This window comes from Cygnus olor, chromosome 1, assembly GCF_009769625.2.
Source record: "Cygnus olor isolate bCygOlo1 chromosome 1, bCygOlo1.pri.v2, whole genome shotgun sequence".
Classification (NCBI taxonomy): Eukaryota; Metazoa; Chordata; class Aves; order Anseriformes; family Anatidae; genus Cygnus; species Cygnus olor.
This window is the reverse complement of record NC_049169.1, coordinates 188,726,773-188,937,817: the sequence shown is the minus strand read 5'-3', so window position 1 is coordinate 188,937,817 and position 211,045 is coordinate 188,726,773. Positions and strand designations below refer to the sequence as shown.

Sequence of the window (211,045 nt, the reverse complement as noted above, 5' to 3'; positions counted from 1 at the left end):
GAGAACCAGAACCATCTTCTCATTAAGAATGATTGCACCTTTATAGGAATATTCAATTTAAATATTCTTCTAACTTAATTTATAGGGTAGGACCTTAAACTGGGGACACGTCCTTTAATATTTTCCTTCTGCCTTCCAAAACATTCCACAAGTACTGGAAACGTTATTTATGGTGCCTTCACCAGCAGTCTACAGAGAAGTGTTTGCTCACCCACCAGTAAAATCCCCCTTCATCTGCTGCTGGTAGTTTGTGCTAAAGGAAGTTGAAAAGTTGAAAATGCATCAAACATTGGCTACTTCTGAGCTATGTAAACATTTGCTGCCTTAGTCAAAGGACTCTAGAGGAGAGCAAAAGGAAGAAGTGCTCTGTGGGATGCTGTTAGGATTTGATGCACCCCATAGAGAAGTCTGACGGTCTTTGTCCCCGGACAGAAACCTCCATTCCCAGTTGTTTAAGGAGGTATTTGGTCCCCATATATGTCCTCCTCATCACACGATGACAATATCATCATCATCATCGTTATCATCATCTATATATAGGTATGTATATATAGGATCTTTGGTCTTACCTCATTCACTTTGTTCTTGCAATGATCTTAGACATCTTTCATCTGAGTATACAAGCTTCCTGTAAAGGAATGCAAGCTCCAAACCTGTGCCTTGAGGACAAGCACTTGCTTGGTCACTAAATTCTCAAAGGTCAGTGATTTAATTTTGAGAGCTGTTCAATAATTAAAACAGAAGGCTAAACTGGAATCTTTTTATTTATTCCAATAGCAAGCTGGAGTGCTCTGTACTTTGGGTTTTACCACTGTTATGTGAAATAAAATTGTTAAAATGAATTAATAAAGCTTTGATTTACCTGTTCCATTACACAGATACATTATACAGTTAGCTTGGTTGGTTTTTAAGATGGAAGGCAGGTCTAATGCCATTATTGTGCTGAAAAAAATGTATAAAGTTAGTTTCTGTATCAAGCAATTTGTAATGGAAGTAGGGACAAAAAGAGTATAGAAATTAAAACATAACAATACTGTGAACATGGCATTACAAATATTAGGTGATTATGGAAAAGAAGTAACAAGATTGAGTCGAAGTAAATAAAATGAATGACAAAGAACTTCTTCATGTGTAATTAGCAAGTGCTCCATCTAGCTGCTCAAGCATCTGTCAAAGTTATTGTTCCCCTAAATTTATTCTTGGCAACTAAATCTGAAGAAGCTATAACTTGATGCTTCACCGCATCTTCCTGAAACTGCTGCTCTCTAAGCACTAGAAGAGGCAAAGCAACGGAGAGTATCGTCAGCCCCATAAATGCTGATTGGGAACAGTGAAGGTTAAAAACCGATAGTAAAAGGAGTTAACGTGTTATCATAAGTGGCCTTGAGTCATCCTGGTTGCTGCAAGTGATTGAGAACCCTAAGTTTTCTCTGAAGGGGCTTCCCACACTGCAAAGAGATGGCACGCATGGTCTGTGTATCAAGTAACATTTTTAGTAGCATAAAAAACATTGGAACAACTGAGCAGTGAGTAGTGTTCACTAAGGTCTTCACCACCACCCTGTGGTAATAAAAAATATTGCAAAAGAAAAAGAAAGGACAACGTGCAGCAATTAGCTGCTCTCCCTCAATGAACCTCTGTAGCCCAATTAGCAGCACTACTGTGCTAATGAGAAGAAATGAGAGCCATGACAAAAAATCCTTTTCTTCTTACCCATTAGACAAGCAGCATTAGTCCAGTGTGATGCTTTTTTCTTTCTTTTCTTCTGTAGGATTTTTTTTTTTCTGTTGTAGGAATAGCCTCAAGACAAATACTACCATCAGTCATTTTCTATTTTCTTGTCTCGTCACAGAAAAATGCCTTGGAAATAATTACACAGAAGCAAAAGGTCATCATTTGCTCTTAAATAATGTTGCATCCAAACGGCAGGAATAGTGGCATTTCAGTTTAGTTTGATAGCTGTGCTAATTACCTTTGTTAGGAGCTGAACATGGCAGTGATGACCATGAGATAAGTGGTTATTGAGTGAAGCTGTATCCAACCGTATTAGCAGAGCATCTTTTAGATATTTCTTCACTTCTTCGTGAGCAGGTGTCTCCAAAGTCTGGGGTATGCTCATAGGTTCAGGCCAATGCTAACTGTTCCTAGCTAATTTGCCTACTGAAAGTTTACCTTAGTGCACATATTGGGCCTTCTGCCTTATTTGCTGTGTCCCAGAAACAAAGAGGAATTAGCAGTGTCCCTGGTTCTGTCAGCAAAGTCCCTCAGGAGCACCTGGAGCTCTTCCTTCCTCCTGAAGCAGTTTTGCCTTTCCAAAAATCACTAGGAGAAATAGTCGACAAATCCCACATCCTCCTGGGCTTCTCTTCTGAGTGAAACTCAGCCCTTGAAAGGCAGTGGTGCCCCTTTTCTCTCCCCTCTGAACGCTGCTGTCATCAGACTCCCGCGGTGCCGACACGTTTCAACCCCTGCTTGTCTATGGAGCAGTCTGTTGGCCTAAATCAATACCCAAAATATTAAAATGGCTCAGGTAAAACATTGCCCAGACCTCCCATAGGAAGATGCACAACTGAACTGTAAGGTGTGACACAGGCACACGGGGAGGTGCGATGGGCGTGGGTCACTTGTGTGGTGCTGCCCACCCTAAGTGGCAGCAGACGTTATCTGGGGATGCCACATGGAGTCTATAGAGAGGTGTGTGTAAATACATATGATACAATGAACATACATTTCTTTATTTAAAAGTAGAGCCTAAATATTTAATAGCAGAAGTATGTGAGTTTCCAACCCTATGTACTCACCTGGATGAAGAAAAGTCAGTCCTGGCTGCAGTGAACTAAACCTAACACAGATATAAGTTTAAAAAACACAAAACCAGAACAAAACCCTACCCAGTTGTGCTTGCAGTTTGTACAGTTTGGACGCTTTCTCACAATTACACGTTCTCCAGCTAGTTAGGAGAGAATCACCGAGTTTTGAAAAAGGTTCAGAAACACACTAAATACTCGTGCACTTTCCTTACAGACTACGTGATGTGCAGTTTTCCATGGATGACTTTTTCATTGCTATTTTGATACTGTAATGCAGAAAGGCCTGAATCCTCATCTTTGTCAGTAAGCACAGATCATGTAGCACCCTTTAGGAAAAATAATTACAAAAAAAAAAAAAATAGAAAAAAAGATAAGCAGTGCTGTCTGTATGTGAACTAAAAGCTCCACCTTATAGATCAGCTCTTGAAGAACTTCACTACCTACAGAGCCGGGCCTGAATGTCAGAACTTGAAATAAAATGTACAAATGAGGTCACCGAGGCCAGATGAATGGTTTAATTCGGAAGGGACCTCTGGGGGTCACCTGGTCCAACCGATAGGCTCAAGGAAGCCTCCTGGCCATGACATTGTACTCCAGTGTTTGCTCAAGGTGTATTTTTCAGACATCCAACCTCACCAAGTGGTCATTGTGCCTTTCGCTCTGATATCTGAGCACTCAACACAAAACCTGTGCAGCAATGGCATTTGGAGGCCCGGGAAAACTCCCAGCTGTGAGGTGAAGCAAGAAACAGAGATAAAAGCATGGACATTGACAGGAGGGAGAATCAGTCAGCAAGCCCAAGTCCAACTATTCTGCCAGCATTTGAGCTCACAAAAACATTTTTCGTGAAAAGATTTCAGCAAAATAGGTTATTTTGTTGAAGCTACTGTGTCTCAGTGAAACATAAATGTTTAACACAGCCTTGAGCAGGAAGGACTTTTCTCCACCAGCCAGAGCAGCGAGCTGAACCTCCAACTTTTACTTCCAAGGGGTACCGTAGAAGAGGACTGCTAGGACAAGGTAAAGCACAATGAGAATAGCTGCATGTTGCTAGGACAGTAACAAGGATGGGTTTTGTCTAAATATTAAAGAGTTCAACCCTGGAATGGGGTTCAGTAGTTTGCTAAATTGGATTTGTGCTGGGAAGTACTGTAGCTGTTACTGGGAAATCAACAGAAGATGGTGTAACTTCTTTTTCTTTTTACAATAATAAAATAAAGATGATAGTTGAGGCATGTTTGCCTCACAGAAGAGACTTTGTAGACCAAAAAAAAAATCCAACACTTTTAAAACTGTACAATAAAGTTTTATAAGACACAGCTGAGGAACTTCAGCTGTACATTATTTAATTAAAACATGTACAATAAGAGAAAAATAATGGGAATGTAAGTTTGTACTTATTTCCAGAAAATAGATTCATTTGACAATGTTCCAAGAGTAAATAAATCTTGTAATGCAATTACTTCAGAACAAATACACATCAAGTTACTGCAGTCCTATACATAGTGTTTCAGCCGTCAACAGCCAATTCATCTGCTCTGTAGCCAGGACACTTGATTTACAACGTGTAACAGCACACAGATGGTAAGATGCACAAAGCAATGGATGTAAGATAAAACGTTACAAAACACTTGTCAAAATAAAATACATATGCAAGTCATCCCTAGTATTTACAACCAATCGTTTTAAATTAGAGATCATTCAGAAAGCATCTCCTACAAACAAATGCCACATATAGAAAAAAAAAGCAGAAAGGCAGTCAAAGAAAGATACTGTGTTAGTTATGGCTAAAGACCTTTGGCTCCAAAACTCTGCTATAATTATTTTCAAAAGACAACTAAAATGTGGAACATTTGAGTAGTCTGTCTTTGAACTCCTTTATTACACTGACCACTAAAACTCAACATGAAATTTAGCATGGCAAGAGCCACTTGTAAAACAATCTTATTATTTTATACATCAAATGCTCTGAGTTAGATGCAATTATGGTTTGGCATTCTCCTAACTCAGTGGGAACACATTTGAGGACAATTATATTTTACTGCATCTCATGCAAAAAGTCTGAGGTTTTCTGCTCAGCAGGCCATCAGGAAGGCTCTGGCTGTGCTTTAGCTAAACGAGGCACAAATATGCTTAGTAGTTGCCCTAGAATATTTTACAGCAACTTAAAGCATGCAAAAGTGAGAGGAAAAGACACCTTTTGAAAAGTTTTGTCATCAGGAAGATCAGGACTGTCAGGTTCTGCTCAAGGGAAGAGGTGCTAGAATACAAACTTTAAAATTTTATTTGCAACCCTTTTCCCCAGAGACTCTGAAGTCAGGCCGACCCCCAAGTAAATATTTGCCTTAATTGTTGGATAATTTGTCTGTTTTCCTTTAATTATAACTTGATTAAAAGATTATGGTGTAGTCTAAATTTGACTATTCTTATCATAACTTTATCAGTCTTGCTGCATAGCCAGCACATTCCTTGACCAATAGACATATAGCCCAATAAAATGCATACTGTGTTGGCATCCTCGATCTGTCGAAGACCAGATTGCAAAGAAAGACACAGAGAATATTACAAAACAACCACATCTGTATGTAGGGCACTATATATAAAACTGTCCTGAGTAATCTGCAACATGAAACATTTGCTTTTTCTCTCTCTGAAATTAAGTTCTCTTTGAGAAAAAAAACTGCTGCATCCAAAACCAAAGGCAAACATTTCTGTTCATTTTTAGGGCTAAGGCACCAGCACTACATGGGAAGCGCCTTTATGGGCACTGACATGTCAGAAGATACATCTTAAAATCTTTTTTTCAAAGACAAATATGTAAGTATGTGTGGATCTCATAACGTCTTCAGGTCAAGCTGGGCAAGCTTCTGGGTGTGCACTGCAATCCAACTTTTTTAAAAATCTAAAAAAAATCTTTCAAAATGGGATTATGAAAAAAAAAAAGGAAGTCTCCACTTCCATGGTACGTGCACCACTTTGGTTTGCAGGCCTGAATATGGCAAGTACCCAGAAAAATGGGTATATAAGAAACACAAAAGGGTTGCTCATTTAAGTGGAAGAGCATGGATCCACGCCTGCATTTGGAAGTCTGTTTCTTCTGTTTAAATTGAGTATTCAGAATTTGCTTTTTAAAAAAAAAGTCTGAAAGGAGATGGCTTGTTTTAAACATGAAAAGGAAAACAGAACCCAGACAGCTCTTTTTCACTAACTTTCCTGTGCAGTTTCTTTAAGCTGAGTCATTGAAAATGTCAGTGCATATTTCCAGTTTTTAGCTGTTTCAGGTCATCTTCCATTGCTATGGAAAAGCGCAAGCAACGAAGTTCACTACGCAGTGAACGATTTGGCTGAGCATCACCAGACTTTGCATTATTGCTGAGCTATATACACAAGGCATTTGAAATGTACAGTTGTCAAAGATGTCATTCAAAATCAAAACTACAAACCTGGGCTTTGCAGAAGTTGCCACAAAGTTATCAAATCACAAGATCATCAGACTAGTGGGCTTCACAACACTGACGATAAATAAAAATAAAGAGGTAACAATAGTAGCAGGAACAAATACATGTTTAAAATAAGGCTTTTTTTTACATTGTTTTTAAGATGCCTGGCCTCTAGCCCATTGTTTGTTCTTCATATATTACAGATTCATGACAAAGCTGATTGTGTCCCTTGTCAAGAGAATACTCTTGGATCTATCCTTATCATCTAATAATGCCCCTAATCAGCAGCATAGGATATCTGAAAGACATTCATAACAAATCAGTTCTGAAACATATGGAGTTTTTCTTTCCTTCCATATTACCAGCAGTCTTGTCATCCTTAGTGAGTTATCAAGCAGAAATGATCAGTGCTGAAAATATCAAGATCCTGTTTTCTTCTTGGTGGCATTTCAAAAGTTAGTCTACCAAATCAACTTCATGTCATGGGCCAATTATTTCGATGTAGATCAGCAGACGCTGACCAGAGCTGACCTTGCTCAAGTCAGGTCCTTCCCCTTCCAACACAGACTGATGATTCTGACACAAAAATCCATCTCAGGTCCACACAGTTTTTTGTCCCTCCCAGTAAGAACTTCTCTCTTAGTGAAGAAATAATTGGTCACAACCCACTGTTGATTGCCCGTGTAGAAGAGTCATGGATCCAGACTGCTTCAAGAACTTAATGGAGATATTTACATTACCATTCATCCATTTTCTAAGTGAAGCTATATGAATAAAGAGTACAAAGCGTGAAAACTATGCAACACAGACAGCAGTCAGCGGTCAGATCATACTGTCTCAACTCCGACTTTGTACATTCACATTATCTCCAATACAAAAAAAATAAACAAAAAATACTTTTTTTCACAGAGAAATAAGCATATTGGAAATATAAAGAAGCGTCTCCCAGTCTAAGAGGTGAGCAAAGAGGGATATAAAAGCTCTATACTGAAGAGCATACATGCAAGCAGTACATTGCTCTGACTGAAAGAAATCAGAGATGCCCTTGGCTCCTCTTGTTTCCACTTGTATGCAAGAAACGCACACATCGTTGTAGTCCCTTTTGCACTCTGTCCATGTTTCTACATGACAGAATAAAATTTCCCCGTTCCAATCTGGAATATGATAAGGCCTTGCGGGACGTTCTCCTGCCATTTGGCAATTTAATAGAAAAAGACAGGAAGGGTTAGGGTGCACCAAATTCTGCATCAGTGTGTTAATCATATGGGATCTGTCCACTCGATTTTAATGAGTGGCCCCTGCCCAGTTCTCCAAAAGGAGAAAACTCTCCCAAGATTCCTTGCTGACATACCCTTAAAGAAAAACTCCTCCCTATCCTAAATTTGGCCATCAGTATAAGATTAAGAAAAACGAAATGTTACAATGACCTGCATGATTCCATCATTATTTCAGCCTAACTAAGAAACAGATCCAATACTGCTGCTTCAGAGTAACAGCAAGTTGTCTTTGTCAGAAGGGGAACCACTCTTCATCAGCAATGCTGACACTTGGCAACATTTACTTCAGAGCAGCGCTGAGGATCTTCATTCTTCTAGACAAAGGTGGTACTTCTGGCTCAAGGGAGCCTAAGGTTTTTCCTCCAAAACTGGAGATTCACTGAGCTCAAATAAGCTTATCTGTGTCTCCAAGGTCCTTCCTTGGAATAAGTCCCCCTGTGCTAGTGTCCTTCCCAGGCCCTGCCCTCTCACTTTTTGAATGGGGTGAGTTTGTTGAAGGTGTTCCAGAAGAGGGACGGCTTCCGCTTGGGTTCTGCCAGGGCAAAGACCTGCTGCTGTGGGATGCTGGTAGGCACGGTGATGTGGCGCTGATGGATGGGATGCAAGCTTTGGTGTGGAGGAGGCATAGGACACCCGTTATAGCTTACACCTGCAACAGGAAAGATTTAAGGAAGCGTATGAGACAGCTAGCACAGTGACCAATATGGGGGGAAATTCAGCATGGCAGCATGGAACAAAGCCAACAGTCAGTAAAGCCAGAATAAATTTTGCCATGATATTAGATAAAAGCGCTACTAGATGTTACCTTTTCTGCCATTACACTTTTTAATTGCTGCATTGATTTGTCTTAGGAAGAAAATAATACCAGTACAAATAACATTACAGAATTACCAAAAAATAGGCAGCAGTTTCACAAAGCCTGACAACATTGCTTGCAAGGGTAAATTTTGATATTTCAAAGGAGAAACATTTTTTAAAGTACATACTCTTACTGTAATCAGTTCTAGAATAAGACTGGGTAAAATACTACTACCAATGAAAATGCATTTCTTCAATTTGGAAAATATTTCTCCAGGCTAAGGTTCTTAGACTTTGACCTTGGATATTCTGAACAGAATCTACTGATCACAATTTTTAGCCACTCCCCTGATAATCCAGACAGGTTTTTACAGATATGCTGTGATTGCAAAAGAGAAAATGCTTTAATAGCATTAATCCCAGGGAGTAGGGACAAATTAAGTCCTATACTCCTAAATCCTGACTTGGTCTGTTCCCACTTGTTCTATTTATTCTCTCACCACCCTAGACGTTACCCAAATTTGACTTAAAGATGGAAAGACAAAATCACATGTTTTCTGAGAGAGAAAACAACTAAGAAAGGTTTCCAGAAAAACAAGTTTCTAGTCCATCACTGTGCACTTTTATCAAATTAGCAAGAAAGAATGAGAAGCCATTTTGAGTGTGATATGCACTCAGCAACATGCAGCTAGCAGAAAGTACATGAGAGCGTTTGAAACAGAAAGCACGGTATTACTAACGAAGAACAAGCTGTCTGAGTAAAAGCAAAGGAAGGAAACAGTAACCCTCATTTTGAATTTAATCTCTGCGAGCACTTTCTTACAGGCTTAAACATAACACTTGCTGTACCTATTGTGTTTCTTCTCCAGCAAAGAGATAATACTGACTTGCTGTCTGAAGGAGACTGGGAAGCTCATTTCGTAGACAGTTTACAAAGGTATTTGAAATTGAAATATGGGCTAATGTAAATAATTTGAACACCATGTAAACCCAAGACAAAATTTTAAAAGATTCAGAAACTCAACCATTGCACTTTTCCCCAATACTAAACACGCTGGAATAAAATAGGAGTGTGAAGCTGTTCTTACATGCTCACCTTTCATTTTTCCATGCCTTGACTTACGGGCATTCTGCATGGCTTGTTTCTTCTGGTTTTCTGAGATTTCCATTCCTATAGCAAAGAGTAAATTAGGGCAACGGTGTAAAAATATTTTAATCTAATGTTTGATTACATTAAATCAAAACTAATAGGTAAACTATTTTAACCATTTTTTAGTAATTCTAAGTAAATCTTAACAGTAATATACCCAAAGTTTTTAGACTTATGTTTTCCCTCACCATGTAAATTTAAACAGTTTTTCATTGGGATAACAATAAAAACATTAATTTGCCAGTAGATAACTGGGAAAAGCTTGCTTTACAATTCCATAAATGGCAGTCACTAAGTGCACAAAAAATTCTTTCTACAGATAGCTCTAGATAACTACAGAAGGGAAAAAAAAAAGTAAATCAGCATTTCTGAAAGCTACAGGCCACCCAGCAGTAGATCGCAAGTAGCAGTAGATCTAAATAGTAGCAGTAGATCTAAATACAGATTCTGTTTCTTTTTTCAGGCAATCTGAGCTAACTTGGGGTAACAAACTGAAGTCACTGGTACTGCAGTAGCACAAAATTGGTCCAAGTAAACCCCTAATATCTTCATGTTTGAAATACTCAGTCTTATGGCAAACTTTGTATTGTTCTGTAAGGGGACGCTACCTACTTTCCTTCCACCTTCTCATTGCTTCAACCTCTGTGTTTAATGTATTTATTTGCTCATCCACATGGAATAAATGATTTGATTTTAAAAGCTGGAAAAGCTTTCTGTGCACTGAACAAACTCCACGATATTATCTCACATCAGTCTTCATAAACTCTGTACTTTTGTCTGGCATAAAGCAGACATTGTTGTAACTACTTTGCACAATCCTTGAGTGAACAAGATACCAGGTGGACATTATCTTATTTACGGCGTGCCCCGTGTATGCCAAGGAACTGCTGTTAGCAGCACAGACATGGCAGAAGGCTGCGGAGGGCAGCATTCCCTCAACCCAGAGGACTCAGCATCACATCCTCTGCCAGACACCAAAGCAGGCTGTGATGTGGTCGTGGCTGCCATCGTACTGGGGCTGGATCCCACACTCTGGTTTCTCAAGTACTTGTTTGCATACTTGCATGACTTATATGATGCTATAGTGTGTGGCCAACCCTATGCTATATGCTACCACGTGACAAGTACGACTGATCCGTGCTGAGTACAGAGAAGCCAGACATCTGCTAGGAAAGGTAGCCAAGTGTCTGGTGTCATCTGGAGCCCATGCACAGGCACTCTACTTTCCTCTCCCTGTGTACAAGACATTGGTGATATATGGATCTGTTTTGTTAGCACAAGCAGACAACAGGGTGCACGTGCTCTCACTCATTTCACTCACATGCACACAAAGAGCACAAAAACTGCAACTCAAAAGCAGAATAAAGCAGATGATTTGGTTCTATTTTGCACTTGCCTGCCTATCTCTCTACTTTTAAAATTCCCTTTGCTTTTTCAACATGTATTTATGAAGAAGTTACTACAAATCACAGAATCACAGAATGGTTTGGGTTGGAAGGGACCTTAAAGATCACCCAGTTCCAACCGCCTGCCATGGGCAGGGACACCTCCCACCAGACCAGGTTGCCCAAAGCCCCATCCAGCCTGGCCTTGAACACCTCCAGGGATGGGGCATCCACAGCTTCTCTGGGCAGCCTGTGCCAGGGCCTCGCCACCCTCTAAGTAAAGAATTTCCTCCTTATATCTAACCTAAATCAGCCTATTAACTTAAAATACAACAGCATTTAGCCATAATTTTGGGGTAGCAGAAGTTTCTTTTATTTTATTCTGCAATTATTTCCTTTATAGAAACAAGGAAATGGACAAAAGAAATGAAAGCAGTTTCATCAGCATAGATCAGACCACTGTCGTAGGGTTACTATTAGTGGTTTGGAGAAGGATTTTCTGGCTGTGGCCTTTTCTTCACATGTATTCATAAAAGCTAAGAAAATCTAGATATGGTTTGGGAGACAATGACCTGACCAAAGTGTTTTTGAAAATAGAAGTAAAATGCCATTTGAAGAGTATGTATTTGTTCTCAGAGTGGTTAGATTAGAGGCTTTATGCGAACTCCAGCAAGATAGCTTACAAAATCAACAGGATAAATTTAAACCTGAGGTTGAGAATACTGGAGCTTTTCCACTGGTTTTGGCTAAAGGAAATGTTCAATTATGCCAAAAAGACGAAATTATGGAAAACAAGCAGTCTTCTGGGCAGTAGAGAATACGTCCAAGCTACTGCAACTCACAAGACCGGATGGACATTGGCTATTACAACTCAGCTATTTTTCCTCTAGTTCAAGACACCCATGCCAAAACTGGTACTACTAAATCTGAATAATGAGTATAATTTGAAAAGCAAGTTTCCAGCAAGATGGATGTTACACGGGCAGAAAAGACTGCACATGCATGTGTCTTCACCATATTGCAGTCAGTGCCTTAAGAACAGAAGCACTGGGGACCCTCCCTTGCAATCTTTGCTCTCAGCACCATGGAGATTTGTGGCCTTGCCCTAAATAAGGGCTAGTGCTGTTATGACAAATCTCATCCTTATCACTGCCACCACTGGTGAATGGCTGTCCCTTTTGAGTGTCGTATCTTGATTCTCACTAGTTCCCCAGTAGAATCTCATGAGTTCCCAGTAGAATAATGACATTTATGATAACAGCTGCTACACCTGTGCAGTTTCCCCATGCTTGGGGTTTTCTGGAAGCGCGGCCTTCCAGGAACAGAATGGTAACACCCCACTGCTGCACAAGACAGACCTGCTGCTGCCACCAGCAAGGGCTGGAGTGAACCATAGAAGCATCCCAACACAGAGCATTTGGCCTCATCAACATACTTGCCCAGTGCTCCATAAAAAACACTGCAGGAAGAGGTGTAGATAAAGATCTGAAGAGCTCAGGAGCATCCTTCAGAAGGAATGGGAATGAAAAATGCTTACATTTTATCTTCTTTTGCTCAGCCCTCTTCACAAAAGGGCAAGAGCTGTGATTTATTCAATGCTGACTGATCACATTGTATGCTGGAGCTGAGGTTTTTAATAACTTTATTAAAAGAGGGGTTATTTGGACATCATCTCTGTGTTACTCCAGTACCTTCAAATCACCTTCTCCCTTTTCCAATACCCACATTATTCTAAAGTTCCATTTAGGTGAACTGATAAAGGCAGCCAACACCCTCCCCCAGGAGCACAAGATGCGTGAATAAGCTCTACACAGAGCAACTCATGAAAGCCATCTGCGTTGTGCGCAACAGGACCATAATATAATGATACAGGGCCTGGAGCATCTTCCCTATGAGGAAAGGCTGAGAGACCTGGGTCTGTTCAGCCTGGAGAAGAGAAGACTGAGAGGGGATCTTATCAATGTTTACAAATACCTGAAGTGTGAGAGACAGTGGGATTTGGCCAACCTCTTTTCAGTGGTTTGTGGGGACAGGACAAGGGGGCAACGGCCACAAAACGGATCACAGGAAGTTCCGCACCAACATGAGAAAGAACTTCTTCACGGTGAGGGTGACGGGGCACTGGAACAGGCTGCCCAGGGAGGTTGTGGAGTCTCCTTCTCTGGAGATATTCAAGGCCCGTCTGGACGCCTACCTGGGCAACCTGCTCTAGGGAACCTGCTTTGGCAGGGGGGTTGGACCCGATGATCTCTTGAGGTCCCTTCCAACCCCTACAATCTGTGATTCTGTGCTGATGTCACACCCTGATGTTCAGCACAAGAGAAGTTTGTTTTAAGAAGTTTGGGGAAAGTTAGCTGTGCTGCTTCATTACTTACTCTGGAGTCAAGGTGATTGGGATTAACTGCAGCAGTTGGTGCAATGGGAAAGAATTAAAATTGGTTTTAGAATATGAATTGGCAAACTTGAAAATGTTTTCTTTAGCTTATAGATGGACCATCTACAATATATTTGGAGGAGATCTTATTTTTGTCATTGTTACAACAGTATGAAACAGGAGAAATCCTCTAAGATTAAAGGGTTTATGTTTGCAACCTAAGGTTTATTCCTGTCTTCCTATTCTTGTGACCAGATGTTTTGAGTGAAATTGGAATATGAGATTTAGCATCTTGTTTAAATTTTAAGAGTTTCTAAGTTGTACCATCCACTTCAGTGCACTTCCAACTCTAATCTGCCATCCACAGCCTGAAGAACGTTTCTTATGAATTATGCCACTCTCTTCCGCACAAAGGTAATGTCGTAAAAAGGAGAAGTACAAATCTACAACTACTGCTGCTTGGCTTTATAATACAGTGTCCTTTAAGAACAGATATTTGGGGCCAATAACTCATACATAGCTGCTGGGATTTTGGATGGATTTTTATTAGTGATAGGTCTTTGTGAACTGCCTGTTGTCATATCCTATATATCATTGTTGTTGTGCCAGGGGAGGTTTAGGTTGGATATTAGGAAGAACTTCTTTACTGAAAGGGTTGTTAGACATTGGAATGGGCTGCCCAGGGAAGTGGTTGAGTCGCTATCCCTGGAGGTCTTAAGAGACGTTTAGATGTTGAGCTCAGTGATATGGTTTAGTGGAGAACTTGTTAGTGTTAGGTCAGAGGTTGGACTCGGTGATTTTGGAGGTCTCTTCCAACCGAGACGATTCTGTGATTGTACTCCACCATGCCCTAGAATGACATAGGTTACACTGTAACTTAGATACCCTTGTTAGCTGCTCTGAACCTTTGGCCCACAATGACAGGACAAACACACCTGAACAGGCTTCGTTTACACAGCTAAAAGCCATGTCAGGTAAGAAAAAGGCAACAGTCCCAGAAGGCAGAGTGCACATCTGCACAAAGCATAAAAAGAAGTGGAAAAACAACAACATTCCCTTTTTGTTATTACCACCTTTTAGGGAGGAAATTCCTGTACTCACCCATTTCCTTATCTTCTTGAACTCTTCTCCTTTCACTTCCGCATGCCTCCATCCATCTCTTCTTATCCTCTTGCTTTTTTGCACAGAACAAATGAATCTCTTCTGTTGCTCTGTTTATTATCTTAAAGGCATTCTTGACATTAATGTTAAAGTCTTTGTCTCTGCCATCTTCAGTGTCTACAAGTTCCATCTCATCCATGTCAATACGATCCTTATAATACAAGATGTCCCTCCTCAATAGGTCCTTCTTACAGAACACAAGTTGATGGTCAAAAAGGAAGAAAGTCCTCTGCTGGCTTTTGCCTTGCTTTGATATTTTGGTCAGTTCTCCTGAGTGGATGAGTTCCGAGCTTCTGGCTAACACATCTGGGCCCTAGGAAGATATATTACACATGCAGTAAGTAAATAATATTTCAAGATCTTACTATGTGCCTAACCAGTCCCATTTTACTAATCAAGTCTTAAATGTATTCCATTTTCTTATACTTTTATTATTAGATTTGAAAACGCTACAGAATGTAAATAATCTTATACAGGCAAACTCAATGAACGTGATTCTGCTCTGCTTTATTTCTGCATAAATCTGGAGGACACTTACTAAAGTCAGTAAAGAGGGTTCAGGTTCTGATAAAACTACCAAAAATCCAAGTAAGATTCTACAGCACCAGCATTTAAAAACAAACAAACAAACAAAAAAAAACATTGGTGGAGTCACCATCCCTGAGGGTGTTCAAGGAAAGGTTGGACGTGGTGCTTGGGGACACGGTTTAGTGGGTGACATTGGTGGTAGGGGAATGGTTGGACCGGGTGATCTTGGAGGGCTTTTCCAACCCTTACAATTATATGATTCCTACATTCCAGTATCATCTCAAAGATGTGTTCACGTACAATGAGCTGCTCTTCCTGAGTCAAACAAGGTAATCAGTAACACAATCACTGCAAATGAAGCGACAGGACTTTTACCTGAGCAGTGACCAGTTGAAAAGTAGACACTATAAACTACCTTCTACGCAGAAAGATATATCCTGTGGAGGAGATGAAGTACTGTACACAGCACCTTTGACAAGGAAAGGGTCAGGCACTTACCTCCCAGTCTACTATAGACACTTGCCAACGCGCTATCTTGTCTATGCTTTCCAGTCTTCGTTTTCGCTCATTGATCAGGCATGCTACGTTCTTCATAGCCTCATATGCAGCTTTTATGTCGTTATAATCACTGTGAAATGTAGACATGTTTCAAAGATCACTTACGCAATAGGAATGATGCAATCAGAAGCTGTGACATGGTGCTATTGGCCTGCATTACCCATTTATCACTCAGAGTACTTAAATAATAGACAGCTGATTCTCAGCTATCTTCAAGCTCACACAGTAGTCTGTACAATTCAGTGTACTGATGTATTTTGTGCAGGAGCAAATTACTAAACTTGTAAGGAGGAGTAGATTAGTGAATAGAAATGCTGTCTCTACTGAAAACAATGGTAACACTCCCATTCACCTCAGTGATTCACACATTTCACCAAAGTAATTTGTTTTTAAGCAAAATCTGATTGGGATTTTATTGTGAAGGACACCCCTTCAATCATGTTTAACAACTATATTTTCTCCTTCTCATTTCCAAAGGTTGTGTCAACAAATAGGAACAGAGAACTTATGCAGCCAGAAAAGATACCAACAGCAACCTTGAACAGGGTAAGGCACCCAAGAACATGAGCACCAAAGAGAAGAATTAAAGGAGACAATGCTGTTAAAGCAGACCAATTTCATGGAACAAGTGTGAAAGAGTCAAGGCTGTCACCTTCCCCTGCCTGCTCCAGGTGGAATGCAAGTCTCCTGTCCTTCCTCCACTGCCCTGCTTCCCTCCTTCTTTCCCTGAGCTCCTCACTTGCTTTCAGCTGTACCCAGCCAGTGGGCAGGTTCTGGTTCCCCTTTGTATAGCATCTCTCCCTCCTTCACCTTCCTCAAATGGAGTCTCTGAGAAGAGGGAAGGAAAGACTTTTTTCTTGCCTTATGAGTCCCAGCTGTCTTCCCTCCTTTATCACAATGACCCTTGCAGAAAAGGGAGCCAGAGGTAGAAAACAGTATGAGCCAGAAATAAACCCTGCAAGGGGGTCAGCCTCACTGTCCTCTTTATCTGCTTCTGTCCTGGTTCCTATTTTCATCTGCCGCCGCTGATGGATGCACTTCCCCTCTACATCTGCACATTGCTCTCCTCTCTCTGTTTATAGCTCTGGAAACCCTTTTCTGCCACGCTGTATATAAAAAGTGAGATTAACAATAACAGGATCCGTCTCATGTCAGGGAGATGTCCCACGGGGTGACCGCATGATAGCCACACTGCTACTCTTATCTCAGTTCCTCCTTTGTGGGTGTGTACGCTAGTCCTCACTCGTTGCATAAACCGTGGCCTTCACAGAAGGCTGTGCACATCTTCAGTCGTGCTACAAACACAAAATAAAAAGCTCCGAAAGAATAAGCTGACTGGAGCTGTGCCAAGGCTCTGCTCGAGCACAGGCGAGCATCTCTGGACACCGGCAGCACGGCCGTGTTTGCAGGCACCTCTGCCTGCTGGGTCACGGGTCAGGAGAGCGGCCACTGTGGGTGGCAAGAAGGTGGCAAGAGCTGTCTGGCACTCCACCTACAGATTTAGTCACTCACGGAATAAGCTGTTGGAAATTAGCAGCAGGGAAACTGATACCTGTTTCAATTGTCATTGCACGGCTTTCCACGGGGCTGGAGAAATGAACCCCTGAACGTCAAAAGTCCACATCCCTACAGTCCCTAGCAAAAATCCCATTGTTTCCAAGGGGAATTTTCTCAAGGTTAAAGAATTGCAGACTTTGGCCCACAAAGCATTGCCTCAGGCTGTGCCTGGACTTTGAGCACAGGGGTCACAGTGGAACATTTTTCTTGCAGTTGTACCAGGTAAAAAGGCAGACGTTTAAAGATAAAATCTTAATTTAGTCAAAGAGTTAATCAGCCATGGGATATACTAGGAAGGCTAATTACCTGCAACATCAGTTCTTACTTATCCCAGCAGAAAATCTATTGTCTGGGCCTTTTTTGCAAACAAGTGTTTTGGAGGAACCTAAATAAATTGCCCCTTCTAGTATGCAAGCTTCCTAGCAGACACCAAACGAAAAAAGTATTTCTTGTGGGTTCAAAATAGAACTGGTCACTTGGATTTCAGTTCAGGTTTGTATGTTTCTGCGTTCTTCGTACATAGTCAATCCCGGCTGGTTTAATAATTTACATTTTTAATGTAAAATTACAAATTTTAAAAAAATCACAAATTAATTAATTAATAATTGATAATTTAGCTACAATTTACAATTGCAGGTAGTAGAAAACCATTAATTTCTTAAATTAACAAAAAATGCCAAGAAAAAAAAAAAATCAAATTCTGAGTTGCAGATGTTACAGTTACAATGTGCCCTGCACCCACTTTGAGTAATACTTTTGGTTTTCTGGTCTATGGTAACACAACATGTTTAACACCTGACGACATCATATACGTTCTTAACTGTTAACTGTCTAACAAGTTATTATATGTGTCATTTTAATGGAAGAATTATTTAATTAATGGATAATTTCTATTTACTGAGGAGCTATTCTTTCACACTACATTTTCTGTCCTGTAAAGGTCTCCATCCAGATTTATATTTTTCTCTGATTTTCATTATTTGCATTACTACAGTGAATGGTAAAGACCCAGCTTGGGAAGAGAGGTAAAAGGGAACGCTATGCTTGGGTCTAGTGAAAAGTTCAGTTTTGAGAGACTGGGATCTTTACAATGAGATGAAAAAACAACTGAACAGTAGTTCTAGCACATATTCAGAAAACCCAGTGAAGTAGCTCAGATAGGAAGAAGTTTACAAAGAGTGTAGATGACAAGGATCCTCACAGCAAATTTTTAGGGAACTGGTATGGAAATACTGATCCCCAAGTATTCTGTATTTATTTTGGGACAAGAAGTATTTGTCTTAAAGTTACCGGGAGATTTGGTGGAGTATACCCTACCTTTAGCAGAGTTTTTCATCAGAAGATGCAACAAATGCACAGCAACAAATGCTGTGCAACAATGATGCAACAAATGCAAAAATACCTTGGAAATCCCTGAATAACAATGTTTTGCTAACACTTTCTTATAAAATTTTGTTAACAGTATTTGCTGTTTCCTTTGATTAATCGTTCTCTCTTAGCTTTTTCACTCTTGGTTCTCCCTGTGCTCTCAAAGTTTGTAACTACACTTTTTACTGGGTTCAAGAAACATTTTTTTCCATAACACCTTTCCTCTGCAGTGTTTATTACTAATAAATTTCAAAAAACATTACTTTCAAATTTGCTCAGATTGTGTTTTTGTTCTAAGGCCCCCTTTGCCTTTTCATGTGTCCACAACATTTATGCAGCTTCTCCCTTTCTTCTGTGGACTTCCTTCTTTTCTTTGACACACTGGCCTTTTTTCACTGTGATTTACAAATCCCTCCCTCCATCCTGTTTCAGCACCTTCCTCCTTTCCTTTTCCCTCTTTCACTTATTCCTCATTCTATCTTACATACTGACAGTCCCCTGTGCTACGTTTCAGATACTGTTTTCGTTAACAGTATGTTATGGTTCCAAGATGCCATCAGGAGCTCCCACCTATAGGAGTCACTGTGAGTTTTGTTCCTGATCTCAGGACTTGGTGTTGGGCTACCCAGAAGGATTCAGTAATTACACGTTATTACTGATTTAAGATTTGTCTTTTTAATTTTCTCACCTGTGCTCCTGAGTGGTATATTTGAGCAATTCTGCAAGCTGCAGAGGGTATTTGCAGATTTTCTGAACAGGCGTGAGAAGAAAACCATCAATGGCAATGTCAATCATCTGCTGGAGCAAACGACAGGCCTCAAAGAAGTGACGGTATTTGCCCTGTTTCATTAGCTTGGAAAGTTCAATGCAGGCACTGGGATGATTGTTACAATATTCTGAATAAATAGCAAAGCCTTCTTGCTACAGACAAAAAAAAAAGAAAAAAGTCAAAGCTTTAACTAAAGTATTTCACTATAAAGAAGGAAGCGTATTTTTTAATATAATAATATACCTATTATAGCTAATTATACTAACGAATCCATTTCTTACATGGTTTCCAAACTCGGTAACAACCAGCTTTAAAACTATACTGAAATCTAATTTGTAACTGTCAAAACTATGTACCTTCTTTGTATGAACAGAGACAGAGGCCTCCATTCAGTCAGAATAATCAAGCCCAGTACTTCAAGAAATACTTTTATTTGGGAAATCTTGGAAATTAGGAGGCTTTGACAGCTATAGGCTTAGCTGGTATTTATCATGAATTAAGACTTTTTCACCACCACCTTCTATCCAGATTTTCTTTAGGAAGTTGTTGCATGCCTGACTAAGCAATCTGAGATTGTTGTAGATATTCCAAATCATCTGTGATCACTACGGTTTTGAAAAAGAAACCTAAAGTTGTGTACAATGATACATACTTGCTAAAGATAAGGAGAAATCTGAAATATTTAAATAATTCTTTAACTTAATTGTAAATAGTTTACATTCTAAAATGTTGCCTATACTTAGATTAGTATTTGATAGGCACTTGTCAACCCTCCTAACACCCTAACAGCATTTTCTTATCATGTTTTATTTGTTTCATAACTAAAATCAACTTCTGCAACATACATGTTGAAGAAAGCATGATCCTATCTCACTCAGATGAGGTTCCTCTTTGTTGTACTGTTTCTCAAGATCCTTCAGAAACTTTCTTTGGAATTTGTAAATATCCTCAATATTTCCAAAAATGGTGCTTAACTGGGCTGTGGTGAACATTCCTGTATGTTTGCGACACTGCCGAATATAACCCTAGAAATGAAACAAAACAAAAAAAAAACCTTTTTAGTTTGAAGATACAAAAACAGATTCTACCCTGTAGCATCCCACTGAACTGGCAAATCCTGTGATCTGCAAGCACAAGTGGTTTCCCAGACATGCACAAATGACTGGGCAAGTAATTTCAGATTTATGCCCAAATTGATTCTTCCAATCCAACTTCTGTCTCACAGTACGGTGAATGCATTAGGGAACCAGATACATACACCACGGATAAAGCTCACTTGTGCCTTCTTGTTATGACTGCCAGTGAAACTGGACAAAAAAAGCCTGGTGTAAGGCCCCATGCATCTACTCCTTCAGCTGCCATGCTTTTCCGTAGTAATTCCCCTGTGCCGTAACAGTCCTTCTCTAGAAGAACAAATCCTGAAGCAATTAATATACAAACAATTTCTAAAAGGGCTAAAGTACAGGTTACTTAACCAGCAGCTAGGCAGGACTCAGTATAAGCCATAGAAGCACAATTAAGAACACATTATAATACTGCCAGAGTGCTACTGTTTGTTAAAATCCAGATAGTACTGGTAAGGAGGTAATAGTACCAGCAAGACTCAAGTGAAAATACGATCCCTTTTCCCCTTTTTTTTCGTTACTTGCAAGAACATCACATGGGTCCAGTTCCTTTGTATCCAGTGTAAGTAGATACATAACCAAGTCCTTCATTTTGAAAATGCCCTCGAAGCAAATTCTATTCTGCTTTCAGTAACCAATATCAGATCCTATCAGCATCCACATAGTGAGGATGAAAAGATGAGGTCAGGGGCCTCTTACAGGCTCCAACGCTCAGCAGCTGCCACCACGCACAGACGGGAAGTCCTCAGGTACCTGCTCCACACAGCTGAGTGGGGAGAGGAGGATGCAGAGCAGCAGCTGATATTGAGGAGCATCAGCTGTGCTCAGACTCCCCTATCAGTTACAGTGCCTGGGTGCAGATGTGTCCAAAGGTAAGTGGTATGACAGGGGTTATGTGCCAGGCTCCTCCATTCAGCCGCTTCCAGGTTTCTCCCAAATCACTCTGGGAGCAGACAGCTGTAAAAAGCCTGCAACTGCTCCAGTGAGGTTTGCCAGGAAGCATCCCTGAGCACTGCTGGCACTGTTACAAGCCTTCTTGTCTCCTGCACAGCCATCTGCTCTGAGCACAGTTCAGTGGTTACACTGCATGCCAGCCACCACCATTAGGAGGACAACTCCAGCAAGAAACAGGAGCCTCTGTGCAGCTCTTTAATGCGGATGGTAGACACTTCTTGAACACTACTGGTTTTTCTGGGTATCTACCAGCTTTGTGATTCTGACTGCACCAGCCCTAGTGATTCATTCCAGTGCAGGGCTGGCACATTTGCATTATTATCTGCAGTAGCTTTTCTGGCTCAGTCCCAGTCCTACCTGAATGTATTTTCAGCTTGTGTCCTGCTTGTACCACCCTACAAATTCACTCAGAGGAAAGCAAACCACCTCTACGCCACATGCTGAGCGTGCACCACCGTTTCTCTACTTGGAAAATGTGTTTGCTGTTCTGTACTAAACTGAACTGAAGAGGCATGTCTTTAAAAAAAAAAAAGAGTTATAGAAGATATGTATTAGAGAGATTTAATCATTAATAGCAGTCTAAAAATTAATAGGTCAGTAAAATATGAAAGCGGTGTCCCAGAACTCAGCTAACCATAGCAGCAATGCAGCTGTGTGTACAAATTCCTCCCTCATCTTCTAGGCACCCGGTCAAACTTGATAGTGTATGTAAATAGTGAATCCAAATGACATAACTTACATTTAATAATTTAAAAAAAAAATGGCCTGCCAGTTAGCAACAATTTTTTGTCTTTTTGTCTTCCCGTTTATCTTTCTATAAACTGCATTAAAAAGGCCTGATCCACAAAGACGAAGGAAGAAAGGGAGAAAAGGAAAAAGAAAGAAAATAGAAAAAGAAAACAGAAAAAGAAACACAACACTGTTGTCATGTCTACTTTGCTGTCCATGAAAGAATCTAATGAGTGGCGGACTAAAGGATGAGAACATGACAAATACAGAGGGAGAACCAGTAAACCAAGTATAGGAAGAATATTTTGATAGGTTGCTTAGCACCCGTTCAGATGGTAACCACAAGTACACGTCAAATACAGGTCAAATGCATCACAGTCCACATCAGAAAAGGCAAACATCGGTGAAAAGTATTAAGAAGCTTCTTCTTGACTGAGTGTGGTCTTCCAAGAAAGCTTGAATAAAAAGAAGGAAAAAACACTGTGTTCTTGCTATTTCACAGTTCAAACAAGCAAATTAGTTCTAGAACACCTTGAAAGACTTCATAGCTCCTAAGCATCAACAAAAGTCTCTTCGCTGGAGAAAACAAAAAAAAATCTTGCCCTGCAAACTTTCTCTTTGCATGCTACTTTCATAAAGCTTAGTCTCTGAACTGTAGCAGATTTTATTAGTTACTGCAAGTTTTCTATCTAAACCAAGTGATAAAATGTTTCAAATAAACTAGACTTCCTCTCACTTATTTTTATGGAAATAGCAGTTAGACAAGTGAACTATTTTTTCCATGTCAAAAATGGAATGTTTTTTTTTTTAAAAAAGGAAGTGGTGCCTTGTGGCGGTCTGTGGAGAGGAAAACCTTATGAGGGCACGACAAGGCTCTGACTGGCAGCCTCAGAAGTGCAACTGGGAATATTATGACCTGAGAAAATACTCCAGTTTTCAACTTAGATGGGATGTTTTGTTCACACTAGGTCAGCAGAATGCCTTCAGGTTAAAGCATGTACCTCACAGATGTCCTTGAGATGCTTGATATAGACTCGTTCTGTGTTCATAATTTCCTGTATAACGTTGGTTCTCATCTGATCCTTGTTTTCAGCTATTTTCTGACGATGTTTGCTGATATCTGCATCTTGTTCTTCATCCTGGATACTACTACAATTTTCTGGCAGTTCTTCCTGATTAACTCGCAGCTGCAGCCAGAACAAACAAAGCAAACTAGAGTAAAACAGCCAACTTCTACAAAGCATGACAAGACTGTTACAAACTTCTTACAATTAAGAGAGGACATGTGACACAAATGTTCCCATTCCTGCCTTACAAGGAGGGGGGTTCTGCAACAGGATTTATCTCATTATACTCATTGGGTATTCAAATAAAGTGCTGAGATTTGTCTAGTTGGCTAAATAAATGGCTTTCTACTCCCATCATCTGAGAGATAATGTTGTGCTGCCTGTGTATTTTACATATTTATTTCTCTCCCTTACTAACAGTTCATGTATTATTTTGGCCAACTCAGCTTATAAGCAAAAATTTCTAAAGTAGACAATTCATTCAGATACTTCTAAATAGTTTCCCTCTGCCCCAGCTCCCTGTGTGTACAATGTGGATAACAGCACCTCCTTTGCCCACTTTTGTCTGATTGCCCATTTTGGTTGAAGAACTAGGAATAGTAAAAGCAGGAACCACATCTTGCACTTTGTGTAGTACTTAATATGTTGTAGCCCAAGTTTCCTTACGGGCTCTCAAAAAGTAAAATAAATTGTGAAATATATTTCAATGTTATGTTTTGTCCGACTAAGGAGTTCAGACTCCTACAGAATTATGTGGTAATAATTTTTGCCTATTTCATCAAGAAATCCCTGCAGTAACAGAAGACAGCAGCATACAGCATAGCTTTGCCCTGCCCCTCATACAAACTGCTGTGTCCTCTCTGAATACACTGATTGCTTCTGGCTGAGCTTCCTGCTGCCCTCATTTCTACTTGTGAAACTCCTTTGGTTACAAATGGGACACACAAAAGAAGAAGTGAGAATAAAAGGTGTCAGGAGCTAGTGGTGTGATTTTCTACTGCTTTATAACTTGTGAAGTCATTAGGAGTTACACCACTGATGTGCAGATGCAAAGATGCTGATGATCGGGCCCTTCATTTAGATTTAATGCCATGGTCATTGCTGCGTTCTGTTCTAATACAAGGAACTTTGCCTGACAATGGTGTAAAAACAACAGAGTTACTCACCCTGACAAAGCTAGCTGGAAACCAGGCTTCCTTGTCCTCAATTCTTCCCCACCACCAGTCTTTGTTGGAAGCTTCTAGGACTCTAATGACATCTCCAGCTTTGAAACCCAGCTCTTGATCATCCATAGTCACATGGTCCCAGAGAGCTTCTGCATGGACAATGCTGCCATCGCTTATCAGCTGAGATGGGAAGAGAAAGAGGATGTGAAGGACAAAGGACAAACACTGAACTATTTATAAATTCCTAAAAAGACCAAAATATCTCACTAGAGTGCCCAAGATTAATCCTTTTACAAGATGAAATTAAAACTTCTGGATCTTCAGAAACCCATGCATACATTTATTAGAGTAAGAATGATTAGAGTCCTACTCCAGAGCAGTTATATAGCTAACGAGTTAGGCTCCCAGTGAAGTGGTAGTCACCATGCTCTTCCCTTGGCATCTGCTCTTGGACTCTGTCAGAGGCAGGATGCCACTGCTGCTGGATACTTCATCATGATGGCTGCAGTCATTACACTTTTTATTAATAAGAAGCCTCAGGCCTGTGGAAAACATGCACTCCATCACAATAACAATGCAAAGATTCCCCACAGCAGATTGCAGCCCAGGATGTTACCTCATTAATGGCTAGCTGTTCCCCTCCAGGCTGTAGGTACCTCGGCGTGGCTTGGCAGAGTTCCTCGTAACTGTAATCTTCCTCGCTGCCATTGTCATCCACCAACGCTGAGGATTCAGTCCCACCATCTGCAGCAGCTAAAACAAAGGTGGAACAGCTGTTTGTGCAATCATTTTTATACAGGCGCCTATTCCAAAAACAAAACAATGTGAGAGGAATTGCTTAGGAGTTGCCTTTGTTGTTACAAATATAACAATAACAATGAAAGTGTAGGGTTCTCAGGAAAGCCACTTTTCTCTCATGAAATCCTTTTTACTCTTCTTTGTAATTTTCTCATTTAGCATGTGATGAAACAGAAATATTCTCTTTTGTGTGTGTTAAAAATAGAACTACAAACTTTTTTTTTTAAATGCAGAGGAAATGTAAAACAATCTGAACCAGAAGAGAGGTGTTGGTGCAGTTCCCCACAGCACAGACGTGAGAGCTCTTGTGGGCTACCTGCAGCCAGAGGGGGCCACTGCCAGCCCCCAGCTCTGTCACATCCCTCTGCACATTTCCACTGGGACACAGTGGGATCATAAGGGGTGGGCACCCCACGCCTTTAGAGAAGCACAGGTCAGAGCTACAATGAGCTTCATCGTGTCTATACAGCTGCATAAGCCATCGAATATCATCGAATGAGAAGGACTGATGTGGGGAGCAGTAATACCAACTGACTCAGGTCCATACACCCAGTACTAGACCCTTTTATACTAGGCTTGCCTTTGAAAGCCAGCTGTAACATCCAAACCAGATCTGGGGAGGAGCTAGTAACCACGAGGTGTTCATGGCCCGGTGCTTGAGTGCACCCTCTGGTCCACCTCAGTTTATCCCTAAAGGTCTATTCCTAAAGCTGGCCCAAGCCACAAGTAAACATTGTCTGAAGATCGCACAGCGCTCAAAAATTCCAATCAAAAATAATATTCAGAATGTGCTGCTATTGCTGAACTCCCTTTTCAATGGTTGTGGCGTCCCAGATAAGCTCCCATGCGGGCCGTGGACCAGCCAGCACAGCATCCTCCTCCCTTCCAAGGGGAAGGGATCTTTCAGCTGAATTCTTGAACCTGCTGCTTCCACCCCCTTGCGAGCGAAGCAGCAGCCCCCTGCCTCTCTGCCCTGCTCCGTGCCCACAACTCCAGGCTCCAGAAGCATGAGCATGGTGGGGAGATGGCTTTGCTGTGCCCCATGCCGTGCCACGAGCAGGCACGCTGCAGCCTGTCAGTTATTTGCTTTACGGGCAGAACCACTTCCACCCCCTGCCTTGTATGTGCTTGCACCATTGCTAGCATCTCTGGTCATCCCAATAATGATTTGCGGAAGAGATCAAAACTGACAGCTGCACAAATTAACTAAAAAGATTTTTGTTTTCTTTAAAAGTGCAAAATATGCCATAATCTTGATGTAACACAATGCGGCTATTCTACTGCTCCATTCTACCCCCCAGCATTTTACATAGGCACTCACGTTACTGGCATAATAACCTAACCCGTGAGGGTGCTGAATCCCTAATTAAAAAAAAATAAATGAAAAACTTTTCCCCTAAAGACTCATAAATCTGAGCACTGATAAACTTCTCAAATACATCCCGTAAAACTTCCTGCCACTGCTTTATTAAAAAATCTGCAAATAAATAATTCATAAAATCGATTTTTCGCTTATAAATCAACAACAAAAAAATCATCCCAGTGATTCTTTATACATCATTCCTGCACCATCAGTGCTGCCTGCTGGTTCGTTCCAGTAACGAAGGCACATCAAAACATCCTAATTCGTTTAGCTCCAGATGAAAAACGAGTGCAGTTTCGGGACCGATGGCTGCTCGTTATTCCTCACCGAGCCCACACGCCTGCATTGTCTGTGTAGTCACGCTCGAGCGAAAAGCAGCCCCTTGCGCTCTGTGTCTGTTCTTCTGCCGGCGAGCGGCGGGACTGGGTCGCTCTGACGGGATGCAAAAACTCACTAAACTTAAAGGGACGATGTGGGACCGACCGTGGTCCCCTGTCACAGGACCACCGCCGCCAAGCCTCCCTCCATCGCAGCAGACCCCCTCAACCCACAAAGCGAAGCGTTCCCAACGCTTCATACTCACACGTACCCATCTGTAGGCTCTCCAGGCTCCAAAACCTCGCCATCCCACCGCGGGCTACCATGCTGCCGCCGCCCGGGGCCTGGCCCTTGGGGCCTGGCAGGGAGGGGTCGTGCCTTTCCCCCACAGCCACCTCACCTCACCCCGCTGCCCGCTGGAGGCCGGGCACGGAGGGTCCGGGGGGAGCCGGGGGGCGACACGGACGGGCTGGGGCTGTGGGGCTGCCGGAGGCTGCCGGGTGCTGGTGGGGAGGGAGGGCCGGGAAGGCGGCGGGAGGCGGCTCCCCTGCCGTGCCGGGGAGGGCCTTGGGTTGTCGGCAGAGAAGGGCGAGCTCGGTGCCGGGTGTAGCCGCCACCGCTCAACGGGAACGGCCGGAGGCACGCGGGGTGTTCCTGGCGTTGCAGCAGCAAGTATCAGCCCATCTCTGTCACGTTATGCCAGCTAAAAGTCCAGCAGAGAGCAACAAAGGAGGTTTTTTTTGTTCGTTCTTTGCGTGGCTGTTAAAACTTCTGCCGTGCTGCTAAATGCTGTGTCATTATGTAGGGCACGGGCAGCAGAAATGCCAAGGCTGCGGCAGAGTGCCCCACGGGAGAAAGGGGGGAGGGGGATGGAGGCATTTTCTCACCCAAACCGCAAGCAGGGAGTGGAAACAGGGTGCCCAAGCAGCGGGGCTTCAGTACCCCAGCTCCTTTGCTTGCCCCAGCTGGGCATTTACCCCCCCCAACCTCCATGCTGCTTCGCCCCCATGTGTGGGTGAGCAGATGTGGGAGCTCCACAGCCCCCGCTGCACCCCATGCTCATAGGGTTTCCATGCTGCACGCATGTCACAGCCCTCCAGTGACGAGCTGGGAAGCTCCACCACCTTCACGAATCATCCTCCACCTGCACGCCATGTCATCGCTCGGCTCAGCCCGTGCTTTCGCTGGGGCCTGCCTCCTCCAGCAGGACGCTGGCCAAGCCATTTTCACACACAGACATCTCTCAACACCCACCGACAACCACGTGGCTTCCCACCAGCCTCGGAAGGAGGCTGAAAGGCCAAGCATCACACTGCAATGTTAATGCCATCTTCTCACAAAAATCCAGACTATGCTGCCCTTGACGGGACCAGGAGGAATTCCTTTCTGAACTGCCCAACTTCCCTATTATTTCTTGCTGCAGGGAGACTTGGTGGATCGCACAGTAAAAATAAGGTACTACGTATTACAAAATGCTTACTCACATACCCACGCATTCTTCTCAGAATCAGTAAAACACAACTGAACAAACAGGAACCAGCTAAAGAAACACTTGTGTATGTCACTGTGAATTGTCGACAACCCTGGGACCTGCAAGTGAAGGCTTCGCGCTTCTCAGCAGCCAGAACTCAAGCCCTCAGCCATGTCAAAACCCTACTTGCAGGGGAAAACACGGCTGAACCGCCATGGGAAAACCAGATCGAAACCCACACCACTCTTCGAGAAGAGACATTAAAAATGATCTCTGAAAACCAGTCTTGTGGCTTGACTCTCGCAAACTGGAACAGAACGGGTGCGTTTGCCCGATGACTCACAAAGCGCGACCGTGGGCTGCTGCCAGGCGGGGAGAGCTGTTCTCCCTCCTCTGCACGCTCACAGCTAGCAATTGTGTGGCCCTAAACGGAGCTGCGAAAGTGCTCGTTTGGGGTGAGCTGGTGGAGGGTTCATTTCCTCGCCCCATCAGCCAGGGACAGGCAGCGCGGGCTGTCCTTGGCAGTGGCAGCCCAGCTACCGTGCCCAAATGCACGCTGAGCAGGCTTCCCCAACACTGAAAAGACTGCAGAGAGCACACACTAAAATACCAACAGCTAATTCACCACCTTGTGAAAATCTGGTTGTAGATACCCCTCTGGTGACTGATCCCAGCTCAGTGGTTTGAGAGCAAGCATGGGAAGTTGAAACACTGCTTTTTGTTTGCCTTAAACAATCTGAGCAGACTGCAGGAAGTACAGAATGTGTAATAAATCCTAACATCACTCTGAACATGTAATAAGCCCTACTTTATTCTTTCCTCAATATTCCGATGAGGCTTTACGTAAGAAAATGCCATGCCCCCACCCCAGGGCAGACCAAAGGTCCCTCCAACCCTCTGCTCTCCCTCTGATAGCGGCCAGCAGCAGATGCCCAGGGAAGAACATAAAACCAGACGAGGCATGTAATGGGGTTTTTCTGATGTACTTTCCTACAGCCCAGCTATCTGCAGATCAGAGGCAGATTTCTCCTGGGGCAGAAGTGGTATCTTGGTGTTTAATGAGCCAATTTTTTCAAATCACTTTCTGAATTTCTGCAAGCTTTTGGGATCTGAGATATCATGTGTAGCAATTAGTTCCGTAGTTTAATTTTACAGAATATGAAAACCATCTTTTGTTTTGAACTTACTATCTGGCAATTTCATTAAGTTCTTACATTACTGGAAACAATAACAATTATCTGTTCATTTTTCCTATGCCAATCAGTGTATAGACATTTTTTCCCCCATTGTTCTTTTTTCCAAGCTGAAGAGCCCAAGCCTAGTTAATCATTCTTCACACAGAGACACTGAATAGATTTTCTTATCCTCTTTGCCTTTCTCTGTGTCGTCCCTTGTAAGAAATGCCTTATGAGGTGGAAAGGAACGGGTAGATGGCCCCCCACACACCACACCAACGGCACAATCAGGCTTTCTGTTTTGTTCTCTGTTCCCTTCCTACAAACTCCTGCCCTTCTATTTACTGTTTTGACGGTTACTATGCGCTGAAATGACATTTTAGTTATCTATTGCAATTGCAAGAGCTTCTCCTGAAAGGCACCTAGTTCAAAGTCCACTCTTCGGTAAGCACGCCAGGCTTGTTTTCCTCCATGTGCGCTACCTCACCTTTATGAGCACCGAATGTCACCTGCCACCAGTGAAAAGCGCTGTGCCTTCCTAGTGTGAAATCCTTCTGCAACTGTTCAAGCAGCTTATGTTTTCACTGCTGTGAATAATTCAGCCCACAAGCAAAAACTGTAATTTCATTCTGCACCTCCCTCCCTTCCCACGTTATCTGTGAAGACACTGAACAGCGGAACACCAGCACAGTCCCTCACATCTTCACTCGTGGCCTCTCCCCTTACGACAACGAACCACTTTCCTCTCCTCTTAGTGCTTCATCACTTGGATCCTCCCACGTGGGACAATTTTCGCTCTCATCCCAGGCCTCTAGTAAGAGACCATGCCAAAGGCCTTTGGAAGGCCCAACTAAACTATACCCACCGAGTCTCCCAGTCATACCCTCACTGATTTTTTCAGAAAACCTAATCAATCCACAGGGCACAACTTCCTTCTACATAATGCACATTGACTCTTCTTCATCCTAAGGGTCTACCACTGTTGTCGTCACTCTCTGTTATATTACCTAGGTACTAATTACATTATTTTTATATTTTATGTACTATTATGCCAGGCTCACTGGTTTACTGCTCTCTGGCTTCCTCCTGGTACCTCTTTACAAGCAGTTCTCCCATCACCGCCTTCCCCCTGTCTTGTATTGAGGCAATTTTAAGCAATGAATCCCATGCTGGAGACAGTAGCTCTGCAATGTTATTCCTAAATCCGTGAGGAGTTCTGGTTCTGGCAATTTGTTACTATTCATTTAGTTACTCTAAAACTTTTACTGACATTTCAGGACAGACCACTATCTAATTTGAGCTCAGGTTTTATTTCACAGTCACTGGCAAGGCCTACAAGCTGCCTGGCAGTCTGCTGAGTTCTCACATTTTTGAAAATGGACTTCATTTTTATATCTTTAGCAAACTGTTTCTATTTTCATGTACTTTTACATCAAAATCACTAGTTTATTTTTTCTGAAATTTTTTTTTTGAAGGATGCCTGTTTTTTCTTCTCGTTGTTTCTTTTGCCTTGTGTTTAATGACAGAACCCTTTTCTGGTATTTCCAAATTCTGTTTCAACAAGTGGCATGAATTTGCTCCAAGCATCTAATATGCAGTCCTTGAACACTCTCCATGCTGCCTGCAAGCACTCAACACTTTTGTCTACTCCTTTAAATTCCTTTGTTACACGAGTGACTTCTCATTTTTAATTCCTTTCCTTCTTTTAAATTAAAACACATACTGTACTGGATTTTTTTACTCTCACTCCCGCAAGGATATTGGTTCAGAGTGCATTATGGATTCAGAGGGCAAAATTCTGTAACTGTCTAAATTTGGTCAACTGACTGCACCCCAAATTCTCTGTGTCCTCCAATCAAGGTCAACAAGCTCAGCTGTAGAAGCATCCCACCCTTGCAGAGTAGCTCTTGTGTGCTCCTGCACACATACCTGAGGAATGATTCAAGAATTGTTTCCCTTCCTATAGGTTTGCTGGTTAGCTGCACCAAGAAATTATTTATGGTACACCTAAAAATGTAGTTCTGCACCCCATTATAATGCTTAACGCAAACAGCAATGATTTAAGTCTCCTGTTATGACTGTGTTTGCTGCCCTTGACACTTCTCAGATTTCATTAGTTTGTCACATTTATTATCATCATTAGTGTGATCTCAGGTGGTTCATAATTTAATCCCGTTACTATTCTTTTTAGTATTTAGGCATGGCATTCCAGACCACGGATCCTGTGCCACTTGCTGATACAGTCAATTTGTTAGCTTTTCTTTAATATATTCGAAAAACTCTTTCACTGGCACAACGTTTTCTGTTATTCCTATAAAGCTTGCACAATGGTAATATGCTCCACTGGTTATCCTCCTCCAACCATGTTTACAATATGCCTATTATGCCATGTAGCTCCTTTAAAATATGTGTATTTCTCTATCTCACTCTTTAAACTTCCACTACAACTGGCAGAGTTTCCACTTTTTCTAAGTCATTTTTAAACACTTGTCCAAGAGCTCCTGATTATTTTGTACAGTTTTGCCAGCTTCTGCCCCATTCTTTGCTGGAGGAAGAAGTGATCATTGACATTACCTGTAAGGATGCGTTGATCCATACTGTGTATTACTTCACCTTGCCAGCTTTCCCCTAATTCTTTGTTTAGAAACTACTCTATAATCTTGTGATTTGCATGTCAGCAGCCTGCTTTTGTTTTGGCTTACAAAACAAAGGATCTTTTCATTTCAAATGTTCCTCGGTTCATAAATAATCTAAATCTCCCTCTTTTTTATACCATTTTCTGCGTGAAGGTGCCTGAAGGTACAAAGGCCTCTCTGACACCAAGCATGGGATTGGCAACATTTTGGACAACTTTACCATTGGGCTCCTGGTCTTCTAGCTCCTAACCGACAGCTTCAGTTCTGCCTCTAGTGCGTGCCTCCTGTCCTGCTCACAGAGACCAGCTCCCCTCCATAGTCCGGAGGACTGCCCAGATGCACCAACTCCTCCCAGCAGATTGCTGGGTCCTGTTTGCATCACCAGGCTCAGGTATCTATGCAACTAATGATTCCATCACCCACCAACATAGGTTTTATCTTTTGGAGTCAGTTGACTCCCATCCCTGAAAGGATCAGAGCCATCACCCTCCACTCCAGAGGCTTTTCTGTCCTCAGCCTAGCCTGTAGGAATGGATTGTGTGATGCCCCTTGAACTCCTGTCAATGAGCCTTTCTGCCCCCCCTGAGCTTTTCAGACACCTTGGCTGCAGAATACAGCAACTGGCCTCCAGCTGCCACTGAAAAAAGGAATAGATCTCTCATAGGTCCTCTGCCACATCTGTCAGCCCTATGCAGATATTCGGGTATCCCACACAGTACTGTACAACTGGGGTAGGAAACTTAATCAAGCCCTAGACCACCACTGCTTGTGATGGCAGTTTGACAGTGCAACTCTTATGTAGGTACCCACATTTAGACTAAATTTAGGTGACTTAAACTTGAGCTGAATCCCACCCCTCCTACTTGGAGCTGAGGCTATCTAAAGAAGTTCACCAATGAATTTAGCCAAATTCAAGCCCCACACCACAGTATGTGAAAAAGACATAGTTTTAAAGATACTTATAAAAACTTCCTCTATTGTGATAAACTGGTAACCTCTTTAATATAATTTAAACTTGTAACCTGTAAGCACAAGACGAGCATTATGAGTCTCAAGGCAAGTTTCCCTTAGGTGCTCTCTAGTTTTGTCTCCTACAGTATGATGATTTACTGTCTTGTAACAGCTGCTTTCTAAAAATGTATATCTCCAATTCTACCTCCCATTGTTATAAAAGTAGCCATACAATATATTAGGCTTTAGCAAGTCACTAAAGTAAGATACCACTGTTTTTCAAGGCTTGGGTTTAGAATTCCTGCCTATAATAAAGGGCTTTTGTGTTATCAAATTTCACTGTATATGAGCAAACAAAAAACTCTCACATGTTCAAAGACAAGGAAATGCCTTGTGAATTTAAGAGAAAAAGGAAAGAGATCAGAATGTGTGACACTGGTCACTTTATTATTTTCTACTACAGCTACTTAAAAGATCTCTGCAACTGCCCTTAAACTGTGAAGCCCATGATATTCCCCACTTGCCTTCAGGGCTTTGATTTAAAAAGCTTTTCCTGTTCAATGTCTATGTTTATTGTAACAAGTCATGAAAGTCACATCTAGCATAATCAGTACTGATTTAGATTTATTGTCTTGAAAAGTGGCAGAAATCTTGCTTTGTGCATTTGTCATCATGATGCTTATATTGAGGAGACCAGTTATTCCAAAGCTACATATCTGGAAATATACTACTCTCAGGCACGTTGTCTAGGTTAACTAAGTAATATAATTTCACGTGATTTCCATATACAAAATGGACAGGATAACTAAAATTAAAAATATATATAATTCCTACTCTGTGATACTTAAATAATCTCTTTTTTCTGAACAAGGTCATGGCAAACCTGGTAATCTGTGGGTAGTCTTTCTCAAATCATGGGTAGAGACACCATGTGGTCATCTCAGCAAGGGTTGCAGAATTAGATGCAATTCACCTCTACGTCTAATGTAGATCATTAATTATACTGAGGTACCTACAGCAAGGACATGCTCCAGACATGAATTTTAAAGTAGTTCCCGATATTTTCCTACAATATAAATTAAAAGGAAAACACTGATATTGCATATATAATGTATCTCATTGCCATAGGTAGAAATTATGAACTCTTTTTCTTGGAAAGCATGTTCCCAAAAAAACTGCCCAATATTCATGCTCTATTTTGGGCTGGAAAATGCAGTTTCAAAATGTTCTTATATAAATTAATTTGTAGTTGACAGACTTTTTGAGCAGAATTTTGATATTATTAGACTAAAACTTAGAACCATCTAAGCCAAGTACTAGTAAATATACGTATGATTTTAATACGGAAACATTGAAAATGCTATTAGTTAGGTTCCCTGCTTCAGTCATAGCAAGTCCTCATCCAGACATCTTTACTGATTCTATGCACAGGGAGGCAGAATGAAGGCTCCCAGCAACGCTTTTTTCACTATTATCAGTGAAGGATCTAAAGTGAACGTTTTGCCATTTCTGACGCTCATCAAGGAAGCACGAGTAACTGTTCAGATTATGCTCACAGTGAAAGAACACAAATTGCACTAACCCAGGCTCTTCTCATATCACCTGCCAAAAAATGTTCCACTAATACTAGATATGACTTTATATTAACTCCAGACAGCATTGCATGCTAACAGCAAACAATTACAGAAAAAACACACAGGACATATCAGAGGCTGATAAAGAGTACTGCTCTTTAAGCAATCTTTTGCTTAACTTTGCCTAAAAAGGCAATCTTTTCCAAGAATCTGTTAAACCACAGATCTGTTAAAATCTGTTAAATCTGTTAAATCACAACACTGTAATGTACCAGAAACCTGTCTGGGCTACATTTACCCAGAGTGAGCAACTGCAGCTGCACACACTTCTCTGAACCAAGTTGTTGAATTATTTAAGGCTTTTCTACCTAGGAAGTTAAGCCAAATGCATGACAACAAAAAATGTAAAATACATGTGGTGTGTCTATGAACACAAGCACATTACACCTTATTTCCTTCATGTTCCATTTTTACCTGTAGGCAAGTATGTGAACACTGAGAATGGAAAATACAGGAGCACAAGCAGTATAGTAAACTACAACAATGTCACACAGCAGGTGTGAAAAACAAGTTTCACATGAGCACAGCAGGATACGCTACTGAAGAGAAAGATAAAGAACTGAGCAACTTAACCATGTACTACTTTGCCAAAGAGTTTGTGTGCACCTTTTCCTAGTCCACAGTGATCTATTTGCTGACCAAGCTGGGATAGGAAGCCGAGACCCAGGGAGTTAAAAGGACTTGCACATCTTACCATTAGATGTTCTCATCTGCCGCCGTCGCCCAACACGGTCCAGGCCGATGGGGGTGCTCTGTGAGAAGGTGAGTGGGCGGAACCTGGCAGAGACGGCTTTGTAGGGGGGCACCTGGTGTGCAGGAACCGGCGGCCGTGTGGCAGGCTGCAGGGAAATAGAGAAAATCAGGTCTCAGTAAGCAACCTACCCCGCCAGCCCAGCTTGGGTGCAAAGAAGAGTCCCTTCAGGTAGTTCAGCTAGTTAAAGGAGCAGTGAACACTCCTACTTCAAGCACCTGATGTTGCTTAAACTCTACATCATGTACCCACCATCATCACGGTAAATATTTTATAATGTTACAGCTCTTTGTTAAATTAAAAACTCTAACACCTTCTCTTACAATCAGGCATGCACTATAATTTTCATCTTGTAATACTCCATCCCTAAACGCTCAGGGATCTAACTGATTTCGGGCTGACATTGTAAACACCCATCTGAATAGTGGAAGAATGACCAACAATTAATTCTACAGCTGGAAGTTGTGTTCATTTCCTGGGATGCTTTCTTTTTTCAAATAAATGTATTGGTTCCAAGTGAAATAAACTTCTTTTACAAGACCAAAATAATTGTCTAAATGATCCCCTGCTCTGAAGATCCCAGGAGTCACATAAAAAAGAGGTAATACTTTGTTTACTTGTAACTTTATGTAGAAGACATTTTCTTTTGTCAAATCATTCATTTGCTTAATTATGATTAGAGAATGTACCTATTTGCAAATTGAGTCTAATTTTGTCATCTCTGAACAACTCCACACTGAACAGCAAAACCTCATCATACAAACTTCAGAGAAACACGTCTTTAATCTTCCCTTATCTTTCAGTGATTACTGTTCATAGGCCCTTTTATCGAGTAAGCTGAAACATCAAGGCTTTTTTTATGACCTGTTGACACTCTGTTAGGAAATCAATGATTTAGTATTGTTTGAAAACTGCTTCTCACACCTAAGCTGTCAGATGAAAACAAAACACAACAAAGAAGGAATTAACATTATGCTTCTAAAATATTCCCTTGGGTATTCAAAGCTGCTAAGAATAAAAATCAGCAAGGTGAAGATCGGTCCTTGAAAATCCCACATAAAATACTTCTTTCTACACACGTATTCCTGGTTCATTATTCCTGTTTTTGCAATTCAGCTACAAATTTACTAAAGACTGCCAAAAACCCCAACATTCATTCATCTCAGTACTCTAGCAATATCTCAGGATCCTATCACTAAGTAACAACAAATATTAAGTCTGATATATTGCATCAAATAGCTAATAGAAGTAATGCTAATCACTGTAGACAAGTAATTGGCCAATTAAACAATAAAGCTATTTAATTCTGGGCAATTAATATTTTCTTGGAAGGCTTTAATCCAGACTCCTTCCTTCCCCAGTGCTGTTACTCAGTGGTAGGCCTGGGAAGGCCATCATTTGGCTTGAAAATGTGTCCCTCTTGGGAATGCTCCATAGCTTTGGTCTTGACCACAGCAATCTCTTCTTTTGTTGCTTTATTAACTTGAGAACTACCTTAGGAAGCAGTCCTACAGCACTTCCAGAAGGTGGAGGACACCTTACCAGCACAAAAACCTTTGAGCCTGAAGCCCTGTAACCTCCTACAGGACAGGGCCATCACTACCAACAGAACAGTAAGTTCCTCTACACATTGTACCACTTCAAGACTACCTCCATGAAAAAAAAGGAGCTATTTTTATCTTTCGGAAGTTTTATATTTCTCTTACCTAAGCCAACAGAGCAGGCAAGTAAGCATACGAGTACTGGTCAAGTGCTAGCTGAACCACTGACTATTTTCCTTGGGGCTTCCTACATTCCAGAAGGTCAATTTAGTAGTACACAAGCAGGCATATTTTCACATCGCCAGTTTTCTTAGCTCTTTATTTCATTAATTTCTTAATTTATTACCAATTTTCTTAAGCGACTTCCTCATTACTTTTAAGTACCCTGGATATGTCAATACCAACATTTTGAACACCACAGCTAATGCCACATGTTTTGAACAGGCCTGTTTTTGGACATCATGAAATTACTTACAATTATTATGTTATTATCATATTGTTTGTAGTCCTCTGTTCCTCAGGCCCTACACCCTGCAAGGTGACTAAATACACAGATGTATGACACACAGGTGAGCTCTTATAAACCAATACGAGAAGTAACAACTGTTCCAAGAAAGAAACCAGGGTAATTTACAATACAAAAAAGATTATCCCAAAGTCAGTATCAGGTTTATTCCATGCTGTTTTGCTTTTTAACAACAAGACAAAGTAATTAGTGACAAGGAAAGCAGAATTGTAAGTATATGAAGTCAGCTTGACAAAAGGGAAGGAAGAAAAGGAAGCATCCATTCTATTTTCTAGGTTGAAGACAGAGACAAGGAAGTGAAAGGGTCTTTTGCAGTCTGCAGAGAGCACATCTCTTATCTTACTTGTGTCAGCAGACCTTCGATTTCTTCTGCTGGACCGCTTCCATAGAAATTGACCCCACCTATTACAGAGATGGGTCTTCTTTTTCGCCCTCTGTTGTAGCCTACTGTATTGCTTTGGATCGCAGACCCAACAGAAGCCAGTCGTGGCTGATTTTCTCCATCTGTGCAGTCTGTCTTCTGTGACTCCACAGCAACTGCATCTTCAGGTATAGAGATACTTCTGATTGACATTTGGCCATAGTCTGAGAGAGGTCTGGGCCGAGACCTTTTTCCAGAGCTCCATCTCCTGGGTGTGACCTTCTGTGTGTCTGTCTTTTCTTCATCCTGGGATGAGGACTTCTTCCAGTGGTCATCAGAAACAACCTTTTTAAATGTGAACAAGTCAAATAAGCCACAGAATTTTCTCATACTTAATCATTTGTGAGTTTTTCATACGGCAGATCAATTTAACATTGCTAAAGAGAAAGCGTTAACACAAATATAATAAATACAACTGACAATTCAGGAAGATGGTAACTTTACAAAGGAAATACATCATATGCTGTTTGTGCTAAGTAAGGTTAACACTACATCATCAGCACCTCTTAGGCAAATAGCATCACTAATACCATTAATATCTCACCTATGACTTCTGCAATAGGATGAGGACATATCATAAACATTGCATTCACTAAATCAGGTCTGGCACTCAGTTCTTCATGCACACAAGTAATATGACACATATAACTTCTGTAAAAAAAAATTCAGCCCAGGCATATTCCTCTGCTTTACCTCTACCCAGTGATGAAAATAAGCAGTGAGGCTCAGTTGGATGGTTTCCTGATGCCAGGTAACTGTAAGCTGATACCATGACAGGCAGTCGTGCTCCCTCCTCCCACCCACTCACACACCCTCACTTGTGTCAGATCTAGGGACTGCATAGCCCGGTGTGAGTCGGTTGAGCGAGCTGATTCATTTTGGAAGGGAGAAATTAATTTTCTCCCTGATCAGGAAGGTTATAGTCACACACAACAGAACCAGTGATACGACACTGTAACACAAATATGGGGGAAATTAATCTTTTCAGAGAGGAAGCTTGGAAAACAAACATGTCATTTGCATTTAGCAGCAAATTTGGCCCTATAGGCTAATGCCTATAGCTATCACAATTGTACTACTACTGCAAATTTGGAAATAAAACAGCCACAACTGAAATACTTATCCAAGGCAACATTTTGAAGGATTTCAGCATAGTTGGAGTAAAAATGCTGCAAGCTTCTCTAGCAAAACCCCCACAGTTTTTAAGAAGAAATATTGCACATAAAAATTTAAATTCACTTCTCCCTCAAATTTCCAAATTCTCAGTGTTTCCTTGGCTTTTCCTGGCTTCTTTACATGGAGTGTTTCTGGGCTGGGTTTGCACAACTGCCTGACTGGAGTCCTAACTCCAACTCACTGCTGGGCAAGTAAACCCTCCTGTAATTTCTCCTATGAATTACAAACTAATTCTGACTTTTTGTAAAAAAAATCAGCCTACTTCTTTATCAAGACATTTTTAGACTGCCCAAGTGCACTTATGACAATGTTCAAAGCTAATAAACATTCCAAAAGGAGAGGCTACATTTTGATTACCTCTGGCTACAGTTTGTTCCTCTGTTTTAGACCAGATGAAGGCATTTCAGGTGCTGCATTGTCAAAGCAGCCATTAGCCCAGAATCAGCCTTTTACAATGAAGCCTGTATACGATGTCTCATCCTCTGTCACCTTCTGCTCCACATACCATTTTCAGCCATGCCTGTACAACTCCAGTTAGCCTGATACACCTGACAGTGGGCAGATTTTGTTTTTTATTTGTAAAACAGATTAAGAGAAATTTCACTCTATGAAACCACTTTAACTAGCAGGCAGAGTTAATAAATAGTCAGCATTTTAACATGATTACTGCAATGGAGGTATGAAAAATGATCCAGGTCCTTTGTTCTACGTTAAGTTCCTCTACTTACAACATGAAATTTCCTCTGAATAGAGCACTTGCACCGATTTGAACTCTGTGGTGCCACACCTGCCACTCAAGAAAGCTTCAGCTTCTCTGCAGGTTTTGGCTCGTGCCTAGTTTCAGGAGCTGAAGCGATTCAGCGGGAGCGAGCACCTGGCTGGCACAGCGACACAGCTCCCTTCAGCACAGCGGGTGAAGCTGGCTCTCAAACGCAGCCCCTCGAGGTCAGAGCAGCAAAAGCACAGGTTAAGCAAGGTTCGTTCTTACCTCTGAATCAGACACGGGTAAAGGGTCTCCACACACACAGTGACTGAGAATGGAGCTCACTAGTGTCATTTTCTGTTTCTGTTTTTCAAAGTCCTGTCCGTAAGAGCCACAAGCGCGAACAAACTCCCTGCGTAACCAGTCAGGCAAAGTTCATCCTATGATCCTGTACTTTTAGACTGATGGAAGGATACGTCACATGTCATCTCCTAATCTGCTTTTTACACCCTTATCTTGAGCAATAACATTTGCAAAGAGAGGACTGTTCTCCTTCTGTAGCACTCCACCTACAGTAGCCTATCCAAATGACAGTGAGATTTGTCTCTGTTGTGCAATAAACAATCCTGAAGGACACGTATTTTTAGGCTTAGACCCCTAACTGCACTGAAGAATACTAATAAAACAGAAAACATAATCCTCCCCTAGCAAAAAAATCAGAGGAAACGAGACTGATAACCTCACATTGCTCTAAGTGACCTAATCAAGCAAGAGGGACCTGATCAAGAGACGCTGACTACCAGTAATAAAATACCCTGTGTGTAACTCATAGGCGCCTGTACTTAGTCACTGAAGCAAGTTCCACCTGTCACCGGCTTTATACTGATGTACCTCAAGTGACCTTCTCTTGATTTATCAAGAGAAATCGGGTTTATGTTTTACAATCTACAGACATGGGTATAGATAAGCATGGCACTTGATGCAGGACAAAAATCAAAATGTCATGCACTGACTCCAGAATTGTAAGTGCTGGTCAAAAATTTCAACCAATTTCAAGACTCCCAAGAGGTAAAGGTTTAACTAAAGATGAGCCCACACTCATCTTTAATGAGCTACATCTAGCTACAGCACAGGATTACCAATGTGAGCAATCAAGATCATTCATCTTGTCTTTTAGGCTGCATCCTCATTCACATGAGACTGCAAACACAAACAGATCTACATATTTATACCAATGCAGATGAATAAATTTCACCCAGACACCCAAACATCTACAACAGTATTAGTTAAATTGCTGTATTTCAACCTTTTTTCTTTTTCCTGAGTCATGCAAGTATGACACAGGACCTACAGGGCCATCCTGAAGCATTTGACAGCTACTTTTAGGTACCAAGGTTCAGCTCCAGGTGCCAGTTCTGGGTTGCTGTGCTCCCCAGCTCCCTTACAGCACCCCCCCAGGATGCCATCCCAGTGGTTGCAATGGCAGCTTCCCAGGCACCTGCACCATGGGGCCTGAGCCCAGCTGGGCTGAACCTCTCCTTTTCCTCTCCCAGACTGATTTTCCAGTCCAGGTATAGCAGCTTCAAGGGCTCGGTTCTGCTGCTGCTCACCTCGATCTGGCATCGGTACAACTCTGCTGCATTCAGGGGAGCACTGCTGCTGTTGGCATTCCTTGTTACTCATTAATACCAATGTAAGCAAGATCAGCATCAGGTGGTCAGGCACTAAAATCTTAACTTAGCCTTGGTAGCCAGATGACAGCCAGGTTTTGCAATTATTACTTGGTGTGTATTTTATAAATTTGGCACCAAAAACTACCTCCAGAGGGAGTGTTGCTCAAGGAGAGGATAGCGTTCCATATCAGAACAAGATGTGATCTATACAGTACTGACAGTGATGCTTATGTGTATGCAACTTATATGGATGCAACTTATATCACTGTAATGGCAAAAATTTGCCAGTACCTGAAATTGCATGTAGGGACTTTGACTGGCACAATTATATCAATCATGAGTAACGTCCCATACCCGACAGACACACCCGACTGCAGAAAAAGCCCAAACTATAAAACCGACCCAACACGCGCCTGCTGCTGGTACACTTGTTGCACTGGCAACAGACAAACAATCCCATGTGAGCTTTTGATGATGTAGTTATGCCAATAAACTCCCCAACGAGAATAAAATCCCAGCTCTGTAAATACGTTGGTGCCTGGGTAACACAATGGAGACTCCTTGCCCACCCAGCTGCATTCCTACCATTACATAGTTGGATTTTTTATTTGTATTTTTATGTCCTACCAACACGATTAACTCTTCCTAACTTACACATACAGAAAAGTATAAGGGGACACTTAAATCTCTAGAAATTTGTTTCTCATCTGTCTTTTCCCCCTCAATTCCCGTTTCCTTCTGCCTTTTCTTCTTCCTTAGCTCCGAAAGAAGTTGCATTGCTTCTTGTTCTGGTATCTCTTTATTTTCCCACATAGGTACTCTATTTTTGAGCTGCCTGGCTGAAGTGCAGCCTCCCTAACTCCAGCAGCCCTTTTCTAGTCCAGAGAACAGACCAGATCAAATTCTAGTAATGTCTGAGAAGTTTCAGCACACTTCATCACTCTGTATTTTTCAGGAAACACTTGTGATGGATAATCAGTCCTGTTCTTCTGTAAATGGCAAGGCTTAAAAACAGGTACTGGAGTATTTATAGGGAAAAAATCACAGATGTGCTATTTCGTGTAGATATCTCTGTGTTTTGATCACAACTACATGCTTCCATGTGCATTTGGGAGTCCATATATAAAATGTATAAACTTATACTAACAATGACAGCTATATGCCAGTATTATAATCAGTGACTATTAAAGAGCTGGTATTTCTGTGTAACGCAGGAACTGCCACTGTATAACACAGGAACTGCCAAATGTTCATAACTCAGCAGAGTTATATTAGAACAGATTTTTCAGTTCATATAGGCTAGCAAAAATGTAAAGGACCAAGTGCTCATGACCTAGTGGTCATAAATAATTTTATCACCTTCACTTAACTGAGTAAAAGTCCAGGCAGAGTGTCTCCACCCAGGTACATGATAAAAGGTAACCTTTGCACTTTTCTTGTTGCTAAATAGCAGCTGGAGAACACTAGTTGAAGTTCATTTATCATCACTACTGAGGTTAAAAGGTTGTTTTATGCTTCATGGACATGATCAATATGGGCTCTGAAGTGGGGCTCTCGAGTCCTTCTACCTCTAGGCAGGTGTTAAAGGAACAAAGTCCCTCCCGCTGTACGTGTAGAGCAGGTTTGAGACCACCTGATGGAATTGAACCAGTACAAGTCTGTGGGGCCTGATGCCGTGCATCCCAGGGTCCTGAGGGAACTGGTTGATGGAGTTGCCAAGCCTCTCTCCATCACAGTTGAAAAGCCCTGGCAGTCAGGTGAAGTACTTGGTGACTGGAAAAAGGGAAACATCACTCCCAGTTTTAAAAAGGGTAGAAAGGAGGGCCCGGGGAACTACAGACAGGTGAGCCTCACCTCTGTGCCTCAAAAGGTCATGGAACAGATCCTCCTGGAAGCAATGCCAAGGCACAAGCAGGACAAGGAGGTGATCCGAGACAGCCAGCATGGCTTCACCAAGGGCAAATCGTGCCTTACCAACCTGGTGGCCTTCTACGTTGGAGTGACTGCATCAGTTGACAAAGGAAGACTGACCGATGTCATCTACCTGGACTTCTATAAGGCCTTTGACACAGTCCCACATGACATCCTGGTCTCCAGATTGCAGAGAGAGAGACTTGATGGGTGGACCTTCCAGTGGATAAGAAATTGGCTGGATGGCCACAACCAGAGAGTTGTGGTCAATGGCTCTATGTCCAGGTGGAGGCTAGAGACAAGCAGTGTCCCTCAGGGGTCTGTCTTGGGACCAGTGCTATTTAATATCTTTATTGACAACATAGACAGTGGGATCGAGTGCACCCTCAGGGAGTTTGCAGATGACACCAAGCTGAGTGGTGTGGCTGATACACCAGAAGGAAGGGATGCCATCCAGAGGGACCTGGACAGGCTGGAGAAGTAGGCCCACGTGAACCTAATGAGGTTCAGCAAGTCCAAGTGCAAGGTGCTGCACCTGGGTCAGGGCAATCCCAGCCATGAGCACAGACTGGGAGAAGAACTCACTGAGAGCAGCCCTGCAGAGAAGGACTTGGGGGATCTGGTGGATGAAAAGCTCGACATGAGCCAGCAGCGTGTGCCTGCAGCCCAGAAGGCCAACTGCGTCCTGGGCTGCACCAACAGAGGGGTGGGCAGCAGGTGGAGGGAGGGGATTGTGCCCCTCTGCTCTGCCCTCGTGAGGCCCCACCTGGAGTACTGTGTCCAGGGCTGGGGCCCCCAGCACAGGAAGGATGTGGGGCTGTTAGAGCAGGTCCAGAGGAGGGCCATGAAAATGATCAGAGGGCTGGAGCACCTCTCCTACGGGGACAGGCTGAGAGAGCTAGGGATGTTCAGCCTGGAGAAGAGAAGGCTCCAGGGAAATCTCATTGCAGCCTTTCAGTACTTAAAGGGAGCTTATAAAAAAGATGGAGGCAACATTTTTTGCTTTATGGGCAGATAGTGATAGGACAAGGGGGTATGGTTTTAAACTAAAAGAGGGGAGATTTAGATGTTAGTAGGAAATTCTTCTCTCAGAAGGTGGTGAGGCCCTGGCACAGGCTGCCCAGAGAAGCTGTGGCTGCCCCATCCCTGGAGGTGTTCAAGGCCAGGCTGGATGGGGCTTTGGGCAACCTGGTCTGGTGGGAGGTGTCCCTGCCCATGGCAGGGGGTTGGAATGAGGTGATCTTTAAGGTCCTTTCCAACCCAAACCATTCTGTGATCTATGCAGATAAGCCATATAGAGACAACCCCAAACAAAACTTGGCCATATATTTCTACAGCATTCTTAATGCTGGTTTACTTCATTTAACCTGAGCCTTGAAAGCATGCTTATCATAATCAAAAAGCCTAATGCTTTCCCTGTGAGCAATGTGCTTTACAAAGATTAGTGAGTTCACCTTCGTAACATTCACATTTCACAGATAAGGCGCAGACACAAAGCACTTCAGCAATTCAAATCACACAGGAAGCACACAGCTGAGCTGGAAATGACCAGAGGATCTCATGACTGTTCTTCGGCCTGAAGGATTTCCTTCGTCCTCTCCTCTGTCATTTTACTCATTTCCAAAACCAAATGTAGCTGGCAGATTTCTGACTGGCAGAGGGCAGTTCGCAGAGACGTGCATTTGCTTTGCAGAATAATCTCATCAGACATATAAAATGCAAGGGTGCTAAAAACAGAAAACAGCTTTCCGGTGTCTTGATCTGTGGGGATGATGCTCTAGCGGTATTTCACCTTTACTTCAGTATCTTAAATTAAAAGCAAGCATGTAGCATATAGTAAAGTAGCATTGGTATCTATTGAGTCTTTTCAGAGGATGTATAGGCATTAACAGCCCCTAAATAATCCCTATGTAATTTCTAAATCAAGACTCGGGACACCCCAGAGCATGTAGGAGGACTGACAATACTCATTTTCCTCTGATTTGGTAAAACAAACAACTTTTTCCAGGCTGCCTGTTGTCTCTGTAACATCCGCTGGCGAACCTCAAAAGCCAGCTGATTTGAAAGTTGAGCTTTCTGCAAACAAAGCGGAACATAAAAAGCTGTCGGCCTTGTACCCGTCTCTCCAGGAGGAGGTCCCCTGGCTCCCCTTCTCCCCACCCTTCCCGGGCAAAGCCCCATTGTCCTTGTCCCAGCCCAAGCCCAAGCCGCCGGCAGGTCCCAGGAGCGGACCCAGCCTGCAGCCTGCAGCGGGTGGAGCTGCCTTGGGCGACTCTCCGTCTGCAAACGATTACTTGCTCAAGCATAGCACGAGGGCGAGGCCGCTGCGGTTGAGCTGGGGCTCGAAGGAGCCGAGCCTGCTGTGCTCCACCTCGGCCCCCTGCAGGGGGGGTTCAGCTACACCCCCAGCAGCCCCCGGATGCCAGCAAGGGGAAGCGCAGGTGGCTCGGAGGAAACCCCGTGGCTGCCTTCCTTTAGTTTGGGCATCACAGCCTCATGGCATCACAGGATGGCTGAGGTTGGAAGGAATCCCTGGAGGCCCCTGGTGCCACCCCTGCCCAAGCAGGGACACCCAGAGCAGGCTGCCCAGGACCACGTCCAGGCAGCTTTTGGAGATCCCCAAGGAGGAGACCCCACAGCCTCTCTGGGCAGCCTGTGCCAGGGCTCCGTCACCCGCCCAGCACAGAAGTGCTGCCTGGTGCTCAGAGGGAGCCTCCTGGAGCGGGGACGGATGTGCAGCACCGACAGGTCAGCACCCTGCTCTGTGCACACACCAAGTTACATGGCCCAGGGTGCCACTCCACGGCCAGGGGTATAATCTCTCCTGACCAGGGTGAGCCACCTGGCTGTGCCTAACCTGACCCAGAACTCCGATTCCTGTCGCCACTGCCTTTTTCTCCCTCTGCCTACCAACAGGCACAGTGACAAATGACTGCGGGCTGCACTGAATGGCAGACAGCTTTGCTGCAGCACGTTGGAAGAGCTGCTGCTGTGACAGGAAGGAGGGCGTCCTTTGAGGGCTCCGTGCTCTATCATTTCAGCGATCAGCTCTGCAGTTTGGGTTTGTAGCAAGGCACGGTGGTTTCTGCTTTAGCTCTGCACAAGTGCTCTTGGAAGTCATCCTCTGAGCAACGTGCAGAGGTATCCTGTCCTGTTTGGGGCAGCTCAGAGAGTTCAGAGCAAATCCAGCATCACTTGGTCCCATTGAAATCTGCAGATGAGATGCTGCTGAGCACCTCTGACGGTGCTCTGCTGCTGTCCCCTGGCCACAGTGCCACCAGCAGTGACACCGGAGTGCTGGGACCTGCTGGGAGCAGTAAGCCCAGTTTACGTTCCCACCCTTACTTACTTAATCCTTCCCAGTTTAGCAGATTTTCAGTTACACAGATTAAGCTGATTAAGCCACATTCCAAATCGCATGTGGATGACCTGGAGATGAATAAATCCAATGCCAACAGCTCAGGGAGCTGGGAGCAGCTGACCCAGCCCTGCGGTGCTGGGCACTTGCAATTCGTAGTAGTTCTTCCAGGAGTTTTACCCCCAAATTAAGCCGTGTGTGCTCAATATTCAGAGCCCAGAGACCCGTAAGGAAAAGATGAGAGCAGCAGCTCCAGCCTTGCTGTGTGCTACTGCAGGTCAGCACTGCCAGGTGCCCCTGCACAGGGCTGAGCTCTGGGGATCGCACGGCGTGGATGAGGCAGGACCTCCGACTGCTGCATGGCACAGACGTAAATGAGTCAACAGATCGATCCTAGAGCATTTAAAGCACAATCTGCAAATAAACTGGGACTCAGCGCTCAGTACAGAATTACCTCTTCGCTATAACCTATAATAATCTTCACTATAATCACTTAGAGGCATGCAGATAACGTGTGTATTTAAGTAATAAAAGGTCTCGTGTAACATGAAGCCAGATGCCAGCAAGGCACCTTACACAGCAGGTGCTCAAAGAGCTTGGGAAACACTAGGTGACATCAAATAATTCCTTGTTGGTTTTTTTTTTTGTCCCAAACTGTGTTGTTTATGCAGCCTTAGTGGCTGCCATGTGCCAGTCCAAAGCAAAGGCTTTAAGGTTTTGCTATTTACAGTGACATGGGGATCTTCTTCAGGAAAGTAAAGTCCAAATGTGAAATGGTACTTAATGCAGGGTAGTTTCTGCATTTGGGCATGCACGGAGATGGACCAAGTTCCACAGACTTCATTTGCAGACTGCAATTGTCTGGACAAGTGGGTAAGGGAATAAAATAGCTTTGCTTCCAGCTACTGCAGTCAGTCCTTAGAGGAGAACATGTTTGAGCCTGGCTCTTTAGTACCTTGCAAGCTTTGTAGTGAAATATGTCTCCGAGCTAAAGAGATTTTAGTGGCTATGCTGGAATACATACTGGCTTTTACATGAAATTCACATGAAAAAGATGCACGAAACGTGGAGAGTATGTAGATTTGTCCGTCAAAACAGTGTACTTAAGGTTCAGACAAAGTCTTTAAAGTTTTGGATTTGCATTGCTCAGCATTACTTCTCAAAGTGTTGCTGAGAACAAATCAAGCACTAAAGTGTCACAGAAACAATTCTCTGGGTGGGTACAGTTCTATAATGCGGGGATGTAAGGTTAAATTAAAAAATGAATTGTAGTCAAAAGTTCAAACCCCAGTGACCTCACTGTGTGAGTATGTGGCATTCACTGAAGAGCCTGCAGGCTGAATAAATTCCAATTAAAAAATACCTGGCGTCTTTGGTACCGAGCTACCTCCATGCATGCTAGCAAGGAGGAGAAAAAGCGCACTGACACCCTCCAAAGAAATGGCAGGGAAAAACCACACCACTCTCCCTGTTTTGTACTCATGCTGAGTGCCACAGCTGTAGGGTTGTGTATGGGATGAGAAGCAGGTCTGGAGAGAAGAGAGGGCAGTGCTTACACCCTTTGCACACTAAGACTGAGGTAACCCCTGTCCTGCACAGCTCCTGCTTCCAATCTGTAGCTACCACCTCCAAAAATGTAGCTGTAGAACAGAGGTTTGGGTGCAGCTGCACCATTCGGGTGGACACGGCTGTTTTGCCATGCAGCAACACACAGACCACTCCACGCAGTGCCTGTGACAGAGGGAGGGGGTTTGGTCCCCTCACCACTGCCGTGGTGAGCACAGGATCTGTCCCCAGCCATCACTGTCATCTCCATCATCTCCTGAAGGGCTCCATCCTACAGCAGATGTGCATCCCATACACAAATGCAAAGCTGCTCCCAGAGCACGCAGCGTATTTTAGACAACTGAAACACGCCCACAAATAACCTAAAATATAAGATAAAGTTTAAATTGCAGGCTAGATAATAACAGAATGTGGTGTTAAAACTAAAACTGCAGTAACTTTTATCCACCCAAAGCACACATTCATTTTAAAACTTCTGAAAGGCAGCACTGGTTTGTGGGGAACCAGGGGGAGGGACGAGCTGAATTTCTTTTGTGTCATGAGCCCAGATCACCACTAGATGGTAGATGAGGAGCACTGATTTTCCTTCCCGTTTCGTTCCTGAGAAACACTGCTGACACATAAACCACCAGGGCTTCTCACCTCTTTGGCAGTGAAAGCATCTCCTTGCCTACACCCTTATGGGAGAGCTTTGAAAGACGGGTGGGTGGCTGTGGCAACCCTGGGACTCTGCGGTGGAGAATGATCCCAGAGCCCCAATGTTTGTAGGTACTGGGCTAATTTTCCAACCTTACCATAGCTGCGGACAATAAACAAACTTGCTCTTCTCCAGTAGAATGGCAACGCTGATGAGAATGGGAATAACTATCATCTCCAGTCGGTTTGTAAAAACCACGCCAGGCTTTTAAAGTTATATGGCTTCACAGACATTATAAGACTACCAAGCCTGAGAGGCTGTAGTGTGTACAACTGCAACAGTTACCTTTGTTTCTCTCAGACCTAAGGCATACCACACGTTCATGCAAACTGAGGTAGCTTAAAAGGTTAATTCTGTAACTGGTTTTCATGCAGACCCAGAGGGATCCTTGCCCTGATGCATATTTCCCAACGAAAGGCAAACCTCTGTGAGCTGCCTCACCCCAGGCAGCCCAAAGCCATGCTGCTGCCCATGGCAGGGGCTGAGCTGAGCCATTTCCAGGATGTGTGTGACTGCCCTTCACCAACACTGCCAAACCACTGCCACTGCTCCAGTGGCAGTGCTCACACTGCCCCTCCTCCACGGGGCTTCAGGTTTACTACTGCATTTATCTCAGGGGTGCAGCGGCGCAGCTGCCCTTCTGCTGGGGGTAGGTACAATGACACGCTGGTGGCTTCCCCAAGACTTCAGCAGCAACACGCTCTGCTGTCCGAAATCTGCGGGCGAATATCCAAGTAGCTTGCACTCGGCATGGCCACCAATGCACAGTGACAACATCAGCAAGAAACGAATGTTTAAACCCCTGCACTGCACCTTTCACAACATACCTCTCTACAAATATCACCCCGTTCTGCAAGGCTTCCATGGGAAAAGCCTTTAACACTGAATCAACGCTGCTTCCAAGTGCACTGACTCCTTGGAGACCTTTTGGCTGGGAAGAAATACAGCCAGACCCTGCTCAGGCTAGTAAAATCTGACAAGCCCACATGACAAGCTGGTATAACTGCAGGGTGTAATAAACTGCCCTTGAAAAAACACACATGAACAGCTTGGCTGCCAAAACTTTCTTCGATACTAATGTACAAAGGAAAAATAATTTGACGTTAGCTTCCAAAGAGAATACATTAAAGGAAATAATTACTGTCAGCATATTTTAGCAATAACAAGCTGCAATAGTCATTAGCATTCAGGTTATTTTGCATTGTTCGTGTTGTTTTGCATTAATAAAGACAAAAACCTGATGGGTAAATATATAACTTCGAAACGATTTTGCTTTCTTTCTTACCTCTTCCTTTTTTTCTTCTGCACCAGGGGCTAAATTGAGGCTCAGCTGAGAGTGGCTGCTTATGCCACTGTCCTCGTTTCCATCATCGTAGTACACGGTTTGCACGGCGTCCTGGAAGCAGACAGGATTCCTGCCCAGCTTCAGCCCGGCAACCTCGCCCCTCTCCTCGCTTTCCATTGAGCTCAGCGACAGCGTGCTGTGATGGTCTGGGCACTGGAAATCCATATTGCACTTGACCTTCTCCACACTGGGGCTCTGAGGTTTTGGAGCAGTTGGCCTGACAGGAACGTGAGGATTTTCAGCTTCCCATGTAAACTGCTGGGCAGCTTTCGGTTCATCCGAGTCCGTATCAAACACTTCATTGGGAAACGGCCCGATGTCACTCAGAGTCGGCGACAAGCTATCAGATTCTGGGAAACCTGAAGATGTCCTGAGGTTTTTGTCTTCAGCACCAGCTACATTCATTTCAGCCTCTTTATCCTGAGCAGCTGCGGGGCTCTTCAGGCAAGGTGTTCCTGGTGAGGAAGAGTCTGGACTAGATATCGAGGAGGTGCATCTCTTTCTGTCATGATCAGTGCTACTGGAAACCCTGCGGGAGTAGTCATCGTGCAGTCTGCTGTTCGACCTCGTTCTCTGGGACTGCTCGCTGGGAGAAGGAGCTGTGCTTTTAGAGCCATCCTTCTTCCACGCGACATCTGCAACGTTGCTGACAAGCTTCAAAACTCGGTCAAAATCCTTTGCCCTGATGGGGCTCTTCCACCGCTTGGATCTCCTCTCGGGGTTCCCGCTGGTTTTGTCCGAGTCAGCAGAAGTAGCACTCGCAGTCCTTGCTGTCATTTGTTTTTCATTTGCAGCCTTGAGGTCGGTAAGGTTTGAGGTGGACTTCCGTTTGAACGAGCTTTTCTTCAGAAAGTTTAAATTATCCGAACTTTTGCTTCTTCGATAAACGATCCTGTTATTTTCAGAATCTTTCACTAAAATCTCACAGATCTTTGGCTCCGCGAGGACGGGAGACGTTGGCCTCGTGCCGTTGTGATGGCTCTGGGCTTTCTCTGCGTCCAGCAAGTTTATGCGGCCGGCACCGTAAGCCCGCCTGATGCTGCGTGAGCGGTGAGTGTTCCTCAGGAAAGACTCATCGCTCTCCTCCGCATCAGAGCAGTCAGAAGCCAAACCATCAACCGTGCTCTGCAAATCCTGTAAAGGTCCCGAATAGGAGTACCTGTTAGTCTGAACTCTCACCACTGCCCCATTTGAAATGTTCTTGCCTACACTGTTCTCGTTTAGGATATCTGAGCATTCCCTTGCTTGAATCCCTTGGAGAACGGACGATTTCAGCTTCTTGAAAGACCCCATTTTCCTGATGGAAGACAGAGCATTCCACGTGGAAGAGTTGCCCATCAAAATCAGAGACCGAGGCCTGTCGGAGCTGGAATTCGCCCGTTTCCGAGGGGTGGAGAAAAAGCGCATGATTTTGGAAGGGCTGAGTTTCTCATCTTGTATTTCCTCTTCAAGACCGGTGCCGGTGCTGTACCCCCCATTACGACTGACAGAGGTTGTCAGGTTTGGGGGCTCCTTATTATCCATCACTATACAGGTGACGGTGGTGCCGCCATTCTGAAATGTGGTCATGCCCTCGATGCTGTACGCATGGAGGCAGAGGCTGGGGCAGCTCAAAGCCACGCTGCTGTCTCCAGCAGCCGCCCTCGCTGCCTGTCCTTCATCTGCTGCACCCTGGCTCCTCTTGCTTCCACGTTCGCCGGGTGAGGTGAGCTCCTCAGGCTGCACTGCCTGCACCAAGAAAGCAAAGGCGCCCGTTAGAGAAATCCCTGTACAAAGTCCCCCACAAAAGGAAGTTTGAACCCCATTGTAAGACTTAAAGGCATACATGAGCTCAGGGAGTTCCTCTCAGCTGAACAAAGGTGTGTTACAGCAGCGAGGAGATGTTAATAACTCCCTCAAAGTACAACTGCATTCGTTAGCAATTTAAGTGACCAGAATAATTTCAATATGTGCTTGTTTTCCTAAAGCTTAATAAGCTAGTGAATTCACTATTATTACCACACCCACCTTAAAACACTAAATGCAATCCCCACATACACGAAGAGAGAGAAAACCCCAACAACTGCAATCCAGCCTCCCTCCTCGGTGCTTTATCCTCCGCTTGCTGCCGTGGTGTTCCCTGACCCGATCCATCCTGGTCCCCCCCAGCAGGTAAACCCAAGAGCTGTACCAGGCGCACAACGCTGCTCCCCCTTAGCCAACCACGATCCCCAAGCATGATGAAAACTTGGATTTGGAAGTGACTCCCAGTCCCCCTGCCCTGCCTGAGGGCATCTCCAGGGGGTGCAGCCTGACCTGGGCTCCTGAGGAGCTGCGGGGCGAGCCGTGGAGGTGAAAGCAAGGCTGGGGGGTCGCGGGGGACCCCCACAGCCCCCCAAGGGGTCCTGCCCCGGGGTAAGGGGAGGGAACAGCGCCGGAGGGAGCGCTGCAGCCCCGGCCTCGCCTTTGTCTCCGCCGGCCCCAAGTGGCCGCGGGGGCTCGGAGGGCAGCGAGGAGGAGGAGGAGGCCCCTGGAAACGGGGAGGAGGGCGAGGAGGGGGGGGGCCAGCGGCTGAGCTCCCCCCCCCCGGGTCCCCGCAGCCCATCCCCCTCGCCAAGGCACAGAAAGCGGCGGCTCCGGGCTGCCTGAAAGGCGCCGTGGGGTTTTTGCATCACCATAAGAATAAGGCGAGCGGCCGGGGCAAAGGCGAGGCAAGCCCTGAAAAGAGGCGAGTTTGGGAGGCGGTTGGTCTCTCCAGGCTCGTCCCTCCCGAACAGGACTTCACCAGGAGTTGTTCGGGCCGCTGGGGATAAAGGGATTTCCTCGCGTTGCAGCCCCGCATCTCCCCCATCCCCTCTCCCCAGCCCCTTCATTCAAAGCGGCCCCGCGGGAGCCCGGCGCGGACAAAGGCACCGAGACCTCGGCCGGCCCTCGCCTGCCTGCACCCCTCGGGTGCACGGGGAAAAAAAAATTAAAAATAAAAATAAATAAATCGGAAGAAGCAGAAGACGCCGCTGCTCTCGGCGAAGTTCGCAGGGGAAGCGGCTTTCTGCACCTGAGCAGGCAGAAGGGGGAGGGAAGCGGAGAGGACGGAGTGAAATGAAAGGAGAAGAAATAGGAGTACGAATGAAAGGAGAAAATAATCATAATGAAAGGAGAAAATAATAATAATGAAAGGAGAAAACAATAAGAATGAAAGGAGAAAACAATAAGAATGAAAGGAGAACGAATAATAATAATGGAATGAGAAGGAATAATAATAAAATGAGAGGAAATAATAATAATTAAATGATAGCAATTAAATGATAATAATTACATAATGATAATTAAATGATGTAACAAATAATTAAATAATAATAAATAATTAAGTAATAGCATAAATAATTAAACACTATTTTTTTTTTTTTGAAAAAAAGCTCCCAGCACGCAGCTTTGCACCGACTTCCCCGCTCTGTCGCGGGGAAGGAGGGTGAAGGGGTGGGAAGGGGGGGGCACACTCCCGGTCCGAGCTCGGTTCCCTTACCTGGGGGGACCCGGGGACCCCCGGTGCCGCCGCCCGTCCCCGCCGCCTCCCGCATCGCTATGGCAGCGGCCGCCGCGGCGGGGCGGGGAGCGGCGCTCCCGGGCAGCGCCGGCCGGGGGCGGCGGCGGCGGCGGCATGGCGGGGCGGGGAGGGGCGGCCCCGGCGGCCCCCCCCGCCGGCCCCGAGAGGGGGCTGGCTTCGAGGTCCCAGCCGTGGGAGGGCCCCGGCAGCGACCCCGGGGTGCAAGGGCCCGCCTCCCGTCGGTAGCGCGTGGAAAATGTGTTTGGTGTATGAAGCTTAGAGATACAGACGCTGGGGAAAAGGGCTTGGCAGCCTGCGAGCTGTCTTAGATAGCTGCGCTTGGTGCCCAGGCTCTTTCTGTCCCAGACACGGACAATTTTGCCTGCCACTGGCCCCCAAACGTAACAGCAAGATCCCTTAATGCACGGTGAGCAGTGCCCATATGCTACACAAAGAAATTGTGAGACTGTCTTACAGCCCCGTGTCACAACTAACAAAGACACATAACGACTGGTACCCCTTGCTCCAACAGTTTAATGTCTAAGAATATTCCTGCATGTGGGCTGGACTTGTAGATACAACTAAAGCACTTTTAATACAACTCAGTTAAGAGGCACAATGACAACGGGGCGGGACAGACACCCTGAAGAAGTCACGAAGGCCTTCAGCCCTCTGCCTGTCCTCCGAGCCTGGTGTGCTGTGACTCCGCACGCTGTAATTACCTCGCCGGAGCACGGCATAGCCAGCCTCTGAAAGGCAAGAGGTAGTTAGTGGATGAGGCAAACAAATGGGCTTAAGGGATGTAGGTCAAATGAGGTAGCAAATAACTCTGGCATTGACCACAGGATTCTCGGGAAGCCAGCAGCACCAGGCACGGCCTGCCACCCACCCAGGCCTGGCTGGGCTCAGCTTCATGGTAGGCCTCTGGAAGAAGCATGATTTCAAGAATGACTCAAACGAGTGGGTGAAGTGGTAGCTTTATAGTGCTGGACGTGGACAAATGGAGATGAAGAGTGGAAGCACTGATAGGGATAACCTGGGGAAGTTCTCAAGTCAGTGTGAGCAAGAAGTATCTGTCTCAGATCTTGGGATAAGGAAGTGAAGGGGCTGAAATGGCCAAGGGACAATGGGGTTGTCTATGAGATGTTACCTGTAAAAGTGCTTCCAACAATATGGCAAACTTGTCCCACAGCTTCCCTAGTATCTCTAGGGGGTTGTGCTGATCCCTTAAAAAACACCTAGCAGAGCTACTCAAACTTAATTTTCAATGAATTTGTGTACCTATGTTCCTGTACCATCCTTTTGAATATCCTTTTCAATCCACAAGTCTCCTCAAAGAAGGGAACCAGTTCCTCCTGTGCCTTCCACCCACCAGCTGGACAAAAAAACAAAGCAGAAAAAAACATGAGGTGGTGCAGAATCAAGGCACTACTTTGGGTCTGTCCTTTATCCAGCCAACAGTGTTAAAGCTGGAGAAACTCTGTTGACTTTGAGATCTGAATATTTGTCGTAAATATACCTGAAATTCACCAGATGGTTAAAAACTGCTTAAGGACATAGAAATGACAGGAGAAGCTATTGAGAGACTAAGAACTTGCTCACAAGAACTTAATTGCTTTACAAAACCAAGATAAAAAACTCACTTTGGGTAACTAGGTAAAATACAATTGTATGTTGCATTCCCTGAATGTCACTACATTAATGAAGGGAATACATAGAAAAATGCAATTATAGGAATAAGAGTCTTCAGTCAGTTAATCTTTTGTCAAGTTACAAAAATTAAATATTGTAGTTGTCATCTTCTGAGACCTTTTTGTAATAGATGTTTTACTGGTAGCATGCTCAAACCCACTTCTCACTGTTGCAGCATCATTGAGTCACAGTCTGTCCTTCCGTATGTATGCAGTGTGAAGCACACTAAAGGAGTGTGCTGTGTCTGAGAACAGGATTAACTTCCTGTACTGCAGATAAATAATTACCCAAATCTTTTCTTAATCTGAATTATTATTTTTTAAAGTCTGGGAGCTACAACTGTATTTAGTATTCTAGTGCAGTCACAACAAGGTTTAGTGAAGTTATGCAAAACAAAGTTTATCAACAGGACTGCCACAAGAAAGAAGGCAGATCACTCATCTGACTATAAACTAGAACACTTCTCTGTATCTTACAATATTCAAAGAAAAGCAAGATAAAATGTTTCATCAAAGTTACAAAACAAAAATTCATTAAATTAGTTCTGGTCTTCTACAATCCTAAAGGTTTTTCTACAATCCTGAAAAAAAAAAAAAAAAAAAAAAAAAAAATGTCCTCCAAATTTCTGATGGAAAAAAGGTGCTTTTGAAGTGAAATTTCCAGCTTTTTCCCTTCTTGAGAAGATTAATATTATTTGCCTCTAAGAATGTTTGAAAAGATGTAAATAAGAACAAATGCATAGCATTTTACAGTTTCCTCTGAAAAACTGAGCTATAAACCCTGCTATTTTTAGGCTAATCATTTGACTCCAGATGAGTATCAAAGGATGGAGCTGACTGAGAAGTTGACCATGTACAGTAATTTCTGAAGAGAAGAACTCCAAGAGAAAAAAAATCTGGGTTGGTGTATGCATGAGATTTTTAATAATGACTTGACAATGGCCATCACACTTATTGCAACAAAAATGAAATGCTTGTTTTAGAAGCTCAAAGTCTGTAATCGGAAAGAGGTTTACTGTGCATGTGACTAGGAATGAGAAGGATTATTCTAAGTGTAATACAGGTGGGAAAGGATTACAAAAAATGTGACATGGGAGAAAAAATATTCATCATATTTAATGATAAAGAAACACCCCACCAAAAAAAAAACTTTTAATAGGTTATTGATACCTCTGGCTTTCTCAGAATAGCAATGGATACATTTGTGTAGTAAGAAAATCATTCACTTAAGTCCAAAAAGTCTAAATGAGAATGATTCTCTCTGCTTAGTTTATAAGTTCTCCTTTTCACTCCCACAATTCTATTATTCCTTTTCTGGTTCATTTGTAAGTACTTTCTAAAATATGATTTTAAAATAGTCATTTAAAAAAAAAAAAAAAAAAGTACTCTTAAAAAAATAATGAAAAAGAACCAAAATGAATAGTTTCAGGAAAACAAAATAAAAACATTTGTCATACTTCAACAGCTATTGGGCAAGATTGGCAAAGGAAGTGACACTCTTAAGACATCCCCTAAATTAATGAGTGACTGAATTTAATTATTAAGATGAAGAATTCCTGAAACAAGAAATCTCTTTGCTTTCAATGACAGGGTCTTTCCCAGGCTGAAGTATTTAGCTAATACTGCAGTTTTGCAATTTGCACCTTCCTTTTACATCCCAGGCAAGGACTCCTCTTCAAGCAATTAACCTCCATGGAATGTCTATACATTGATAGGTCCCACAGGGGGAATTAAACTGAGTCATATATCTGTTGAAGTTAAAGTCAACTCCCCCACGGACTTCAATGGGAGCAGGATCAAGATCTCAACTTGTACAGTCTGAAAATGAGAGAAGAATAGTATGCTTGCATAAGCAGGCTCAAACTAACTTATTTTTGTCTGACTTATATATAAACTGTATGGGAAATTAATGTAGGATTTTTCCATTTGTGTATATCTGTCACCAAATCAGTAATAATAAATCGAAAGGGATTTTCCAAATTCAAGAGCTCTGTCATCCTGGCACTGAAAAATTCCATTCCAGAAAATGAATCATGTTGCTGCGGAAAACACTCAAAGGACAGCTTGGGTTCAACTGATGGATTAACTTCTTAATTTGCCCAATGAAAGTCATCATTGCCAGCGTGTAGGAAGCTGGGACACCACTTTCGAAAGGCTGGTTCCTGTTGCATTTACTCTTCTGTTTGACCTTAACTCGCAGCCAGTTCAATACAAATAAAGGCAATTACTGAGCAAAGCAGAAGTTTAGTGCAGCTTGGTCTAAATCACAACGCACAACAAACCATGCTTTTTCCTCTCATCATTCACAGTCTTCTTTTAAATGTGCTTTTCCGAGGTCATTTCACTGAGCTTGCTCAGCTCTATTAAACACAGAGATGCAATTTAGGGAGAGCACAATAGCCCAGTGGAATGACGCCACCAAGGAAAAATGACCCTTGTGTACCAGGTTACCATTGTCCCATCTCCCAGTTGCTCTTACTCACCCACCTACACCACTCCAGCTGCAGGCAACTTAATGACGGGCTCAGCCTTTCAGCCTGGCAGAATGCTATTTATAACCCCCCGCAGCCCGGCTCTGATGCTATTCTTTCTTGCCATCCTCAAGAGGCATTATTCAGCCAGCATGACATGAAGAGATGGCTGGTACTACAGAAGAGCAGTTCCCAATGAACAGATCATTGTGTGAGGCATAAAGAAGACTCCCAGTTACCAATTAGGAAGGCCAAATTCCACCTTTATTTGGTGTCATGCAAAGTGTAAGAGATAAGAAGGAAAGTGACCGTGGAGATGGAAAGTAGACGGAAATAGGAAAGAAGAGATTAGTCAAAAACTTTCTTTTTCTCTACACCACATATATTTTTTTTTCTTGAAAAAAGTTCTAGATTTTCTGTTAAGTGGAAGTACATTGAAGTGATAGGGGCTATTTGAGAGGAAAGGGTACAACCCCAGAGAGCTGCAATTGTCCCACGCTGCTGCCATTCACTGTCTCCTCCACCTCTGCTTTTTCTGCCATGCCCTCATACATCAAATCCCTCACTGTCCTGTCTGATGGCCACACAGCCATTCTGTATTTACCTTCCTTGCTTGAAATAATAGTATGTAAAAGTTAAGAGCTCTTTATCAGCCTTTTTCCCCACCCCACCCACATAGTTCCCCTGACATCTGCCATCCCATCCTCTCTACTTAACACTACGGCCTTCCAAAGGATATGGAGGTGCCTTGTTATGCAGCCAGGCCAAAATAAATAAATGGAAGAACACATACAGAAAGGGACCTGAGGAGAGTGGGAACACCACAAGGACGCAGAGTCCGTCAGGCACTGCAAATGTGGAGATGCTTTAAAAGTGAAGCAAGTAGCGCACTTCCTCAGGAACGATGCCAGATCCGGAAAAATTATGCGAAGTTATATAAGATCTTCTGATGCTTATTATAATAAAATAACAGGTTTCAGGAGAATAATTGGCCCAGTGTGATGCAACAGCAATACCCAGCTGCTTACAGGCAATGTTTACCTTCATTACCTCCGTGGTGGCCAGGGCAGAAAGCCCTGAACAATTACAGCTTTTGGTATGTTCCTGAGGTGAGAGCAGAGAGTATCTCACAGGGATTAAGGAAAGGAGAACCAGGTAGCAATCTGGGGGAGTATCGGGGTTTGTTGATCATTGGCGGCTTCTAGGCTGTCTTTACCCATGCTCTTCAAGAACCACTCGTGTTTTGTTTTTTGTTTGTTTGGTTGGTTTGGTTTGTTTTTCTATTAGTATCAATACTTTTCTTTGTTTAGTTTCTTTTTGCAATGACAAACTTGTCTTTGTGACAGTCTGAACTAAAACTAATGTTCATGGGTGCATCTCTGGTGAGATTGAATTACTATCTCCATTATGTTTCTCTTTCTTTTTCAGAAAAAAAAAAAAAAGAAGAGAAAAATCTTCATGCTAACTTTACCTCTACTTTGCCAATAGCCTCTAGATTATTTTTTTTAAATTTACTCGATCAAAAAATCCCGTAGAATAGAAAAGCTATAAAAACTACCAATTTGAGCAAAGTGGATACCAATGAAGTGCTACAGCAGCATCTATGTGATGGGAATATTTCCTATAGTAATGTTAAGGCTTTTTCAGTGAAATGCGTGCTCTGAATTTAACCTGCCTGAGAACTTCAAAGTAATGATAAGCCTTCAGCTAATACCCATCCCTCTATTTCTTACGTGCTGTAGTAACTTACTACTGTCCTCATTGTTAACACTAAAATCAGGAGTATTTAAAAAAAAAAAAAAAAAGAATGATCAAATTTAAGCTGTCTGTTCATTGTGGCAGGGAAAAAAAAAAAGTTACTTAATTTTAAGGATGCAGAAAACACACAGTAATAGAAAACTTTTTTTTGTCCAGACACAGAACCAGGTACATATGAGTTTATAAATTTTTGGCTAGCTTCCTGGTCCTTTTAAACACAGCCAGACATACTAAACTAGATCTTTGATCAGCAGGATTGTCAAGGAAATCTCTTGTTGTGGCCTGGTATTATTTCTAATATTATAATCTGTTTCTGGGCAGCAGTACAAATAATACATATTGACTGTCTCCATGAGTTACTGCAGCTGCACATTTTACTTAGGATGCAAATGGAGGGCATTAGGTAGTGTTGGCACAGATCACTTGTGCTTCTGGAGTTCCTAAAAACCATGTGTGCCTACATTTGTGTTCATTCAAGAAAAAAAAAAAAAACCTAATTATTTCAAAACCGACAAGCTGCAAAGGAAGGAAAATATTCCTTGAGCTTCCATACCTCTGCACAAGGTTTATAAAGATTTTGGTAGAAGAAAAATCTAACTCAGGTAGCTTGAGGTGGAGTTTGTTGTGTATATCCAAGGCACCAAATGGTATAATTGGTAAAATGGGGACTGGAACCAGTGCCACAGGATATCTTTTTGGTCATTGACTCATACACTCCTGTTCCTACAAGTCAAGGTTAAACAACTCGGGCTTTTACCAGCCCTGCAAGTAATGTCCATCACTTGAAGAAATTAAACCCACATCCCAGGCAGGAAAGCTCTCTTTCCAACTGAGGCTGGGGAAGAGGGATTCTGGATTTTGTTTCTCTCTGACCTTGGCAGTCCAGCATACTTTTCTCAGCTTAAGTGCCATATGTGTAAAATAAGTGATGATAGGAGTAGTACCTTATAACCTATGGGCCTGCAAGGACAAATCCATCAATGCTTCTCTGGCATTTTAATGCTTACGGTGATGAGAGCTGTAAAAAGTGTACACACGGAGAAAATAATCCATTATCTACCCGTGCAGAGGACAAACCCTAGCATCCATTTCTTTGAAAGGAGTTCAGACTAAAGTGCCTGTTTTGAGACTCAGTTGCCTATTTTGATGATATCCCATTAATCTTCTAAACTGGAGCCTGCGGGTCAGACCAACAATTTATGTCTTGTAAGGGCACGGGATAGTTCTGAACAGAAAGATTGCACGCGTCCTTGCTACAGAAGTTAATTTACGTCAGTGAGCTGTCCTTGCCTAAACATTGCAAAAGGCAACACGGACACTTTGGGTTCTGTCAGTCACGCTGGCCCTTTTGAAAAGGCCTTGTTAAGGTGCAGGTTAAGAAGCTCTAATAAGAAAAACCTTAGCGGCCATTCCCGCAACACTGTGGGGCACATAATTAAAATGCTAAGCTGGAGGTGGGAGCTACGTTTCCAGCTCGAAACTAGAGGCAATTTGCACCAATTCTGTCCTAGGGCTATCTTTTGCCTAGGAGATGGTGAACACAACCACTACCTGAGTCAGACCTCTCCCCACCTCTCATGTTCCATAGCAAACCTTCTCTTTCTGTGCCAGGAGTGGAATGGCTGCTTTGCTCCCCCCCTGTTATCCCACACCAAGCCAGAGATGCCGTTGCTCCCCATGGACCACCTGCTGCTGTTCGGATCATCGCCTTCAATCCACCTGGGTCTCTGTGGCAAATGTGACGGCTTCAGGCATTCTAAGAGCATGCCACCACCTCCAGGGACGGGGGCATCTCTCCTGTGAGCAGAGGCTGGGAGAGCTGGGGCTGCTCAGCCTGGAGAAGGGGAGGCTCAGGGGGATCTCATCCATGTCCCTAAATCCCTGATGGGAGGCTGCAGAGAGGACGGAGCCAGGCTCTGCTCAGCGGTGCCATGGGCACAGCCGGGCACCCAGGAGGCTCCCTCTGAGCACCAGGCAGCACTTCTGTGCTGGGCGGGTGACGGAGCCCTGGCACAGGCTGCCCAGAGAGGCTGTGGGGTCTCCTCCTTGGGGATCTCCAAAAGCTGCCTGGACGTGGTCCTGGGCAGCTTTCTCTGGGTGTCCCTGCTTGGGCAGGTGTGGCACCAGGGACCTTCAGAGCTCCCTGCCAGCCTCACCCACCCTGTGGCTCTGTGATGAGCCAGCTTGCTGCGCTGCATCAGACCTGATATAGGGCAGGCAGTGGAGCAGAGCATCCAACGGCAGGGAGGAAAGCATAGGCAGCAAGTGGAAGATCCTCCTTTCATAAGCCAGGGGACTCCTGAAACAACTACAGACTCAAAATCTGTCTCAGGAGCTGCCCGGGAGTGCTGTGAATTGGGAAGGACTGGGGAAGGACTGTGGGACATGCCCACAGCCTGACCCTCTGTGTTGTGCTGTGCAGCCATAGGGTGCATGTGTGTGTGTGTGGGGCGGGTGATGTGTGTGGGGAGGGGTCTACAGTGGGTTGGCAACAAAGCACAAAGACATGCAAAGTTATATGGCCACATCCCAAACAGGAAATATTTTAAATGTGTTCTCCAGAAAAGCAGGAAAATACTTTCTCCAGAAAACGATCAATCAATTTTTTCATGAAGAGCTGTTGTCACCTTCAGAGATTAAAATCAGTCATTACAGTAAATAGAGATTTTAATCTGCTTTACATTCAAATACTGGTTCAGTTTCAATTCCCACCTCACCACAAATATAATACAAATATGGTCTTATTGCAGGGATTTTGAGATTACTGCATACCGCAAAAGTAAAGATGCCACCTAACTCTTTTTCTTTACGCAGAAGAAAACTTGGTAGGCCAATCTATGCTTGAATAGCTCTTCAGCCTCACTGATAATTGGATGGGCAACGTGTAGAGGCTAACCTTTAGTATGAAGCTGAAATCAGGTGGTTTAAAACCTGCTCCCACCAGCCTGGGAAGCAGCAGGGAACAGGGCCTTCCTGTGCTGCCCTGGCAGCCAAGCCATACGGAGCATATGTTGAGCTGAGCTGCTGGTGACACCCCCTGTCAGCATCTGGTAATTTTCCTACCACAGGCAAGATTTATATGAAAGCTTTAACTCTGAAAGTCCTGAAGATCCACAGACAAATACATTCCAGAATATTTTTTTTAACCAACGGGTCAGAGGTGCTCCATTTTAACAAGCCAGTTTCAGGTGACTGCAGTACCATCAGCTTTATGCTGTACCAGGCCGAGAGATGTTTCATTTATCAGAAATCCTACTATTTTTCAACTGATAAACTGCTCCCATTCAGTATCCAGATCCACAGATCTTGCTGCCTGAGAAACGTTCAGCTAACTGTCACCGTGTGCCATGCACAATATTCTACATCTCGATTTCCCAACCCTTCAGCAAAAAATGGCATAAAAACATTTTGATCGACTTAGTGTTTCATTGTGCTGAAGTCTAAGGAAAAGGGGACGGGGGGAGTTGAGGCTCTCTGGAGAAAGAAATCCTTCCTAAGCTCTGCAGTAAGAGGTCACAGCTTCTACTAAATCATCCCATGTGCTAATAAAGTATATTTATTCTCTTTTCTTACCAATCTTGCTTCTCCTACTGCTTAGAGGATGAAAGCTACATTACCAGTGGAAACCAATATGTAATTTATAGCCAAATCTCATTTTACTGGAACCTCTAAGCTTTTGAGAGCTTATTATTCCAGATTTAGCCTGGTATTAAATGAGAGTGAAATCCAGGCTTTACAAAAAGCATTAAACTTGCTCACACGTCGTAATGAAAGAGAATTATCATGCAACCCGCCATGGCCTCATTTACCCCAAAACAGGAGTTGTTTTCCCAGGGAGGATATTGAATGCTTGTGACTACTTTCTGCCACAATATTCTTATAGGGGATCATGTGGTGCCTTCAGCCTACGCTGCAAGTCTTGGAAAATACTTCATTGTCATCAACAGTCTACTCTTGGTCACAAACTTCTACCTATTTCCCCATTTTCATTTAATGAGTAAACAACTCTTAACTTCTTAGTATTGCTAGCTTAGCTAATTGTGCTTGAATTTACACAGAAACCTCTCTCGTTTACAAACATCTCCTAAAACCTCAAAAATCTCATTCTCTCTCTCTTTTTTTTTTTTTTTTTGCTTATTCCCCAGAAACACATAGCAGCTGACCTATTGGCCATTACAGCCATTACTCCAAGAAAACAAAACTGGCAGTCAGCAAGTTTTTTCCTTCTGCAGTCCAATTTCATACCTTGACTTCAGTAAAAGTACATCACTGTAGCTGTGATCTTGCAAACATTTCACATGCACGATTCTTTGCTGTGGCATGTTTAAATCATCCCTATCTCATGAGATAATCCACAGATAAGCATGTACACAACTAGAAGGAGTGGGGCCAAAGGCCAATAGTGTGACAGCTTATTTCGAAAAGATAGCTATTAACACAGTTAGATATTTGAATTAAAGATTCCTCCAACAGTCCCTAGATCAGAACTGTTCTTTGTTCTTTGGCCAGCCTCAAGTATAGGTCTCAGGCTCAGGTTGTCTGCAGCTCTGAATTGCCTCTATTTGCAAGTAATTCCAGGACCAAAATCAAAGAACTCCTTGCGTGCTTAGCAATGGCTGGGCTGCTTAGCAGAGAAGGTGGGGGGAGCATTTCTGGAGTAATTTTCCCTGATTGCAGATGGAAATAAACCCCATTATTTAAAGGTATCAGGTCCTGTGTTTTTCCTTGCAAACAACAGAAAATTACGGTTTTCATCTACATATCAAACAGTGATAATAACTTTTTAGAAACATTAATTGCAACACTTTTTCTGTGCCAAATACCTGATTTTACAACACAGACCAATGCCATACTCTTTTCCTAAAGTGAGTTTCAGAGAGAGAGAACAATGATTAATACTATAGTTTGCACGAGCTACACCCCATCTTGATTTCATTAAGATACATTTTCCCAAAACATAAGCAACAGTTTGGCTTAGTACCCTTTTGTAAAGCCTACCTTTCCAAATGCCTGACTGAACTACGCAAAAGCGCTGTAGCCCAACGCAGTCAAGACTGGTGAAAATGCACTGATATGGGGAACAGTCAATGGCTTACGTCTGCGTTTGGGTGGGCATCTGCCAAAAGGGCTTGAAAAAGCAGGGTTAATGCCAGTGAAGCTTCCCCCCGATCTCACCACCAGTGCAATCAACTTGAAGTCACAGCGCACAAAGCTCTCCGTTGTAAGGTATGGAAGTGCAGCAATGCACGGTGCCCGAATAGCACTGATAGGTGAGCTGCACAGATTATTTGCTACTCCAAAAACCACATACATGGTAACAGAGGGGCAAAGCACACTACAGCCAACACACAAAATATTAAATATCAGCATCAGCCTAATGGTTTCACATTTAATTGGAACAACTAATAAAACCACAATTGTAAAAGGTAATTAATTACCACCGTACATACCTAAATGTTTATGTCTTCCAGCAGCCATTAACTATGGGACCTGTTGTTCTGGATAAGATTTAATCTAAATGTTTGAAAATCCATTGCACAGAGTATTGCACGGTAACAGCATGAACCTTGCTCCAGAAAACCTGTTTGTTTTTTTGAAAGAGCCTGCTGTTACCCGGGCTCAGGGCTGGGTGCTGCGCAGTGCTGAGTGCCGTGTGTGCCCCTGAACGCCAGTGGCAGTGCAAGGAGGTCGGCATGGGCCAGAGGCACTCAGCACCTCGCAGGATCGAGTCTTGAGTTAATATATAACAAAGGGCTGCACAGCGGTGTGTGAAATCAGCAAGTTAAACATACACTGAAAATAACTGTAACGACAGGGAAGCGAGCATATTTACATGAGCATTTCATTAAAGTCTGCGTGCTGCATAGTTTCAAATACAGTATTCACATATTTACCGTATGAAAGCCAAAGTTTGGGGAGTGTTCTGGTGAAAGTAAAATTAAGTGGTCAAGGATGCAATATCCTAAAATTGCAACTTCTACTTAACTGTTGTGCAAACTGATTATTATCAGCTGGAGTCTACCTTGTGCAAGTCACATCTGACAGTGTGGACAAAATGAAAGACCAAGAGCAGCACATGCTAAATAATCCTCCACAAAAATTAAAATAACAACAAGCCCCCAGACTTTATTACCTAGCTCTAGTATTTGCAGGTGTCGGCAACAGAACAAAGTGCCAAAATCATACTTGGTCATCTACCGGAACAAATGAAAGAGGCAGAAATCAAAGGTCAAATTACGTCTTTCAGAGCTCCAAAATGCAACAGGAAATAATTCGGTGTGCAGAATCCACTGCAGGTGCAGAGCTGAGTTATTACAGTGGCAAACAATACAGGGAGGAAAACCTGCCAGAAAGATATGACATGTGCTTCTCTGTTTTTGCTTCCTGGTGTCCAGAGGGAGAAACCACTCTGTGCTAGCCACCCACATTTATCTCAAGAGATCTGCCTGGCATCACGTATGAAAATGCAAAATGCCCCTTGCTTTGTACTCTCCAGTCAGTAGGAAATGTACATCTCCCTTCTGTATATGCCTTCCTATACACACAAAGTAATATATAACAGAATATCTGATATGTGATTCAGTCCTCTCTTTTCCTCCCAAGAAGAAACAGCAACTTCCAGCTTCACTGCTGCACTTTTTTTCTGAATTAGAATGGCAGATTGTGAAAAAAACCTGCAATCCTGAATGCAGGAGAACACTAATTCAAAGAGAAATGGATTTCTGTATTACATTTCTTGGAGTTATTCTGTGAATAATCACAAAGAGAATTTTTAATGTCAACATTACATTCATTTCTTAAAAGTAGAAATGCCAACAAATTTACTTAGTAATAGATTTACATATCCCAAGAGCATTTGCAAAATTTAATTAATAATTTATAATGAACTATGAGACTTCATATATGTCTCATGCAATAATTTGAAATTCAGATATTGTTGAACCTCTAATTATTAGGAACATTCATTTTAGCTGAAAGCTCTGTGGGAATTTCAGTACCAAGAAAATCAACTATATGGGAGTATAATGGTAGAACTACAGATCCACTATGTTTGACTTATACTCAAAGCCGTCTGTGAAAGGAAAAAAGCAAACTCTTCATTGCAGCACTCGTCTCATGTAAGGCTGGTCTTTTACCCTTTTAAGTCTTCTAAGCCTGATATAAGGTCCACTGAAGTTAACAGGGCAATTTCCTCTGCTTCTATCAAACTTTAAGTAAAGATTAGAATAAAGACTAAATCCAAATAATTTTTGTAGTCTCAAATCACTCACCAGGGTGCTCATCTATGATGTTGCCATAAAACTGTTGATTTCGGTCATGGCTCTGGTTAGAAGGAAGTGAAGAAAATATCACATCTTGCTTTGTGGTTTGAAATTTTAAGAGAAACTGAAAAGCAGATACTGCTACATGGCACAAATCAACCTCTAGGCAGTTCACAAGTACAAAGAGAAGGCTCAGGATTCAGAATACACAGAAAAAAATAAAAATAAAAATAAAAATAAAAATAAAAATAAAAATAAAAATAAAAATAAAAATAGAAATAATAACAGAGAAACAAATGTGGACAGTGTGTTTTCTTACAGATTCTGGTATTCCTGCACATGAAACACTGCTTATGCTTGGCATGTCAAATGCTGTTACAGAAGGCAGACCAAAGTTTAGAGAACTTTATGACGCTTAAATTTCTGGTGAGACTAGCAGCAAAGTCCGTCCAGTTTTGACAACTCAGTAACTGAAATATCTTCATGAAGTTCCTGGTTAAAGAACAATAGACCATTATGTGTTGCACCGGAACTGTACCTGTAATATCAGGCTCTCAAAGTACCTTACAAATTTGAGTAAGTTAAACCTTACAACTGTATGAAGCCTGTTATGCTTGTTACAACATTTTCTTTTTTTGAAGAGGCTAAAGTCTGCTCTCACAAAATCCAGGGACTTGATGCTGCTGTTTGTCCTGTTCCTTCCTTCCTCTGCTCCCTAACTATTGGTCACCGCTGCCAAAGCTGCTCCCAACCTTCACATCCTCAACCAGATCTTTCTTCTTTGCAAACACAAGCAAGTCCAGCAGAGTGCCTCTCCTCATTGGCTTCTCAGTCACCAGTGTTAGGAAGCTATCCTCAATGTACTCCAGAAACCTCCTGGGTTTCTTGTGCTCTGCTGTGTTGTCCCTCCAGCAGATGTAGGAATGGCTAACACTCTCCATGAGAACCAGGGCTTGAAAATATGAAGCTTCTTTCACTTGTCTGAAGAATGCCTCATCTACGTCTTCTTCCTGACCAGGTGGTCTATAGCAGACACCTACTACAATGTTGTCCATGTTGGTCTATCCATTAATCCTTATCCACAAACTCTCAGCTGGCTCCTCATCTGTCTTGAGGCAGAGCTCCATTCATTCCTGCTGCTCTGTCACACAAAGAGCAGTTCCTCCCAACACTGCCAGCAGGCTCAACCAAATAAAATGTTTAAGAAGGCTTGGACAATGCTAGAAGTAATACATTCATGCTGGTGATCTAACTTGAGGCATGTTAACAAAACAATATGAGGAACTCTTGCTAATGGTTCCTGTGCTCTGTATGTTCTGTGAATAAAACAGTTGGCCTTCGGGGATGTTCATGTACTACTTTCCATTAGCTCTAAATTCAATTGAAAAATACAGAAAAATTGAATAGTAGTTCACTTACTATTAGTTCATGCCAAATCAGGACACAGAAAAACATAGAATCTCATAGAATCACAGAATGGTTTAGGTTTGAAGGGACTTTAAAGACCACACAGTTCCACCCCCCTGCCATGGGCAGGGACACCTCCCACCAGACCAGGTTGCCCAAAGCCCCATCCAGCCTGGCCTTGAACACCTCCAGGGATGGGGCATCCACAGCTTCTCTGGGCAGCCTGTGCCAGGGCCTCACCACCTCAGAGTAAATAATTTCTTCCTAATGTCTAATCTAAATCTCTCCCTCTTTTAGTTTAAAGCCATTATCCCTTGTCCTGTCACTCCACTTTGTCCCTCCCCAGCTTTCCTGTAGGCCCCTTTTTGGTGCTGGAAGGCTACCACTATAAGGTCTCCCCGGAGCCTTCTCTCCTCCAGGCTGAACAACCCCAACTCCCTCAGCCTGTCTCCATAGGAGAGGTGCTCCAGCCCTCTGATCATCCTTGTGGCCCTCCTCTGGACTTGCTCTAACAGGTCCATGCCCTTTTTGTGCTGGGGGCCCCAGAGCTGAACGCAGGGCTCCAGGTGGGGCCTCACAGGGGCAGAGCAGAGGGGGAGAATCCCCTCCCTCGCCCTGCTGGCCTCGCTGCTTTTGGTGCTGCCCAGGGTACAACTGGTTTTCTAGGCTGCAAGCACACATTGCTGGCTGATACTTAGTTTTTCATTCACCAAATTGACAAAGATGAAAGGAGGCATGGCTGCATGTTGCGGTACTAATTACATTAAGGCATCTCAGTCTCGACAACTCCACAGAATACAAAGCAGGCCCTGTAAGAAGGGAAATGCTCCCCCCAGATGTTTAGGTTACCAATTGCAAAGTAATCCAGGCACAGCCCCATTCATAAGACAAATTTATCACCAGGTCATACAAGGCAATTAGGCCTGCACATTGGATGCAGAGGAGATCTGATTAACAACCATCACCTAAAAAGGCGTTTTACGTGATCCAGTTTTATTTTTAACAATATTTTAAAGCCTTTGAGAAGATTAATTCCTCAGCCCGAGAGCTGAGGTAAACTGATGTTACTAATTGAGTCCTCAGCACCAGAATATTCTTTGCAGGGATCTGAAGTGATATTGCTTTGTTATTTCTAGTGTCAGAGCACAAAGGACACCACTGTCCTTTGCCCTGAAGTCTGATTTCTTTGCAACAATATGGAAATGTTCCTGCCATCTTCTTTTTCTCTTTCTTATGCTGTCTTGCAGAAAACATGCAACAGATTACATACATAAATGCAAAACCTGTTTGTCTATATTCTTCAATAGTAAAAGAATAATTCCTTCCTTCCTGTTTTGTAAGGAAGACTATGTAAAACCTTCACCGAGGGCATTCTCTCTTCAGTACTACCAGTTGTGAGCAAGGGAATTTTTATCTTTGAAGTTAGAGTGCAGCTGATAAACTACAAGGTATAAATCTGTTTGAAAAGATACCAGATGAGTTGTCAATAATTAAAATAAAAATAAGGTACACTCAAAATAAACGATGAAAGATCCAGTACAAGATTTTGAGCCAGATTCCAGAAACTCATTCTCAAATGAATGTTGTCAGGTAGGACATGCTGCACTGGATTAGACCAAAATGTCTCCTCACCAGTCATCCTGTCTCCAAGTAGCTTAAGGAGGAACAAGAAACAAGACAAATAGAGAAATATTTTCCCTCTATTTTCCTGTCTCCTGGTAACCTAAAGTTTAGGGTCTTCGTATATCTGAGGCTGCATCCAGAACACACTACTTCCTAAGTCTGTTGGGACAATCTTTTGTAGTTTTCCTTGCTTCCCTTCTATATCCACTAATTCTTCAGCTTCACATCGTCACATTTCACTGATTTCCCATAATTAATTCATACACTGGGTGAAATGCATTCCCTTTTGTTTGATTCTACCCTTCTGCCCTGGTGATGCTGCTCTGGTTTGAAAGCCTAGTCCTGCCCGAGGGAGCCAAGTGCCGGGTGCCTCCAGCCCCACAGACAGCCATGTTGCAAGAGAGGTGTAGTAACAGGAAGGATGGGTTTCCAGGAGAGAATAAGACAGGGGAGAGCATTTGGCAAGAGAACTTGCAGACAGATATGCAAGTTAGGTTTCTGGACTATTGCCCGACCATTTACATGATGGTCACACTTAAGCTTCTTTTTCCATTAAGAGGGGATTCCTGTTTTTTAACACTCTCGACTGTAGTACATAAATCATAAATAAGTAATTAATTCCTTAAAAGTATGCTGTTCTTGATTTTTTTCCCTCTAGGTTGTCTACGTTCTACTCATATTTTAATGCTGCCATCCATGTGTTAAATAATGTACTTAACTCACTCGACTTTTTGCAAACCAGAAAGTCAGAGCCCTGCTGATGAAAGCCATTGGTTCTCCCAAATCCTTCATTCCTCTCCTAGCAGCCAGTGCACCAGGACTCATGTTCCACGTCATGGTCATATTCCACGTCAACGTTTTCTCTTGTGTGTTATGCAAGTGTGTAACAACAAATACAACAGGTCTGTTTTCTTCCTGGATAGCTGAACTGCTCCATCAGAAACGTAAAAATGTTCTAACAACACAGCAACCAACCACCCAGCATGCCAAGGAGCCACGGAGCCCTTGGTTCATTGTTGGGAGGTTACTTTTAATTACAAAGTCCTGATTAACACACTGGAACAAGGCAATAGCTTACTTCAAACAGTTCCAAGTCATTGTACTTAAAAATGCTGACCCTTGTCATAAGCAAGGACAAGCGGCAAAGACAAAAAGAAAACTGCTTCAGCTCAGAGTGAATTTGAAGTCCTATTGCAGGACTTTGCAGAAAGCCAGTAATGTATAAAACTCAATTTTCAAGCATTAATTTTGTGGTGTCATAAATAGCCAAATTGTTCCCATTAGTCATCTCTCTAATGCCCAAATCGATGGCATCACACAGGAACTTAATTTTAAGCAAAGTTTCTGTGCAAGATTTGTCTTTAACATTTTTGCATTGATTTTGTTTTGCTAATTGGAGCATTCTCTCATTTTATTATTATTATTATTTATTCAGTATTATTTATTCAGTATTATTCACGTTTTATTTTGGTTTATTTGATCTGTTAACTGGATGAACGATTTTATTCATATGCTTTGCCTAAAGATAGCATCATCTCCCTCTTAGAAAAAATATTCTGGTTATAGTTCAGTTTCTGCAACAGTATTAATGCAGGGACAGATCCTGACTTCATTTGAACTGTTGGGTTCAGTTCTTCCATATGCAAGTAGAACATGAAATTACCATAATTAAGAGCTAATAGAAAACAGAAGAGAGTAGGGATAAGGAAGTACAATCCTCACCAAAGCAATGCTAAGCATGGTAAAAATGAATCCAGGATCTCTTGTAGAGTGAGAAGTTTCCTTCATTAGAAAGAAGGAAACATCTAACGAAGTATGTGGGTTAAACTCAGCAGCTGCTGCAGCGTATCTCTCCTGCCTCGAGTGGCTATTTGGGTGAGCTGTTAAATGTCTGAACTTTGGACGTTACAACAGACTTTTATTTTCTACTGCCACGCATGTATATAAAGCCTTCTTTATTTTCTCATCACAGGAAACGTAAGAGAGATGAAAGAGAAGAACTTTGGAACATGTGAGCAGTGCAGGAAAGTTTGATCTAGAGCTATAGAATACAAGTAAAATGCAAAATGCTGGAATGATTAATTTATGAAAATATCTACTCCTTAATTTCATCGAGAAAAGAAATTAAGAAAGCTGACCAAGATAAAGAATGAATGAATTACTTATTAAATCTAACACTATTCAGCTGATGCCTAGTAGGCAAATCGAGATCATTTTCAATGAGAGTGCAATGGCCCAGTCCAATGGGATGGTTTGGATGAAGGAAAGAAACAAGGCAGCTGGTTCTTGAACACCAAATTAACTCTTACTTGATGCTACCTGTGCATGCAACAGTGGGAGAGAGGACCTCTGAAAAGCAATGCTAGTTGACAGGAGTGTACAGGGCAAGCCCTGTGTAGAGGCAAAGCAAGACTGCAGTGTGCTTAAAGTGCTCCTGAATTTGTTTAACACAGTGAATCAAATGCAGTATTTTCTGGGAGCATTACACATTTGCATAGCACAAAGGCATATGAAAAAATGTAGAAATGCCAAATATAACTCTCTGTCTATGAAACTATATCACAGTGCCATGACAAAGCAGGTTTGAAAACTTTAAAATACAGCTATACCTTCCAGGAGGCAAAACCTCAGCTATTCTCTGTCATATCACTTGTGATTGTTGGACGGTTTCCATTTTCAGCCTATCCATTTAGCTCTCAACAGTCATGTCCTTTCCCTTTCTCAGATCTCATTGTCTTCTACAACTTTTCATTTATCTTGCCAGACTTGCCCTTCACATACACCACTCTGCTATAAAGTTATCTCTTTCTGCCATCCTCCTAACAGCGCAGAGTGATCTGCACACAAATCAGAACATATGCTGGGTTACGTACAGCAGATCAGTAGAAACACCTGCCATTGCCTTCAAGTGTAAGACCATTAAAGCCAATGACTAATGAAACCAAGCTCTTTGGTAAAGTTATGCCTCCAGTCATGGTCATCCTACTTGGATTCATAATATTCCCATTTTCCTTTCTCATAAAATGTATTCAAAATTTATTCCAATTCACAATCCAAGGCTACTACAGAACCTGTGGTGAGCAATACCGATATGCTGCATTGGTTCAAAAATCAAGCCAAAAATAAAAAAAAAAAAAATCAGCCAAATGAATGAAGATCTTAGACGATGATGAATTTTCAGAAACTTTTTGATGTTTTTCATTAGCAGTACATATAATGATGTTGTTCCCTTCCAGTTTCCCACCAGGGAGACAAAGCAGGCAAAGAGACAGGGGAAGATTAAATGATGTCATATCTCAGACATTTAATTCTTTGTAATGATGTAGGTGTTTTCCTTGTTAATCTGGCACTATGTGCCAGCAGTGTAAGTACATACAGATTGAGGAGACTTTGTTCAACAGACTGGCTGTTGAAATTTGCATTCCTTTACCACTTAGAGCTGGCTTAAAACTGTGTAACTGGTAACTCTTTTTTTTATCACAGTAATGCATATTATTTTCTGTTAACATTGCTTCATGTAGTGATAATTTGGGGAGAAAGAGTAAGCCATGCTATGTGTTGCTGTTGAACCACTATTGTATTTGACTGATATGAATTTGGAGTTCAGTTGTACACGCCATTTTCTTTCCCACAAAGGTAATCCCATTAGTACGAGTGGAACAACTCCTCCAGGACCACATATTTACATGCAGTGTTAATATTTTGAGAACAACAGCAAAACCTAATACTCAAAAGACCAAAAATGCAAAGGAGCATCTCTCCCCCAGAGCACAGTATTAACCAAAATGAGACATTTCATGTGCATTAGCAAGGATGATTAATGAGTGTCTCAAATACAGGCTAATACCGTGTGACTGAAGACAAGAAAACATGATGCTTAATTTAAAAAAGAGGGGGAGGGTTGCCTGGGCAATTAAGTGACTCTTCATTCAGGCTGACTCTGAACTGGGTGGGATTTTATACACAAGTCTGAAAGCAAGCCTGGCTGACAGAAAGCTGGGAAGCTTTGCCCCAGGTGAAGCAGAATTACTTATCATAAAGAAGTAGATGACTGGAAGGAAGTATAAAAAAAGGAAGGTTATGCAACTTTAGGGATAAAACAGGGATCCTGGAGGAGGAAAAAGTGATGTGTTGTGATCCCTTCTCCTTGCCTTGCAGCTGAAGAGCTCAGTTCTCTGCAAGGAGCTGCACACCACAAGTCAGTAGCACAAAACATGCTTACTGTAGAGTAACTTTTTTTAGAAAAAAGCATGATAGAGATGACATATGCTGAAACACAGCCAGCTTACCTTCTTGCCTGCTTCCTTACTCACAATTCCCTCCAGGGGGGAGTTCAGCATCTTTCGCTGATTTGTGCTCTGTGGACTTTTTTCCCAAGGTAACACCTAGCCATTCATCACCACCAGATACCTCTTCCCCAGAGAAAGACTTTTGGTTGTCCTCTGCACTATAGCTTCTCAGCCTGGCGTTTTCATCTGAAGTGAGGTCCCCAAAGCTTACAGATGGTCGATGTGTCTCAGCTGATGGCCCAAAGAATCAATTTTGTCTCTTCTTCCCCAAAGTTAATGGGCAAAGGCTGCAAATACACCCAGAAAGCCAAAAAAGCTTCTGCTGTTCCAGCATGTACCTTGCCCAACACAGGCACTGTTAACACAGAGCTTCACGGTCACACCTCTCCTCACACACATATGGCTTAACATGCAGCAGCTATTAAAACTTTGCCTTGGGGAAATTCATATAAGAAAGGCTTACAACCAATATACCATGGTACACTTCGCATTCTCATTACCTACCTAGTACACCTACCCTGTGTTCATCATTAAAATCATGTGTGTGTGTGTGTGCGTGTGTGCATGTGCACTTGTGTATATATAATTATCCACCAAAGCATTCTTAGGTTATTACAGCGAAGTCCTAACCATCCATGACATGAGCCAGGCTCATTCCCTGACTCCAGACTTGTCTCAGTATTTTGCAATTCAACAATATTCCAGGGGAAAACTGTCTTTCAATTTTCTGCAGGAAAAAAAATCTATATTGTTTTAGTAAGTGGTGTCAGCTACTAAAGCTGTACACAGTGATGAGCCTTTCACCTCAGAAATAAAATATTGATGTCAGCAGATTAGAATTCATGTGGTTTTTCTTTTTGATTCACTTTACTAATTGATCCATTATTCCAGGTATTTTGCTTATATCTAAATCAGAGCAGGACTTTAAATAACATTTTCATGGTTCAGGTTGTACAATATTGGCTGCTGGTTTTATAGGGTGGAGACTTGCACGGTCGTGGCTAAGTTTTGAACATATTGCCTTACAGAACCTGGGTGCTGCCCCAAAAGTGCAAAGCTGACACCAGTTTCCTTGAAGATAGGTTTGCAGCAAAGGGTGCTGAGCCTGCTCCTGTGAAGCTGATTCATTACACAGCTGCCGTTCAAATGCTGCCTGCGTTCCACGGAGCACACAAAGATAGCTGCTGCTGCGCTGTTCTGCCACAGAAGCTCACCCACAGCCGTAAACAGCCTCACTGAATTCCCATCTAGGTGGGAAGCTTGTTAAAAACCTCTGATGAAAAATATCTAGAGCCTTTTCCAAGTTCATCTCACAGACCTCAGCTAGGACACACAGAAGTGCAACAATCTTCTGTGCCACAGCAGACAGGAAAAGCCTTAGGGTGTTTGTCTCCAGGAGACTTCATCTTCCCACAAACTCACTCAGTACTTATGTCTTCGACTGTTATATGTGCTTTGAATAGACTACAGTAACACCATTTCATGAGATATAAAACTTCTGGATCACCTGTCTGATGGTCAGCAATTGCATAATTAGTACTTTCTTCCGAAAATAAAATAAAATAAAATAAATATATATAGAAATTCTGAGATTTCGAAACCTTAATTGAGCAGGGAATCGATAAAAATAATATATCTTCATTTACTTACCATAACAATATAAAAAGACTCACAAAATATAAATATTTCTGAAATGGCCCCTTAAATGTTTCTAATAAGCATAAGCTGTTGCCCTTTATTCCCTTCCCTTTAAGCATTCTGTCTGAAAATATTCATCCAACTCATCAACTTTTTATCCGAATAACAGACTGTTTATCAGAACTGCTTTGTAAACCCTTGGAAGTGAGTTCTGCTTATGTCCTTTTAGGGCTATGGAAATGGAGTATGCAGAGAGAGTGGTATCAAGGACTGTCAAATTATACTGCTCCTTATGTTTGTGTGTTGGAATGTAAAGGGCAGTTATATTTAGATGACAAAAAAATGCACGAGAAACAGGGAATGCTAACAGATACAGTAAATTGTTGATGTTCTTTTCAAACCCTATAGGACAACATGCTAGTATCCTTACGAGAGGAGAAACAAAAATATATAATTAAATGCAAAAGTCTCCGACAAGATTTGTGGCCCCTCTGAGAGCAGATGACTCAATGCTACCAGCAGGAATGATATTGCAAATTGGAAGAATGTCGACAAGTACCAATTAACCACTCACCACTTAGACATGTTTGATTGTTCTTCATTCATTTGAGATTTGCTTCGTGATTGTACTAACCCACTGAAAAGCAAAAGAGTTTGGAAGAGACTTACAAAGGCTACAAGGAAATCCTGGTGCCCATCTCTCCCTGAGCAGCTGGGCATATAACTGAAGAGCTGTGTCTTTAGAAATATGCACGTGCACATCTTGCACAGAGAATATGATGCATTATGGACATGCAGCAAGTCCCAAATTTTAGGGAGGCATAGCCCATCCTACACATGAGACAAAATCCTTGTCTATAGGCAGAATCCTATGACTCCCCTACACCTTCCCAGAATTCCCATACTCCAGTCAGGAAACTAGATAAGAATGTGACAAGTATCCACACCTGTCTGACATCTTTCCAGTTAGGTCTGGGTGCCTCCATCACTGGTCTGGGTTCTCACACCAGTGTCAGGACCGAGAGACTTGTTTGTTACTTGATTCACTTCTGCTTCACCCCAGGTTCACAACCAGTCACGTTCATGTTCAGAGCATGTGGTCTTGTGCAATCACTGTGAATACGTTAGATAGCAACATGGTGTCTCTGATCCCTAAAATAAATAAATAAATAAATAAAAACTAGAGCTGAAAATAACCTTTCTTATGGTGTTTCCAGCCACGTGTGATTAAACACAGACCCAGAGTTTTCATCCATGAATGACATCAATGGCAGTAATTCTTAATCAAGAACTTCATGTGCTTCCTCTGCTTCTAGGCCATGGCAGGGTCCATCTAGTACAAGCAAGGAACAGAAATGCTGCTCTCCAAGCTGAGCAGGGCTGGACCATTCCCTTAGAAAACCACGTGTGTGAGTACAGTGCTGCTGCAAGGAGTCATCTGGGGGCTCACAGACCTCAGGCCTGTGCCACAGCACACAGGCTTCAGGTAGCATCACCCTTTTGACACCCTGCAGGAGGACAAGCAGTTTGCAGCACACCGGTATAAAAGGGCTTTTGGTTCAATCTAGCTCATACAGCGATGCAGCACTCAGTAACCTGTCACTGCAGCACCCCATGGTGACACGGGACACACTTACTAGAGAAGGGAAAGAACATGAGAGGTGAAAGCATGTACCCAAACACTGCCTGGCACTTTCCAGTCCCAAAGGGAATGCAGCAGTGAAGATACTGCATAGCAGTGAGGTTTATTTTGGGAGAATTTAAGACTCATTGGAGGCAGAATCAAAGAATCTGAAAAATCCTGTAGCTCTTATCTGTGAATTGAATTCTTCACCATGAGGGTGGCGAGGCCCTGGCACAGGCTGCCCAGAGAAGCTGTGGATGCCCCATCCCTGGAGGTGTTCAAGGCCAGGCTGGATGGGGCTTTGGGCAACCTGGTTTGGTGGGAGGTGTCCCTGCCCATGGCAGGGGGTTGGAACTGGGTGGTCTTTAAGGTCCATTCCAACCCAAACCTTTCTGTGATTAGCCACAATGAGGCCGAGTGGAAGCCCACTGAAATGAATGGGAATTCAGTGGGCTTGGATGTGAAACTGTATGAGCAAAAGTCTGTGGAACAGACTGAGAGCAGAGCACTCAACGCAGGGAACTTAGCCCGGATCATCGCACTATGAATGTAGTTGTAGTGTCACAACACATTATACAGACATCTTTGCTAGACTGCAGATTTCCACCGAAGGCCCTGACGCTCAACATGACGTGTGTGCTGCACTGTGAGGGGCTGCAGACTCTCACCCTTTGACCCCCTGTAAATCCATTCTCAGGGGGAAATGAAGGTCCCCAGAGTGGTGGCAGAGCAAGGCAGAGGTGAGCATGAACATCCAGCAGGACTTGGGGTAGGAGAGCAGGACTGGACCAGGCTGGGGTAGATGTGAGCGATGGGGAAGGCAAGGCAGTGGGAGGAAAGAGCTGCCATGAGGGCAGAGGGGTGAGCCAGGAAATCCCTTGGGAAGGGATTATGCTGTCCTCTGTGCTACGAAAAACCTGAAGGAAACACACAGATTAAGCAAAGGAGCAAAGAACTACATGGAAAAAAACAGATAGAAAGAAGAAAACTTCACTGGAACAGCAAGTTTTGTACATTATTATTTTTTTTTTGGTGGATAAAGAGAATAAAGCCAACCAAAGCAGCCCCAGACACTTCAACCTCCCTGGGTGAGCCAGCAATTAGCAGCTCACCTGAGTCACTTGGCAGTGCTGCAAATGTTGCATTTCCACACAGATTAACCACACACGAACTATTTCTCCAATGTACAAAACATAAACAAGCTTTCCTTTTGCATAGGTAAGTATTTGCTCCTACCCTTCTGGTTTCCTCTCCTAAAACAAATATTTTTACGTGTGGAAGCACTGACTCAAAGCACGTCTGAGGTCTCCCCTTAATTACTGCATTTCCCAGGACTTCTCCCGCCGTGTCTGGAGCCGGGGTCCCCTGCCACACATTTTCTTCTGCGGAGTCTTTCCATTTTATGACTCTTGGAGCAACTGGTCGTGTTTATTGATCTTTCCACACAGCTGCTCTTTTCCTACAGGAGCCCCAAGCCGGATTTTCTGTGGCCTGATGTGCGAGGCCCCATGTGTCCCTGCAAAGAGCGATGCCAGGAACAGGAGCTGAGGAGGCAGTGGCTTTGTAAGATTGAGAGCTTGTGGGTGTAAATGAAGCAGAAAATGCTACACACTGGCTTCACTTCCACTGCAAAAAAATGTGCTTGTGTAATGGATTCCAAAATCCCGTGGGTAAACTGGTGCCCGAAACCAGAGGGCTGCCCGGGAGAGGGGCTGGGGAGCATCTGCAGGGAGCAGCCTCTGTGCTCAACCCAGGGGCAGCCCCAGCACCCCTGCTTGTGTCCCAGGCAGCACCGACCTCCCCTCGGTGACTGTCACAAGCTCCCAAAACACGTCTGCTTTGGGGACACGCAGCAGCAGTGCCTGGCATGCAGAAGCTGGTGGACGCAGCGGGATGCGAGCAAGGGTTTGTAACTTAGGGACCGAAGGGGGAAAAAAGAGCAGAAAAGGAAACTCATTAGAGAAAACATCCATCTTACCTCTCTGCAGACTTGTCAGAAAGTACAGCAGACTCTTGTACGGACAAACCTTTCCCCCAAAACCAGATGAGGATCCCGGACAGAGCACCCAGCACAGAGGACAGCAGAGATGCTATAGCTTCCCCCGAAGCCCCCCAGCCCCTCTGCACTGCCTGGGGACCTGCAGCCCCCCCAGCCCGGCAGGAGGGACAGCTGGGCGAGTGTCAGCACCGCACGCTCTATAAATCCTCCCGCAGCCTTCTGGAGACTCCCGTCCTCAAGCAAAATACCCAAATCCTGCCAGTTGTTGACATAGAAACCACGCCGAAGTTTTTTGCCCCCCTCAGAAGCCATCTGCATAAAACAGCTCCCGATGAGATTTACCCTGCCTGCAGCATGCTGGTTCATGTGGTTTTATTTGTCTAAGGAAGAAATAAAGAGCGAATGTTTATATACCAGAGACTTCACACCCAGACAGAGGGCTTGTTTCATTGCAGCAGTTAACGTTACCGGCTTTCACAACCCTTTGAAGGAAGTGTATTATTACCCAGAAGAAGGAAAAAATCTATTACTCGGATAAACAGCCCATTTCTAATGCACAAGTGAAATACAAGTTCAGGAACTGGTAAGGAAGTCACATAACGTTTTGGATTTTCCTCTAGTTTATCCCATATATTTATCAGCTTCCTCCAAAGATGCTCAAACCATCTTAAAATTCTCCTATAAAGTTTACAAAACTACAACAGATCCTGGGGGAAATAACAGAAACACATGGAGCCTGTGGAAGACTCAGCATCCTCAGCCCTATGGAGAGAAGCCCTGCGGAGACGAGCCCAATGGAGGCGAGCCCTGTGGAGATGAGCTCTTTAGTCTCCAGCAATGGAGAGGAGAGAAAGAAAAGAGAATTGTGCTGCAGGGATCACGCAGGTTTTAATGCATCCCCTTACACTGCTTTCCCACATAGCTCTTCATGTAGATTTCCAGCCCCTTTGCTGGTGTTTGGGGCTGGGGAGCAGGTTGGCAGCCTACGCGCATCCAGGCTGCCCTGCTGGGCTTTTTTTGGCCCCAGTTGCAAATGAGCGGGGGTGTGGGGAGGTTAAAGTAACACAGGTTGGACCTTGACACCCGGAGCCGAGATGAGCTTTACCTGCGGTGCTTTAACTCAGTGTTGTCTTCTGAGAACTGCCTTACTAGCAGACCTCTTTAAGAGCCTAATTCTGTATTATTTACTAAGGATAACTTGTCTTTGAGCAAGATTAAATCTGTGCTTAAGCTTGGAAACAACAGAGCAGCACACAGAGTAAGAGATCTACCATTCTGGAAGCTATAACTCCTTTTCCTCCAGCCTTGAGCTAGATGAAAACTGACCATAACCTTCCCCCCAAAACCCAAGCGATCTTCATATTCCTCACACCACACAACTCCCCATCCCCCCGAATCTTCATCCACATCTTTTTCCTTGCCACCAGCAGCTGAAGGGTAGCTGAGGATCATCATCAGTCATTTCCTGAGCTGTCACTGCAATGGGCAAATTCTTGGGAAGAGGAGAGAGAAAGAAAAGAGAAGGTGTAAATGTGCACTCCCTTCTTGTGATTTTGGAAGTCTTGTCCCTTTGCAGAGGTTTCATTATACCTTTTAAAGCCTTGATTCTTACAATAAGCATCAGTGTATATTATCTCTCAAACTATCTTCAGCAAATGTTCTGGCCTGGTACCAAATACATGAGTGTTATTTTCAGTGTTATAATTGTCTCAAGAAAACAGCAGGCATTATGAAGAGTATAAAGCTATGGCACAAAAAGAAAAAAAAAAAAAAAAAAAAAAAAAAAAAAGAAAAAAAAAAAAGCTGCAGTGCAAATTACACTTACTAGGTACGGAAAACACTTTCAGGAGCTCTGGTGGGACCAAGGTGATGCACAGGACCTTCAATGCTGGCCAGGTCTTCTCTGGCCTTGCTGCTGGAGCTGTTTGACCCTGCAGCTGTTAGCTGTGGGCTACAGGCAGCGGGATGACCCTTGTCTTTTCCGTGTCCACTGCTGCTGTCTACATTTGCATTGCACCGTGCCTGCGCTGGGGCCACCGAGGCAGCTCTTGCAGCTGATCCACTCAAAAACCAACCCACCAAAGAGCCGTAATTTTCCATTCTACCAGCCCCATGCAGCTGCCCCCGCCATGGTTGTGCAACTGCTGCCTGCAAAGCAGGGGTGTGCAGGCGGGTGGGTGGGCACTGCAGGACAGCAGCCCCCAGCTACAATGGGTTATATCAATATTAAATGTCCTTCTAAGCCTTTCCATCCCTATGCTGCCTTAGAGAAGCGGGATAACACTATTCCCTTATCCTCAGACTGAAATGCTGTTGTGTTACAGCTGTGTAAGTCCCTGAGGAGTAACAGTTAGCTGGACTCAGTCTGTTGCAGGAGGTAACTGAGCACAGTGCTTGTGATCCTCTGCACACGGTGTGTAACACCAGTCTTCACAAACTCAAAAACACAGCCTTGAATAGCATATTACCATCTAGCAAAAACACACAAGCAAACCATTTTTATTTCTGTACTGTGCATACCAAACGAATGCTCTGTCAGCAGTAAGTACTCAAGTCTCTCCGCCTTTGTAAATTGAACCAGTTTTCATGAAATAAACTATTAACTGGGAAAACAAAAACAAAAACATCCTATGAATTATTTTTAGCAGGACTCCAGCAAGACCTTTCCTGGTAACTATACACAATACAGTTTGTACTAAGTCTGCTTAGAATTGTTCTTCAGAATCTGATTTTGACTAGATTGGGATGATACCCTGCTTGGACTGTTTATTCAAATTAAATCATAATTAGACTCTTTTAGCATACATAGATAACTTGGAATAGTAGCAATTAGGCACCATCAGCCCCAGGATTCCATGAGATAACAGAAAAAAGTTGCAAAATCCCATTTACTGGGACTGCCATTGGAGGCAAAGTGCTACCCTTATATCAGAGACCTTGGGGAAGTCCTGCACCCTTTCACAGTGATGTTTTGGGAAGCAAAGGAGTAAATGAACCCAAGCAGTGGGCTGTGGCCTGAGCTGCCTGCACAAAACATTAGCAGCTGTTTAGTGCTGTGTTTGCAAATGCTCTGGTTCCTGTAGAAACACTTAATCCTTCCTGAATCCTGGCTGGCATTTATGGGGAAGTGCAGAGAGTAAAAGACTGCTCCCGATTACCTGTTCCTTATCTCTACAGTCCGTTTTGTGTGACAATGGATTTCCAGCGAGATTTTTAAGGCTTCATTATTCATGCCACGTATGGACACCTATTTACATCGTATGGACACCTATTTACATCGCTATGCGAGGTGACCTGGTCGGTGGGAGGTCGCCCAGTGGGGTAGGGAGTGCAAGTGTAATTTGCTCGCTGTCCTGGCCATAAAAGAGGAAACAAAGCAGAGGCAACAAGGGAAACTAGAGATCCCCTAATGCCAAGTCACGAGCTGTCTATAGGTGCCCTTGAACTGTCCTACAGAGTGCAATATTGAGTTACATCTGGCTGTGGGGTCTCAAATACCATTTCAAGAGTGGTGGAAAGGTGCAGCAGGTTGTCAGAGCACCCCTTTCCCTTTCAGCGCTGACCTGAAAGTGAATTGGGTTTTACTGAGCAATTTCAGTAAGATCCTACTCAGTGCAGGAGGATACAGTCCTGAAGGCTGTCTCTGTAAAAAGCCACAAAATGAAATGCAAAATAAAAACACACAGCAACAGAGAAAATAAGGTTTGTGGCCCGTTCATACAAGAGCTGAAGATAACACTTCTTTCACTTTGAAAGGATAACCTTACACAAACCAGACCAGTGAACCGAGCTCATTTTGTGGCTATTTCACTGTTTCAGGCTGTCCAGACTTTGTACACGTACCCCTGCTCAGCATGGCACTCAGAAAAGTACCCTGCCATCACCTGATTGAACTTTATTGAATCTGGGCCCTAAGTACCACGGTGATGGATATATCAGCTACAGCAAATAGCTATATGAGTCTGAAGAGACAGGCTCTCTGTATTCACCCTGGAACACAAGTGCAACGTCTTTGCTGCCGACAGCTCTTCTGCAGTGAGGCCGTGCCGCACTAATAGCAGCTGCCTCTTCCAATCTCGTCAGGCTGGAGCTGGCGTTGGTCTGATTCCTCCATTAGCTGATTTATCTTAATCATTGAACAGAAAAATCTTCATTTTCTTCCTGTTGGGTTGTTTTCCCTCATTCTAACGCCCTTAACTGCTCACTACCAAGTCAAAGCAAGCATCAGTGCTGCTCCAAGGAAAGTGGCAGGTGAGCAGCCCAGTGGGAAGGGGAGAGGTCTGCATGGCTCTTTTGGGTAGTAGTTTTAAACCAGCTTAAATATAATACCTGGCTGCACCGCTAGAGATGTTGTCCAGGCCACAGGTGAACAGGGTTAAGGGGTTCTTTCTTTACCCCTCCCATACTTCCCTGTAGATTACGGTCTCCTTAGATCTCCCTTCTGGACAGAGGTCTTTGTCACTACACAATGCTGGCTCTGCTGCTCCTCAGACAATGTGATGGAGCAATTCAGCTTGCTCAAAGAAAATGGTTCACTTCTTTCCCGTTTAATTTGCTGGAGCCCATGAGATGAACTGGCTCACACAGGAGCAACAGAGAAGTCATAGCATGCAGCCATGGATCAGGCCCATGCTTGGGTTGGGGACCTTCCTGGTAGGAAAGGGGAAGAGGTGCTCAGGGATCAATAACATCTTAACGCGAGTCAGCTGCAGCCTCTTGTTAACAATAGCCTTCACTACTGTTTCTTAGCTGAGCCTGAGATCTGTCCTGGCACATACTTCCCAAGCCATGGTGAGTATAGATAGTTTGCACAACACTGGAGATGCTTCATCTCCTCTCAAGGAAAAGCTCCTTCTTGACATAGACAGGAACAAATCCCATGAAAGTGTTAGTTTGTTTTAAACTACTGTGCAGTTCCTTTGCCCTTCAGGGCTACGAGAGCTTTGAGCCACTTTGAGTCAATTCAGATAATGCTATGTTTGTACCTGGACAGTCAAAGGAATTTAGTGGGGGAAAAAGATCAGGAAAAAAACAGCAGAAGATTAAATTCTCCCTTTCCATCACCCTCGTGTACTTCCATTTGAATTCTTTCCTTCTGTTTTACCAAGTCATCTTGTGATTCTTTGCAGGTAAGCATACACAGCTCCCACCCGCCCTGGTATGCTGACATCATCTTCCTCCTCCCGGGTGGCCCTCGCCAGATGATGAAATACACCTGAGAGGGGAAGGAAACTCAGGCAGCATCAAATATCAGTCTTGAGTGCCAGCACACCATAGCAGGCTGGTGCAGTCACCCCTGGCTTTCTTTCAGAAACATTTTGGGAATGTCACTTCTTTTTGTCTTATGTTTTGTAGCAAATGCTTGCAGACTGACGTTCTGCCTCCTGCCTTGCTAGCCTTTGCACTGCACAGGCTGCACACAGTGCTTATGGGAGTGACTTTCTAACTTTCCTGTTTACAGGGAGGAATCATCTCTTGGGGTTAGGTAGCTTGCCTTCTAAAAAGGAAAATCCTTTCAAAGGTCTTGAAATACTGGTGCGCAAGGCTCTTGCTCAGCTGGCCCAGCAAGTTGAAAGACCAGTTTGAATTCTGCCATGCCCGACAGTTTTAAATTTCTTCCTCTATCCGTGAATCTTCCCTCTGGAGGAAAAGCAGTCAGAGAGAGGCAGAACTTGCAAAATGGATGCTTTCCTAAGCACGGCCTTCTCATTGCACTGCGTCGTTCAACCCATCACAACCAGAACATCGTTCTTTAAATGTGTGATGCTTCTGCACGTGGTCCGAGCCGTGAGACCAACTCCACCAGCAGCTTCTGGAAAGAATTGTGCATGAATCTGCTGGGCTTGCTTATGCTGGAGAGTCCCCAGACAAGACTAACACTGCAGCTGCTGCTGCTCGGGGATCTGGCTGCCACAGCAAGGAGCAATCTTTCTCCGCTCTCCTCTTTTCTGGTTCCCTTTCTGTCCGCACCCATTTCCAGCTGCACATTCCTCCTTCCCCTAGTCCCCTGTTCTGCAGACTTAATCCTCTGCCATTTCAGTGAGTTGAATTGGCTTACTCTGTAATCAGAGCAGTGCCAGAGCAGGCAACAAGGGGAGCAGCAAGGATAAGTGGGGAAGGACAGTGGGAGGAAGAAAAGGTGAAGAAGTTGGATTTCGCTCTACTAATGCAAAAATGCAACCGAATAGCAGGCCGGGGTGCAGGGCAGGGCACGTAGGGTCTAAGAGCTGCAGGTACAATGAGGGTAGGAAATTGTGATGGGTCTATGCAGAATGCTGTAGCCTGAGAAGCTCCTGGTGAGCAGCTGTTTCCCATCCTGGTTATATAAAGGTTCAGGACAAAATGGGAGCAAGGAGTTGCTCATTGCACATTCTCATGTCGGAGACAGTCTTGGCGTGAACCCATGGGTCCCCAGCACTATGTTGGCATACTGCACTGACTATAAAAGCAACCACAGCAGGAAAGCTTGGTGGGTGGCTGCAGGAAGCACATCTAATTTATCCATTTCAATCCCCGTGAAATTAGCCCTTTCCTCTACATGGCAAGCCTTGCTCTTTGGCAAAGCGCACGGACCAGGCCTGCTGCCAGGCCCCGGGGATGCCCATCAGGATGCTCTGGGCAGCGCCTTTCATAACAAACCCTCCTGCAGCCCAGCGTGAGATGAACATGGAGAGCTCTGCAGAGCCCAGCTGGGTCACACTCTGCAGGGCTTTCCACACCACCTGTCTTGTTTGGGATTTCCCACCAGCTGAACTATCCTATATGGGAGACCTGGTTAGCTCATCTTCTGAGTGGTCCCATCCCAGACCCCAAGCACACCAGCATTGCCCATTTCACATCTGCCACATGGGAGCTGCAACTGAGCCTTTGTGCAGCCAGCTCAAAAAGCCTCATGCTATCAGCGCTGGCATCCTGGCAAGATGACCTCATATTTTCCTGCCCCAAGGCCTTTTGAGCAATATGTATGTAAAAGATGAAGCTGAGCATACTTTTAACTGAATCAGTCCTATAGGTAATCAGGGCCTTATTAGATTTCCAGAAATGCAAGGGGTCTAATAGTTAATTTGTTCTTGGAAGTAGCTTTTTCATTTTATGCTTACCAGTATTTTTCCACGTTGCTCCATGTAACTAAATCAAGTGTTCTGATAACAGTGCTAAGAGCAATGGAAAAGCCAACATATTAAATAAACTTGGCCACTTCTCATATTTTACGTGCCATCTCTTGCTCACAGCCTGTGGGTTTAAATGCTTGGCAGCTGGAGCCAGGGCAGCGAGCGGAGAGCCCTTGGCACTGGAATTCACTCTTCCTTGCTCCAGCTCAGCCTGAGTTTGTCGACCTTTACTCTTATCTGTTCACCAAGGCAGGAAAGCCAGAGCTTTTTGCACAGTTACTTCATACGCTGATCTGCAGGCCAGATGTTTGGAAGCCTATGAGGACCAAGGAAGTGTGGTTTAGAGTACCCTGCAAGGCCTTTGAACCTCAGGGTTGTAGTGAAGCTTTCGAACATCAGCCAAAGAAAGGACCTGAGCCATCCACTCCATCCGTGGCACTGCCATGGCTCCAAGAAGATCAAAAGAGGATCATTATCCATCTGAACATCACTGCTGCCTGTTTTAATTTCGCTGCATGGGTTCTGTTGCATTTTGGTGCCCACTTTTGGCCGTGGCCGGGTGAGGAGCTGCCCTCCCAGGCTGCCCAAAGCATGGCAGCAGCAGCAGCAGGCAACCCAGGGCAGGTGTGGGGAACTCAGGGGCCGTTCGCCAGCACAGAAACCTGCTCTCTCCAACACTGGTGGCAAACTCTGGGGATGCTGTTTACTGCTTTTACCTACACTGACATCCTGCTGAGTGCGCTCAGTAGGTTCAAAGTCAAATTAAATCGGCTGTATTGTTAGAAGCCTGTTACTCCTACATGGAGGTACTTGAATACTTCATTGACGAGTGCTGTGGAAATGTTAGTTTAGGTAAGGTGAAGCAGAACCACTTACAGACCATAAAAGCAAAAGCGCTCATTAGAGGAAATGACCCTGCAAATTACCAAGTGAGGAGAGTGCTGCTGTCCCACCCATTCTCTGGAAACCTGCCGCCCCCTGCTCTGCTGCTTGGTGTCAGCAAAGCCAGGACATCCTCCCACTGTGATCCGTGCTGCCTATCCCAGCAGGGTCTGACCTCCTGCCTCTGCCAGTGGCCGACACCGCCTGCCTCTCTGCTTCACCCTGCTTGCAGAAACCACAGCTCGGGGGCTCAAAGCTCTCTGCGTTTTGCCTGGGTCACCCTCCAAACCACAGGGGCCCCACAGATGTTTTCACCCAAATTTGCTGAGGCCAGTTATGACACCTTGAGTTGGTCACAGCAGGCCACGCATTTAGTTGCTGGTGAGACAAGTGCTGTAGCTGTCAGATTGTAATTGAGCTGGTGCTACAACCAGCAGTCAAATGTCACTTTACACGGGACTTTAGTCTCCTAAAATCATCACGTTCTCCATTTTTACAAGGATTTGTTCATTTCTGAACAAGTTGATCAGCAAACGCCTTTTTTAAAGTCACAGGAAACTACGTAGAAAGTTGTGGTTTTGTAGGGAAGCCTGATGCTGACACAGGGATGACAAGTGTCTTTTTCCTTTTAAACCGCTGAGCCTGTTGCCATTTACTTTGTCTCTCTCTGTTTACCAGGGGGGAGAAGTGACATAGCTCAGGCCCCCCAGAAGCGAGTGTGTTGTGGCCCCAACCACGCGGGGTTTGCTTACGGCAGAGCCTTCCCCAGAGCCTGGTGTTTTGGTGTAAGTAAACAACGAGCACTGCAAGCAGAGGGAAGATGACTCAGGTAAAAGTACACAGAACTGTTATAGAGCAAACATATGTGCTTAGGGCTCCTCTGAGACTTTAAAAAGGCAAATGTAAAAGGTCTAAATTATCACCCTCTGAGACTTTGTAAGTTCCAATTTAAACAGCTAGAATTAAGCTAGCTTATTCATTTTTTAAAAATAGAAATACCCCTGCTTCTTCAAGCTATGCCAAATAGCACCTTTTAAACTAAAAATATGTTACTTTGGACATAAATAGCCTGAATTTCTAGCTGACATTTGCTATTTTCAGAAAATATGACACTCGGTTCTACTTAGAAAAGGAAAGGGGGGGAGGAAATACCCAAACATCTGAGCTGGAACTCGAGGGCTTTTCATGGGTTGAAGAATTTCTGACAATTTCTCTCTTTCAGAGCTGTGCAAAGCATTTCTCAGACACTCACGGAGTGTCAGAGTGAGATCACAGATCTCAGAGTGGTCCATTCTTGAAATGTGCTTCTTCCCCACCTACCCTTATGTACAGGGCAGGGTGCTTGGCCAAAACAGGGACTTGCAGAGACTCCAGGGAAGGTCAGTCATGGAAGGCTCTTTGTGGCCTCTTCCTTCATTATGTGTGCACCCACATAGTCACCTCTAGACAAAACGTATCCTCAGATTCCTCATGAACACCCAACTGAACCAATCTGGAGAGAAAGAAACCAATATGCAACAATGGCTTGCCAGGAATGGAGACATATACCAAAGCTGCCCTCAAACATAGGAAGATACTAACTGTTGAACACAGGTTTCCTTCCCCAAACTCTGGGAAAGGGCCCCTGGACTAATGAGGGCAAGCCCAGGCCAGTGAAAGGAGGATGTTGAACATGTAATGACGATTGTCATGTAATGATGATCCTTCAACATGTAATGACACAGAACCTAAAAATCTACTGAAGACAAAGAAAAGGCAACCAGGTCAATGAGGAAAGTCAGAAGCAGCCCTGAATCTGACGGATATTATGATGGGGAAAAACTGCATGGAGGACCCAGACATGACAGGGACTCCACCACCTGAATCCCAGTTTTCTTTTGCAATCCAGCAAAAACCCCAACCCACGAGGCACTAAACCTCTCCCAGCATAGGGCTACCAGGAGAAACACCACACACAGCTTTGGGTCCATGGTTTCTTCTTTGTGCGATGGTTCTGGAGACAGATTGCTCAAGTGCCTTAGTCATGAGGGGAAACTTGGGCTTCTAGACCTGCATCTAGACTGAGATGTGCTAAAAGACGACAACTGACCCCAAAGAGGTCTTTGAGCTGGAAACCACCCTGGAGTTCAGAATCAAAACCCATAGTCAGAGCCTGTCACCTTTCTGCCTTCTCCAGAGTGTGGATCAAGGCAGAAACTAGTTTTAGCATTAGTAAAATGAGTGTAGACAGTTAATTAGCACTTCATTGGCAATTCCATATTATTTTCTATCCCACAAGACATGAATAGAGCCTAAGTAAAAGTGCTACAATGCAGTATCTTCTCTCTTCATATAGTTATGTTACTTTGTTGGGCAAAATTGTCATGCTTCCAGAAAATGGCAGAGAGATGCAATAAGACAAGAAAGACAGAATAGGCAACTTTGCTGCTGAGGAAGGTACGTGACACTGAGGTCACTGATGTCACATTCACCTGCCAGCCCTGAGGTAACATGTGAAGCTTCCAGAATATCTATGTCTTCCTGACTGGGTCCCTCTCACCAGCTGGCACAGCCAGTACTGCCCCCAAGTGATTACGCACAGTCATGGAAATGCCTCTTTGGCATCACATTTTAAATCCAAACACAGTGTTTGGAATGGAAATGGTGGGTGACAATAGTCCTTTCATCTTCACTTCACAGGGTCTTTTAATCTTCACTAACAAAAAAAACCTCTTGCTTCCCGTTTTGGCATATTCCTGAAAGACTTTATGGAGACAGAAGTCAGAATTAATTAAAATGCTGAGCACAAAGCCAGCACTTCACAAATAATAAGCAACACCAATAAATAATGAATGCATTTAGCACTTGTGCGAAGCGTCTGTCTTACTGTGCCATAGCCAAATTCTCTGTTTATCTTCTCTAGGAAGCAAAGATAACACCCGTGTGGCAGCTCAGGTATACCCTGCTGCCCAGGAGTGGCAGCCAGACTTGGAGAGGCCACCTCAGAGCTCAGTGACACTGGGATGGCATGTTGGTGATCAGTGCCCTGTCACTCTGATGAATGGTTTTGTGCAGTGGGTATCTTTCTGCAGAGTATCCAACAAGATACTTCCATCTTGTCTGCAGAAGTGTCCTCAGTCACTGCCTACCACAGGCCTACATCTTAAGGATGTGACGTTCATCATGTGTCACCTCCTGCAAATGCCCCAAGAAACACATGCAATATCCAGCAGCAATTGGAAAAAGTTAAAAGGAATATCTGAAAGGTATTCCCTTGCCTTTTCCTTCTCCCTGGGGCCAGGCAAAGGTATGAAGAGGGTTGCTGCTCGTAACGCTGGCTTTATTCAGAGAAGTGGCTCAAGCCATCCAGTCCTGTAGCACTGGATTATTTTAATTAACCAGCTCCTTGAGGATTGTTTAAGATTTTACAATCTTATTACACCCACTGATGTAGGAAATCCTGAGGAAAGGGCACAGAGACTCTGTAATAGTCTGTCTGATTCTCAGCCACTGGAGCTGCAAGTTTTGGGGAACTCTTCCCATGTACCAGGCACAGCAAGCTGTGCTCTTGATCCACATGTGAGCTGCGAGCTCCAACTGAGCAGACCAGAGACACCTCAAACCTGCCAGAGCAACCACATGAGGAGGAGCCCTTCCAGTGCCTATGAAGGTAAAAGCCAAGCATCTCCCTCTTCTCAGTAGCCAGGCACCAAAAAGAAACCCACTTGTATTCCTCACATCTACTGTTAGTCATGATACAACATAATATTGACATACAATGTTAATGTACCATGGTTATTCATTGCCCTCTGTAACCACTTGGGCCACTCACTCCATTTGTGAGATATGAAGGTATAGGAGAAAACAGAATAACACCTTCTTCCTCCTCAAAACACGTCGTGTTACGTCCCACATTTCCAGAGAGAAAGTGGCTACAGAGAAACACAACATCAAAGTCCTACAGACAGCCTACAAAGCTAACATCTGGAGAGCTGGCTTTCTCACTCTGAATTGAAGATGACTTAAATGAAGTAATCAATTAAAGATATTTCAGTACAACGTAGTAACACAGCTATTAAATGTAATAAAGATCTTCTTGCCTTTGCTGAGGATGGATGATACTCTAGATGGCTAATTTCAAGCTCAGCGAAGCTCCCTGATTATACACAGGGCAGCACCAGACTTGTGGGCAAGTCATCACAGCCACCTGCAAGATACAGCGTGGAACGAGAACAAACGGTTTTATTCAGACATCTGCAGGTCAGGGAGCTTTTCATCTGGTCCTGATTACAGAGGAACAGATTCCTCACTTGCATGCTTAGCATCAGGTAATCAGCGATAACGAGCACTTTGCAGCCATGTGCACTAGCCCTGCTCAGAACGAGCTGGGAGGGAGAAGAAATGAGCATCCTGCAAACATCTTCCTCTTACGGGCCATGCAGAAACAGCAACAGGGCTAGAAGTTGGTTCAGGAGCTGGTCTGTCCACATGCAGCAGTAGTTCATGAGCAGACAGCTCTGCAGCTCAGGCCTTGTGAGCTGTCTCTGAGGTGGCAGTGTGACATGGGCAACGTAATTATTGTAATTACAAAAGAAAACAAAACGGCATACAAATCTTCCAAAACCTGTATCTTACAGTTGCTCAGACTCACCAGTGTTATTTTTCTTCTTCTCTTCTCATGTGAGTGGAAAAAAAAAATTAAGGACTAAGAGAGCCAGAACACATGAGCGTTATACAAGTCCATGTTAAAGTGAAGGTGGGAGCATATGCAGCTTGCAGAGATTTAACCATGGACCACAGGGCAGGAGGGGCTGTGATGGAGCTACAAATACATGGATGCAGAGGAGTAAGAGACAGGAGACAATTAAGAGAGCCCCACATTTAGCACAACAGGTTCTGCAAATCCTCTAAGGTGGTAGTACCACAGTCAAAGACACAATAGAAAAAATGTGCTGGTAAAATATACCAAGTAAACTGACGAAGAACACACGAAGAGACCAGGACTGCAACTCTGAAAGGTGCAGACATGAGGAGGAACAGGATAATACAGACGTGGAAGGGAAACCTTCCTCCCTCTACACCAATGCAAGTAGCAGATGAAGTCTAGCCATCTGTGAAAACCACAAACCATGGCACAAAAGCGGAGAAGAAAGTGTTAAATGTGCTGCTGTGAGGGTCTCTGATGGGCTGCTGGTTTTGGAGCTGAACTCTGGGCCTTGAGGCCCTGAAGTGAATCTTTAACTTTGAGATTAGCTGACATTTATTGAGTCATCTTGTGGTTATGTAAAGTAGACTTAGAGGCTTACAGTGGACTGTCAAAGGCTTTGAGAAAAAAACATGAAATCTAGCATTGTCAAATCCAGTGTTCTAAAAAGAAACACACACTAAGTGCACATTTGGCCAAAGGAAAAGTTGAATTTGTTCTTTTACGACAACATGTGCGTTCTGTCAGTGTGAATTCTCCAGGCTACCTTTATGCACTTAATATCTTTTCTGAGTCCCTTGGAGACATCCCCTGGGGTTTAGGCAGTGCAGAACAGGCAGCCCAGATCTCTGTCTGGGACTCCAGGCATCTAAGTGATGTGAACCCTATATAATACACAGCTGTGCTAGGTTTACCTGGGGATATTTGAAGAAATCAGAGGGACAAGGAGCTCTAAGGACCCATGATGGTCTCCAGACCCAGGTCTAACTAGTGGCTGAAACAGCCCCATTTCAGCCCTGATGAACCTCAGCTCTCCACCACCTGCAGTGGTTCCTTCCCCCATTAGACCAGTGGCACAGCCCTTTACTCCCCTAATCCCTGTCTGCCAACTACATTTATTCAGGATTGACCTCCAGGTTCTTTACATCTTTAGAGCAGCTTTCTGGCAGCATTGTGAGTCTGACATAGCAGGGGTTAAGTGCTGCCTTGTATTTCAAGTGTTTATTTCACAGGGATTCATTTAAAATACACTGTACTGACTTGCATTTTTAAATTCTCTCTCTGGGTAAGATTTAAATGTTAGTTTGGAAATGGTGTGTACCTTCAGACAGCTCAAAGCAATTGCTATTTTGTCTTGAAGCAAGACATCCTATCACCTTAAGACATGTGTGCACTGAACAAGGAGCCATTTAATGATACCTCAGTACTGGGTGAACTCGATATCCCTGTCTGCAGTCTGCTTAAGTGGAGATACAAAAGATGTAAGAGGAGAAATCCCACACGCTGCCAGCACTACAGCACCTATACGTGGGGAGCTGCACCTAAACCTTAAGAGATGTCTCTCTTCATCCTTTTCACACAGAAGAAAGATTCAAGGCTAGTATCAAAGCACAGTGGAAGGAAAAAAAAGTGATAACAGGTTTCTGATAGAGTCACAGGTGCTGAACAGGAGCATAATGTAGCAGCTGGCAGAGGCAGCCCTGGGAGCAGTCAAGGCAATGGGGAAAAAGAGTGGACCCAGAGCCAAAGATACAACCCCATGACCCAGAACTGTGCAGAAAGAGGGGCCCACGGGGGCACTGGAGCTGGGGCGATGCCCTCCAGCTTCACACCTTGCTGGGAAACTTTGCATTCAAAGTTCAAGGCAGGAGGAACAGCCTACAAAGATCCCCAAACAGAAATCTATGGGAATTCAGGGAACTCTGCACATCTTTCACTGACCAGCTGGACCTTTTATGACTGTCCTCTCTCATCCTGCCATCACAGCCTGCCTCCATGTACAGCTCCTTGAGCTTCCCACTCCTCTGCACTGCCCCCTCTGTGTTATTCCTTCTTTTTTTACTTTTTTCTTGTTTTACTACACGTTTCATCCCCCACTAAATAAGGCAACATGGATGGTTTTTGCTGCAGACTGGTTGTGAGCTCTGCCCTTTGGTACTGCCTCTCTTTCTCATGGAGTGAGATTCGTTTCACGTGTTGGTATCCGAGGCTCTTTGTCGATAGTGAGAAAAAGACATTTCTGGGAGGAAATTCCTTTTTATGAAGTGTAGCAGACATCTCTGTGCCTTTGGCCAGGTGAGTCATATCTTTAATGTCTATTTCCTTCCTAAATCCATAAGGCTGAGCAGGAGCTGTCTGCCATTCTCAATTTGTACAGTGCCTAGCACAACAACAATCCTTCAAGGTTACTGTTTCATCAGTCTCACGATAAACATGATTAATAACATTTCTGCTCAACAGCAGTGAGTAAAACATTAACTAGACCTCTTTTTTTCCCAAACATTTTGCAAACCCTTTAACCAACTGGTTATTACGGTGGTTAGCTACTTTTCTCCCTTCCTGGGCCACTGCAAAGAGATGAAATGATGAAGATTCATGGGGCCACAGAGAGAGAGCAAAAGGAAGGAGTCAGACTATACAGCCCAACAACCCTACTGCTTACAAGCCTCTGCTCCCAGTACTATGAATACATTTTATGCAATGATTCTTCCATGCAAAATGCATAATCTATTCCTGATGCTGAAAAACAAAACAAAACAAAACAAAACACACCGAATTGAGAAGAGTCACAGAGAGTGAGCCAGGCTCCCCGTTGTTTATTCCCTCTTTCTGGTTTTCTGAAGTCTTCAGTCTTTTCTGCACAATGGCTTCAACATTGGGCAGAAGTTGTATGAAGTTCTCTCAAAAGAGAATAATTCCCATTCCCATCTGATCTCAGGCCATGTCCTAGGATGTCGAGCTGTGGGTTTGAATCCCTTTGGGCTGTCCTGGGCCTCCCTTTCTGGATGAGTGCTTCAACCACTGAATTAAGGTTCTTGAGGTTCAAAAAATAAGGTGTTGTTTCTATTTTATGTGGCACAGTTAGGTGGCACTGACTTTAGGGCTTAAGTGTTTTTCTGATCTTGGTACCTAAGTCCTGCCCAAATCTCAGCTGAATGCAGCAGTCAGTTCTTTACATCTTCCAAGCATTGGAACAATAGCAAATTAGGGTAGCATAAACAATAGCATAAAGAGGAAAAGAAATAATATCCTATTTCAACAATCAGGACAAAAACAAGAACAAGAACAAAAACAAAAACAAAGAGAGAGAGGAGAGAGAGTGGGAGAATCAAAGTGATTGCCCAGTGCTGTGCCGTGCCATGAAGATGTAGCCCCCAGTCCCTTCTGGCTTTCAATCTCATGTGTGCTTGTCTGGGGCACACATTTGCTGTCATAATCCATCTGTTCTCTAACAATTTGCGTATGATTATTTCTCATAAGTCACTCAAAAGTTAGCAACCTAAAGGTGAAGTACTTTGTGAGTCCCATAGCCACCCTGTGCCTTTCACGTTCTGCCACAGCTTTTCATGCTAGTGCTCCTAGGAATTGCTGACACTGTGGTGACAACAGAACAACTGTCCCTTCTGCCCTGCTCTGCCCTGACAAGGATTATGTTTAGGTTCAAAGGATGACAAAACTAAAGGAGGAAACACTTTTGTACTAGTACCTGACACAAGAGTACAAGATGGAGATGCGGAGTGACTGACTTAGAAAGTGGGTTAATAGGAAAAGATCTGGGGGTCCTGGTGAAAATGAAGTTGAACATGGAACTAGACGGTATTTAAGGTCCCTTCCAACCCAAACCATTCTATGATTCTATGAAGCAAGTGTGCCCTTGTACAAAGATGAACAACTTCATAGTGGGTTCAATTAGCAAGGCTATAGGCAGCAGGTCTGTAGAAGTGATTATTCCCCTCTATCTGGCACTTAAGAGACCACACCTGGGGTATCAGACCCAGTTCGGGGTTCCCCAGTAGAAGGGAAACATTGACATACTACAGTGAGTCAAGCACAAAGCCACCAAGATGATTGGAGCACATGACATATGATGTAGGACATCCTTTCTTTCTCTTCACTAGGACTTTAAATATCAGCCAGAAGTCTTCATGTCATTTGTATGATATTTACTATAGGATTCTCTTCAGCTGAGATAAGTTTGTTGAACATTGGAGCAGTACATCGAAGTGTTTATAAAATTCTAGGTGGACTAAGTTGATGCTTGTAATAAATTGATGAAGGATGGACAATGCATTCTTATGGCATGCAGCCACAAGAAGTGGATTGATATTCTGTGAATGCTGCATTATTTTTACACTTGCAGGCTGAAGGGCATCAGGTTTGAAGCACATTCATTATTGATTACCAGATTCATGATTCAGTTTTTTAAATTACTTTCATGAATTGGTACAGAATATATGCAACATACTAATAAAATCAGAAGATTCACATACTTGGAAGCAAAATAGATTTTATTTTATTTTATTTTAAAACTGGAATGCAATTAAGAACTAACTTTCATTGTCTTTGTTATGGATACTCACTACTAATTCCATGAAAAAAATTACAGAACCGAATAAACTCCGTATGGAATTTATCACCAATGGATCAGATACAGTTCAGAATAACCTTCTTTTGTGGAAAAACAAAACAAAACAAAACAAAACAAAAAAAAAACCCATCAACCAGAAAGAATGAAAGAAAGAAACTGCTGCCCAAATCCCTCCTGCAAAGTTTTTGTGAAAAGCTATGTAAAAAATGCAATTATGTAGGCACTTTTCTGTCACCATAAAGTTCACTGGAGTCATTTTAGAATATGCATCCTGAATAAAGGTTTCAGACTCCCGGCGCAATCTTACCCAGGCTTCCTATTTCTCTGTGCTCTGTCTATTTGTACGTTTTCCATTAGATCTGTATCAGAATTTTGCTTCAAGAAAGTTCTAAGCAGTATTAAGGTAATTCACATTTTTTTTTTCTTCAAAATAATTTAACAAACTGCCAAAAAAGTGTTCAGAAAGGCTGAAAGGCAAGATTTAATCTTGTTTAAATTATTTTATGCCCAGGGAAATTTCCACTGTTTCTTACCCTCCAAATAATACTCTTTGAATAACTTCTGAGGATTTATTCAAGGCTCTTTAAAGTGGGATCAATCCTGCACAAAAAACTGAACTATAAAAAGTTCTCTCCATCCCCACCCTTCTTTTCAGCTTTGCTAAATGTGCAAGCTCTCCATGTGACAAATTAGTTCAGGAACTAGCAAGGGAACCATTTCAGAGCTTCTTCAAAACTGTCACCATTTGTTCTAAAAATAATGTACTTTCATGTGTCAGAATTGTATTAGCATCCATTCACAGATAAAGGGGTTATGAATGGGCTTAGTAAACACATCAGTGTTACTCCTGTTTTGGTGAGAAGCTGGCCATGGGACAGACAATATTTACTTTATGTGAACTGAGCATACTGGTGTTTTCTGTGCGCAGTACCTCATTGACTAGGCCCAGAACATAAAGGGGTTAATTTTGTAGGGCGCATAATCTGAAGTCATAATGAAGACATTTCAGAGTAAAAAAATGGTTAAGCCTAAATTCACTCAATGTCAGTCAGATATGTAAGACAACTGATAAATGGGGCTATGCTGAAGCTTTGTGTTAAAATACCAAATTTGCAAAATTCTAGTGTGTTTTGGGCTTGCTCTAGTTAGCATTTGGCCACATAACTCAGAGCAGACAGTGCTTTGCCAGTACACGACCAAACTAATTTACAGGGTAAAATGGTTATCACATGCAATTACCCCTTGGAACAAGAATTCCAGCCACAAATTGGAAGATCTAACATCTTTCCATGTAATTAACGACTTATACATATTCTTTCAGTGCAAGCTGTAATTAATATCCCAAATTAAGCAGTGTTTAGATACGTATTACATGCAAGTGAGCTAGCTGATAATCCGATTAGTTAAGCAGTGGTTTTCCTCTGTGGTTTGCAGATCACTGAAGATCAAGGGACTACTTCTAAAGAATTTGGACAGGACAGCTGTGGGAGCATCTCACGTTACACCAACCTGACACAATCCCCAGCAGTCACCAGAACAGCCTGCCCGACTGCCCCACTGCCAGCTCCACTGCCTGCCAGAGGGCACAGGCAGACAAAAAACCAGGAAGCAGCAGGGCAGGTCAGTCCTGCTCACTTTCCCAAATAGAAACCAAATTGTTCCTTTTCCGCTGGGTACATTTTCCAATGGAAACGTGGGCTAGATCCGACTCCGAGAAAACAAGTGGTGCAAGAGAGAAAGAAAAATGGGAGGCTGTTAGGTTGCTTTAAGAAAGTCTGTAGGTACTGAAAATGGGATGTAATTAATGTGAAATTGCACCCATGCTACTCTCAATAGGCAGATATGTTCCCTACGGAAGACTCTGCACTGTCAGTGGAAAACCTTGAGGTTCTGCAAGACAAAAAACATGAAAACATGAGCCTTCTCTTGTCCCAGAAATTTTTGTAGTATGAAAAAAAATAAAAATAAAAAAGGAATATAATTAAGAGAACTAGTATTAGTAATGTAATTTAGCTGGAATAATGTTATTACAGTGCTGAAAAAATGTTATTTATCCCTTTGACTGCCAAAAAAGCCATTAGGTCTCAGCATCTCCCTGGTGGGGTACCTTTATTTCACAAGATCACATGCTCAATTTGCAGCAGCAATGTCCTCCAAAGTAATCTAGTGCTGCAGAAACTGGAAGTCCATCGGGGACTCAGCAGCCTGAAAGAGGGCACATTCTGCCAAGGAAATCTTATCTCAGATCAGTGAACAGCACCGACCATGATGTGTGCACAGCAAGGAAGAGGGGATGATGCCATAGGCCCAAATACAAGCTTCTCACCCTCCATAAAATTTTACGTAAGAGTTCTAAGAGGGTATATAGACCAAAAGGCAAACAAACAGGTTCTAGGACCTTGCAAGGCCTTGTTTGAAGTATTAGAAGTCCCCATCTCGTGGCATGCTGGATACTTAAAATATGAAATCATTATTTCATCATGACATCTCTGAAAGACCACTTACCCTAACACAATGCAAATTGTGAATACTTGAAGTGAGAGTCTGAAAATACACCTGTTTGAGATGCAGGCTTTCATTTCTGTACTATGAAATCTTGGGCACTTGTGCTCATGATAGAGAGATGGGTGGAAATGCTTATCCACCTACATTTTGGGGCACTATAGACACCATTTGGATAGGGTGAAGTTTAGCATTCAATAGTTTATCACTTCCATAAAATTTCAAGCTCTTGGGCCTCCTTCTGTACCCGTAGGAAAAGCACAGTGGTTTGGGTGAAAACTTAAAAAGGTCATTTGCCACAGAAGTGAGCTCCAGGTTAGGATGAGGTCGAGGAGGTTGAGTTGCATCCTGTGTTTTCATATAGAAAAACATGATAAAATGGAGATTGTCATCCTTTGCTTTGATTTCTCCGTTTCATGCTGAATCTGGGTCACTGTAATGCTATAGGAGAGCAATGCTGTGCATAGCTGAATAAGAGACGTGTTTGTGAACAACTTCGCCACAGATTTAAGCACAAGGAGAAAGGAAGGATCAAACATGGGAAAGTCAGGATTACAGTGCAGATGTGCTGGTGAGAAGTCTGTCGGGCCTCTCTTTTCCTCCCACACATGACAAATTCCTCACTTTGTTCTCTGGACACTGAATGACCCCTCAACTTGTTGCTTTTTAACATGTTCTTATTAGGGGTAGTAAGTACTTTTCTCTGAAGTCTAATTTGTACTTATACACTGTGGCAACAAAATATCCCACAGGAGCCCTGGAAGCTCTGGTTCAATGCTGTTAAAAGCACATAGGTCTTAGCTGTCATTCACAGAAAGAATATTTTTCACCATAATTTACTCCAGCTCCCAGGCTGCCTTTCATAGCCATTAGAGCCGCTTACAGACCCTTTCACACAACCAAAGTAATGCAAAAAATCATTTGCATAAATAATTATGAGCTGCTCTATTTCCTCACTGTCTCTCCATCCATTTCCAAATGACACCTCGTGCAAGCTCACTTTCAGGAGAAGACTGGGATATATTCTCATTGAGCATGAGGTGGATGTTATGCTCATGCCACAACAGATCTCCCTCTATAGTGCAGAAGGCAGGTTGTTATGTGATAATCTATTTTCAGGTTAATTTAACTAACGTGACCAACATCACACAGCAGAGAAAATATATACAGGGCACATGAAGGATTTTTCTCTTGGTTTTGATGTACTTGTGTTACCAGTGACCCAGTAGTTGTGATAGTATTTCAGCTACATTTTCCATTTCTTATAACTTGTTATAACAAACATATGCATGCAGCTAGTACTTTGTTGTTCATCCACACCATCTTACTTTTAAAAAAGTTGGACCCTTTAGGTTTGCCATTAGATATCTGAAGAGATAACACATTTCTGAGGAGCAGAGTTGGTGGCCTACCTTGGATTATAGCAGTTTGTTGAAGATATTTTTTTGTAGCCCTTAGAGATTTATTCTGCTCTCCCCCTGTCCCAACTAAAATCTGTAATTCTGAAAAGCACCACTGCAAATCACATAAATATACCGGACGTGCTAGTATATATTGAAAATGTGATGTGACTTAAGTGGGTGGGCCTTTATACTTCTGAAACTGAGATCTTGCTGCTGCTGTTCCTTGAGGCTCACAGAATTAATACAATAAAAATCATTGTTAATACAATAAATTGAATACAATAAATGAAATACAATAAATAAATCATTGCTAATACAATAAAAATCATAGCTGTTCATTGTGAAGTGGCACCTGAAGTATGTTCAGACTGAGTGTTTCTACCTTCCTGTATCCATTAAAAGTCAGTTACTCGTGAAAAGAAAGTTTGCACGCTGAGCACTTATTAAATCCAGTATTTCTGTATTTCTGAAACCTAAGTATAATGTTACCTTGTGCCTATGAATAATCTGCAATCTTTTATAACTGAGGTTGCACCTCTCCTCTCCTTGGAGTCTTCCTTCTCCCTTCTTCTCCCTTTCCCCCTCTGCATGCCAAGCTGAGCTGGTGAGCTCCCTGGTGACATTACGGTGTCATAATGATGTCACCCATCGCCGCCCCTGCTCTCTCACATCCTTGCTGTGACACACCAGGATTTACGATAACTGTGTCTTGACCTACCTCACAAAGTCTGTTGAGACTCCTTTGAATAGCCCATGGCAGCGCTCCTATCATTACATTTCTATGTAGAAGATGACTCATGAGAGCAGGGAAGCCAATATTTAAAACCTGTTGTTGCAGTGAAGCTGGACCTTGACAGCAGTGAAAGTCCTACCCAAAATGGTAGGACAGCTTAATCAGCTGGGTATTCTCTTGGTAGCAAAGGCAAAACACCGCAGTGATGCACAGCTTATGCAACAAGCAGCCCAACATCCCTGTGTCCTCTGCAAAGATCATTTTATAGAGGCTCTGAATCCTTTCTGGGCCAGGAATGTTCAAGGACCACTGTTTCACAAATGCATTTCACAGCAGTGGCAAAAAGTTTGGTACTGAAGCATCATGCTGTTTACTTCCAGAAATCACTCGCTGATCCCTTTTTATCTCATGTATTAGCTCTTCAAAATTTAATTTCCACAAAGAATATAACACATGCCAAATTGGTCTGATCTGGGATTTTTCAGTGGATTCCAGTTTCAGGCTACCCAGATTATCTAACAAACTTTTCTACATTAATCACACAAACAATCCTTCTCGTGGGCAAATCTATCCAGCCCCCATGCACCGGAGCCTGATGATGCCCTGCAGTGAGAAAAGGGCAAGAAAACAGCAGTCAGTAGGGTAGGAGATTACTTTGCTTCTCCAACTCATCACAAAAATAACAGCAGCTATGTTAAGAAATTGTCATAGGGGATCTAGCCATAGAAAATGAAAAAAAAATATATCTGAAAAAACATCAACTACCAAACCAAACCAAACCAATCAAGCACAACAACAACAGCAAAAATCAAACAACGACAGCAAAAACAACCACCAAGCCCAGTAAACACAAGCTTGAAAATAATGGGAAGACAAGCCACTGGTTTTAATAAGGTTTGAATAGCAGGGGGCATGGATAATATACTCATTTCCTGGCTTCTGAGAGCATGTATGTTGCAAATCATAGAACAGTGTATTGTGAATCAGCAAGGCTTGTATGCTTTTGAAATGAAATGTTTAATTTTGGAAATATCTATAGACTCCATAGGTGTTACAAAAAATAGGATGTTTATTATCCTTGATAGCATAACCTTGACTTACTTGCAATCTGTTCAGTAACCTTGTTATACTTTTTGCACAGTCTTTATTAAACGATTGCAAAAAGGTCAAGTCAGTTGCAATGACCTTTAATGACAGTGGCTGCAGAAAGCCTACTTTCTGCATAACTGTGTGCGTACTAGGGGTGTGAATAGTCAGCATGTAAAAGTTTTGGGAGAGACTGGGAGTGAAAAACCTAACTACATCATTTACTAGAAAAAGTTAATGTTTTATACACTGAGATGTGACTGTGGAGGTCAGCAGCTGTCATGGTTTTGGCTGGGATAGAGTTATTTTTCTTCATAGGGGCTTGTATGATGTTGTGTCTTGGATTTTTGATGAAAACAGCGGTGATAACACACCAATGTTTCAGTCGTTGCAGAGCAGTGCTCACACAGAGCCAAGGACTGTTCAGCTCCTGGTGCTGCCCTGCCAGCGAGGTACCTGGGGGTGCACAGGGAGCTGAGAGGGGACACAGCCAGGAGCTGGCCCAGACTGGCCAAAGGGACATCCCATGCCATGTGGCGTCATGCTCAGCAATAACAGCTGGGGTAAAGAAGGTGGAAGGTGGGGATGTTGGGAGTGATGGCGTTTTTCTTCCCAAGGAACCATTACACAGGATGAGCCCTGCTTTCCTGGATGTAGCTGAACACCTGCCTGCCAATGGGAGTAGCAAATGAATTCCTTGGTTTGCTTTGACTGCATGCACAGCTTTAACTTTACCTACTGATGCATCTGTATTTCAACCCAGGAGTTCTCACACTTTTCCCTTTCTGACTTTCTCCCCCATCCTACTGGGGAGAGCCGGTGAGCAGCTGTGTGGTGCTGAGCTGCCTGCCGGATTAAACCACAGCAGCAGCCTACACAAATGTTACCCAGAACCTTAAGCACAGGAAGAGCAATAAAACAACCAGATGTGCTGGAGAGTGCCAGTCTTTTAAAGGGCTGCCCAGAAATGTATCTGTGTGGTGTTCAGATGAACTTCTCCCAAAGTAGCCTGGTTAGCATCATCTGAAGACATACAGGTTCAAATGAAGCATGACCCAAACAGAAATGCACTTCATTTAAATATGAAAAATCAACAATTATTCCCTTCCTTCCAGTGAGTCAGATTGAAAGATTTTCTCTGCTATCCTTGGAAAGGAGCCCGCAAAATTCTCCAAAAAGAATGTTCTTGATAATAATCCATATTTAATGAAACTGCACGGTGGTTATATAACCAATGCTGATTTCAGAAAGAACCTAATTTAGACTTCACAAAGTACATAGTGCTTGTGTTGGAAAGGCTCGAACATGTTTTACTAAGTCTGAACAGATAGTGTTATTGGCAAGAGATAAATGCTTCAAACAATTTGGTGCTAAGATTTCAAGTCTCTGCAGAAAAAAAAGGAAATGTACTGAGAAAAATACCGGGCAAAATTAATCTTGGCTGCAATTTCACTCCTTCTGATAGTGCTGAACAGTGGAATCATTCCATCTTTTAATTACTCAATTCTGTACATTTGTTTCAGACAGTAAGTCAGTTGATTTAGATCAATAGTGGACTCATCTTGTAAAAGGACAAGCCGTACCAGATAAGCCACAAAGATAAGCTTTTTATTGCATGCAACTAATGTTCTGCAGAGGGGGGCTAAATCCTCACCAACCATGGAGAGAGCAGACTAGGACTTTAGAAAGAAGAATACAAGGAAACATCAATATACAATTGCAAATATTTTGTGATACATTGCATAGAAAAATGATTTTTGGTTATAAGTAAGTGCTTCGGAGGCAATGCATGGAGTCTGCTCCCTCATTACATTTTGGAAATGAACTTTGCTTGTTCCAGATGCCTGGCTGGCTGCAGAATTCCTTTTAGAGGCTTGCTGGTCAGATGAATATCTGTGAGAGATCCAGAATTTCTCATTTGTGGAGCTCTCTGTAATTAATGCAAATAAGTGTCACACTGTGTGCAGTCAGATATGTGGCTGGATGAGATGTATCTAGGTCTAGGAAAGACTTTTAACGAACACAGGACCAGTTAATGGGATTGGCCTAACTTTATTTATGCCAGTTAGTAATCTTCCATCTAAAAGTGTTGGTTTTGACTCAAGCACGTAAACCACCCCAGTTTAAACTGCCTTGATTTAGTAGGCCACCTTAAGAGGTGACTATGATATGAAGCTGTGAAATACACATAGGCTGCAAATCTAAATTTGGTCTCCTAACCAAACCAAAAACAACCACATTAGAGAAATTCCAGTATGTGTCCCTCTCACCTGGAAAAAAAAAAAAAAAAAAAAAAAAAATACTTGGCTAAGAATTAGGATGGAGACAACCAAGCAGGGTTTGGCAGGATTTGGACATGTGTGTGGATTTTGGCTGAGTTGAGGAAAATACACAGAAAGCAATCTGTGTACACTCACAATCAAAAGTATGTTGTAATGGCACTGGGGAAGTACAACAGCAGGCAGTGCTGCAGCCTGTTACATGCCAGGCTGCAATGAGATGAGGGCACTCATCTTTTGGCTTTTATGGACACGGAGATTATAAAGATGATGTGCATGCAGTGCAAGTCGCACGACAGCAAATCAAAGCTAAATGGAGCAAGTGTGGTGCTGCAGGCAGGCAGGGAAACATGAGCAGACATGGTGAAGTTTCCTTCCATCAAAGATATGCAGCCACCATCAGTGTCAGCCTGCAATATGGATCTCCTGTTTCTTTGTGGGTTTTGTTCGTTTGTTTGCTTGTTGTGTGTTTTGTTGTTGTTTTTGTTGTTGTCTTTGTTTTTCCAGAAGTTAAGCTCTCACAAAGCTGCATTACACGTGCTTCCTTCCACCATCTCTACCACAGGACAGTCAGAGAGCCCTTGCAGCTGAGCGGCCACCGGCAGTTCTACTAATGTCAATTCAACATACCTGGAGGCTTTGTTAAGGTTCAGAATATCATATTGAAACACAGAATACCAAAAGGGCAAGATAAAAAGCTCAACATTGTTTAGACAGTGAGAAAGACCGAGAAATGATTTGGCCATATTGTGTAGCGATTTTAATGGAAGAAAATGCCAAGAAGCAGTGAAAAATAGAGTAAAAGCAACCTGCTCATCTCCTTAATGCTTAAGGACAAGAACAAACAATTTTGCTCTATGGTATTTGTTCCTGGAATGCCAAGGCACCGTCATCATCTTCTGGAAGCAGGGTCTTGTCTGTGCTGCAAGGCTTTGTGTTATGCTTTCAGGTTTTGTCTGAATACAGACGTTCATATGTAAATATGTGAGTCACTAGCTTGAACAATATCCATATGCTGTCATGATGGTGTTACTTTTCATTTTATTTAATAACAGTATTATTAAATAATTAAAAAAAAAGGTGAAAAATAATTTGATTTTATCAGGAATAAGTAATAAAAGGTAAAATGCTAATTTTAACAAATCTGTTAAACCTGTAAGCATAAGTATCATTTTGTCTAACTATACAAACTTGCCATAATCAAGAGTAAAGCCCCTCTCAAAAATATATTTCAAAACAGCTTCCAGACAGTGCCGGGAAAATCACTGTGCATGTGAACTGCATGAAACGAGGATTTTTGCAGGCTGCTATTGTACTCTTGGGTCACTCATATGTGCTGCTCTATGGGGACAGGAAGACTCTGCACATGTATAATAGGGAAATATTGTTGATTCAGACTAGTGCCTTCTCAGTTACAGAGCAACAAGTTCCTCCAGCGATACACTCGGTTTTTTACTACATTTTTAATGAACAATGACATAATTTGCAATAGTCCTGGGCAGACTTAGGATGACATTTATATTGAATTGGAAAAGACACAAAAAAAAAAGGGCCTCAAAAGAGCTGGAGAGAATGCCTTACAGTAACGGACAGAAAGGAATCAAATGATTCAGTTTATCAGAAAGAAGTAGTTATACAGGAACGAGGGGAGTCTTTAATTTAGCAGCAAAAACATAAGAATCAATGTCTCAAAACTGAGACTAGACAAATGCAGATTTCTAAATTGGGATGTAGGCAAAATCTTATTGTGTAAGGCCAAAAATATGAATCTTCTGCATCCCCTTCAGCATTTGCATATTAAGCTTCCTGCTCAGCCTGGAGGTTTCCCATTTGGCAGTGATCTTTGGCTGCTAGATGCCTAGCAAATGTGAGAGTTAGCTGTGGGTACACAAGCAGCAGGATGAATCTATTGACCTGAAAGGCTGCTGAAAGGGAAGGTCTTAACCACACCTGACGGTCTTTTCCACCCTATCCATTTTTCAGACCTGTCTGTATGAAGTATGAAGTTCAACAAGGCCAAGTGCCGGGTCCTGCACCTGGGGCGCAACAACCCCAAGCAGAGCTACAGGCTGGGAGATGAGTGGTTGGAAAGCTGCCTGGCCGAGAAGGACCTGGGAGTATTGGTTGATAGTCGGCTGAATATGAGCCAGCAGTGTGCTCAGGTGGCCAAGAAGGCCAACAGCATCCTGGCCTGTATAAGAAGCAGTGTGGCCAGCAGGTCTAGGGAAGTGATTGTCCCCCTGTACTCGGCTCTGGTGAGGCCGCACCTCGAGTACTGTGTTCAGTTTTGGGCCCCTCGCTACAGGAAGGACATGGACGTGCTCGAGCGAGTCCAGAGAAGGGCGACCAAGCTGGTGAGGGGTCTGGAGAACAAGTCTTACGAGGAGCGGCTGAGGGAGCTGGGCTTGTTCAGCCTGGAGAAGAGGAGGCTCAGGGGCGACCTTATCGCTCTCTACAGGTACCTTAAAGGAGGCTGTAGTGAGGTGGGGATTGGTCTGTTCTCCCACGTGCCTGGTGACAGGACGAGGGGGAATGGGCGAAAGTTGCGACAGGGGAGTTTTAGGGTTATTAAGCATTGGAACGGGCTGCCCAGGGAGGTGGTGGAGTCACCATCCCTGGAGGTCTTTAAAAGACGTTTAGATGTAGAGCTTAGCGATATGGTTTAGTGGAGTGCTTTGTGTTAGGTCGGAGGTTGGACTCGATGATCTTGAGGTCTCTTCCAACCTAGAAATCTGTGTCTGTGTCTGTGTCTGTGTCTGTCAAACAATCTAATCCATTTATGCAGCTGGAAATTACTCAGGGTGTTTTCATGGATCAGTGGGTTGACCAGTTCACAGGCTGCCCAATGACTCTGGGGTTGGCCGTGAAGTGCATAGTGGGAGCAGGTGATCTTCTGCCTCTCGGTGGTGTTCATCTGTTAGATCAGGTAATCTGCCCCCTGAAACCATGAGTGCTAATTGCATCCCCTGGCCAAGCAGGATTCACATTCACATCTGTATTCTGTGCAAACAAGCCTTATAAACACATGGCTACGGAGGAGGGAGGCAGGAGGATCCTCCTAATGAAGCTTGGCTGCTGTTCCTCAGGAACCATGGGGTCTGGAGGTGAGCAGGCCTGAGAGAGTCTCCTTGTGCAGCCTCAAGGCCTGGGGGGATGCCAGAGGCTTGGGTCCCTCCCTCTGGATAGGTTATGACATACTTTGGACACTGAAGTTATAAAACCGCAAACCACTTTAGGGGTAGGGAAAGGAACCCAAAACCCCTTCCTGAGGTAAGAGCTATAATTACTGGGCTGTCAATTCATGCTCCTTCTTGTTTGCTCTGCTTCTGGCCCCAGGTCTCAGGTGAACACGGAAGCTGCAGTATCAGGATTTCCTATCAGAAAGAAATTTCAGGCCTGTTAAACTAAGGGGCTGCATGCCTCAGCTTAACACTACCAGCAGCGCAGTTGCAGCAACTATAAAGCTGCTTGGACGCATCTAAGCCAGCTTTAGATGTGCTCACGCAGATACTGGTAGCAGCCCTCCTGCCAGTGCAGAGCTCAGGGCAAACTGATTTGTCTTGCTGAGACAAGACACTGCACCCCTCAGACATGCTCCTTGCACACACCATGGATAGTCCTCACATTTCTCCAAGACCCCTCCATGCCAGCCTTATATCTTCCTGCTTAGTCTTTCAGCCCTTCACCTTCATGCTGGGGGCCTAGTGCCCTCAACCTCTCTGTGCCATCCTCCTCCTCCTCCTCGCTGGCGTTTCTGTGTGCTGAGGGTCTCTATGCTTCCTCACATCCTTTTTTCTCTGACATTTGAGGCCTGAGATGTGTGACTTGTTTCTCGGCATGCCAGACTCCCCATTCTTCCTCCTTTTTCCTCATTACAGAATATTTTCTTTCTTTCTTTCTGGGGTAAACATTTTTTTCCAAGTATCAACATCTTAGTCTGTACTGGGAGGATAGACAGGGATACAACGTGCAACAGATGGACTTGTTATCCTAGAAGATGGTGCTTCTTCCTTCTCACATTCCTATACACCCACAAATATGTTGTGACTCTGCTTAAAAAGTGAAGTTCTCCTTCCAGTTTTCAGGGTTCTTCTTTCTAAATTTCTTCAAAACCAACAGCATTCTGCACATTATTGCCTAGCATTTTCCCTCAAACATCGGACTACTCAGACACTGCACGCAAGAGTTACGTGTGTCACAAACAAAAATAAGTAGGTGAAAAATACCACCCCCCAGATCTCTTTAACTTTGCTGTGTGTGTCTGGAGAGTTTCTATCTGCTACACTGAACAGGAAGAGAAGAGGTTTTGCTCATCGGACTGCACCCAGAAAGGGTGTCCAGACGTTGGGAAGAGCCCTGTGGTGCTCACCCCTGCTCTGCTCCAGTGCCATCATGGTAGCAGCCACATCCACAGCCAAGGAGCGACCTGGAATCTATCTTACTTGCTCTATTAGCCTATTCCTTCTCCTGGCACCAGAGATTATTGTCCTGCTTTCCATTGTCACTCCCCCTTTTTGAAACGGAATCTCAAAGGTAGCAATATTTTATATCAAATAGTTTATTTATTTATTTTTACACTGGAATACTTTTTAAAACCAAAGTAGCCTGCCAGAATGCAACACATTGGAGATACACTTTTATTGTGAGGGAAACAAAAACTTGGATCTAAGGATATTGGCAGGAATTATTTAGGCTTACTTTTTATTTTCATTCTTCCCATTTATCTCATACTTCCCTTTAATCTTTTGTTAAATCTGTTAACATGCACCGAAGGCTATTTGTACAGAAGCCTCCTTGAAAATCATGCCTGTCTTGGGGTTTTTACTGGAGGCAATGATAATAAAAACAAGACATGAAAACGCTGAGAGAGAATCTTTTCAAAGTGGGAGGGAGGCATATTTCCTGGGTATTTTCTGAAGTGTTCCAGCATACATGACTATTTATTTCAATGTAAACAAAAAAAAAAGCCAATCTTCCTTGTGAAGAATGCAGAATCATCCTTAATTAATTAAACTCCTACTGTGAGCTCATAAATGTCAGGATGTTGAATTGCTGTATGGTAATGGAGACTGATTGTTGTTATTATTTATTCCAGGGGAGTAAAGTAAGGTTTCTGAAATCTGCAGCAGCAGCAAGTTAAAAACATGGTGGAAAGCAACCATACTCAATAAGAAGCGTGATGTTAGCAGCCACCTTTAAGCACAGTGGATATGATAGGACTGTGTGAGCCCTGCATTCCCAGGGCACACAGCTGTGAAGGTGAAAGGGGGACTCCGCAGAAGCAGAAGGGCTGCAGTCCCTTTCCATACCACAGCCACAGGCTGCCCACAGGAAGATGCGCTGCACAGCAGTTTGGGACATGGGTCAGGACTGCTTCACCCAAAGCCACTGCACTCAGGGAGGAAAAAAAAAAAAAAAAATCTGATCTAGTGGGTGGCATCCCTGCCCAATGTCAGGGGTGTTGGAACTCAATGATCTTTAAGGTCCCTTCCAACCCCTGCCATTCTATGATTCTAAGACAGGATTTTCTCATAACGGTATGTATGAGAGGGAAGGCAGGTATGCAGTACAAACACACATCTCCAAACAAAGCTCTGACCAAGCAATTCCCTGGGAGATGCTGGGTTATCGTAAGATTTAGCCTCAGTGGTCTGCCAGCCCCCAAAAGTCCTCGTGATCCTAAGGAGCTAGAACACAGTATGGAGAAATAATTTCTTTCACCTTTGCAGCCATAGTGAAGACATTTGCAATTTCAGTTGGCACCTCTTTTAGCAGGGAACACTGCTGGAAGCAAGAAACACCTAGTTCCCAGGAAACAAGTAGAAGGAATTTTAACTATTTATCACATATTCCCAGAAAGACAGATCCAGCTGCACATGAGAAGGAGCTAGTATTTGCAGAAGCCCTGGAGGGCTGCATTAGGGCCATCACAACCCCTGTGCCTAGGGAAGTGTGTGTGAAAGCAGCCACTGCCCTTACCCGGCAGACCCATCCCTGGTGGCACATTGCCAACACTGTGGACTCAACACACCTCAGAGAATCGCTGGACTCCAAGGGGTTAGGCTGTGACGGAGATAAGCCAAAGCCCAGACCCTCCTTCCTCCTGTGCAGCCTAACAGCACTTGAATAAAAGAGAGGGAAGTGTCCCTTGTTGAACCAGTGCAGCAAGAGCAGTTCATTGAGCACGACTGCAGTGAGCACACAGGTAGCATCCTCTGGGCATCGGCGTCATGAGGGACTCTGCATCGATGAACAGTGTTTAGAAGGGAATGGCTGCCCTGTTTCCCTTTCCTCCTGCTATAACCCTGGTTCACACAGGCATAACAGGGGCCATCAGCTGTGCTTTTACATTAGCTCATTTGTAAGGTTGGATTCAATTAGCAGGGCTACAAGAGCTCCTGTGAAAATGCCCATATCTACTGCACTTACTAGGGTGAGTCACATGCGATTATTCACTATTTCACTTAATTCAGCGGTCCTGCTCCCAAACAGCTTTTTGGACAGGTTAATTTTACCTAGAGCACTTGACCAGTCCAGGTCACTGTAAGCCCACAAAGACCTCTGCTAGCTCAGTGCATAGACAACCCCAGAGCAAGAACGAGTGGCAGGGGAGGCAGGAAGGGACTGCCTCTTTCACTAGACACTGACAACTTTTGATAGTTCAAAATGCTCTTGGAACAACAGTTCAAGGCCCAGAAGGGTCAACACTGTAAAGAAAACGTATATTAAATCCCTTTGTGCTACTAGAGCTGCATGGCACACAAATGCTAAGCTTCTGAGTACCCCTCCATCCAACACAGCAATACAACTAAAATTCAGCTGACACCAGACCAATCTTTATAATACCATTTCTGGTGTTGATTCTTTACAAAACGTGTTGAGACATTTTATAAATAGAAATGACTGACTCTGTGTAACTTCCAAATAAATTATTGGGGTACTTTTTGGAACACTGCATCATTATAATTGCAAAGCAGAACTGGTAGATAGGCTGCAAAATTCCCACAAAAGCAAAAACAAAATCCCTAAAAATAGAAAAAAGTTACGTAACTGCAAAACTCCTTAAGAAAAAAAAACTTCTAAAAACTAACAGAAAAGTTACATAACTAGAACTTAACTACCTCCTTAGAAATTCACTGTCAATCTAAAAAAGTGAGAACTTAAACAAAGAAGTATATACTTAGAAGTACCATAGGTGATCAATGTCATTTCTCTTTCAAGGGAAGACGATTAAGGCTGCGTGAAGGATGAAGTATGAAAAATGCATTGGAATGTCTGTTAAAAGAGGCTGTCAGAAAACGTGGTGTGTCTTGGATTACATTCACCCAAGGACTGTCAAGGTCAAGAACTTTAATAGCATAAAAGCACCGAGAAAAAAAGGCAAAAGTTCTGAGACTTGAGAGCAAAATACTCCACCAGGGAGGGTATCTACTAGCAACAGGCAGGGCTGAAAAGGTTCAGATGGCCACTCCAAAATACAACTGCAGCTTGATCTCCCAATGTTCTACCGAACTACATTTCAAAACTTCATTTACAATTCTGATGTGTTCCCATTGTTGATTACTGCCCATATATGCAAATTCGAGTAAATTAGGATGATTAAAATGCACCTGATTGAGCCATAGCTCCCTGCTGAATGAAACCTTCATTGCAAAACCAAGTGAAAACCACAGCTAAAAACAGCTCAAATATTATGGCAGTTTTTTGAGTGGAAATGAGATATTTGTGTTTTCTCTCCACTGATGCTATACAATGTGTCAAAAGAAACTCTCATCTGTAGCACAATCATATTCTAGTGCCCCAGCTGGAACTATGAAAAGGTTGCTTATAGGTTCAATAGTAGGTGAGAAAAACATTGTCAACTGCAATACTGAATAGCTTTTCATCCCTGTTTCTAAATGGAAAACAAACCTCTAGTTTTATTGGTACTCAAACCTTCTTTAAAACTAATTTTATTCTATGTGGTTCTCTCCCAGAAATCTTTTCTTTTCTAGCATTTTCAAAATCTTTTTTTTTTCATGGAAACTTATTACAAAACAACACAAGCAAACAAAGAAGATGTTAACTGTGTCTTAAGAATATGACTGAGTTAAATTCCTGGTGAAAGCCACTGTCTCACATTCTTGGAATATTAATTTTGAAGAGGCAAGAACCCAAAATTTGGGGTCTGTTTCCCTTGAGTACACCAACTGTATTTTAATGACCAATATTCTATTCTAGCACTTAATCAAGCTATTATAACAATGCTCAGGACAAGTCAGTCATCTTGGAGACATGTTTTCAGTTATCTACAGAAAGAACAGATACGCGTTCACCTCTTGATCCTGCAGCTATGCTGGTCTTTTTCCATTAAAACTTCCCAGAGCTCCTGCCAAGAGCAATTACACAGTTGAAGGTGAAAAGAGTTTATCCACTTTTACTTGGCCAACAGAAATTTTAGCAACTTCTCACTACACAGCCCTGGAAACAAAACATGGGAGTCTATCCACCTTTTTTTTTACTGCTGTAATACCAGTTTTCCATTATACCCTCTCCAGCGCTAAAAATGGTGAAGAAATCAAGTGGACCATGCAACTCTTTGTGAATTTTCCTCATGAATATTGTGTTTTCTAACCTGCCACTGTGTTTTCTAAATTGTCACTGGATCACTTGTAGCATCTGGGATATTCAAAAAGAAAACAGTCCAAGGAGGACAGAGTAGTAGAAAGAGATTACCAAATTTCAAGTTCCTTCTATGGTCATAGAGGATGTACTTTTTCATCTCTTGAGTCAACACTAAACACATTATTTTGTCTGCTGCATTGCTTAGCATTTCTTTATAATCCAGACACCCCTATAGGAAACTCATGTGTAGATCTTGTCCTACTTTTCCAGCTCATGAAGAATGAAGGTATAATACACTAAAGCCTCCAGCAATTACACAAAAGGTCAAAGATTTCCAGCAAAATCAAAAACATTTAATAGAAAAAGATAAATAAATTCCCTATTTCTGTTTCCTTCCCCCAGAGCACTCACAAAGCAGGAAAAGTCAACCAGAGCATCCAGAAGAAATAGCAGTAGACAAGATGTTAGCAGAGTGAGAAGTTCAGGAGAACTGGAGGGCAGGCAACAAAAGAATTAAAGTATTTCTTCCATTTCAAAGTTTTGGTGTCTGGTATAAACCCTGTCCCAGCCACTCTCAGCAATCTTTAACAGATGTGCTGTGAATTGGTCATTTTTGCACCTCCCATGACTGCTACAGATGTCTAAACTCCAAACAGTTACAATGCAGTAGTGCCTAAGAAGCTACCACTGTTCCCTAGAAAAATTAGAAAACATAATTATCACAGCATCTGAAGCTGCAGACACAAGTCCTCTTCCAAGCTCTGTTGCCCTCCCAGCCCATACTCAGCTGATCTCCGTCTTACTGCTCAAAGTTTCTCTCACACAGAGCTGTTAGCAATATCCTTATGTGATCACTCCCTCACCTGGCTCTATCAGAATGAGCTTGAATTACTTAAACTTTTAATCCAGCTCATTTTATTGGGGGGTGTTTATACAAGCAATAACAAGCAGGTGGAGGTGGAAATCTCCTTAGCCAGTAGAGTTGTTCTAGGAAGAGCACGCAATCTAGAGTGCTAATCTGAAGTAATACTTGTAAATGTTTTTATCTTTAATGGCCACCATTGTCTCTATTGAGTAATCTTTATTATCCTTATCACCACAGCATCTGAGCTCCTCCCAGCTCTTTTCACCCAAAGCCTGGGTAGCCCTTCTTTGCTTTCCTAGCCCGTAAGCAAGCATCCTGCCCTTCCACCATGCCAGCCATTTGTGCTGCTGTGAGCAAGACAGGAGGGCACAGGGTAAATTCCTGTAAATTAAGCAGGATGGGAGTTCCAGGTTGCGTTTGTGTTAGTGAGAGTGTAACAGAAAATGTAGTTGATTCACCTCCTTACAACATCCCTCATCCTTGTTTGCTGACTGACAATGTATCAGCCAGCAACCACTAACAAAGGGCACATCTTGTAATATTGACACTCTTCTCCAAGCTATTCCCTCTCTATCCTCATTTTTTTCAGAGATTCAGTGCATTCAAGTGGGATTTGTAGGAGTCTATTAGCAATTAAGGAAGGAAAAGAAGTGCGTTGATGAGGAATCCAACCCCATCACTTACAATTGTTTCTTCTGAAAGCCTTTGATGCTTCTCAGGCAGAGCTCCCTTTGGGAGTGTGATTACGATCCTTTGATGGACTAAGATCTTGAAACCACATGTTCTGCAAGATAAGTTTCTTCTCATGTTCTGGCATGATTCTGATTTTTTTTTTTTTTCCCAGAGAAAGAGAGTTTTAACCTATGTGCCACCTGTCACCTAGTCTTATGGTTTCAAACATACATAAAATTACCTATAATTTCTTGCAAATGGTGCTTCAGAGTTTTTGGATTCTTTTAACCTCAAATTTCATAATAATCAGATCAGCAAATAATTTTTGGATGAAAACTGGGTGTCATTCAAATCTGGTGATCTGGTATTGTGTTTTCCTGAGGCTAACATTAACATGTTCTGTTCCTGAACATGTTCCTGTCATTTCACTATGTTGTTTTCTGTGCATTATAAAAGCATTTTTGCACTCTGGATTAAATTTAGAAGAAGCTAACACTGTTCTTTAGCATGAAATCTGTTGTTTAGTACTGTCTATACTATAATATGAAGCTTCCATGTATGATGTGTATCAGTAAATTCATGCTTTGTGAACTGTGTATGTGCTAACAGATGAGGTATTAAAGAGCTTGTTTACTGTAAAAAATGGAGTTCTGAGCTTTGAAAGAATATGGAGCTTTTTCACTTCAAGTTTGATTTCCTCTATTGTATTTTATGTGACAATTCCATTAAAAGAATAACAGACAGGGGCTCTACCACCAATGAGTGACGATCAGGAAAGAGAATAAAAGGGGAAAAAAACCCACATATATGAAATATGTCAGTCATGTGAACGACAGTACCGAGAGAGATGCAAATGCTATGCTTTCTGTGGGAAGTACTGCAATCCATGTAAAATAGAACAAAATTAGAGTTAAGACGTCCTTCTTAGCCTGAAATGTTTTATTTCAAATCATTGTTCTTTCTTTATGCTATAACACTACATGGTAAATTACCACCTTTTCCTGTGTATTAACATTTCTCAAAAATCTTCTTGCAAGAATAGTAACCATTTCCCCCTTGTTTTCATTTCCTTCATAGATATTCATGCAGTCCCTTAACTTTTTTGTTAGGATGACTCCTGTTGTTATCAAAAAGGAACAACACTGAGATATGAAGTTTCTCTAGCTCCTTCTTTAAAAATTCCCTGTATCATTTTATCTTACTGTCACCTCTTGGTTTGTATTTTTTCATGCACCACCAGAAATGTACCACACTAAGGCTGACAGACTACTGTCAACATACTGCATTGCAAGCAAGTCTTAACCATTCATCCACATTATCTGATGTTACTTTGAGAAAAGGAATAAATAAAAGAAAATAACAATGAACAGTATTTTTTTTAATTTATAATATCAAATGAGTTCAGTAAAAACTACCTTAGCCCTCAACACTGACTATTCATGGCTTTGGAGAGAAATTCTCTTCAGAGTATCTTCAGAGTATCTTCCTCAGGGAAGTAAGGTGCTATAGCATCATCCCAAAGCCTGTATTGGAATAAAACTTGATTTTGAGACTACTTGGAAACAAATTTAACAGGTATTGCAGACAAGCGTTTTGCAAGCAATAAGCAATTGATGTGCTACAACTATTGAGCCAGGTCATTCACTGCTCTCAAGAATCTAATTTTGAATTTTAACTCAGCAGAGCAATTCTAAGCTCTGCTTCTGCAAGTCTTATTTTTTTTTTACAGGCCTATTTTGCATGTACTTTATGAAAAAATAACTAAACTTAGTGGTACTTTCACAGTATCTGACATGAGTGCCGTATTTTCCAAACTAGTAATGACTTAATGCACTACCAGAAGGTAATTAATAAATCCTGTGACTCTACAAGCGTACCACACACTTCTTCCTGTAATAACAAGCTTTAATTCATTTTTGTATTTATTGAAGAGCATTAATGAATATGACTCTTTACCACATTTCCAGGAAAGGTGGAACAGAACAAGAAAAAGTCCCTTCTCTGTAAATAGACGTCAGTTCATAAATAGTTTCAGCAAAGAGAACAGTTTGTCCATTCTTCTCCTGAGAAGTGGGTCAGAATGGCCACTGCTAACCTAAGCCTTATGGCTCAGCCCAATGTTCTTATGTCACGAAACATATCTGAAAAGTCATTCTGTACTAAGCTGCCTGATTGCCCTTTGTATTTGAGCTGGAAAATCAATGGAGGAAGCCACACAGAGAGAGCTAACTGGGACCTCTGGATCCCCTGAAGCCCATGAGTGGGAAGGGGTGAGGACAAAGAACAGAAGAGCCTCAAGAAGCTCCAGAAAGTTCACAGAAAATAAAGTCATATTTGAAAATCTACCCAAGTAGAGCATCATTTCAGCTACTCAAGATGGGCAGAGCTATGAAAGCTACCATCACAGACATCTGACCTAGTGTGGATGCACATCTTCATGGATCTTGTGTTGTTTGCAGCTTCCCCTTACGGTGGTCCAGAAATCATGCCTATAAAGCTACGTGTGTTCCAGTACAGCAAACAGTGACAGGGTTTGGTCTCTCGCCATGAAGGCAACTGGCCAGTTTTGACCATATGACCATTATGAAGGTTCCCAGAAAGGGCCACATCCGCACTCCTGGGTGCAGAGTGCACGCTGGCTGGTCTGTGTCTGACCTTGCCGGGGAGCATCCTAATACGCTGGCGATAAAGACAGCTGTGACCCTGGGCCTGAGCCCATGACCTCTCCCTGCTTAAAGCTAATACAGACAGAGCCTCTGTGTAAGTTTATTCCGAGGCACAACTTCTGTGTATGCTTTCGTTTGCTTCCCTGGAATTACCCAAGAAAATAAACTCATAGAGAGGCACTAAAGTTTTTAGGATTGGGACCTCTGTGTGGCCCATAAACTGATGGCAACTTATAAACATTTAACTTCCAGTGCCTCACAGTCTATGGAAGACATCATGCACCTTGGTTTTTGTCAGTTCTGTTGCAGCTTGCCTGAGATTTCAAATCTAACTTTTGTTTGTTTTTTGGTTTTGTTGTTTTGCTTTGTGGATTTTATTTTTCCTTTTTTGGCCATTTTAACTTGGGAATGAATTAAAAAGAGGTAGGAGGAGGAAAGAATTTGCTGAAAAAAAAATGTAAATGGAAAAAATCATAAAAAGAAAGGATATCTAAATAGAGATGTAAGAGGAGAGAAAAGCCATCTGGGAGTCTGACTATTCAGTGATTTGAATCCACATTAAATTGTCAGGCAATCAATCACGCTGTATGAAATTCATGAGGCTGGTAATTCCTTTCTATAGAGCCACCCAGCAGCACAAGTCATTAGTACAGTGTCAGTGCACTCCCCAACTACTATCTGATCCATGCCATAGTTTATCTGAAATGTAATATCCAGAGTCCACAAACCCTACAAAAAGTTATTCAACCATTTTTACTTACACATAAACAGGTTAAAGCTGTATTTTCTTGCTATGTTCTGTTTCTACAGCTCTCATAGCCACTTAGTTTGCTGTGAGCATTACTCTAATGCTTGTACTATGGTTGCAGATAGAAATTCCTATCCAGCTTGGCTTAATGGCATTAGTAAACAAACAAACAGAAGGACAGAGGCAGTCCCTGGACCATAAAAAGTTTACAAGCCAAGGAGATGTGCCAGGCAAAGGGCAGGAGAGAGGAAGTACCATGCTCATTAAAAATGAGGAACCAGCAGTAGAGAGCAAGAAGTAACTCCCCTGCCAGTCACAAATAAAATTAAGCCCAGTGCCTAGATCCCACTCTACTGCCTAAAGCAAAAGCTGCTTTGTGCAGCCATGGAATTACTCCAAACAATGATACTGAAATGAATATTACGGACTTGTGCAGAAGGCACATTTCAGACAGTAGCTCATAGCAAACCCCATTCTGAGAAGTATCTTAGTGATATTTCCGAGTAGCAAAAATCATACACATGCAACACAAGTTCTCCACCCGGCTGAGCTGTGGCACGGTAATGTTGGCCACGCAGCACCAGCTGTGCTTCCTGCACCCCACCTTCACTGCCAGCACTGCCGAGCTGCGAGGTCTGCCTGCAAACCAGGATGTGCTCCGTCCTCCTCTGACCCTCCATATACACACAGACCCCAAATCCTCAGCGCTGAAGCACTTGGGAGAGAGACCCAGCCTGGGTGCAGGGGGCAAGCAGGGAGCTGCAGCCGTGCACCTGAGCACAGCAAGTGCTGAGGTCCCAGCACCGGTGTAGCACTCCCTTATGGATCCCAGGTAACATTGGAGGGGAAGGGAGTTGCAGAGCACAAAAAGGAGCGCTGCCAGATGGTTTATGGTACAAACCTCCCCCTTCTTTCATCTCCCAGACCTACAGTGCTGCTGGCAGTGGAGGAAGATCAGGCTGTGGGTGGGAGACTCACCCAGAGGAGGCTGGAGACCACCAGTGCAATGAATTTGTCTTAGAAACAAAGCATAAGAGAAAGATTATCTTCAGAAATCACCAGGCAAATAGATTTTGAATAGAGAAGAAGTAGAATAAATGCACAGACAATTCAGCAAGGGGAAAACATTTGTCAAATCTTTCCTTTTCACTTATTTGTCTGGCTTTGTTCAGTGTAAGCACTCCTGCAAATAGTGCTCACTAATTATCTTTGGTCAGCAAGATCAATCACACAGTCTTTGTCTTTTTGTCAGCATGGCCCTGCAAATTCTCTTAATCCGCAATATCCCTTCAAGAAATCTTCATTTTCTGTTATTAAAGCAAGTCCAATGTCCCTGCACTATACGTTTTAGACTCTGAGGGCTGATGCTTCCTGCCAGAGGCATAATTTCAGTTCAAAATGTGCAGAACTTGTTGTTTCTACATTTCATTTTGCAACAGAAAGAGAAAAGTGTGTGTGCCCTTTTGAAAACTCTCCTCTGAAAAATGCATGTTATGGAGAAAACGAGGTCTCTGCATTAAATTATACTTTCTTGTCCTTTTAAGGTAGAGCTTCATACCAACTAAAGTGAGATATATATATACAGAAGTAATAAAACAGTGCAATATGTATTTGACACTGCTCTCAGGAGTCAGAATAATGGCCCCTTACTAAATTTCAGCTTGGCTAAATTACATTTGGTCCAAATATCTTTCCACAGCTTTGGGTGTGTTTCTCGACTCCCATGACAAACTTATGTGGTGATACTGGATGCTGAGAAATGTTCCACCTTCCCACCTCGACAGGGATGGTTGTGTGGACATGCCTGCACACCCATGTGCAGTGTTATGGCCCGGTTTTATGTATTTTCCAAAAAGGAGACCTATAGCAGCACGTTTTTGCTGTGCTCTGCAGTATCTGTGTGCTGGCCCCAGTGTGCAGGAGCCACCTCTGCTCCCACCTCCTGCTTTCTTCAGGTTGAAGCCTGGAAACCTCTCTGCAACCGTGTCGGCAACAGAGCAGGTGAACAGAGGAAAAAAATAGTTAAGCAGACTTTTCTCCAGAAAAAATGCATATTGCAAAAAGAGATGAAATGTTTGCATTTGTGAAAACTCCCAATGGAAAGATTTAAAATCCTGGAAGAATTCCTGGTGCAGAGCAGCCAGCTGCCTGGCGGCCCCAGCTGGACGAGACACCTCTCGAGGCAGATGCACCAGGCTGCATTTCCTCATGGTTTGTCATCCGAGTAGTGGCGGAGAGTTTTGCGTGCGGGTTAAAATGAGGAGATGAACAGTGGAGTGCCAGTGCTTTTTTTCAACACAGTGTTTGTGTTTCCAGGGAGGTAAACAAGAAATACCCTCTCCAACCCCTCGGCTTGTTGCAACCGGTATGAGTCACGCAGCAAAAGCTTGGGCTAACATGGCACACACACACACATCTCTTCTTGGATTTGAAGAGACCAAAATGTTTACGTTTTGTTTTGTTTTGTTTTGTTCTGTTTTTTTTGTAAATAAATAACATAATCAAGACATAGATAAGTGATTTCTGAAGGAGGCAGGCAGTGTTCCTGAAAGCTTAGTGGTTTAAGTGTGCTTCAGTGATGTTTTTGTTCTAGCCAAATGGTTTATTTATTAAAAGGCACCACAGCTACACTGGTCACTCATTTACCAACGCAACGCACAGACCAGTCTCTTTATTAAGGTGCTCTTCATCCCTTCAGCAGTGCCAGTAAACCCCAGTAGGTTCTTCCTGTCCCTGTTTATAGAAATCATCCCAGACAAGCCTTCACTTTTCATAAGCACTGCCTGGTGGCTCTCTGTGTGACTTGGGTTTTAACCAGCTGCCCCAGCAGGGACTGGCAGGATACAGGATGTCCATTTTGCATGTAGCAGGCTGAATTAATAAAGGGCATGGGTAAGAGTTTTGCAAACCTTAGGCTACTGCAGGACGTTTGGCATTTCAAATGCTCAACTTTCTGACAGCCTCTAAGTCATGCATCGGTGCTGGTTGGGAGACTTCCCTGGGGAGTACCCGTAGCACCTTTCCCTCGTCCTCCTCTCTTCCCTGTGACTCCCTTTGGTCTAGAAGGCTGCCAGGCTGGCTGAGTCTTTGCTAATCCATGGTGGCCTCTCAGGGGACCACGAGACAGAAGCCAGCAGAGTTCTCCTGTGTCCTCTTACCGTCCCTTGTCCCCACCAGCCGCAGCTGTCAGTGTTGAATCGCATTCTACCAGCCCTCAAAGTACTCTGCGTGGCTGATAACTCTGCATCCTGAGGCAGCCCATACTTTTACACATCTGGCCCTAAATTACTTCTACAGAGTCATGCACAAAGGTTGCAACAGGGAAGAGAAATAAATCTTTTTTTTTCCTTCTTTCTTTCTTATTTTTTAATCTCAGAGAGTGCCAGAACCTCTGGGACATCCTTCCTCAGCTAGGACTATGCTTCAGGCTTCAGAGAAAGTCTCTTTTAATAACAAATTTGTTCATGTTTTCACAGCATAGTTAAAACTATCCTGAAGCAGAAGAAAGGACAAACCTCATGAAGAATTTCCTCTTTTGTAGACAATCCATTGGGTTCCTCAGGGATCAAACAGAATTTTCTTTCCAAAAATGGGACACAGAAGCGGAAAGCTGTACCCTGCATCACCTGGCAGGCAGGTACCTGAACCAGACCTCCTTGGATGCTGTGAGCCACAGGACTGGGCCAGCCCAGAGCTCAGTGCACGCTCCAAAACCCACCATGAGCCGCATGGCAGCTTCTTGCTGAGCACTTCGCCGCCACAGCAACCTGAGCAGCAGCAATGAAACTCCCTCTTTTACTCTGGTGTGGGGCCAGGGCCATTTCCACAAGATACAGGCACGATGGTCACTGTGTGTGTATTTAGGGGCTGGCCACATCCTCCTGCTGAAAGTCGGTGGGTGGTATTCACCCCTTCCATGCCCTCTGTGGGGAGCCACCTCAGAGCATGAAGGTTACAGTAACAAGTCATTCCTCTTAAGGTGTAGTGGTCTTCAAAAATTATTTTGGCTTTCTGATTCATCCTTCCCTTGGATGATTCTGACTCAGAGTAGGGGAAGTGTTAAATATATCAGCCAAAATGCATTTCTTTTTCTTGAGGTTAAGATGGAGAGTCCAGTTCCATAAAGACAGACTTAAATTATTTTTTTTTCTTGAACTATTGATAAATGTTCAGAGGAAGGATCTGACTGAATTTCCAGGAAAATGAAGTAATCAGCTTTTCTATATAAATTGAGCTGCTGGCATCATATTGAAGGGGTTTCAGTAATCAAGTAATGGCTTGCAGCTAAATATGACTTGATTAGATAAGTAATCTAGTCCAGATGAGACTGGGAGCCCTCCCACTGTTTTATTCATGCTATCCCCACATGCAGACATCAGGTCACTGATTCTGTATTCTGATGCAAAGTGGCACAACGAAGATGCAGCGCGTAAAAAGTCAGTTGCAGAGGACAGGTGTTAATCCTGGGATTAAACGCTGGTTTTAAGCAATGATTTGAAAGGCACAACATGCATATTGGATACTCCAAATGAATGAATCTCTAGGCACAGAGACGATTTTGCAGAGAAGCAATTCCAGATGGGATCTGACTCACCCTGCTTGGTGCTATGGAAATATGTTTTTGTTTTAGAGATGCAGCACAGCCCAGTTTTTAGGAAATGGTCCAGGGAAGTCACTTTCATGGCTTTACATCAGGACATACCAGGCTGGCCCTGAAGTTAGGTTGGTTTGTATAGGGCCAAAGTCTGCCAGCCCCCTTGCTCACACACCACCCACTGACAGGGAAAGGTACTAATCAGTTTGAGCCAATGTGACAGAATTGCACCCCAAATTAACATCTGATGTGCTAAAATGTTCTACTGTAAACAAAAGTCTTTCAGGGACTCTGGCAACTCTGGCAAAGGCTGAATAGAGGCTACAGAAATACAGAAATACAATAATCAGTGACAGAGAGATGCAGTGTGACATTCCTGAAATGTGATGTTTGAACTTGTGTCCAAAACTTGTACAGCTAGGAGTTCAGGCCTGATTCAAAGGAACAGAACTTTTAAATCACCTTATTTAAGGTTAAGATCCTTTCCTTGCCTCCCACATGATATATTCCTTCATACTATGTGCAAATCCTACCTGGATGGAGAAAATAAAGCCAACGAACCATGAAATCTGGTCAACTTCACAAACATCTTTCCAGTATTATTACTCCTGAACTTTGTGAGACATTATCACAGAGTTGCTGCTTTGGTACTGCAGGTATCTATCTCTGGATCAAGGGACCAAAGACATGCCTCCTGCATCTCTTGTACCAAACACATATCATCAGATTAGAAGTCTCCTTGGAAATCAGACCCTGTGAGCCAAATTCTGTCTTTAGATGCAATGTTACAATCAAAAAACTCATGACAAAACAAAGAGGGAAGACAGTTTTCCAAGCAAGTTTAAAGAGTGTATTATCATAAAATTTAAAATAGCAATTCAGTAATCAACAACTACATCAGGTTCTGCCATTCATTTAAATGAAAGAAGACCTTACCAAGTCTTACTCCTGCTGGTCTAAGTAATAAATAACCAGCTCTCACTGGTTAAAAAAAAAAAAAAAAAAAAAAAAAGAAAGAAAAAAAAGCCTTTTACAGGGGTATGACTTAACAAGAGACCTGAGGATGCTCCAGCCTTCCCAGTGGCACTGCCTGGCACAGCATGTGCACCCGAAGCTACATGCCATACACACCTCGCTGTATAGTTCCCATTCCCCCTTCCCCATGCATTCTCCATATTGAAGCTCCCATGTTTTAAAACTGTGATTTGATGCAGGCTATATAAAAGTAGCTGTACTGGGACAAGAGAAAGGTTTATTTATTTGAATATCTTGTCTCTGGTTGAAAGTGAATGTCTAGTACATAATAGTATGTATAAATATATGAACAAACAAACAAACAGCAAGCATATGGTGGTTTCATCAGAATGTTTTCCAGCCTTCAGGGACACCATGAGCCAGAGGTGGTGTCCTTATATAATTATTTGTTTCACTTCGTCTTTGCAAATAATATCACATGCACCCGATACAGTATACTGCAGTTTGTACATATTTTATTATTCTTAAAACACAAAAATGCCATGTGACATTTTGAAAAGCTTACTCACGTTCCACAGAAAATCCAGATTTTTGATTTTATAAGAAAGCCCTTTTCCTCTTGTCAAGTATGTAGCAAATTTTACATTATTTAAAACAGATTTTCAAGACAAGACAATTTTGGGATTATAAAATATCACAGTTCTGGGCACAATCTGTTTTTCTTTCCTTAGACAAAGAATAATAATTTCTTAGGCATCCAGGAAAATGTTTGGGTTTTAAAGGAATGCCTACAAATATTACAGATATAGCTATGGATTTATTCATAATGGATTGAATAGGCTCTGTGGTAGTCCATTACCCATCATTACAGAACACTTAAAACGAAGAAGCTGTCCAAGATCTTTGAAGTCCTCCAGCAAAAGCACATGAGCACACCAGATGATTACTTACCCGATTATATTACAATGGAGGAGATAGGACACAAGTGATTAGACACCGAAGGGATTTGAGACACAATGCAGTTAACATGTCATTCCAATAAATGTTTGGCTGACTACAATATTTCAAAGCAGAGGACACAGTTTTGTGGATCACGGGCTCTCTTTGATGTCCCACAGCTATTCTCACAGGGCAGCTCAGAAACTGTTCCATTTTAATCCATCCTGATTAATGCCACAAAATGAGTTTTCCTGACACCTGTAATTTTGCTCTGCTGGGCAGTGATTGAAGAGGATGGGCTTTCATCCCAGTGCATCAAATCCTTGGCAGCCTGCTACAACAAAGAGTTAACCATCTTCCCCAGCAAATGAGATGAAACTGTAACTTGTTTTCTTTTAATTAACTCCTCACCAGATTGCTCCAGGTTGTCCTGGCACCCCTCAGCTCCAAGACAATAGCAGCGCTCCCAGCTAGGGTAGGACTTTGGAGCACTCGAGTTTCCTGGGAGTAGCCGCGCTCTGCATGAGCCAGGTCATGCTTTTCTCACGCTGTCTGGGAACACTTTTGGAAAGACTGATTATGGGCACAAGGCAAGTCGAAGGTATCTAAGGCCGTTTAGCCAGACTCAGCATGCTGGTGAGTCAGGATGACCAGCAAAGATAACATATCAGCAGCCCACACCAGCGCCGTTGTTCATAATGAATTCCTTCCTCTGGGTTTACTTTCCGCTGATTACTCTCTAGGTTTTCTTAGTTTGTCATTACTGCCTTAGGGCTTCCAGCTCCCACTTCTGTTTAGTTTTTGTCCCCATGTGAGCTTGGTTGCTCTTTTCCACACAGCCTATTCTTAGACTGTGGAGTGGAGCAAACCACAAAGCTTATGAAGAAGCTTTTAATGCACAGTGTTTCCAGGTTAGTATGAAGAAGATTTGGTTTAATTTTTAGTTAGTTCTATGTGGAGCCAGGAGTGGGACTCGATGATATTTGTGGGTCCCTTCCAGCTTGGGATATTCTATGATTTTGTGACAAATGACCAAGAAGGAATACTGCAGTGATGCCAGGAGGTGGACCCCAAGAGGAGTTTGAGGTCATGACTCCAGCACAGGCTATTCCTGGGTAGGTGCATACACATGGGGACACTGTACACATCCAGAGCCTTCTGTACACATTATAGAGAGGAATTTAATGCAAACAGTGCAAATGCTTCCTGGCAGGGGCAGGCACCAGCCCACATCATTTAAAAATGCAGGAGAGCAGAATGGCTTTCAGGAAGGAAGTGAAGCTACACACTGGATTACAATGTGTGCTCCTACAAAATATACAAAAAGCATGAAAAATGTGTTCATATAGATTTAAACTTAAAGAAGAGCATACAATGAGTAGGTAAAGCATGCCAACATCATGTCTGGTTGGGTCTGCCGTTCAGTGCAGTGAAGGGACTGTGCAGGCAGTCTGTTTGCTTGGGCACTCCCATTCTTTCCTCTGATCCACAAGTGAATAAATCAAGGTTCAGACAACATTTTCCATTAATTTCTAGTGGGGCAAACTTGCCTCTCTATTTCTGAAGTGAGGCTGAAAAAGATGAGAAAAAAAAAAAAAAGTCAAGTCTTCTCAGACACCTAGCTTTACAACAGGAGAGGTAGTCATGCTAGCCAAGGAAATCATTTTAAACTTTAAAGATTTAGACAAGGAAAACATTTTAAAATTTAAAGATTTAAATAAAAGTTATGATGAAAATGACTTTTCAATTGTTTAGCATCTGTGTTTCTTTAATACAGATGGCTTTTATAAAAATATGCCAATTTATCAGGCTGAAATGAGACTTTAATTAGACCATCTAGTTCTCCATTGCCAAATCTTCATTTATAAGATCTCTAATATGCACTGTTACATGGGTTGCTACGTTCAGACTGCAGGATTCAAGAGCTGGAGTCAGTCCAGCACTTTGAAGTCTGATGATCCGAAGGACTAATTTTATTCTGGATTGTTTCTTGCCCTAGCAGAAAAGGCCTTCAGTTTGGGGTAGAGCGCTGAACTATCTACTGCCTTTTAAACTTCCTGCTCAGCAGCTCAGCCAGGGACACCAAATGAAAAGACACTGAGGTAAGAGTGTTTCTGCTGGCAGAGAATCACAGGAAAACTTTAAGCTGGGAGAGATCTATGGGGATCTCTCTTCCAGCTTCCTACTGAAAGGTGAACTAACTCCAGTAGTGAATTGGTTTCCTCAGTGTCTTGTCCAGTCAAACTTTGAAAATTCCAAACTCTCTCTTTTCAACTTATTCCAGTGCTTTAAAGCTCTCATATTGAACACATTCATCTGTACATCTGGGCAAAATTTACCTTGCTACAGCTTTCTGCCATGACCTCTTGTGTTTTCACCGTGTACCTCTAAGAGGAGCCTGGCTTTCTCTTCCCCAGACCTCCTTTCTAGGTAGGGGGAAGCAGCAAATAGAGCCCCTTTACTCTTCTTATCTCCAGGCTAGGCAAACCCATTTTGCTCAGTGGCTCTTTCTGTGCCATGTGCCCCAGCTCCCTGACCATCTCAGTGGCCTTTCTACAGACTCTACCCAGTTCCTTGACATCCCTCTTGTACTGGAGAGCCCAAAACCAGACACCATACTCCATATGTAGCCTCACAAATGCTGAGTAGAGGGGAACGATCACATCCTTCAGTCTAGTGGCCACATTTCTGCTTACAGAGCTTCAGTGTGTGTTCAACCATCATTGCTGGAATGGCCCATGTCTGATTCAGTACTGTAGGGGTCCATTTTCATTTCAATTTTCCAGAAGATTATAGCACCAGCATTACCTGCCTTCCGTCTTCATAGCTGAACTGCTTTTTCTGTGAAAATGAATCACCTGGGAAGACTATCTCAGGTTCCAGAACAGGTGGATAAGCAGTATTACGGAGAATGAAAGTAGAGATGTCTACACCACTAATGGGTACGTCTGCATGCAAATAGTGTCTCTCTGCTGTCATTGTGCGTTTCAGCAATGACCACAATGACAATTATGTCTCACATCACCAGCTTTCCAGTCTCTTCTGGGAGGGAATGCAGGCAAGAGAAGCTTCATCAGTTACCCCTGCAGTGTTCAGGGATTAAACTCTTTCTGATTTTCTGGCACTTTGATCTCTTTGATCCCAAGAGCACTTGTTTGTCTTTCACAATACTATCAGTGTTTTACCATCACACAGCCATGAGAACCATTCTTCTTCATCTTTTCAACTCCAGCTCAAGATCAGCTTCTGAAGATGGAAGGTTATCTTCATCAGAATGAATGACACTCTTCCTTCTTTCTGGTGTTTCTTTATATGGTTCATTGTAAAGCTAGAAGCTATAGAACATTTTTGTTCTCAAAGTATTTAACCATTGCTGAGTATACCAGACCCAAAGGATAACTCCCTGCTGTGCTATGCAGAGCAGAAATTGATAGGTTCCAATAAACATCTTCTACAAGTATAGCATGAAAACAGAGAGAAAACTATAAAATTAATCATCAGACTCTGCAAAGTCCACAAAGAACTTGCTGCAGCTGAAACCTCTGGCCCCAGGGGTTGATACAGACATGTTGTGACCTCCGTTTTATTTTACTGGCAAAATTACTGTTAAGGTATTGAAAAGTACATGAGCTAAAGATTAAAAGGAAATAAATAAAAAATAAAAAAATAAAAAAGCAAGATAAAAACACAGGCAGAGATGTATTTTTTGAATAATAGTTGGTAATTGTTAACAACTCAAGCATTTGAGAGGAAAAATACTGAAGTGAAACAAAACCCTAAGGAAGGAAAGCAGAGCACTGGCAGATGGCAACTCAGCAACATCAAGGACCAGACAATTCCAAGTTGGCCAATTCCACAGGCCAACTTTTCCCCACTTCACTGATGACTGGCTGTCCAATAAGTAATTGCCTGATACTTGTAAGCTGTGTATGTTCTGCTTGCAGAATGTCTTTGTGCACAGTAAAAATACCTGAACAAAACCAATCCCGGTAAGGTGGGGTTGCATGGCCATCTTTAATGGCTTGAGGCTGATATGAAGAAGCTCCAGAAGCAATTCTTCTCATTCACGCACACACAAAAGCAAACAGACAAAAACAAACCCACAAGTGTTTTCTATTTATCTGAACCCTTAGCAAGAAAAGTATGTGCAAGTAATGCCATTGTCCACACGACCTTCTCAGACAATTTTAAGGGATTTATTTCATTTTGTTTAAGGCTTGGTGGGTGTTTGGGAGTTTGGGATTGTTTTTCACTACTTTCTCCCACAGTTCCTCTGTGTGCCTGGAAGACCTCCTTAAATCTGCCAGGTGACCAAGGAAGTATGGTGGATACTGCTAGATACAGACCCATGAGGCTGAACAAGAGCAATACTAACCACAACACAGTAAGGCTATGCTGCAGTCAGAACTGTATGCCTAAGTCAGAGTACCTGCTCTGGTACTTAGGGATGTCCCAGTCCTACAGTTACCACCAGCTCACACTGCTGTGCTAATGCGGCTTTGCTGCCAAGAGTTGAGACAACTTAACTGTGTTTACAGAACAGAGTTCATGGCTAAGCAACCGCAAAATGTTTTCGTAGCTCAATTCTGCATGCAATCTCAAAGATCTTCCTGTTTCTGACCTTTACTTACAGAAACATTATGGCACAGGGAGGCATGACCAAGTAAGCACTTCCTCAGGGAATCTAGTTTTGGTCTAGTTTTGGTGGTGATATGGGTTTCTGTTTCATATATTCTTCACCCTTAGAGAATCTGAAGGGAAGAAGAGGATTTTCATTTAAACGTGTGAATATTAACTAGCAAATTGTCACCTTAGTTCCAGACGACCACTTTTAACAATGAGTTTTAGCATTTTTTATAATGGCTTGATGTGGAATCCATTTTCTTCATTTCCTGCTGCAAAATGTAGCAAATTGCTTAGCTGTTCTGGGGTTCAAGCTCAAAATATGTCTCTTGGTGGAATAGATCTTTACAGTTTTCATATCAGTTTAGCTTTCTAATGTGCTATGGGCAGTCTCTAGATGAAAACTGTGAAAGACGGCATATATTAAAATATCATTGTCACAAGGAAATTCAATGTTTTGAGGAGTGAAACAGGGAATATTTTCAACAGTAGACAACAGTTTTTAGCAAGACATTTAACAAATTCCCTAAAAGAAAGCAGGCATGTAACCTGGCATTTTGCTAGGTCAAAGCTAATAATCCTTACTCTTATTCCAAGTGCTGCAAGTTCATTAACGAGCACAAGTTGCCATTCACTTGATTTTCATGCAGTTCCCTTGTCATATATTTATTTTTCAATCTACAGAGGAACATATTTCTCTCTTCACATATAATTCTCCTGAATGTGCAACAGAAGAAAATCTCCCTGACAAACGCATTAGCCAGCTCGCACTCAGTGCCCCCAGCACAGTACTCACTGTTTTATTAATTCCTGTCATAAGCTGCAGCATTTTCTTGACAGACTGCTACTGTGTCTATTTTCAAAATAAGAAGCAGCTAGAAGAGCGCTCATACATACTGATGTTGAGGCTGCTCCCTGCTAGCAATGTGGAAAGCTCCAGTTTCAGGGCTCTCTGCCTCTAGTGCTTTCTGGTGGGCTTCTGGTGGAGACCAGCTCGTACGGCAGAGCTCATGCTTCATTAAACAGGGAGCCAGGGAGCACGGAATAATAAAGGCTATTCACAACAACATATTAACAGCAAGGCTAAATGAAACACTGTGGAGCTTTTAAATTTCCAAAACAGCAGTGCGTACAGGCCTAAATAAATATCCTTGAAAATAAGTTCTATCAAAAGTATCTTTCCCTTTGCCGACCAAGAAATAAATTTAGAGTATCTGTGTTTCCTTTTCAACAGCTGTTGGCCAAACAAGTGAGTGACACACTGTATGTACAAATCTTCCATCGGGCTGGGGCCAAGCTGGGGTGACTCTCTGCAGTCCCCTTGCAGCCCCAGTCCTAGGCCAGCGGTGCCAGAGGGCAGTATGCCAGTCCTGGTCATGAACAACAGGCCAGTTCCTAACTGTTCCAGTACTGTGCTCCAAGAGATGTCCTTTTCCCTGCTTGATGGCTGCACACACAGACTGAAAATGAGAGGAAAACAAGCAATTCAGTAGAAAGAAGTCATTTGAGGCAGATGAGAAAACAGGCAGTACCCAAAGAGAATCAGCTCTCATCTTTGTTTAACAAGTTAATAAGATCACTAACTCCAAAGGCTGGTGAAGCAGCTGTATGAGAACGAGAAGTTTCAATTCTTCAAGGTTTGAGTAAACAGATTTCTTGCTTTGGCTTCACAATGGTATGAGACCTTTAAGTTTCACTTAGAGATCAGCATTCAAAACAAGCCATAAGCTCAAAATGAACCTCAGCTGGAATCAATGACTTCTTCTGAGCTTCCACAATACATTTGGTATTTCTTAACACATATCCTAATTGAGCAACCTTTCTCTGGAAAAGGGAGAAAAGTCTTCTTCAGTCTTGTTTTCAAGCAGCATTTCAGACCATGTTCTTATTTAATTGTAGCAATAAAAATTTCATTGGAGAATCTTGGTTTTCATTGGAGAATTCAGGCTTTGATTTCTAGTCCTTGTAATCAAACCATAAATGACAAAGGGCAAACAGGATTCTAATGCTAGAGAACTGAGTTTTCAACTACATTATATGAAATGATTTTACACTTACTATTTTAATACCTTCTTCTTTATAGACTGTTTCCCCCTTCAATATATCATGTTTTGTTTCTCAGTCTTTCCAATTCACTCTTTGGATTAATATATTTAGGAGAGGGAAGAGTATGTTACTTCAGCTTTGTGAGAGTTAAATATCAATTGTGTCGAGTGAAATAAAAAATATATTTTGTCTTCTTTAAAAAAAAAAGGATGTTCAGCTGCAGATATTTTGTAAAGGTGCATATCCACTATGACAAAGAGAAACATTTAAAGCAGATATTCATTCATCAAATCAAATAGCCAGCAAAATTCTATACATCTTAGAAATATTTTATTTTTGTGCCCAACTTTGAAATTGCTTACAGCATTCTCATTTCAAGGTTTTATTCAAGACTCATCATCATGCACATCTGGGGTCTTTGGGATTTTTAATCAGTTCCATGTAGACAATCAGTAAAGATGATACATTGAATAAGTCCAGTTTTCACCTTTATCCAGATTCTTAATGTGGTACAGATGCCTTGCCTCAGTATAGCAATTACTTCTGTACTTTAAAAGAGATTCACTTCAAAAACAGAAATATTTTGTCTGAAATGACAGAAATGATCAGAAATGACTTTCATTCTTTCCCTCCATCCAGTGTCAAGTCTCAGTGGGAACAGATGTATCAGTTTGGTAATACCTGAACTTTCACCAAAACCTCTAGCTAGCCTTAAGAGCAGAACTGTAGAGAAAACAAAACAAAACAAAAAATTCATATTTGCACACACTGTAAATCATTCCTCTCTTCTTAACAATATTATTCCCACATTCTCTCAAAGGGCTTACTAGTTACTCATACCATTGTCAGAAACATTATGCGTCTGACTAGAAATAAACATGTTTTTGGAACACAAATCTTATGTAAGAAATTTTGCCCATGCGATTCAAAACTAATTACTAATGTTGACACATTGCTAATCACTTATGGTTAATGCTTTTTTGTTTATCTCATTAAGTTCTACAGGTATGTTATATGTACATATTTGTGAGCATTTTCTGAAATGATCTGTTGCTTCCATTTGCTGTTGGCCATCTAAATGAAATATGATAATTTAACTTTGCAAATTGTGTCAGACTTACCCTAGGTCAGGAAAACTGCCTTAGCTCTGCTCTTAATGGTATCTCTAGTATAACTATTGATTTGCAGTAAATAGTGTGCGTTTCAATTCCAGATCCCAGTAATTTTCAAATGCATGACAATATTGATCCTTCTTGGTGATTGTTTTGCCCATTGCTTTCCACTATAGTTTCTAGTCTTGTCACTGAAGATCACTTTCAGAACTATTTTCCTAATGAGATAAATTCACTAAAGTCTGAGAATGAGAAGACAATTTAAGATAATAGGTTTTCGGGGCAGAAAAGCTTCATTGCAAATGTGAAGACCACTCATTGTAATTTAGGGCTCACTTCAAGGTTTTAGCTCCTCTAAGTCTAAGCTTTTAAATATATTGGTAGAAGAAAGTGGAGATGAGTCTCACTCCTCCACATAAAAAGCCAGAGGAAGGTGCAGTCTGCAGTGACACAGGTGCACAGATAAGAACTAGAAAATGTACTGGCCACTAAAGGGATCTCATTATAGAGCTTCATTTTGATCCTGTGGATTTCTTACAGCTTTAAGCTATATTTTTATGTGATTATTGAACAACAGCAACAACAACAAAAGGATGTCACTTCCCTCCACAACTAGCAAACTCACTACTTTGCTTTGAAGTGACAGTAACAACATGCTAGTTCTCAGAGACTGTTCCGAATCACCTATGTTGTTGTTCACTGCGTTCAGATCTGGGGCCCCCAGCACAAGAAGAACATGGAACTCTTAGAAAGAGTCCAGAGGAGGGTCACAAGGATAATCAAGGGGTTGGAGCAGCTCTCCTGTGAAGACAGGCCGAGGGGCCTTTTCCTGTAGGCCCCCAGTATTTAAAGGGGGCCTACAGGAAAGCTGGGGAGGGACTCTTTGTCAGGGAGTATATTGATAGGACAAGGGGAAAGGTTTTAAACTAAAAAAAGGTAGATTTAGATTAGATATAAGGAAGAAATTCTTAGAGGGTGGTGAGGCCCTGGCACAGGCTGCCCAGAGAAGCTGTGGATGCCCCATCCCTGGAGGTGTTCAAGGCCAGGCTGGATGGGGCTTTGGGCAACCTGGTCTGGTGGGAGGTGTCCCTGCCCATGGCAGGGGGTTGGAACTGGGTGGTCTTTAAGGTCCCTTCCAACCCAAACCATTCTGTGATTCTCTGGTCCATAAGACCCTCCCCAGGGGTGCCTGAGGGGTACTGTGCAGCGGTCTCTCAAAGGCCCAGGCAAGGGATCCAATCTGGTGAGAAAACTCATGTCTGGCCACATGAAGTGAGCAGCTATCTTTTGGCTAGCATCAAAGTGCTCCTTCAACAAGGGAAAATAGGGACAACAGGTCTGAATGGCAGGGTGTACTCTTCCTAGCCCCTGTGAGCAGGGCGCCTGCAATGAAAAGAGCTATTATGGGACACTTTCAAGCCAGCATTTATAATGTAACCCCACTAACTGAGTCATGTCCTCCTTTCAAATACAGAAGAACATTTTAAAAGCAACTTTACCCAAAATGCCAAAAATGCGCAGTCTGTCTACTGCTCTGCATACTGGTTTCTAATGATGCCAGAGGGCACAGACACGTTTCCTAACCACTGAAGCTGGCACAGCTTGTGAGACACTTACACAAAGTACAACTTCTGCACAGAATGTCAGGGTGAAAGGCTGCAGCCCCGTCCAACCACATGCTGTGCTGCAAAAATGCCTTGTCTTTTTCTTTTGCCATATTGAACACTGCTCTAGTATTACTGCTGTGGGGACAGATACAGTACATCTTCACAAGTTTGTCCTACACCTCCTGGGGAAAATTTGGTCAGGCAGGCTGAATGGTTCAACTTAGCAGCACTTTTCTCTAACACCTTGCTTTTTGGTCTGTCATCTCGGCTACTTGGCAGAGGTCTTTAATAATAAGTAACGTCTGTGTCACAGACAGAGACTCTTTGCTACGTCCCAACCGGGGAAGCAGGGTCTGCTTTGTTGGTTTTCATCCAGATGACAGTGGACAAATATCTCTGTCCCTCACTCTCTTCCAAAATCAGACCCAGAAGGAAGCAATGGAGTGCTGGAGGGTAGTATGGTAAGGATGGGGCCTGCTGTATGAATCAGAGTTTGTTGTGTGCACTGCTGGTAACAAACTTCAGTTCCTTTACTGCCTACTAGTAAACCTCTTCCTGTGTAAGGTTTCAGTCTTCACTGATTCTCTTTCATCACCAACAAAAGGCCTCTGATTTCTAGGAAACGCCCCAAACCAGCTTATCTGTGGCCTAGACCATCTAAATAGTACCCCAAATAATTTATAGAACTATTACGCAAAATAGTGATAAAATTGTGAATACTGACAAAAGAAATATTTCTGTTCAGCTGCTAATGTTTCTACTATGCATAACTTGTGTGAAAGCAAAATTTAAGCAACCTGCTAGTGCATAACATTTCTTCCAGCTGCAGGTAACACATGGCTACTGCCAACCCAGACCAGGATTAAGTCTGTCTCCTATAAATGTCTGTTTGTGTGCGGCCATTTCCCAAACATCTCTCAAATTTCCCTCTGCTCACCCATTCACTGTGCTGTCCCAGCCTGTACCCTGTTAGCTTTCTGAAGCTTCACACCATGGTTGGAGGGCTGCTGTGGAAAACTGGCAGAGTTATAGTTGCCAAAGTTGACTGAGGCTTATGGTGGAGATAAGGTGGGTAGTGGCAAAAGACAACCAGAGTTTCTTTGTTTCTGTTATTTTGGGATAAATACGTGTGCCACAATTATGACTTTCCCAAGTGGATTTTACTGCTTGAGTCTTGCATTTTAATGCTTTAATATCTTATTCTTTAGGCAGGCTGAAACTCAGTGATATGCTGATGTTAACAGACATCTTCTAGGCAAGCGATATTAAAACTGATTCGAAGTAGCTAAAAAACTACAGATTCAAACCCATGCAAACACTTCTTCCCTTAAAGTCCAAACCTAGACTACTCCATTCTGCTGTTTCTTCTTTAATAAGCAGAACAATGTTTTCCCTCACTAACAAATGCATCTTTATTGTTAAATTCTTTCAAAATTCTCTGGTTTTTAGACAGTAAAAGCAAAAAAAAAAAAAAAAAAAAAAAAAAAAAAAAAAAAAGTTGAACCCTTTGATCTAGAAACTTTCAAAAGCCTTGTTTATATTTCTATTTTCAATATCATTTTCTTTGGGACTCTATGTTTCAATTTTAAAGAAGCAAAAGCAAATCAAATATAAAACTTACTTAATTTGATGTCATCTGAACTGTTGTTTTGCAAATGAAATGATAGTTTCAAGCAGTGGCAGAAGCACAGTTTCCCCTGAGTTTCAGTTTGGCTAGAGAACCAAAAAGTGAGTTCCTTATAGAGTTCAACCCATAAGGATTTCATTATTCCTGAAGAAAACACAAAACTCTCTAATATATAACACTCCTTTTCCTGAAACAAATTATGAACCATGAATTTAAAATGTGAACTTTAGAATCAGCTATATATGTTAAGAGATTTGTTTTGTCTGGATTTATTTGTTGCTATACTGCAAATAACTCAACTTCTGAACAGATGAGACCTTTCATGAAATAGATGTGAAACTGAAAGCATTATTTTTGAGGAAACATTCCAGTCAATGTGATGCAAAATATTTTATACCAGAAATTGTGTTCCTATAAAAGCCAAGAAACTCGGAATTAAAGATTTCATGATAGCCTGAAATTTATTCCTTATGTGAACATGCATCACAATAAGAGCTTTCATAATGTAATCACAAAACATTAGACAGTGTGACAAATCAATTTGTAAATGATCTAATAGATGAAATTACTTTTTTTTTTTCTAAATGGCATATTTCACATATATATTGAATCCTGCCTGAATTGTACTGAATCAAGTATTAGTGACAGAGAAGGATCTGTAATTGAGAACCCCAAATTCTGAAACTTTAATTTATTAAAAATACTAAGCAGATCTAAGAAGCCCACCAGCTTGCTTCCTACAGAGTCCTAGCCAGTTTTCAGGTGGTCAGAACTTTCTGTTACTTTGTCCTGATTCTCAAACAAGAAAAGCACTTATCGGGAAAGCATCTTCCCACCAAGGGCTGGTGTTTTAGAAGTATATTAAAGTTTTATTTTTCAGCACTTGGCATGGCTACTGGAAACAATAGATTTCCATAATTTTTCCTCACATTTATAATTTATAAACATACTTTTAAAAAAGTATTATTTCCAAAGACTGCAGCTTCATCCCATTCCACAAATAGGCTGATTCTTTTCCAGCAGGATATTTGAACCATACTTTACTGTGGCAAAAACTTTAAGTAGCACCAGTGGAATGGAACCCATACTATTAATGCAAAGAAGATAAATTATGATCTCTGCATTTCATCAACGGAGAGGTTAGCACTGGAAATAATTATCTACAGGAATGTAATAGTTTTGTATTGGGGTGGGTACGACCAAGTGTAGGCTGAGTTAATCATGTTTTATTATGATTTTATTTAATTAGAGGTAGTAAAATTTATGGTACAAAGAGTTTTTATCCTAAAACTGACCGATTATATTCTCAGTATCAAACTAAATTCTTCAACTACAGTTATTAATAAACTAAGTCTAAACAAAGGATCATAACAAACATGATTGTGTGTTTGGGGGCCTAAGTTACAAAGCCCTGTTATGCATGGCAGAACCTGACTAATCAGCTTTGGAGAGTCTAATGAATTCATTTTAAAGTAAATTCCTACGAGGTAGATAGGTGCAAAATATCTTTCTCTTGTAAAAGTACATCAAGAAGCTGCAAACACGATGAAGAAAATGAGGCTGCAGCTGCCAATGTCTGATGAAATTATAAAATCATCACATCCTACTATGTTTAACAGTAAATTTTTAAAATGAAAAACACTCCCTTCCACACTTTAAGATCATATCACTGTCAATTTTTAGGTCTGTACATACACACAAATGCACTCTTCCTCCTCTACCCTGTTGAGGTGACAGGGACTCCAGTACCACCTCCTGTCCAGAGAGAGGACAGAAAGAGAGGACATCTTCTGCTCATCTACCCATCAGATTCCTTCCACCATCTCACAGTCCAGATCTGCTATGAGCTGCCCAGCCTCACATCCTGAATGGACTTCTCCAAAGTAACTTATCATCCTCTACAACCCTTCTTTCCCTCACTTCTGCTGTTTTGCCCCCACTTCTGGCCATCTTCTTCACCAAAAATTTCTCCATTCCAGACTAGCTCCTCATCCTTCTCTCTCCCTTTGAGTACATTCCCACAGCATACCTCCATGCCCTCTGCTTACTTGTCCTTGGTCCAGCCCTCACTCCCCACATCCCTTTCCTCCCCAGTCTCTGTATTCTGTTAACCCTCTCCCCAGGCTTCCTTTTGCCCCAATCACACTCTCCTACATCCGTGCTATGGCTTACTTGTACCTACAGAAATACCTGACCAGTCACTTAAGCATCTAAGCAGGCAGGCAGGCTTGGGTATTTTTAAGAGAAAGGAGACAGTTGCCTCTTACTAGACACATTATTATAATAAGGGCAGCAGAAGCCAGCGTTCACAATCTCCGGAAGTACTCTGATAGTCTGCACAACAGAAAAATTGAGACATTTTAATAGGGGTGCAGAGTGGCCCAGAGCAATGCAAACCTTAAATGCGTGAAAGTGTAAGAAAGTGTGATATATGAGCCCATCTCCATATCAGATTCATGAAATCATCTGCTACCAGATACCAAAGGGCAGAGGAACAGGGGTCCAGTCATCCAGATGCTCCACAGAGTCCAGAGCTCCAGGTTATCAAAATAAATCTCTTTAACTGAGAAAGGATTACACTGACTTGACATGATTCAGTGTTGTTCTTCAGTTATTCTTGCTGGAATGCTGGCATAAAATGGAAGCTTGCCAACATGAAGATGGATGACAGCAGGAGTTATGGTGGGCAGTAGGCCACGTCCAAAGTAGACTCCAACACAGCACAGGAAATTGATTCAGATGATGAGCAAGAAGGCCCAGCAGAAGTTAGGAAACTTTGCACTGGTGCTCTTTCCAAAGCAGGTTCCAAGTTTCACATCTCCATGGAGGCATCTCATGCATTTAACAAGATGCATACATTTTTAACCAGAACATGATCCATGGAAATATTTTGAGAAACAGAAACCTTTGTACTTCTCCATGTTTGGAGACTGGCAAGAGGAGGCCTTTCAAAAAAAAAAAAAAAAAAAAAAAAAAAAAAAAAAAAAAAAGGACAATACTTGTGACCCCACATTTGAAAGTTTCTTTGGAAAATGGTGTGGACAAGAAACTTAGAAAACTGATAACCAGTGTCATCCTTACCAATGAACAGTCCATTGGGTGCTGTTGCTGGAGCTTTCTCCAAGTCATTGTGCAAAACGAGCCACTGAACAACCCACATATATATGTCTTAGATCTACTGCTACTAAAATGACACCCAAGCATCAGCACACAGGAATCAATTAGATCATTACAGGAAGAATTGAAGATGTGAAAGACATAGTAAGATAAAGTTCCCCAAAACAAAAAGATAGTCTCATAAATTCTGCATTTCTAGATAATTTGTGGTCAAGTTGGTTACAAAAATATCTGGCAGATTTCAAGGGCAACTTGGATGTGATGCCATCTCTGTCCCAAGAAACAATGGGCTGTGCTCAGATCAGAGAGGCTTAAGCAAGCCCTTCTTATAAAGGTAAGAAAAACATATTCACAGGAAACAGAATGAGATTACGTTTAGACAGTATTTTTGATACCTCATTCAGTTGAACCTATGAATAAGCATGTAGAGGAAATGGGAAGCAGAAACAGTTGCATGAGGTACTATGAGGACAGGAAGTCTGCTCACAAGGAGCATGTTGCACTGGTTCACCACTGCTGAGCATTAGGGTGAAGGAGCAGATAATGCAGACACTATAGTTCCCAGAGAAGCTGTGGATGCCCCATCCCTGGAGGTGTTCAAGGCCAGGTTGAAAGGGTCTCTGAGCAACCTGGTCTGGTGGGAGGTGTCCCCGTCCATGGCAGGGGGGGTGGAATTAGATGATCTTTTAAGGTCTCTTCCAACCCAAACCATTCTGTGATTCTACGATAATTACAACAGCAAGATTTGAAAAACTCTTTTGGACTCTTCACAGACTGTTAATATTGCCATCTGAAAAATGCACATGGATCCTACTGTCAACATTAGTAGAAGTTTGCATTTTGGCAGTGTAGTCGGAAATTTGGTGCAAAATATAAAGCTTGTGCTACTGTTCTCTTAAGAGATCATATAAAGGCAACAAATATATAAACTATGTAGAGAATTTTTAGGGGCCTTCCACAGAAAATAAGTACTGTCCTTTAATTACAGGGAACAATTTCACAAAGAGAAGTAGAAACGTTCAGTGAATTTGCTGAGAAGCGAAATATTTTCAGAGTGCTTTAAAAGTGCACCAGTACTCCTAAAGCCAATTATGTGGACCCATCACTTCCTACTATCTGCTAAATAAAAGGACCAGAAACAGGCCTACTTCAGAAAGTACCCAAATCTTGACCTTTAGGAACACAAAAACCTCAGGCTGTGGATATGCAGAAATTAGCAGTTAAACTAGGTTACAGCACTAGATTGGCAGAACATTTGTTCCATTGATCCTTGTTCTTGTTCATGGCTTTGTGTTGATTCTTAGGCTGAAGTCTTTTGTTCTGGTAAATAGCTTCAGGAGAAGAGAAGGGATACAACAAAGGCATTTAGCTTTTGAAGGGGCCTTTTCATTAGGTTATTTCTGTAAACAAAGAGAAGACAATGATACTGCTGGTATTCACTGGAATGTGTGCTACTTTCTTCCTTCCGTATTCCTATTGTTTCAATTTCACTTGGCTTTACAAAACGTGGCACCAAGGAGAAAATAAACCTGTGACCAATATAATTTACGTAAAACAGAATTATCCAAACTAATTGGATCCATATTTTTTTTTCTCCCAAAAGGAGCAGGAAAAAAATGGTATCATTGTTCTGATGTTTTTTAATTAGTGTCTGAGAAGTGTAGTGCTGGGAATACGATGCTTCAGAAACGTGTGACTCATCAGCTCTTCTTTGAAAAGCTAAACATGGGAAGAACTTTACGAAGAATTTATTTATATTGTTAATGTCAGAAACAAATATTTCAGAGGTCCTGACAAAAATCCAAGTTTCACATCTAGCACTGCTAACACATAAAGATCTAACAGAGGAAGCAAAGGCAAGAGAAAAACAATGGCACAATGGACATTTTTCCGGATATCCCACAGTACTGGCAGCGAAACCACCACGTTGCATTTGTGTCTTCTGGGGACCTCTAGCGATGCATTTGCTAATTGCAGCATAAGGTTTTGCGAAAGCCCCACTCCCAACAGCCTGACAATTTAGGTTTGCACATATGTTTAGCATTTTGCGTGTAAACAACTGCTTCACCTGAACTAGATTAAGGGCGCTTAGAAACTCAGCGGGAGGGTATTTGATTTGAGAGTTTGATGCAGCCTGGTACAAAGTGAAAGGTCATTCACAACCCCTCCATCTGATGAGTTTTCAACTCCCACACAATGACCAGGGTCAATCTGATCTGTGCATTTGATTTGTGCCCATCCCCGCTCTGACAGTTTAATGGGCTGAGAAAGCACATTTGGATTAATAATCTGTTTTAAAGGGTCATTTTTAACTTGATTTGAAACAGCTATTTTTATAGTGTGAGGGGAGAGAAAGGTTTATCTACTGTGTTTAATTTCAAGTTTCCTCCACAGTTTCTGGCTTTATTCAAAAACAAATACAGAAATGCCAAAACACCTCAAAAATAAAATGTGTGCTTATTTGTAACATTGGAAACAAAATTCCTGCAGAGCATCTGTTCTCAAAAGGCTTCTGCGCTGGTTCCTGAGGGGAAATATTCCACTGAGCTTATGATAAGCCATCAGATCTTACAGTCGTATCCATAACAAAAATTAGATTCCTTTTTTTTTTTCTTTTAGTGTTGCAGGATTCTGCTGTATCTGTGGGCTGCAGCAATTCCCATCCAAAAGCACCCAAACCATTCTCACTACCATGCTGTTTCAATGGTCTAGTTCACAAATACTGAAAAAAAAACCATATCATATAGCCTGGTGTATTAAGGACAGATGAGATCAGAGCTGCCTTACCTATATATGTCAGACTGTATTTCTGTGACAGGAGCTGAGCCATCCCCTGTCTGGTGGGAAGCTCACATGTCACAAGTTCATAAAAGTCCATAGGGACCACTGCAGCTCTCTTGAAACAGACCCTAACTCTTGTTAAAGGAAATCTTTGTTTCAGGAGTTCATAAAACATAACATTAGATTGTTCTAAAGCAAGTGATAATCATTAAGCTCTCAAAGTGCTTTTACAAAGAATATGAGCATATCTGGTGGTAAAATGTCTTCTTACCAGACGTCAGGTAAACTGTCCCTTGCTCTTTGCTAATGTTCTCTACATTTTCCTACACAGTGTGCACTGCACTAAATAGATGCCAGCTAGTTCTAAAACTCATAGAGGAAAAAAAAGTACTGAAGTCTTCCTTATGAAGATAAAACTCTGGTTCTATTAAAGTCATAAGGAGTTGCTACTGATTTTAATAGTTCTAGGGCTCCAATAATCAAATCTGCTAAGTTGATTTTATGTAAGTTCAAAATCTATTTTTCAAGTACTCAAATTAAAAATAAACTGCTGGGAAAGTGTTTTACCATGAGCTCACATACAGAGCTCATGGTAAAACATGGGTATAGAGATTATGAAGAAGCTCAGTAACAGAAAAAATAGATCAAATAACAAAGGGAATTTCCTAAAAACAAAGGCAGTTAGACCACAGGATAGTTTCTTAAAATACATATATATATATATCTTCCTGACACTGAACCCATTTCAAATTACTTTCAGATCAATATCCCACTCCACCAAAAACAAGATCTTTCTGGTCTCTTAACTAAATGAATATGATGGTGGCTTGGATAGAAAGAGTGAAACTTGATGAAGCAGTCTGACTTTCACAAGAGTTCTCTTTGTGATCTAGCTGAGCTCTGCTAACGGGAACACAAGCACCAGCCTTGCGAGCCCTTGAACTTCCAGTCCCAAGTGAAACAAATCTTGATTGCTGGAAACTAAATACATTCAGGTATCAGACAATCAGGCCAGTAGCTTGTTCAGATCAAGTCTCAGTTTAGCTTGGGCAATTTCTTTCCCAGCACATCAAAAAATGTAGAATACATGAGAACGAGTCTTCTAAAGCCTTTTATTGCTAAATCACTTCTGTTGAAACTGAACTGGAATTACTTATTTATAAATCCTTTGGGGCAGAAATTCTTTACATCCATGTAGATAACATCTAACAGAATGTGGCTCCTTTATGAACATATTTTTTTGGATGTGAAACAAATGTAAAACTAACTATTAAAGCAGACCTCTATTCACAGATACGTCAGAAAGCACCCTATGCTGTCAAGGTCAGCATTTTGCACCAAACATTGTATTCCCCTGCTGTTAGTGCTGCTGTGGTTCATCAGAATTCAGTCTGCAGTTCTGAAGCACGAAGGAGGTGTAGAGGTGTATCCATCCTACCTACACGAACGTGCATGTCTAGCCCAATTCAGTGGGTATATTCCATTGTAAAATAACTTTTGCCTTGTTTAAAATGCAAAAAACCTAAAGTTGGAAGTAGGCCGGGTAGGTTCCCATCTGCGTTCTTCTCCCATATTCAGCAGGTAATTGTTGTAAGTTTAAAACACGAAACATGTCCTACCAACAGGGACTCTTTAGGCAGGCAATGGCCCAACCAGAACAGCACAATCCCTACCTGTTTGTGATGTTGCCATTAACACAAGCATCATACACAGGTGTATTTCAGCAAGGGGCAAACCAAGACTTTGATCACTGAAAATGCTCTCGCAGGTTACTGGAGTAACAAGGGCACCAGGGGAAGGTCCAGTAACCTCAAGGGATTGCAGTGACTCAGCCACATTAGTAGCAACAAATATCTTTATGCAGATGGTGCCGTGGTTTTCTACATCCTCTCCTACCGTTACTAGCTCCACAACTTCCTCTTCTTTTAAAGGTCTGAACTCACAGCTTTCTAAATGCTCCATGACACCTAGGGTCAGGAGCACAACTGCTCCAACCAGGGCATGCTATGAAGCTGAAGACCATCCCCTCATCTGGAAGAAAAGAGTGACCAAGGGATAGATTTCTAATCCCTCATGGAGACCTGTGAATAAGCATGCTTAAACCAGCTTCAGTGTAAAAGATTTTAAATTGCGTTGCAGGTACTACTTCACTTAACAGGCTGGATCTGTGCTTTTCTGACCGTACGGTCAGTAAATTAGGGATTGCTACATTCTTAATAGTTTTAAAAGAATATAGCTGCACACTCATTCTAATTCTTTGAACTAGGCATTATGTTGAGGCTTCTGAAAGAAATCTTCCTTTCTGCTTGTCTAGAAGAATACAGCAGCTCCTCTGTTACCTGCCTGCATCCATGCTTTTGTTTAGGAAATAGATCCAGCATGGCTTTATACTGAATTAGATCTAAAAAGAGTGATCAGAAGCCTGGAAAGCTTCTTCCTGGATTCACAGAGCTTTAGATCAGATGCCCCATGACCAGAGCACTGCATCCTTTTACCACATGAGGTATTCAATGCTGTGCCCACCAGAGGCCGTGGAAGTTAATGACTGCTGGAAAGTGTCCTTCCCAGGCTCAGAACCAAACATTCCCTCTGTTTGGCTTTGGCATGTTCAAGGAATTAAAATGATGAAAATTACCTGAGATAGGAATTTTCTTGTACTGGGTTAGATTCATTCTAACCACCAGTCATGGTCACTCAACTTTCCAAAGTCAAAGAACAGTCCAGTAGCTGTAGGAATTTGGATGTGGTAAGCTCAGTACACTTCTTGGAACTGGTGTTTTAATGTGTATTTATCTGTGATCTGAGAAGGGAAAAGCTGACAAGATATTGTGAGAGCTATCAGATAAGTGGGCATCAAACCAATACTGGACATCAGGTAATATTTGGGTAACTTGTTAATTCTTGCTCCAGCTTTGTTTTCTCTCTCTCTCAGTCAAATAAATAAATAAATAAAAAGTACAATACTTTGCAGATGCACCTTGCTAATACAATTATTTGGATAAATATCTATCTTTCTGGTTGAATGAGAAAACTGAGCCACATCTCCAAACTTTTGGAAATCCACATTAATGACAATCATATGTTGAGCAGTATATATCTGATCAACAGACAACTTGAAAACTTTTTTGTGCTTGTAATAACTTTGCGTGTCTTGGTTCTGCACCTGATGAGGAGAGCGTTAGGCCCTGCAATAATTTGTAATTTGCAGTTAACAACATCTGCATCATTTTTAGCTGCAGGAATTTTATTACTTTTTTAATTTTTATTTTTTTAGGATGAGTTTTCATATGTCTGGGTACATTTTAAAGTGAATTTCTTCAGTAATATTTGAAATGACTACTTTCTGTTTACAGCATTAAAATGTACAAGAAAAGAACTACTGGGAAATCCTAATGCAAACATTGGAAAAGGTCAGGCTTTCACAGCAAATTTCCATAATTCATTATAGATTCACTACACACTGATAGTCTGCAGTAAATTGTCCTGCTGAAAAAACTGGAAAGCACAGTGAATGGAACAAATTGAACTGCTTGCAACACAAGGACAGCAATGAGATTGCTAAATGGTACCAAATTAATTCCTCAGAAGAGTTCAGGCTGCAATCTTGGATTCCAGGTTTTCAGCTGAAAGAAGGCAATTACAATTCCCCAAGTGATTCAGGTCATGTTGCTTGAGTTATACATGATGCTTTATGTCTAAATTAAATTTCTTCTAAATTATGGATTCAATAGGTTATGAATGGACCCCCCATTTAAAGCAAGAGTTATCCTGCAATGTATGCAGTGCAACTGAGAGGAGGCAGCAGTGGCAGCTTTCAGAAGCTGCTGAATACTTTTCTGTACCCTGGCTAAAGCCAGGCCTTTGTCCTGTTGCTTTAATGATTTTACTCAGTTTTTTCTTTATTTCAATGTGCTATCAATGATTCTCTCTTGCTGGTGAGCTTTGGGTGTAGAACCGGGCAGAATCTCAAATTCTGGAGATCATTTACTAAACCTACATCTTTTTCAGACTGGCTAAACATCAGCACAAACAAGAACATTAGTCACCCTCATGACTAATGCTCATAAAAAATATTTTTAAGCTCAGAAACACAGCAGCTTGTATAATCCATCAGTTTAGACAACAAGTTATGTAATTACTGGACTAATGAAGTGTGCATTGCTCACAGACAGAAATGTTATTCCCCTCCTGCTTTCTAATCCTGGTATTTGACAGTATCTTGCCTGGAATCTGGGAATGCTTCCCACCTCTTGCATCAAGGTCCATTCTCTGCCTGGGTCCTGGCTGCTTGTTGGGATAAGCCTCAGATGTATACCATCCCCTCTCTAGGCCTTAATCCATCACACTACTTCCACTGGAAAAACACGAGTAGCTGAGGCTAGGTGGGATCCACTGCCCAGTCCAACGTGCCTCCCTGTAGAGATGGCCGAGGGACCAGGACTTCTGGGACAGCTGTAGAGTACACCAGGCCCATGGTTTGGAAACGGTAACAACTCTGTCCAGTAAGAGAGGGCTAAGCACACACACAAGTAACATGGGCCTTCCTCCAGCAGAGACAATATCATTTAGTTCTAACACAGAAACTTGGTCCTTATGGATCTGCCTTAATGAGACCTTTCAGTCATTAAAGTCTGCATTCAGTGGCTGCTTCAGAGACGTTCTGCTGAAAAATGCCGAGAGAAAACTGTGAAGAACATGTTGTCAAAAAATCAGTAGGTATTTCAAGGACCCGGTAACTGAAGGGAATGATGCCTGAGTTTCAGTGTAGTTAACGTTCTCCGTAATTCAGGGACAAACCCAGGTCCAAATTCCTTTGAGGTAATGGGCACTGAACCCACTGAGTGCTTTAGTTTCCTCAAAGTACAGAGATTCATTGAGTTGAGGAGTCATCAGTTAATGGTTACAATAGTGTATAATAACAGTGTGATCCCAGAATAGCTAACCTGAGTTTGTAGAAGGCTGGCAACTCTTGCAAACAGCTGATCCTGTCATTGGTTTCGATCATATTGATATAGATCAAAATGAGAGGTTTTAAAAGTGAAAATAAACAAACAAATAGAAAAAAAAATCACAGCTGGCTTAATGTTGAACCAAAGAAAGTGAAAGAGGGTAGATTTAAATTGGATATAAGGAAGTATTTTTTCATAATAAGGGTGGTGAGGCACAAGAGCAGGCTGCCCAGAGAAGCTGTGGATGCCCCATCCCTGGAGGTGTTCAAGGCCAGGCTGGATGGGGCCTTGGGCAACCTGGTCTGGTGGGAGGTGTCCCTGCCCATGGCAGGGGATTGGAACTGGGTGGGCTTTCAGGTCCATTCCAACCCAAACCATTCTGTGATTCCATGAAAGAATTAAACCTCATTTACTCTTCAGTGAAGGAAGGTCTACAGGTTGCACATAGACAAGTTCATGATCTCCCAGACCACGACTTCAGGGTTCTGTGTTTGCAGGAGATGACAGCACTGTCATCAGGCAAAGGAAGTGGCAGCCACAGTGTTAAGTGCTGATGCCACACCTCTGCTTTGAGAGGGAAGTCGTATTTTGGCACCCAAACAAAAGAGGACATTTTCATAACTGATTATTTTTGTAACTTTTGGTCTATGTAAATCTCCTGGCAATGCATTAGGACCTTAAAGAGGTTTAAATGATGAAAGCCTCTCAGCTTATCTTCAAGCTTACCTGGAGTTACAGTGTTTATCCAGAGCTTGGGTATATTGTTGCCTGAAGGGTAACAAGACAGTCAGAGAACAGATAACAAGAAGTCTGTCAAACTGTATGCTCTATACCCTGGGTTTTCTGCACAGCTCACTGTTTGGTTCAATTTACCTAGTGATTTATAAACTTTAAATGGAAGACTTCAGCTCATTCCGGTCCCGTCTTCCAAATGCTGTATTTTCATTTAGCCAGGCTGTGCTGTGTAATCCAGAGCTTGGGGCAAGGGTACAGCAAGCCAAGCCTGGGGATGGCCAACTGAGAGGGTTTGCTGCAAAAGCTAGGTTTTAGGATGTGGATTTGATCACGTCTAAGTTGGAGACAGCTAAGACTGCCTTGATTGAGGATGCTTAAAAGCACCGAAAGAAGTAAATGGCGTGGTCTTTTCAGAGACTTGCATGCCTATCTGTGACTGCTGGCCCTGATCAGTCAGACCAGTAGGCCCGCTGAAGGCAGCTTTTCTGCTGCCTCCTCTCCGCTCACAGAGGGCCCCAAAGTCAGCAGGAGGGACAAGTTTCCATTTCTGAGTCCAGTTAGTGAGATCTGGGGAACTTCACAAGGTATCTTTTTTTTCCTAACCCTCCAGGATCAGTAACAGCAGGGGAGCTGGTGCAGTCTGACCCGCCATCAGGTGGATTAACTGGCCAGTTTCCTTGTGAAACAGGTGAATGGTGCACTATGGAGTCTCCACAACAGCCAGGAGCCCACCAAGGGAAAGGATTGTTTTTCTCCACTTGTAAATAAAGATTTTTAACTATACTTTTCTGTCTGATTCTCAGGGATTTTTTCTGAAAAGCATGGTTAGCTTCAACGTAGCAGTCAAAGACACTGCTAAACATTCCCTGCTGGTGAGACTGATTGTGCAAAGACTCACTGGGATTTACAAGTCTGATTAGAAGTCACTGGGCTTGTAAGAGACTTTATTAGGATGTACCTCAAGAAATGTTTCTACCACATTTTGTGGCCACATTGCAAGTGATGTAAGTAATGCATTTTCTCGACTGTTCACCCCCAGCACTTGGAGGTCCCTGTTTCTGCTGCAGGGATTGCTCAAATTCTTCTAGAGCTGCATCTAAATTATCATGATTTACTGAATGGTATATTAAGGTAAATAGACACATATTAATGCTCCAGGTTGTAATGTGATTCACAAGAGCTCTTATCAAAAGTAAAAAATGAAACTGTCAGCAGGAAGAGTTCTTTCAATGCTAGTTAATGTGATACATCCTTCGCTTCTGCAAAAAAATGGGCTAACTTCAAAAAAGAGCAGGAGCCTGGATACAGCTTAATGTTAAGGTTGTATAAACATCAAACCAGAGTGCTCATATTGTAGGAGCTCTGGGTCTCACTCATCCCTACACCATCTCTGTCTCATTTTTCTCATGCCTTCTGCCATGTCAGAACTGCAGCAGAAAGCACTTTAGGCCAGGCGCCACATTTTTTTATATTTTGTAAAGCACCTAGGATGCTTTTAGCTGCACTAAGACAATGGGCATTGTACACAGAAGAATGAATGATCACTGCTATAGAAGGAGATTTCTACACACTGCCCTAAGTTTGCAACTGCTCCTCTTACAACAAAAACAGTGGTAAGAGCTTTGGATATTGTTCAGTAAGGCATTAAGTGTCTAAGCGAGTTTTAATACCCCTGTACTACCATGATTACCAAAGCATTAAACATCTGCACTGGAACAAAAACTGAATTTCATAGGCAAAATACATAGCTGTACTATCATTTTTTAATGTATTGTCATCAAAATCAGCATTTCATATAAAGCAACTTTGTCCCTTTTGGTCAGAATCCAAAGTTTCAGTTCCACAAGACTGCTCCTAAACTCCCCGCCACACACACACACCTCTTTATTTTGGTGCTGTGCCATCACCTTTTCCAGTCTCCGTAATGCTTGAATCAACAATTCTTTGTCTTTAATAACAACCTTGCAATTTCTGGGTTTCTAGCCATTCTCTTTAATGGCTATATTCAGTTTTCAGAGGTTTTGTGCTGCCTGTGGAAGGACAGATGCTCCCTGATCTAACATCGAAATATGTAGACAGATTATTCCCAACTGGGCATAAAGCCTGCCAGTCCAATGTTGATCCATTGGTGCTCTTGAAAAGATTTTAACCAGCAGTGAGTGTATGCTAAATCAGAGCTTGGCTTCAGATGGCCATGGCATTTCTGATGAAGCACTAGGATCCCCAAAGGCAGGTGGTTAAGTCCACTTATGTCCAGGCAGTTCCCAGAACGTTTTAATGCTGAAGAACAGTGACCAAAAGCTCCCAGGCAGAACTTTTGCTTGTCCCTGAATCAAATTGATCATCACCTCTGCCAACACTTAGCACAGCTGCAGGAGGCAAGTGTTGTCCCACTGGGAGAACTTCAGCCCCTGCCTATTGACAGGCTGCCAGAATAGCCTGGCATGTTCAATACAACATATATGAACATGATACAATACTGATGTTAATGGGGCTGAAATAACTCACACCAACTATATACCTGCCAAAGGCACAAAGATATTGCTAATAATTGCGAGAAAATAAAATGACTTAAATCCAAAGCAGAATCCTTGCAACTTCAGCTGAAATCCTCAGATACGTGGCATTATCACTGACGGAGGTATAGCTAGTCCCATCAGCATTCTGCCTTGCTTTCCAAGGCAATGGGAAATGACCTGCGAGAACAGCAGCACAATACTGTAACTGACTCCCTTCCTTTCTCTTTTTAAAGCTTTAAATGAGAAAGATGTTCTGGTTCTGAAGTAAGGACTGGAGAACGAATATATTTTTATACCCATAAAAAGCTATTGCCTTGAATTAAATGTCATTTCAAAGACCTTTCTTCATTTCCAGCAAATAATCACAGAGACCATTTTCGAAGTCCAGCCAGAGAGCAGAAACGACCCTTAGGATTTTGGTCACCAACCGCTTATTGACAGAGAAATGAGCATAATGGGAATGTTTTGCAGAAACTGCCTACAGAACTGAATGGCGTTTGCATGGAGTAGGCAAAGAGCTTCAAAATCTCCAGTAAGCTGGTTAAAAACAGAGGTACAGTGGAGAACAGTAATGGCAAAATTTATCCAGTCATCTGCAACAACTAGTCTGCCCAGCTGTAACCAGTACTTTCCTATAAATGGAGAGACATTTCATCTGGGAATTACAGCACAGTTTAGCAGCTTTCACTTTATCCTGTCTCTCTCTCTTCCTGTCTCTCAGCTGAGCTGCTACAAGGAAAAAGAAGCTGAGAAGTGTCATCACAAGCCATACAAATGAGTAGCATCTAGAACAGAGTAAAAGAAAGTGCTAATCAACAGACTATATCAAATATAAAAGAACTAGAGCTGGTACAGCTCAGAAGAAAAACAAATAAACGACTAGAAACAGCTTCTAGTCAAAGGACCCATCCTGAACTTTCCATGTCTTCAGTGAAAAGAGAAAGGGTCAACATACACAGGCAGAGCTGACCCAGAGCAGTTTTGATTTTGTCATGCTGTTCTGAGTGTTGGTCATTTGCTACATTGCAAATAATGGTCCCTTTTTGTCATCGAAAGAACAATAACTGCGACACCAAAATGCTTTTCATGCCATTCAGTGCAAGTCACTGCAGTGATTTTGTTCTGGCCTCTGCTTAATTCTTCCATCCCGATTGCTGCAGCATTTCCCAGCACATCCAAAACACTTGGATCCGTGGTTCTTCTCCCTTAGTCCCAGTTGCACAATGATTTTGTTTACAGCTTATTTCTCCTCTCTGGATACAAACGACTCCAGCCCTTTCACAGTCTGACAGCCCCAGATGAAGATCACAGAGGATGGAGATGTTTGCTACCATCTGCTGGTGAACTAGTGCTGGGGGCCAAGCCAGCATCACAGACCTGTCTGCTTTTCTACATTCGTTACCTGACCCCTTTTGAGTCACATTTATTTAGGGGTTTGATTGAGGCTAAGAAAATGCTGATATTTTTGTTGGGTGTCAAGAAGCCAGAAAAGCCGGGCATGCTATATTGTAAGCAAATAAACAGGGAGAAACAGATATTAGTCCTTCACAGAAGAACAAATCTCTGGTAGCAAGACCTTTGAGGAGGCATGTGGGAACTGCGGAACTCCCAGAAGTGTAATGACAGGCAGAAAACCTTGGTCTGCCATCACAGCTTGAGGTACTAAAGCTCTATCATTGCTAGAAATAACAATGTCATCTCCTCAGAGAGTACTTGCTTCTATGGCAGTAGCTCCCAAATGATGCATCATAATCCCGAGTGGGGCTAGGCAGTGTGCAGTGTATTTCGGGGTTGCTGAGACAAGAAATGGCGTCCAATACTATTGCTGAACTGTTAATGTTGTGAAAAGTGAACGGAATTGGTCAATCTCTTCTTTGGCTGCATCAGAAAGTGACAAAAACAACTAATAAATACACGAAATGGGGTGCATCTGTACCCAAGAGCAGGGACAGAAAATAAACACATCCCTTGTGCTTGTCAGTTCATAGAAGCTGATGTAACAATATGGCTGGTGTGTATATTGGAGAGATCTTTAAAAGCTAAGTAGAAAAAGCATTTCAAGACAGCCTTAGCTGTTTCTGGATGCTTATCAAGGAACTTTTACTTGGAAGTGCTTAGCAACTCCATATTTATCTGAAATGAAGTTCAATGAGAAATGCACTGTTCTGCAAGCTGAAAACAACATCCAAGTTAAAGAACAAAGTGAAATTCTTCCCTGCAGGTGCTGAGCATCCCCAGCTTCACCATCTCCCCAGCTTCAATGGGATCTGGGGGGCGAAGCAGCTCCCTGGGGTAATTGAACACCTTCCTAGATTAATCCCTAGAGTAATCCATTGCAGCATGTAGCACAGTCACGCTGCCCTCCTCCTGCACTCAATTCTCTGCAGGTGAACTAGAGACAGGGACTGAATGAGCACCGCAGACCTGTCTGCTTTTCTGCATTTATTACCTGACCCCTTTTGAGTCACATTCATTTAAGGGTTTGGTACGAGGCTAGGAAAATGATGATATCTGCTGTGTGGCAAGATGACATTTGTCATCACCACACTGTCCTGCTGCTCATGGTCTGCTCCTTTGCTAGGGTGCACTAAATCCATGCATTTAGATTGTGAGCTTTTCTGCTGAGGCCTTTTTCTGTTTGCACTGCATTTATCTCAATGGCTTTTGACATCGGGGGTTACTCAGGCACCACCACAACAAAGCAATAACAAACTGCACTTACTCTCACAGCACAAGGCAGAGCAAAGCTCTGTGTAAGCCCAGCTGAGGCTTTTGAAATAGCAGTGGGGAAGGCTGCTGCGTGCTGCTGCCTGCTTCCCACGCCTTGCCTCCCCTCCTGCCCTCCCCGGCCGTTTGCAGGCAGGGGCTCTGTACTCAGAGAGAAAACACGGGCCCCCTGATTTTTCTGGTTTTCTTATCACAGATACCGCTTGGTGGGCCCCCTGATTTTTCTGGTTTTCTTATCACAGATACCGCTTGGTTTGTAGGACTCGAGCGTTGTTCTCACATCCCTAGGGAGGAATTTACATCGCCATTTCTCAGCAGCCGTTCCGATGATAAGTCCCTGCCCCAACGGCTGCAACTGGAAGGGAGGGCAATCCATTGTGCAGCCTTCGAAATTTGGCATCAAGCTTCTGCTGGCTCCCAACCGCCTGCAAAGCAGCCCCAGCTCATTCATATATCCATGTCAGGCAGACAAAGCGCAGGGCTGAATTGGCAAGAAACCCCGAGGTAGGCTGATCCCCATCGAGTGAACTTCCTGGCCTTGAATAGAAAAGCACAGAGCAGCAGTTTTTGGTGCTTCCCCCCTACACAGTTCAGGCAGGATCCAACAAAACAGACCCATCAACAGTGAGAGGAAATCAATGGGATTCACGTGCAGCTAATCCTCAGCGAGTGAGTACATTCTGTAACTAAAGCTGGTTGTACCCTGTGAGTTTGAATTGCACTCATCTAAGCAGCACGTTGTCTATTCCCTGGTTAGGAAATAAGTGGTAGGAGTTTGTTGGTGGATCAATAGCTGCATGATCTTGTTATCTCTTCCTAAAGCCAGATATATGTCACAAAGAGGTGCAATTCTAGACTCCCCTAATGCTAGCAGCAAAGGATGGAAAGTGCAGCAGTGATTCACACGAGCGCTACCTGAAAAGGCCTTTGAAGAGGGACTCTGGCCAAGCTGATAGCAGCCACAGCCTGATTTGTGTCACCCAGACGTATCACGCAGTGCTCAGCCCCCTGCTCTCCCTATCAGCTCTGCGCCTGTTGACAGATCGAGAAGCACCAGCAGCCTGCGCTCCGAGGATCTGGCAAACGAGCGGAGGCAGACTGACATGGAGACGTGAGAAAGAGCAGCCCCATCCCCTCCTCCAGGCTTCAGAACAAAGATGCTTGCGGTTTATTATAAAGATGCTTCTTCCTTTGGTTTTCAAGCACTGGTGCCTACTTGAAAAGGCACGTTCAACTCCGAGCCCTTTGCACTTGTCAGCACCCTTTTCAGCTGTCACCTCCCTCTAAGTCTTCCTGTACTCACGCCCTCCCCCACTTCTAATTAAACTAGTTTTTACAAAACAATATTTTGACAAAAGCAATGAGCTTTATGCACTACAGACCGTGAAATGCCTAGAGCAGGAGTCTTGTCTTTCTCCCACAGTTTCTGAAATATCATAAAAATGATTATTATACATATAATTAGAGTAGGCTTCAGCCTTAATATTTTTTCACCAAAATTTCTAACTAGAAATTAATTTCTGATAGAAATAAAAAGTGCATAGCATGGGGCAGAAAGATAATAATTTGAGACAAAACTTGCACCATTCTTCCTGTCCATGTCTCTGTCCTCCCTCCTCCAGCAGTGATGTGACCTCTTTCAGCTTCAAAGGATTTAAATTAACTTGCAGTACCAGTGCTGTTCTATCTGATATAAGGACATAAGCAAGGCAGGGTTGTAGGGAAACAGTATCTTTCATCAGCCTCCCACTGTGAAAATAGAAGGCTTGTGTGCCTGAATCCTCGTTGGATTTTTCCAACTGTAAGAGTTGGTCAATAAAAATATTACCTCCCTCCACAAAGGCTTTTTAAAATTAACTTTAAATTTATTGGATTTTTTTTGTGTGTGCGCGCATTTTGTTGCTGTTGATTGATTGTTTTTGCTTGTAAGCTTTACTCCAGAGCCATCTCTTCTGTTGGCTTGGCATCCCATTTTGGAATATATTCCATATAATTGTGCCTACTTTTTAACATATTTTTACTTCCAGGTAGGTACATCACAGCATGGTAAGATCCAGTCTCCTTTTCCATTGCAATTCCTTCTCCTACATGCTTTGTAGCCTAAAGGCAGAGTTACAAGTCCTCACAACTCTGATATGAAGGCAGAAAAATATAATATACCATTAGCAAGTGTAGGTAAGGCCACTGTATTTTTTTGAAATTAACCTTTCATTACCATTTAGTGAACACTCACTTTGGGAAGATAAGATTTCCTAATAAGTAGGGAATCTGAAGTAATACCACTGTAAACTCCCACACAGAAAGAAAGCATCCAATATAATTTATTTCATGTGAATTTTACTCCAAACACTCTTTGCCCCAGCAGCTGATTTTTATTTAGGATTTATTCTACAAATGGTACAGATCTGGGCTGGGGCCACACTGTACCAGGCACTTTAAAGGACTTGCAATAACACCTTCTGGGCAGTGCCTACCTCACAAGCCAAGAGAAAAGACAGGTCAAAGACTGAGGAAGGGATACAGCAGAGATATATGACAACTACTTATGCAGCATAATGAATCATGCAGAGCTGAAGGAAGAGCAGCTACCCTGCTCTGTCACACTATCTAGTTACTCATAACTGGCTCACATCTTAAATACATAATAACAGATGGAGGTGAGGTTCCTACAGTTACTGCTCTGTAAGCAATTGATTCTAAAATGAAGTTTTTAAAGCAGCACTTCAGAAGATAGTGAGTGGGTGTATTATCAACCTGCACTACAGTGAAAGCACACACTCACTGATAAAGAAAGGAAAGGCAACAATGTTAGTCCCATCTCATCCTGACAATGCTGGTCTCTTCGAGATGAGGTTGGAACATGTGTCTCAAAGAAATGAAGATCTGATCTGAATCTCTGAATGGAAGAAACAGCTGACCTGCAAAGCAGCTCTGGCTTCTGCCAAATTTTATTACAATCACATGCCAGGTAAATTGTGTGTCTAGTTTTTTGTTTGTTTGCTTGCTTCAAGTCATTTATTATGGGGTCACAATTTTTTTCTAAGTTATTGTATCTTGATGAAGTTGACAAATCCTCGTAATCCCTATGTTATCTAGGAAGCTTGAAATATTTCCCCAAAACACTGCCCCGTCCTTACAGAAATTAATGGCTTGTGTTTATATACCTCTCAGCATTTGCTGTCGATACAAATACAGTAGCATTTCCAGACTAGAATGAGCAAAGTGGCTGTGCATTTGGCTATTTTAAAGTCAAACAATAGAAGCTTTAAAAGGCAACTAGTAATCTCTTCTCTAAAACCAGATCCATTTAGTCTGTCTAGTTCCAACCAGTGGTGCATACGCCATTTTACAGTGCAGTTCCCTTAAAAGGTCATTACTCCCCTTAAAATTTTGTAAACATGTCTTACAGTTGGGAAAACACTTAAAATACTAATTTCCTGTGCCACCAGCTTCTTTATATGATGCATATCTGAGCTTACCTTCCATGTGACAGAGGGGCAGGCTGCCAAGGTGAAGGTAACTTTCTCTGTCACCACATTGAAGGTGACCCGAAACATGGTTTGTATTCCAGTAGCCTCGGACCCGGGGCAGAAATCTTCAGCGATGGCCACACTGCTCACTTGTGTACATGCTGCCAGTCTCCTGTCACGCTGCGCTATACGTTCAGCAAACCCATAATGTTATGATCAAAGCTGAAGCCTGAAACAGCTGTAAGGGTCCAGCTTTTCCCAGCAGCCTTGCTCCTGTGTGTCAGGACTAATCAGATTAGCTGGTCTTACTTGTCTGAGTTGGGACTAACAGGTTAGCAGAACAGTTTGGGTGGGGGAAGGGAGCAGAAAATAAATCAAATTAGGGCATTTAGTAAGCAGCTGAGATTTCCTTCCTGCTTGCCTTTGTCTCTTTACAAGGCTCACACAGAGCCAGGACAATGCACCACAAAAAATGCAGCTTTGTTTTAGAGCAGCTCTTTGTATAGGAGAATTTCCCTAACTTTGCCTTGATTTGATTCATTTTTGGTTGCCAGTGATCACCAAGAGGAGAGCTCTCACACAGTGGCCTGGATGTTGTGCAGATAAACAAGCCTCAGACAGAAAAGACGAGTATTGTGCTTTTTTCGTCCCACACTACCCACCAAGGCAACACGCGGGCTGTGCCAAGAGATCAGTCACACGACCTGCTCTGCACAGTGCTGGATAACGGTGGTCACAGATGGTCAAATCTGAAGACTAGGGCAAAAGGGTCAGAGGGACAGGACAGGAGAGGAAAATGGACCAAGTCATGAACCTCAACCACTTTGGAGTAACTTTCCATCTCTCTGAGTAAGGCAGATTTACCCTAAGGGGAAGGAAAATTAAAAAGGAGAAAGAAAAAAGGCAAATCAAGTAGTGCAGCAGCCTCCTTCCCACCATTAGCACTGGATGACTAGATGTATGAGCTCTGATGATGACATGACATGGGAGACGCTGCACATGGAAGATGCTTCCCTGGTGAACACAACCAATGCAGTCAGCTCTGCCTCATACCATCACACAATAGTACTAGCATGCAAACAACAGACTTATTTTGGGAAACATCTCTCACCTGTATTTATCCTTCCAAGAAATAAGTCTATAGTTCAAGCTAGTCACCCAATTTCCTCTCTTGCCAATGGAATAAGATAGATCAGGTCAACTGGCCTCTGCAACTGCTTCTTTCTCACCACTTACTGAAGAGAGGAAGCCTATACACTGACATTTCAGAAAGCTGATATGACATGAGATTAATACATCCCTTGAAAACTTCTATTAAGTCTTCGGACTGAGTTCAAAGATGCGTTTTCTTTCCCCTATTTGCTCTGTGGGTCTGGTCTGTGACTCTAGGCAGATGTTTGCTGTAGAAAGAAAAGGCCATCAGAATGTCCTGAATTCTACTAATTAGTAACTGTTCCATGAGTAACACATTTATGGTGTTGGAAAGAGGCCATTCTGAGGACCTTTTATTCTTACAGGTGAATACCGACTCGTATAATTGTACTGACACTGGACAGAATAGACACGCTACAGCTCTCCAGAGGGAATAGTGACTTGACAATCTGATCCTGTAAGAATTCATTTATTCTAATAATGTAATTCTTGTGGCCCAGAAGAAGCCACAGAGCAAGCAAAACCTAAGGAATGTCCCAAATTTTTCATGATGACATATGGGTGGATTGCCGTACTTCAGTGCCTGCACTGGCAGAAGTGAAGCACACAGTGTTTAAAGGGCACAAAAGCCCCATCACAAGGCTATTATTAAAAATAAATAAGTAAATAAATAAATAATCACAAACAAAACCCCCAAACCCAACATGAGTCAAATGACAAAGGAGAACTTTGTAGGAAGCCCACTGTGAACACTGCCATACAGATCTGGCATCTCACCTTTAAAGAACAGAATGATGTCTTGTCATGTAAGTCACAGCTGAATAGACAGACAAATATTCTGTTTGCTGGGATTAGGTAGTAGGTTCTTTTATTATTATTATTTTCATAAAGAGAAAATAAGATTCATCTCCCTGTAAATAATACACCGATAGTAACATACTTAAGGATTTCTGAAGAGACTCATGCACAGTAAAATGTGCTTCTTTCCTCTCATCAGCTGACTTCCTTTGGTCTGCTTTCATTTACCTAGCCATGTAGTTTCTCTTAGCACTATTCAAGTACCAGTCGATGAAGTGGAGGCAAAATAACATAAAGTATCTGCTTGCTTTAATTTTATAAAGGCTATGGTTTTTCTTTTCTTTAAAGGGCTGGTTTACTGAGGATCTGAAATAGAAAGTTTCCTTTGTGAGGAAGACAAGCTTGTAAACTGTCTTCCAAGTGCCAGCAATGCCATTGTTCCTGTGATTTATGGTTGTCACAGGCAGTCAGGCTCAGGTCGAGACAGGTCCTCTGGTAATTTGTGCCACACTGATAGAGAGCTTTGGGGATGAAAAGCTGTATCATGAAGACAAGCGAGTTTTAGGCCGATATGGTCTCAGTGTCCCCTGTGCTACTGAGCACAGAGTGTGGTGCTTGTTCCTATTTTTAATCAACAGTCTCATGACTCCAGAAAATTACAATAACTGGCGTTCAAGGTCATTACAGATGCTTAGATTGCTGTAACTAATTTCCACTTCCAAGAAACAGAGCAGAGGGCATGTTAAACTGTTTTTGGAAAAAAAAAAAAAAAAAGTTTCTGTGAGATGCTGCTACAAACAAAAAATCAATTGCATTTATACTTATATAATGCTTTGTACAAATTACTCCTGGGAGTAGTCCCATTGCATACATAATTAAGAAGGACTTGACTCATAATAAAACAACAAATGTATTTTATTATGGATCTGATAAATTCAGAAAGAAATGTCTTTGAGATTTAACTCATTGCTTATTGCACCTGTTCTTTGTAATCATTTTCCAACTACCTTACATTGGGTCTCAGCCCTACCAATTAAAACTGAGACAGGGACACCTGCAGTTTCCATCTTTGCACAGTAATGCACCCAGCACAAGATCCTCACCTCTAACAGGGGCTGGACATTACCACGGTAAGAAAAAATGAGAAAAGAGCTCAGCATATGAAACCTCCAAACTCGATGCTCAGCCAACACAATATGCCTTTTCCTCCTCTCCATGTTATCTTTTAGCTTCTCCCTTCTCCTTTGTCTCCTCGTGCTCTGTGATATATATCAGCTTTTCATGTCTGGTTACCGTTCATACTGTAAGCTCCTCAGGGCAACGTTTGATTTATTCTATGTACAGCCCCAAACTTATGCCTGAGTACTAGCAAGGTCTCTGGAGCACCAGTGCATTATAAATTAAGAGGTTCAGCATATTAAGACAAGCCTCGACTACTACCTTCAAGTGTTTAGAGAAGTTATTCCTCAGACACGTTTTCTCCTCCTGTTAATCCAAAGACATGCATAATAAATTTGTTTAAAACAAATACTCTTAATATGCTGAATACATTGACTTAGCAAATTGCACAGAAGATCACAACTGGGAGCTTAGTGACAAACACTGCTTTATGGCATACTCAGAAATAGACTCTGCCGATTGTTACTTTCCTTTCCCTAAAACACCTAGAATCACAGAGTCACTAAGGTTGGAAAAGACCTCCAAGATCACCTGGTCCAACCATCCCCCTACCACCAATGTCACCCACTAAACCATGTCCCCAAGCACCACGTCCAACCTTTCCTTGAACACCCCCAGGGACGGTGACTCCACCACCTCCCTGGGCAACCCGTCCCAATACCTGACTGCTCTTTCTGAGAAGAAATGTCTCCCAATTTCCAACCTAAACCTCCCCGGCACAATTTGAGGCCATTTCCTCTAGTTCTATCACTATTTATCTGCAAGAAGAGGCTGACCCCCAGCTCCCCACACCTTCCTTTCAGGTAGCTATAGAGAGCAATAAGGTCTCCCCTGAGCCTCCTCTAACCTATATGTTAGCATGTACCTTGCTCTTTGATAACACCCCACACTGTTCTTCCTTCCCAAAGAAATGATCAGATCCAGAAGCATACCCCAACATGACAACAACTGTAGACATAAGTCCAGAGATCTGTCCAAAGAACCAGACTTCCTATCCGTCCTAGCATACATGAAACGTTAACTGAGACAGTTATTTTGTGCTAGTACCTGTTCCTCCCATAGACAAATATGGTTTCACTCTGTGAAATATATGTAGTGTTGCATCTTGCTAGTGTGTTACAGACCAGCAGCATGACTTTCCTCCAGGGCCAATGTTATAAAAGCACAACAAGCTGTGAATGGCAGTGGACAGACTTAACTGAGATCCTGTCCCTTATTCAAAACACTTATTGGCTTATTCAAACACACACTAACACAGAATGTGCCACCCACAAGCCACCACCAATACATTTTCAGGCTGCTGTCAGATGAAAGAAAGTGTAAAACGAAGACAGGCAGAAGCAACACAATCTGCCCTCCATTGGCATAACATTTTCTGGTCAAAAATGAAGCACAAAGCTCATAGAGAGAAGGCCACTTACGAATACCAATACCTCATTTTATGAATCCGATCGTGAGACACCTGTACTGGACTAACAACAAATAATTGCACATTTTCATATCAACTCAGAAAACACATAGTAACAGTTGTTTGGTGCATTTTAATTGCCAGCAAGCTGTGGTAAGTGGAACTTCAGGTTTCATTTCTCCTTGCAGATGCTGCCATTAGCCCTCTCAAGTGTTTTGCAGGTCTTTTAGCCTAACATCTTCCAGCTGACCTAATGGAAAAGGGCAACTTCCACACTCCCTATGCTTTGAAAATATCTAGTTAAACCTGTCTCAATGAATTATGCGTCTCTTTGGATTTGGTTAGTATTCACTAGTATATGTTCAAGGAATGATGCCTGAAATCTCTCCCTGAAGCATCTTAAACCCTGTGAAGTCAGTTTTGCTTACTACAAGACAGCAGACCAGAAAATGATGCAGACTCTAAAAGAGAACTTCCACTGTGTCTCAGAGCAGGACATTGCAAGGGAGACTGCATGCCTGCTCCATTATCCTACTGCTTGCACTGCTGTACGAGGAATTCCTGCTTTGAAAGAAAGCTTTTCTGAATTCAATAGCTCCTTCTGGTGGTCTGAAAGAACATGCTTGATTACAGTTGGCTCATGGCAATGCAGCATTAATGCACAATTCATTCAGTAATCATATGTAACAGCAACAACTAGAAGTTATGGTGTGAGCAAAATGACCATTAAAGTTATGATTCAACAAATATGCCATGCCAACTATATTTACATTGCTCTCATAAAGGAGACAAGTTTTCTAGAATATCCTCTTTTTCTCCAATTCCACCACAATATTGCTGTGAACTATCTTTCTTTTTGTAAATAAGAAAATATGAAGAAAGTTGATGAGATGAAAAGTGTCAAAAATTCTGAACTGCTGGTCCAGCAAATTGAAGAGAAGTCCTTAAGGAAGTTTTTGGCAAGGCACATCTCAGAGCAAGTGATTCTGCTTTTGAGGACGTGATCAACATATAAGAGAGGGATTTGATCCAAACCTCGCTGAAGACAGAGGGACTTCCTCTAGTAATGTGAGTGTGCTTCTGGTCAGACTCAAAGACACCACCTTTGAGGAGGAAAAACACATTACAGAATCTCTGAGCACCAGACCTTCTGAGATGCCAAAGAGCTTTCGTTTTCTTGTTTTTACCCTCAGATTGTCCAACATTAAGACAGATACTATTCCCATTTTAGGCTCACCCCTTAACAGTAACAACCACAGAGCTCTTAGCATGCGTTCTGTCCTTGTCATTCTCACTAACATCATGTCATTCCCCAGCTACCCCAACAAAACATCGCTTTGGGAGTTATGGGCAGCAGTCCCTCATCACATTTCTAAATGATGCATTGCTTTTTATTAACAAAATTTCCTGTCAGGGCTCTACAAATGCACTTCCTATCTGACAGTCCTTTTAAGATTTATCTGTTGAGATGTTCATGGCTGCTGTCAGAGGGCTCCAGAGAAGATCTTTCACATCACACCCCCAGCTGGGCAGTGTGATAACTGCTCAGCTGGATCCCAGGTACCTAGGTTTATGCTTAAGTGAAGCACCGAATAGACCTTCAAGTTAAATCAGCAAGATAAATATTATTTAAAAATATAAATGAGTCGTGGTCTGCCCAAACTTTCACCAATTTTTTATTGGCAAAACCCAAGATTATACAAAACTAATGAATGAGACAGATGTTTAAATTAACTGCAAAAGCCACAGCACATATCTTTATAAATACAACTCCCCTTAAAATATTTGCAATCTAAATATTTTTTGAAAGCTAATACAGCATAAATTAAAGTGAAATCTGTTGTTTTTTTCAAAAGAATATATACTTGAAAAAGAGCACTAAGAGCACAAAAAAAAACCAACACCACCACCAAAACAAACAACCACAAAAAAACAAAGCAGACTAAACAATAGTTCAATTTTTTCTATTCTACGTCTTTCCTGTCAACAGCCTTGACTGATATTAGTATGAATTTTAGGACATGGCCTAGGTGGTACCATGACTGTGGTACCAAAGGAAACCTAATCTCAGAGATAAAAAGTGATTATTTATGATAACTTGATGTTAGTGTTTGGCCTGGAGCTCACTCAGAATACTGGGAGAAAATCAGTTTGGGGTAGACTGCTGATTCTCCTCTGCCATGTGGTTCAAATTCTTTCTAGATGTCAGTTATTCACTACATGTCCAAAGGGTGCTCCACATTACATGAGAAAGCACTGAGAATAATCCTGAGTTGGGGGAGCTTGCGAGAAATAAACAGAGAATGCACCCTGAGAGAGAAATGTTATTTCTTATTTCTCAGTCATTTCTCAACCCAGTCCAAAACAGATTTCTTCCATCCTGCTTCACCTTTCCTGTACCCTTTTTTTTTTTTTTTTTTTTTGGCTAACGCAAACTGGGCCACCTCTCCAGGCTTAGTTTATACCCCTAAGCTAATTTCCCTTGGGTCTCATCATTCTTGTTCTGTTGCCTGTTTCTTCCAACGTCCCCTTTCTGTGTCCTTGCGCACGTTCCTCTTGCTGTTGCAGAAGAGGTCTCCTCTTCCACTGTTCTTATGAGCCAGAAAAGCTCATGTCTGTCAGCTCAATTCACCTTTCATCCTCCTCAGAAAGCATTTTCTGCCTTGTGTCTCTTGCCATCTCTACAGCGATTACGTAAGCCCTCTCACTGTGTACAGGAAGGCAGAGATTGACTTAAAGATGATGTCCCAAATTCTGCTGTGCCATGCATGTGTACACGTGCTATTTTCATCCCCACTGTGCAGCTCAGCTGGCAGTGACAGACTCACAAGCCAGAAGCATAAATACAACATTTATGATCCTCCAGTACTCTGCTGCTGTTAACATTTGCTCTCACCTAGTCTTCATGGCAGTTTTCTCCCATATACATTTATCTCCTGTGTTGCATAATTCCATACACATTAATACCTTCTCTAGTGCTCCCTCCAGGGCACAAATCCCACACATACCACTACTATATGAAGGAAAATCACACGGTGGTATTCAGAGGTCTCAGGCAGAATACAGACACAACTCTCATGGCTTACTGTTTAGCCAAATTAGTTTTGGAGGACCTTACTCTGCCCTCTTACACAAAGAAAACTACTGAGCTGCTGAAGGGAAGAATTCCTGTTGCAGGATCTAACTCTGTGAGAACATTCCTGGTACATTCGCTTCTGGCAGAAGACAGTGAAACTATTTTGTACATCTGCAGAATGCGAGAGACATCCCTTTCTCTCCTCCATCCATGTTTCTCTCCAGCAGGACATTTTGTCCTGCTCTTTCCCAGAACTTATGTTTATGTCCTCATTCCAACCACATGATGTCTATTGTGCTACCAACCACTGTGCTCTTTGTCTTCTTTACAGGAGGCAGTCTTAAGAAAGAAATGTAATGGAAAGATTTATTATAATCCTATGGAAACAGAAAGCCAAACCCCCATACTTGCTTCTCAGCTTGAGCCCTTCCCTGCATGATTTACATTGGACTGATTTAAATCGGACTGATTTATCTCGTTCCCAAATATATAATTCCTAAAAGACTGGTGCAAGGATGCTGACAGCAGCTTGGCAGTCTGTGGTCTGCTTTGAGTCAGATCAGGAGTTGCACCCGCTGTTGCCCACTATTGTCATTTTCCCCGAAATTTTCACACCTCCATTTCTTTGCAAAGCCAAAACAGCTGCACTATGACTCGCTGCTCTGCCATCAGCTGGTAACAATAGCCTGTTTGTCTTCATGTCAATAGACAATTCCTGAAACCTCCTTGTCAAGAGAACAAAGCACTATAATCAGGACCACAAGCCAGCCTTGAAAACTTGTAAGCTTTGCTCACGAGGCGGTGAGCAGCAGAGAATGGAGAACTGCCTCAGAGAGGGCCAGGCCCTGAGTGCCACTGCTCCTGGCAGCCTCCACCTGCAGGATGGACAAACAACTGATAAACAGCCCCGACATTTCAAAGCCATGACAGCCTGGGTCTCTTTTACAATGTAGGACAGCAGTATGTTGGTAGCAATGAGCTCTGCCCAGCCACTTCTTTGAGTGTTTCAAACATTGACTACAATATTCATTTCTAATGAACTCTTAAAGTCACGTTTGTAAAGACAGTTAAATATCTGAACATAGGTAATCTACCTACATGATGAACTTTCTTTACATGAAGAGTTACTATTTGCTCATTAAAAAAAAAACAACACCCCATATAAATAGATGTATTTACAAACCTAGAGCTCAAAAAAGCAAGTGTTGACTATGGGATTTTGAAGCATTCTTGCTTTGGTTTGGTTTGTTAGTTTGTTATTATGCAAATTTATTCATTCAGAAAAAGTCATCTGAAAAAGCCTAAAACCACTTGGATTGCCCCACAGCTTTCTGATAATTTAGATCACTGTGTAAACCTACGATTTTGAAGTGTAAGAAACATCTTTTCACTTCCTGACTAACTGATCTGCATAGGATTCATTTTTAAAGTTGCTGAATTATGCTAACAAGATCACAATAACTAAAAGAGCTTTGGGAGCAAGAGGATCGAGTTGGGAGTTAGCTCTGCAGTCCCTCTGAGTGCAAAGGTTCATGTTTCCTCTTGAGCTACTCTAAGCGAGCAATACAAATCCTTAGAGCTCACATTAATTCAAGCCTGACTGACAACCTACCATTCAGAGAAACCATCTCAGATTTCTGCAATTAGCATGTGCTCTAAAATTTCTGTTTCTGTAGTCTTTGTCTCTAATTTACATTTTGAAAAGGCTCTTGAGAATGAAGATGCCAAGACTGAGCAAATTCACTGCACTTTAGATGCATTCTGCATATCTCCAAATGCAATAAAAGTGTGTTTCTATTAAAATCAATAGGATAAGTATCACATGGGAAAAAACTGTTCTTACCAAGTCAGGAGCACTGACGGCTTTCATAGTGAAACTCTGGAAAGAGATAAAAAAAACCTATTCAATCCACTGAAATACAGAGACAGTGTATTAAGTAATGCAGAAAGTCCCAGACTGCGCTTGCTAATCCCTGAAAATCTCTTCATGGCCTTAATAGCAGCTTTTTATATGGAAAACTGTATATTCAAGATGTCTATACACAACTTAATCACAGAAAAAAAAAAAAAAGAGAAAGCAAAGATGTATTAGTCATTTATTAGTCATCCCATCTGCTTCAGTGACTGATTTTTCTCTTTGACAAGGCTTGCTTTAGAAGACACAAGAGATCAGATATTTATTACTTACTCAGGAAGATTATTCCACATTTTAAGAATATTTTGCTGAAGAACAGGAGGCTTAAAAATCAATGAAACAAAGTCTGTAAACATCAATGCTTAATTAGGACCCATATTGGAATGGTGAAGTCAGCACATAGCAGGCAAAATAATATTGGTGAGATCAATTCCTGACATTTTGCTCTTGGATTAAGTACACTTGAAGTTCCATGTATCACACCCTAGATTTCCTGGACCTGAGATGCAAGTTGTTTTAGGACAGGTTCCTAACAAATAAAGATGCCAAATTCCTAGGCCATTTTTAATACTGTTGTTTTCACTGTGCAGACTTAACCACGTCATTCTTTCAACTATTTTGACTACCTATTTACCTGGGCTGGCTTGATTTTTTGGTGCCCATGAGAGGCAGAAAAAGAAAGGAAAAAGGAAAAAAGTCATTTTAAGTGGATTTTTACAAAACAGAACGTTATCAGTTCGCTCTTCAAGTTCCAGTATGTTATTTAACCAACTCTAAGAGGTACGAAGGACTAAATATCTGAATTAATAACATTTAGTACTGTGTAGCTGTTCATTATACTGACATTCACTTTGATGTACCCAATAATAAATTAAAATGATGGCATTTATTATTAGAATATATAAATGCATTAATACGACTGCATTTTCCCCACACAGAAAATCAACTGAAATATTTACATTTACCACTTTCTTCCACCTCTTCTATGCAGGAATCTTAACATGTTGATTAAAATGACCTTTGAAAATCCATGTTACTTATTCCTCTGATAATTACACGGTGCAATGCATTAGCATGGGCATAACCAGCACGTGAAGGGACATGATCACTCTCCCTGCTCATCACACCTGAGGCCATATGGAGTACTACATCCAGTTTTAGACTCCCCAGTAAAAGAGAGATGTTGGGAGAACTGGAGGGTGTCCAGAGCAGGAACACTCTGATGGTTGCTGACCGTAGATATAACATATGATGAGACTGAGAGCACAGAAAGGCAATATCCTGTTCTGTTAGAAAAAAAATCCCCCATGAGAGTGTCCCCCCTTCGCACAGGTTGTACAGAAAGGTCAAGCAACCTCCACCCTTAAAGTTTTTAAAGGCTTGATTGGACAAGGCACTTAGCAACCTGATCTAACTTAGAAATTGGCTTTGTTTTGGACAGATGGTTGGATGGGACACCTCCAGATGTTTTTTTCCAACCTAATGCTTAATATGCCTCTACATTTTCATTGTTTGCACTGAAACTTGCACTGTTTGGAGTGTGGAGCTAAAATCCCATTATGCTTTTTGTTGTTCTTCATGCACATACTGTGAGTAAGAGCTGCCCATGAGTACCCTGATCGTAACTGTATTTAGCAAAAACACTTCTTCATCTAAGCAGTTTGCAAACTCAGTTTCTGAAGTGAACCCTACTAATTCCTGCATGGTGAAACTGCTGCGACTCTTACTGCCCAATACTGCTTCAGTAGCTCTATGTAAAGCTGTTTCTGTCTGTTGTTTCTCTGTGTTAGAGGTAAGTTTTCAGGATTATCATTCTGTTCTGCATATGTTTAACACCTAGCACAGCGGGCGACATCTACACCAGTAGGCGAAACAAGGTCAAGGCACAGGTTCAGGATGCCCTGTGATCACCCTGTAAGTATGCTGTTCATTTGCATACTCTGTGGCATGATTTTGGCCTAAACCAGCTACCACTTACATATACCACACCAAGGTGGAGACAGCACGGGGATAATGCCTAATAAGCACTGTGGAAGAAGACATCTGGTTTTGGGAGAGAGGGTTAGCGAGCTTCCCTGTAGGAACACAAAACAAGGTGTACTATTTGCCCTCCAAAGAGTGCTCCTTGGCCCCATTTCATTCCCTAATACAGACATTGCCATCAGACCAATAAAAGCCTAGTTATGAATCGCACTTCTCGGGTTTACTGTCATATACGTAAGACCTGAAATAATCCCTTAATGAAGCACAGGAGGATTTTTATCCCCAGGCTTTAACTCAGCATTAAAAAAAAAAAAAAAAAGTTCATTTTTTTTCCCCCCACAAAGTAAAAATTAAGAAAATAACCTAGAAATATGGAATATTCCTTGGGGTTTTAATGGAGAAAGCACAAAGGTCATCCTATATATCAAAATGCAGCACTCCTTTTTTCAGTTCAGGAAAAGGCTGAACAAAGAGTGTAAGATCTTAGCTACTCTGACACTTCGTATTTACAATTTCCATAATTTTGACTTTAGTACCATATTTCTCTACCATTTAGGACTTGGCAAAGCTCGTACAAGGTTCACTATTACAAATATAGATATTCAGAAGTTATTAGTTCACTGCAATTTCTATATCTTTAGATTAAAGTTATCAGATAATTACTGACAAATAAAGCTGCTGAGCAGTTTTTATTCTTTTATATCATGATAATTAATTTCTAGTAAATGGACAATAACAGAGCTGTTCTTCACTCCCTATCTATGGCTCCCTGCCTGGGATCCAGCAGCCCAGCTTATCTGTACCAGTCACAGGCAGACGTTGGCAGTAACAGATGCCGATAAACAATGGAAATAGTACAGCCAAAGGGAGGGCAAAGGAGGAGGGAGAGAGCAGTGACTGCTGTTTGAATAATTAAGGCTAGCTCACCACAAGCCAGACATGCTGCCATCCCCTCTGCAACCTCCTATCGGCTATATCAGGTCCACATATAAACTTATTCCTGTTTATTTTTAAGTAAAAATAAAGCTAATGAAACACAGCACAAGTGGATTCTCAGTAATCTCAGATTGCATAAACTCTAAATCTCCAGTGATGCTTTGTATTTGTAATGCAATGTTTTTGGAGCTTGCAATGATCCAAGGATTTAAGCAAGACAATGTTTACAAAGATATCTTTGATTGATAGAGCTGGAAAAAAAATATGGGCTTTCAAGCACGTAGGCTCTTTTTCAGTTCTAAATCTCCAAGGTAAACTGAGAGCATGAATCACTGCTCTGATTTTAATTTAATTGAATTAGTCCTTTTCAAGGCAAAGGACAGTTGATACCAAGGGAGCATAAGAAAATGTTAGCAGAAACAGAGGTGATAATATTTGAGACACTGTGGGACCAGAAATCCATAATTACTGCCTACAGAACAGTGAGCTCTTAAAAGAGGATATGGTGTAGAGAAAACACTGCCAACCAGTTTTTCTACGGTATCCATGATTTTTAGTTCCCAGGCTAATTTCTGGAGGCATTTTTCACCTCTAACTGAAGGATCAGGATTATGAGATCAAACTGTGGCTTTTTGCAAAATACTTCTTACTTTTTACTTGATGTTTTTCTTTTCCTTGCTTTCTTCCTTTTTACCTTTCTTTCTTTCTTTTCCTTTCTTCCTTCCTTTCTTTCTAACAATTATGTGTGTGAATTAATTCTACTACTCAGTTCTTGTTTCATTTCTCTCCTACAATCCTCATTTGGCCCTGTGGATGAAGTATAGCATCACATCCCGGGACATAAGATCCATACATCCAAGGCTGGACACAGAGGTGGTGGAAAGCTTCATTGTAGGGCCTCATCTTCCATCTGAGTGCTAGCATACAGTGAGATGGGATGCCGGTGTAGGTGCAGTCAGTAACATGTGGGAGGAGAGAGACACTGCTTTTTGAGATACAGAAAATCTGTACATTGCATTACCTAACGATCCCAGATTCAGATTTCCTATTGGAGTAAGGAGGAGGTAAATTTTTATACTATACAGTCAGCTGCCGATGTGCTGGAAGAATGACGGTCACTGTAGCAACAGTGATCTGTTCCTCCAGTAGTCCTGAAGATGACCTGACAGGCCCCAGACCCAAGCAAGCATGCAATTGTCTTATTAGCCTTAAAAGACGTTAAACAACACATTTGTGAGCTTCTATGATACAAGAAGTACTTTCGTCACAAGATGGGAGATGATAGAAAAATGCAAACAGGTTTAAAGGATGCTATTTAACATTGCACTCACCATACAAAAAAAAAAGAAAAGCAGGTTGATTTAAAATGTTAATGAGATTAATCCTGTGAATTCCCATATCTCTTGCTTCAGCCTTTAGCAACTTACATTTGTCTGTGATGTACAAGTCACATGTGCAGCAGAATAAACACCATCCTCCTTCTTTATAAGTTCTTTTTATAACAGCAGAATGCCTGGAGGCAGGAAGTGCTACCTGCACAATGTCCTGCAGGCTTCTTTACTGACACGAAGTGGAGCATTTCTAGGTAATATGACAGTTCCAGTGCACGTTCATGTTGTTTCGATGGATTTTACTCTGGAAAGTAGTGATCTGTTGTGCCATGCGTGGGGGTGGGGAGGGAAGGAGGGGCCCGGTACCAAATGTCATATGAGCGCTGGTCACATCTACTCACATCACACTGCTGATATGGCTCTGGTTGACCTTGATGCTCTCTGCCAAAGAGAACATTTATGTAACAAGTTGAGCAGGCGGTCCACAACTGATAAGTGTGTCAACTAAGCACACCAGGACTTTTCTGGTGCAGTAAATCAGCAAGTGCTTGGCACTGATGGGCATATGACCCAAGGTAACACGCAGAAAGATCCATCTTTTAAAAGACAAGCTGTTTTCCAGGAAGCCCACAAAATTAGTTTTGTTAAACTAATTATAAATTCTACTGAAGCTAAAGTTTATTATTGCTTGCCAATTTTCTATTTCATTTTAGCCAAGGTGCTAGGGACTGAATTAGAAATCCCTAGTGCTGAAGGCTATCTCCACAGTATACAATACAGCAGGTTTTGCAGGTATAACAGATTTAAGGCCCCCGTTCAGGAGACCACCAGTGGATGATACAAAACCAAAATGAAGAAAGAAAACATTAACACAATGAGAGCTGTGTGCACAAAGCGATGTGACTCAGTGGGGCTCACAGCATGGAAAATTACTCTGGAGGTAGCACAGAAGCAAATGAAATGTGTTTCAGACCTGTCAAGAAATGATTTCTTTGGAGATGATAGCACCCACGTGTAGCTATCTGTAGGGATCATACTTCTGTTTTCTTTCATAAGAGAATAACAGCTTCTATCAGCATTCATTACTTTAGTGTTAGGCGTTTAAAACCTTTGAGGAAAGAAAAATCATATTTTAGTCAGGTAAAAATAAACTTCACTTTTCCAATTTTTCTTCCTTTTTTTCCCCCCATTACAAAAATATCCACGAAGTAATTTAATAAATTAATAAATAATACAGCTGAATACACAATTTGAGAATTGCTTGTGGTCAGTAGTTTGCTGAAAAGATTTAAATCTTCATATCTGGACAGACAGTCAAGAACAAAAGAGTTGTGAACAGACAGATTGAAACAATCACTTAATTTTCAAGTATTTATGGAAAAGAATATTCCATCAGTCTCTCAGACACTGATGCTGAGTATTTAAAGATGACACTAAGCCTTATTTTTGCTGAAACAAGAGGAGAAATATTCAAAATACAATTAGCATACTGTGTACTCACTGCCCATGATAAGCCAAGTAAATACAAATAAAATTATCCCAACCACAAATACAAAATTTTTACAAGAATTGCAAAAAAAAAAAAAAAAAAAAAAGCTATTTTGATTTCATGAGTCAGTTTCACACCTGATCATTTCTAAATGAAATTTATTTAATGTACAAAAGTGTGGAGCAGAAAAACAAGCATGTGCTAGACTCTGAGTGGAAGTACCACCACCTGACTTTCACTCTGCCTAAAATCAGGAGAGCAAAAAGGCCACACTTTAAGTGTTTTTTACCTGCCTTGAAATTCAAATAAAGGCATTAGCATCAAAACCAAAAATGCTAAGATATGTAATATATACACAAAAATACTTCCCGTGACACTCAGAGAAGAAATGGAAGTCACAGATTTCATTGTCTTACCTAGGAATTACTACAAAATATGTTTTATTGGCCAAACGAAAAGTGGAAGAAGGCAGTAAGTAAGAAGTCATGGTTGTTCCCTGGATCTGCAGAAATCAGTAGCAAAACTCCCATCGATTCAAGTGTCCATAAATTCACTAAGAACAAAAGGAATTTAGAGGTGGAGGAGGAGCTTTATCCTTTTGAGTTTCAGTAAGATAATTAGTTAAGCTTCAATAATTTTCAATGCAGGCCATAATTGCTTGAAAGAGCTATACTCACATGATGAGTGTCTTCAGCAGACAATGTTGTATCACAGGGAATAACCAACATAATTATATGGCACAGTTTGTCTCGAATTAATAGTTCTGAGTGTTCAGGTTAAGACAGATTTGATTTCAAAGTTGTCTAAATCAGGATCCTAAAAAAACCTCTTTTTTCTTTCATTAAAATAAAAAAATAACCAACAAAGCAACGTCTGCTCATTACAGGGCTGCAAACTTTCCAGACTGCTTAGAGTTAAGGGCTCTCTGATTAACACTGTTGGGAGATGTTTCAACACGAACATCAATGGCCAGTCTTCACATTGGTATCCTTTACCCTACAGAAGTTCTCCACACTTGACTGCACTCCTTGAAGTGGCTGAAATGATACTTTTTACCAAAGGAATGAGAAGCGAAGCTGACAACTAGAAGTGATATCATACGATACTTCCTGCCCTAGGAGCCTGTTTCCAGTTCTTCAGTGCCTGCCAGATGTCAGGCACCATGTCAGAGAGCTCCCGTGCAGGACACCTGCTGCTGGTTTGGTTATTTTTCAAACTGAGGTTAGGAAAAATCACAAGAGCTCTTGTTAAGAATTTCCAGCAGCACTTTTTGGGGGACATAGGCTTGAAATTTAGTTTTAGTGAATCATCTGCCCCCCAGGCACATGCTTTTGTTATTGCACCAGAAGCAAGGACACTCTCTCCTGTGTTCTCACAGCCCCCTTTACTGGCGAGACAGAAAAAGCTGGATTTGAGCACAAAGCAACAAGAAAAAAAAAGGAGAATTCCAGCAACTGGAAAAAGTCCTCTTTTCTCAGATCTTCCACTTCTTGTTTTGTCCTACTACATGTTCTTCAGGCATAGCTTGTCACAGGAATCAGGGAATTTTCTGTATTTTTTTCTTCTTCTCTTCCAAGATAGATTTAAGGTTATAAGTTCAAATTTTGGGCGTCATTCAAATCCTCAAAGCCATCGAGGATATCCTAGTGGACTTTCTCCATTTCCTACTGCCCCTTGAGTTACCCAGCTTTCATAGAATCGTGGAGCGACTTGGGTTGAAAGAGACCTTAAGGATCATCTAGTTCCAACCTCCCTGCCGTGGGCAGGGATGCCACCCACAAACTTTCCTACTTGCCTAGATTTCTATTTGTAAAATCTCTGTGATATTGACACATCTGCTGCTGGCTATGCACAATACACTTCTCCTCTCCAAGAAAAACAGTTACCTGAGTTCATGCAGTGAAGTTATCCAGTGTAGGATTATTTCACAAGCCTTTTGCAACGTGGAAATGTTGCTTATAACTTTTATATACAGGATATGTGGGTAGGATATATATAACTGCTCTATATTACAGGATTCTAAAAATTATCCATTAAGTATTTTTGGCCTATCTCTAGAAGTAAAGAAAGTCCAGAGAAAACATACAATATATGCATGACTAGAGAGATCTTAATTAACTTTCGGATGATTAAACCCCTTGCAGATGATTAACTCAATTTTGGGAGTATGTGGACAGTATATCAAAATATGCCAGAAGGTAACAAAAACATTATTAACATTCACTCCTAAACGGTTCATCACAAACCACTACAGAGCCCAGGAGACATCTCGCACCATCAGTCTTCTGCAGGGACTTGTATTACCGAGCTTGTTGAAAAGATCCCTCTTGGACGATACTCAAAAACCAGCCTTGTATGTGAGAAAAAACAATGTTATTAAATTTCTTTTGTCATTAAAAGTTTGTGGTTTTTTTTTTTTTTTTTTTTAAAGTTTCATACCAGTTTGCAATTTCTTATACTGAAGCTGTTCTTTGCTTAGAAATTTACCATTTGTCAAATTCATTAAATCTAAATCACTTCTGGTGCCATCTCCCACACCACCGACACGGTGTACTTAGTGACTGTCATTTTTATATATGGATATATTAGCAGATAAAACACACGCAGGATCTCTTTACTTTCAAGTAGCAGGAAATATTTTATTAAACACTTTTTTTTTAAAGAAGGTGTGATTTCAATCAAAAACAACTCACAATAAATCTTATTCTGGAGAGGGAATTTGGTGAATGGGACATGTTACTGACAGTATTTCAGTACCTTCACAGCTATGTTTTAAAAAAGTAAAGTAAAAGAGAGTTTTTCTCCAAGATACACATCTTCTCTATAAGACAGTGAATGCAGAAATATATTCCGTTCTATTGAGGAATACACAACACAGGCTAATGAAATTCAGTCCCTTAATAGGGTTGCTAATGTTAGGCAACCTCCTTTCCTGTAATTTTGTCTGCTCAAAGAACATTTTTTTCATCCCTGGCTTTAGAGAAAGAGAATAAAGAAAATATGAGAATAAGACGAGTCAAGTGAGGTCTCAGTTGGCTCTACACTGCTACAATTCATTTTTGCAATTCCTTTTTTTTTAAAAAAAAAAAAAAAAAAAAAAAAAAAAACTATAGCACCAACACAAACAAGCATGGAAATCATTCAAGTTCTACAATTCCCCATCTAAAGAGTGGTAAATTTTCCAATCTAACTGATGAACTGAAAACATCATCCCAGAAGTAAATTTATTTCAGATGAGTGAGAAAGCAAACACTGCTGTTACCAATAATAATAAATAATAATAATAAAAAAAAGCTCTTTGCAGCACACACACACAGACAAAAACAAAAGTTACTTCAAGAGGTTGCAATCCAACTGAAGCCAGGTAGCTGGCTACACAAGGCCAGTACAAATGTATATCATAAATTCTTGTCAAACTCTTCTGGCTCTGTCCCGCCATATTTTCATGTAAGTGACATTTGTTACACAAATAAGCCTTCAAGGGAATAACCTTCTGGATTGCAGCAAGGTTCCTTCTTTAAAACACCATCAGAATCTGGATGTTAGAATATCCTCTTATTTTTAATGCTCAAAATAATCAGTAAGATTTTCTGACACAGATGCTACAAGGGAATTTTGGTTCTAGTACAGTTAATTCATCATTCATAATTCATGACATTCCTTCTAGTGATGCCCATATTATTTTAATCTTCTGAACCTATCTAAATAATAATAAAACATTAAAAAACAACAACAACACTCACAAAACAAACTCCAGTTTACTATAAGCATCATGCGTCAAATTGCTACCTCAGGAGTATTTCAGCAACTACTGAGCAATAAGATACTACCAAACTGCCTTTTGGCAACTAGAGAGATATAGTTATCCAAGGTCTGATTAACTGTTATTCCATTACTGCACTCTTCACCTCTGAGAAGTGTTCCTTCCCAGCAGATCGCCAGCCAGTGTGGGCAGCTCATATCCACTGAACTCTCTTCTCCTGATGAGTGGAGGACAGTTTCTGCATCAACAACATGAACATTGTTGTCTTAACTTTATTTGATCCAGATTTTTTTTTGTTTTAATAGTATTTTCAGTATTAATTTCCTCTGAGGATCTGTTTGAATACAAAAACTGATCAGAAGCCCATATGCTAGGGTTTAACAGCTAAATGGAGTGAGAAAATCTTCAATTAGCTGAAAGTGATTTCAGTCAGACAGGCTGTGAAATACATCAGTCTCCTGACCTAAAAGCTGCAAAAGCTAATTTAGCAGCCATTATATTTTCTAATTATTAAACTCTAGCTGAACATCAAATATTTAGAACCATTACCTGGAGAAAAAAATAAATGAAACCACCAACAAAACAAAAAACAACACAAATACAGCAAATGATTTAAATGTTGGAATTGTTTTGGATAGTACAAGCACCAGACTTGCTGAGGAAGTGGGAATGAATCACTGTATTAAATTAAACAAACTGGCCAGCTTCCAATGTCAAATAACTACTTGCATTTTGGGCATATTAAAAGAAATATTCCTTTTTTTTTTTCCTTTTTCTCAGTGACCTGTATCAAACCAGTTTCACAAGCAGTTTGCAAAGTTAAATTGACATTATTTAAAAAGGGAGAGAGAGAGAGTAGAGAGTAAGGAATTTTAAATACATTTAGATGAGCGTGAGAATTAACTGATAGTTCTTTCCAAAACATATGAGGCCATATGCACAGTTAGTATATGACAGCTGCAAAGTTATTGTTGAATTCTTTCTTCAGAAAGCATATCATACCTTTGGCTTTGATACTCTAAGCAATAGCTGACAAGTCAGGTGTTCTCTGAAAATATTTAGTCAGACAAAGCTAATTCAGCTTTGCTGCCTATGAGCATCTGTGCATTAAGCCATCTGCTTTTGTGGGGGAACAGGACACCAAAAAAAAAGCAGGTCAGTTGTCAATAAAGAGCTAAATAAAATGCACTCTGATTAAGTAGAATGTCAGAATATAACCTGAGACATAAATTAACATCATTGCCTACTGTGACCACTGAGGCATTATTGTTTAACGTTTCTGAACAACATATCTGTGCAAGAGTATCCCCAATCCCTGCCAGCAGTAGGTGCAAATTGCCATTTTTATGATTGCCTCTTGGGCTGCCTAAAACCTGTCCTAGGCAAATCAGCAGAACTTCAAGAATGTAATGTCTAATCACGTTTCTTAACTCCAGTCAAGGATGAATTTGTCCTGTCCTATCATGGTTTTCAGATAGTTGTACAAGACAAATTTGACATCTTAATTCCTGATTTCTCTTGTTCTCTCTACCAGATTATGTATGCAAATATCATTGTTTTATTCAACATAAATTGAAAGATCTTTGTTGTCATTATAGTCAAGAGGAGTTTTACAAACAGCTTCACAGAAGTCAGAACTTCCTTGTGAGATTCTAATCTGACCAGTTTGTCATTGTTCCTTTATTCCTGAATATTTACAGTAGAAGACAAATAACGTATCAACCAATCTTAGCTAAAGAAAGCACATTTCAAAAGCTGATGTTCTCTCACAAAATTTTTAGTTCACCAAGAAAATTCTAACTTTTATCCATACAGAAAATATTACTTACCACTGCTCATCTTCCTCTGCTTTACTCCATTCTTCATCAAATCATACTCCCAAATGGAAGTGTCTGTACCAGCACCCTCCTGAGTAATCCTTCACCTCTTGCCCTTAAAGCTCGCTATCCCTGTACTTAAGTGTGGAGAAAAATAAGGCCACAACAATGTAGAGTTTTATGTGATATCAGTTAAAAACAGACAAACAAACAAACACAACAAAACAAAACTCACAACAGTCTACACTTTTAGTCTCCTAAGTCAGTTTCAGTAAGAAAAAACTACACTTTCATTGGCTTTGCAAAAAGAATTAGCATGCAATGTAACATCATCTTTTCCAAGCAAATAGCTGTAGATATGCATTAAACACTTCTAAATCTCTTCTATCCCATTTACTCTCCACCTGTCTCTCACATTAAGCATCTCATTGAGGCAGAAGCACAAATATCACACCAAGTAAAATGGAATACAAATCTATATATTTAAAACACACAACTTCTTTCCCTGCTTTTCCCAGGATTTGTATAATAAGTATAAAGATAGTCAAGAGATGGTAAAACCTACAACCAAGTACAACAGCATTCAGCTTAACAACTCAACGGTAATTACATGTTTTCTGGGAGCCTCTTTTCAGAGGCTCAGCCATATGGACAAAGCAGAAGTTTACTGGTTCTGAATAAAATAATTATATGTAGTCTTATGTATATATCATTGCATACTATTGCACACCAGAAAACTTTAAGAGCAACAAAATGTGATGCTTAGTATCTAGTGTGATGTTGACCTTCTTTTTAATCAAAATTAGGCTTTGAATCTCAGTCGCCCACCACAAATATATTCACAGACACTGGGATGCATTTGCTACTTGTGCAATAGACATTCTACCTGAGCAATGGCATTAAGAATAGTGGCAATGGGACTATTTCTAAAATAATTTATGTTCATTGTTTTACAGAATTTTTTTGTAGGTTACTACTTAAAAAAAAGCTACCCACCACTTTTTTCATCCGTATTTGTGTGCAAAAACATCTAAGCACGTACATTTTTAGAAGCCTGCTATTCTAAGAGCTCCGTTTTTACCCCTGGTCTTGCAGGCAGGTCTACAAGCACTGCTGACTGCAACGTGCACATCTCTGCTCCTGCACCAGCCATGCCCACACAAAGGAGGTGCCGGGCGCTTTCCTCCTTCTCCCTCCCAGCACACTGTGGTATTTTTCTAGTGTTGCAATTAATAGACTTCATTAATGGAGTTCTTCATAAACAACATTCCTTTTCACCCTTGGTATTATCTGCACACTATAAAAACAAACAAATGCCATGCTTCCAACAACACAGTGTTAAAAACCCACATGATTAAAATTAAAAGCATACCAAGCACCACCCAGAACTGCTGTTATTTATGACTAATAAAATGCTGAAGTAAAGCAAGGAATCAAAGTGTCAGGGGACCTGAGGGCATCAGTAAGCCCTGCCAGGTTTCATCTGGGCTTCCACCAACCTGGCCAGAGCTCAGGACTCCATTTCAGGCCCACAGCTGTCAGCCCCTGCCGCAGCGAGGCCGTAGCAGGGCCAGGCTGCGGCTCCCCACAGCCCTGCCCTGCCTGACCATGGGCCCCACTGAGCCAAGCCCATGTCCCGTCCCCATCCCCAGGGAGGTGCTGATGCCAAGGAATGGGGCTGGCCTTGGCTGCCCTGCTCCTAGCTGGGGAGGTGAGGGGACCTGGCTGCCAGGCCCTGCCCTGCCGCCATGAGGAGCCCCCGCACCCCTCAGTGTCCTGACATTTGGCTCCAGATTGCCCAGAAGTAGTTTGGCTCAGACCAAAATACGGGAAGGCCAGAAGCATTATGCTAATATAGAAAATAATTTCTACAGTATACCTTTTTTAAAAAATATGATCTGTACCTCTTAGAGTCCTAGCTTCTAGATTTCTAGTGTTTTTAGTTCCAGACATCATTAATTTGATATTATCCCTAATGATGACTGTCACAAAGTCTTGAAAACCAAAATACATAGACAGGATCCTTCTTCCTTAGAGCTGAAGTCAAAACAAGACTTCTCCTAGCAATTTCCATGGCTTTTCACAGAGTCCCCACACTACTTCTTTATCAGCAAATAGGTAAAGACAAAAAAAAAAAAAAAAAAAGGCAAAAAAATCCCTGGCTAAGTATTTTAAAGTCTAAACTGCAGCATGCTTAATTATTTTCAAAATTCTTTTACCACAATCAAGTAGTTCCCTCCCAATTTTCAAAATTAATACATTCTCAAGGAAAAAATACAAAGTTTTCTGATTTTGAGCTACTTGTGCTATTAAGCTTTCTATGTTTTTTTTTTTTTCCCCCCCCCAAGAATGATATAAAATGAATATTTTTTGAGCAATGACAGGTCTTGACCCACATACTTTCCATCAAACAATCTTTTAAATAGCTAGGTTTCTCAGGAATACAGTTAGAGGTAATTATTGTTATTGCTGTTACTGGCATGTCTCTTCCTATCACGACAATATTTATTAATAGTTAACATGCTATTTTTCTGAGCCTTGTAAGAACATCTCTTGCGGGCATTAGCATAAATGTTATTTCCTGCTTTGATAGTATTGCAGAAATGACCTTTTGACTGCTATTGCCATTTTTTCCATCTTCTACTGTAATAAAATTAAAATTTAATCAGAACTCCAAGATTCAAAACAACCCAGGCAAGATTGTGTTTTCCAGAATTCTCATTAATAAGCAACAGAATACCAAATTACAGGTTTTTGTTGTTGTTGTTGTTTAAAAATAAAATAATCATTTTTTAGGATCCTTTGTTGTGGCAAGTAATGAGAATTATATTGATTCTATTATTTCTCTGGTAGATGAAGGTGTCTTTGATCATAAAAGTATGAATTCCCACAGAGATCCTTTAATATTCCCTTTTCTATACTGATCCCAAAGTACAAACAGCTGCTATAGGGCAATAAGAGTGATATTTTAGATTAAGACCATTAGATGTTGACTTTAAAGAGCAGTTGCAGTTTAAATAAATAGAGAAAAAATAAAAATAAAAAATCTCTGTGACATGAGTTAAAGGGGAACCATTTTTATTAAAGGAAAGATGATCACAATATAAATGCTAAATTCTTCAGCAAATGGATTTTCTATTTTTCCATAGGCAAGACAGCAATATACTGATTTTGTAAAGATATAAGAGTACCCCAGTAAGAAGTAAAACTTCAGTGTTTCATTAAAGCAGAAAGTAAGCATGCAAGATAAGACTGGAAGGCAGCACCAAAGCTTCATGCCTTTGCTAACTGCTATTCTCAAAATGGAAATATATCCCCATTTGATGGTTATGGTAGGATTCACCTGACCTACTTCCAGATGTCTAAATGTTAACTGCCTAAATTTAAGCTGGTCACATCGGCTCCACAGTTAATGGAGAAAAACAGGTACCAACAGCAGGTGAATCATCACACCTTTCAGTTTTCTGATTTATTTTGCTTAACTTCCACACTTAGGTGGTAAATCACAGCTAGTCATGCCTATCAACAGGCACCTTCAGAAATACATAAAGCCACAAGAATAGAAGTGACCCTCTTTCTTTCCCCTGGCAGTAAAATACCTTCTAGGCAGTTGAAGTCAGGAAAATTGAAATTCATTCCTCCTGATTTGTGAAGGTAATAGGAGGACATTGTCTAAATCATAGGTAGTTCTCCTTAAAAGCTGCGTAGACAGGACTCAGAAGCCAGTTTCTTGCATGATGATAGAGAAAATTAAACAAAGGATCGTACAGGGCCAAAGGATGCTAAATGCAGCAGGGAAAAAATAATAAATCAATAAATAAGATGTATGAAAATATGAATTGTGTAGAGAAAGTAACAAGTAAACAAGAAGAAAAAAGGTGTAGATTTCTGCTTTTGAAATAGGTTGATTTGGAAAGAAAATTTGAATATACATTGTATATGACGTTCTAAGTAATAGTCAAAACCTACAGGGATTATGGCCATAGCCTGAAAATGCCGCTTGGAATGTGCTATAGCAGGCTACAGCAGAATAGCCAAAATTGACAAAGAATGCCAGAGAAAAAGCTCTCACTTTGAAAAGTATTATTAAAAGTAGACTTTTCATTTTGATCTATTATTTAAAGTAAGAAAGACTCACATCTCTGATAAAGGACATACAAAATCAAATCAGTGCTTTAAAAAAAAATGAAAGAATTTTTTGCAAATCCATCAAAGTCACATGAATATTTATACCCATAACAGACAGTACAGTAATTTTCCAATTACCATGTAGGTAGAGCAGCAGTTCATATCACATTTCTGAATGAAAATGCAGTCCACGCAATTTCTTTAGTTTCTCTTTCTATATGGCTAATAGAACACCTGGTAGAAAATTGCTCATTGAAGTTAATTAACCTTCAATTATCACCAGTTACATTTCCAGCTGTTCTGTTTCATCCTAGGCTTCTTAATTTATTCATCTGGCATATTCAGATCTGTTTCTTCCATACACATATGATCATAACAAGAAGAGGGAAGAAACCCTGTTTCTGGGGTATTAATCTCTCATCTGTCAGATTCCTGATTGCAATTTCATCAGTAATCCAGTGCTAGTAAGCATGAAATTTACAGCAATTACATTTCTACACAGAGTCAAGACAGCTCTTTACTTAGTCATTCAGCTATATGTATCTCAATAAGATTCATGAAAATGAATCTGTATCATTTGGAGTTACCTAAGGTACGTGTATTCTTGCCATTATCTGATGGTTAGATAATGCCTGGCATACTGTGAGGCTCTAAAATGAAGTCCTTAAGTAAAAGACATACAATTTGCTAGTCAGCATCATAAATGTAATAATAAAATAAATACTACTCATGCCTCTGTGCAGCTAAAGAAAAGAGGAAAAAATGATTTTTTTTACATGGCATGTAATAATATAGCAGTTATTTTTAAAAAGTCATAAGATAAAATTAAGCAGTCCTCTCATGTCATGAAATATATCCAAATAACATCAATTTCCTCAAATATAGTAATTATTCTAACTTTTTTTTTTTTTTTGGCATATAATTTTCATTTCTTCCGTACTGATCTTGAATATTTACTATTTGAATAATATTCTTCAGGGCAATTAATTACAAAAGCTGTTTGTTGTTTCTGACCTTAATTGGGTGATGATTTAATTCATTCCTTCAAGTGCAAATTCAGAATTAAGATTTGTGAAACACTACATATTTGCATGATTTAAATTAACTTTCTTTGAGTGCGTGTGCAAATAAAACTCAATGGCTTTAATGCCTCCCAAAAAAATTAACGTAAGAGCAGAATACAGGGAGAAATCATATGTAAATCTCATGAACACTACTGCATTTGCTGTTGTCTACACCCACTCACCCAAGGCAAAGCCCCACATAGCCCTTCCTCCTTCATGCCCCATCCATTGCACGGATGCCAGTAGCTCTGGCATTACTGTATGCTGAAAGAAGGGTGAGGTCAGCCTTTATACCAGTAAATATTTGCATAATAAAGGCCCAAACCTGCTTTATTACATATATGTAATACCTCTCATGTTCTTAGAGTTAAGGAAGTGAGTATTTTTGTTGTCTTTTCTTGCCACCAGGTGCTGAACTAACAAACATATATTGGTATGACAGTCCTTCCTGAGGCAAATCTCTGTTTGACTACAAAAATCTATCTAGGTTGCAGTTTTGTCTGAGTAAGAAATAGGGATTTAGGCCAAAATTAAAATAATCCTATTTTAGGCATATAGCTGAGATGCCCAGCATAGACTCCCAGTGTGTGCTTTCCTACAGGTAACATACAGATCTGAAGTACCATCTGAACGTGTAGTCTCTCCATTGACTACAGAGGAACTGAAGGTCAGCTTGGGCTCTTACATCATTTGTTTACCCAGCATATCTAGTTTAAATAGAAATAGAGAGGCCTCAGTCAACAATGAGTAATTGGCAGGTAAGATTATAAGCTGTGTCCACAACTTCATTTTCCTGGTTCCTGATGAGAGAAATAATCATTGAAAAAAAATATATATCTGTTTTATAAAATGTTTTTTAGTCATCTAGATAATTACTTGTGAATTCCCACTCTGCATTCTTAGCTGTGTTTTGTTGAGTTAATACAAAATGAATTACTAATATATTTTTTCAGTTGTTATTTAGGATGTCTTTCCTGTTGAAGAACTAAAGTATATATCTCTCTTTCCAAAAGCTGCTGAAAGAGGTAGCAAGGATGAAAAGGTGGGATACAGACCAAAGGCTATGACAATTTTGGTCCGTTGTTGCCTTCTGTTCAGTGAGAATTGGTCTTTGTCCACCTGAGAGGGATCAGCAAAGACTTGAGAGACTTACTTGTAACTTTTCTGCCTATGGGCTTCATTTATGCCCCCTATTAATGCTTTATTAATGTCCCTATTTGTAAAGTGACCATCCTCACAAAGTAATGGACCAATGTTATCTCTGGTCCTCCTTTTGCTGTTAACATATTTTTAGAAAGCCATTTTTATTGTCCCCTACAGTACTGGCCAGCTTCGAATCTAGTTGAATATCATTGCCAACAGCAAGCTCCGTACAGTCCGCCCCCTTCATTACATACAGCATCACACACACACAAACACACATGCGCGTGCGCACGCACACCTAGCCTGCTCTGTTTGTCACTTCTGAAGACCCTCTAACCATCCATTGTAGCACACCAGTCGCAGGACTCTTCCCACCAGGTTTTGCCTATGCCAGTGATGTTGTGGCTCTGGGACTGAGCCAAGGCTTCTAGCTCCTCTTGTTTTTTCCTTATGCTGTGTGCATTTGTAAATAAATGTTTAAAATGTGCTTCATTATACCCACCACTTTGTGGAGCAGACTGAAGGATCTCCCTAGAACACAGTCCCTCAAATATTGGCATACTGTCCCATAGCTTATCACTGGTGAGCCTGGTTTTATCCCTTTCCTCTTTCAAATCTAGTTTAAAGCTCTATCAATCAGCCTTGCTTTATCATTTTTTTTATAAATCATTTAAAACTCCTTTAACAGGTAGCTTGGATAAGTGGATAAGAAGACAGAAGCTGTAATATGCCTTGTCTCTAGTAAAGCTGTAGATACTGAGCTGGAGACCCACACTGTCTGATTATGGGACTTGTATGCCATAGTAAGCACATAGCTTCAGGAAAGTAATGTAAACCATGGCTAGCAATGGGTGGTGAACCCTGAAGGCCCCTAAACCTAGGTTATATTACCAAGTCCTCTTCATTCCTAAATGTAGGTTTTCACACACGCTCTGAAATGTTCTTGCTAAGGTTGTAGGTGCAACCTTTGGAAGAGAAACAGGGAGGCTCTCCACCACCTAAGGTCCCAAGAGCTCCACCTGCTCAAGTCCTTCGGCTGGGCAGTGGTCCTGCCACCCTGCCCCATGGTTAGAGCAGTTCTCTGGGCAACTCGTTCCAGGTGCTCCCAGGCCTGAGAGGGTTGAAGTCAAAGCTCCTTATCCCCAGCATTAACTTGCCCCAGCTCCCACCTTTCCAATAGCTCAAAGCAAAGCTCTGGAGCCAGAGCACCATCAAACAGAGCTGTATGACCAAAATATTGCAGCTCAGCCCTTCCCTGCCTGGAGTGAGAGACTGTAACATGTTCATACTACAACTAACTGGTGCTGAGCAATAAGTAGGCTACAACAGATACCTATAAAGACTCCACGAGACAAACTCTAATTTTCTACATTTTTCTGTTATTTCCATATAATATCTTTTATATTAGCCATCTGAAATGTTTTTCAATCTCAGGATAAGTTGAAAAACTGTAGTGAACAGCTAGATATGAGGTGAGCTAGTGACACATGCTTTATGAGTTCCTATGGCACCCAGCTCTCTGAAACCAGGGAAGAGGCACAGGCACCCTCAGAGCAAGGAACAAAGAGACCTGGAGTCTCCACTTAGCTTTTCAAAAGACCTTAGAATATAATCACCTAATATCCTTGCACTTCTGTCACCCACCTATAAAACTGAACAACCTCTTCAGTACCTCTCATGAGTGTGTTGTGAAGAAAAACCCATTTGGAGTTTGCAAAGCTTCACATATTATGGGAACGAGCACTCCAGAAAAGCCTATGAATTAATGAGTAAGGACTGTTTCTGCTGATGCTTTTATGTGCTCCTTACTACCATACCTGTCAAATGTAGTTAGCATCATTAAGGCTCTCTCTGTTGTAATATGACACAGAAGTGAGACCTAATGAAATACACAGAAAAGAAATAATGTTCCCCATCACAGCAGCTGCTCAATCAGAAACTTAGGTAAAGTGAACTAATGGACCTTTCCATTTTTATTTTTGAATTTAGAAAAGGCAGGATGTTACATATCACTACCTATTTACACCACTGCATTCCTCATTTGCTAATAACAATGTTTCTCCCAATACTTATTGTAGTTAAGTGAGGTAAAAAAATGGCTAATTTACTTGCAATATTTAATGAACTATGCATGAGCTTTAATGAGCAAAAGGTAAATGCAACTATTGCCAATTTCTGTGTGCATGATCACTATGAAAATCCAGAACTGTTGCTTATCTACTCATACTTGGTGTTAAGTGCATTAGAAAATTGGATTTTTATAAAGGCAGTAGTCTGTCATCACTTCTCTGTCTTTCTTCAAATTCTGCTGTAATTGCATATGTAAATTTATCTATCCCTACATATGCTAAATGTGCAGATTTACCCTGAACCTTTGCATCAGCTAATGTGCTTATTATTTGGTAACAACCTATTTGTCACAGATCAACACAAAGAAGACCCTGCCTCCATCCCTTGCAGCCTGCAGAAAAATTAAAATGCACTGGGAGCCCCAGTTCTGTCAAAGGACAATTCTTTCTTGAGTAGCTTGTTTGATTTTGAATTCTCTTTAATGCCATGCTTAGGTGATGGGAGATTCATGGAAGTGGCTTAGGATAAAATAAAGCCTCTATTAAGTGACAATTAGAATGATGCCTCTATGATGCCAGGCCCAATACCCTACCAAATAGGCCAATAAGACAACATGTTCTCAGTAAACAGCAATGGAAAAACCTTTGTTTCAAGGAATTCCTGCACTTGCTTTCAAGTTTAGTTTTAAACTAACTGCTTCTGGCATCCATCCCCCATTAATTAAGGATTTGTTACTCTTGAGAACTGTCACGCTTTGATTCACAGGGAAACTTTCACTTCCGAAACTCCCTGCCAAATTTAATTCCTCCTCAGCCAGCCATTTTAATCAGCAGAAAAAAAGATACTTCTGGCTTTCTTCCGGAAAACAACGTTCTGACCACATTTGATATTACAATTCTTTTCCCAATAACTAATAGCTAATCTGTAGTTGTTTTATTGTGTGCTTCATGAATGTTAAAAATTCTAATAGTTCAGCATGTTGCTTGCAGTTATCTGCAAAGACTTCTACTCTTGAGTTTATTAACATCTACACTATAATTTTTTGAACAACCTCATTTGCTCATTTATCCTTTATTAAAAACCTCGCTATAAATTGCATGGAATATACTGGATGCTTCTGCTAAACTCAACCCAGAAATTTGCAAAAGTATAAGTAAACCAGGACAATCACTGGAGGGCCCTGTAGCTTCTAAAGCCAGAGGTCTTCTCCAGCCAATATCAGATAAGAAAGTTGTTTTCTGCTCATTCATTGTGGTGATGCTGCCACACTGCAGCTGAGTCCCAATGGGTCTGTCCTGCTGCAGGTGATGACAGAAGCTGAGCTGAACCCTGACTTTCATGTTGACAACCCAATCTGATGCAGTGTGCATTTGAATTCTTTCTTTTTCGCAAATTGCACTCTGAGGTCATGCTAACTATTGCATGAAATAACGACACCTGAATTTCTTTATTGTTTCGCTGGAACATCTCAGGCAAGTCAATTCTCTGCATCCGTTTTATCTTCTGCCTCCTAAGATCTGTAGAGTCTTTGGAACAGGGACCAGCTACAAACTATTTCTTGTGGTGTTCCTTCCAGCACAAAACCCACTACCATGGTTCAGTTTTCTCTGAGGTCTCTAAAACATATTTATGACATAACTATGTAAAACTGTGGTATGTATTAGGAATGTAGAATACCCATTTATCTGTTTTTAGTAACTAGTTAAAAATATGAAGGTACTTTTAATTAAGCTCAAATAAAGTGATTTTGGTGTGTTTTCAGCAGCGGGAAGAGCTTGGTTAGGTATGGAGCTAATCTCAGTTAGCTAAATGCTGAGCTGATTCTACTAATTTGACATATTCTTTAGTGGCATAAGAATAAATAATCAGGACAGGTTTTTTTTTTAGTCAGACTAACTCAGACTAACTGTCCAGAGTGAACATTCATCAGTTCTGCTGCATTTTGTGCTGGAAAGGGTTTAAAACAGAGTTTCTTGAGTCAAAGAGTTGGAAAGAATAATTATCTCCTGAATAAGTTTTCCTCAAGAAACAAAGATTAAAAGACAGGAGAGAAGAGGCCAGGGCTGATATTGACAGTAGTGTTTGAACAGAGAGAGATTTGGGTTTATATTCAGTCCTCAGTATGTCATTCAGAATCAAAGTAAGATGAGATACACTGAAGAGTTAGGAAGGGTGTGTGTACCCACAGGACAATCTCTTATTTTAAGGATCATGCTGATCACTTGTGAAGAAGAGTGACCTCCATCCTCTCCAGAGGGTTGACCTCTGTCCTTTGCTTTGGTAGCAGGCATTTGGACATCTACCAGAGAGCAGAGATATCACTGGAGGTTTGTATTGCACCCAGCTCCTTAAAATCTAGATGTGTGCATTACTCCTTATCTTGAATATTGTTGCTTCCAAAATTCTTCTGACTTCAAAGTTGTTTTGCATATGATTAGGAAGAAGGAGACCAATTAGTTCCACTTTGTCAAGCTTGAATTAATCCAAAGCAGTTTAAAAAGGCTCTTTAAGGAGAAGTATCCCAGTTTTGAGGAAGAGTGCAGCAATGTTTCCTTCAGTCTCCCAGTGTTCAGAGGCCAGCCTGTCAACTATTAGCATGTTCTACCTTGGGAAATCCAGGCTGCAGGCCTCCTCCGTTCTGTGGCTGGCTTGCTCCCCACATTGTAACTTCTGCACCACGTGCACAAAGTCACCTATTTCTCCCTCTTCTCTCTCTTCTCCCTCTTCTTCTCCCTCTCCCTCTCCCTCTTCCTCCTCTCCCTCTTCTTCCTCTTCTTCCTCTTCCTCCTCTTCCTCCTCTTCCTCTTCCTCCTCTTCCTCCTCTTCCTCTTCCTCCTCTTCTTCTTCTTCTTCTTTTCTCTTTTCTTCTTCTTTTATTACCACATTTTTTTCTTCAGAGAAGAAAGCAATGTCTTACCTTTCCCTGCATCCTTAAAGCAGTCTGTGAGGCTGGTGCCTGGAGCAGCTAACCACCACACACAGAGTTCAAAAAAAAAAAAAAAAAAAAAGGGAGCCTACTTTCAAAGTGTTCTGGTTTCAGTTAGGATGGAGTTAATTTTCCTCCTAGTAGCTGGTAGGGTGCTATGTTTTGGATTAGGATGAGAAGAGTGTTGATAACATGCTGAAGTGTTAATTGTTGCAGAGCAGTGCTTACACCAAGCCAAGGACTTTTCAGCTTCTCGCTCTGTCCTGCTAGCGAGCAGGCTAGGGATGCAGCAGGAGCTGGGAGGGGACAGACCCAGGACAGCTGACCCAAACTGGCCAAAGGGGTATTCCACACCATCTGACGTCATGCTGAACAATATATAGGGGTGGCTAGCCGGGGTGGGGGTCTGGCTGCTCGGGGATAGGCTGGGCATCGGTCAGTGGGTGGGGAGCAATTGCATTGTGCATCACTTGTATCGTACACATTATTGGTAGTAGTGCTATTATCATTATTATTATTATTATTATTTTCCTGTCTTAATAAACTGTCTTTATCTCAACTCACAGACTTCACTTTCCCGTTTCTCTCCCCTATCCCAGAGAGGGAGGGGGGAGGGTGAGCGAACGGCTGTGTGGTGTTTGGCTGCCAGCCGGGTTAAACCACAACACAAGGATGTTTCATTCTAGCTGCAGTCCATTTCTAAAATTACAGTATTCAGCAGAATACAACTTTTTGAAAGATTTATATGAAAAAAAAAAAAAGTAAAATCACATTTGTTTTGTATGTTTCCTTTTCATACAGCGAGCAGCACTCATTCTACAGCATTCACTATTTAAGTGCGTGCCAAGTCTCACCAAAAATAACCCATTTATTCTTAACTGTCAACAGACCTGTTCCCTCATTTCTAAGTATGAGGCTCCAGCCTTGCAAACTACTCTGCGTGGATGGAGAGATCTGTGCAAGGGTACTTGCAGGTTCACAGCTCATACTGGAACTCTGCTGCCACAAGGTGAACCAAATAATAAAACAGATGGGCCCTAAAATAATTTTTTCATTATTATTGGTATTATTACTAAATTAATAAGCTCATGGGAGTGCCATATTACAAATAAACAGTAATGCATGTCCTGAAGAATTTACACTTAAAACTTTGCCTGTACAGCATCTTTCATTCTAGGAACTCGATCATTTAAGGACTTACAAATTTCCTCTTTCATTCGTAAGTACATATATGAGGAAATTGAGTCACAGACAACTGAAGCCTTTTCCACAAATCTTACAAAAGAGGTCTGCAGGACTGTCTGCAGGACTGTCTTGGGTGCTAGGCACATAGGTGCTGCTACTGCTCAGAAAGAAGCGTCCAGCATGTCTAACTCCTCTAAGGTGTTAATGTCGTGCGCCTCTAAGGTGCGTGGAGCAATTCTGCATTGCATCCTGCTGAGACCCCAGGCACTGAGGAAGCAAACACTTCTTTTTGAAACCTGCTGAGGCTGGGGACTCATTCAATATTAAAGCACAGCAATGCTTCTCTGCCAGAATCAAAGGAGAGATCCTGAAGATCCTGAACACCTCAACAGCCCTGGACAGCTCTGTTGTCCAGAAACCTTCTGTCAGTAATATAAAAAGTCATGCTTCTTTGTGAGCAATTTTTAGTATGTTCAGGCTTTGCAAGCTTAAAATACATCTCTGGGCAGTTTTAACTGTTCCTACAAAGTTTTCCTGTAAGTGGATCTTCTTTTCCCCTTCTATATGACATTCTTTATCCTCCTTTCCCAGTTTTAATCAGAACCATATTCCCCTCCTTCTCTCATCCCTGACTGTTCACTTGGGGTTTGTATGAAATGGCTGAAAACCTTGTTCTTTAGGCCCCTACAGATGATCAATATTGACAGAGAAATAGTAAACTAGCACTGCACATTATATTTGAGAGAGCAAATAAATAGGAAGAGACATTCCTACTGTGAACTTCTATGAAGATCTGTTCTAGTTCATATTCTCCCATATATATGTGCTTTCTACTAATTGGAGTCACCAGTAGGTACCTGCAGAATGCATGTATCCTGCTGATATGGGCAACAGTCTGCACAGAGTTGAGACACTGATAGCCTGGCTATCAACAATTATTTTATTTTCTTTACCAGAGACTAATATCAAGAGAATATTAATTACCACAGCATTGCATCAAATCTACCATCTGCCTGGCCAAATTGATATGTAGCAGAACCTACAGTCTCCTCCACCCTCCAAACAGCTGGCACACGTCCAGAGGTTAAGCTCCACTGCAGCCTAACATAACCATCTAGAACATCCTAAGAGAAAAGGTCTCCTTACTTTATTTAGAAACTGGAAGCAACCTGTTGGGCTACAGAGTCCAGCCTACTCATCCTCATTGTGGAACTGGATTTAACTCCTGCAGTATATCATGCAGCAATCAGGGATGTTCCAGCCTCATAAACTCAAGAGCAAATGCAGCAACTTATGTGATTCATATTTGTTGCAAGCTGGCATGGGTCTGTTAGGATCACCCAAACTGAATGGATTGCAGAGTTTGGAAGTTTTCCAAACCTGCCAGACTGCTTTGAGACTGTCTTCTGAGACATCAACAATGTAGATTCATGCTTTAAGTTAAGGCATGGAAATCTGGCTTTGGGCTTCTGGAGTTGCAAATGCTATAAAAACAGCTTGGAGAAGCCATTTACAAAATCTGATCTTCTCATCTAGACAGTGAGTAAGAACCAAGAGTTCTGGACTGGGAGAAGATTCAGCAGCCTCCCAAGCAGCTTCTCACACAAAGATATTTACAGAAGCAGAGCAGATCAGAAAGGTGCTTTCATTCCTACATCCAATGGACATGGAAGACTGACAATGCTCTAGCAGCCCAGGTAGTATGTTCTTTTCCAAATTCTCAGAAGGCTGGAAGAAGGATTAGAAATATATAAAAAACATTGTTTCTGTATGTGTAGAGGTCCAGAGGAAAAGTAGAAATGTCTTGATGACCTATTTCCTGAAGTTTGTATGGAGCCAGAATGATAATAATCTACACATAATATTGATTTCTCCCTACCTCAACGTAAAAGCCACATACTATATTTCTCAAGGATAGTTCAGAGATTTAGAGGCTGTTTAATGTTTTCCAAAACACTGAGCATCATTCACACAATTTAAATCTCTAAGAAATCAATCGGACATCTTCCAAAAATGTTCTGAAGCTGCTTCATCAGTTGTCCTATCATAAAATACAAATAGAGTATTGGGCACCGTATACAGAAGTCTACCTGTGCTGTAATTCCTGATCTGTGAAAAATATGGGGGAGAGAAGGAATCCTACTGATTTGTTTGAGCTGTGCTCAGTAAATTCACTCTTACTGAGTCCTAGAATCCTTGGACAATGTGTGTACTCTTGCAGATTTTTTCTGTTTCTGCATGTCTGTTCCTGAAAGAAAAACTACTCCATACAATTCACTCAATGTCACGGGGCAAGCCAAGCATTGTTAAAGTGCCAGAGCTGAAAGATCTTTGTTTGATTTGTGAGGGGAGCACAGAGGCCTTTGCTGACTCTCCCACTGGCATTTCCACAGCTAAACAAAACCAGGAGCATGGGATTTTGTGAAAGGCACTTAGTTTTCAGCTACTGACTGCCTCTTCCAACCCTACCTCTGCATCGGAGACCCCTTATATTCTGTCTGGGGCCAGAAACTTGAATTCTCTGAAGGTGGGGATGGAATTTGCAACTCCCTCAACTGAAGTCATGTTAAAACTGCCTCTCTCAAAAGTGGTCTTACTCTACCAATGACATTTCCTCACTTTTTCACCTCAACAAACAAGCAGAATACAGGTCTTTGGTCCAGGAGCCTTGCTCCAAAAAACCTACTATGAAAGCTCTCTGAGCAAGTTCCACAAGTTTAGGTTATAAATAGCTTTGGTTGCTGTGATCTTAAGTAAAAAGAAAGAATACCAATAAACTTTCCTTTAAAGAAAGCACGTTGTGTCTTGCAAGCTACTCCTGAACAGCACAGCACAGAGCTATAGCCTCCTGCAGTCTTGTGAGAACATGAAGGTGAAGGTCATGATTATCTGAAGACCTGGTTAAGAAGCTCACAAGGATCGTGCAATGACGATATAGACTCCTGTACCTGCAGGACACAGACTTAAAAGGTAGCTCCTGAGACACCGAGTCCGGTTCTCAGTTGTCACAGGAAACAAGGACACCATGAGACTTTTTCTTAAGTATATGAAGTTCAGTCTAAAAACTTGTCCATTGTTTTGCCCTTGTTACTCTTAGAAGAATGCTCCTCTAAAGCCAGACTGTTCTAGCAGTTAAAAATCATCTTCTAATTTCCTGCAGTTAATAGGCTCTTGCTATTTTTCAACATTATCCCTTAGCGCAAATAGCTCTTCCCCCCTCCTGCCAGGTTTATAGAAAGGAATCGTATTTTTCTAGAAATTCAGAAGAAAGATACTTCTCTCCCCTTCTCCTCCAGCAGCAAGTGCATATAAGAGATACAAAAAAGTCGAGGCCATATGAAACATTCCATATTCTGTCCCCTCATAACCATAGATCCATCACAAACTGGTGGCAAATGTACTAGGCAGAAGAATACTGTACTCACAGATCTACCGAATTCCCTGAAGGAATGACAGCTGTGCTAGACTCAGCTGAAATATCACCCATGGAGCAGATGTTTGCTACCAGACAAACAAAACCCAAATTGACAACGACTAACAAGTAAATAAAAGGATAGCACAGGATAGTGCTCGAGCCAGTTCCCTGGCTTTATTAAATTTCTTACTATGGACAGCTTCTGGGATCTAGTGGAAGCTCAGGCCTTAAAATGAATCAAGTTGTTATTCTCTATCAATAAGATGGTGTTTTTACAAGAATTGCAGAGGGTACATCAATTGCATCACATCTAATTCTGCTCTTACTGCATTTCTGTAAATGCAGAACAATGCCACTTTGGGGCATTTACTGCTTACTTGGGATTGCAGCCAAAATCTCCTTGAATGGAAAAGAGAAGGCTCTGCCGAGGAGCTGAGTGCATCCCAGCTGATATACGGATGTGTGTGTCAACCATCATCCACACAGAAGTAACAGAAGTGTGCCACTCAAGAGAAAGCTATCAGCATTTGACTGTCAACTGTTTTGCTCAAAACTATGTGATCAATAATTAATGATTAGGCTTGTTATTTTGCCTAATATAGAAAACTGTTACAACACATATGAACAGGTCAATATTTTGGACCTGATGAGTGAAGAAAATTATGAAAAATAATTATTAAATATGTTTTTGGAGCTCCTGAATAAAAACAAAGTCCATGATATTTGTGTCTGTGTGGTACATTTTCTTCTAGTACTTCCGCTTCTAAGAGAATTTAGTGCTTCTCCAAGAGAAAGATTGACAGCCATGGAAACACCTCTCTCTTCTTTGTTCACAGACCAGGTACATCAAGAGTATCTCTCTTGTTCTGGGCACTCCAAGGTGACTATCCACTATGAAGTTTGTCTTTTCTGTCAGTGATGCCAGCAGTTGTTCAGTTCTGCACATGGAAACCATGAGGCACTTTGAAGTTTTCTTTTCCTGACATTATTAGCAACACTTTTAATCTATGTATTATAAAAGTATGCTTTTTTGAAGCTTTCACATGGTTATCTATGAGAATATTCAGTGTGGGTGTTTATTTTATCTCTGTGTTTCAAAGTAATGGCCCATTTTTCTTGTAAAGCATGGTCAGAAAAATAGATATATCCTGACATGTCATCTTGAGTCTTACTTGTTGGAATGGATACACCAATTTAAATCCACTTCAGAAAACAACAATAAATAAAGGAATAAAAGGAACAATAGTACAAAAATAGAACTTTTTATCATATGTTATTATTCACATATTCCCATAAGTTATGAAAGTGGAGAAAATGGACTTGTATCAATGCATAGATCTAAATTAGACAATGCAGGCAGGCAGTCATGTCCACGGGACCATAGCTTCTGAGAATAAACTAGAAAAACAAATAGGAAAAAAAAAAGATATTTGCAAAATTCTAAATAATTTTAGTAGTTCAGATGTTGTGTTCTGTTGAACTTCAAAATGATGGCTCTCTCTTTAACCTAACTCTCCTCATTTAACTGCAGTACATCATATTACTGCTGTATATTTAGCGTTAACATGGGTTGCTTAAGGACAGGAACAGAGAAGTTCATCTCAGCTTCTAATGATATTTATTTTGAAGGTCATTGAAATGCATTTTTGCTAAGTCAAAGGGAAAGTCATTCATCTAAGAACAAGTAGTTCATGTAAGAGATGAGAGAACGAGAATACAGGAAATTACATTTAAATATATGAAAACCACTTTTTTTTCTTTTTTTTTTTTTTTTCTGTAGGGTGGTCAAATACTGGAACTCATTGCCCAGAGAAGCTGAGGAGTCTCCATCCTGAATTATGATTCAGAAAATAATCTTGAATAACTATTTCTGGTCTTAAAACGTGCTGTACCTAACACTGTACTGACACATATACTGACACTGGAAAGGTCTGGACCATTTCTTACTTGGCCTATCTACCCCAATAGTTAAGAATTGTGGCCCCACTTCATTAGGAAATCTTGCAGAAGTAAATTAGAAATGCGGTATGGAAGACTAGATAGGTAGGCTTCAGGCTATATATGGTCCGTAGACTATAGGTAGACTATAGACAGATGGTCTCTCTGTATCTTTAAAGAAAACACTGAACCTCTGAAGGCTCAGGGAGGTGTATGTCTGATAAACGTGTGATCACATTACTGTATGCTCCGTTTCAAAAGCTGTGATTGTTATTGCTAGATCACATTTTCTTTGTATTACGACTTACACGCAAAATTAGCCTAAGGATATTACAGGGTGTTGATCTATCTGTGGAGGGGAAAAATGGGATGCCCAGTAATGCCAAGACATGAATAAAAACGGAAGGAGTAGTTCAGTGTATAGGGACCCAAATTTAATGGCATATCAGGGTCACTCAAATTCTCTAGATAAGATCAGAGTAGGAAATGAATGCAAGGCTTATGCCTGCACAAAGAGGCCATTCTTTGCAGAGAGACAAGTATTGCACAAAGTGAGTGGGCAAAGTTTGCCTCCCACATTTCTTTCATTACTCATACCTAACACCTGCTAGTTAACCAACATCCATTTTTCATGCTGGCCCACTCCAGTTCCACTGAACATTAATGTCAGTAAGACAATCTCTCACTTCATGTTGCCTTATACAGGTAAAAATGGTGGTGCTGCCAAAGCAGTGCAACCTGGATTCAGAGATACTTATTGAGTTTTAAAGCAGGACATGCCTGATTCTCAACCCCCCAATAGAAGACAGTGTTGTAGAAACATTAGGGGAAAAGGAAACTACAGTCAGCAGCAATGTGTGACTGCAGGGCTCAGAAGAACTGTGCACTGCAAGAAAACAAATCTTCAAAGAGGCAGAGTGGCAATTTTCCATTTTGGGATGCAAGTAGGACACCAGACTTCATTAGCATTACCCTTCCTCATGGAATAGTTATTGTAAATGCAAAATCCTAATTCTGTGTCTTGCCTGGAAAACATCATATACAGCAGCTGAGCACATTTTCATGCTAAAATGACCCTTGAAAGCCCAGTGGCTCAGAGGGGCTGTAGTTAATTACCACCACCAGTACCTATGGCAGAAGAATATCCTTGGAAATCACCTGCATGGATATTAAGCCAGCTTGCAAGAGCTTGACAGATTGCAGCGTGATCACATATGGCTTTGGTCTTGGACCTTAACACTCTAAATTATCACCACACAGATGCCTTCCAGGGGGCTGCAGTGATTTTCACTGTCTGAAAATATAAATCCATCAATTTAGATGGTCAGAAAATGGATTGATTTGTATACCTTTTAATATATGGTGTGACATCATGTACTATATAGTAGAAAGGAGGCTGATGACAGAGAAAATGGCCTGATACACATCCACATCTCTGGCTGCTTTACAGGAAAAAAAAAAAAAAAAAAAAAAAAGAAAAAAGAAAAAAAAAGAAAAAAAAAGGATACCCTTCTAACTTCAGTGTGGCCGAACAAGATGTGGTTAGACACATTTATTCTGTAGTATCTAACCATACTGACAAGACTCTGATGAATGAGAATTGCCCTAAGCACAATATTATCTTTTTTTTCATTGTCAGTGACTCTCCACATAAGCTGTCTTTCATGCCCTAATTCTTTGTGCTGGTCTGTATGCATTCTGGGCTGTGGTGCTTTGACATGCTAATGAATTTTGCTGTGATGGTAATAACTCAAAGCTACAGGACACCTGGTGATATCATCATTACCACCCTGTGTATGATTGTTTTGTCACCCTGCCAAATTTTAGTCCAGCATTTTCAGCTGGGAAAAAATAACATGTCCAACAGCCCAACAGGGAGGACAGGTAAGGGGTATTTGGCAGTGTCTCTGCATTAGGCTGACCTACATTGTTTGTGAGAGCTAATGTACATGAGCTGTGTGTTGGGAGTACGAGTATAGCAAGGGCATTCACTTGTAGGGAAGGGACTTTCCTTTGACTGTTTTTTATCATTTTTCAAGTGAACTTTGTTCTGGGAGGAAGGGAGTGAAAAAAATCTGTGTTTGCTGAGTGTGGGTTTTGCAGACACATTTAACACAAGTGTTCCCAGGTAGCACCATCAGCCTGCCCCTGACCTGATGGCAAGCTGGAAGAATAGGTCAGCATTTGTGGCAGCCTACGCCATTCCTTCAGAAACTGCCCCTGGCTCCTGAGTGAGTATTTATTGTTCCCCTCTGGCAGTGAGACTGAACTCATTCGTGAATTCATCTCACATGGGTCCAGGTCATTAATATCAATGATTTTCTAGAGAGTCTGAACTTTCAAAATGGTGTATAATCATTAACAACAAACCTTGTAGCAGCCCACTGAGATGTTATCACCATGGTTTTCTAAGAGGAAGGAGATGTCAGAGTCTGTGCCCAGCGACTTTGGCAGTCACAGCTCCCAGATTGTATTCTTAATGTAGTAACTTTTGGTTGACTGAGACTGGGCCAATAAAACACATTTAGGGGAAAAAAATATATATATATCTTGCTTTTACATGGTGGTCATAAGCCTCAAAGAGCTTTCTAATGGAGGTAAGTACTTTTATGCCAATTACAAGACTGGGGAAAAAGAAGCACTTGAAATCAAAGTGATTTTCCCACCCATGTTCAGTCATTCATTGACCACCTGAGGTGCATCCAGGTCCCCTGGGTCCAGTCCAGCACACTTTCCCAGGTCCCATGTTGCTTTCCTGCTAGCAGTTCATATACCCTTGGGTCTGCTTTACAGAATTGTTTAGGTTGGGAGGGACCTTCTGAGAACACCTAGTGCAAATCCCTCCTCAGCAGAGCCACCTAGAGCAGGTTTCCCAAGACTGTCCAGGTGGGTTCTGACTGTCTCTATCCACAATCTCTAGGCAATTTGTGCCAGTGTTCAGCCACCTTCACAGTGAAAGAGTGTTTTCTTTTGTTTTTATTTTTGTCTGTCGCCTTTTGTCCTGATAGTGGGCACTACTGGGAAGAATCTGGCTCCCTCATCTTCATTCCCTCCCATCAGGTATTTAGACACGTTAATAAAATCCTCTGGAGCCTTCTCTTCTCCAGGCTGACGAATCCCAGCTCTCTCAGCCACCTTTCATGTGAAAGATGCTCCATGTGCAAGAAGCTTACCTCAGCATTGCAAGACTGTGACACAATGAGGTGCCTCCAAAGATCCACAGCCCTGCAGAAGTTTGTGGTATTCAGCATCATAAAGAATGTAGTCATTAGTTTTAGATTTTGAGTTTAATCTATGTTTGCCATTCAGTTTTTGGTGTAAGGAAAATTAAAGATTCTCACTGTATTTCCTGCAGAGCTAAGAGCCAGTCCAGGGTTTCTCAGCTGCATAGCCAAATTGATTTTTTTCTGCCCCAAGTACTAGAGCAAAATAACTCTGTGACACTCCTTTTCTCTTATCTCTCAGTTTTCCAAAAGAACAAGATCCCATTGCTTCTCACTGCCTGTCAGCCCTATGCAGCCCAGGCCCACAGCATCTCACACCAGCTCCTGTGAGAAGCCTCATCCCTTCCCTCACCAGTGAGTGGTCCCTGCTTCACCTCCACCACTGCCACACAAGTGAGGAAGAGCAAATGGAGAAACCCAAGCTCAGGCCAGGTCTTGTTCTTGTCTCTGATGGCATAAAGGGGGAGGCCAGAAGGGAGAGCCAGCAGTAGAGGGTTGGAGGGATGGAGAGATGGAGCTTGCTGCTCCTGTTGTCTTGGGGGATGTAGAAGACAGACACTGTTCATATTACTCTTAGTGTGGCCAGTCCTGATACCCACATTTCAAATCTCTTCTTCTTTTCCAGGGATGACAGCCACACAGTAAGCAGGGGGATGTGGAAACCAGATGCCAGGCTCATTCCTCAGCCAGCAGCTCATACCAGGCAGCTCCTTCTGACCTTTCCCAGCATAGGCAGTGGGATGGCAGCTAACACCGCACACCAGACAGCCCAGGTGGCAGCCAGTGCTATGCTGGCCTTTACTGGGAAAAATACTGAAACCTTCTGTCTCTGTATCTCTCTATACTTATCTGCAAAGTTGTGTTGTGTATTATTAGTAAACCAGATATATAGAGCATATTTGTAGAAATCGTGTTCCATGGTTAACTGAAAGCTCTTGAATAAAATTCATGAAGAAAAATAAAATTTCTGTCCCAATTTATACCTATTTTCTATCCTTCACAAGCATACTTTTCTGTTTTCATTTACAGTTTGTATTATCACACCACTGTTGATGATTTTAAATAGAAAGATTTACGCGATCTGAAGCAAATATTTAGCAAGGACTATTACAAATGCAAGTGAAGATACAACAATATGAAAACACCCACCTTTCTTAATACTGCAGCCTTGAAAACCCCTTGTTTTTTCTGGTGTCAACAGCTAGTAGTGCACTCTCCATGCTGGACTGAAGAGTGCCAAATCAGAGTGCAAACGTAATGCTCTGCTGACCAGTTTCCTATGGCATTTCCTATTGGCATTTAGAGGCAATTTCTTCTGGGTCCCAGTGGATGCACAGCTGTGAGGGTCACACTGCTGACAGTGTCACTTCCATTTTCATTTTTCTATTATGACTTCGAATCTTAGAGGAAGTGACACATGACTTAGGAGGAGCAGAGGTTTTGCAAGCTCAAGACAACTTCCAGATGTTATTTTTCCTGGGGCTCTAATGCATTATTGCTCATAGGTTGTAAAAGGGCCCTGCCTAAAGCATCCACATAATGAGATCCAGTGGATGAAGGCAGCCTAAGGAGTCACAGCCAGTGCCATGCCTTGTCCCAGCATCACAGCTGGAAAGTATTGGAAACAAATACGACACGATATTTTCTTAAACATATCTTTTAGATGCCTCTAGATTCTGTTTTTGGATTGTTTGTCTGTTTGTTTTTCTAACATGAAAATTGAAATCAGGTGAGGGCTACAGTTAAAAAGGAGGAAACCATTACAATCCAAAATTTAAAAATATAAAAAACAAGGTATGTTCTGAAAAGCTGGAGAAAATTCATTTCATTTTAAGCCATTACAGCAGGAGCTGCCACAGCAGTCTCACTAATAAATTAGCACTCAGGTCACCTCCATATCTGGGTTACAATTGGGTCAAATAAAAACTGACTTCTTGTCAACCTTTGCTATTCATCCAAGGCTTGGACTGTAATACCAGTTCTTCCTGTCTTTAAATTATTTTTCAGTCCCAGACAGAGGCCATTGGGATTTTTGACTTTAGTGAAAACACCATGTTTTAAAAAAAGCATAATCTTACTAATGTAAGGTACTGCTTTAATAATAACAGTAACAACTAATAATAACAATAACAAAATGCTTTTACATCACTGGAACATAAGTTCATTGGCTAAGTTTAAGATCCACCCAGCTCATTGAAATTAATGTTTACATATGAGTGTAAGAATAGGACAGGCAGTGTAACTTTCAAATTTCATTAGTTCAGAGAAGTTCCTCATCAAGAAGTTGCAATGGTAATTATTTCTGTGTAATATTTCTCAGTGGTTTTATTTTCTACACACTCATGGAGTGAGTTCATCATCCCACATCCAAAACACTCTATGGCGTAAGTTCCGTCATTTGGCTGTGTGAATGAAAAGCTCCTCCTTTTGGTTGTTTGGAATTGAACCGTTTTGAGTATTGCAAGTTCATTTTGTAGCTATAATGTCATAGATATAAGAAATGGTGAATATTGCTACCCGCTTACTCTCTTCACGTGATGCAAACTTTGTAAATCACGATGATATCACCCTCCCTCCCCAAACTATCTCTTTTCTGGTTTGAAGACACTAGGATTATTTACTTGTCCCTAAAACAGGTGCCATTCCTTTGATCTTTTCTGCTTCCCTTCTTTGACTTTTCCATATCCTTCTTGTGACAGAACATACTTGAATAACATACAATATTCAAAGTGTAGGTGCACTATGGCAATATGATTCTGTTTGTGTTGTTTTATATTTCTTTCCTAAGAATCCCTAATTTTAAATAGTTTCTTTGTTTTTCTGTAAAAAAAGAAAAGGTTGTTTTGGGAGTTTCCAAGAACTCTGGTATGGTGAACACTGACACAAATAATGCATTATAATAATACCATCTTGATGGATGGTGGGATGATGCACTGTCTGAACTAATGATTAGAAGAGCTGCATTTCCCATTTTAATGAGACACAATGATGTACACAGATTTGACAGCTCATTCTTGATAGGGTGCCTGCCCCTTGTTGAAAGACTTCCTTGGCTAAATTTCAGAAGAGAGAGCCATCATTTATGTGGGTATTTTCTTACTCTGCAGGCAGCCAATTATTGCCTATCACATCTCATGCAGCTGCTATTTTGCACACACAAGCACAGGCAGATGTCACATCTTATTTTCACTATTCCAACCAACCAATCAAGGCAAACATGGAAAGTCCAATCCTTCAAGCCTTGAAGACTGAGTCTGCATTACCACCAATTATAATATTCTTCCCTGTGCTATGGAGAAGCCTAGCCATTGTTAGTAACATAAGCATGTAGCTAACATGCTCCTGAGCAACAAGGCAAGGACTGCATTTGCAAATTCCTATCACTTTAAAGTTTTAGCTGTATGTGGAAAAATTGGTTTTATTTCCAAGTGCTGAATGTAGAAGTGAACAGAGATTATTATCTTAAACCATTCTTAAAGTCGAAAAAGTACTAATTCCAATTTTTGATCTTGGCTTGTAATGACTGTATCTTGGCTTGTAATGACTGCATTGTAATCTATAATCAAGTACCAGATACAGGCAATTCTTTAAGGCCTTGATTGCATGCCATCAGCTGCTCTTCAGCTTTGACTGTGGGTGGTGAAGTTCTTCTTGTGTGGAATGTCAATAAATAAAATTACTTCAATAGAATCTCTCACTGCTAAAATTTTTCTTAAAAATTTGTTGAAATAAAGAACTGGCAGGCCACGAAGATGATCAGAGGGCTGGAGAACCTCTCCTATGAAGACAGACTGAGGGAGCTGGAGTTTTTCAGCCTGGAGGAGAAGGCTCTGGGGACACCTTACAGCGGCCTTCCAGTACCTAACAGGGGCCTACAGGAAAGCCGGGAAGGGACTCTTTGTCAGGGGGTGGAGTGATAGGACAAGGAGTAATGGCTTTAAACAGAAAGAGGGTAAGTTTAGATTAGATGTTAGGAAGACATTCTTCCCTCAGAGGGTGGTGAGGCCCTGGCACAGGCTGCCCAGAGAAGCTGTGGATGCCCCATCCCTGGAGGTGTTCAAGGCCAGGCTGGATGGGGCTTTGGGCAACCTGGTCTGGTGGGAGGTGTCCCTGCCCATGGCAGGGGGTTGGAACTGGGTGGTCTTTAAGATCTCTTCCAACCCAAACCATTGTGTGGTTCTATGGTTACTGATGTTCTGCAATGGTCTGATAATTGACAAGAACTTTGAATCCCTTCCTTTTTCATAGTCAGTAGTTTGAATGCCTAAAGCTCAACTTTTTTTGCCAGACTTCATACCCAGCTCACCGAGTGTAATTCTAGTTCAGCACTGGTGTGGTCCCAGAAGATTTGATTTAATGTGGCTCACGGACAATCCCTGCCTCACTGCACCCATGGCTGCATGAAGGTTTGCATGGCTTTTCACGTGCAGCTCCACTGCTGAGGCATAACTGATGGCTGGAGCAGGCAGGAAGTGGCAGTGGTGTCTTCTGTGGAAACAGAAGTAATCAGGGAAATGAAACAGGCAACCTTTGGTTTGCATTGTGTCCCTCATGGCCAGACCAGAGAACTCGCTGACTCAGTGCAGCAGTTGCTGATATAGGGTCCCAGCATACAAAGGGAGCTGGACAGACCAAGACTGTACAGACTGAATGCACACACATTGAAAAGCTGATTTGTCCATGAACTTGATCTTTTGATTGTTCCACAGGGACATCAATATGAATAAGAGTGGTTTAAGCTGTTGTAATACACCCCAGCTTGTACTGAATAAAGGTCTCTCTCTGGAGGGCACCGGGATTCATTTAATATATGGGAACATCTGCCATGCCTCAGACAGAGCAGCTACATCATTTTCTGCTTTGAACCACAATGGAAGTATAACCACTGATAGTGAAGAAAATCATGTTATGATTGAATGCATAAGAAAACTCCATCAACATATTTCATTACTGTCATGAGTGACTGAGTGGTTTTCCCAGACAAAATTCAAAATGTTTCTGTCAAAGATTTTATGGACATTGTTAGAGGTAATGTTCACATACTCTGACTTGATCAATGAAAGTTGGTACATGGATGGATTTTTAGTCATTATCAAGATAGCATCAGTGTAGAAGGATTTTGTTTCATTTTTTTTCACCAGTATGCATTTCTTCTATGTAGGGATTTTGCTAAGTAGCACCAATGATTCCCATGGCAAAATTAGATTGAAAAGGAGAGAGATTAGTTTATTGTCTGGCCCTTTTGGCTGAGTGGAATAAAGCAGTCGTTAGTTCATTTGTTATTACTGATAACAATCGAGTATTATATAAAAGCTCTCTCTACTGAGAAAATCTGATTTGAAGTTTGTTCTTAAATAGAGCAAAACAAGGAAGATCATTCAACCCTTGTTGTAGTCATTTGCAGAGCTAATGTAGCATCATCCTTTATCTGAGGAAGATGTGTGACTGAATGATATTTGTAGTGCTGTCTACTCTGCTTTCATAAACTCAACTTTCCCTGACTCTAAGGGAGAATATGCACTCATTACATTTAGATGGTTTTATTTTATGATAGTTGGTATTAGAGGATTATAATACATAGGCTTTATATACCAGAATCCAGGGTGAAAGTCTCCACATCTCTGACCTTACTCATCTTTTTGATTACAACCCTTTTTTTAATTAAACAGTGCTCTTTCTGAGCACCTCTAAAAAGCAGCTGGAAATGCAATTAGTTCTCAGGTACTTAGGATAGCACCAGCTTTTGAACTGCCTTTTTTGTCTCTTGCATGGTCAGTAGGCTACTCAAGCCACGCTGGTAGTGTTTAGAGCTTGTGTCATCATGGTCAGTTGCTTTGTTAAAGCAAGTAGTAGGCTCTGTAAAACTACTAGAATCATATTGTCCTAACTCTGGTGTAACTCTATGATGAATCGGGTTACAGATATGTATTATATAGGATGAACAACTGCACAGCAATGACTTGTAACCATCCCCTGAAACAGCCACGTGCAGTGAGAAGGTGCAGCTCTGATCATTAAAGAGTCCTGAAACTAGGAAGGGCAGAAGAATCACAGGTATTCTTCTTCTTTTATGACAACTGACAAACTCCTCATGAGTTATCATTTTGAACAGATTACTTAGATCCTACATGGATTACTAGAGGTATACAGGTTAAGACTATATTAGCTGTGGTTATTGTCACAGTTAATCACATGGGATTTGATCTTAGTCTGGTGTCAGTCTGACCAGATCCATTGAATAAATTAAGGAACACTCACTGGTAGCAGCTGAGGAGCAGAACTGTGTTTTACTACATAAATAACTTATTGTGGGAACTACTACATGTATATCCCAAACTATTTCCATGCCACAAACATGAACAAAGCTGGAAGAAAAGAGTATTTTTTACAAAATAAAGACACGAATGTGCTTTATATTACATTTGTAAAGGCATTCAATACCTTTGCATCCGCCGAAAAACAGAAATGACCTGGACTCTTGAACCATCTTAACTAGAGACATACAAAGTCTGTCAGACAAAATCCTATGCCTTGGCCCAGGGAGAAGAGACTGTCCAGAGGTCATCAGTCTCAAGGGAGGGGCACACTGCAAGAGCATATTGCAAAAACACACTGCAAAAGCAGAACACTTGAGAACCTCTGGCTAGAAAAAAGCACCTGGCTCCTCAGCAGTGGTTACAGAAAGAGACATCCTGAGGTAAGTCATCCCCAGTGAAGTGAAGAGGTACATGGCTGAGGGGATAAACAATGTCATCTATAGGCATCGCACTGATCTTAAACCTCAGACACTGACTGTCAAAAACAGCATCTGTTTTGCATCACACAGGAGTGTTTCCAGGATTGTCCCCTTAAAGTGATGGAAAGGAGTAGATAGAATTACCTCCAATCTCCCTGAAGTGAGACTGAAATGCAATGACATTTGCGAGGACCCAACAAAGTAAGGCAACTGGTTAGGTCAGAACTCAAAGAGGGGCAGGACTTGTCATGCCACAGCTCAGAAAACATATTGGTATTCATGTCAGATAGCAAACCTTGAGAATATAGTCTATTCTAAAACATATTAAGTTATTATTGCAGAAGAGGGGAACAAACTCAATGACAATGCCTTGCCTCTTGGTATTTCTTTCTGAGATAACTTCTTCAATCAAACCGACTTTGTCTCCTGGCATCACTGTGTCCTTTGATAGATGACAGCCTGCTAAGCCGTGGGGGAATCTGACAGACTCACAGCCAAAGACCTTCAAGGTGGTGTGAAACTGTTGAACATTCATGCAGCTGATGAATATTCCAACTTCAGAATCTCTCTGCTTTTCCTGAGCTTTAAAATGGGGTCTTTACTGGGAGAAATGCTCACAGTAAGAATAGGTTTCGTGATTTAAAAGAAATGGCCCTTGAAATTCAGTAGATGTTCGCTATATTGCATAATGATACATATGGGCATTTGCAGAAATATAATGTTATCTTTTCTTATGGATGAGATAGAACACTTGTTTCTTGAGAATAAAAGCGCAACGTAATTTTTCTGTGTGCTTGCATGTTATAAGATATTCAGCTCTTGATACATGCCTTCCGTTAAGATGAAAGGCAGTCATGCATTCATGTTTACTGGAAGGATGGCTGTCATACTCGATGACACTGTTGAAAGTGACACCTTTTAAAAAATCTGCCTCTTTCTGGAACAAATACTTGTTTTGAAAGAAAAGACTTGTGGACATAAAAGGTCCTAATTGTGCTTTACTGCTGCCATCTTCTGACATCAAGGTTAAATTGCAGTTTTTGAAAGAATAAGATTAGCCCAGACTATTTTTTTTCCTAATGTGCTTTTCAGTGAATGCCTTTACATCAGTAACAAAACAGAGTAGGCTTACACATATGTGCCTCTGACTCGTGCAGACTATTTCATGATGGGAACCGTGGCTGTATGAAGTATAGTTAAACACTCTACAGGATGGGATAAATGGTACCTGAATTTCATTCTGAACATTGTTGGTTAGATGCACTACATAGGAGCATGAAGCTACAAAGACAGAGAGGGTCTAATATTCTCGGGTTTTATTCTTTTTATTAATCATTATAATCTAAGGTGACCTGATCAAAGGGTTGGGCTATGGAACACATTCCTGAAAGACATGGTGTGATTCCAGTCACTGATCATTAATGACCCCCAAAAGCCTTTTTTCTCCATCAGGACCACAACCGCACAGTAAAACCAGCTCACTAAACAACAACAATAAATAAATAAATAAATAAATAAATAAATAAAAATAAAATAAAATAAAATAATAAAAGAAAAAAAATAGAGGAGGAAAACAGAAGCATCACCTCCACAGGGAGGGGGAAGGTCTATGGATTGACTACACATGGCTGCTAGAGAGTTTCCTAGTGACTATGTATGGCTCATATGCCAAGGTAAGGGATGATACAAAAACTTGAGATAGGTACAGTTGTTATGAATTTCATATGGATGTGCATTACTGGACATGCCCTTCACAATTAGACACTGCAGTGATAATAGATGGAGACCTTCACGGTATCAATTTCCTGTGTCCTACTCAGATATTTGCATTCCTGGTAGTTTGTCTGTAAGAAAACTGTCAGATGATGAATTCAGCAAAAAATCTGGGCCAGAGGCTATGGCATGTGCTATAAACTGCAAGATTTGTGTTGTGACCAACTCTCACCCCAGAATACTCATCTTCCCCTCCTCCAACGATGCTCAACTTGCAGCCACTTCATATACATATACACTTGCCTTGCAGCGAGTTCAATTAATGCAAGGTTTGATGCGGGCTGTGCTAACACATTTCCTTTGAATTAATTTGTGCCAGAGCCTTGGAAGAAAGGGTAGCATGGGATTAATCTATGCTTCTCAGCAAAGCTAAGCCCAAGGCACATTCAACCATAGCTGTGACCAAAAACCTGTAGAGCGGCTGATCTAATGATGTTTGCCTTTGCAAAGGTGGATGGAAATAAGTGGTGATGGTTTGTTTTTCACTTTTAAAAGAATTTATTCCGGTTGTTAAATATATATATATATATATATATATAATTATAAAGTTATTGCATTCTCAGGAATGAGACAAGGATGCATGTGTTGTCGCATGGCATCAGCTATGAGCTGTAGCTGGTTTCCAGCAACTGGTCCAGACTGGAGCCTCCCAGGGAAGGTGGTTAAAGTGAAATGCTTCATCTGGACACCTGATACTAGTGCTTGCCAGAACTAGCAACAGAACAGAACAGATACTAGTTCTGTATCACTTGTCACACCCATCAGCTGGTTATCTTAGGTCTGTTCTGACACTTCTGTGCCAGTGTATTTTTATGTCTCTCTTTTATTTCCCTTTTTTTTTTTTTACCATGTGTTCTTTCCTCCTCACCTCTTCTGCCTTTCTTCTCTGACGTACCAAATGCTTGTTCTTCTTTGTGTTAAGATTCACTGTCTGAATAAAAAAAAAAAAAAAAAAGGAAATTTTGTAGATAAGAAATCCATGCAGATTTAATTATTCCATACCCTCCGTACATCATATTGCAAACTGCATAGAAGAAATAACCCCTTATGGACTGTTACAGCCCTTGTCAGACCCCAATCCTGCTTGGAAATAGTGGGTTTAGAGTTTCAAATATTGTTAATTTTAGGTTTAAGAACGGGGCTGAGATTTTACAGGATGAGGGCTTAGTTTTACTGGAAATTCCTCTTAACTCCTTTGTTTAGCAGAAATCAGTTTCTACTTTCTTTTCTTTCCACACCAGTAAAATCTCTTGCAAAGTAATAATCCCACGTGATCTACTGGTACTTTGGAGTGCTGCCAGTTTTGTTTTAATCCCAGCTGCTGTTTTATCCTCAGGGTATTTCAGTTTCTAGTGAAGTGCACTGCACAGTCTCCAGAATCACATGCGAGAGCAGATTTTAATATTTGTAGTCAGTCCCTTTGTTTTGTTCCTTGCAGCAGAGCTCTGCTGGTCCTCTACCTTGGCCAATTTGATAACATTTAAACTACATTCGAACAGATGCATCCCCTGGGTAAAACTTCTTCCCTGATTAGTCTGGATGGGAAGCATCTGTTTTCCCTCTGGTAAGAAGAGTTCCTAAAATCAAAGCACAAAGACAAGCACTGGCCATGTTGCATGTCGTGTGCTGAAGACCAGCAAGAAAGTGGTTTAGCAGTGGAGCTTGAATGTGGGCAGGTTGACCCAAAGACATTAGCAGAAGAAAATGAGGAAAACAAACAAACAGGGTATCATACCTCCAAATGGAGTGAGCTCAAGCTGTAGCAATGCTTTTATCCTTAGTGATGGGGAATGTGTCACCACTGTGGTGAAGGTCACAATCCTAAATGTATAAATGCCTAAAACCAGCAGTATTGTGAGCTGACAGCTAATGTCACCATATCCACAGCAGCCTGGTTCTCCCCTTCTGCATCCTCTCCTTCCCATGGTCTGGCCCTGCTCCATTTCAGGATCTGCTCCCTCCCATTCTAAGTGCCAGAATGTGCCCAGCTTCTCTGAGCTGCAGTGGGGATGGGGAGGGGACGTGGTCTGATGCTCCTTTGAGGAAAGGCTGGAGAAGAGCAAAGGAGACTTGTGTCCTAGAGCCACAGGAGAAGTAGGAAGGGGTGTCCTGTTCTCCAAGTGGGGATGGTGGGGAAGAAAAGAGGATCTTAATGCCGGGTGCTGCCCCGTGCTAGGGTTGCCACCACTATGGGGTGATATTGCCCAGAGAAAGATTTTCTGCCAAGGGAAGTGGATGAGGGGAGCAAGAGGAACTTCAACCCTTGGCAATGGGTTTCATCTTGGAGGGAACCAGTTGGCTTAATCTGGAGATGAACCTGGGAGTAAAATTATATATAAGCTGCATGAACTGGGTACTGTCATGGGGCTGTGCAGATGTACCCTGAACTGACACAAGGCAGTGAAGAGAGCACTGGACTACAAATGTTTCTCCTTTTGATTCCAACCCATCCTTTCAAGATCACCTTGATCACTCCTTGTCACCTCAGGAAACAGGACAGTCTTCTCTCTTGCATTGACTCTGTGACCTACAAAATGGGCTCTTCCCTCCTCCAATTCCCCTGTTCTCATGTGTGAATTCCCTCCCAGGCCAGACAGGCCAGTGACCCCAAATCTGGGCTGATTTGGGGTCTGATAATGCCAGGGTGCTGCAAGCTGGTCTTTGGCATCGTCAGGAGGGAGAAAGGTGGCCATGCACCAGCAGATGTGTTGCTTCAGAGGTAAGTAGTCCATTAGAGGACTGACGTCTTTATGTCCTAGTGACATCCCAAGGACACGGACCCCACATGGCCTCATGTGTATGGCTCAAGCATCAGGAGGAAGGTTCTGGAGAGGTCAAAGCCCTATTTCCCTGCCACCAAGAAAATCTCAGAGGTTTATGGAAAAAAAAAAAAAAGTCTTGCACACTGCAGTCTAGATTACAGATCAAATCCCTTGCTGGGACTTGTATCTAGGAAACTATGAGCTGTGTTGCAATGGGGATTCTCCAGGGCAGACGGTTTCAAGGGCTGATAGCTCCCAGGAGAATGGGGCATTGGAAGAACCCCCAGTGTGAAATTTCACCTATTCTTCATTTTCCTTAATGGCCAGGTGTGTTTTGCTGCTGTTTCTTAGTTCAAGCAGATCCACATCCGTGTCCCTGGGATTCCTCAGAGGCCGTCTTAATTGACGAGCTATTATTTCCTGGTTTTGGTTGTTTTTTTTTTTTTTCCTGTCCTGGTTCTTTTAGCCTCCTCTAACACCCATTTCCATGCAGTGCTGAAGCAGTCAGTGAGAAGAGACAAGGTTAGCACAGACCTCAATGCTGCACAAACCTGGGAACCAACCAGCAATGCCTGCTCTGGAAGGAGAGAGAGTTGCAAGGAAATTTTCAGCACAAAACCATCGTTTCAATAAAACAGAAGAATGCCAGCATGACTCCCAGGCAAAGATTTCAAAGATCTTTGAGTGAGGCAGCATCACGCACACTTGTGGAGAGAGAAAGCCTGGGGGCAAGGAGGCGAGCTGTTCGCGTGCATCTGGTACCCAGCTCTCAGTCTGTGAGCCCTCCTCTCCTCCTCAAAACATGAGACTGTGTGACTCTAGGATATGCCTTCTGGCTCAAGTACAGGGAGACAAACGCTTCTTGGGGAAAAAAAAAAAAAAGAAAAGAAAAAGAAAAAAAAAAGAAAGTACATGTTTTGTCCTTGCTGCAAGAGTTTTAAAGGAGCAGTAACTGCCATGAAAAAGATAATGAGAAGCAAAAATACCTTTGCTCAACTTATAAGTGAACACATCCTTCCTCTTTGTCTGGATTGTTTTTTACAGAATATCTCAGTGGGCTGCATATTAGCAGGGACAGCTTTAAGCTCATCCAACAGATGTAATTGTACTGGGCATCTCGGTGCCTCTTTCCCTAAGATCCAACACTCTGGATGCTCTATTTTCCTACCTGTCCTTGGCCTTGTGTCCTCCTACAGCCACCCCCACCTGAATGAAAAAAGCCAATTAAAAAATAAAAATAAAAATAAAAATAAAAATAAAAATAAAAATAAAAATAAAAATAAAAATAAAAATAAACCAGCACCAGGCTCTGAAGAACACAGGGAGAATTAGGCCAGAGCCAGATGTTGCTGTGATGGTGATGGGGGATGTCAGCTTCCCTAGCCCACCTGGACCAGATACCACTGATCTTTGCAGACTGTAAGTAAATCAAGATTATATAGGGGAAATATGCAATAAACCATGGCCATGGCAGAATCTGAGTGGGGAGACATACCTGTGAGCCAGAGCTCTGCTGGAGACCACCACGACCAGGTGACAGGAATGGACCCAGAAGAGCTGCTTCAGGGTAGGAGAGCTCATTTCCCTCTGGACCACCTGCAGCTCCTACACCGGACACTCTCAAGAGAATCCTGATGCCAGACATGGTCATCTCCCATCCCAAACCACTGTCAAC

At 41.9% G+C, this 211,045-nt stretch overlaps 1 protein-coding gene and 1 long non-coding RNA gene across 13 annotated transcripts; both read right to left on the bottom strand.

The window, feature by feature from the left end:
* Positions 1-4,100: 4,100 nt before the first annotated feature.
* SPATA13 (spermatogenesis associated 13) lies at positions 4,101-175,458 on the bottom strand. Of its 12 annotated transcripts, XM_040543970.1 has the most exons (14): positions 175,335-175,458; positions 165,616-165,651; positions 50,170-51,957; positions 37,723-38,085; positions 35,256-35,400; positions 24,832-24,968; positions 24,216-24,395; positions 22,984-23,169; positions 20,021-20,200; positions 19,095-19,327; positions 15,422-15,551; positions 14,336-14,708; positions 9,422-9,496; positions 4,101-8,176 (listed from the first exon to the last, which is right to left on the bottom strand). In XM_040543970.1, the coding sequence occupies exons 2-14, from the start codon at positions 165,640-165,642 to the stop codon at positions 7,995-7,997; spliced, it is 3,999 nt and encodes a 1,332-aa protein (XP_040399904.1). In that variant the 5' UTR covers positions 165,643-165,651; positions 175,335-175,458; the 3' UTR covers positions 4,101-7,994. The 12 variants fall into 12 exon arrangements, with proteins under 12 accessions (XP_040399904.1, XP_040399903.1, XP_040399907.1 ...); XM_040543969.1 differs by lacking the exons at positions 165,616-165,651; positions 175,335-175,458 and adding an exon at positions 156,169-156,415; XM_040543973.1 differs by lacking the exons at positions 165,616-165,651; positions 175,335-175,458 and adding an exon at positions 79,494-79,609.
* Positions 28,273-35,242, bottom strand: LOC121063504. The gene is made up of 3 exons (XR_005816035.1): positions 34,976-35,242; positions 33,413-33,416; positions 28,273-28,284 (listed from the first exon to the last, which is right to left on the bottom strand). It is a non-coding gene; the product is annotated as an uncharacterized LOC121063504 (long non-coding RNA).
* Positions 175,459-211,045: the final 35,587 nt, after the last annotated feature.

What these genes read in the sequence shown, in the direction of transcription:
- SPATA13 (XM_040543969.1), bottom strand. Translation starts at nt 156,246, where the DNA reads ATGTTTCGGGTCACCTTCAATGTGGTGACAGAGAAAGTTACCTTCACC. An exon ending in TGTCTATAGTAGACTGGGAG is followed by an intron (nt 14,709 to 15,421) that starts GTAAGTGCCTGA and finishes ATATCTTCCTAG; the next exon opens with GGCCCAGATGTGTTAGCCAG. An exon ending in AAGGCATGGAAAAATGAAAG is followed by an intron (nt 8,177 to 9,421) that starts GTGAGCATGTAA and finishes TTCCTGTTGCAG; the next exon opens with GTGTAAGCTATAACGGGTGT.